At 38.3% G+C, this 288,358-nt stretch overlaps 2 protein-coding genes, 1 long non-coding RNA gene and 1 pseudogene across 4 annotated transcripts; 2 read left to right on the top strand and 2 right to left on the bottom strand.

The window, feature by feature from the left end:
• Positions 1-351: 351 nt before the first annotated feature.
• ATAD1 (ATPase family AAA domain containing 1) lies at positions 352-42,551 on the bottom strand. 2 transcript variants are annotated; one of them, XM_055425158.2, is made up of 10 exons: positions 42,406-42,551; positions 39,258-39,432; positions 27,118-27,216; positions 25,172-25,292; positions 23,178-23,378; positions 18,441-18,547; positions 12,637-12,726; positions 9,715-9,765; positions 4,164-4,297; positions 352-1,996 (listed from the first exon to the last, which is right to left on the bottom strand). In XM_055425158.2, the coding sequence occupies exons 2-10, from the start codon at positions 39,417-39,419 to the stop codon at positions 1,876-1,878; spliced, it is 1,086 nt and encodes a 361-aa protein (XP_055281133.1). In that variant the 5' UTR covers positions 39,420-39,432; positions 42,406-42,551; the 3' UTR covers positions 352-1,875. The 2 variants fall into 2 exon arrangements, with proteins under 2 accessions (XP_055281133.1, XP_088698249.1); XM_088842123.1 differs by lacking the exon at positions 42,406-42,551 and adding an exon at positions 41,927-42,114.
• Positions 42,496-48,879, top strand: LOC129555582 (uncharacterized). The gene is made up of 3 exons (XR_008685785.2): positions 42,496-42,605; positions 43,125-43,227; positions 48,686-48,879. It is a non-coding gene; the product is annotated as an uncharacterized LOC129555582 (long non-coding RNA).
• A 39,438-nt stretch (positions 48,880-88,317) lies between these two features.
• On the top strand, positions 88,318-191,537 carry PTEN (phosphatase and tensin homolog). The gene is made up of 8 exons (XM_055425157.2): positions 88,318-89,060; positions 119,025-119,109; positions 160,621-160,664; positions 162,490-162,728; positions 177,330-177,471; positions 182,828-182,994; positions 185,330-185,554; positions 188,080-191,537. The coding sequence occupies exons 1-8, from the start codon at positions 88,982-88,984 to the stop codon at positions 188,263-188,265; spliced, it is 1,167 nt and encodes a 388-aa protein (XP_055281132.1). The 5' UTR covers positions 88,318-88,981; the 3' UTR covers positions 188,266-191,537.
• A 3,700-nt stretch (positions 191,538-195,237) lies between these two features.
• Positions 195,238-195,996, bottom strand: LOC129555581 (small ribosomal subunit protein eS6 pseudogene; annotated as a pseudogene).
• Between the last annotated feature and the right edge of the window lie 92,362 nt (positions 195,997-288,358).

Raw genomic sequence — 288,358 nt, forward strand, 5'->3', positions numbered from 1 at the left:
GAGTCATGTGGTAATGGCTTTGTGGTGCTGGTTAGTGTATTTCTCTAACTTCATCCTATGATTAAAACTATGATAAATTTAACTACTACTATTGATTATTCTGAATTTAAAAGAAGATAAAAGAATATGAAGATAGGTATATTACCCCTATTTTTGATCAATATGCCATCAGAATTAAAATTAAATGACTAAAATAAAATACTAAAACAAAGTAATAAGTTAGATACTAGAATGTATGCTATAAAAATTACAAAGCAAGATGAAAATAGTCTAAGGGCAAGTTTTATAAACCAAAGCAACCCCAGAAAATTTTATGTAACTGAAATAAAGGAGTAAGTAGAGAAAACTCAATTAAGAGGGACCTCTTTATTGTATATTTATAAAATAATAGTATAATAGTTATTAAAAATGGAGATGAAATATTTTATTTTTGGTATCTTGTGTTTTGCATCAATTTTTCAATCACCTTCACAATTTTTCAAAACTTGAACCTCTGCCCCACCCACCATTCAAAGAACAAATGATGAACAAACTATCCAATGGGTTCTTGTGAGAGACTTATTATCAAAGGAATTAATTAATAACTCATAAATAACAACAGAGTTTTCAAAGAAATACAATCAAAACAAAAATTCAGAAGGCACCTCAAGATCATATCGTGCCATTTTCCTCATGCTTGTATTTTAAGTGCCTATAACAGAATTCTGGTTAGTGACATTTTGGACAAAACGTGTCATCTTTTGTGCACATAGCATCAGATGACTACAGATACAATAGGGGGATTTTGATGTGTGTATCCGTACTAAGTAGGGCATAATTTATAATATGCTAAGAAAACAAAAAGTCAGGATTACAAAATATTTTTAGCACATTTAGTAACAGCTAGTTTTAAACTATCATTTAACTTTTGATGACCAAATTATATTTGACATAATTAAGGAACATATATGTTTAAAATATTGAAAACCCACAGTTACAACAGAACTGTTACATTAAACGAAGAAAGGAAAAGTCACATACATGGGCTGAATGGCACTGAGGTTTTTCAAAGCCATTCTTTTGCGAGGCTTTCAGCCCACCTTTACATATATCAGTAAAAAAAAAGTCTCTACTCAGCATGCTTGCAGCAAGAGGTGAAACAGGTTTGATCACACAACTGCCTGACAACCATTCAGTGCTGATCACTGAACAAGCATTTTTATTTAATTATCCCGACAACCATAATTGAGCCACATCTAAGTTTCTAATGTCACTGACTTCAACTATTCAACTCCAGAGAAACACTCAACTTAGAAAAAACCTGAAATAAGTGACAACTAGAAATGGCTGAATCATTGTACCTTTTAGACACAACCATTAATCTTAGTTTTGCTATATGCTATTTGGTACTTTTTGATTCAGTAGTTGGGATAAAAAAAAAGTTTCTGTATTCAAACCTATCTACAGAATGTCAATATAAAATGTGTGAATATATACATTTAATACACACACACATACACACACACTCTCTCTCTCACATATCTAGAAACCAGCACTTAACCACATCTCCAATTCTCACTAATGACTCAGTAAATCATTTGTTACCTTAAGACCAGCTTAGATGCTATAAGGCTGCAACATATGGCTAAAGAGGTCAAACACAAGCACCCACAGTCAGGCTGATTAAATTGTTCCTCCTCATGATTTTTCACATGTAGTAATACCATTTATATAACAACTATGTCTCAATAACTTAGAATTCAGAGTATAAAACCAGTGTCATGAACATAAAACTCTCTCACCGTTGAAAGAACACTCCTCCTCCAGTTATTTCTGCTAATGATAAGAGGGCACACCAAACTAGATCATGTTGAACTGTACAAACGATCTTTACTCTTAATCTAAACAAACATGTGTTAAAACATTCTGAAATGCTGCATCCTTTGACTTCTTCATCTTTTCAATTGCCCGATGCAGGTCCTGTTGTTGCACAGGTCGAATTTCATCTTCATCATGGCTAAAATGTAAAAAAAAAAAAAAAGACAAAAACAAAACAACCCACCAATATTCACATAGCTTTAAAATACATCTTCCTAAAATATTTTACCAAGATTAAAAAATGAAGTCTCTTTCCCATCCAAAACCCCCCAAACAACCACAATTAACAGCTTAAGGAACTAATCTACACAGATAAGTATCTTGAAAAATTTTCACTGACTGCCAAGAGGTAGGAAGCTTAAATGGCTGACTATAAACATTACAGCTTGGTTAAAATCAAATACTTATACTAAGAATATATAAGTGTGAAATTTGATCTAAATAGGATTATAATTCTAATAGGATTATAATTCTAATACATAAAAAATTATTCCCATGAAAACCGGAATTAAAAAGTAGCAGTTGTAGGTATCTATTATTCATGTATGTGTTTACTTTTGATGAACTGAAAATAAAATTCACTGCTAATAATAAAAACCAACTACTCTAAGTTCTCCACACTTCAGTAAGAAGGAAACACAATCCAATATACAATGTCTTCTCTGTCATTTACAAACACTTCGGAAAAAAAATTCAGGGAAAAAGTTATGATAACCTAAGTGCATTACCCACATTTTTCATACTGAAATGTAACATTTTCAGGGCCTTAGGGACAGCAGAGAAACAATTTTCATTAATGTAATTTAGGCATAAACAGATGGAGTGACCCTCTCCACAAAGGGGCACAAGGAAACACTGAAGATAGGTCCAGAACCAGTGCAGGAAATACTACAGGTGAGAAGGGTGGCTTTCACATGCACCTTTCTATACCCAGAAACCTTTTCTGGCAAAACTTGCTATGGCAATACAGTGGAATTACATGCATGAATGAGACAGCAAATCCAGGTCACCTGGAGTGACAGCCTCAGGGAATGAATGAGGGAGACTAAGAAACAACACGGCAGGAGCTAGAGCACTCCTTCCACAACAGGCCCCCAGTGTAGCAGGAGCTAGAGCACTCATTCCACACAGGCCCCCAGCGTAGCAGGAGCTAAAGCACTCCTTCCACATAGGCCCCCAGCATAGCAGGAGCTAGAGCACTCTCATTCCACACAAGCCCCCAGCGGACACTGGTGTGCTAAGAGTCGCAGAAATTCTTCACTAGAAGGTTGATATTTTGAACAGGGGTTTAGAAATGTTCAGTGTTATACCAATCTAGGGTGAATGACCTTATGGGAAACACAGGACACTGGTTTATCAGGGCTGAGCTATTCCAGTTCACTAATACAGCTGGTACAAAATTGGTTTCTTAAGCTCAAAATGCTTTGAAACTGGTTTCAAGTAAAGTTTGCTACTGTCACAAATGACTTCTTTTTTTAATAAGTACATTATTAACAAGTTGAAGTCTAGTCAGCAGCAACGTCCCCATAAATGTGAAATTTCTAGAAGACAGGGTACTTATTTCCATACAAAATGAAATTTAAAAATTTGAAAAACAAAAGCAATCTAGGATATCAGAGCAACAGTTTTCATGGTAGAAATGGGCAAGCCTCCATTTCTGTGAGCTTGATGTAACCCAGTTCATGGCTGTTCAGAGAAATTCAGTTTTTACTTCTTTCTCTTCATTCCAGATGCTCCCCATAACCACCCTCCCTTGCAAATTCATTTCCAGAACTCCCTTCAGAAAAAAAGGCAATAAATAAAATTGGTGAATTTTTTATTTCAATTATCTTTTTATTTCGTAAACAGAGCTGATATTATAAAGCAAATCAGAAGACTTAACCTAACCTTTTGGAGAAGGCAATGGGACCCCACTCCAGTACTCTTGTCTGGAAAATCCCATGGACAGAGGAGCTACCTTTTGGAGAAGGCAATGGGACCCCACTCCAGTACTCTTGTCTGGAAAATCCCATGGACAGAGGAGCCTGGTAGGCTGCAGTCCACAGGGTTGTGAGAAGTCGGACATGACTGAGCGACTTCACTTTTTTCACTTTCAAGCATTGGAGAAGGAAATGGCAACCCACTCCAGTGTTCTTGCCTGGAGAATCCCAGGGATGGCGGAGCCTGGTGGGCTGCCGTCTATGGGGTCACACAGAGTCGGACACGACTGAAGCGACTTAGCAGCAGCAGCAACCTAACCTTTTAATAACCTAAAAGCTCTAAAAGGGTCTGACAAATATTAAGAGATGAACTCTAAATACACATACCTTTCTTCCGATGTAGAATTAACATATTCTCTGACACAGAGGAGGGCAGCATCTCGACACATTTCTTTTAGGTCACTGCCGGAAAATCCATCCGTTTCCTGGGCAACTTCGAGCAGGTCCACATGCCTATCCACCTTAAACAAACATAAAACATACTTAAAAAATAAATATAAAATACATGGCAAAAGATATATCCAAACACTTCTTAGAATTAAAGAAAGTTAAAGCATTCTGGAACAGCAGGGGAGGAGAATCATTAGAAATTTTCAGTTCTAGAAGTTTTCTTTTTATAACCATAAAAGTTTAAGATTTGAAATCTACTTTTCCAATAATGGTCACTATGACCAAAACTGAAATAAGTCTTTTCACAGAGTGATGGGGAAGAACAGGCATTCAAATACTGTTGGGTTGACTTTGGTACCTCTTAGGAAGGTCCCACGTTCCTAAGAGGTGGGACACTTTTCTATAATATAGTTAACACATATGGTGAACAGCCTGGATCATTAAGTCCTGAGTCCATTACAAAAATCATATTCCACTGACACATTCTAACCCTCATTTGAACTGTCATGCTGTGGTATTGTATTCTAATTCTTCAACACTCATTAAGCACCTATGGTTTTGCTCCCCAACTAAGCTTATATAGTGAAGCTAATAAAGTGATCCTCCTGGGCACATAATAGACTTATAATTAAGCTTATAAGAAGATTAAGAAGAGAAAGTAAATAGTTAGTTATAGTAACTAACATGTAATAAATGATTCTTATGTGTCATTTGCTGTACTAAGTACTTTACATGGATTATGCTCATTTAATCCTGTCAGGGAAGCATTCTCATTTTTAATTTCAGGTAACAGTAAAACCTGTAGAGGTTAAATAAATTGCCCAAGGTCACCGCACAGACAGAGCCAGCATCTGAACACTGTACAGAGACCCAGCTGTATTTTCTCCCCCTGCCTAGCTAACCATCTGTTGTAACATTTACTTTCCCCAAGTTGATATGAAACGCCATCTTTATCTGTTACTGAAGTCCCACTTGTCTCTGTGGAAAACTCAGTGTAAGTTAAGAGCAGCAACTCTGCACAAGGACAGGAAGAGACTTGGAAGTGAGATGACATGGAGTCTACTGTCAACTCTGCAACTGTAACTTCACAGGACAGTGATCCCATTCTCAAATGCGGAGATTAAATTAAGAGAAGTCACATACTCATATATTTTCTGATAAAAAGAAAACTGAACCCAGAAGGGAGGTGTGAAGTAAGTAAGAAAAATGGTAAAGTACATACAGATAAATGTAAATAAGGTAATATATAAACAGTAATAATAATCATTTAATTTAGGGTAGAGAAGTAAGTGGGCTTCCCAGGTGGTACTAGCGGTAAAGAATCTGCCTGCCAATGCAGGAGCCATAAGAGACGTGGGTTTGATCCTTGGGTTGGGAGGATTCCCTGGAGGAGGGCACGGAAACCCACTCCAGTATTCTTGCCTGGAGAGTCCCATGGACAGAGAAGCCTGGAAAGCTATGTTCCATAGGGCTGCACAGATTCAGACATCCATCAAGAGACTTAGTATGCAGGCACCTAGAGAACTACGTAGCACTAAAAAAGAACGTGTAACTTCCAAATGACTAGAGGAAGACGGGAAAAAGAACAACAACAAGAGCAACACTGAAGAATGAAGGACTGGGGCAGAGGGAGGGGAATTGGAAGGTGGGAGCGGAAGGCATGGGTGGGGTGAGAGTAGGGGGAGTCCAAGGAGGAAAAAAAAGCTTAATAAATGGAAAGCACTAAAATAAGAATGAATCCAAATTTATCAACAATCACCACAAACACAAAAAAATCATTACATACTGATAAAAAATAATTCACCAGAAAAATATAACAAACGGACAAATCTACAACAATACCGGGAGGTTTGTCACTTAACATCTTACGTACTGATACATCAGAGAGTAAGTTCTTAGGGCTAGTTATAGTAACAGTTAGAATCCGTGATGAACTGTACAAACATAAAAGTTGACAAACTGATTACAAGAATTCTATATACTTCGGATATTAGTCTTCTGTTGGTTACAGGGTTGCAAATATTTTCCCAGTGGCCTCTCTTTCACTTTGTTCATTTTATCTTGTCATACTTCTAGAAGTCTTCAGTCTGATTAGTCAGACTGTTCTATTCTCTTTGCAGTTTAACTTTTTTGTGTGTCTCAGGAACTCTTTTTTCCATGTGTACTTAAAAAATCAGACATATTAGGATGTAATTTTTCCATAGTTTGTAAAAGTGAGGAAGGAGGAAAAAACTATACAACTATACCTATACATGTATTATGTATCCATCCACACATATTTATGGAAGATACATACTACCAACTCCAGGACAGTGCTGGGAGCTCTCTAAAGCACGTTACCAATGATGGTGTAGAGAGACAGGGGAGGGGTTGGTATGAAGCAAAATATGTCAAGATCACCTTTTAAGTCCAGGTGCTAGATTTAAAGTTATCTGTATATGTGTTTACAACAAAGGACCTTCCAAATTATTCTTCAAGATATTAAATATTAGTTGTCTTCCTCCTTCAAACAATCAATACCTCTAACCTTTGCCCACTCCTTTCCTGAGCCACACTATGCTCTAACCACTCACAAATCTTGTTCATGGCAGGGTGAAAATGTCACAAAGACGAGCAAAACAAGTATAAGAAAATAATAAAAAAAAAGATTCCATTCACTGAGAGAGCAAGATTACTAAGATAGCCTTCCATAAAGGTTAAAAGAAAGGCTCTATCACTACTTTGCTATGTAAACCTGTGTAACTTACTATGTAACTTCTCTGGATTTTGGTTTCCTCAAGTGTAAAATGGTATTAATATGCACTGCTTAGATAAACTGAGGATTAAATAAAACTATGTATCACCACAATACGTGGCACACAGTAAGCACTGTAAAAGTAGCCCTAAGATCATAGCTCCAGACAAACCACGAAGTAGTGAGAATTATTTTCATTAGGCAAGTATGAAGGAAATTCCCAAGTTAAAAAAGGTTTGAATAATAGAAGCAAAACAGGAATAAATTAACAAACTGCCAAAACAGCTTGAAAGAATATCACTTATCTGTGTACAGTTATTCACTATATCTAGCATTGGCTGTCCACTGCATGGTAATCTAAGCATCTTATATATATACATATTAATATAAATTATCAAACCAATTCTATGAGATTGTTGACATCTTCAATTTCTGAGTGAGAAAATGAGGCATAGAGATGCTAATGGTATTTGCCCAAGGTCACACAGTAGGAAATGGTCAAGCCAGAATGGAATCCTCAAGTGTCTCTTCTAAACCCATGATTGTTAAATTTCCACTGTTACAGAAAATATATACATTCAGGTTAGTCTGTATAGGGGGAAAAAAAAACAACACTCTTACTGTAGTGTCAGATGTGATACTTTATTAGGTATAAATGTTATCAGTTCTAATTCTTTCATAACATTAAGCCAGAACCAGTATATCTTTTTTAAAAGAGTGAGCTGTATTAAGGATCTATCAATAAGGAATGTGAAAGACTAGAAAACAGTATCATTTCAAAAGCTTCATTTTTTTCTTCAGAGAAGAAAAAACTCAAAATATAAGTCTATTCGCATGTTTGCATCAAAAACTCTAATTCTGCTCAGGAATGAATAAGCATGATAGTGCTCATCTTATTAAATAAATTTATGTGCTACTGATTTGAAGCATCTTTTAGCACAATTAATTTTTTTTCATATTCTATTAAACAATATGCCTTCAGCATAGAAATAGCAGCTAGTAGGAAATCAGACATTCCCATGTAAGCAATTATCCAGAGAGCATTCATATTCTGCATCATAAAACTGACTATAAAGACTCATCTTCTGTACTTTCATGAGTGAGAAAGAGAATGCTAAAAATCCCCTGGACCAATGACAAACCTAATTCTAAAGAATTTCCAAAGATACTACAGTTAAAAAAGGCAGACTGCCCTACCATGTTGGCACAAAGTTTCATAACATTTGCTGGCAAGGCTACAGGGCAAGAGGCGCTCTAACACTGCTGGTATAAAAGAGTAAATTGGCATGAACAAATTTGGCAACCACTACAAGGAGATCCAACCAGTCCATTCTAAAGGAGATCAGTCCTGGATGTTCATTGGAGGGACTGATGCTAAAGCTGAAACTCCAATACTTTGGCCACCTCGTGTGACGAGTTGACTCACTGGAAAAGACTCTGATGCTAGGAAAGGTTGGGGGCGGGAGGAGAAGGGGACGACGGAGAATGAGATGGATGGATGGCATCACCGACTCTGTGGACATGAGTTTGAGTGTACACCGGGAGTTGGTGATGGACAGGGAGGCCTGGCGTGCTGTGATTCATGGGGTCGCGGAGAGTCGGACACGACTGAGCGACTGAACTGAACTGAACTGAACCAAAATTATAAGTGCTTCCCAGGTGGTGCTAGTGGTAAAGAACCCACTTGCCAATGCAGGAGATATAAGAGATGTGGGTTCAATCCCTGGGTCATGAAGATTCCCTGCAAGAGGGTATGGTAGTACCCATGCCTGGAAAATCCCATGGACAGAGGAGCCTGGCAGGCTATAGTCCATAGGGTCGCAAAGAACTGGACATGACTGAACTGACTTAACATAGCCACACCAAAATTATAAATATCATACTCTTTGATCTAGTAATTTTTTTTCTGGGAAATTCACCCCACAAATGTTTCTGGCACAAGTGTCAAATGACACATGTACAAGGTTATTTGATGCAGCATTTCCATAATAGTGAAAGACCAGAATCAACCCAAATGTCCTTCAGTGTGGCAATGGTTAAATAAACTATGGTATACCCATACAATGGAACCCTAAGAAGTGCAAAGGAAAAAAAGAGAACAGAATGAGGAAACCATATGCTACTATGGAATCTCAGAGATTAAGTGAAAAAAAGCAACACACAGAACACTGTATATGCTTTATTAATATAGCTTATGTAGAAAAGGGGAGAGGAGTAATAGTATATTCTAATTTGTTTGTATAGGCATAATGCCATCTGAAAGGATACATAAGAAACATGAGAGAAATGAGACTTTTCCCTGTATATTATTTAATATATGTATTTTAACTTTTGAAACATGTGACTGTACTATTTTTAAAAACCTTAAATACAAATTATTAAAGATTATGATTAGCATATATTTTTAATTCTAATTTTCAACTTCAAAAAGTACTGCAATTAAACGAAAAACAAAACCTCCCCATACTTCTCGGCAAAAACAAATGTATAAAACTTGAAACTGGTCTGAAAAATATCAGAGGATTTTAATCTACAGATATGAAAACACATGGCTATTTAAAAAGCCTTTAATTACCTTTAATTAGTTCAAATATGCCATGGTAATTGAGTTATATGAGCAGTCAAGAGTTCTACAGTAATTTACAAATTCAAAACTACATTATTCTCAGGTTCCTTTTTCATTTCTAAAATGATTTTATGAACATAATTTTTCTTTATTTATAGGATGGGGAAAAGCTGTAATTTTCTACTTACATTTTCATTTTTCAAGATGAGTTTCAGGATTGCTTCTCTTTGTTTCAGAGCCTAAAAGCAGGATAATTTTCAATTAGCATAAAAAAAAGTAAGCATCAACTAATTTTCCTACTATTTCTTCCTTTCCTTGTAAACTACACAATACCTATAGGAAATGACAGAAACTCTGACAGGTCATGGAAACTTTTGACTAAAGCAAGGTCTGATTCTAGATTCTAATCATTTGTGGTTCTTGTACTGAACTATAACTTCTTATTCTGAATCCCCAGTGCCTACCTAGCACATGCCTTGAAATGTTTTTCAAGTGAGTAAATGACCAATGTCTTTCCTCTATAGCTCTGCAAATCTCCTTTTCTTCATCTAGGAAACTTCTGAAAACTCATTACTGCCATAAAATTTTTACCAGTAACTGGATGAGATGACAAGAATACCTGCTTGGTTCTTCCATTCAACATGTAACTTCCATGTCCACTGATTTGTGTTAGTGAATTTTATTTAGTGTTGACAGTGTATTTGTTTATATGCTTGTATGCTTTTGCCTCCAGTGATGCTGCCTAATACTGTACTAGGAACAGGAGTTTTTAAAAAGAATACCTTACATATATAATAAGAGTTTTTAAAAAGAACACCTTACATATATAGTAAATACAAATGCTTTTAAAAATTAATGTGGCTGAACTCAAGCCTAGTCCCATAACTGCTTAAAAAAAAAAGAGAGAGCCAGTTACCAGGAGTATCAAATTAAACGATGTGAAAATCCAAACCAAACCAAACTGCTGTTTCTGTAACTCAGCTGTGTTAAGTATGAAGGTTAATTTGGTATGTTATGTGATCACCAATAAGTACTTTCTGTTAATCAACGTTTAACTTGGAAAGGGATTTTAAGGTAAGATCATATACTCTGATATCACAGTTATGCATAAGAAAAAAAATTACCCTATAAAATGTGTGTGTGTTCACTAAAAGCAGAATGAAAGGGAGATTAAAAAATCCCAGTTTCTGCATTAATGGTATATAAATTTATGACAAACTTGATAAAATGTGTTACACAACCCATTCTGAACTCACACAATAAATATATTAAACTTACAACCTTAGCAAAGGCTACTTTACAGGCTGTTGTACCCTATGTTCTATTCTACTGCTGTACCTCAAAACCCTTTGCTATTAGACTACAAGCAGAGATTCTATCAATGTAATCTTTACTTTCAGAACCACTGAAGTGAACTAATTATTTCTAAAAATATTCTGATGATAAAGTAAGATCACATATCTTGTATGAAGCATATAAAGGTCATCTAAACCTTCAGCAGTCAACCCTTTCCGCCTTATAACCACTGATTTGCCTTGGTGCCTTCTAACTGAATAACCCCAGAAGTCTCCGTTAAATATGTGCTTCCACACCTCCTTGCCTTTGTTCACTTTGGCAGAAAAGCATTTCCTTGCTTCAGTTCAGTTCAGTCGCTCAGTCATGTTCTACTCTTTGCGACCCCATGAACCGCAGCATGCCAGGCCTCCCTGTCCATCACCAACTCCCGGAGCTCATCCAAACTTATGTCCACTGAGTCAGTGATGCCATCCAACCATCTCATCCTCTGTCGTCCCCGTCTCCTCCCGCCTTCAATCTTTCCCAGCATCAGGATCTTTTCAAATGAGTCAACTCCTACCATCCTTCATCCTTCAAGCCCAGATGGATTCTGTAAGTTTCACTAACTCCTCAGACAGAATTATTAGTTTTCATCATCACCTCAGGTTCTTGCAATTGGTTACACACACCTTTGTAAAGTACACAGTACATTATTTACTTTTGTGTCTGGCTACCCCTGCAATACAGAGTTCTTTTAGGACAGGGGCCATGTTCTATTCATCAGAACCTAGTGGGTATCTGACATACAAGCTCAATAAATATTAATCAAAATTTCCAGTCTCCTGTATCACATTAAAAAATCTATCCACTGAATTATCAGGTAAATTCTCTAATAAGCTACCTAAGTAAATGCATACCCTACAGAGGAATCAGAGGCTGTAGCTGTAGCAAACAGTCGATCAGAGTAATTTTACAGAGACCACAACTACCAATTTTAGATAAGCATGTTTACTGGGACAAATCGTTAGGTTAAAGAACATAAAATAGGGCAAAATTTTCAGGCCAGAGATTTTAAATTTGAAAGGAGTGACAGTGGAAGTTCTAACAGCAATACATGTAACATGATGATTATATGCTGCATAATCTAGTACTAACCCTGTTTGTTTTCTCTTTTTTAATCTAAAAGCAGACAAAATTCAAGATGTGGAGATTCTGTGTAACATAGTATCAGCAAGTTGTCATCCTCTACTTGCAGGTACTTTTAACCAGCAAAAAAGAGTGCTAGAAGTTACAACTGGATCAACACCAATCTCAGATTTTCATTCTTATATTAAAGTGCAGTATCGTACTTACTGGTTAATCATTAATCCTGTCAGAGGAAAGCACCAATTACAACTGCTAATAATTAATCAAATAAATAGCAGATGTTCTCCCTGTCCAGCCTTCTGAACAGAACAGTTCTTTAACTCTAAAACCCCTGATTTCATCCTATCCAAAAACAAATCTATAATTTACATTTTCTTATGTATCTTCCGTGGATAACTTGCTACATTCTAAAGATCACTAACATGTCTAGGGAAACTTGAGGTAATTCTATACATTGAAGAGACGCAACTGTATACAGACGTAAACAACATTGATCTTCAAAGACGGTAAAAAAGCGAGAAAAGGAGTAGAAAGGACAACAATAATTATGGGGTTCTTGCTCTATTCCTTCCCTGTCAGTGATAAATAATAAGTCTTATTTTTTTAATCATTCCCTTCCCGAAATCACAGATAAAGATCTGCAAAAAATGAGTATTTAACTGTTCATAATATCAATCAAACCCACTTACAGGCTGGTTGATATGGAATCTCGTGGGCATTCTCCTCATTATAGCTGAATCCAGATCCTGAGGACGATTAGTAGCTCCCATCACTATGACCTAAATATATAAAGACAAGAAAATTATTATACCAGTAATACTCCTTTTAGGTTGTTACTACTAGGGCTTAGAAGATATAGAAAATTAAGTGGGGCTTATCCTAAATCTTCTATAAGAAATGTTTTAATCCAGTATTACTCAAATATTTATAGACACAAATCAAAGTTAATCCTAAATAGATCAAATGATAGAAGAGGTGGTAAGACTATTGCATTTCACCAGACTTCTAGTAACTAAAATAATATACTATTCAATTATGAAGGAATTATAAAAATTTAGAAAATCCTCCTGCATTTTGCAAAATATGGTTACTTGATCGCTACATGTTGAATAACTGAAAGCTATTTATGTTAACAGCCTGACAGTATATGTGACAGAATAATTCAAGTCCTTTAATAATACTAAGGAGAGAATCATTTCCCTACCAGAGTCTGAGGATTCTGGTAATAGTAATAGATATACTGTGTATTTTTTCCTCTAGAGTTCACACCATCAGTTCACGGCACTATCAGCACTGCAAGTAGTCTTCTGAATAATAACAGAACCTCAAGCAATCCAACTTTACACAAGAACAACAAAATAAAAGCAGACATCAAAATGCTGCGTAGAATATTAAAAAGAAAAGAAAAAAAAATTGCTGGCATCCCTGCCAGCCTCTGAGTCTATGCCACTTATTTATAAAGGATATAGAGATGAAAAATCAACAAGAATAAAGACAAAGACACACAAAACAGTTTAATTTCTGAAGGGCTTCAATATTACTGTTGTCATTATTGATATTTCTGTATAATACAATAAACACATAAATCTGCTCTCCAAAATGAAATTTATTGGTATTCTAATGAAAACTTTTATTTCAGCCTGAGATGTCTTAGGTTTTTGAAATAGTCTGAAATCGAACTCCAGAACATGTTGAAACATCCACTGTTTTATATTCTACTTCTACTCCTTACATTTAATGTCACTCAACAGCCAAATTACTTTCAATTAACCAGGAGAGACTGCCATCTACAGGGAAAAAATATAAATACAAATTTGAGAAAAAGTTCCAAAACATATTACAATTTTATAGTTGGTTTAACTGGTCCTCAAGTCAAAATATTAATGTTCTTACCTGTTTCTCTTTATTGACTTTCGACAACTCTATAAAATTAATAAGGACAATTTCTACCCAATGCAAAACAAAATTTATCTTTAGAAGTGATCAAATGAGTTCGTTTTGTATACAAGCAAAGATCAACATTAAGTACATTTTGAGATAGAGTACTCATAAGATATTAAGAGAGACTCAAAGTGACATGGAAGCCTGTTGAAGATGGACTGTATTAGGTTGAGAATCACAAAAACCATTGTGGTTGAGGAAGTACCTAGAAAAAACTCAAAAGGGGGCTAAAATCTGAGAAATATTTTAGGTAAACAAACAGCCTAAAACAAAAGCCCACTATGAACGATGAAACCCTAAAATTAGGATCAACGAATACAGATAAATCTAGCACAACATGGTCTAACGAATACATGTATGGTAATAACAGATACTCATGATGAATAAGCAAAGCAAGGGTGACTGACATTACTTAAAGAAGTAAATTTTAAGCGGCAAAACTGATAACATTTACATATATATTAACTCTAGTGCAGATAAGCTAAAATTAAAAATGGGAAGCAACAGTAATTTTTTAGTATTTATGTAGCAAAATTAATGCACATTTTAGGTATTAGTTAAGACTTTAAAAAATCTTTAAAACAAAATATTAAAAATTTTTTAAAAATTATTTCACATTTAAAAGAATCAGATCTAAATGTATGTCTCAAAAGTGGAACTATGTCAATTAATTCCCTAAAAACAATGTTAGCTTTTGTGTCTCATGTATTTCAAGATGAAGAATATGTCATCAACCAACTTGGATTTCCAGTAGTAGTGACAGGCTTAATGGGGTCATGCAACTATTTTTGTTTCCTTTGTGGCAAGAACCACATGGTGGGGCTCTGGATGGAGCAGCTCTGAAGTATACTTCATTCAAATATTATTTCCTTGGTTTTAAAACTATCCTGATAAGATATAATATTAAACTATTTTCTCTTACAGGGGCTAACTATTCAATTCTCTGCATGCTATAAATACTATTGCTTAGGAGGATAATTAGTTTTTGGAAACCTGCACACCAATCTCATTATCTACCAGAACCAATTATTAATAAAAATTATTTCTATTAATTCACCTACATTTATCTCTGTTGTGCTTTCTTCTCTAATCATCCAACACTAAAGGCAATTTTCCCTCAAAATGAAATTATATTTTCATAAAAGGGATTTCCCTGGTTGCTCAGATGGTAAAGAATCTACCTACAATGCAGGAGACCCAGGTTCAAACCCTGGGTTGGGCAGATCTCCTGGAGAAGAAACTGGCAACCCACTCCAGTATTCTTGACTGCAGAATTCCATGGAAAAAGGAGCCTGGGGGGCTATAGTCCATAGGGTTGGAAAGAGTCGGACACGATCGAGTGACTAACAAAAGTGATGTACGAGGAGGATATGGGGCTTAATTTTCTTCCTGAGAATTATGTGTCTCAGGACTTTTGATCTGTGGAAATGTGACAAAGGATATCCTTAAACTCTCTGGCGACAAAACATGTAAAAATTAATAATAAAGTATTAAAAAAAACACCTCCAATTAAACAATAAGTCTGCAAAAAAGTAAAGCAATTAAACTGACAGGTTTATTTATCAGTAAAGCCTATCCATATAATGGACGTAAGCAGGAGCAGAAGTTGACTGCATACCATATGGATGTGAACAGATCTTAAGACAGTGAGGTGTGCGGACATCTGACAGGCCAGAGGGCGTGATAAGAAAGCATTCTACATAAAGCTTGGACTCATAAAGTACCATGGCCTGAGAAAAATGGTGAAAAATTAGGAAACCTATTCAGCAGAGTCAAGCCTTGGTTCTTGGAAAGACACAGAAACTTACACATATAAACATATGAACATAAACAGCTACAGTAATCAAAACAGTATCTTACTGGCACAAAGAGATTTATAGATCAATGGAACAGGACAGAAAGTTCAGAAATAAATCCACACACCTATGATCAATTAATCTACAACAAAGGAAGCTAGAATACACAATGGAGAAAAGACAGTCTCTTCAAAAAGTGGTGCTGGGAAAACTGGACAGCTTTGTATAGAAGAATGAAATGAGAACATTCTCTAACACTATACACAAAAATAAACTCAGAATGGATTAAAGAACCAGATGTATAAAACTCTTAGAGAAAAACACAGGCAGAACACTGAAATAAACTGCAGCAGTTTTGGGATCCACCTCCAAGAGTAATGAAAATAAGAACAAAAATAAACACATGGGACCTAATTATTAACTTCCAAAATAAATAAACAGCTTATGTGGTTCAATATCAAAATAATAAACAACCTGACAAAAAAGTGGGCAGAAGACCTAAATAGACATTTCTCTAAAAAAGACATACCAATGGCCAATAAGCACAGAAAAAGATGCTCAAGATCGCTAATTATTTAAGAAATGGCAATCAAACCTACAATGAGGTATCTATCACTCACATCATCAAAAAATCTATAATCCATCAATGCTGGAGAGGGTGTACAGAAAAGGGAATGCTCCTACACTGTTGGTGGGAATGTAATTCAGTGCAGTCACTAAGGAGAAGAGTGTAGAGATTCCCTAAAGACTAAAAATAGAGCTAACATATGATCCAGCAATAACACTAGTGGGCATATATCTGGAGAAAACCATAATTTCACAAGATACATTAACCCCAATGATCACAGAAGGACTATTTACAACAGCCAAGAAATGGAAGCAACCTAAATGCCCAATGATAGAACAATAGACTGATTCAAACTTGGAAAAGGAGTATGTCAAGGCTGTACATTGTCACCCTGGTTATTTAAGTTATATGCAGAGTACATAATGTGAAATGTCGGGCTGCATGAATCACAAGCTGAAATCAAGACTGCCAGGAGAAATATCAACAACCTCAGATATGCAGATAATATCACTCTAATGGCAGAAAGCAAAGAGGAACTAAAGAGTCTCTTCATGAGGGTAAAAGAGGAGAGTGAAAAAGCTGGCTTAAAACTCATCATTCAAAAAACTAAGATCATGCCACCTGGTTGCATGACTTTACTTCAAATAGATGGGGAAAAAGTGGAACCAGTGACAGGTTTTCTTTTCTTGGGCTCCAAAATCACTGTGGACAGTGACAGCAGCCATGAAATTAAAAGACACTTTCTCCTTGGAAGAAAAGCCATAACAAACCTAGACAACATATTAAAAATCAGAGACATCAATTTGCCGACAAAAGTCCAGATAGACAAAGCTATGGTTTTTCCAAAAGTCATGTGTGGATGTGAGAGTTGGACCACAAAGAAGGCTGAGCACCAAAGAACTGATGCCTTTGAATTATGGTGGTGGAGAAGACTCTTGAGAGTCCCCTGGACTGCAAGGAGATCAAACCAGTCAATCCTAGAGAAGATCAACCCTGAATACTCATTGGACGGACTGATGCTGAAGTTGAAGCTTCAATACTTTGGCCACCTGATCCAAAGAGATGATTCATTGGAAAGCACCCTGATGCTGGGAAAGACTGAGGGCAAGAGGAGAAGGGGCCAACAGAGGAAGAGATGGTTAGATAATATCACTGACTCAGTGGACATGAGTTTGAGCAAACTCCAGGAGATAGTGATGGACAAGGAAATCTGGTGTGCTGCAATCCATGGGGTCACAAAGAGTCGGGCATGACTTAGCAACTTAACAACGACAACAACAGAGGAATGGATAAAGAAGATGTGGTACATACATACAATGGACTATTACTCAGCCATAAAAAGGAATAAAATAATGACAACTGCAGCAATATGGATCTAGAGATTATCATACTAAGTGAAGTATTTCAGACAGAACGACAAATATCACATGATGTCACTTACATGCAGAATCTGCAACAGAAACCGACTGACAGAACATAGGAAACAAACTTAAGGATACCAAAAGGGAAAAGTGTGGGAGAGTTTGGGGTTAACTACACTGCTATACAAAAACTTAAGTGACATAAGAACTGAGAGTAAATACTAGAAGGACTCAGGGTAAGAGTCTGAAGAAATGCACAGAATACTCAGAGCCAGTCACTTCCTTTTTGTGACATAAAAGGTTCTAATACCTGGTTTTGCTCTCTTCTGTTGTATTTGTTTTGGGCATTTGGGAAATCTTTTTTAATATTTTATTAATTATGAACCCTCAAAATGGATGAAGGAGAAGGCAACGGAACCCCTCCAGTACTCTTGCCTGGAAAATCCCAGGGACGGAGGAGTCTGGTAGGCAGCAGTCCATGGGGTCACGAAGAGTTGGACACGACTGAGCAACTTCACTTTCACTTTTCACTTTCATGCATTGGAGAAGGAAATGGCAGCCCACTCCAGTGTTCTTGCCTGGAGAATCCCAGGGATGGGGGAGCCTGGTGGGCTGCCGTCTATGGGGTCGCACAGAGTTGGACACAACTGAAGTGACTTAGGAGCAGCAAAATGGATGAAGACATAAACAAATCATCAACTTTCAGATACTCACCATTTACGGATAAGTATAATTTATGAAAAAAAATTATAAAAAAGCTTAACAAACAGCTGGACACATTTTCTACCACCATCAACAATAACAAAAAAAAGGCAGATTTCTAATACCTGGCAGCTATGATCAGTATCCAATCCATCCCAGAGACTCATAAACTGAGCTTTCATCATGGCTGTAGCTTCATGGTCAGAACTGGAACGGTTTCGTAGAAAGGAGTCTAGAAGAAAAAAAATCATTAACCTTAGAAATTATCAATAAATTATTTATTCTTTCAGTTCAGTTCAGTTCAGTCACTCAGTCGTGTCTGACTCTTTGCGACCCCGTGAATCGTAGCATGCCAGGCCTCCCTGTCCATCCAACTCCTGGAGTTTACTCAAACTCATGTCTATCAAGTCTGTGATGCCATCCAGCCATCTCATCCTCTGTTGTCCCCTTTTCCTCCTGCCCCCAATCCCTCCCAGCATCAGAGTCTTTTCCAATGAGTCAACTCTTCACGTGAGGTGGCCAAAGTATTGGAGTTTCAGCTTCAGCATCAATTCTTCCAATGTACACCCAGGACTGATCTCCTTTAGGATGGACTGGTTGGATCTCCTTGCAGTCCAAGGGACTCTCAAGAGTCTTCTCCAACACCACAGTTCAAAAGCATCAATTCTTCGGCACTCAGCTTTCTTTACAGTCCAACTCTACATCCATACATGACCACAGGAAAAACTATAGCCTTGACTAGACGGACCTTGGTTGGCAAAGCAATGTCTCTGCTTTTTAATATGCTATCTAGGTTAGTCATAACTTTCCTTCCAAGGAGTAAGCGTCTTTTAATTTCATGGCTGCAGTCACCATCTGCAGTGATTTTGGAGCCCCCCAAAATAAAGTCTGACACTGTTTCCACTGTTTCCCCGTCTATTTCTATTATATAATCTCAAACCCTGGGTTTGGTAACGAGTTTTTACATATAACACCATAAGCAAAGTCCATCCAAGAAAAAAGTGTTAAGTTGGACTTTAATCAAAATGAACTTCCTGTTCTGGGGAGGACATGGTTTAAGAGAAGACAAGCCTGAGAATGGGAAAAAAATATTTATACAACACATATTTGACAAAAGACTTGTATCCAAAATATATGAAGGACTCTTAAAATTCAACAAGAAAACAACCCACTTAAAAAATGAGCAAAAGATATGGATAAAGATCCTACCAAAGAAGATAGACAGATGGCAAATAAGCATATGAAGAGATGTAGCCAGGAGTTTGGGAGGGAGGCATTTGAGAGGGATAAACATATAGAGGACTGGGGATTTTTAGGGTGGTGAAAGTGTTATGTCTGATATTGGGAAGATACATGATATTATATTTTTGTCAGACCATGGAACTGTACAAAACAAAATAATGAACCTGGACTTCAGTTATTAATAATAATAACGGTTCATTAATTATAACAAATACATCACACTAACACAAAATATTAATAGGGAAACTGTTTATGGGGGGGTACATGGGCACTGTACTTTCTGCTCAACTTTAAACTTGCTGCTGCTGCTGCTAAGTCGCTTCAGTCGTGTCCGGCTCTGTGCGACCCCGTAGATGGCAGCCCACGAGGCTCCCCCATCCCTGGGATTTTCCAGGCAAGAACACTGGAGTGGGTTGCCATTTCCTTCTCCAATGCATGAAAGTGAAAAGTGAAAGTGAAGTCGCTTCGTCGTGTCTGACTCTTAGCGACCCCATGGACTGCAGCCTACCAGACTCCTCTGTCCATGGGATTTTCCAGGCAAGAGTACTGGAGTGGAGTGCCATTGCCTTCTCTGCTTTAAACTTGGAACTGTTCTAAAAAAAAAAAACCTTTTAATTAAAAAAAAAAAAAGTGTTAATATCTGAGATTGTAAGAAGGAGAGAAAAAGATGCCCAAAAGGATGTACACTCACAGAAAGTACAGACACGAAAAAAATTCTGCTCATCACTACAGTGAGTTAAGGAAGCTTGTAATGCCTGGACTCTGGAGGGAAATATGTACCCCCTGAAAAATTAAAAAACCAGGATCACAGGGGCTCTCTCTCAGGTTTGAAGTCTAAGTTCGAACCATCTTTCAGTCTAAGAACATCCATGTTAAGAAATTGGATCTTAAAAGCCCTAAGTGGAAGACACAAAACAACTCTGGATCATTTTAGGCAACACAGAATTCTCATACAAAACCAAGTCATAAGCAATCTAAAGTGAGAAATGACACATGGAAACAAACTACTGTGAAAGAGTTAACAATGTAAAGGAGAAGTAGAATTTCAAAAAACAGAACAATCCAGAAAACTGTATTATAATAGTATGCTTTAAATTCTGAAGACATAAAAGGGACTGAAATTCTAACAGAAGAGCAAGCTATAGTAAAAACAGCTAAATCTGAAAAATAAATAGAACTTCTAAAGTTCACTTTTAATAGAATACAAACCCAATGGTTATGAGACTAAATATAGCCAATCAAAGAATTGCTTTTTATAACTTACTCAATGACTGATAGTTTATGCATCAACAAAACTTTTAAAACATTGCCAAGTAAATTATAATACTAAAAGAAGAAAAAACTTGGGGCTTCCCTGGTGGCTCAGTAGTAAAGGATTTGCCTATCAATACAGGAGACATGGGTTTGATCCCACGTGCTGTGCAGTAGCTAAGCCCATGTGCCCCAACTGTGCCTCTGTGCTCTAGAGCCTGGGAGCTGCGACTCCTGAGGACAGGGGTCACAACTACTGAAGCCCCCGAGCTCTAGAGCCCGTGCTCCACCCACCATAATGGGAAGCCTGCACACCACAATTAGAGAGTAGCCTCTGCCTCGCTGCAATTAAAGAAAAGCTCATGCAGCAATGAAGACCCAGCACAGCCAAAAATAAATAAAATTATTTTTTAAAGAAGAGGAAAAAATCCTGCCAATTAAACATGCTATCCCAATTTCAGATATTAAAATATAAAAAACTAAAATAAAGTAGTGTGTTTTAGAACTGATGAGATATGGTAGACGGTAGACCTAGATGCTAAAACTATGGAAATGACTCAAGTCATTAAGTAAAGAGTTGAAGAAGTGTGTGTACATATATATATATATATAAAATAAAATAGAAATCTTGTAATTTGAATAGCAAGTAGACAGAAAATATAGATTAAATTACAAAGAAATATTGGGTCATAAGATTTCTCAAAAGCAACAAAAAGACTGACAGACAGTGGACTTCTAACTTTAAAATATTGAAAGGAAATATAATTCTGTTATTATTTAAAAATAAAAACACAGAATGAACACATTTTCACACAAAGACAGAAGCTGCTGTACTCACAATCTCTGCTGAAAGAATTTTGACTTCAGGAGGAAGGAAATTAAATCCAGAAAAGGCAGGTTCAAAAAGTAATAGTGAACAAAAAAAGTGGCAAAGTGGTCTCTAGACAAGCAATGCCAATATAAAAATAACAACTAATATGGAAAGTAAAAAATAAGAGAAACTGTTATCAGAAACATGTAAGAGATGAGAGGAGTGATTGGTATTCAAGAGCTCTAAGATCCCTGTCTTATTTGGTAAGAGGGGAGAAATAATTAGCCTAGACTTTTAAGACAAACAGCTATGCTAAGGGGCTTCCCTGGTGGCTCACATGGTAAAGAATCTGGCTGTGAAGCAGGAAACCCGGGTTTGATCCCTGGGATAGGACGATCCCCTGGAGAAGGAGAAAGCTACCACAACAGGGAAAAGGGAATAAAAAGAAAAAGCACAAAAGTCCACTAGATTGGTAAATAAAAGGCACACAGTTAAGTGGTCAAAATAAATCTGTCAACTATCAAAATAAAAGCAAACTGACCACACTCCTTATTAAAGAGTCTCATGTTAAAATTTTTAAAAATCTAGCAAATGTTCTCTTATGCAAAATTTAAAGCAAAAATCACACAAAAAAGGAATAAATTAGTAAGATACACAAGGCAAACATGTAACCAAAATACTTCATATCTATACCTATCTTTCTCTATGTATAATTCTATACAGCTTATTATATTACATATAATAGTAAAATTAATTCAAAGCCAGTTTTAACTAATGTAGCTTTATTTAACTTACTGTAACAAAAATGCAGATGATCCATAAAATGTTAAATAGAGAAAAGTTCACTAATATAAAAGTCATGACAGAGAAAGATGATCCATTTATGTTGACAGTCCATATGGCAAGGAATTTAACTAGATTCCTACTTCACATTATATATTTTAAAAACAAAAGCATTTAAGGAGGTAGTGAGGGATTTGTAAATCAGGCACACAAAATATAAATCATAAAAGAAAAAGACTGACAAACAAAACTACATTCAATTTAAATATTCATAAAGAAACTAACATAAAGCGAAAAGACAAGCCAGTCTAGAAAATATTTGTAATCATATTAAAACATTATCAAAGAATTACAAAGGAAAATGCAAATAATCCCCAAAAAAACCTGGCAATTTACAAGCAAGGAAACCTAAATCGCTAATCAACTTGCTAAAAGATACACAAACGTACTAGTAAGCAGCAAACACAAAACAATGAGATGATTCTCGCTCTTTAAATTGACATAAATTAACGTTACTGCCTGAAAAGAGAAGTTTTGGGGAGGAGTATGTAAGGAAACAAACTATATACTGATGAGAGTGAAAATGGGTATAACCACTTTGATAAGAACTGGTGTAACACAGTAATTAACACTAGTGATCCTAATAAAGTTGAAGATGGACACATCACAGAATCTGATGGTTCAACTTCTAGGTGCCTACCCTGGACAAACATATAAGCAGAAGGAAACATGTACATGCAAGTCCACTGCACACTGTTTAGAAAACATAGCATACCTATTTCATCTATAAAGATGATGGAAGGCTGTAGCTTTATGGCAAGGGAGAAAACAGCAGCAGCCAGTTTCTGAGATTCTCCATACCACTTATCCGTCAGTGTTGAAGGCTGAAGGTTAATAAATCGACAGCCTGCTTCTTTGGCTGTGGCCTTGGCAATCAACGTTTTACCACAGCCTGGAGGCCCATAGAGAAGCACACCTGGAAATTAACATGTTATTTTATTATCTCCTTTAAGAGGATGAGATTTGCTAGTTTATGGGATAATCAACATAATATTAATTCTGCTCATATGAAAATGCTTCATAATATTCATTTCTATTAATCTTTTCTTATAGTAGAAAGGAAGGTGCCACATCCTAAGTTTGTGTCAGTGATGACATCTACTTGGGGTTACAGCACCCTCGTGCTTCCTCCCTTCATCAAACAGTCCAGTTCAGGATAACAATCTTTGTCTTCCACTAAACTGGTCCCTGGGGACTGCTGCTTTAGATCACATAACAAGGAAATACTTATTTAACTTAAAAAAATTTGGAACCATCCTTAGTTTCAGATGATGCATTTAAATAAAAACCAGATTTACATAAGGCTGTTAAAAGTACCGCCTCATAATTTGGCATCTGCTATGCTAATTGGGGTTTTAAACCAAGTCCAATTGGTTAAGTCACCCAATTACCTAGCCTAAAACATCACTGATGAGAAAATTTCCTATATTCGTTAGCACTGTGAAACTGAAGACATGAAAATTCACAAAAGTTCATTCTTCACACTATAAACAACCTGCAAGAAGGTAGCAAAGAACTTAATAATCCAATCTCTATCTTACTCTTTTGATCTGGGCACAGATAAATCATTTGAAATTTTCTTTGGGGAAAACTTTCTCTTAATCACAATAAACTAAATGCATTTTGTTAGGGGAAAAAAAGCAGTTTTGCTGTTTCAGAAAATAAAAGAAAGACATAAAAAACAGATTTGTTGTTCTAGTTAATGAAGAAGTATGCGATTTTTGATAACTGTTATCCTCTATTTACCAGAAACAAAAGTTTTCTACTTCATAAAAATGTACAGCTATTTGTTTCAATTTAATGCACTTTCTAATACAGCTGTAAAATTAGTTAAGATTATAAACAACTACAATTTATACATGTTATTTTTATATTTTTAAAGATACTACTTTTTTGAGAAATGTATTTATCTAATAATTTGATTTCAGTCTTGACTAGCAACCTCGCTAGCTTTGATAATACAATAAAGAGAAGCTTCTACTAGATGGCAATAAATAAGCTACACTACAGAATTTGTATCTGAAAGCCACGGCAACACACCTCTATAGATCTCACCATCAATTATCAAGAAAGCTACATTTGAATTGCCTTCAATAAACCTTAAACATGATCAATATGTGAATGATTAATAATAGAAGTACTGTATTTAAGGATGCATTTATAAATACTGTCAATTCTTGAGTTACAAGGCTTCTGCAGTTATTACTAAGTAGGAATAAGAAAATGTTCCCCTTAAAAATAAGTAACATTTAATTTCTTAATTTCCAGTTCATCCATTCACTATTTCTTTTAAAAAAACAAAAACTATTGTAATCTAAAAGTAAATAGAAACACCAAAAGGGAAAAAAAAAATCACTAGAATAGTGAAAAAAGAAAAAGGAGTCTTATTTTCTCTTTGACAAAGACCCATATTTTTACTTTGAATCTTTTTTTATCATTGATTTCCTTAATTTCATTTTCTTGTAATAAATATGAATTTGAAATAAAGGGATTATTTGGACATATAATATCTATATAGGGGAAAAATTATCTAAATTTGGAAAGCTGAAGAATGAGCAATTATCTTAAAATTATTATTTATAAAATCATTCACTGGATCTCAGCAATCTCTTGAAAATCCAACTTTAAAAACGTCAATTCTATAAAGGTAGAAAGTTTCCGTGTTCTCCAGATTTTTAATGTTTTCACAAATATAAACTTTTAACATACCTTTTGGAGGCTGTAGAAGCCTAGAATTTTCAAACAAATGCTTCTTTTTGATAGGTAAGATGACTGTGTCTTTTAGATCTGTAATGACATCATCCAAACCTGCTATATCACTCCAAGTAACCTGGTAAAAGGTAAAGTCAGCATGAAATTTTACAACTAATGTATAGTCACTGAAGTAAAAAAACAAACAAAAAACCCCAAAATGATAAGACTTGATTATACCTAAATAATAAGTTTTTAAAAAATGATATATTAATGTAAGTATTCTTAAGCAATACTGAAATTATTAAGCTACTGTGAGCTGCGAAAAGAAATTTAACAGTCAACTACCTATTATTTAAAAAGAAAAAGCACTAGGTCTGGCAGGGATCTAATAAGCTGAAGTCATTCTATTAAGAGAAGGAAATACTCCACACCAAGACAATTGAGAGCTAGCTGAGACAGATAATTTAGCACTAGCTAATAGGAAGAGCTCCACCAGGAGTGTGCCTAATTCATACATGATGCTGTCAAACGTAATAGGAAGGAGTTTAGAAACAAGGCCTAAACTCATCAAACTGGGCTTCGGAACTTCACTGATCAAAAGGAAACTGTGTCAAAATTTCTATATTTATAAAGAGTAACAGGGGATATAAGTGTTCAAAATAGAAACGGCTTGTGTATTTTAAAGCCTTCTGACTCAGCTTTAAAAAAAAAAATTGGAGGGAGTCGGGGGAGGGCAGTCTATAAACTAACTGAAAAATATCTGAAAAACAAACAAAAACAACCTAGCTTTGATTTAGAAGAGTAAAGGGGCTGGAAGTGGGGCTGGTCAAAAGCAATGTTTACAACAGATTTATTCTCCACCATAAAAAAAAAGGAAAAATAATAGCCAGAACTGAAAAAAATCCTCACTTATTTTCACTGTAACTATAACAAAGGATCCTCATTTCAAATGGAGGATTAATTCTGGAAGGGCATGTATGTCTCTGTGCATAAAGATATTAACAGACACTGTACATTTTTATTTCCTAAATTTGGAGATATCATATTTCATTCTATTTATTTATTTATACCTATGTTTCAAAATATTCACCTAGGATTTCAGAATTTATAAATTACATTAATCTGATGCTCAAAATAATCCTTTAGAAGTAAGAAGAGCAGATATTACATTGTCCCTGGATTACATATGAGGAAATTGAAACTCAAAAGAGGAAATCATTCGCCAAGGCCATAAATGGAAAAACTGGGATTCAGAATCTTGTGCTATCATACTTGATCATAAAAATTTAGATTTCACCTCCATGTCAAACATCAACTTACAGCAGTAATTTTACATGCCACAAGGTGAATATATAAAAGTACAAGTTTAACTAAACAAATGTGTGCCAGAAAGGTTACTACAAGTGGGCCTGAGACTATTATCCTTAGAGAGCCCTGCATGCACAGCTAGCCCTTGGTTGGGGTATGGGAGATACTAAAGATTTCAGGAGCTTCCTCCGTTCTCCAGATAAGAACAGCTTGCTGTGTCTAAACTGTGTAAACAATATGGTTTATGGTGGACACCTATTTTCCTTATGAGAGTCCAGAATTTAGATACATGTTAGGAAAATGGGACCAATCCCAATTAAAACCCTGAGCCCTAAGTCTCTAATGAGCTTCTTTCGTGGAAAGCATTTGATATGCGTTCTCACAACCTTCTGATGAAAGAATTAAGTACATTCTGTGTGACTTCATTGGGAGAACTCCTGGGAGCTTGTCTGATTTCCTAAAGACTTCACTACGTGTCCCCTCTTTCTTGGCTGATTTTGTCCTGTATCCTTTTGCTGTAACACCTTATGTTCATGAATATGACTGCACTGGATTCTGGTTCCTCCCAGAGAATCATTAAACCTAGTCATGGTCTTTGGGACTCTTGAGACAAAATGTTAGACAAAAAAAATAATAAGATTAAGGATACATACATGCATGTTAAGAGGGTCTACTAGATGAGCAGCAATACTCATTTCATATTCTGAAAGCTTCACATTTTTCACACCAATTTGTTTCATTAATTTTTCTGCCTAGAAAGAAAAAACAAGCAACCTCCGTTAGTTTGATATTTAGACACTAGCACTTCAAAACATGTACCTGTGAAGTCTACAGAGCAATGAATAGACATGCAAGATTTTCCAGATATTCTACACCATCTGATTTCATCCTTCCCCATTGTTAAGTCCTTAGGCTAAAAAAAGACTTGAAGGTCTACTCCACAGAAACCAGGGCAATTCAAATCAGCTCTTGGGAAATGAGAAAATAGAGCACATGACTGAAGAAATATAATACACGGCCTCTCAGCACTACAATGAGTCTCGAAGGTCCAATCAGATTTCTCTTTCCTAGGAAGATTATTATGACAGATGCAGATTAAGCCTTAAGACAAAAGATAAAGGAGTTCAGGGTATTAAGAAATGGACAACTAAAGGTTCTTTCCTTAAATTTGTAGAGTATCTGAAAACAGGTGTCTAACTTTCCTGAAATTACCTATATATCTACAACAGGTGTTCTGACCTACCTAATTTCAGACTGTTCTCTGATGCTACCCTTTTTGGTTAAAGTCAATTCTTGAGGCTAGGCAACCAGAGACAATAAAAATAATTTTGAATTAGGAGTATGCTTGCACATATTTTTTGGAGAAGGGAATGGCAAACCACTCCAGTATTCTTGTCCGGAAAAATTCAGGGACAGAGCTGCCTGGCAGGCTACAGTCCATGGAGCCGCGAAGAGTAACACAAGACTGAGCAACTAACACTTTCACATATTTTTAGAGCTGGGCAAAAGGAGCCTTAAATTGTAAGCTCTAGTAAAGCAACAAAGCTTTTAATTAAAATAAGGATAAGGATAAACATTTACTGAATGTGTTGTACATCATACCAAAACACTCTAGATGGATTAACTCACTGAATTCTCAGCGAGATTCTATGAGGTAGGTACAATTTTTCCCCAACGTAGGTACAATTTTTCCCCAACACAGAAAAAGCAACTGAAGCTTAGGTCAGACTAAGTTATCAGTCTTAGTTTAAGTGAGCAAATGAGATAGACAACATGTGAATCCAGGCAGTCCCAACTTGAGCCTATATTCTAACCATCACATATTATATATTGGTTTCCTCAATTACATGATTAGACTTTGTGGCCACTAGAGACAACATATTCACATTTCAACTAAGTGAATCTTTTTAGAAATGAAGGTGCCCTGATAAATCACATTTACTTAGATTTTTTCTGTTACATTTTCCTAGATCACTTCTGATTATATATAATCTTGCTATTTGTCAGCAATATTGCTACTCTTAAAAATATTCATATCACAGGGCATGATTATAGGTTAGTTACAGGATTAGGATGTGTGTTGATCATATTACTATGGCATTTTTTAAAAAGTGCCATGAACCACATCATTTTTCATTAGCCACCCTCTATAAACTTACTGCATTAATGGATAAAGCAGACTTTTTCAGATTCTTCTATCTCTTTCTTACAAATAACTTCTCTTTCACTGACTTCAAACGTGTCGGCTGTACAAGGTATCCTATTTTCTGCACCTATAACCTATAACAGCATTTAACTCTTCTTTTTCACTGTACTTCTATAAATGTGAAGCCATCCTGTATGTGTTCCTTTAGGCCATGCTCTGAAACAGTGGTTCTCAATCAGGGGTGACTTTGTATCCCCAGGGGACATTTAGTAATGTCTGAAAATACCTTTGGTTATCACAACTTAGGTGCTAATATTTCGTTTAAAATTTTTACATTCATTTTCAAGTTTTGGAATTGTTGTTATGCTACCCTCATAGAAAGGTTTGGTGTTTCCTCTTTACCTAGTCTCTAGAAAAGTTAATATAAAATTGTTATTATTGTCTCTTAAATCTTGCTAGAATTTGCCAGTAGAATCCTATGAGCTTGTAGTTTTATGGAAATATTTTTTCCAGTATCAATTTATTTCATAGTTATGGAACTATACATGTATTCTAATTCCTAAGTCAGCTATGGTAATTCACAATTTTCTAAGTTTGTCTATGTCATTTAGGTTTTCAAATTTACTGATATAATTATTAACTGTCTTAATTTTTAACGCCTACAGCATCTGCCATTGCATTGTCTTTTATCATTCTTAGTTATTGGTTCAGTTCAGATCAGTTCAGTCGCTACAGTCGTGTCTGACTCGTTGTGACCCCATGAATGGCAGCACACCAGGCCTCCCTTGTCCATCACCAACTCCCGGAGTTCACCCAAACTCATGTCCATCGAGTTGGTGATGCTATCCAGCTACCTCATCCTCTGTCGTCCCCTTCTCCTCCTGCCCCCAATCCCTCCCAGCATCAGGGTCTTTTCCAACAAGTCAACTCTTCACATGAGGTGGCCAAAGTATTGGAGTTTCAGCCTCAGCATCAGTCCTTCCAGTGAACACCCAGGACTGATCTCCTTTAGGATGGACTGGTTGGATCTCCTTGCAGTCCAAGGGACTCTCAAGAGTCTTCTCCAACACCACAGTTCAAAAGCATCAATTCTTCAGCACTCAGCTTTCTTCACAGTCCAACTCTCATATCCATACACGACCACTGGAAAACCGTAGCCTTGACTAGATAGACCTTTGTTGGCAAAGTAATAGCTCTGCTTTTTAATATGCTATCCAGGTTGGTCATTACTTTCCTTCCAAGAAGTAAGCATCTTTTAATTTCATGGCAGCAATCACCATCTGCAGTGATTTTGGAGCCCAGAAAAATAAAGTCAGCCACTGTTTCCCCATCAATTTCCCATGAAGTGATGGGACTGGATGCCATCTTAGTTTTCTGAACGTTGAGCGTTAAGCCAACGTTTTCACTCTCCTCTTTCACTTTCATCAAGAGGCATTTTAGTTCCTCTTCACTTTCTGCCATAAGGGTGGTGTCATGTGCATATCTGAGGTTATTGATATTTCTCCCAGAAATCTTGATTCCAGCCTGTGCTTCCTCCAGCCCAGCGTTTCTCATGATGTACTCTGCATATAAGTTAAATAAGCAGGGTGACAATATACAACCTTGATGTACTAATTTTCCTATTTGGAACCAGTCTGTTGTTCCATGTCCAGTTCTAACTGTTGCTTCCTTACCTGCATATAGATTTCAGGTCAGGTGGTCTGGAATTCCCATCTCTTTCAGATTTTTCCACAGGTTATTGTGATCCACACAGTCAAAGGTTTTGGCATAGTCAATAAAGCAGAAATAGATGTTTTTCTGGAACTCTTGCTTTTTCCACGATCCAGCAGATGTTGGCAATTTGATCTCTGGTTCCTCTGCCTTTTCTAAAACCAGCTTGAACACCTGGAAGTTCACGGTTCATGTATTGCTGAAGCCTGGCTTGGAGAATTTTGAGCATGCCTTTACTAGCGTGTGAGATGAGTGCTACTGTGTGGTAGTTTGAGCATTCTTTGGCATTGCCTTTCTTTGGGATTGGAATGAAAACTGACATTTTCCAGTCCTGTGGCCACTGCTTGCTGAGTTTTCCATTATTGGTAGCTTCACTTTTTTCTTGATTGGTCTTACAGAGTGTCAATTTTATCAGTCTTTTCAAATAACAAACTTTTGGTAGTACTTTTCCATTATATATTCATTTTCTATATTTCTATTCATTCTCTCATTATCCTACTTTTTATTAAATCATCCTATCTTTATTATCTCCATTTGTTCACTATCCATGGGTTTACTTTGTTAAAAACATTTTCCTCAGCCCAAGCTGGATATTTACTTTATCGATTTTCCACCTACTTTCCTAAGAAAAATACTTAAGAGCATAAATTCTCCCTGTGCTGTGCTTAGTTGCTCAGTCACGTCCAACACTTTGGGACTCCATGGACTGTAGCCCACCAGTCTCCTGTCCATGGGCATTCTCCAGGCCTAATACTGGAGTGGGTTGCCATGCCCTTCCCCAGGGTATCTTCCCATCCCAGGGATCGAACTGAGGTCTCCCACAATGCAGGCAAATTCTTTACCGACTGAGCCACCAGGGAAGCCCAAGAATATTGGAGTGGGTAACCTATCCCTTCTCCAGAGGATATTCCTGACCCAGGAATGGAACCGGGTCTCCTGCATTACAGTGGGATTGTTTACCAGCTGAATTACCAGGGAAGCCCAATTCTCCCTAAATACTACCTAATATTTTAAGTTTAATTAAATTACAATATCATTTCTATGTGTTCTTTTACCTAAGAGTTATTTAGAAATGTTCCCTACTCTCCAAAGTTATTGGATATGTCTAATGATCTTATTGTTCTACAGTATAGCCACTGTGTGTGTGTGTGTGTGTGTGTGTGTGTGTGTGCTTTGCCGCTCAGTCGTGTCTGACTCTTTGCAACCTCATGGACTGTAACCCGCCAGGCTCCTCTGTCCATGGAATTTTCCAGGCAAGAATACTTAAGTGGCTTGCCATTTCCTACTCCAGGGGATCTTCCTGACCCAGGGACTGAACCCGTGTCTCCTGTGTCTCTCGCATTGCTGGCAGATTCTTTACCCACTGAGCCATCGGGGAAGCCCTGTAATAAATATGCTAACAGTAAAATGAAACTTCAGATTTTGCTTTATAAACCAGCATTTGGTTTAATGTCACAAATCTTGTATGCATGCTTGGGAGATGCACTCAACATTTGTTTTGGGTACAATGTACAACATACAGGCACAGATAAAGCTTGTTATTTGTTTAAATCTACATTCTCTAAAAATGTTTCATCTATCAATTATTGAAAGAAATGTTTAAAACCTTCCACCACGGTGATGACTATGTTATTTCTCTCTGTGATTCCTTATATTTTCGCTTTATGTATTTTAATGCTACATTAACAGATGCACATATAGAAATGTTATACTTCTTGGTGAATTGAATTTTTAATCATACTGCAGTGAACCTCATTTTCTCTATTAATATTTTTGCCTTAAAGTTAATTTTTGTTCAATCAGCTTTCCTGATGCTTTAATGCACATTTTTCAACTTATGTTAAATTCAACTTAAATTTCTTTTTCTAAACAATAACTACATCTTTGTCTTTAAATACATACAGTCTTTGGGGGGGGGTCAAAGAATATTATCTTTGAGGCTTTGATGGGAATATCATCTCTGAGGCTCTCCACATCTTGGATTGGTACTATGCTTTGTACTCTGATCTCCTCTGGATCATAAAAACAGAAGCTCAAATTCTGTAGGTTTAGGAAATTCTACCAATTGTAAAAGTTAGCCATCAAACTCAATTTACCTTTCTGAATTTTCCCTTTACGTTTTTTATCTGCATATTTTACTTTCTTGCAAGCTCATGAATGTCTTTATATGATTTAAAATATGTAGATTATTTAGTTATTTTCAGCAGGAAGGTCAGTCCAGGTACTTACCACACTGACCTATTCATTCTCCACTTGGTTTGCACCATCTTCCTATCCCCTAAATGAAGGCTTACTCTTCAGCCTATTGTTTATATTATATAACATCTCCTTTAGAGACCTCCCAGTCACATATGCTCTCAACAGATATTTTAGTGTATAAATCCTAATAGTTGAAGGAGCAAAGTGGAAGAGTAATTTGGTGAAAAAAACCTCAAGTCTTACTGTGGAAAATTCTTAAAGAGATGGGAATAACTTATCACCTTACCTGCCTCCTGAGAAACCTGTACACAGATCAAGAAGCAACAGCTACAACCAGACATGGAAAAATGAACTGGTTCAGAATTGGGAAAGCAATAAGACAAGGCTGTATTGTCACTCTGCTTATTTAACTTATATGCAGAGTACATCATGTGAAATGTTGGGCTGGAAGAATCACAAGCTGAAATCAAGACTGCCAGAAGAAATAACAACATATATAAAGATGATACTGCTCTAATGGCAGAAAGCAAAGAGGAACTAAAGAGCCTCGTGATGAGGGTGAAAGAGAGTGAAAAAGATGGCTTTAAACTCAACATTAAAAAAACTAAGATCATGGCATCCAGTCCCATCACTTTGTGGCAAATAGAAGGGCAAAAAGTGGAACCAGTGACAATTTTTCTTTTCTTGGGTTCCAAAATCACTATGGATGGTGACTGCAGTGATGAAATTAAGACACCTGATCCTTGGAAGGAAAGCTATGACAGACCTAGACAGTGCATTAAGAAGCAGAGATATCCCTTTGCTGACAAAGATCTGTATGTATAGTCAAAGGTATGGTTTTTCCAGTAGTCACGTACAGATCTAAGAATTGGACTCCAAAGAAGGCTGAGAGCTAAAGAATTGATGCTTTCAAACTGTGGTGCTTGAGAATACTGTTGAGAATCTCTCGGACAGCAAGGATATCAAACCAGTCAATCCTAAAAGAAATCAACCCTGAACATTCATTGGAAGGACTATGCTGAAGCTGAAGCTCAAGCTCCAATACTATGGTCACCTGATGCAAACAGCCGACTCACTGAAAAAGATCCTGATGCTGGGAAAGATCAAAGGTAAAAGAAGAGGGCAGCAGAGGATGAGACAGATAGCATCACTAACTCAATGGACATGAATCTGAATAAACTCTAGGAAGACAGTGAAGCCATGTGTGCTACAGTCCACTGGGTAACAAAGAGCAGGACACAACTTAGGGACTCAACAATAACAACATACCAATAGCCCCGGGGCCTACCCTATCTTACCAAGACTCACTGCTCTAAAGAGTCCAATTATTTAAGGGCATCTGATAAGCAATCTCCAAAGACTGTTGGGATTCTCTGGTGGCTCAGACAATAAAGAATCTGCCTGCAATGTGGGAGGCCTGGGTTCGATCCCTGGGTTGGGAAGATCCCCTGGAGAAGGGAATAGCTACCCATTCCAGTATTCTTGCTGCAGAATTCTGTGGACAGAGGGGCCTGGCAGGCTACAGCCCATGTGGTTGCAAAGAGTCAGACACAACTGAGCAACTTTCACTTTCTTTATGGCTTCCCTGGTGGTTCAGTTGGTAAAAAGTCTGCCTGAAAGGTGGGAGACCCGGGTTCAGTCTCCCGGAGCAGTCTGCCATCTACAAGGCATTCATGAGCTTGCAAGAAAGTAAAATATGCAGATAAATGGCAACCTCTCCAGTATTCTTGCCTGGAGAATCCCATGGACAGAGGATCCTTGTGTACTATAGTCCAAGGAATCACAAAGAGTTGGACACGACTAAGTGTCTAACACGAAGACTGATCCTTCCCCTGCCATTTAGACCTACAATTTCAACAACTCCATAAATATTTTCCCTTGGATTCCTACCACCAACACAATCTCAATATGCCCAAATCAAACGTCATCTTCTCAAGTACTTGCCCCATATACAGATTCTGCTGCTGCTGCTGAAGATTCTAAAACTCTATAAAAGACTCACTATGAGTCTGAGGATTCCAGACAAATCTCAGATTCATCTGTAAGATGTCCCTTTTCTCGTCATCACAAAGTCCTTCGAACATTTACCTACTTTACCCATTCCACTCTTTGTGTCACTCCTTCATTCTAGGTCTTTGCCAGCATTACTTGTCTATAACCAACTTGGTTCTAGTTTCCTTTGTCAGTGACATATTGGCACTTGCCACGGGCATTTGCCTTCTGTCCCTGAGAGGACTGAATCCTGTGCTGCCACAGCTGTTGACCTTCGATATGCCCTGAAAGGAGTCTAGGGTTGAGAATGAGACATTTTGTGCTCCAGAGAAACTGCTGGAACAGGTCTTCAGACAGTTACTTTCAGGAACTGATATCTTCTTGGGCTCCAAAATCACTGCAGATGCTGACTGAAGCCATGAAATTAAAAGACACTTGCTCCTTGGAAGAAAAGCTATACCAACCTAGACAGCATATTAAAAAGCAGAGACATTACTTTGCCAACAAAGGTCCGTCTAGTCAAGGATATGGTTTTTCCAGTTGTTATGTATGGATGTGAGAGTTGGACCATAAAGAAAGCTGGGTGCTGAAGAATTGATGCTTTTGAACTGTGGTGTTGGAGAAGTCTCTTGAAGAGTCCCTTGGACTCCAAGAAGATCAAACCAGTCAATCCCAAAGGAAATCGGTCCTGAATATTCATTGGTGGGACTGATGCTGAAGCTGAAGCTCCAATACTTTGGCCATCTGATGCTAAGAACTGACTCCTTGGAAAAGACCCTGATGCTGGGAAAGATTCAGGGCAGGAGAAAGGGACGAAAGAGGATGAGATAGTTGGATGGCATCACCAACTCGATGGACATGAATTTGAGCAAGCTCCAGGAGTTGGTGATGGACAAGGAAGCCTGGTGTGCTGCAGTCCATGGGGTCACAAAGAGTCCAACACAACTGAGCAACTGAACTGACCTGATCTCCTTATATTTAGAAAAGCACTAAGTAAGTCCCCTCATGGTGACATCACCTCCTTGGAACCAGTAGAAAAAACCTTTTTGTACAAAAAGTGCTTGATTGCATGAACACTCCTTCACCAAAATCATGTATATTGACCTACCCTGCCTGACACCTTTATAAACAGCAGTTTCTCAGAGGTATCTGAGGTGCTTTCTCCCAGGCTACAGTCCTCATTTTATCCCAAATAAAACTTCACTGGCAACTCTCACGTTGTGCATCTTTTAAGTTGACAGTTATGGTGACTGAGAAAAGACCCAGAGTGGACTTGCTTCCTTTGCCTGAACTCTCTGAGGAACAGAGCCTTGGTACCAGCAGTGGCCCCTTGTACCCATCCACCTCCCCGGGTAAATAAGACATATTTCCTGTCCCCTTAACAAAATCAATTCCATTCCTCATACCTTCTTTAATAGAAAAGCACATCGCACTTTCCTTAAACAATCATGAACTAACTGTCCTTTATATTAGTATTCTGTAGATTGGTAAATATAAATACCAGTGATCATTTCTAAAAACAGTTGCTTTCTTATAGAGGACATCTCAGGATGGCATCGAACATTACTTACTAACAGTCCAAAATCTCTAGTTTCTCTGTAAGAGAAAGTTAGTGTTCAGTAATTAATATTTCTGAATCTTATTTTTTCTTCATAAAACAAAATTTTATATAACTGAAGGATCCTTCCTGGGACTAGTTAATTTCCTTTACAAAAAAAGAGAAAAGAATGAAATCCCAATGTTCCAAATCAACTTGTTCAGTTCAGTTCAGTCACTCAGTCATGTTCGACTCTTTGCGACCCCATGTTAACCATCCAAATAAACCACAGTGTCCTGGCAAACTACATGCTTTCATTTTCTGTCTCATCTTGGAGTTAGAACCCTGATTCATTTCAGCTGAGACTCCACAGGCAGCAGGCAAGATTGTGGCACTAAAATATTCATTTACACTTTTGTGGTAGTTCAATAGTAGTTCTGGGAAAGCCTGCAAACCATACAAGGCTGAAAGCGTCATAAGTGGGTGCTAGGACTCAAATCAGAAAAAAGAAAAAAAGAGAGAAAAAGTAGAAAGAAAAACCTCTGGGGATAGCCAGGGCTATTTAAATGAACCATAAGAATGCCAACAATATTTAAACCCCCTTTTTTAAAAAGGGGATTTTTCTTTTTTGACTTAAAATACTTCACTCTAAACAAATTTAGTCAGCTGTCAATGAAAAAAATGTCACTAATACACTGGGGACATCTTTTGCAATGTATATCCATGCCGTTTTTCTTTTTCACATGGTGAACTTCAACCTAGCAATTATTACAACAAAAGTTATAGTCTAAAGCTCAAACACATTTTCGCAATTCTGAAACTGAGTTGCATACAAACCAAATAAAATTTACATTATAACAAGCATTTCCACCTAGGACTGTGGGGACACTTGAGCCTTCTGCAATGATTTCAGGGCCTTTCCACACAGGTGCTTTTCTAAGTCATCAATGTTATCTTCAGCCTCACTTTCAGTCTCCTTTTTAGGCTCTGGCTCTGCCTCTGGTATTTCCTGTGCTGATGTGGTTGTGGGAGCAGCCACGAATGCAGGGTTTATAACACCGGCAGTAATGGCAGCTACAGCCTTCTCCTTTCTGAATCTTTATTTGGAAATGACCTAGCTATTCAATAACTTCCATCATAATAGTTTAGCACAACCCTAGTAATTCAGACATCAGCTCCTTGTGACCAGCAGAAAATCTTTCTGTAAGGTAAGTGCCTCATTGCATGAACTCCCCCTTCGCCAGAATCACGAACACTGACCTTGCCCCCACCTCTCTGGAGCAGTTTCTCAGAGCTATCTGAGGTGCTGTCTGCTGGCCTGTAGTCCTCATTCTGTCCCCAATAAAACTTAACTCACAACTCTTGTAGTACATCTTTTTTAAGTTGACACTGATTCCAATTCCTGTTATATGCTACAGTAAGGTGAATTATTCATAAAACGTTGCTGTGAACATCATCTAAAATCTTTAATATACGATGGAGAAAAAAAAAGTCTCTTTAGCAAGTGGTGTTGAGAAAGCTGGACAGCTGCATGTAGATCAATCAAGTTAGAAAAGATGCTCACACCATACAAAAAATAAACTTAAAATGGCTCGAAGACCTAAATACGAGACATGATACCATAAAACGCCTAGAAGAAAGCATAGGCAAAACATTCTCTGACATAAACAATAGCAATGTTTTCTAAAGAAATAAATGGGAGCTAGTCAAACTTATCAGGGTTTCCCTGATAGCTCAGTTGGTAAAGAATCTCCCTGCAATGTAGGAGATCCCAGTTTGATTTCTGGGTCGGGAAGGTCCGCTGGAGAAGGGATAGGCTACCCACTCCAGTATTCTTGGGCTTCCCTTGTGGATCAGCTGGTAAAGAATCCACCTGCAATGCAGAGGATCTGGGTTTGATCCCTGGGTTGGGAAGATACCCTGGAGAAGGGAACGGCTACCCATTCCAGTATTCTGGCCTGAAGAAGTCCATGGACTGTACAATCCGTGGGGTTGCAAAGAGTCAGACACGACTTCCACAATCAAACTTACAAGCTTTTACCCACCAAAGGAAACCATAAAAAAAATGAAAAGACAACTTATGGACTGGGAGAAAATATTTGCAAACAATGCTACTGACAAGGGCCTAATTTCTAAAATATACAAACAGCCTATGCAATTCAGTAACAACAACAAAAACCAAACAATCCAATCCAAAAATGGGCAGAAGTCCTAAATAGACATTTCTTCAAAGATATACAGATGGCCAATAAGCAGATGAAAGGACATTCAGCACTGCTAATTATTAGAGAAATGCAAATCAAAACTACAATGAGGTATCACTTCACACCAGTCAGAATGGTCATCATCTAAAAAGTCTACAAATAGTAAATGTTGGAGAGGGTGTGGGGAAAAGGGAACCTTCCAACACTGTTGGTGGGAATGTAAACTGGTTCAACCACTATGGAGGACAGTATTGAGGTTCCTTAAAAAACTGAAAATAGAATTATCATAGGATCCAGCAAGCCCAGTTCTGGGGATAGATCAGGAGAAAACTATGAATCAAAGAGATACATGCACCCCAATGTTCACAGCAGCACTATTTATAACAGCCAAGACATGGAAGCAACCTAAAAGTCCATGGACAGATGAATGCATAAAGAATATGTGTGGAACACATATTAACAATGGAATACTACTCAGCCATAAAAAAGAATGAAATAATGCCATTTGCAGCAACATGGATGGACCCAGAGATTATCGTACTAAGTGAAATAAATCAGACAGAGAAAGACAAATATCATATGATATCACTTACATGTGGAGTCTAAAATATGATACAAATGAACTTATTTACAAAACAGGAACATTTCACATGTCACACAAAGTAAAATGTATACCATTACCGAAGATACAATTTTTTGTTTAGTGTGTTGAAAAATTTTACCTAGATTCCTTCATTTATAAGCTGAAAAATTATTCTAAGATATTCATTAAAAATACTGTTATTATTTTTATTCTTCACTTTTTCTAAGTTGCCTATACAGTTGAAAAGGATTTAACAAAAAATACTCTTTTTGGAATAATGAAATTAAATATTATATAAAAACATATTTCCACATGGGTCTTATAGAATTTGTCATTAATTTATAATTCTACTACATCCTTAGTTTTATGAAAAAGTACTTATTAGCTATAAGAAAAATGATCCTCAAACATTTTAATCATACCTGTTTCTGGGCTTCTACTTTTTGCTTTCTGGTTGGATCAATTGCATCTACCATCCATTTAATTGTAAAATATGTTACTGCACCAAATATTGTCAAACGGAAAATTAAACCAACAACTTCATTCCGACTCAAGGGACGAGAAAAGGTTTCAGCATGTACCATCTTGATTGTTAACCTTAAAAAACAAATAGAAATGTCAGTAGATAATAACTAGATTCATTAAAAGTGGGAGACTGATAGGTAGCATAAACTAAACAAGAAAAATTGACTTTTAGTCAAAGTCAACATTACCTACCTTGTAAGTGTTTTAGTTAAGGACAAATGGATTTTTAAATGTTAAGTAAACAAACACATTTTAAGCTTCTCTTGGAAACAGGCTTATTTATTAAAATTTTTAATAAACTTTCCTAAAAGTTCATATAATTTTAAGTACAGAATAATTCTATTGAAAAATGCAGTAAATGTCTTAAAGCATTTACTCTTTTAAAGAGCTTTTAAATAACTATTTCAGGAAATCTAGAAAAATAATGACTACAATACTTACACAACTGAAAAAAGGCAGCCAAACAGTGAAATACTTTATTAATGTAATGGTATACGAGGTAATTTCTGAGTAAAATTCAAACTGTGAACTAACTCGCTGTTCCCTCATACTTACTTTTAAAGGTTTCCAAAGCCTGCTAAAATTTATACATGCCATTTTTTCAATTCACAAGTGACATGAAATTTTTGGAGCCATCTTACTATTTCCAACAACCTAGCTATGTATGAAACAAGCAGAATCTTCAAAATGTTTGAGCCACAAAAATACAGCTCTCACCCAAGATAAAGAGGAAAAAAGGAGACAACATGCTTGTGTTTACATATATACCTAAGCAGTTACATCAACCACAGCTTGGCATACAGGAGGCATGCACATCTGTGTCAAAGGCAATGACCATCCAGTAGAATAAGTTTTAGGGATGATGTGACTATCACGTTTTGAGAGAGAATCTCAGCCTCAAATAACACCATTATACTCTCTCCACAAGGAGTGTGCTGAGTACAATGTGATTTGGGGGGGTGGGGAATGTATATTTTGCATTCGTGTGAAAAGGAATAATCCAAAATCTGTACTCAGAACAACAGGTGAAAATTAGGTTCTTCATAGGCTAATTTATGGTCATTCCAGCTCTAAAATTATTGTTTCTATTCTCACTAGTACTATTTAAAGGTTTTCTTCAGTCATTGCAACAGAATTGGTGTCAGACTATTGAATGATTTCCAAAAGAAAAGTGTCAAGGATTCCAACCTTCTGTATCACTAGGAGACATTCACTTCACAGCAATACACTATTTAATTTAAACTTAACAATTGGGTTTAAATTAAGTAACTGAAAAACCTTTATTTTGGATAAAGACATTTTGGCCTAGGAATATTAAATGACTCAGTTCATACAATAAAGTACTTATCAAGCATGTGTATATATTACATACTGTATCTTGAGTACACAATAATGGCTAAGACACAATTACTTTACTCCAGGAACACACAGTTCTTTATCATCTTATTAAAAATTAAGCTAGTATAACCAACCCCCTCTCCAACAACAACAAAAAAAAGGAAGCTAGAGAGAAGCCATATAGTTAAAATCTCTTATGTAACAAATCAAAGTGTGCTTTCTATCATCAGCATGGATTTCTAAAAACGGGTTAACAATCCTCTCCTTCTTATAGTAAGTGGAAAACTGTCTTCTCCAGTCTTTATTCCAACACAGTAAATTTGAAAATTCAGTTGGAACATGTGGTATCATTATGTGGGAGCATTATTCACAACTGAAAATAAAACAACAGGCAAAATAAAGATTTATTAGCTTAAACTAGAGATATTCAAATAAAATGTTTTCAAAAGTTTGAGTTAGTAGTGATAAAACTGCCATCTACTGGATGGTCACTGAAATACATGAAACAGGACTACTATCAGTACACCCCAGTAAACGAGGTAACAATTTTTAAACCTATTAGAAAAACCAAGACAAAGCCTTTGCTAACCATATATTTTTCTATAATTAAACTATTAACTACAACAGAGTACTCTAGACCTAGTCACTTCTAAAAGGGATCCTTCTTCTAAAATGACTTCAAAATCCTGAAATGAAAGTGAAACTTCTACTTGTAGGTTGTAACTGTGTACTTGATTATACACTCATCTACCGTTCATATGACATTGATATGCCTGCAATGTAAGGCTGTTACGGTAACAATAGCATTACAGCAGAATAGATAATAAAAGTTGCACATGCATATAACACTATGGGCTGTATTTCAATTTTGTATGAACATTAGGATCAATAAACAAATATACACATAAACATGGATGATGCCATGTACAACTAAGAAATATGGCAAAACACCGTAATTCAGAGTTATTTGTTAGGCAAATATAACAACATACAGCTTCATTATAAAGAGTTCTCCATTTCAGGGTAGTAAACTTTAAAATCGCACCACCTCCTCAATAAGCAGTTTAGTGGCAGGTTAAGGTCCAAGAGCATGGTAATCATGCTACAGCATTTCTCTAATTCACTGCAGTGTTTTACAAAGTTTTTCTCAACCCCAGAAGTCTCAGTTTCGCAGACATCAAGGCCCTATGAACACTGCCTGTGACAAAGAAAGCCTGCCAACACTCACATGAAGGACGGGCTATTATTAACAGCACCATCCTCTGCGAAAGCGTGCCCAGGCTTGAAGAACCACCTTCACTTTTGCACTAGATGGTAGCAGTGCCTGTGCGACAATCAGACGCGGTTCGTTCTGGCCGCCTTTCCCTAGGACCCCAGCTCTGAGGTCGCCCGGAACGATCCTCAAGCCTCCGCAGCGACCAGGCTGCCTAGCGATTCCCTGGAAAGGGACTAGGTCTCGGGGGCAGTGCTAAGGCAGACTTAAGGGCCTAGGCCGGGCCGGGAGCCAATGAGAAGCCCGGGACGCCCTTGGAGGTTAATCCAGGGGCTACGAAGCGCTGCGGGAAGCTGAGGGGCGACAATGAGGTGGGGCGCGGAGGGACGGCGAGGTGACCCGGGACTGGCTTCCCAGCCCCGCGCGGGCCCCAGAAGGAGCGCAGCGGGACCCATCGCCCGCCCCACGAAGCCCCGCGGGAGCCCGCTACTCACCCGCGGGGTTGAAACAGCGGCCGCAGGAGCCCTTCCCAGCCTCACACAGGAAGGAAACGCCGCCTGGGACAGAACGCTTCCGGCGGGAGGAGCGGCCCGCCCCCTCGGACGGAGCATGCGCCGCCCGGGCCGAGTGCTGGAGGGGGCGTGTTTCCGGCTTTTAGGTGGGGGGCTTCCGAGAGCGCGAGGTCACCCGCCAGGTGTGTAAGCTGCTGTCCGCTGAAGCGAACCTCTGAGTTTACTTGAGCATCAGAGATAGAACTGGGGCAGGCGCTTGTCACGTAAAGTCCCTGCCCTGCTCGCTCCTGCCGCAACACTGACAAATCCGGGAGCCTTCTTGAGAGTGCAAAGAAATCCTCAGTATTCTGAGTATTCAAAGAAGTTCTTGATTTCTGCTTGACCCTTACCTCGGCCCTTCACCGTCCCCCTGGCCCCCAAGCCCCGGTGCAAACCCTCACGCTGCTGTTCTGTCCTTTAGCCAAAGTTCTAAGGCGCATGGCCAGCCCCCACCCCTCACCATCTGTCTTTCAGTTTTAGGGTGAGCTCACCCACCTCTCCCTCGTCTGCGCAGACACCTGGGGGTGGCGCCTTCAAATCTTTCTGCGAAAGGATTCTGTAACCTACCCGGGCAGGCCTGATAGCAGGGACAAAATAGGGCATCTGTAACAGGTTTTGCATTTCGGTGACTTCCCTTTTTCTTTTCCCCTTCCTCTTTCCAGAATGAGACGTGGTGAGAAAGGTCCCCAGGGAGCAAATCTGAAAGCCGGCTCCTCCAGAAGGCAGACTACCAGGGGGCGAGACGACTTTAGACACTGTCCCCAGGTATACCAGTGTCACTTCCTTCAGACTGAGGCGGTGAGACTAAGAAGTAATGGAACAGTTCCTCTTACTGCCCTCCTCGGAAGGCAGTTTGTGCCTCTCTACTTTAGACAGCATCCTTGATGGCTAAAATTATACAGCCTGATTGTTGAATCTAGTGAATGCAAGCTTGTGATATTGTGAGGATACTAGCTACAGTTTACTGAATGTCTACTTATTGGCAGGCATATTGTCAGGCGGTATGTTTCTATGGGAGCCTCTGGAGGGCTACAGTCCATGGGGTCGCAAAGAATCCGAAAGGACTGAACTCAGAGATTTCTATGCTTCACACCCATAGCCTAAATTCCTCAAAATCCCCAATCCTCTAAAATAGCCATTATTTTACTTATTATTTATAGATGAGCATATTTTAAAGCTTAGATAAATTTTCCTAAGTTCACGCACCTAATAACTGACAAAATTTCATTGGGACCTGCTGCTGCTGCTGCTAAGTCACTTCAGTCGTGTCCGACTCTGTGTGACACCATAGACGGAAGCCCACCAGACTCCCCCGTCCCTGGGATTCTCCAGGCAAGAACACAGGAGTGGGTTGCCATTTCCTTCTCCAATGTGTGAAAGTGAAAAGTGAAGTCGCTCAGTCATGTCCGACCCCTAGCGACCCCATGGACTGCAGCCTACCAGGCTCCTCCATCCATGGGATTTTCTAGGCAATAGTACTGGATCTGATTCAAATCCTACACTTTATATTCTCTCTTTGAAGTAGTAATTTAATATCAGTTAAATTTTAGAATCAAGGCAAACGAGGTAAGACCATGACATGATGAAATCTTAATTAAGACTTTAAAGAGTAACAAAGGGATGACAGGAATATAATGAATATTTTAAAACTATGATTGAATTTATTGATGAATCAGTGGGAGCCTTAGAATCTAATACTGTAAGTGGTTCATGCTTTACATCGATGCCTTTTTTGCCTGTATTTTTGTTTAAAACCATAAATAAATTCTTAAAAAAAAAGATACGAAGCTGGGTTTGGCAGTGCTAGACTGATTATTGAGAGAGGGTAATAAGACTCGGAGAACTCCAGAATGGTTATGAGACCAGGATAATATTTACCAAAAAACACAAGCCATGTGTTCAGCAGTCTTGGAAGACATTCTCCACTGGGTCCCTGGAATTATCCTCAATGTGAGTCATTGCTTGGGATGCTCATAGGAGCTTGCCTTGACAGAGCTAAAAGGTAGAGGTTATCGAAGGAAAGAACTTCAGATTTTGTGGCGCATGAGGATAATCATACCCACTGGTAAGGAAAATGAGCTGAGACATTCAAGGTGGTGATAGATTTCTATCATCCACTGAATGAAAGTGGGTCAACTAAGGCCCCCACTTGCCTTACTTTAAGAACCAGGATAACCAGCCTACCCAGTTTGTCTGAAATTAAGGGGGTTTCTAGGACATAGAACTTTAAATGCTAGTACAGGGAAAGTCTCAGGGAAGCCATGAGGAGTTGGTCACCCTACTAGGGACATCTAAATGAAATCTAGAACCAGATGGAGCTATCAGTATGGTTGCATTTAGACTTAATTAATCTGCTTAATATCTGTGGTACGGTTGCACAAGAAAGGTAATTGTTGGATAAATTAAGGCTGACTGTAAAGAGTCTAGTCGCTTCAGTCGAGTCCAACTCTTTGTGAACCCCTGGACTATAGCCCGCCAGGCTTCTCTGTCCATGGGTTTCTCCAGGCAAGAAACCTGGAGTGGGTTGCCATTCCCTTCTCCAGGGGATTTTCCCAACCCAGGGATCGAACCCAGTTCTCCTGAATCACAGGCGGATTCTTTACTACTGAGCCACCTGGGAAGTGTCAAGAGTGTACATGCCCTGTAATAAATATTGCTGCTCATGCCTTTTCCCAGTGGTTTAGCTATAAATTGAGTACCTACATCTCTCCTTTCTTGGATCTGATTTTCATTTAGCAAATCCTTAAGAAGCCTTCTATGTCTGGGACCTCAGACATCAAATTACTGCCTTCCCTTGTACCATGCACATTCATTTCCAGCAATCACTAAATCAGCTATATTCTTCCAGAATAGAGCTGAGTGAACATATGCTTTTCATCCCAGGATAGCTTTATATAATCCCTGGCAGCACAAAGCACCATATTTGGCCCTCAGTAGGGGCTCAATAAATAATTCACTATGTGTAATATTAATCAGGAAATTATAACAACAGATTTTTGGTAGACCTTCTGAGCCTTCCTTCCGTGATTGTCAGAATCAAGATATTAAAAATAGTTATTATATTTACTGTAAAAAGTTTTTATTTTTATCTTTTGTAATTGGTTGTTCATATTTTCTATTTTTTTCTGTTTAAGTTTTGAAAAGTTATATTTTTCTAAGAATTTCTCCATTTCTTCCACGTTGTTCATTCTATTGACACATTGTCACTGGTAGTAGTCTCCTGATCCTTTGTTTTTCTGCATCGTCTATTGTAACTTTTCCTTTTTAATTTTATTGATTTGAGTCTTCTCCATTTTTTCTTGATAAGTCTGGCTGATGTTTTGTCAATTTAGTGTATCTTCTCAAAGAAACAGCCTTTAGTTTTATTTATCTTTGCTATTGTCTCCTTCATTTCTTTTTCATTTATTTCTTCTATGATCTCTATGATTTCTTTGTATCTACTAACTTTGGGGGATTTTTGTTCTTTTTCTAGTTGCTTTGCATGTAATGTTAGGTTGTTTATGTGATGTTTCTCTTGTTTGTTGAGGTAGCCTTGTGTTGCTATAAACTTCCCTCTTAGCTCACATCCCATAGGTTTTGAGCTGTCATATTTTCATTGTCATTTATTTCTAGGTATATTTTGATTTCCTCTTTGATTTCTTCAATGGTCTCTTGGTTATTCAGAAACATATTGTTTAGCCTTCATGTGTTTGTGGTTTTTTTTATAGTTTTTTCCCCTGTAGTGATATCTAATCTTACATTGTTATGGTCAGAAGATATATGAAATGATTTCAATTTTTTTAAATTTATCGAGGCTTGATCTGTGACCCCAGATGTGATCTGTGCTGGAGAATGTTCCATGTGCACTGATAAAAAAGTAAAATCTACTGTTTTTGTATGAAATGCCCTGTAGATATCAATTAGGTCCAACTTGTCCATTGTATCATTTAATGCTTGTGTTTCCTTATTAATTTTCTATCTGGATGATCTGTCTGTTGGTATGAGTAGGGTGTTAAAGTCCCCCACGATTATTGTGTTACTGTTGACTTCCCCTTTAGCATTTGCCTTCTGTATTGAGATGCTCCTGTGCTGGGTGCATATATATATATTTATAATTGTTATATCTGCTTCTTGGATTGATCCTTTGATCATTGTGTAGTGTCCTTGTCTCTTGTAATGGCCTTTATTTTAAAGTCTATTTTATCTGACATGATATTGCTCCTCTTGCTTTCTTTTGACTTCCATTTGCATGGAATATCTTTTTCCAGCCCCTCACTTTCAGTTTGTATGTGTCCCTAGGTCTGAAGTGTGTCTCTTATAGACAGCATATATTAAGGGTCTTATTTTTGTATCCATTCAGCAGATCTGTATCTTTTGGTTGGAGCATTTAATCCATTTACATTTAAGGTAATTAGCGGTATGTATGATCCTATTGTTTTGGATTTGTTTTTATAGACCTTGTTCTTCTCTTGTGTTTCCTGTCTACAGCAGTTCCTTAATATTTGTTATATAGCTGATTTGGTGGTGCTGAATTCTCTCGACTGTGGCTTTTCTGAAAAGCTTTTGATTTCTCCTTCAAATCTGAGTGAGATCCTTGCTGGATAGAGAAATTTTGGTTGTAACTTTTTCCTTTTCATTGCTTTAAGTAAATCTGCCATTCCCTTCTGGCTTGCAGAGCTGATGTTGTTTTTAAACTGATGCCTCTTAAGACAGTTAATGGCAGTTCTCTCCTCAGGAAACTGAATTGTCCTTTGTTTTTGTTGGTTGGATGGAGGTGTGGTTAGTTTTCTCTGCAGCCAAGGTAAATCAGTGCACTAGACCCTGGAAGGGGGAAGGGATTCCTTAGATTAGGAGCTGTACAATTTCACTGTGAGTCTGTTCACTTGGACAACTTGACAAAGTGCAGGTTCCCAGGTCCTGGTCTTAAAAGGCTCCTACTTAACTGCTCTAGGTTTTGGGCCAAGTCTTTGTATCCTGAATAAGCATTTGAGATGATTTGGATATAGATAGTTTGGGATGACACCTTGACAAACTCTTAGTATATAAAACTCTTATATATAAAATTATTAGTGATAATTTTGTATATATATTTTGTACAAATCTCTTCTGTCTCAGACGCAAAAGCTTATTTGATTCACTGAACCATTAAGCTAGCTGGGATACATTAAGAAATCAAGGCCAGGAAGCCTCATGACAAGTTTCAGAATAAAACAGTCTTTGGAAAGAAAAACAAATCTGAAATATTGGATAAATAAACATAGTAAACATGACTGTATTCATTGCTTATTAGAAATGATTCACTTGACAGTGATTTAGAAAGAATAGAACTTCAAGAAATAGATAAAATTATATAGCAGTAATTCTGCCAGTATAAGAGTCATTTGGTAACCTTGGTTCTTTTAAAAATATTTCATTGGAAAATAATAATTTTGATTATTACTTTGACAAATTAATAATAGAATGGGTGGAGGAAGAAAAGTAAAGCAAAAATATGAAACTGTATCTGAAGCCATGAAAGCACTGAGAAAGACTAATTTTGGGTGCTTGAAACTCTAGGAGAAAGAATAAGAGGGCATCAAGGCAAAAATAATGGAAAATTAAAATTTCAACAGATTCTATGAAGTGGAAAGATGAATTGATAGCTTCATTCTATAAAAAGCACAGAGAGCCAAAAGGCTCAATAGTAAAGTTCAAAGAATATTGTAAATCTGCCTTTCATGCTTTAATGTTTATAAACTTTGTAAATAATTTTAAATGAGTATATACAGAAATTAGTGTATATGTAATTTTCTCATATCATCAGGGTAGCACTAATCCACATTCTTACATTGTTTCATAATCCTTTTTGTCAAGGACTACTTCCAATTATGCATTTTGTTTTACAGTTTATGCTACCAGAAAATATTTTCTAGAACTTACTTTTTAAAAATTTGCAGTATTTGGTTATCTTTAATACAGTACTAAAAATAGACTGTTTAAGTAAGTCAGAATTGATCAAACCAGGGAATTGGTTGGGAAGGTGTCTAACCTTACTGTAGCCTTATTAGCAAGAGTTTTAAGGCATAAATGAGAGGGTAAACTCCCTAGAATTTATTTGGGCCCTTCCTAAATGCCCTTCCATATAATTTCTTTTTAAATGGGAGAGGAGATGGGAGGGCTTGGGTAAGAATAACAAAGATATGAATTCATTAGCCAAAATAGAAGAAACTGTAGTTGAAACATTAATTCTCAATTCCTGTAACAGCAGATTGATAGATGAAGCATAAAACAAGACCAGATGCTGTGGTTTCCAGGATGCACTTGGCTTCCCATCCTTTATAACCTGGAGCATTTTTTGCTGTAAGTAGGTCATTTGCTTGCTCTCATTTACCTGATTCTAGGAAAATGCCCTTGAAAGTATTTGGAAAATAAGACTTTCATTAAGCTTTTGCTTAACATTTTAAACATTTTAATGTTTAAAGTTAAGATTGCATGAAACCTCTCCCAACCCCATTTCCCTATTAGCCAGAATAACCCGTAACCTTGAAGCATAAGTAAAACTGAAATCAACAAGAAAAATTCAAGATCTTTTATTTTCTAAGGACTTAAATTTATGTCCATAGCACTGGCATAGTACTCATACAGAATTATAATTGAGATTTAAGTTTCTCTATTCTCCTATCAGTTGTGAACTTCTTGAGGAAAGAGGATGCCTAGGACATAGGAGGAAGTTATCGAATGTTTTAATTAGCTAATTCACCACCACTACCCCCGAGTCTGACATTTCGAATGGGGCTTTTCAGACACCATTCTAATAGATTTACGGTGACTGGGAAGGGAAAAAAGAGGAAAGAAAGACAAATGGTCCAAAGAAAAGCACATGTGCAGGACTTCCCTGGTGGTCCGGTGATTAAGAATCTGCCTGACAGTGTAGAGACATGAGTTTGATCCCTGGCCTGGGAAGATTTGACATGCCATGGGTTAATAGCCCGTGAGCCGCAACTACTGAGCCCCACTCCGGAGCCTGTTCTCAGCATCAATAGAAGACACTGCAATGAGAAACACATGTACTGCAATTAAGAGAATAGCCCCCTGCTCCCTGCCACTAGAGAAAGTTCATATGCAGCAATGAAAACCAAGCACAACCAAAAATAAATAAATGAATAAAATCTTGACAAAGTTCAAATTTATAAAACAACAGCAACAAAGAAAAGGACATGTGCAATCAAACCATTTTACTGACCATGATTATATTATTGTCCTGTCGTGACAAATCTGTTCCTGATATGTCCACCAGACACCAGTCCCATCAGGTATACAGAGGTTTAACAACATGGACGCTGCAGCCCAACAGAGTTGGCTTTGGATGTAAGGTCTGTTCTTTACTAGCTCTGTGGCTCTGGGCAAATTATTAAGCTCTCTAAGCCTTAAGTTCCTCACCTCTCATACAGGGACAAAAGTAGTATGCACGCCATGGAGTTGCACTGAGAATTAAAGGAGACAGTGCCTGGAAAGTGCTGCATACTATTCTTGACACTTAGCAAGTGCTCAATAAGCATGCCATTGAACTAGCTCAGATGTTATTTTGATTATATCAGGAAGTGATATTCTCTCATTTCCAGAAGTTTATATGAACAAAGATTCTTTCATCTCTGTTTAGTATTTGTGTGAGCACTTGTCAACCATGGAATATTGTCTGGGAATGTTTATCTTCTCTGGCTTGTGGAGAGGCCCTGCCTCTGTCCCTTTGCCTTCTTAGTTCTCTCATTTTCAGTTTTAATACACCCCTCTGGGTGAGTCTTACGGATTAGTATTCTATAAAGTATGTGATAGTTATGGAAAAACCTGTAAGATTTCATCCTTGTGACTGCCCCAGACAACTAAGTTTAAAATATTGATCAATCCATGAAAATGACTATCTGGATATTTCTCAGTTCACTGAAGACTGTCATTAATATTGACTGTCATTCCACCTGTCTAATAACAGCCATTTATTGAGCTTACAGTTCTTACTCTCATAGAATTCTGAAGACTCAAATATCTTGTGAAAATGCAAATCTTCATAGAACTGTTGATTTTTTTAAGTTAGAGGTTTAACCTGTCTTTTATTTCCATTCATTATTTGTTTTGGGAAAACATCCTTACCTGGATTACCGAGTGAGTTTTGTCCTGAAGAAAGAAATTAGTTCAGTGGATAAAAGTGAGAAGCTGAACCAGATTTGAGGTTTTAGAGGTCAATACTTTCCCATCTCTTATCATTTTGCAAATGGCAACACTTTTATTACACTTGAGGACTGTCATAATATGAGAGCTGCTATTTTTCATGTAAAATTGAATTAATTTGAGCGTAACAAGTTGTTTAAAAAATATTTATTATGTGCAACTCTTGGAAATGCTCCTAAAGTTGAGGGAGTTTTGCTGAGCAAATACAATGGTATATCCTGTTTAGGGACTGAGTACTTGGCTTTCAAAGGCAAAAGCAAGGGCAAAACTTGCTAATTTTAGATGTTTAGGGGTGAATCTACTAGGCCTTTTTTCATCTTAGGTCAAAGAGTAGTGCACTAGCAAGCTAATGTTAGACTTGCACTCCCCTCTTGTTTATTGCTAGTGTTTCTGGAACCAGAAAAATAAAACAAAGGGGTAAAAAAAGACAGAAAGCAAAGTCTGTATGTAATTTGAGTTAGAGAAGTGCAGGAACAAATATACCAAGTTGGCAGTGCTCAAAGTCCCATTCAACTTCAAAATAGTATACCTGATAGAGTTTCACAAACCTTTCTCCTTTCTAGCTTGTATTAAGTTTAAATACCAAAACCATTCTGAGAGCTTTGAATGCCCCTATGAGGTCTAGTGCCAGAGGCATGCCCCACTCCCATTTCTTCATATTTTCTGAGTTCCCAAGGTCAGAAGAAGGGACAGTAAAGGAGAGGAGACAAAGAAGTCAACTCCCCAACAGTGTCTTCTTCCGCCTTTGGTGTTTTGCAGAAAAGTTGAAGAGATGCTAATGAATCTTAACCAACTGGAAGCAGCGTTAGAATTCTATCTAGGTATTCTTAAACTCCTGACTGGGCAGTGTTCCACTTTCCACACTCCAGTCCATCTTTCATTCAGTACTGCGTGTGTGCCAAGTTGCCTCAGTTGTGTCCAACTCTTTACAACCCTATGGACTGTAGTCTGCCAGGCTCTTCTGTCCATGAGATTGTTCAGGCAAGAATACTGGAGTAGATTGCCACGTGATCCTCCAGATGATCTTCCTGACCCAGGGATCGAACCCATCTCCTGTTTTGGCAGATGGGTTCTTTACCACTAGCGCCACCTGGAAATCCTACTTACGCTAGATAAATAGGCTTGCCATAGTTTATTATTGTGTTGTCCTCAAAAGCTAGTTTTCAAGGAGCCTTCCCTGACCACTTCCTTGGGACTCTTGGAAATAAACATAAAAACAGTTTAAATGACTGGTTAAAAACCTATGAAATACAGTGATTATTCTGGGTAGGAGGGATCGGGAGGCAGGGAAGGGGAGAGTAAATAATCATACGTCTTCAGTTGAGAGCATCACAAGGATTTCCAGGACATGAACTCACATTCATAGGCCAAGAACAGAAGACAACTAAAAAAACCTCTGCAGAGGCACATTTCCTCCTCATTCCCTAGGAATGTGGGGATCTATGATACTCCTTTTTAATAATCATCCCCAAATTCTGTTTCTGTGCCCAACACAATAAAGTGTTTCCAAGTACAGAGTTTCAGATAGGTGAAGAACAAACTGCCTCTGCAAAATAGTTTGAAGTATGTAAAAGGTAGATTATTGAGGGCAGTACTTAGGAAATTCTAAGTTATTTGAAATTATTGTGTCCTAAATGACAGCTCTGTGACCTGTCTCATGCTAGGTAGCCTTTCTCGGTTTCCTCCTCTGAAATTGAAGTAGTTCTACAAGCTTCATAATTCCATGGTTTGTTCATTCTGACCTGTATGAGAGAACTGTCTAAGAAGACCTTGGGTAGTAATGCTTTGTCAGTTACCATTTTGTCAGTCATAGTTTTGTCACAGTGTGGTTTTCTCTTTGTATGCCTAAATTTTACAATCTGTGATCTTTGTGTATACATGTATGGTTGAGTTTAGTTCCTTGAAACCAAAGAATTTAATTACAGTTATCCCTACCCTCATCTCCATTCCTACCGCAATCTTAAAGTCAGATGGCAAAGAGACAGGAAGTCTGCTGTTCTCCATCCCCTCTGTATAGGATGAGTGGAGAAAATAACAGTTGGAGGCCAGGCCTAGAAAAACCATACCCTTCTTTTCTGGAAAGACCAGATGGTTACTAAGAATGTTGCCAAGCTTGCAAAAATGACACCAGTGGGAAAATCAAATACAGGAAAGTGTTGAATATCAATAAAGGATATACCTAGAACTTTAAAAAAAGAAGTGTGGTTAACATAAACTCTGTCTTCCACAGAAGATCATGGCTTTCAGAATATTAGCTCATGAACAATTAAGGAAAAAGATTCTTTTCTGCTTTTATAACCCAATTTGTTGTTTTATTCTCTTGAAAATTCCCTACCCTTGAACTCACCAATCAAGGTTTTATCTACATAGCACTTCTCTGGAATGTAATCATCACCACCCCCAGTATGTGAGAGATTACCATAACAAATACTGAAAACACTCACATAGAGCCTCATGAATAATGTTTTTGAGAGCTTGCCAAAAAGGAAGACATAGATTTACCTTTACTTGTGTGTTTATTTGTAGTTTTCTTAAGAGAAAAAACATTTTCAGTTCAGTTCAGTCCCTCAATCTGTCTGACTGTGTGTGACCCCATAAACTGCAGCGCGCCAGGCCTCCCTGTCCATCACCAACTCCTTGAGTTCACCCAAACCCATGTCCATTGAATCGGTGATGCCATCCAACCATCTTATCCTCTGTCATCCCCTTCTCCTCCTGCCCTCAATCTTTCCCAGCATCAGGGTCTTTTCAAATGAGTCAGCTCTTCGCATTAAGTAGCCAAAGTATTGGAGTTTAAGCTTCAACATCAGTCCCACCAATGAACACCCAGGACTGATCTCCTTTAGGATGGACTGGTTGGATCTCTTTGCAGTCCAAGGGACTCTCAAGAGTCTTCTCCAGCACCACAGTTCAAAAGCATCAATTCTTCAGTGCTCAGCTTTCTTTATAGTCCAACTCTCACATCTGTACATGACCACTAGAAAAACAAAAGCCTTGACTAGATGGACCTTTGTTGACAAAGTAATGTCTCTGTTTTTCAATATGCTGCCTAGGTTGGTCATAACTTTCCTTCGAAGGAGTAAGCATCTTTTAATTTCATGGCTGCAATCCCCATCTGCAGTGATTTTGGAACCCAGAAAAATAAAGTCAGCCACTGTTTCCACTGTTTCCCCATCTATTTCCCATGAAGTGATGGGACCAGATGCCATGATCTTTGTTTTCTGAATGTTGAGCTTCAAGCCAACGTTTTCACTCTCCTCTTTCACTTTCATCAAGAGGCTTTTGAGTTCCTCTTCACTTTCTGCCATAAGGGTGGTGTCATCTGCATATCTGAAGTTATTGATATTTCTCCCAGCAATCTCGATTCCAGCCTGTGCTTCTTCCAGCCCAGCATTTCTCATGATGTACTCTGCATATAAGTTAAATAAGCAGGGTGCCAATATACAGCCTTGATGTACTCCTTTTCCTATTTGGAACCAGTCTGTTGTTCCATGTCCAGTTCTCACTGTTGCTTCCTGACCTGCATACAGGTTTCTCAAGAGGCAGGTCAGGTGGTCTGGGATTCCCATCTCTTTCAGAATTTACCACAGTTTATTGTGATCCATAGAGTCAAAGGCTTTAACATAGTCAATAAAGCAGAATTAGAAGTTTTTCTGGAACTCTGTTGCTTTTTCGATGATCCAAAGGATATTGGCAATTTGATCTCTGGTGCCTCTGCCTTTTCTAAAACCAGCTTGAACATTTAAAAGTTCATGGTTCACGTATTGCTGAAGCCTGGCTTGGAGAATTTTAAGCATTATTTACTAGCGTGTGAGATGAGTGCAATTGTGTGGTAGTTTGAGCATTCTTTGGCATTCCCTTTCTTTGGGATTGGAATGAAGACTGACCTTTTCCAGTCCTGTGGCCACTGCTGAGTTTTCCAAACTTGCTGGCATATTGAGTGCAGCACTTTCACAGCATCATCTTTCAGGATTTGAAATAGCTCAACTGGAATTCCATCACCTCTACTAGCTTTGTTCATAGTGATGCTTCCTAAGTCCCACTTCACTTCACATTCCAGGATGTCTGGCTCTAGGTGAGTGATCACATCAGCCTGATTATCTGGGTCATAAAGATCTTTTTTGTACAGTTCTTCTGTGTATTCTTGCCACCTCTTCTTAGTATCTTCTGTTTCTGTTAGGTCCACACCATTTCTGCTCTTTATTGTACCCATCTTTGCATGAAATGTTCCCTTTGTATCTCTAATTTTCTTGAAGAGATCTCTAGTCTTTCCCATTCTATTGTTTTCTCTATTTCTTTGCATTGATAGCTGAGGAAGGCTTTCTTGTCTCTCCTTGCTATTCTTGGAATTCTGCATTCAGATGGGTATATCTTCCCTTTTCTCCTTTGCTTTTCGCTTCCCTTCTTTTCACAGCTATATGTAAGACCTCCTCAGACAGCCATTTTACTTTTTTTTGAAATTTTTCTTGTGGATGGTCTTGATTCCTGTTTCCTGTACAATGTCATGAACCTCTGTCCACAGTTCATCAGGCACTATGTCTTTCAGGTCTAGTCCCTTAAATCTATTTCTCAGTTCCACTGTATAGTCATAAGGGGTTTGATTTAGGTCATATGTGACTGGTGATAGAAGCAAGGTCCGATGCTGTAAAGAGGTCCATGAATCACGACAAATTGGAAGTGGTCAAACAGGAGATGGCAAGAGTGAACATAGACATCCTAGGAATCAGTGAACTAAAATGGACTGGAATGGGTGAATTTAACTCAGATGACCATTATATCTACTACTGTGGGCAGGAATCCCTCAGAAGAAATGGAGTAGCCATCATGGTCAACAAAAGAGTCCGAAATGCAGTACTTGGATGAAATCTTAAAAACGACAGAATGATTTCTGTTCGTTTCCAAGGCAAACCATTCAATATTACAGTAATCCAAGCCGATGCCCCAACCAGTAATGCTGAAGAAGCCGAACCTGAATGGTTCTATGAAGACCTACAAGACCTTTTAGAGCTAACACCCAAAAAAGATGTCCTTTTCATTATAGGGGACTGGAATGCAAAAGTAGGAAGTCAAGAAACACCTGGAGTAACAGGCAAATTTGGTCTTGCAGCACGAAATGAAGCAGGCCAATGGCTAATAGAGTTTTGCCAAGAGAACACACTGGTCATAGCAAACACCCTCTTCCAACAACACAAGAGAAGACTCTACACATGGACATCACCAGATGGTCAACACCGAAATCAGATTGATTATATACTTTGCAGCCAAAGATGGAGAAGCTCTATACAGTTAGCAAAAACAAGACCAGGGGCTGACTGTGGCTCATATCATGAATTCCTTATTGCCAAATTCAGACTTATATTGAAGACAGTAGGGAAAACCGCTAGACCATTCAGATATGACCTAAATCAAATCCCTTATGATTATACAGTGGAAGTAAGAAATAGATTTAAGGGACTAGATCTGATAGATAGAGTGCGTGATGAACTATGGACGGAGGTTCATGACATTGTACAGGAGACAGGGACCAAGACCATCCCCACGGGAAAAAAATGCAAAAGAGTGAAATGGCTGTCTGAGGAGGCCTTACAAATAGCTGTGAAAAGAAAAGCAAAAAAGCAAAGGAGAAAAGGAAAGATATACCCATCTGAATGCAGAGTTCCAAAGAATAGCAAGGAAAGATAAGAAAGACTGCCTCAGTGATCAATGCAAAGAAATAGAGGAAAACAACAGAATAGGAAAAGCAAGAGATCTCTTAGAGAAATTTAGAGATATCAAGGGAACATTTCATGCAAAGATGGGCTCAATAAAGGACAGAAATGGTATGGACCTAACAGAAGCAGAAGATATTAAGAAGAGGTGGCAAGAATACACAGAAGAACTGTACAAAAAAGATCTTCACGACCAAGATAATCACGATGGTGTGATCACTCACCTGGAGCCAGACATCTTGGAATGTGAAGTGAAGTGGGCCTTAGGAAGCATCACTACGAACAAAGCTAGTGGAGGTGATGGAATTCCAGTTGAGCTATTTCAAATCCTGAAAGATGATGCTGTGAAAGTGCTGCACTCAATATGCCAGCAAATTTGGAAAACTCAGCAGTGGCCAGTTCAGTTCAGTCACTCAGTCGTGTCCGACTCTCTGCGACCCCATGAATCACAGCACGCCAGGCCTCCCTGTCCATCACCAACTCCCGGAATTCACTCAAACTCATGTCCACAGAGTCGGTGATGCCATCCAGCCATCTCATTCTTGGTTGTCCCCTTCTCCTCCCGCCCCCAACCTTTCCCAGCATCAGAGTCTTTTCCAGTGAGTCAACTCGTCGCATGAGGTGGCCAAAGTATTGCAGTTTCAGCTTTAGCATCAGTCCTTCCAATGAACACCCAGGATCGATCTCCCTTAGAATGGACTGGTTGGATCTCCTTGCGGTACAAGGGACTCTCAAGAGTCTTCTCCAACACCACAGTTCAAAAGCATCAATTCTTCGGCGATCAGCTTTCTTCACAGTCCAACACTCACATCCATACATGACCACGGGAAAAACCATAGCCTTGACTAGACGGACCTTTGGCCACAGGTCTGGAAAAGGTCAGTCTTCGTTCTAATCCCAAAGAAAAGCAATGCCAAAGAATGCTCAAACTACCACACAATTGCACTCATCTCACACGCTAGTAAAGTTGTGCTCAAAATTCTCCAAGCCAGGCTTCAGCAATATGTGAACCGTGAACTTCCAGATGTTCAAGCTGGTTTTAGAAAAGGCAGAGGCACCAGAGTTCAAATTGCCAACATCCGCTGGATCATGGAAAAAGCAAGAGAGTTCCAGAAAAACATCTAATTCTGCTTTATTGACTATGCCAAAGCTTTTGACTGTGTGGATCACAATAAACTGTGGAAAATTCTGAAAGAGATGAGAATACCAGACCATCTGACCTGCCTTTTGAGAAACCTGTATGCAGGTCAGGAAGCAATAGTTAGAACTGGACATGGAACAACAGACTGGTTCCAAATAGGAAAAGGAGTACATCAAGGCTGTATATTGGCACCCTGCTTATTTAACTTATATGCAGAGTACATCATGAGAAATGCTGGGCTGGAAGAAGCACAGGCTGGAATCAAGATTGCCGGGAGAAATATCAATAACCTCAGATATGCAGATGACACCACCTTTATGGCAGAAAGTGAAGAGGAACTCAAAAGCCTCTTGATGAAAGTGAAAGAGGAGAGTGAAAACGTTGGCTTGAAGCTCAACATTCAGAAAACAAAGATCATGGCATCTGGTCCCATCACTTCATGGGAAATAGATGGGGAAACAGTGGAAACAGTGTCAGACTTTATTTTTTTGGGTTCCAAAATCACTGCAGATGGGGATTGCAGCCATGAAATTAAAAGATGCTTACTCCTTGGAAGGAAAGTTATGACCAACCTAGATAGCATATTAAAAAGCAGAGACATTACTTTGCCAACCATGGTCCGTCTAATCAAGGCTATGGTTTTTCCCATGGTCATGTATGGATGTGAGTGTTGGACTGTGAAGAAAACTGATCGCCAAAGAATTGATGCTTTTGAACTGTGGTGTTGGAGAAGACTCTTGAGAGTCCCTTGGACTGCAAGGAGATCCAACCAGTCCATTCTAAAGGAGATCAATCCTGGGTGTTCATTGGAGGGACTGATTCTAAAGCTGAAACTGCAATACTTTGGCTACTTAATGCGAAGAGCTGACTCATTTGAAAAGACTCTGATGCTGGGAGGGATTGGGGGCGGGAGGAGAAGGGAACGACAGAGAATGAGATGGCTGGATGGCATCACCGGCTCGATGGACATGAGTTTGAGTGAACTCCGGGAGTTGGTGATGGACAGGGAGGCCTGGTGTGCTGTGATTCATGGGGTCGCAAAGAGTTGGACACGACTGAGCCACTGAACTGAACTGATCTGAACTGAATGGTCTAGTGGTTTTCCCCACTTGCCTCAATTTCAGTCTGAATTTGGCAATAAGGAATTCAAAATCTCATTCTCTAGGAAGTGAATTCAGGAGTTAGTAACTCCACACTTGTTCTGCATAGTCCAGTTTATTGTTAATTTTGTTGTCTTTTGACATACTAGGAGTTATGTTATATTGGAGCACATCTCTCTCACAGATAACAAACCAGCATTCACGCAGGTAAGACACATCATTTACCTTGATGAAGACAGTGTTATAGAAATGGTTAAGAAGATCTAGTTATATTATCTAGAAAGATAGAATTTCAAGGAATCACACTCTTTCAGGATCAAAAAGAATGTTTAAGTCATTGCTTCTTCAACCAAAGACAGTGTGGAACTGTAGAAAGACTGTATACTCTGGAATCAGAGGACCTGGATCAAATCACAGCTTTGCAACTTAGCTGTGTGTTTGGGGTAATTTACTTAACATCCTTGAGCCTGAGTTTCCTCACCTATAAAATGGGAATAGTGACTACCTTATAGAGTTGGTGAAAGGATTGAAAATAATGTATGTAAAAGACAGACATAATAAGCATTTAGTAAATGACTGTGGTTGTTGTGAACATTAATGTCCCACCAGCTGGTCATTAAGATTATTTGCATGTTCCCAGTGACAAGGAATTCACTAATTGTTCAGGTAGCCCATCTCTTACTCTTCAGAGTTAGTCCTTCCTTTTGCTGAGTTAGGCTCAGCAAAAGATTTAGATCTTTTCACCTAGATTTTTTATCTATTTTTTATCTATTTATTTTTTATCAATCTTACCTGTAAGGCTGAACAGATTAACCCTGTAAATCAATTAAGCATGTGATTTAGAATGGAATATATGCTTTAAGAAAGGTGTGACCAGAGGGGACACTAGAGGTTTGTCAACACAATTTAGGGTCAGACTAGCTTCTTTTTTCCTGAAACCCACTCTTTTAATATCTGTTAATTAAAGTATGTCTGTCTTTTGTACTAGATAGAGCTGAAGCCATAGCTTGAGTCCTGCATGCTGTACCTGTCAGAGTTTTGAGGGAGTGACTCAAGTCCAGAAACTTACAATTAAATCTTTATTGTATTAACAAATTGACAAAATTCCATTTGAGACATACAAATAGAATTTGAGTATTTAATCATATGTAATGTGGCATACCTGTAGGGTCACGTAGCCATAAGTGGAAAAGAACATAGTGCCCATTATTGAACAAACACCAAAATGGTATTTAATGTGTGTCAAGCACTGTTATAAGTGCTCTTCACATATTAAATTATTTAATTCTCACTAATAATAACCCTATGCATTAAGTATTATTATCTTCAGAAAAGGAACGGAGGCACAGAAAGATTAAGAAACTTATCCAGGTTGAATAGCTAGTAAGTAGCAGAATTTGAATCTGAATTCTAGCTAGTAAGAGCTTGAATTTGAACCAGGTTGTCTCGTTCCAGAGCCTGTGTTCATACAAATGCCCTGTTCCCAAATTTGTCAAAATTTAGAAAAATTCTATTACATGGATTGTTCAGACTCCTTAAAAGCAAGAAAAATGCTGCTGGATTTACAACCTACTTTATAAAAGCACTATTAGAGTATACTTTTTGAGTGATATAGATTTGATTTATGAGAATACAAAACATTGACTGGAAACAATATCTAGCCTCATTCATTCTAATTCAGACTATGCTTCTAATGATTGATTTTATCTTTTAGCTATATAATAAAGAGGGAATTGATGAATGCCTCTGAATTTTGGTCTTCTCTTATATACTTATTCTGCTGAATATTGTTTTCAAATATTAAGACAGCAATACATCATGGTATAGTTTTATTTTTAAATTAATGTAAAGTTGATTATGTGTACATACTTGCATGAGTGTACAGTTCTTTAATTTAATACAATAGATTCATATAACCACTGCCAAAATCAAGATATGTAACAGTTCCATTGTCCTAAGAAACTCCATTGTATTACCTCCTCAACCCTTGGCAGCCATGGATTGGATCTCCATCACTATTATTTTTTTCTTTTTGAGAATGTTATATGTAAATTTGGTCACACAGTATATAACTTTCTGAGACTGACTTCTTCACTTAGCGTGCCTTTGAGATTCATCTGAGATGTTGCATAAGTCAATGGTTTATTCATTTTCATTGCTGAGTAGTATTCCATTGTAGAAATGTACTGCAGCTTGTCTACTCATTTGTTGAAGGATATTTAAGTTGTTTCCAGTTTTTGGTAATTGTGACTAGACCTGCTATAAACATTTGTGTGTAGGTTCTTGTGTGAACAGAAGTTTTTATTTCCTTAAAGTAAATACACACTAGTGGGTTTGCTAGGTCATTGTTTTTATGAGAGACTCATGTGTTCAAGAGTATTTTTAACTCTATGAGACACTGCCAAACTGTTTTCCCCAAGCACTTTTCCATTTTGCATTTCCATGAGAATGTATGAGCATTCTGTTTTGCATCCTCAACAGAACTTATTATTATCAATATTTAAATTTGAGATATTCTAAAAGGTACCTCATTATGATAATGAACTGTATCATGGTCTGAACATACTATAGTAGTATTTACTACTGTAAAAAAAAATCTGTGAGTTAGTGGACCTGTGTGGTTCAAACTCGAATTGTTTAAGGGTCAACTGTGTTCAGTTTTATCTGTTGTAGTTTTCTATGCATGCATGCATGCATGCTAATTTGCTTCAGTTGTATCTGACTCTTTGCGACCCCATGGACTGTAGCCCACCAGGCTCCTCTGTCTATGGAATTTTTTTCAGGCAAGAATACTGGAGTGGGTTGCCATGCCCTCCTCCAAGGGATCTTCCCGACCCAGGGATCCACGACTCTTTATGTTTACCTGCATTGGCAGGCAGGTTATTTACCATAGTGCTACGTGGGAAGCCTGATTTGGCAATATATCTTTATTAAAATATAAATGTTTATTATTCACAGTTTCCTTAGAATCAATATATTTTAGCACTTTAAGTGGGTGTAGAAGTGTTTTCATCATTTAGATACCTTTACACTCCCTTCTTTATGTTATAGTTGTCTTGTAGATTTCATTTGCATGCATTGAAAACATACACTAGAACTCGAAAATAGTCTATTTTATTTACCTGGATATTTACTATTTCTCTTCTTCATGTTCCAAGTTTCCTTCTGGTATACTTTCCCTTCTATCTAAAGATATTCCTTTACTAATTCTTTATAGCAGGTCTTCTGGCAATGAATTATCTTTGTTTTCCTTCTCTGAGAATGTATTTATTTGAACTTCATTCATGAAGGAATCTTTGCTGGATTTAGAAATTGCAGGTTGACAGGGTTATTGTTTTTATTTCCTTCACACCTCAAGTTGACCCACTTAATCCTACCCTTCAAGATTCCTGATAAGAATTTTGCAGTCATTTGAAATTGTTGTTCCCCTATAAGTAATGTGTCATTTTTTTCTAGCTGATTTCAAGATTTTTTTTTTATCTTCAATTTTCATCAGTTTGATTATGATATATTTGGGTGTGAGTTTTTTGGGATTTATCCTGTCTAGGGTTCACTGAGCTTTCTTGAGTCTGTAAGTTTATGTTTTTCACCAAACTTGGGAACTTTTCAGTCATTTTTATCAAATGTATTTTACTGCATTGTGTTTTTTCTCCTCTTCTTCTGATCTCCAGTCGCAAATACTAGATCTTTTGGTTTTGTCCCACTCATCTTTGAGGTGCTGTTCATTCTTTTTCCCACCCTGTGTTTTTTGCTTTGTTCAAATTGAATAATTTCTGTTGTTATCTTCAATTTCACTGACTCTTTCCTGTGTCATCTCCTTTCTGGGATTGAACCCATCCAGTGGCTTCTTAATTTTACTTGTTGTATTTTACAATTTTTATTTACTTATTTATATGGCCGCGTTGGGTCTCAGTGGTGACACAGGAGGTCTTTGCTGTGTCATGTGGGATCTTTCATTGTGGCACATGGACTGTACCATACAGTTCTGCTCATTTTGCTTTCTGGTAGGTTATCCTCAAAATCCTTCAGGCTAACCTTCAGCAATATGTGAACTGAGAACTTCCAGATGTACAGGCTAGGTTTAGAAAAGACAAAAGGAACCAGAGATCCAATTGCCAGCTGGTACACAGGCTTCATTGCTCTGCAGCATGTGGGATCCTAATTGCCTGGTATCAAACCCATGCCCCCAACATTGCAAGGCAAATTCCCAACCGCTGGACAACCAAGAAAGTTCTTATATATTAAATTAAAATTATTCCATTTTGTTTTCCAAAGGGAACATCAAATTTTCATAAAAATTTTTCAGTTCTGAAATATTAGTTTATTTCTTCATGTCTTCTACTTCTTTGCATTCCTTTCAGGAGTGTTTTCTCTTACCTCCTGGTATGCTTTAATAATAACTGCATTAAAGCCTTCATTAGCTGATTTCAGCATCTGTGTTATCTAAGTGTTGGCCCCTGAATTGTTTTTACACATGTGAGTTTAGATTTTCCTGTTTGGTTGTATGCTGAATCATCTTTTTAAATTAATCTATTAATTAAATTATTTTTGGCTGCGCTGGGTCATTGCTGTGCATGGGCTTTCTCTAGTTGTGGTGTGCAGGCGTCTCACTGCAGCGATATCTTTTGTTGTGGCCTGCAGGCTCTAGATCATGGGCTTCAGTAGCTGTGGGTACATGGGCTTAGTTGCCCTGTGGCATGTGGAATCCTCCTGGAGCAGTGATTGAACCTGTGTCCCTGCATTGGCAGGTGGATTCTTAACTGCTGTACCACCAGGGAAGTCCCATGAATAATTTTTAATTGTATCCTAGACATTTAAAATATTATAAGACTCTCAGTTTTGTTTAAATCCTGTGGAGAATATTGGTATTTTTTTGTTTTAGCAGGCAATAGAGCTGGTTGTGTTCAGGCCACAAATTTCAACCAAACTTCTATAGGTTGCAGTTTCAATGCCAATTTTGTTTTCAAAATATTTGCAGTACTATTAGGATCTATCTCCTATGTGTGCCACACCCAGTGATCATTTGGGGCCATGTGCAGTGGTAGATCCTTTAGTTTAATCTCAAAGTCTTTGGTATGCTGTTTAAGATCAGATCCACCTCTGCAGCTTGATGGTGAGCCTAGGTGTTTACAATCACCTTCATTTACTTTCCTGAGCTTCTCCTTCTCCATGATGTCTGGTGCTTTCTGGTTTCCTAGACTTCCTCATTTAGCCTTGCAGCCAGAAAGCTAGTGATTCAGTGATCTTGCTTTGCTGCCTACTGTCTGGAACTGTGCCATGTCCAGGGCCATCAGTAGATGGACAGAGGGGGAAAAAAGGAACTGGCATTCTGCCCATTCTCCTGAGACCACAGTTTCTCCATAGAGGAAAGTTCATCTCTCTGAGATTTTGGTGCCCATTTTAGTCATTGCCACTGCTGGGCTGGCAGAATTTCCTGAGCCCTAGGGCACTAGAGAAAGTTGTTGTTGTTCAGCTGCTAAGTTGTGTCCAACTCTTTGAGACCCAATGGACTGCAGCACTCCAGTCTGCCCTGTCCTTCACTATCTTCCCAGAGTTTGCTGAAATCCATGTCCATTGACTAAGTGATGCCATCCAACCATTTCTTCTTCTGTTGTCCCCTTCTCCACTTGCCCTCAATCTTCCCCAGCATCAGGGTCTTTTCCAGTGAGTTGGCTCTTCCCCTCAGGTAGCCACCGTATTGGAGCTTCAGCTTCAGCATCAATCCTTCCAATGAATATTCAAGGTTGATTTCCTTTAGGACTGACCGGTTTGATTTCCTTGCTGTCCAAGGGACTCTCAAGAGTCTTCTCCAACACCACAGTTTGAAAGCATCAATAGAGACAAGAACAAAAAAAATCGCAGATTTCTCCTCATCTTTCTGAGTATTAGGAGATGCTTTTCCTGCTCTTTAAGCCAGAACTAGAGGGCTTAGAAAAGGCAGAGGAACCAGAGATCAAATTGCCAACATCCACTGGATCATGGAGAAAGCAAGAGAGTTCCAGAAAAACTTCTATTTCTGCTTCATTGACTATGCCAAAGCCTTTGACTGTGTGGATCACAACAAACTGTGGAAAATTCTGAAAGAGATGGGAATACCAGACCACCTGACTTGCCTCTTGAGAAACCTGTATGCAGGTCGGGAAGCAACAGTTAGAACTGGACATGGAACAACAGACTGGTTCCAAATAGGAAAAGGAGTATGTCAAGGTTGTATATTGTCACCCTGCTTATTTAACTTATATGCAGAGTACATCATGAGGAACGCTGGACTGGAAGAAGCACAGGCTGGAATCAAGATTGCTGGGAAAAATATCAATAACCTCAGATATGCAGTTGACACCACCCTTATGGCAGAAAGTGAAGAGGAACTAAAACGCCTCTTGATGAAAGTGAAAGAGGAGAGTGAAAAAGTTGTCTTGAAGTTCAACATTCAGAAAACAAAGATCATGGCATCTGGTCCCATCACTTCTTGGGAAATAGATGGGGAAACAGTGGAAACAGTGTCAGACTTTATTTTTCTGGGCTCCAAAATCACTGAGGGTGCTGATTGCAGCCATGAAATTAAAAGACGCTTACTCCTTGGAAGGAAAGTTATGACCAACCTAGATAGCATATTAAAAAGCAGAGTCATTACTTTGCCAACCAAGGTCCATCTAATCAAGGCTATGGTTTTTCCCGTGGTCATGTATGGATGTGAGAGTTGGACTGTGAAGAAAGCTGATCGCCGAAGAATTGATGCTTTTGAATTGTGGTGCTGGAGAAGACTCTTGAGAGTCCCTTGTACTGCAAGGAGATCCAACCAGTCCATTCTAAAGGAGATCAATCTTGGGTGTTCATTGGAAGGACTGATTCTAAAGCTGAAGCTCCAGTACTTTGGCCACTTCAGGCGAAGAGTTGACACACTGGAAAAGACTCATGCTGGGAGGGATTGGGGGCAGGAGGAGAAGGGGACGACAGAGAATGAGATGGCTGGATGGCATCACCGACTCGATGGAGGTGAATCTGAGTGAACTCCGGGAGTTGGTGATGGACAGGGAGGCCTGGCATGCTGTGATTCGTGGCGTCGCAAAGAGTCGGACATGACTGAATGACTGAACTGAACTGAACTGAGAGGGCTTTTCCCAAAACTAGACTGATAGCTTTAAAGAGTGAATTTTTTATTGTTTAGTTGTAACATACTACAAATATATATATTTTGATAACTTTGATATATCTGTATTTTGGTTTCATATACTGCTTGATTATTTGGTTCTTAGTCTCCTTGACTAAATTTGCTTAATGTTTCACTGTAAATAACCTCAAGGCTAAGTGACCTAGGTCCTGTTTGAGCCAATTTTTAGGTCTTTGAGAAGCTTACTTCAAAGACATATCATTAGAAGCCTAAAGTTCATTTCTTTCACTTACAGCATAGGAAGATTTGAGAAATCAGAGTAATGCTGAATAAATATATGTAACTGAGTATAAAGAAGACAAAGGATGTTTGCTTATCTTTTACAGATACCAGTTTTAAATAAATTCATGTAAGAAAATAAAATAAATCACTAATAATTCTTACCCATAAAAAAGTAGAATAAGGCCACATAATTGGAAAGGAACTAGGCTAGAACTAGGCTATTGTCTCAAATGGGCTGAAGACTCTAGAATAGATCAGTGAGCTTTGGTACCTAAGGCAATTTAATGTTATGCTCCATTGCTCCTCACCAGATGGACTTCTTTCTTTTCTTTTAGTCCCCTACTAATCTTTTCCATCTCATCTGTTCCCTTTTCTTTTTCCCTTCTTCATAATTGTTTTCCGTCTATGAACTTGGTTAATCAGTAGAACAGGGTTTAAAGAAGCAGCTGATCCTTGAAGGGAGGGCCTTTCCTTTTTCCACCTTCATCCCCCATTTCTTCCTTGTGCTCTTATTTCATTCCCATTCCTTACCTACCTTCCCATATTGTCCTTCCCGCCATGGTTGTGCTTGAGTTCTGCCGCTGTTGGCTAGAAGACATGGCTTAACTCTGCTTGGATTACTTGGAATTAAAAAGGTTATTACTTATTCTAGAATAATAATATTGTAGTTTTCCTCTTCTACACTACAATTTTATTAAAGCATTACATTGTTCCAGAGTTAATACGGATAATTTGTGAAATCAAATCTCAATTGTGATTTGGCCACTTCCATTTTAGAGACAAATAAAAGACAAATGTTAAGACTTTCTTGGTGGTCCAGTGGTTAGAACCTGCGTGCCAATGCAGGGAACACAGGTTCAATCTTTGGTCTGAGAAGATTGCCCCACATGCTGTGGGGCAACTAAGTCCATGCACCACAACTAGTGAATTCCGTGCACCTAGAGCTAGTGCTCTGCAACAGAAGCTACTACAATGAGAAGCCTGCACACCGCAAATAGAGAGTAAGCCCCACTCGCCACAACTAGAAAAAGCCCACGTGCAGCAACGAAGAGCCAGAGCAACCAAAAATAAATAAATAGTTTATTTTAAAAGAGAAATGTTAGAAAATGATAATTTTGTTAGAACTTGGATGAAAGAAAAGTTAGCCTCTCGAATAAAATTTAGAGTCCACATTCTGGGGAATTTGGTTATTTTTATGCCGTACCTGAGGAAAAGGTACATTACTATGTTTGGTTTATGATTAAAAAGGCCTCAGAGACATTTTTTCCTTTCCTTCAGGGCACAGATTATTAACTAAGTCTGACATCTGCTCTGTTAATGTTCCCTTTGGGAAACAAAATGGAAATAGTGATTAAGGTCTTTGCTGATAATGTTCCACACCAAAGCATAGGAAGAAAGGTTTATACAATGTGACATGGTAACAAAATATATGGATGATATTATTATCTGAGGATTATATTATATCCAGCTGATAAGTTATATTTGTATGTTTAAGTATATATTTGAAACCATGTGCTATCTTTTGGTCACTGAGTTTATAAATACTTAACTGAGTGTCTATCTGATACATAAAAAAAAAAAAAAACTATGCTAGGCATTGTGAGAGTATAGAGATTTACACCTTTGTATAAAGAATTGTTTTTTTAACCTGCGAGAAACTCCAGTGGGAAGTGGGACTAGCCATATTGAACCAAAGACTGAGGTATAGTTAGGAGTTGACAGGGCTTAAACTAGAGAGACTAGAGGTATACCGTACCTTTTGACAACTGTCAAATTAAGCTGATTCTTGAGAAGCCCGTGTGACTTTGCTCTTCGTATAGTTCAACTGGGCCTGTCTTCATAGAAGACATTTTTCAGGAAGCTATTCTAGTCCATGGAGGAGGTGACATCTCCTGAACCTGGTCCCCACAGAGAATTTTGAATGGGAGGAAAAGGAGATTGTATGTATTCTTGCTTATGTCATAATGTTGGACATGTGGCTTAAGAATGTGGCAGGTCAGTGTGACTGGACCATTTCATTACCGCACTTTAGAGTGACTCAGAGGCAAATGCAGCCTATTTAAACTCTTAACTGAAGCATTGGTATGATATAAGATTATAGCAATAAAAGACATAAAATGACTACTTATTGGGGACATCCTGAAGGACTGGGGGAATCCTTATTTTCTTATCATCTCTCATCTTGCAGTTGTTGATAGAAATTCATCATTCATTTGGCATTCATTTGGCATCATTCATTATCAAGTTTACCACAGCTCAAATAACAGGCAAGGCGTCAGAGGTAGCAACAAGGAGAATATAACCAAATAACATATAGGATCTGCACTCAGTAGAAGCAGCTAACAGTGATCACTTATATAGTGTTTACTATGTGCCAGACTTGTTCTAGGTAATATATGTATATATCCTCACCTAATTCTCATAACAACCCTGTGAAGTAGGTACAGTTTTTTTTTTTTTAAGAAAGATTTATTTTTGGCTGTGCTGGGTCTTCATTGCTGCATGGGCTTTTCTCTAGTTGTGACTAGAGAGGACTACTCTTCATTGCAGTGCCAGGGCTACTCATTGTGGTGGCTTCTCTTATTGTGGAGCACAGGATTTAAGGCATGTGGGCTTCAGTAGTTGTGGCTGTACTGTGCTTGCCCCATCATATCTGACTCTTTGCAACCCCATCCACTGTAGCCCACCAGGCTCCTCTGTCCATGGGGATTCTCCAGGCAAGAATACTGGAGTCGGTTGCCATGCCCTTCTCCAGGGGATCTTCCTGACCTAGGGATTGAACCCGCATCTCTTACGTCTCCTGCATTAGCAATCGGGTTCTTTACCGTTAGTTCCACCTGGGAAGCCCAAGTGTAACTGTGGCACTTGGGCTCAATAGTTGTGATTCCCAGGCTCTAGAGCACAGCTTCAATAGCTATAGCCCACGGACTTAGTTGTTCCGCACCGTGTGCGATGTTCCTGGACCAGTGATCAAACCCATGTCTCCTGCATTGGCAGGTGGGTTCTTTACCACTGAGCCACCAGGGAGGCCCTGAAGTAGGTACTATTATTATCCCCATTTTACAGATGAGGACATGTGGATATGGGATTCCCTGATGGCTCAGATGGTAAAGCATCTGTCTGCAATGCGGGAGACCCGGGTTCGATCCCCTGGTTGGGGAGATCCCCTGGAGAAGAAAATGGCAACCCACTCCAGTATTCTTGCCTAGAAAATTCCATGGATGGAGGAGCCTAGTGGGCTACAGTACATGGGGTCGCAAAGAGTCTGACACGACTGAGTGACTTCACTTAACTTCACATCGTCACATGTGGATATGAGAGATTATGTAGCTCCCCGAAGATCCCACAACTGTTAAGTGGCAGGGTAATATTTGAGAGCAGACAGTCTGGCTCCAGAAACGGTGCTTTTAGCCTCCATGCTAAGTAATCTCTCAAGGAATTTATAATCTCAGTATACAGAGTTCAGTACCTCCCCTTTCAGGGTAAGGCAGTGAGGAGTGGTGTATAGGGAAGCAAAATTGACTCAGATTATGTGTTTCCTGTAAACTAACACCACAAGGGTGTCTGACTCAAGAAATGTTTTGTCGTTTGTGCTCCAGAGAGAATGGAGTAATAAGAGAGTATTAAATGAAGCAGAATGTTGGATATGTTTACCAGTGGATATCCATTTAGTTTCATTTTATGTCCACAGCTACAATCCTGCATCTTCCTTTCATATATGCATTATGAGGATTAATGATTACAGTCAACCTGATAACATTTTCTTTTCCCCTTTTCTGTGTCCTTTGGTAGAGGTACTTGTATGAAGGCTGCTTTACTGTGGAGGTGTGGTTCTGTATGGGCATGCCTGGGGAACTGATGGGACGGGTCTACTGAGAGAGTACTTACAGAATACCAGAAACCTTAGGGAGAAAATTCCTGGGCGTTGAGAATTGCAGAAATGATAATAAAGCTTCAGTTATTTCAGGAGAGGGATGATTTCAGTACTTGTGATACAGAAACAATATAAGGTCAACTGATAAGAAAACCATGAGATATATTTCTGTAGATCATACCTGTAGATCATTTAATAGTAATATGTAATCAATAAATATTGCCAGGAGAAATATCAATAACCTCAGATATGCAGATGACACCACCCTTATGGCAGAAAGCAAAGAAGAACTAAAGAAGCTCTTGATGAAAGTGAAAGAGAAGAGTGAAAAAGTTGGCTTAAAACTCAACATTCAGAAAACTTTAAGATCATGGCATCTGGTCCCATCACTTCATGGCAAATAGATGGGGAAACAGTGGAAACAGTGACAGACTTTATTTTTGGGGGCTCCAAAATCACTGCAGATGGTGACTGCAGCCAGGAAATTAAAAGACGCTTGTTCCTTGGAAGAAAAGTTCTGACCAACCTCAGTTCAGTTCAGTTCAGTCACTCAGTCGTGTCCGACTCTTTGCGACCCCATGAATCACAGCACGCCAGGCCTCCCTGTCCATCACCAACTCCCGGAGTTCACTCAAACTCATCTCCATTGAGTCGGTGATGCCATCCAGCCATCTCATTTTCTGTCGTCCCCTTCTCCTCCCGCCCCCAATCTTTCCCAGCATCAGACTCTTTTCCAGTGAGTCAACTCTTTGCATGAGGTGGCCAAAGTATTGGAGTCTCAGCTTTAGCATCAGTCCCTCCAATGAACACCCAGGATTGATCTCCTTTAGAATGAACTGGTTGGATCTCCTTGTAGTCCAAGGGACTCTCAAGAGTTTTCTCCAGCACCACAGTTCAAAAGCATCAGTTCTTCGGCGATCAACTTTCTTCACAGTGACCAACCTAGACAGCATATTAAAAAGCAGAGACATTACTTTGCCAACAAAGATCCGTTTAGTCAAGGCTATGGTTTACCCAGTCATGTACGGGTGTGAGAGTTGGACTACAAAGAAAGCTGAGCACCAAAGAATTGATGCATTTGAACTGTGGTGTTGGAGAAGACACTTGAGAGTCCCTTGGACTTCAAGGAGATCCAACCAGCCTATCCTAAAGGAAATCAGTCCTGAATATTCATTGGAAGGACTGATGTTGAAGCTGAAACTAATACTTTGGCTACCTGATATGGAGAATTGACTCATTTGAAAAGACCCTGATGCTGGGAAAAATTGAAGGTGTGAGGAGAAGGGGACGACAGAGGATGAGGATTGGATGGCATCACCGACTTGGTGGACATGGGTTTGGGTAGATGCTGGGAGTTGGTGATGGACAGGGAAGCGTGGCGTGCTGCATGCATTCCATGGGGTCTCAAAGAGTAGGACACATCTGAGTGAGTGAACTGAACTGAACTGAATCAATAAATACTAATTTTTATTTGTATCACAATGCTCACCCCAGGCTGTCCTTATAGAAACATATATGCGGAGACCTAGAAGAGAAAATGTAAAGATGCCAGGGAGCTTTTTAACACTTTTGTTGTTGTTGTTCAGTCACTAAGCTGTGTCTGACTCTCACATGTGTAGCCCCATGGATCTTTCTGTCCATGGAATTTTCCAGGCAATAGTATGGAGCGGGTTGCCATTCCCTACTCCAGGGAATCTTCCCGACCCAGGTATTGAACCTGCGTCTCCTGCATCTCCCGCATTGGCCAGCAGATTCCTTACCATTAGTGCTCTCTGGGAAGCCCTTTTAAGAACTTGTGTGTGCTAAGTTGCTTCAGTTGTGACTCTTTGTGAACCTGTGGACTGCCAGGCCCCTTTGTGCATGGGATTCTCCAGTTAAATATACCCTTTAATGATCCTATACATTTATAATTGTTATCAACATATTGTCAGTAATAATAGAATATTGCTAGTTATTATCATTATTACTCTTATTATATCCCCATTTTATGTTATCAGTAATTTTACCTTGGGGTAGTGAGAAAATAGGATTTAATTTTCAAAATATTCAAATATTTTAGTTCAGTTCAGTTCAGTTCAGTCGCTTAGTCGTGTCCGACTCTCCGCGACCCCATGAATCACAGCACGCCAGATTTCTCTAAAAAGAAAGAGAGGGATGGAATACATATATATAGACAAAGAACTTAATTGTCACTCCTGGGTCTTATGGATTTTGCTTTCCTACAGAAATGAACTCTTGAACCATGATTTTCTTATCATAGAATTAATGTCTTGTTAAGAGGTGCTTTCTGCTTATCTCACCTTTGGATTTTTGCTAGACCACTAATATTCCTTCTTTCCGTCCATACCTTACTTCCTCTTCCCAGGCAAGTAAAAATTTCAAAAAGGAAATTCTTTTCTTTCCGATTGGTTCTTTGGTCATTTTAATCTCCCCTCCACTCCCAACAATGGAGAAGGAAATGGCAACCCACTCCCATATTCTTGCCTGGAGAATCCCATGGACAGAGGAGCCTGGCAGGTACAGTTCATGGGGTCGCAAGAGTCGGGACATGACTTAGTGACTAAACCACCACCACTCCCAGCAAGGACAAGTCATTAAAATGCCTCAGACAACTGTGGAGCCTTCATGATCATAACTGTGATATGATCATGTTACACACCCATTCAAAGTTCTCTGCCTCAGGGCCAAAGTTTGGGTGATATCACATAGCCTGTGGATTTTCTTCCTGGAATGGTTTCACTATTGTGAGGATAGGAAATGAGAGAAGGATGCTGCTGCTGCTAAGTCACTTCAGTTGTGTCCAACTCTGTGTGACCCCATAGACGGAAGCCCACCAGGCTCCCCCGTCCCCGGGATTCTCCAGGCAAGAACACTGGAGTGGGTTGCCATTTCCTTCTCCAATTTGTGAAAGTGAAAAGTGAAAGTGAAGTCGCTCAGTCGTGTCCAACCCCTAGCGACCCCATGGACTGCAGCCCACCAGGCTCATCCACCCATAGAATTTTCCAGGCAAGAGTACTGGAGTGGGGTGCCATTGCCTTCTCCTCTATGCTGTATAATGTTCATCAAACCCGTATCACTGAGGACATTGCTGTGCCTCTTAAGGACTTGGGAGAAGTCCCTCCGAAGTTCCCTACATATGAGTCATATTATTCTAATTTGGGGAAAATCCCATGGTCAATTTACTTAAGTAACTGGTGAACAAAATATAGTAACCAGGGTTCTATGAGACACTTTATTTCTGTAATTTGCTTTGTGACTACCTCTGGAAGTATTTTTATTCATGATTTTCTTTCTTTGAAGGGCATCCTTAGTCTATGTTAATAAGGATGTGTGCAAAGACAGCACTATAGTTAGCATGCATTCTGTGCCCTGAAGCAGAAATGTTTTTAAGACTCCGCTTACCCTTTGTTTACTGCAAAATAGAGATATCCAGTAGAGAAGGTTATTAGAAATATTTTGTGCAGTTTGGGAGAACAAGAAGTCGGGATTGCTTGATCTAGCTTCCAATATAAACCCAGGACAAATAAACTACCAAGGTAATTATACTACTGAAGTAGCTTACTCCTTGGGCAAAATTTTTATGGTTTACAAATTCCTAGATGTAGGTGAAAAGGTCCGTACTTTTCAAAAATAGAATAATGGCCATTCTCAGGCAGGAACCAGTTTAATTTAAAGACTTTAAAGACTGAGAAGACTTAATGTGCTAAATTCCATTCATAAGAAAAAGTTGACCAGTTAATAGGACAAATGTCTCAACATTATAAAATAAACAGAATATAAAATGCAGACAGTCGTATTTTACAGTTACAAGTTATTGCAAAATCATTATAAAGACTGTACTAAAATATTTTATAGTTAACAAGTACACAGGAACACATTGATAATAATACATATCTCAGTTAAGTGTTCCTTTGTACCTGCTTCTCAGGTAATACAGGAAAAAGGTGGTCTCTTGAGCTCTAGCAGCCAATGGCCTGGTTGTGCACCTTGGGAGACATCCAACACAAAGGTACTATGTCCAGGAAAATTTCAGATAAGACTTAGGGCTCAGAACTAGGTAAATGGGAGTTTTGTTTTTCTCAGAACGTAGACTGTTTCTATTCGTTAACTTTCTCTTGGTTTCTCAACTTCATGAAATTTATGTTAAGGTTTGAAATATTCCCAAATTAACTTACAAGTACCATGACCTTTGCTTACAGACCTCCTTTTCCTATAGAGTTTCCTGAAATTTAAAACCTGCACATCCTTTAAAAAATGCCACACATTCAAGTACAATTAATTAGCAAAAATTCACAAAAAGAGAATTGATCATCTTTGTATTTAGGAAAGAGACTATTTTCCATCTAAGTTGAGGTCTGACAACATTAGACTTTTCTGTGGTATTCTTTCTGAAGTTCTGCAAGATAAAATCTAAATCACAGTGAGTATCTTTAAAACTTATTTTATTAATCCTAAGAAATTGTTAATTAATAAAAAACTATAACTGGGTAAGATCCAGAACAGCTTTATCATTAAATGAAAGAATGGAATTAAACAGTGGCCTACCATTGAAGTACTAAGGTTAGGTCTTAAAAAATTAAATATAAACTAAAGATTCTACATTCATGTGGTTGAAAAATAAAAAAGCATGAAATAACAGCATCACATACAGTGTGGATTGGGGGTCTTGGAGCTGTGTCACTTGGCAGTCCTGTAAACGTCACCTTCCCACTTGGTCTCCTAGCTCTATCAGTTTCTTGTACATTAATAAAGAGAATCTTGGAAGATGGAGGTTGGGGTGGGGGGAATGGGCTAGAAAGAAGGAGAATGGCAAGAAAGAGGGCAAGAGGAGAGAATAGAAGGGTGGTGGAAAGAGTCTGTTCACGCTGCTATAGCAAAATGCCATAGAAACAACAGAAATTTGTTTCTCAGTTTTGGAGGCTGAATGTCCAAGATCAGAATGCCCACACAATCAGGTCTGTGTCTAGCAAGGGCCTGCTTCATAAATGCTGTCTTTAGGATGTGATCTCACCTGGCATGGCAGAGGGGAAGGGAGCTCTATCAGACCTCTTTTCTAAGGGCACTAATCCCATTCAAGAGGGCTCTGCTTTTGTGATCTCATCACCTCCCAAAGGTCCTGCCTTCTAATACCCTCACCATGGGGTTGGGTTTCAGTGTAAAAATTTAGAGAACACACTAAGACCACAGCAAAGAGAAAGACTGAGTCTTTACACCAAGGATAAGCAACTTTTTCCCAGCCCTCTCCTGTAGTTGTCCTTTGTGTGAATATTTGTATATGAATAGAAAAGGAAGAGTAAAAAGAAAAAAAAAAAAGTCTCAGGAAGGGTTGTGTTGAGCCACTGAGGATTTTTAGCCTTGTACATGTGTTATAGGAATAAACTTCTTTGTATTGTTTTTTACTCTCAGATCACTTTTACCTTGTCTCAACCAAGTATATTTATTATCCTTTAACAATTATTTGTTTGTTTTTTGGCTGTGCTGGGTCTTCATTGTTTTGCATTTTTTTCTCTGGTTTCCATGAGCGGGAGCTATTCCCATAGTTACTGTGTGTGGGCTTCTCATTGAGGTGGTCTCTCTTGTTGCAGAGCACAGGCTCTCGGGTGTGCAGGTTTTAGTAGTTGCAGCACATAGTTGTGGATCCCAGGCTCCAGAGCACAGGCTCAGTAGTTGTGGCACACGGGCTTAGTTGCTCCATGGCATGTGGGATCTTCCCAGACTGGGGATCAAACCTGTGTCTCCTGCACTGACAGGCAGATTCTTCATCACTGAGCCAAACAAGGAATCCCTGTTTAATTATTTTGAGACTTAGGTTTTAGGAAAAAATTCAGAGCTAATAGACATAAATGTTCAATAAAGAAAGGGAAGCAGGAATGCAGTCCTCTACCATTCTCACACTAGAGACAAGCTGACCTTTCTCCACCGCAGATTGGCCTGATGAAATCCAAAACTAAACTTTCTCTCAGCACTGACCAGCTCAGACTGCAAATAGATTCATTAATAAATGTTTGAATCCTGTAGGAGATGTGGCCTCTAATCATGTCCGGCATCACTTTCATTAACTCCAACTCTTCAGCAGATGGCAGTGTTTCCCTCTGTTACCGGAAGCTTTTGGTGTTTCCTTCCTTTCAAAAGAGCATGGTCCCTTTTCTTTTTCTCACTCCACTTTTAACAGTTTCCTCATTTCCATCCTTGTTTGGAAGATATTTAGCGAATGATCTTAGGAACTAAGGAGGAAAACAAAGCTGTAACGTGCAACAGTTCATGTTTTCATGCATGATCTTTAAGGTTCTAATTCTCATGGTCAAATTTCAGGACACTTTAGGGTAGCTCTCTACCTTTAGGGTAGCATCAGTCACCATCTTTCTTTATTCCAAACTCTGTTTACTGTTTCTGATTAGTCTTCTCTCTGCCCTCATTCTCCCCTGTCTAAGCTTGAAAATACCATTCAAAGCCTTCTCCAGTGAAATTTCTAAGTAACTTGTTTAAGTCTCTAAAAGTGAGGTTTTCTCCCATTTTTATTATTCTGTTCACTAATAGGATATCAAGAAATTTCCCAAGCTCCAATCCAGGATCCTTCATGGAGTAGCTATGTAATCTGGGCATACAAACTCCCTGGGCTTCAGTTTTTTCATCTGTAAAGTGGGATTGGTGAATTAAGGGATCATGGAGAAAGCAAGAGAGTTCTAGAAAAAGATCTATTTCTGCTTTATTGACTATGCCAAAGCCTTTGACTGTGGATCACAATAAACTGTGGAAAATTCTGAAAGAGATGGGAATACCAGACCACCTGACCTGCTTCTTGAAAAACCTGTGTGCAGGTCAGGAAGCAACAGTCAGAACTGGGCATGGAACAACAGACTGGTTCCAAATAGGAAAAGGAGTACGTCAAGGCTGTATATTGTCACCTTGCTTATTTAACTTATATGCAGAGTACATCATGAGGAACGCTGGGCTGGAAGAAGCACGAGCTGGAATCAAGATTGCTGGGAGAAATATCAAAACCTCAGATATGCAGATGACACCACCCTTATGACAGAAAGTGAAGAGGAACTCAAAAGCTTCTTGATGAAAGTGAAAGAGGAGAGTGAAAAGGTTGGCTTGAAGCTCAGCATTCAGAAAACAAAGATCATGGCATGTGGTCCCATCACTTCATGGGAAATAGATGGGGAAACAGTGGAAACAGTGTCAGACTTTATATTTTTGGGCTCCAAAATCACTGCAGATGCTGATTGCAGCCATGAAATTAAAAGACGCTTGCTCCTTGGAAGGAAAGTTATGACCAACCTTGATAGTATATTAAAAAACAGAGACATTACTTTGCCAACCAAGGTCCGTCTAGTCAAGGCTATGGTTTTTCCCGTGGTCATGTATGGATATGAGAGTTGGACTGTGAAGAAAGCTGATCGCCAAAGAATTGATGCTTTTGAATTGTGGTGCTGGAGAAAACTCTTGAGAGTCCCTTGGGCAAGGAGATCCAACCAGTCCATTCTAAAGGAGATCAATCTTGGGTGTTCATTGGAAGGACTGATGCTAAAGCTGAAACTCCAATACTTTGGCCACCTCATGTGACGAGTTCACTCACTAGAAAAGACTCTGATGCTGGGAAAGGTTGGGGGCGGGAGGAGAAGGGGACGACAGAGAATGAGATGGCTGGATAGCATCACTGACTCTATGGACATGAGTTTGAGTGAACCCTGGGAGTTGGTGATGGACAGGGAGGCCTGGCGTGCTGTGATTCATGGGGTCGCAAAGAGTCAGACACGACTGAGCCGACTGGACTGAACTGAACTAAACTGAGATTCCGTGGATCATAGTCTGCCACTGCTTTGAATGGTGGTATTGCTGTGGTACCAGATGATTATTTCCGGAGCATACTTTCTTTGGGCAGCAAGTCATTAGATAGTACAAAGAGTGAAGGGTAGATCTTGCGGAGATGGTTAATCTAGGGAGAGAGGGTACTCGGAGTAAGACACACCTATCTATTATATAGCATCTCCCACTAGACAGCATTTATAGCAGGTATTCTCATGTATTTCTGTTGTGCCGCAGCCATCAAACAGACCTGTAGGCTTAAATGCTGGAAATTCCTTTGTGAGCTCATTTATTTAAAAATTAAATTAGAGTTGAGCTCTTTACCTTGGTTTATTTGATATTCTTTTGATGATAGGAATTTATTTTTAGCCTTAATTCTATTTGATGAAATAACTTTTTTCAGAATGATAAATCATTGCTGTAAAGAACCCTCAAACTATACAAAAAGCAATAAATAAAAAGAGAAACTCCTTTCCCTCTGAAGCCCTCCCTCCCCATCCTAACCTCAGAAATAACTGTTGTCTTCTCTCTGGTTTATTCTTCCATGTATCAATATTTTTGCTGTATTTATGTAAACATATATGTATACATGTATTATCCCTTTTGTTTTATTTTACTGAATTTTAATGAATGCTTTTGTGAAATATATTGATCCTCGAGTAGATTTATGCATGTGAAATAGATGAGTGAGCAAATGAAAAGATTACATGGTTAAGGAACAAAATAGATAACAAACTGAAAACATTCAGTTGCTAATCAAATTGTCAACTGATTGTGGTGATTCTTAAATGATAAGATTCTAGGCAGAATTGACCATGGAAAATTGTCTGTTTTGAAGACTCATTTATAAAGAAGAGAGTGAGGCTCCTTGTGGTAGATGACCATCAATAATTCTTCCATCTCTCTACAAGCTTACCATAAGGAGGTAGAGTTTTTTTCCCCCTCTCTTGAATTTTGATGGGCCTGTTAGTTGCTTTGATCAGTGGAATGAGGCAAAAATGATGCCAGTACAGTTCTGGGCCTGGACCTGACAACTTTAGTTTTTACTCTCTTGGAAAATAATCACCATGTAAGATGTATTCTCTTAGCAACTTTCAAATCCTGTTTTCCTTTTTAGATTCTACATATAAGTGAGTCATACAGTGTTTGTCTTTCTCTATCTGACTTATTTCACTTAACATAAAGCCCTCAAGGTCCATTCCTGTTGCTGCCAATGGTAAAATTTCATTCTTTTTATGGCTAAATAGTATTCCACTGGGTGTGTGTATGTGTTTTTAAATACATATATCACACCTTCTTTATCCATTCATTCATCAACAAACATTTAGATTGTTTCCATATCTTGACTATGCACATAGGAGTGCATATATCCTTTCAAATTAGTGTTTTGGCTTTCTTTGACTTTGGTTTTGCTCAGCATGGTTAATGATACTGAGCATCTTTTCATGTGCCTGTTGCCATCTGTATGTCTTCTTTGGAAAAATGTTCTGACCATTTGTTTAAATTGAATATATTTTTTTGCTATTGAGTTGTATAAATTCTTTATATATAATATTTTTATATTAACTTTTTATCAGATATATGATTTCCAAATATTTTCCAAATATTTTCTCCCATTCAGTAGGTTGACTTCATTTTGTTGATGACTTTCTTTGATGTTCTTTCCTTTTTAGTTTGATATAGCCGTGCTTGTTCATTTTTGCTTTTGTTGCCTTTGCTTTTGGAGTCAGATGCAAAACAATTGCCAAGACCAATGTCAAGGAGCTTACCATCTACATTTTCTTCTAGGATTTAATTGTTTTAGGTTCTACAAGTCTTTAATTCATTTCATGTTAATTTTTGTGTAGGTGTAGGATGGTAGTCTAGTTTCAGTTTTTTGCATGTGACTGTCCAGTTTTCCCAACATTTGTTGAAGAGATTGTCCTTTTCCCATTGTATATTTTTACCTCTTTTGTAGTAAGTTAATTGATCACATATGCATAGTTGTGTGTGGGCTCTATATTCTGTTCCATTGGTCTATGTGTATGTTTTTATGCCAATACCATACTGTTTTGATTACTATAACTTTGTAAGGTATCTTGAAATGATGACTCCAGCTTTGTTCTTCTTTCTCAGATTGCTTTGCTATTTAGAGTCTTTTGTGGTTCCATACAATTTTTAGGACTATATATTTTATTTCTGTGAAAAATGCCTTTTGAATTTTTATACAAATTTCATTGACTCTGTAGACTGTTTTGGGTAGTATGGACATTTAAACAATATTAATTCTTCTAATCCAAGAGCACAGATTACCATTTGTTTGTGTCTTCTTTGACTTCTTTCATCAGTGTTTTACAGTTTTCAGTGTGCAGGTCTTTTACCTCTTTATTACATTTTTTCCTAATTATTTTATTCTTTTCAATGCAATTGTAAATGGAATTGTTTTCTTAATTTCTTTTTCTGATAGTTCATTGTTAGTGTAAGAAATGCAACTGATTTTCATATGTTGATTTTATATCTTACAACTTTACTGAATTTATTTTTTGGTTGCATCTTTAGGTTTTCTATGTATAGTCTTATGTCATTTGCAAATAGTGACAGTTTAATTCTTCCTTTTTAATTTGAATGCCTTTTCGTTCTCTTGCTTGCATAAATGCTTTGGCTAGGACTTCCAATACTGTGTTGAATAAAAGTGGAGAAAGTGAGCATCCTTTTCTAGTTCCTACTCTTAGAAGAAAAGCTTTCAGTTTTTTTTTTTTGCTGTTAAGTATAGTTAGCTGTGGGCTTATCATGCATGGCCTTTATTATGTTGTGATTATATGATTTTTATCCTTTATTTTGTTAATGTGGTATATCATGTTAATTTATTTGTAGATGTTTACCATCCTTGCATCCCTGGCATAAATCCTGTTTGATCATGGTGTATGATCCTTTTAATGTATTGTTGAATTTGTTTGCTAATGTTTTGTTGAGAACTCTCAATGGAGGCTATAAGAGTAGTGAGGAAATTGCTATTAGAGGCTGGCCAAGTGGTGTTATGTAGTGGAAAATGTTTGGCAACATTTGCACTTGTGTGCAGTAAAACAGAAAATGTACCTAATGAACTTATAGACCTGGCAAAGGAGATTTTCAATATGAATGTTTAAAGTGTCAGTTGGCTTATTTTACTGATATATGATGTATCACAAGAGAGAAATGCGTTTTTTTTTTTTTTTTAAAAAAAACAAGAACTATTCAGTTTTTAAGCAGATTGTAGAAGAAATATACAGGGCCTAGGAGTCTTTACAGTCAGCTGCTGCTGCTGCTGCTAAGTCACTTCAGTCATGTCCAACTCTGTGTGACGCTATAGACGAAAGCCCACCAGGCTCCCCCTTCCCTGGGATTCTCCAGGCAAGAACACAGGAGTGGGTTGCCATTTCCTTAAGGTCTCAATTAAGAAATGGCCTCAGGGACTGCCTATAAAATATGACCTCAAGGAAAAGATTTAATCAAAACTCTGTTAAGACCTTTAAAAAATGTAAGACCTTTTTGAAAGATCCTCACATATAGACAAAAAGGGCTTCTAAGAATCTTAAGGGTGGTCCAACCACAGCCATCTAGACAAGGCCCAATGTAGAGAGAAGTTTGTTTTTGAAAGAATTGTAGATGTTGCTTTGTGGTCAAGGACTGAACTCCAATTAGAATCATAGAAAACCCACACAGTTTTAAAGAGAATTTCATTGGTAAAAGCACCAGAAGCTTGGACCAAAGAGGTAGGAGACAGTTCAAAATGGGGAAAAAAAAAAAGCCTCTTGGCCTCCAACTTTCTATGGGCAAGAAGCAGGCTGAAGGAACTATTCAACTGTAAAGGCAGACAGTTTCTCATGAAAAAGGAATATTGACTGAGAGGTCAGCTAGACCCCAGAGCAGGGAGCCAAGAACAGTGGATCAGGCAACTACTCCAGGGAGAAAAACCAGGTCCTCGTGGAGAACTGGATCCTCAGAGTCAGGATGACAGTACCTGGATGACTTTCAGAATTGCTACAGGTTGGTGACTGCTGTGTGCCTTCCATCTCCCCCCTTTTGAACAGAAGTGTCTATTGCACTTATCCTGTCCCTGGTTCAGCATTGTATGTCATGCAGCATAACTTGTCTTTTTAGTTCACGGATCTCCTGATGAAGAGGAGCAGCATCTGAAATCCTCATTCCCACCTGGGTCTGGTGTATTATTACTAGATCCTAGACCTTAGGGCCAGTGCTATACAGAATGATAATCTGGGGGGAGGAAGTAAGTGTCTTTTGCATGTCTGTGTGTGGGCATGTATGTGTGAACTGCTGAGGCCAAAGGATGGATTATGGTAGAGTGTTTCCAAATACGACTGCCCATAATTTCAACCGTCCCAGACATTCCTTCCATTAAGAAGTGGAGACTCCTCTCCCCTTGGATCTGGGCTGGCCATGTGACTCGCTTTGGCCAAGAGAATACAGTGAAAGTGATATTCTGGGTCTTCTAAACCATGGCTTTGAGAGGCCTTGAAGCCTCTGCTTTCTTCTGCTTGAGATTCAGTCACTGTGCAGAGATGCTTGGGCTGGACCTCAGAATGATGAGCAATCACATGAAGACGGGGGGTGGGCAGACATTTTAGGTGCTCCAGCTGAGGTGCCAGATGTGTGGGGAATGTCAGAGACATTCCAGCTCTAGCCAGACTCATAGCTGGATGTAACCACGTCTGACCCAGCTGACATCAAGGGGGAGCTGAAAAACTGTCTGGCTGTGACCTTTCCAAATTGAAAAATTGTGAGAAAACAAATGGTGGTTGTTCTTTTAAGTCACCAAGTTTATGATGGTTTGTTATGCAGCAATAGGTAGTTGAAACAGTTACCAAATGTTAGGGTATTTTCTACAGCTTAAACTTTACTCCTAGACTATAAAGAGGTTGCAACAATGTCAGACAAAGAAGCCAAGTTTTCAAGGAGATTAAATCCCATAAAGGCTGGACCCTATATACATAGTCACTGTGGTGTCCACAGAGCTTAGCACAATTAGTACTGGCACAGAAAAGACTTCCACATATTTGTTGATTGAATCATTAAATGACTGAATGGAGTTAAGACCCTATACTTTAAATAGAGTTTTAACCATGCATTTTCTCTTTCAAAAAGGTTTTCTGTTACTTTATTATCAGAAAAAGTGATACCTCAGAAGCCAGAAGGATGTTCTGAAGGGAAAAATTTGTAGGAGTGATAGTTAACCTTGACTCCTTCTCAGTGTCCCTCCTATACCTAGACAAATGAGGGCTACTCTGTGAAGCACTTGGTAAATGCCCAAATATCTACTGGTAACATAAAATTTATTATCTTTTTCTATTACTGGAAGAGCTGAAAGACAAAAAAATGTGTTCCATAGGGCTAGTGTTAGTATTAAGGGCACCAAAATGGAATGTTCCTTAGCTGGTGTTAGATGAAGAGACTAAAACAATCAAAGCTGTCTTGTGATGTTAGGTCTTTCCTTTCTATCACTCACTAGTCCAAATCGCAATTTCTAAATGCTACTTGGACATAGTGAGTGACTGCTGCTGCTGCTGCTGCTAAGTCACCTCAGTCGTGTCCGACTCTGTGGACCCCATAGACGGCAGCCCACCAGGCTCCCCGTCCCTGGGATTCTCCAGGCAAGAACACTGGAGTGGGTTGCCATTTCCTCCTCCAATGTGTGAAAGTGAAGTTGCTCAGTCGTGTCCGACCCCTAGTGACCCCACGGACTGCAGCCTACCAGGCTCCTCCATCCATGGGATTTTCTAGGCAAGAGTACTGGAGTGGCTTGCCATTGCCTTCTCCGTAGTGAGTGTCTAGTCTCCCCTATAGTTCTCCCAGAAGCACACAGCCCAACCCTTATTTCTCCAAGAGTGATAATTTCATACAGCACATCTCAACTGAGATGTGAAAGAGACACAAGTACCATCTGAAATAGTTCCAGGAGACTAGGGCATGAAGAACTTGTAGAGATAATGGAGAATTTTCTTTTAGGATGTGGTTGCTTGTATGATCCATACTGATACCTTCTGGAGAAATGTGGTAAGCAAAATATCTTTATTTAAAACAATAGGAATATTTGTAATTAGGATAAATGAAATAAGCGAAAAGTCTTCAGACTGTTGGAAGAATGGGATGATTTAAATGAAAATCTATAATTATTGTATATGTTTTCGTCTGTATTAGTTAGAAAATGGAGAAGGCAATGGCAACTCACTCCAGTACTCTTGCCTGGAAAATCCCATGGATGGAGGAGCCTGGTAGGCTGCAGTCCATGGGGTCGCTAAGAGTCAGACACGACTGAGCGTCTTCACTTTCCCTTTTCACTTTCATGCATTGGAGAAGGAAATGGCAACCCACTCCAGTGTTCTTGCCTGGAGAATCCCAGGGACGGGGGAGCCTGGTGGACTGCCATCTCTGGGGTTGCACAGAATCGGACACAACTGAAGCGACTTAGCAGCAGCAGCAGCAGTTAGAAAACAGTGGTTAAGCAGATAAAAATAGAGAAGATTGCTTAAAAATTAAAGCCATTGATTTAGATCTCTATTTGAAAGGTCAGTGTGTGGGAGATGAGAAAGGCACTATAGCAATCAGTGTTCTACAAAAGACATTTTAGCAGTAGGACCTACAGAGAGCACATCAACTATTTATATCATCCCCATCAAGCTGCTGGTCATTTCACTTATCAAAGAAAATAAGAAAGGAACTTTCTTTAGATATTCTCTGGATGCAGTAACAATAAAGTTTTGGAATCAGCTGTTAGAAACTATAATTAAAGCTAGTTTATCACGTTCACTAATTATTCTATATGTTTACTTTCCCTGAAGCTTTATAGAATTCTCCTTTTGTTACAAGCTTCTGTTTCTCCCAGGGCACTCTGAATCCAGTCAGGTAGAGAACTAAAGTGTTTAGAAACCAATGTATTGTAATACCTGTACAGCCAAAGAGATACTTGGCAATTGAACTTGAAAAAAAATTAAAAAAAAAACTTTCTGTATATTAGATAGGGTCAGCTATTTAGAGGTTTCAGCTCTACCACCTGGGTAAGGAGATCTCTGGGGGTAGCAGGACAGAGTGAAGAAAAACAAACAAAAAAAAAGGATTTCCTCCAGGAACCTAATTAACACTGGGAAAGGTAAGAAATTTTTACTCAGCAGCTTCCAATAACCACCTGATATTGCTGTCAGGTTGGTCAAATATCTGCCAACGTTGGTGGTCCTTTAACTCACCATGAAGATGAGTAGAGGGACCTGATGTTTAGAGTAGCAGCAAAACTCATTTTCCAGTTTCTTCCTTCAGCAGATAGAAGCAGTTGTGGGCCAGTCTCATATTCCAGCACATTAGTGCTGGTGATGTACACCCTGTCTGCTCCAGAATAGCTCTGTGCCACAGCAAGGAAAAGGATTTGCTCCTCATACCTAACACCCAACAGGGCAGGACTGAATCCACACTCTTCCCAGGGAGTGGATTTCAGGACTTCTCAGATGCTGTGAGACTCATCTTCACATGGGGAGTGGGTAAGGAAGAGCAGTGCTAATAACTGGAACTCTGGAGACAAGATCAGAAACTGGAAAAACAACATGGGACACTGTACCTCTCTGTAATCACTTGCCTTCATTTAACTTTATCTTCATTTTCCCTTTCCTCACCAAGCAGTAGTTGATAAGCAATTGAATGCCACTCTCAGGATCTTGCCATGCAATCTAGTGGAACATCTAAAAATCAGGCACTTCTTGTTTTTATTTATAGAGAAATCTCTGGCTTACAGTAGGCTGTGTGGACAGGGCTTTCATCTTTGGAAACCAAATGGAGGCCTTTCTCCTGTTCTTCCTAGGTTGCTTTCCATTTCTTTTTTCACTTGTGGCCCCTCCTTCCCCCAAGGTGACGAGGACCATGCACAAAACCAGGCTTCAGTAAATATCAACACTGAAGATTCAGCAGGTGGCTAACTCCTGTAGGGCTATCTTAAAAGGATGTTGCATATAAATTCAAAGTTTCATGAAGCCTCAGAGATCTCTAAGAGCAGTGTAAATATCCCTGGTTTAATTAGTAGTGCTGGAGTTAGGTAATGGTCTGTGGCGTCTAAGCAAGATCTCTTGAGGTTTGTAGTCTTCAGGGGCTGCCTGCAACTATGATGTGCTCATGTATCATTTTCTTTCTCATACACTGAGTAAATTCTCTTTAGACTTTCCCTAGCCACATATTCACAGTTACTGCAATACACATGCAAACTGATCCCATTCTCAAGAGCTCAGAAAACGACCAGTGCCTCAACCTGTGTATCAGCTTAAATTCTTTTGGACTCAAATTCTCCTTGAGTTTTGCTTCCCAGGGGAAAGAAAGAATTCCTAGGTTGGTATTGATGCCCTCTTTCTCTCCAAGCAGACGGTGGACAACTCACTTTACAGGCTGATCGATGGATGTTGGGGTAAATGCACTCTAGTTCTCAGCATTTCTGAACCAGCTCTTTGGCGGTTTAGGTTAACCAATCCGAACTGTAAGCAGACTTGACAAGTTTGTTCTGGGCTGAAGGCCATGGACTAGGTTCTCCGACCAGATAAGTCACTTGGCTGAGTCTACAGTAGGTGGGGCGTGCTCATCAGCTCGAAAGTATTGACTGAAAGTTTGTCGCAAAGTCGTTGAATTCACGCAGCGGGCTGCCGCAGGAGATACCCTTTTGCCCCGCCAGTTTAGCTCCAGAAAAGTTACGCCCTAAGGGGCAGGGCGCTAGCGAGAAAGATGCACCAGACCCCTGAAATCTAGCCCCTTCTCCCACGGTTGGGAAGGCAGAGCTAGTGATTCCAGAGCTCGGAGTCTCAGGTTTCGGTCCTCTAGCTTGCTCTGGGGGTAGCGGGCAAAGGGTGCGACTAGCTTGGGAACCCTTGCTTCCAGATCTGAAAGAATCAGCGGCAGCAGCCAAGGTGAGGGAAGGCGGGGGCACGTGCTTGGATGTGGGTGCTTGTGTAACCAGCTCCTCCGGCGCCAGCCCCGACAGCGCTCCAGTGGGAGGCTCGTCTGAGCCTGTTCTTCCACCGAGAACCGGGAGGCTCTGGGGTCCCGCGGCTCGTACGAGGCGGGAGCACTCTGGGCAAAGGAAGCGAAGCATTTGCCTCTGCAGCTATCATATGGGAGTGGGAATTTGGAAAGTTCCCCAACTAGAAGTACACGTGACCTCCTCCTGAAAGTAGTTCCGACTGTGGCCCGCGTATCCCTCCACCTCCTTTTGAACCCGCCTCGGCTCCGCCCACTCACAGGGGCTGCAGCTTCCTACAATCACGTACTTCGCCCTCCCGCGCTGCAACTGGGGTCTGCGGCGCGCACTCCCCGGCCAGGGGGAGCGCGGAACCTGGCTCCGGGGCGATTCACCCAGCGAGGTTTTCACAGCGGTCCAAAAGGGGCGGGCCGAGGAGCCTCTAAGGATCGAGCTTGAATTGGAAGCGGTGAACCCAACTGGAACCCCAAGGGGAGAGATTTCTCGGCTCTCCAGGGGGGAATGCAAGGGCTGCAGGGTGCATTCCATCTTTGGGGATCCGCTTTCAGCCCTCCTGGACAGTTGCCTTTGGGGATCTAGAAATTCAGGGGCGATGTGCTCACATTCGGAGCGCTCTGCTAGGAGCTTTCATTTTTAGGGCAAATGAATCGAGTAGCCGGGGGAGCGGGAGGTGGGGCGGTGAAAGGGAGCCGGGTGAGGTGATACACACTAGAGACACAATAGGGGGTTGTTCTTTGTATTAAGACTGACACCTTGAGGACGCGGGCGGGGGTGGGTGGAGAGGTGGGATTTCTCGGCAAAGGCTCCTGCAGTTAAATCCCCGCGAACGCTTATGATCCGATATCCGTGCAAAAGCCGAAGAAGGCTGCAGGCCGTGCCGGCGAAGTCTGGGGGTGGGGGGAGGGGTGTCCTCGCTGCACGGGCCGTCCCTGCGTTTCCCTGAACACTGACCAGCGCGGTCACCTGGTCTTTTCCACCTGTGCGCAGGTAGCCTCACACTCAAGTCAGTGACAAAGATGAACAAAACTGCTTCAACCTTCACCGCGCCCCTTCCCTTCCCCCGCTCCCCGCCTGCCCACCTTCGCAATAGTTTACCCTGCCTCCGGCTGGGCACCGGCCGTGGCTCAGCTCTTTCCCCCCACCCTGCGTTGCTGCAGAAGAAGCCGCAGCAAGTGCAGTTACAGGCGGGCACCTCGCAACAAGCCCGATCTAGCACTGGGCAGTCATACTGGGCATGCTCAGTGCGCCTGCAGGTTGGGGACTCGGCGCTTGCACCCGGAGCTGCACCTTCTGCCGCCTCCCTACAGCCTCGGCCCTGCCCTGCCCTCCCCTCCCCTGGCGCGGTCGGGTACGCCTCCCTCCTCCCCTCGGGCTCCCAAGGCGCCCGGACTCCCGGCGCGGCGGCGGCGGAGGGGGCGGGCAGGCCGGCGGGCGGTGATGTGGCGGGACTCTTTGTGCACTGCGGCAGGATACGCTCTCGGGCGCCGGGACGCGGCTGCGCTCAGATCTCTCCTCTCGGAAGCTGCAGCCATGATGGAAGTTTGAGAGTTGAGCCGCTGCGAGGCGAGGCCGGGCTCAGGCGAGGGAGATGAGAGACGGCGGCGGCCGCAGCCCAGAGCCCCTCTCAGCGCCTGTGAGCAGCCGCGGGGGCAGCGCCCTCGGGGAGCCGGCCGGCCGGCGGCGGCGGCAGCGGCGGCGTTTCTCGCCCCCTCTTCATCTTTTCTAACCGTGCAGCCTCTGTCTCGGCTTCTCCTGAAAGGGAAGGTGGAAGCCGTGGGCTCGGGCGGGAGCCGGCTGAGGCGCGGCGGCGGCACCTCCCGCTCCTGGAGCGGGGGGGAGAAGCGGCGGCGGCGGCGGCCGCAGCTCCGGGGAGGGGGCCGGAGTCGCCTGTCACCATTTCCAGGGCTGGGAACGCCGGAGAGTTGGTCTCTCCCCTTCTACTGCCTCCAACACGGCGGCGGCGGCGGCGGCACATCCAGGGACCCGGGCCGGTTTTAAACCTCCCCTCCGCCGCCGCCGCACCCCCTCTGGCCCGGGCTCCGGAGGCCGCCGGAGGAGGCAGCCGTTCCGAGGATTATTCTTCTCCCCATTCCGCTGCCGCCGCTGCCAGACCCCTGGCTGCTGAGGAGAAGCAGGCCCAGTCGCTGCAACCATCCAGCAGCCGCCGCAGCAGCCATTACCCGGCTGCGGTCCAGAGCCAAGCGGCAGCAGAGCGAGGGGCATCAGCCACCGCCAAGTCCAGAGCCATTTCCATCCTGCAGAAGAAGCCCCGCCACCAGCAGCTTCTGCCATCTCTCTCCTCCTTTTTCTTCAGCCACAGGCTCCCAGACATGACAGCCATCATCAAAGAGATCGTTAGCAGAAACAAAAGGAGATATCAAGAGGATGGATTCGACTTAGACTTGACCTGTATCCATTTCTGTGGCTGCTGCTCCTCTTTGCCTGTCTGTCACTCTCTCTGATAACGTGGGAATAGACGGATGCGAAAAAATGTCCATAGTGTGGGTGACGTTTAACCCCGGTCGGATTTCTAGACGTATATTTTGTGTCTCTCTTGAATGCATTCAGCCTAGGGTGTGTTCGGCTAGACGGAACTCTTGCCTGGTTGCAAGTGTCAAGGCACCGATGGGTCTCTTTCTAAGGGCTATTGTCCGCAGAATCCAGTACCCTGTTAGTGGATTAGTGAGCTCGGTAATCCGGTCTACTAAATGAACAGAAAAGTAGATGCTTTGAGTTTGAGCATATTTCGATTAAATCTTGGCTTTAGGCCCTAGATCAAGGGTATAGATCAGATTAAAAGGAAAATTAGTGTTGCACGTACGGCTTATTGCATCAGAATCTTGCAGTGATTGTTTTTAGTTTCCTGGGTTGCATTGATAGATTCTTTTAAAATGTGAGTTGTGAACTGATTTGCATAACTTTAGAGAGAATCATTTTAGCATATATGGTGTTCATTTGAAGGCAAAAGTAGATTTATGTGTTAAAACTAAGTTAATTACAACTTTGAACCGCGTTTAGAAGTTTTGCAGTTTGAAGTCAATAGTACCATGATACTTCTCAAAGACGCTCTTACTAGATTTTGTTAAATTTGCTTTTTTTTTTTTTTTGTCTCTTTGAGATGATGGAGGATAGGACGTGAAATTTACAGTTCAGTAGCATTGTAGATTCAGTGCTCTTCTGACACGTAATAGAATGGAGATTGAGTGGTTTTTGATCTCAGATGATAATGTTATGTAGGTTCAAGTGTATTGTGTGTAGCAAATGGTGATTGCAGAGATTAAACTTCAGTTTCACTTGAAATTCAAGTATTGATGGTGATACTTGAATTGATACTCAACTTTATTTAGGTTTCAGGTCCTGTGACACCTTTGGGTATCCGTTAATTTTACTCTGACTTGTATAGAACGTCAAGTATAATTTACCAGCTGATAACCAGAAATGCTGGCAAGAGTGGATTACTCCATCTTTGGATTGTAGGTGTGTTCCCTTTTTTCATATGGTGTATTAAATTTACTGAGTCAGCTTGTTGAATAAGACAGAAACCCAAGAATTTCAGTGGGGTACAATTGGCTCTCTGAAAGTTAGGCTTTTGTATTTCAGAAGATAGTGGTTATTGAAAGGCATGAATCTTCACAGTTTCAGGTATAATGAACAAATTTTGATCAATGATGGGGGATAGAGCCCTCTTTTTTTGCAGAATGGGAAATGTGTTCGGAATTGAGAGGCCAGTGTATAAGGCATGAAAAATAGGATTAAGTTATTGGTCTGAGGTGACTGAAGCATTTTATTAAGGTTTCTATTAAGATTAAAAATTTGGTGATGTGAATTCTAGCAGTGGAAGCAGTTATGTAGGTGTTAATAGAATATGCTAAAAAAAAATGGTTTCTTAGCAAGTATCACTAAACATTTTGCCTAATAGTAGAGTGACACTAAAGTGTCTGTATCTCTAGCTAAAAACTGTGGGGAAGATATTTTTGAAGAAAAATGTTACATACGTGAAGAGGTTTCATTCCTTTGGATTATGTATCTGCACATACATACATAGTATTTGCAGCTGGTTTTACCCAAGTTTTTGCTATGAAGTGAAGATAAAAGTTAACTGAAGAAGTAGCGTTACCACACACACAACTTAAGTTTTCTGTTAAGTTTAAAAATAATATTTTAAAAGAATATTTGGAAATTTTGGAGTTGCATTAATTGAAAAAGTACTAAAGCTGAACTTGACCTGTTTGCCCAGAGGATAATCATGAAAAATACTTACTTGGTTCTTCTGATTTGTAACCTATTTCAGAAGTAGTCTATTGGTATGACTTGACAGTCATCTAGATGTATAGTACCAAATTAATAAAATGTTTAGCTTTTTAAAGTAAACCCCCATTCAAAAATTTTTTCTAGAATGCTGTTTGTTAGGTAGATTGCTTTTAGTATTCAGAGTATGTTTATGCTATTTTTGCTTTACCCATTTGATTTAAAATTATCAGAGTTATAAGACTATCATTATTCTATCTGGTTTTTATATGTGAGCAGCAGTGATTAGCCATTTCTCCTTTGATTTCAGGGTGTGTGCCTCTGTGTGTGAAGTTTATGTGACTTACAACTTTCTCTAAAACTGTCCTTTTAGTTATGGTATGCATAGAAAGCATTATCATATTGCATCAAATGACTAATAACACTTAATTTCTAGAGTTGTGGTTTTATTGAGCTAAATGTTGATATGAAAAATAATCATGTTAGGAAAGTCAGGAAAGGGTTTGCCTTTTTGATAGTTGCACTTCCAATAATTTTGATACACCAAGGCACTTTGGTTTGGTTGGTTTCACTTAAGTGTTTTGTGTTTATTGTGGTGGGGGAAAAATTGGCCATTGAAGGCTTTTTCTCTGACAAGTTGTAGTATCTATTTCAGCAGTTAGCCTTCTCAAAGTTAAATTCTTTAATGAAAGTAGTGATTGGAGTATTTTTATAAAAGTCAGTAATGAAGTGACTTCCTTAAAGGAAAATTGAGGATTATGCTTTTTTTTTTTCAAAATTGGATTATTCTAAAAGTAATTTGTTGGTGGGGGTTTATCCTTAATATTAGTCTGGAAAGTAGTACTGAACATGAGACTATAAAAAATTCATTGTTTTTAGATTTCATGGACACTTTAGGCTTCTATTGAATTTTAATTGTTTGATAAGTTTGCATCTTTTCAAATAATTAACCTTCATGGGGGAAACTTTTTAATTCATAGAGAGTATAGTGACTGTTGAAGTTAGCTGTTACCTTTTAAGATTAGTGATTACTGAAATGACTGTATAGTGAAGATTTTTTAAAAAAATTCTACCCAAAAGTTTTTATTTTACACTTTTTATATCAGTTAAGTTGTATTTCTTTCCTGTGCAAAATGACTGGCCCACCTAATTGTTACAGGATAATCTACAAACTTCATTTTTATAAAGCGTATTAAAGAATAAAGCACATCTGAGAAATTTATGGTTTATGTAATTCTTAATATAAGGAAAAAGGAATTTATTGCTATTCATTGTAAAAGTTTTCACTGTAGTATAGTCATCAGTGCAGATTTAACATTGCTTATGATACACTAAAGAAATAGTAAATATAAAATATGGTGAGACATAAACACGTTAATTTTAAATATAGTTTTAGAAAGATAGTGGAGAAAGATGCTTTTGTATATATTACCTTCTAGAATTGTAACAACATCGAAGGTAGCTGGTGATATTTTAATTCTTGTGTTGTACAGTATACTATCTGCTTTTTTCCATAAACCACGAAAAAAAATACAGACCTCTTAATGTCACAAAATACTTTTTGGAAGTCTGATTTTCAGATATCCTCATTTTGAGATTTGCCCCATTTGCTATTTGTTCATGTGGTGATAGCTTAATAATTTTTAAGCCACTTAAGTAATCATTTTAGTGACTTTTAATGTAAGAGTATTTATTATGGGAAAATCAGTTCACAGAATTTCTACATTAAATCACTCTCAGGCATTCTATTTTTAAATTTTTACCTCAACCTTTCTAGTAAAACAGCAGCGTAGGAAATGTTTTTGTATTAATATTGTATGTGAAATTGGAGTTTGTAAAAAGAAATTTAGAAGTTTGCATGTTTATGACAGTTTTTCACTTACTTGAAATGTTAGGCCTTGGCTGTACTATAAGAAGGTAGCTTTCAGAAAAATGTTATTAATAATGAAAGAAATTTATTTGGTATACTTTTTTTCCTGTAGACACTCTTTGTTCCGAAGTTCTATTTGTATTTCATAGAACTATCACTCTTTTCTCCTTTTTCTGTTAGGTAAACATGATTTTAAGTAAAGTCAATATTCTTTTGTGGTCTGATTTCACTAAGATAAAGTGTTAGGATTTATTCTAAGGATAGTGATGTGAGATCAGACTTGTGAGATTGGGGTCAGAAATTATTTCAGTAAATATTCAGTTTTACCATTGTTTTCTAATTGGTAACTCTAAAATTAACTCAGTTGCTATCAGAAATATCAATATTATTAGGCCGAACAACCCTAAACTGATGACCTTAGTTCTTTTTTATATAGGCTGTATTACTTCCACATGCATATTTTGCTAGGTGGTCAAAAGTATTTTGGTCTGTGATTCTCAAAGCATAGACTATATATATGCACTTACTAATGTAAAATACTTTCATTTGTCAGGAAAGGTGAAATTAGTGTATTGGATTTGACTATTCACCTGCTATTCCCTAATTTTTGGAATTTTTTCATTGGCTACAGAAAAGCTATTAGCAATTTGGTTCTTTTAAAATAATTTGCATTGGAATTAAAAAGACTGTTGAAAAAATACTAATTTAAGAAGAACAAACATAACTTAGGGGTGAATTAATTTCGTATGGAAAGTTTCGATTTAGTTCAGTATAGTTAAGGCAGATTCACTTCATTTGCAACATTTTGCATTCAGAGATGAGTGGACATCTTCAGGGTATTCCGTGTGTACTTGTTGGTCGTTTTGGCAGATTTAGATACTATGGCAGTACCTTCCAGCAAAAATTGTTCTTAGCCTGTATGTAGTGTGGGAAAAAAGACTATTTATGTATCATATTTTAAGTTGTTACCAACTTAGTTATTATAGTAGTCATCACTTCAGCTATAATCTAACTTAAACGTGTTTGAATACTTTTATGTATGTACATAAAGACAAAGTTAGGCAATTATAGTAATATTTCTCAAAATTGAATTTCTCTTTAAAGAAGAGTTCACCTGGTGGGTATGGTTTTATAAGTTTTAAATAAGGTTAAATCTGTTTTAAATTACATTAAAATATTGAGTATGAGTTTTTTCCACACATTGTTTGTACAGTGTTTCATTTTAGATTTTAAGGTGGCAGTGTAGGCTCTGGAACCAACACTGCCTGTGTTGGAATCCTGACTCTGACACTTAGTAGCTGGATGACTTTGTGTAGGTTGCTTAACTTTTCTCAATCTGCATTATCTGTGAAATGGGGATAATGGTACCCACCCATATAATGTTTATTTTGAAGAATAAATGAGATAAGTAATGGCATAGCACTTGTCACCTTCTAAATATTTAAGTGGGCACTGCTGCGCTTAAAAATTATAATTCCAGGTTACCCATGTGTGAGAAATTATTTGTCTTTTCATGTATGGGAGGAATAGTGATTTTAACTGAATTTCCTCAGTTTTGGATATGTTGCCATATTGGTTCATGCTATGAGTATTTTTTAAAATAGGGGTATTCCTTTAGGAACTTTGAGTATAAAATGTCAGTGATTTTGCTGTTTCATCACGAATAATTTGAAGCTCTTCTCCCTCATACTATGGAAGCGATAATCATACTAATCAAAGACTGTTTACTTTAAATATTAAGGTATGATGAAAACTTCCTCTATATGAAGTAGAAAAATAAAATTTTGTTACAACATTAAAATAAAAATTTGTTAAAATATTAAATTTTCTTTAGAGTTAAAGGTAGATCAACTAAAATATATTTTATTCACAGAGTAATCTCTGTCTCAAAACATTTATTATGTGATACAACAGTTACATAAACTATCAGTGAAGGTACTGTAGAATTTCTTTTTAAGTTCAGATTTTTGAAGGAGTCATGCAGCTTTGAACGCCAGGTTACATTTATTACATTATCATTTGCACTTAAAATAATCTGGCAGTGCATTAATATGGGAGTTTTATTTAGGTTAAACCTTTGTTTTATTTCCCGTTTTCACTTTTGATCAGTTTTAGGCCCTAGAAATGGGAAGAAGAGCTAAAAGATTTTTTCCTTAATTTATTCTTACCCGGTATGGGGAAAGATGGAATAAGCTTGAGACCTGCCTATTAAAGGCCATTTCTTGTGTATAGGGATCAGTCTTTTTTTTTTTTTCTACCCTGGTCTGGTCTCCTTGCTGTGTCACAGTGCCCTCAGTAGTGAAGCACTTGATTTCCAGGGAGGTTTTTGTTTTTTTTCTTATTTGTTTTGTATTACAGAATGAAGTGTGCTATCTAATTATGTATGCAACTATCTGATTACATGATTTCTATATGTTTTGTTATATGTTGGAAGAACTAGCTGTATTTTTGGTCCAAGTCTAGGTTGCAGAATTGAACTGTGCATTTTGACAACTTCTAGGAAAACTTAATTGTCTAAAATTCCCACACTTTCTCTTTCTATTTTATGTTCAGTCAGTCAGTCAGTTCAGTCGCTCAGTCATGTCCGACTCTTTGGGACCCCATGAATCACAGCACGCCAGGCCTCCCTGTCCATCACCAACTCCCGGAGTTCACTCAAACTCATGTCCATCCAGCCGGTGATGCCATCCAGCCATCTCATTCTCTGTCGTCCCCGTCTCCTCCCACCCCCAATCCCTCCCAGCATCAGACTCTTCTCCAGTGAGTCAACTCATTGCATGAGGTGGCCAAAGTATTGGAGTTTCAGTTTTAGCATCTGCTAAAGATATTTTATGTTACATGCACCTAAATTTTGTTTTATATCACTACTCTGAACTTACAGTTGATTTAGTGTTATTAAAGCTCTTCAGAATAGCTTTCAGTTTTATTTCTTTTGCTTTTTGTAGGTTTTTAGGCTGAATATAATAAAGTTCTCTCTTTTTTAGTATTAATGACTAATTAATCAACTAAATTATTAAATCATTAATAATTTAATAACTAAGTAAACTAAATATTAACTAGTGTTAATTACATTCTGCTCATTTTATATATTTATTATTTTTGATCTTTTAAGGAAGATGTAATTATTTAAGGTCTTATGAAATGGGTTGTGATTTGAAGCAGGTGGTCCTTACATCAGATATATATGGTTTTTTTCCTTAATTGAAAAAAAAAAAAATCTTGGCTGTTCTGGGTCTTTGTTGCAGTGAATGGGCTTTCTCTAGTTGTGGTCCACGGGCTTCCCTTGCTGTGGAGCCGAGGCTCTAAAGCACTTGGGCTCAGCAATTGTGGTGCCTGGGCTCTCTGGTGGTGCACATGGGCGCTCTCATTGTGGCACGCAGGCTTAGTTGCCCTGCGGCACGTATGACCTTAATTTCCTGGCCAGGAATTGAGCCTTTGTCTCCTGCATTGGAAGATGAATTCTTAACTAGTGGACCACCAGGGAAGTCCCAAATCAGATATATTCTCTAAGTGGTTTATAAGTACAGCATACATGTTGAATTGCAAACAAGTCCTTGTTTTAAATATATGCAGTTTTTGGTTTTTTTTTTTTCATTTAAAATTCTTTTGCTGTCATGAATTTAGTGAGACACTTATGTTTGAGTGTTCTATTTACTTGGAATTTACTGGAGATTAAATGAATAGAATGGAAATTTTTATTCTACTTTTAAAATGAAGTTTGGGGAATGTTACCAAGCTTGATATTTTTTAGGTGTTTGTTTATTTTTTGAATATGTATTTATTAGTGACTTTGAATCTATCAGAGTTAAAGTGAAATGTGTAGACTTTTTTTCTTTTATTATGTGAAAACAGTACTTTGCCAGGCTTAACTTAGCTTTGTTGTAAAATTTATTTAACATTTTCACTTATTCATTTATGAAATATGAAAGATAAAGAAATGAATGCTTAAGCCAGAAGGGATTTTTTTTTGAAAAATTAAATAGAATTAGCTAGCACATACCCTGTGTCTTATATTTGTTTAGCATTTTTCATTAAGAAAGCCTTTAATAATTATTAATGCGTTTGATTTTGCAAGAAAAAAGGAGCAGCCTAAAAGATGGCACAAGCATTACTTTCCTCATTTTTTTATACAGGAATTGTAGCTTCAAAAAAAAAAAATCAGTAACTTGTTAAAGGCTACCAGAAGATTGAATCCAAAGAGGGTGCTGGATTTTTAGGCACCTGATGCAGTATTTTTCACGTTATGTACATCAGTGGTGCTCAAACTTTAGATGGGCATATAAAAAACTTGCAAGACTTAAGTCATAGATTACTTGCCCCACCTCCAGAGTTTCAGATTCGTTAACATCTGAGTTGGGGCCTGAGAATTTGTATTTCATTAAGTTCCCAGACGGTACTGATGATGGTCGTCTGGGGATCACACTTTGTGAACCACTGTATTACATTATCTCCTGTCAGTTCAGTTCAGTTCAGTTGCTCAGTCGTGTCCGACTCTTTGCGACCCATGGACTGCAGCACACCAGGCCTCCCTGTGTTCCCGGAGTTTACTCAAACTCGTGTCCATTGAGTCGATGAGGGCATCCAACCTTCTCATCTTCTGTTTTCCCCTTCTCCCGCCTTCAGTCTTTCCCAGCATCAGGGGAATCTCCTGTCAAGCAAATCCTTAATATGTTATCTCCTTTAGTTTAATAGAATTTACACATACATATCATTTTATTTGTAAATCCTAAATAGCTCAGATGGCAATTGTTATCCTAATTTTTGCAGATGAAGACAATGAGTTTTACAAAAGCACAGTGGAATGGAAGGAGTATGGATTTGGGAGTTAGCTAGACTTAAAGTCTAGCTTAAGTCCTTGTTCAGCTATTTATCAGTTATGTAATAAAAGACAAAGTACTTAACCTAGGTGAACCTTGGTTTTCACATCTCTAACGTGGTAAAAACCCTTGTGTGTGCTTTTTTAGGTTTGTTGGAAGAATATATTTTCAGAATATTGGTTGCCAACTGGGGGTGATCCCCTCCTGCCTTGTCTGGGTATTTGGCAATGTCTAGAGACATTTTTGGTGGTCACAGTTTGGGGAGAAGGGGCAAAGGGCAGAAGCTATTGTCATCTGTCTCAGCGTAGAGGCAAGGAATGGTTCTAAACATCCTACAATGCACAGAACAGCCTCATCCACAACAAATAATTGTCTAGCTCAAATTGCCAACATTGCTGAGGTTGAGAAACTCTGATTTAGAGGTTTAAGTGTTTGGTATATAGTAAGTATGATATTTTATACAAGTCGGTACCTTTGCCCTTAGGTTGTGGTATTTAAAAAGATCAAATTGCTAATAAATGATAGAACTAGGCTTTTAACATCTGTATTTTTTGACTGCTGCTAGGCTAGTATTCTTTATAAGAACTTTTTCCACAAAAGTTCCCTGGTAACAAAAAAAGGATTTATTTGAAGAAGGCTCATGTGCTATTTGGCTGATTGTGAAAGTGTTGCTTTGAACTTCTGTCAGAAAAGGCTGAAGATGTTTTCAAGTTAAGTATATTGCACTATATGAGGTATTCAGAAGGATGTTACATAAAACTTCTCTAACAGATGGATATGCTTTATTAAAGCATTTTTTTTTCATTTTTATATTGCCAGTAGTTTTAAAAGTAGTTAGCTTGCTTCCTTTATTTACGTAATTAGGACATACTTTACTTACAGGATACTTGTTTTGTGGTGTTTAATACATTCTTTAATCTTACACTTTTTTAATTCTAAAGCTGCTTTTGTTATAGTCAGATGTGGTGAAGTTAAATATGCTGATGTAAAATGGCAAATTTCTGACAGGTTATAAAAATGTCTTTCTTTCCAGATGAAGAAAGTAAGGCCAGTTAAGGTTCTCTGATGCATGTGTTACATTCTTTCCAAGACCCTAAATTTGCTGTCAGCCCATTGAATAAGTGCTTATCTACATTTAAAAACTTGCATTAATATGTGAAGTTTTTAGAAAAAATTGGGACAGAGTTTTAGTTTAGTCCAGAGACGAGAAGATGCCAAGGGAGTAGCTTAGTGGATTCTGAGTTTTGTTTTGTTTTTAGGACAAACATAATTACGAAAGTGTTCTAGGAATAGATTGTTTGCTATGATTTTTTTCTGTTCGCTTGGTATTACAATTTGCTTTGCTTCTCAGCTTTGCACAGGCAGATGTCAAGGCCTATTTTAAAAATCCTTATGAAGTTTAAGTTTTGACTGTTTTGATTCTTTGTGAAATTATAGGAGCGAGTAAGAGATGCTGATAAATATTTTAAAACCAGGGCTGCTAATCATGTGATAACTTCACATTTTAAGAAAAATAAATAGCACTTGTTGCTATAATTTAATTGAATAAGTATGGTGTTTATTTCAGTATATGAATAAAAAACTCCATTTTCTTAAGAAAATTTTATAAATACTACTTAAAGAATTTGGAAAAAAGTACTCATTGTTCTACTCCTCTGAAACTTCATGTTTCCATGTTAGCTTTTAGTTTTTGTTGATATCAATCTATTTTAAAATATTATTCATCATAGTGAACTTAAAGGTGTGTGTGTTTGAACTGAAAGGTGTGTGTGTATGTTTGAACTTAAAGGTGTGTGTGCGTTTTAACAGTTTCCAAAGCACCTCATAATTTCTTTAATTATTTTAAATGGCAGAGTCATCAGAAATATTTGTTTCTCTTTAGTTACACACTAAACATTTTTCTAATATTTGGCAAAGTTTTTTATCCTGTTCTTTTCTGATTTTCCTTACCGTGAATTTAAGATGACCTAAATATTCGAAAAGGCTGTCATTATTTTGATTCACAAGATCATAATCTGTTATGCAAAAGTAGCTGAAGTTTGACGTCTAGCAGCTTTTTTCCCGTACTATACAATAGCTATTGCATATTTAAATTTTAAGCATATTTTAATAATATTGAAGTGAGGCAAAATAGAATTTAGCTACTTTTGATCTGTCAAATTTTCTTTTGCTATGGTAAGAGTAGTACTTCTGTTGTGTTGAAAGTGGATTTAGAAGTCACTTGATTAAACTGTCACATCATTTTGTGTTAAAGTTATTATAACCCTGTTGCTTTCCTCTCTTTAATTAGAAGGGGTTTGACTTGTCAGGATGTTACTGTTCCCTGGAGTGGCGGTCCCCAACCTTTTTGGCACCAGGGACTTATTCCATGGAAGACAATTTTTTTATGGACCAGAATAGGGGAGATGGTTTTTGGATGATTGAAACGCATTACATTTATTGTGCAGTTTATTTCTGTTATTTATTACATCAGTTCTACCTCAGATCATCAGGCATTGTATCCCTGAGGTTAGGGACCTCTGCCCTAGAACATATTTTGAATGATAGCAATTTATAATTACTTGATTGGTCGTAGTAATTGGTGGTAGTAATTGATGCAGGTTTGCTGTGCATTTGCGTTAATAATATTAATTTTTGTGATAGTCTTTAAAAATAAAATTTGATATTGACTATCAGTTACTAAAACATGGAAAGGAGTTTAACCTTGTTAGGTAAATGATAATTCTCAGTGAATTTATTAATTCATGTAGTTAGAACAAAAATATTGCAAAAGAAACAGACTTTCTCTTTTTTAAAAAAATTACTTGTTAGTGTAACATTTTCCAAATGAGATATAATTGTTTCAATTCCTTTTTTTGGGGGGGGGTGTGTATAGTTGCTATACAGTGTTGTGTTTCTGGTGTACAGCAAAGTGAATCAGCTGCACATATCCATGTATCCCTGTTTCCTTGGATTTCCTTCCTGTTTAGGTCACCATGGCGCACTGAGTAGAATTCTCTGTGCTATGCTGTACAGCCAGTTATCATTAGTTATCTATGTTAAGCATCAGTTCAGTTCAGTTGCTCAGTCGTGTCCGACTCTTTGCCTCCCCATGAATCACAGCACACCAGGCCTCCCTGTCCATCACCAACTCCCGGAGTTCACTCAAACTCATGTCCATCCAGTCGGTGATGCCATCCAGCCATCTCATTCTCTGTTGTCCCCTTCTCCTCCCACCTCCAATCCCTCCCAGCATCAGAGTCTTTTCCAGTGAGTCAACTCTTCACATGAGGTGGCCAAAGTATTGGAGTTTCAGCTTTAGCATCAGTCCTTCCAATGAACACCCAGGACTGATCTCCTTTAGAATGGACTGGTTGGATCTCCTTGCAGTCCACGGGACTCTCAAGAGTCTTCTCCAGCACCACAGTTCAAAAGCATCAATTCTTTGGCGATCAGCCTTCTTCGCATAGTAGTGTATATATGCCAGTCCCAGTGTACCAATCCATCCCACCTCCACTTCCCCTTTGTCATTCTTATGTTTGTCTTCTTTCTCTACCTCTGTGTCTCTTTGTGCTTTGCAAATAAGTTCACCTATACCATTTTTCTAAATTCCACATATATGCATTAATGTATAGTATGTGTTTTTCTGACTTCCTTCACTCTGTATGGCAATCTCTGGGTCCATCCACTTATCTGCAAATGGCACAATTTCATTCCTTTTTATGACTAATATTCCCTTGTTTATATGTATCATATCTTCTTTATCCATTCATCTGTTGATGGACATATAGGTTGCTTCCATGTCCTGGTTATTGTGAATGGTGCTGCAGTGAACATTGGGGTATGTGTGTCTTTTTGGATTACTATTTTCTCAGGTTATATGCCCAGTAGTAGGATTGCTGTGTGGAGAAGGAAATGGCAACCCACTCCAGTGTTCTTGCCTGGAGAATCCCAGGGACAGGGGAGCCTGGTGGGCTGCTGTCTATGGGGTCGCACAGGGTCAGACATGACTGAAGCGACTTAGCAGCAGCAGCAGCAGCAGGATTGCTGTGTAATATGGTGGTTTTATTTTTAGTTTTTGAAGGAACTTCCATACTGTTCTCTATAGTGGCTGTACCAATTTGCATTCCCACCAACAGTGTAGAAGGATTCCCTTTTTTCCACACCCTCTCCAGCATTTATTGTTTGTAGACTTTTTGATGATGGTTGTTCTGACCGGTGTGAAGTGATATCTCACTGTAGTTTTGATTTGCATTAACAGTATCTTTTCATGTGTTTATTGGCTGTCTGTATGTCTTCTTTGGAGAAATTTCTGTTTAGGTCTTCTTCCCATTTTTCTGTTGGGTTGTTTATCTTCTTGATACTGAGCTGCATGAGCTGTTTGTATATTTTGGAGACTAATCTGTTGTCAGTTGCTTTGTTTGCAAATATTTTCTCCCATTCTGAGGACTGTCCTTTCATCTTATTTATGATTTCCTTTGCTCTGCAAAAGCTTTTAAGTTTCATTAGGTCCCATTTGTTTATTTTTGTTTTATTTTCATTACTCTAGGGGGTTAGTCAAAAAAGATCTTGCTGTGATTTATGGTAAAGAGTGTTCTGCCTATGTTTTCCTTTAAGAGCTCTGTAGTGTCAGGCCTTACATTTTGATCTTTAATCCATTTTGAGTTTACTTTTGTGTATGGTGTTTGAGAGTGTTCTAATTTCATTGTTATACATGTAGCCGTCCAGTTTTCCCAGCATCACCTATTGAGACTATCTTTTCTTAGTGGTATATTCTTGTCGGTTTTTTGTCATAGATTAATTAACCATAGGTTAATAATGGGTTTATTTCTGGGCTTTCTGTCCTGTTCCATTAATCTATATTTCTGTTTTTGTGCCAGTGCCATACTGTCTTGATTTCTGTAGTTTTGTAGTATAGTCTGAAGTTAGGGAGCCTGATTCCTCCAGCTCTGTTTTTCTTTCTCAAGATTGCTTTGTCTGTTTGGAGTCTTTTGTGTTTCCATACAGATTGTAAGATTTTCTGTTCTAGTTCTGTGAAAAATGCCGTTGGTAATTTCATAGGGATTGCATTGAATATGTAGATTGCTTTGAGTAGTATAGTCATCTTCACAATATTGATTCTTCCAGTCCAAGAACATGGTATATCTCTCCATGTGTTTGTGTTGTCTTTGATTTCTTTAATCAGTATCTTACAGTTTTCTATGTATAGTCTTTTGACTCCTTAGGATTGTATTTTATTTCTTTTTTTGTTGCAGTGGTAAATAGAATTGTTTCCTTAATTTCTCTCTCTGATCTTTCATTGTTACTCTATAGGAATGCAAGAGATTTCTCTTTGTTTTGTATCCTGCAACTTTACTAAATTTATTGATTAGCTCTAATAGTTTTCTGATAGAATCTTTAGGATTTTGTAAGTATAGTATCATGTCATCTGTAAACAGTGACAGTTTTACTTCTTTTCTAATTTGAATTCCTTTAATTTCTTCCTCTTCTCTGATGGCTGTGGTTTGTACTTCCAAGACTATGTTGAGTAATAGTGATGAGAGTGGGCACCTTTGTCTTGTTCCTGATCTTAGAGGAAATGCTTTCAGTTTTTCACCATTGAAAATAATGTTTGCTGTGGGTTTGCCGTATATGACCTTTAATATGTTAAGATAGGTTCCGTCTCTGCCCACTTTCTAGAGAGCCCCCTTTTTTTTTATCATCAATGGGTGTTGAATTTTGTCAAAAGTTTTTCTGCATCTGTAAGATGACCATTTTTTAAAAATATATATTTTTAAATGTTTTGCTGTGATAGGTCTTCATTGCTACACATGAGCTTGCTGTAGTTGTAGCAAGTGGGGGCTACTCTTCATTGCAGTGTGTGGGCTTCTCGTTGCAGTGCCTTCTCTGGTTGTGGAGCACAGGCTCTAGGTGTGTAGTCTTCAAAACTGCAGTGCGGGGGCTTAGTAATTGCAGCTCATGGACTCTAGAGCATGGACTCAGTAGTTGGGTGCACAGGCTTGGATGCTCCATGGCATGTGGTATTAAACTGGTGTCCCTTGCATTGCAAGGTGGATTCTTAACCACTGGACTGCCAGCGACTGCCCCATGTGGTTTTTATTACTAAATTTGTTAATGTGGAATGTCATATTGATTGATTTGCATATATTGAAGAATCCTTGCATCCTTGAGATAAATTCCAGTTGATCATGGTATATGATCCTTTTAAAGTGTATCTGAATTCAGCTTGCTAGTATTGGGTTGGCCAAAATGTTCATATTTTTCTGTATCATTTTACAGAGAATCACACAGGCACCTTTTGGCCAATCCAGTATTATGTTGAGGATTTTTGCATTTATGTTCATCAGTGATATTGGGCTGTAATTTTGTTGTCTTTGTCTGGTTTTAGTATCAGGGTGATGTGGCCTCATAGAAAGAGTTCCATAGTGTTTTTCCATCTGCAATTTTTTGCAAGAGTTTGAGAAGGATGAGTATTAGCTCTTCTCTAAATGTTTGATAGAATTTTTTGTGTAGTCATATACGGTCCTGGACTTTGGAAGATTTTTAATCAGTTTCAATTTCATTACTTCTGATTGATCTGTTAATATTTTCTGTTTCTTCCTGGTTCTTGGAAAGTTGTGCATTTCTAAGAACTTGTTCATTTCTTCCAGGTTGTTCATTTTATTGGCATATGGGCTTGAAGTAATCTCTTCACATCCACTGTGTTTCTGCAGTGTCAGTTATATTTCTGCAGTGTCAGTTGTTACTTCTCCTTTTTCATTTCTAGCTTTATTGATTTGAGTCCTCGCCCTCTTTTTTTCTTTTCAGTTCAGTTCAGTCGCTCAGTCACGTCCGACTCTTTGCGACCCCATGAATCACAGCACGCCAGGCCTCACTGTCCATCACCAACTCCCGGAGTTCACTCAAACTCATGTCCATCGAGTCGGTGATGCCATCCAGCCATCTCATTCTCTGTTGTCCCCGTCTCCTCCCACCCCTAATCCTTCCTAGCATCAGACTCTTTTCCAGTGAGTCAACTCGTCGCATGAGGTGGCCAAAGTATTGGAGTTTCAGCTTTAGCATCAGTCCTTCCAATGAACACCGAGGATTGATCTCCTTTAGAATGGACTGGTTGGATCTCCTTGCAGTCCAAGGGACTTACAAGTTGTTATTTTATATTGGAATTTAACTAGTTAACAATATTGTGATAGTTTCAGGTGGCAGCAGAGGGACTCAATACATATATATGTATCCATTTCCCCCCAAACTCCCCTGCCCTCCAGGCTGCCACATAACATTGAGCAGAGTTCCCTGTGCATTGGAATATGTTCATGTTGATTATCCATTTTAAACATAGCCATATGTACATGGTGATCTGAAACTCCCTAACTACTATCCCTTTTCCTTGCTTTCCCTCCCCACCTAAGCGATAAGTTTGTTCTCTTTAGTCTGTGAGGCAGATTCTGGTTTATAAATAGGTTCATTTGTATCATTTCTTTTTAGACTCTGAGTATAAGGGACTGCATGTGAGATTTTTCTTTCTCTGGCTTTCTTCAGTGTGACAATTTCTTGGTATGCTCATGTTGCTGCAAATGGCAGTATTTCATTGTTTTTAATGGCTGAGTAATATTCCATTGCGTGTATGTGCCACATCTTCTTTATCCAGTCCTATGTTGGTGGACATTTAGGTACCTTCCGTGTCTTGGCTACTGTAAACAGTGCTGCAATGAACATTAAGGTGCATGTATCCTTTTGGATCCTGTTTTTCTCCAGATATGTGACCAAGAATGGGATTGAATAATCATATGGTAACTCTATTTTTAGTTTTTTAAGGAACCTCCGTACTGTTAGTGGTTATTAAGGCTATTTGGATTCCTTTTGGTGCCGAAAAGGTCACACAGATTGTGATTATTGTATAGTGTCCAAGAAGTAATGCTTGCCATCTGTTACACAAATAAAGGAAAAAGTTAAGATAGTCTAGGGATGTAAGTGGTTTTGAGACTTCTCTTTTTGGAATCATCTATTAATTACAATTTTTAAAAAGAAATATCAAATTTTAAGCTTTTGCAAAAATAAAACAATGGTTATGCCAGTGTTGATACTTTTCTACTAAAATTTGAAGATAGTGGTTGGGAACTAAATATTATGTAATGAAAGTCTGACTTTTATCATTTATTTTTTTAAGATTGTTTGGATATGTAAGTGGAAACGTAATGTTTTAACTTGAGATATTATGTTATACAAGATTTCGGTACTGTGATTGTATAAGGTTTTTAAGCTTTAGGTTTCCTAAGTTGATTTATAGAAATGCATTATTCTAGAACTCAACCAGGAATTGGATAGAATAACTCTACCTTAAAGATTTGCTTAAATATTTTTCAAGTGCTTTGCTTTCTTCTGTAGCTCAGTTCTTGTCTGTATGCTAGTAAATGAACTTCCTCTAAAAGCTTGGTGTTACATTTTCAACCACAGCAGTAGTTCTTAATTTCTTATCATCCCTAAGAATTTAGTCGTTGTTTCTTAGACGTCTTTAAAATTGCATATTGGGCTTAATAGGATCTGATTAATTTTAATCTACTTTATTAAGTTGACATTGTTTTTTACTGAGAAGTTTGTTAATCATGCCAAGTTTGATTAATATGATCAGATGTAATATTTAGGTATTATTTTGAATTTATGTTCTCAAATGCAGCTTTGTGTCTGGGATTCCTAGTTTGTGTAAGAAATGTCTTGCCATTTTAAAGTTAATGTCTGATTAAATTGTTTTACTAGTATCAGTTTATAGAATTTGTTCATTCTTGAATTGTAGGCCATGAAAAGAATGATGCCCTTTCTTTGGGGGGGCGGATAGATAGTACATGCATAAATTATAGCTCTTACATGGATTGTGGTGCATATGTAGGTGAGATTTTTTTATCTAAATACTTGAGGTTTAAAAGTCTTCACCTGTTCTGTTTACTTAATAGTATTTAAAGGGTGTGAGGTATTAATAAGAGCTTTTACCCCTCTTCATTTCTCTCTTTTCCATCTAACTATTGGTATTTTTGTCTTTCTCTGTGTTAAACGTTGTGTTTTTAAAAGTTTATTTACTGGATGAAAAAGTTACTAAGTTTTTTTTTTTTTTTTTTAACGTTTCAGCTTAATTATTTTCCAAGATTTTTTACTGTGTCTCCTTTGGATATGAAGATTCTATAACTAATCATGGTCAGTAATTGTGTCTCTTGACCTAGTTGCAATAATTGGGTTCATACTAAAATGGAGCGTGCTGTCTAGAATTAAGAGTGATAACAGTTCAAAGCCAGCTGTGTAGACTTATTCTTGTAGCTGTTAGTATATTCTAAAACTGTATTTTATTAAATCTTAAGATGAATTTTTGCTAGTATTTTAGCAAATATGTAATTTAAGATCTTTTGGATAATACACTTATTCAAGCAGTTTTAAATTGATATGGTTAAAATACCATCAGTGGGAATATGAATCATACAGTATTAGAACAAGGCACTTATCTTAAGATCAGTGACATGATTCTTACCGATAGAGGAACGAATGCCAGTATGTTAGCCTTCATGTTTTAAAATCTACCTGAATTTCTAGTTCATATTGTTGTACCCAGATTAAAATACTGCACTGAGGCAACACTATTTTTGCTGGTTGAGGAAGAAAGTAAGTAATTTCTAAATGATTTTCTAACTTAAGCTATGAAATAAAGAGATTAGATTTTATAATATTAAAGCCAGATATAAAATGAAGCAGTAAGTACCTACTTGTTTGGAGCTTTTTTCCTTTAAAATGAGTCAAATTAATGACTTTCTTTAAAAGGTAGATTTGATTGTTAGAAGTAAATTTAAAAATTTTGCAGTTTTGGCTGAATTAATAGGAGAAGGAAAATGCACTTGTTGAAGACACATTTGTATTAGAACTTTTTTTCCCTTAGCTTGTGTGTGGTAGTTTTGAATGTTAGAAAATTTGTTCATGATTGTATCTAAAAGGTCAATTCAGTTACAACTCTTGGAATCTTTTTTTCTTCCAGAATGCAATTTGCTAATATTGAATGAATTGCCACTGAATGTTACTAGGCTTTTGTTGTCATTCTACTGACAAATCCCTTGCTATCTTCTGTACGTTAACTCTTTGAATGTCTTTTTTTCCGTAGAAGTCAATGGCCTTTTATCTTTTTGCATAGCTATAAAGTAGCCAAAACTGATGTTTTAAGTAGTTACGTCTATTACAATAAATGATAAAAGAATGACTTTTATCATAGAATGATATTATAGAAGTAATGCATAAATCTTAACATTGAGTATGAATATTAGAGCATAAAAGACACCCTTTTATGTACTGTAGTGTAATAATGGATTGAAGTAATTTAAACTTTTACAGTCTTTAATATGCTTTATTAAGATTTTGTAGTAGAAAATTAGTATTTGGCTTAGTTCAAGTTTATAATGTTGATAAGTGTCTAATGTATGTTGTTGAACTGATAACCTTTTTGAACGTTATTATTTGTCATTGTTAGTCAATCTTAGATGTTTTTTAGTGGGAGCAGCACTGTAGGGAGTAGTGTGTGTGTATGTGTGTGTGTGTATTTTAACAGCAGCAGAGTTCTGAAACAGGAAATCAGTCTTATCGTATTCATCCAGAGACCTAGGAAGAAGGTAATTGTTCGGTGTACTCGTTAAAACCAGTTAGTTGAGCAACTTACATTTTTAGAGGTTCACAGATGCAGGCTTGAACAGTTGTTGGATATATTATTTCATAATTAACAACTACTCTGGAGAAAAACTGATTCAGTTAGTTGAGGGTACTAATACACTAAACACCTCAGCTCAGTGCACTGACAAATTATGCTTTGGATTTTAAGAGTATTGCTCATACTGTCAGTGACTTGATAAGATATTTTTCTGTGTTATTAGTTCATGGGGTTGCAAAAACTTGGACACAACTGAGCGACTGAGCAAACACACATCAGTGATTCGATAACTTATTTTTCTGTGGTTCTAAATTGCTTAAATTTAAATAGTTAAAAGTTCACAGTGCCTTGATTATTGATTTTTTTTTAACTCAGTGGAATCTTAATGTATCTGGCTTGAAATATTTTCAGAATTATTCTTAAATTTGAATGGTTTAATAGAAAAAAGTTACTTCTGTTTTATATCTGTCAACTAGAATTTATCTTTCCCTGTTAATGTACATATGAACATAATTAGATCTTATGAATCAGTGTTTCCATACTGTTCTGTGATCTCTTTTATAAGCATTTTTTGTGTCAGTGGGTCCTTATTTTATAAGCTATACAGGTAATATTTCATCAGGCTAAATATCATGATTTGCTAAACAGCACTACTGTAAGTATCTTTGTATAGTTTACCTTTTCCTTTGGTTTGTGTTTTTAGAGTGTAGTGTTAGAGTAGGATTGCAAGAGTTAAAGGTACAGCAGCTTCACAGCTCTATTGCAGCTTGTGAATTTCTTGCCAACTGAACCAATTTATAGGGTTGCTTCTAAGTGGAAGAATTACTAGCAGTTCTTAATATTACCTTTGAAGAATGTGATGTTTTCATTTACAAAGTGAGATATAAATTTATGTAAACTTTTCTGTCAAGAAGAGTTGGTATAGTATAAAAACGTCAAAGAAGGTTGAGAGGTTTAAATTGCTTGGAGAAGTAGAAAACTTTAGTAGTTCTTCAGTTATTTGGCTTTCTGGTTTGGCAGTACTAGCAGAAAATTTAAAAGTGTTAAATGGAACCTAAAATTTATGCTAAAGTGAATTTAAGTTAATATATTGAAATTCCTTTTATAATTTGTTTATGAAGACATTGTATTAAGTTGCCTTGTAATGAGACATTAAAAAAAAAAAACAGAACATTTCTAACTTATGCAACTTCAAATAGTTACAGCCCCTTATTTACTACTGTAGACCCCTTTGCAGTTTTATAATTTAAAGATATTTCCTCATATCTCATTTGATCTTTGAAATAATCAGTGAAGAAATTGCAGCAAGTCTTATTATTTTATAGAAAAACAAAAGTATTTGAGGTTCAGAGATTCAGTAGCTTAACCTGAAGTCTAGTCTTTTAAGTTGCAAAGTTAAGGATAGAATTCTGGTATTCTATATTAAAAAAAAGTATATACATTAAGTGCTTAGAACAGGGCTTTCATCTAGAAAATATTTCCAGTGTTCCTGTTCATTTCTCCTTTATTCTTAAAGTGAGTGCTTTTGAGCATTCTTTCTCATTATTTCTGTAGTTCATGCTTTTGTACCTCTGTGCCCTTTTCACTTTAGAAAATAAAATTTTAGGCTGCACTAATTTGGTTTGTAGAGGGATGATTATATGATATATATTAGGGCAGATATTCTTAAGTAATAAATAATTAACACTTTATCAACTGGGAAATTCAAGCAACTTCTATTTCTCCTTTCCTCCCAATGTGAATCATCAGTTGAGAAACCAGATCCAAACATTTAACACACTTTTTAAGGAAAAAAAAATCTAGTAAGAAATATAAAATCTTTTATTAAATGAGAAAGTCATAGAAGTCTATGAGCATGGCTGTTATTTAAAGCATAATTGATTATAAAAGTTGATAATGTGGGTATAACTGTGACATATTTGGAAAGTATTTGTTAAATTTAAACCTCTTAAAATTTGTTGAAAGGAATATAAAGCTGATGTAACTAATGAATCGGTGGCTGAATTTTTCTTCTCACCTGAGCCTTAAGTGCCTGTGAGTTGAAAGCACTCCCAGAAAGCCGAAAAAAGCTCCAGATATTCCTAGAAAATGAAATTAAATGTTGAAGTTCTGGTATTTGCTAACTTGTTTTTGATTGTTGTCTTCTCTTGTTAGTCTGACTTGATTCCTTTACTCCTCCTGCCAGTTTAGCTCAGTGTTCCTTTTGTGAGCTGGGCAACTTCAGATTTGCTCTGGATACTTTTTGATACTCTCTAAATCTATATGTCACTTTTATTTGACTTGTCATGTTCCATGTATGGGATAGCTTCTAGCTTCATATTGCACACCTTTCAGTTAACTAGAATTCTAAAAATAACTTTTATGTGACTTATGGAAATAATTTTCCTAGAAATAATTATAGCCGGAAAAATAAGTAGTTAATGATTTTTAATTTAAGACTGCATTTCAGTTTGTAAGTTGTAAAGGGATAAGCATATCTATTAATATATACTATATGGAGTACTACAGAGAAACTTTTCAGAACTGCTTTACTGTTAGTAATTATGCTTAAAATAAGATCCAGCTTTTGTGTCAGGAACACATTGTTATAAAATAAGGCTCAGGGGGCCTGTTTTTCCGTCCCTTACCATTTTAATAAAATATGCAATAGAATGGAAAGTAGTAAACAAAATATCTTAGGGAACTATATTTGGTTGTTATCCTCTATTTGAAAATTCAAGGTAAATTTATCATATGAACCCCATTAATGTAGGCTCAAATAAACTTCTGAGGTGAGGTAGACTCATGAAATCTCAACCCACATTTTTTTTTTAAGCTTTTTATGATATTTATTATTTATTTTTGGCAGTGCTGGGTCTTCACTGCTGTGGGAGCTTCTCGTGGCGGTGGCTTCTCTTGTTGTGGAGCACGGTCTGTAGGGCGCACAGACTTCGGTAGTTGCAGTTCCTGGGCTCAGAGCACAGGCTCAGTAGTTGTGGCACACGGGCTTAGTTCCTCTTCCCGGACCAGGGATCGAACCTGAGTCTCCTGCATTGGCAAGTGGATTCTTTACCACTGAGCCACCAGGGAAGCCCCCACAAGTTGGTGTTTTAAAAGACATTTTGTTAATTAGAGGTAACTTGGAACATATTTTTAGTTTTTTAAGTTATGCTTGGATGCTTAGAACAGCCAATAAAAAATTGTTTAGCTTTTATCATAGCCTCATTGTAAGAATAATAGGTCAGTTATGGATTGAATCAACTTCTTTGGACATATTTCAAAAATTATTATATTTTAACGGAGAAGGCAATGGCAAGCCACTCCAGTACTCTTGCCTAGAAAATCCCTTGGACAGAGGAGCCTGGTGGGGTCGCTACTAGTCGGACAAGACTGAGCAACTTTACTTTCACTTTTCACTTTCACACGTTGGAGAAGGAAATGGCAACCCACTCCAGTGTTCTTGCCTGGAGAATCCCAGGGATGGCGGAGCCTAGTGGGCTGCCGTCCATGGGGTCGCACAGAGTCGGACACGACTGAAGTGACTTAGCAGCAGTAGCAGCATTATATTTTAAAACTTAATTATTATTAAGTTTTTCTCTTTGGGACAGTATTCTGTGATGTGAGAAGGACTATTGTAGCACTTGACTCAAGTATGATACACTGTATAATTATCAGAACTCATAAACCAGCCACTTAAGATCTGTGTATTTAATTGTATTAAGTTATACCTCTATTAAAGCACAGCAAAACAAATTTAACATGTTTGTTCGAGGGAGGGGGAGTGGGGGGAAGACCACCAGTGTATATCAGATTTCCTGTGGCTCTGGTGGCGTTCATCCTGGGCAAGAGAGGACCATGTGTGCATTTCTTACCTGTCTCCTTATTGCATGTGCAGCAGCCACTGATGTGGGGAATAAAGGCTTTCCCCCCTCTTTTGGAGTTACATTTTGTATATGTTCTTAAGTTAAATAAAAAAAGCAATATACTAAAGATTTTAAAGAGTTAAAGTTTTTGTTAGGCTTTGATGTTCTTTAGAAGGGTTAGGTTATTCAGCAAGTCAGTGTCATTGAAAAACAACTGAACAGTTACAGTGGGCTCTTAAGATCTCGTATTATACTGTTTGTGCAGTTGATAGACAGACATCATTATGTTCTAGGCATTGTTCATATATTAAATCATTTAATCCTTAAAACAACCCTATATGATAGGTACTTTTATTAGCCCCTTCTGCTTTTTTTTTTTTTTCCCATACTGTTCATGGGGTTCTCAAGGCGAGTATACTGAAGTGGACTGAAGTGGTTTGCCATTTCCTTCTCCAGTGGCTTATTATTCAAAATAATATCCAGTAAGTGCAAGTTAAGTCTATTCTAATATTTCCTCCCTCGGTTATTCCTGCTTGGTTGAAATTATCTAAAAAAGTTTGTCATAAAAATTTTAACGGGAAGCAAAAAAGTTGTATGTAAGAAAGATTTTATTTATTGATACAATTCTTGGCTTAAGAAATGTTTGCCTCAAAATTGAGTACTCATTAGTTGCTGACATCCATTTTGGAAATACCAGTAGATTTTTCTGTTGTCTTTTAGAAGTTTTTTAATGTTTTATTAGTAAATTACTCCCATTTGGAGTTACATACATAATGGGTTTGAATTGTAACTTACCTATTGATGGTTTTGGGACCGTTCTTTTTGATCCACAGTTTCATCATCTGTGGACTTCCCTTGTGGTTCAGCTGGTAAAGAATCCGCCTGCAATGTGGGAGATCTGGGTTCGATTCCTGGGTTGTGAAGATCCCCTGGAGAAGGGAAAGTTCTGACCTGGAGAATTCCATGGGCTTGGGGTTGCAAAGAGTCAGACTCGACTGAGTGACTTTCACTTTCATCATCTGTGAAGTGGTAATGTTACTTCAAAGGATTGTTAGGATTAAATGAGAATGTATTTGGAATACTGTCTGGGACATGGTCTCTGTTTTTCTAATTTATGATGGATGCCAAAGTGTTGGGTAAAATTTCAGACTGTATGAATAAGGGAGGTGTAAGTCTGAGGAAAATGAAGCTTTAAGAAGGCTAAATTCCTCAATTCTGTTTAAAGGAAGAATTGGATTGTTGCTCAGTAAGAGATTGCAGAGCCATGGTTGTTGCTCTGCTAGAAACTCCCATGTTGATCCTGGCCTCTGACTCCTTATCTGTCTGATTGACTTGAACTTCCTGTCACCGCATCCTTAAACCTAGACCTAATCTTTGTCAGTCCTGCCACCTTCTGCATAAAGCTTTGTGTGTGAGCTGTACTGGACTGGTCGCTTTTTCTGAATATTTTATGTGTTGGGTTGGCCAAAAAGTTCGAGTTTTTCCATAGACAGTATGGAAAAACCTGAATGAACTTTTTGACCAACCCAATATTTCCATGTATCTCTTCTATCTACCCTCTGTTTAGAATGTTGTAATTGCTTTTGTTCTTCTTTTTTCTGATGTATGACTTACTTCTTAAGGATTTTTAACATATTACCTACCTACTGTGTGATTTCTAACATATTGCCTACTTTACCTCTGCAGAATTAATCCTTCTTTCTCTTGCTCTTAAAACATCTTGATCTTATGTATGTATAATGGGGCCTTTGGCGTGTTGTAGGTTTGTGCGTCTGTCTTCCTTGATAGAATAGGAACTCCTAGAGTGTGATAGTCTTTGCTTACTTAGACTTATGTTCTCAGTGTCCCGTGCACGATGTTCAGTATGTGTTTGGATAATTGAGTAAAGGAGGGAGCCGATGAGTATCCCCATTCATGTGTAGTTACTGACAAGTATTTTTCTTAAGTTAACCAAGCCCTTTGCAACCTTATTTACTTTATTTGTTAATATTCATAGTACAAGGATAAATCTAAATTTAGTCTTTGTTAAAATGACTGCATTTTAAGGGGCTTTATATTTCTGTGCTTTTTATTGAAGTGCATTGGTTTACAGTGTTTCAGGAGTACAGCAGAGTAATTCAATTCTGTATGTATGTACATATATATATATATATATATATTCTTTTTCAGGTTCTTTTCCATTATAGGTTATTCAAGATACTGAATATGATTCCCTGTGCTATACAGTAGATCCTTATTGATTATCTATTTTGTATATGGTAGTGTGTATGTAAACCCCAAATTCCTAATTTATCCCTTCCCCCACTTATATGCTTTCCTGTAAGGCTGGAATCTTACTAGCATTCCCACTGAAATGAATGGTTAGGTCAGGTAAGTTTGTTAGTAGTAATAAAATTTTTTACATGAAAAATTTCTGTTGCATTGCTCAGAAAACCTTGGCATAATTTCAGTTTATATTTTTTAGTAAAATGTGTGTTTAATTGTTTAGTTAGAAATTCCAGATTTGTGGTAGTTGCCACTGCTTTGGGTTCCCTACTGCTGCCTCATTTTTTTTTTTCTGTTAATTTCCATTTTCTTATGTTTGTATTCTATGAGACAGTTAAAAAGTAAAGATTATTCATATTCAGGAATTGTAGTGCTTCAGGCTTGATTTGAGCCTCTTGTCTCTTCATTTTTTTTTTTTTTTTTGATGAGTGGGTACCTAAAACATTTTGGTAATTTGGAATTACATTGTTAGGTGGGGCTGCTTTCTTATGTGAGAATAATAGATGATGGCCAATATTTGTGATGTTAAAAATGATGATCCTAATGGAATCCTTTGAGGTTGAGGGTGAATTTATGTATTCTTAAAGTGACAAGTTATGACCAACCTAGATAGTTTATTAAAAAGCAGAGACATTACTTTGCCAACAAATGTCCATCTAGTCAAGGCTATGGTTTTTCCAGTGGTCATGTATGGATGTGAGAGTTGGACTGTGAAGAAAGCTGATCGCCAAAGAATTGATGCTTTTGAACTGTGGTGTTGGAGAAGACTCTTGAGAGTCCCTTGGACTGCAAGGAGATCCATCCAGTCCATTCTGAAGGAGATCAATTCTGGGTGTTCATTGGAAGGACTGATGCTGAAGCTGAAACTCCAATACTTTGGCCACCTCATGCGAAGAGTTGACTCACTGGAAAAGACTCTGATGCTGGGAGGGATTGGGGGAGGGAGGAGAAGGGGACGACAGAGAATGAGATGGCTGGATGGCATCACTGACTCGATGGACATGAGTTTGAGTGAACTCCGGGTGTTAATGATGGATAGGGAGGCCTGGCGTGCTGTGATTCATGGGGTCGCAAAGAGTCGGACACGACTGAGCGACTGAACTGAACTGAAAGTGACAAAAATTATTCCTGACTTACATACGTTTATTGTTATTATCTTTTAAAGAAATTCAGCTTGTAAGTCATATAGGGCAAGACAATATTTTGTTAAGACACTTGGGAAATAGATTTGGAGATAATTATAAAACAATGTTTTAAACCTGTTACAGAAACAGTATAGGTGATCATATTAAAACAAGCAGAAATGAGAATATATATTCCTACTACCTAGATATTATTATCTTTAGTACTTTAGTTTGTAATCTTTCTGTCTACGTATTTTAATTATACTGGTATGCTCTATATGTTTTCTTTTATTAAAATAGTATCATATTGTACCTTCTCTTTTGAAACTTTTTTTCTCCCAATAAGTAATGTCTGCTTTTCCATTTCTGTAAATTTTCATCTCAGCCAATACTTAGATCATATTTAAAATTTCTCTAGTTGGTTCAGAAATATCCTTAGTGGCTGGTTGGCCTGAAACAGTAACCAGAACAGGATTGTACCAGTGAACTTGATTTTTAGACCCCTAAGTCTTTCTAAATCAAGGACAACTATCCATTTCTCCCCTCTTCAGCTTTGAAATGATACTTGATTTTTTTAAAAAAGATAGTTTGAAAGATACTGGGTCATGTCCTACAGACTTTTTGAATTGTCCAGTTTATACACATAATGTCATTTAGCTTGTTCTATCTCATTTTCTGTACGTTAAAATTTATATGTAAGTGCTTTGTGGATTCTTGGATTGAAGATAATTTGGCTCTCATAGATGATGCTGTGCCCTTCATATTGCATCACATCAAAAGTTAAGTGATATCTACTTAACTTGCTTGGTAATGCTGAGATTGACCACTGAAATTGGGTGAAGACAGTCTTTTATGTGCATTATTCAATTATGTTTGTCTTCTTACATTAGAAGATACAGTATGTGGTATTTTCTTACGTTAGAAGATATATAGTGTGGTATTACTTTGGCTCTGTTAGAAAGTTCAATTCCTTATTATCCACTCACCTATTGATTTAGTACCATTTGTTGATCCTTGGCTAAGTCAGTAATTTTATTAGGGCTTTCAAAGTTTGATTTTTCTGATTCTAATTGATTTTTCTAAAATTTTTTTTTTTTATTGTCTGGTGTTTTCTGTTGTGTTTGCTCTATGAAATGGAGCTGTTGAGTTGCCCTGAAATAAGAGTTCCTACTGGAAAAGTAGGATAAATCCTTTATCTCCCCTTTACCAGTTTCAAAGTAAAGAAAATAACTATTCCAGTAGACACTTATCAAAGCTTAAAAGTGAAAATAACTTTTTGTATTGTTATAACTTTTTCTGTATTGAGTATCTTTATAGACTCAGGGATTTCATTTTATTCAGGATTCTTTGATTTACTGCTATTTACATTTTTTCTCTGATGCTCAGTTTGTCACGAATTTAGCCATCCTTCATGCTGGCTCCTATGTCTGTTTGATATAGGCCACTAATGTATATGTGCTTTCCTAGCTTTCTAGCACAGAAAGATATTACCTGTACCTTCCCTGCCTCAGATCTGACATCAATGGTTTTTTCAAGGATATTAAAGATGAAATCAGGGTTCTAGAAGTGTTTACTGCTGCTCAGGTGACAATACTTTTAGGCTGTTTCTTTGGAAAGACCTAAACAATATAAATGTCGGCAAGCATGAGTTCATATTAATATTTTCAGTTATTACTTGATTTCCTGATTTTATAATGTTATCTCTTACAGTAATAACTGAGCAACTTCACTTTCACTTTTCACTTTCACACATTGGAGAAGGAAATGGCAACCCACTCCAGTGTTCTTGCCGGGAGAATTCCAGGGAAGGGGGAGCCTGGTGGGCTTCTGTCTATGGAGTCACACAGAGTCGGACACGACTGAAGTGACTTAGCAGCAGTAGCAGTAGCAATAATCACAAACCTTCAAGTCATTAATATAACTTCATTGATTTTTCCTATAATATAAAGAAAAAGTTTGAAGATATTAATACTGATGTCATTAGAAATTAGTGGAAAAGTTTAAAATTTCTTTCTAGCTCTTTTTTCTTAGAAAACTTCCTGCCCAGAAGTACAGTAAAATTACAGTGTCTAGATAACCCTTGAAATAAATCCTTTCTCCTGGTTACCAATTTGATGTTTAATCAGATTTGTTTCAGTGTGTGCTTGCCTCCTTCCCCTCCTCTTCTCTGTGAAGCAGCCATTTTTATTAGTCTCTCAGTTATCTGTATGTGTGTTGGAGCATTCCAATTCAGGCAAATATATGTGTAAAAAATTAGTTTATAAAGTATTTCTTTTATACAAAGGTAGCATACTATATACTCTGTTATGCACATTTTTTCCTTAAAATATTTTGTAGATCTGTCCAAGCAGTACTAATATAGAACATATAGTAAATAGGTAATCTCTTCTTAAATTACAGTATCAAAATGAGAGGTTTTAGTAATTTAGTTATTTTGGATTGAAAATAATACTGAAATAAGCTCACTAATGTGAATGCAGCAGAAGTTAAAAAGATCTCTAAAAAGGCATTGGATTTGATGAGTTTTGTGTTGTATTTGGAAGATAAATGGGTCCAATAGGTGAGCATAGAGCTTTGGAGATAGTCTTGAGTGGTTTAAAGCAGTTAAGATTGGCTGGCTTGAAACATCTGTGTCAGAAAACCATGAGATTAGAGAGAATTGATGGAGCTCAAGAAATGAGAGCCAGTCTGATGGACAAAATCCTCAGATATGTGGATAATCTGTGCTGCTTTATAGTTTTATATAAATTTTTCTTGAGTATAGAAGTTTGTTTTATGCAGCTGTTGTATATAAGTTAATAGAATGGGCACACTAAGTATTGATTACCTTGTTTGGATATGAGGTTACGTTTCTACCTCGGTTCAGTATTATCATCATAAATACCAAGGATTAAGATAGATCATTGTGGTTTTCTCAACCTCCTCACCATGTAGAATAGGAAATTGCAGTCTAAAAAGGGTGAGTTGTCCAATTTATGCATCCGATTAGAGGAGCAACCTGTTCTTAAATCTAATTTTCTAACTCTTAACTGTATCTCCTTTTCTCTGAAAAATGAGAAATTGTGCAGCTGTTTCGTTTTGTTTTTATTTTGATTTTTGGATTTTGTCTGGATATTTTAGTATTGTAAATATGAAAGTTGCCTTTTACCTTAGATGCATTCTAATCATACTGAGTAGGATTTAGAAATCACTGTTGTATGATTGTTTGTGTGTTAGTTGCTCAGTCATGTCCAACTCTTTGGGACCCCATGGACCGTAGCCCACCAGCCTCTTCCATCCATGGGATTTTCCAGGCCAGAATACTGGAATGGGTTGCCATTGATATTTTTTTGGGTCAGTGTATTTACCTGTGTTTCTTAATTACACATGATGGCTTATAAATAAATACATTTGACAGCCTTATTATTAACATGGTTTGTGGTGGGGAAAGCTTTTTATAATCAGCTAATGTTTTAAAACATTTACATGTAGTTTGCATTGTATATTTCAGTAAGCTAATGTTTTAAAATGTGTACATGTGGTTTGCATTGTTGCATGTTTCCTTAACTTAAGCACTCAGATATTTATCCAAACATTATTGCTATGGGGTTTCCTGCAGAAAGACTTGAAGGCGTATACAGGAACAATATAGATGATGTAGTAAGGTAAGAACTTTTTAATTTTCTGTTTCAAATATTGATGTATATTCATGTTGTATTTTCATTTAGGAAAATTTCTAAACCACAGAAAAAGATGTACTTTTTGATGTTAAGTTTATTTTTTATTATGTTGATGATCTATAACTGCTTTGTGTATTTGCTTCATGTACCTACTGGGCTTCAGTGGGATAAAACTCATTAGATAAGAACTGACCTTTTACATAATCAGGTGTATGTGTTATGATTTCATGGACTCCATAAAATGCCCCTCACCAGTTTAATATCTGGGTTCCATTGCACTCTGATTTTTGTCTTTTATTTCACAGATGGGTATTAACCTTAAAATCCTTGAGTGGATTTATTCACTTAAATTTATTTATGCTAAGGTATACATAAATGATGTAATTTTACATAGGACAGTTTATAATGGGGCATAAATGTACAAAGGACCTGGAGAAGTATTTAGGACAGGAGATCTGGAAAGGAATTTGTTAGACACCAAAGCCTAGGTGTTTGCTTTTCAGTTTTGCGTCATTTTTAAGAGGAATTATCATTCATATCTAAATAATAGTTCTCAAGGCTCATTTAGATAACCTTAAATATATTTATGACCTAAGAGTACATAATATGTTTTATGAGAGAAGGAGTTTGTGTCTGCTTTGTAAATAGTATGTTTTCTAATTTCAGAACAAAAAATATGTGTATACTGTAAAATGTCAGTAGGAAGTGTAATTGGCTTTTAAAAGTTTAAATTTTCTATCTTTCCTTGTACTCTCTTTCAGAAGTATCCTTTTTGGAGACTTCCAGTTTAAATATGTGGTGGTTATGAGAACTAAATGTTATAATGGGCAGGAAAGCACTTTGTAAAGCATTATGCAGATATAGGATTCTTTTTAAATAGTTGTCTTAGTGTTTAAAACTATCTATATACTATTATATGAGCCAACCATAGTTGTTTTCAGTGGTTAATTTTTAGCAATTTGCTTTGAACCAAAGACTGTTTACATTTTTGCAGTATTGAGTTGTATCCATTTTGGTTTTTGTAGTGCTTATATTGTGTTCAGAGTTGACAGAAGAACTCCCAAACTACTTTGTAGTTGGTACATGAGGCTGTCAGAGGAATGATTTAAGAGCTTGCGTTTAAGAAATGAGTTTGCCTTCTAGTAGTTGGGCAGGACACAATGGAAGAATGGGAGCAACAGCTTGCTATGGCTTAGTCAGTGTTAATACCAATCTACAGAAATACAATGATTGATAGAAAAAAGATTAAGAGAAGTAAATTTAGACTCAAGAGAGATGGAGAATCTTGGAAACGAGCAGTGCTGTCATGAAACACATTTGCTGCTACAGTGAAGGAGTGTTTATCAGGCCTCTTTGTGGCCTAGAAGAAACATTTCTAAAGTCGATCTACTTGGCATTACTGTAATTCTGCATTCAACCAACTACTAATTCAAACAAGTCAGATTGATACTCATACATAAAAAGAGTATGAATACGCTTGAGTAGAGGATACATTTTCCAGTCACTGTAAGAATATCCTTTTGGTAAACTAATTTGATGTGCTGATTTCTACATTGTTCTCTTCTGAATGTGAATTTGTCTCTTCTGACTGTGGATTAATACTGAAGCTATTGATCATCTTTCAGGTTACTGATAAGTCCAGTTTCTGGTTCTGTATGTATGATTTACATATGATCATCAGATCTTTGGTGGTGGTGTTCTATTGTTTTGTCACTATGACATGTTTGACCCATGGACTGCAACATAACAGGCTTCCCTGTCCTTCACCATCTCCCAGAGTTTGTTCAAATTCATTCCCATTGAGTCAGTAATACTACTTAACCATCTCATCCTCTGCCCAATTCTCCTCCTGCCTTCAATCTTTCCCAGTAACAGGGTCTTTTCCAGTGAGCCAGCTCTTCACATGAGGTAGCCAAGTACTGGAGCTTCAGCATCAGTACTTCCAGTGAATATTCAGGGTTGATTTCCTTTAGGATTGACTGTTTTGATCTCCTTGAAGTCCAAGGGAGTCTCAAGAGTCTTCTCCAACACCACAGTTCAAAAGCATCAGTTCTTTGGCACTTAACCTTTTTTATGGTTCAACTCTCACATCCATACATGACTACTGGAAAAACCATAGCTTTGACTATAGAGACCTTTCTCGGCAAAATGATGTCTTTGCTTTTGAATACACTGTTTAGGTTTCTCATAGCTTTCCTTCCAAGGAGCAAGCATCTTTTAATTTCATGGCTGCAGTCACAGTCCATAGTGATTTTGGAGCCCAAGAAAATAAAATCTGTCACTATTTCTGTGTTTTCCTTTTCTGTTTGCCATGAAGTGATGGGACTAGATACCATGATCTTAGTTGTTGTTTTTTTTTTTTCCCCAATTTCATTATTTCTAAAACAAAAAGTTAATAGAGACGTTATACATCTTCAAATAATCTTTTAGTTTTTGAATGTTGAGTTTTAAGCCAGCTCTTTCACTCTTCTTTCACTCTCATCAAGAGTCTCTTTAGTTCCTCTTTGCTTTCAGCCATTAGGGTAGTACCATCTGCATATCTAAGGTTGTTAATATTTCTCCCCGCAATCTTGATTTTAGTTTGTGATTGATCCAGTCCAGCGTTTTGCATGATATACTCTGCATATAAGTTAAATTAACAATATACAGCCTTGTCATACTCCTTTCCCAGTTTTGAACCAGCCTGTTGTTCCATGTAAGGTTCTAATGGTTGCTTCTTGACAACAAGTTTACCTTCTTTACAACAGGTAAACCTGTCAGGAGACAGGTAAGGTGTTCTGGTATTCCTATCTCTTTAAGAACTTTGTGCAGTTTGTTGTATTCCACACAAAGGCTTTAATGTAGTCAATGAGTCAGAAGTATATGTTTTTCTGGAATTCTCTTGCTTTTTCTATGATCCAGCGAATGTTGGCAATTTGATCTCTGGTTCCTCTGCCTTTTCTAAATCCAGCTTATACATCTGGAAGTTCTTGGCTCGCATACCACTGAAGTCTACTTTGAATGATGTTGAGCATAACCTCACTAGCATATGAAATGAGCACAATTGTATGATGGTTTGAACATTCTTTGGCATTGCCTTTGATTGGAATTGGAATGAAAACTGTTCTTTTCCAGTCCTGTGGCCACTGCTGAGTTTTCCAAATTTGCTGTCACATTTAGTGCAGCACTTTAACAGCATTATCTTTTAGGATTTGAAACAGTTCTGCTGGAATTTGTTCGTAGTAATGCTTCCTAGGCCCACTTAACTTCAAATTCCAGGGTATCTGGCTCTGGGTGAGTGTCCATACCATCATGGTTATCCAGATCAGTAAGACATTTTTGGTATAGTTCTTCTGTGTATTCTTTCCACCTCTTCTTAATCTCTTCTGCTTCTGTTGTCCTTGCCATTTCTGTCCTTTATTGTACCCATCTTTGTTTGAAATGTTCCCTTGATCTCTCCATTTTCTTGAAGAGATCTCTAGTCTTTCCCATTCTATTGTTTTTCTCTACTTTGCAGTGTTCATTTAAGAAAGCCTCCTTCTCTCTCTTTGCTATTCTATAGAACTCTGTGTTCAGTTGGATATAACTTTCCCTTTCTACCTTGCTTTTCACTTTTCCTCTTTCCATAGCTGTTTGTAAAACCTCCTCAGACAACCTTCTTGCATTTCTTTTCATTTGGGATGGTTTTAGTCACTGCCTCCTATACAATGTTAAGTTATAATAACTCCATCAAGAAAATACTGTGCTGGGAAGTATTTTGATCTGTCCTCTTCTGACTTCAGAAACCTCTGCCTTTATGCCTCTGAATTAAGATTCATATACAGTTGGCTTGTAATCAAGAACAGAGGTTGAGGTTTATTCTGTCTCCTTTAATGTATCTAGTTTATCTAGCTTTTAATTTTTTCAGATGTCACTCTTAGAAAAAGGTTAGCCAGTGGTTACTTTAGCCAACTGATCTTGTAACCAACTGGTCTTGTCACCCTAGTGAATAATGGTTATAGCACATAAAAATGAAGAATCATCAACCGAAGATAATAACTATGCTGTACTTGTTTTTTCTTTTTTTTCCCTTTTTTTTTGATCGGTGGATAAATGGCCAGTAATGCTTTGCTGTTATCAGTTTACCCCTCCCTGCTTAGTTTATGAGAAAGGGTGAACAGTGACCATGAAGGAAGATGTATCTTTTCCTACGAGCTAAAATGAAAATGAATAATTCTTAAGTAGTTTGTGTGTTAGGAGTAACCTCTCCGTGGAAATGACCATCTCTAGTACCTAGATAATGGATTTCCTTGAATGACTTGCATGATACTGGAGTTCAGTTCAGTCACTCATTTGTGTCCGACTCTTTGCGACCCCGTGGACCTCAGCACGCCAGGCCTCCCTGTCCATCACCAATTCCCGGAGTTCACTCAAACTCATGTCCGTTGAGTCGGTGATGCCATCCAACTGTCTTATCCTCTGTCGTCCTTCTCCTCCCACCATCAGTCTTTCCAGCATCAGGGTGTTTTCCAATGAGTCAGTTCTTCGCATCAGGTAGCCAAAGTATTGGAGTCTCAGCTTCAGCATCAGTCCTTCCAATGAATATTCAGGACTGATTTCCTTTAGAATTGACTGGTTGGATTTCCTTGCAGTCCAAGGGACTCTCAAGAGTCTTCTCCAACACCACAGTTCAAAAGCATCAGTTCTTTGGTGCTCAGCTTTTCTTATAGTCTTAACTCTCACATCCATACACAGCTACTGGAAAAACCACAGCTTTGACTGGGTGGAACTTTGTTGGCAAAGTAATGTCTCTGCTTTTTAATATGCTGTCTAGGTTGGTCATAACTTTTCTTCCGAGGAGCAAGCGTCTTTTAATTTTGTGGCTGCAGTCACCATCTGCAGTGATTTTGGAGCCCCCCAAAATAGTATGTCCCTGTTTCCATTGTTTCCCATCTATTTGCCATGAAGTGATGGGACTGGATGCCATGATCTTAGTTTTCTGAATGTTGAGCTTTAAGCCAACTTTTTCACTCACCTCTTTTACTTTTATCAAGAGGCTCTTTAGTTCTTCTTTGCTTTCTGCCATAAGGGTGGTGTCATCTGCATATCTGAGGTTATTGATATTTCTCCCGGCAATCTTGACTCCAGCTTGTGCTTCTTCCAGTCTAGCATTTCTCATAATGTTAGAGACACTAGTACTAATCAGTAGTGATTTTTTTGTTGTTGTTGTTCAAAGATGGTAACACCTCAGTGGGAAAAAAGTCTTTATTTTCTTATATCTTTACTGTTAACAGTAAACTTTGGCATTTAGATACTGGGATATCTAAAGAGTATTTAAAATTACCTTTTCTTCTTTAATCCCATGTGTTTCCTATGATTCCTATGATTTCCCCCCAAACAAGAAATATTGTGCAGAATTCAGACTTTGTTGTTGCTGTACATCATTGCTTTGAGTAAAACTCATATTCCAGATACTTTCATGCTTAAAGTATTAACTGTTTATGGATATAATTCTTTACAGCAATGTAAGATTTTGTACTTGAGGTATTCAAATATTTAACTTCTTTTGAGGTTACCTCTTGGGATCAGAAATGAATGTAAAAAATAAGAGTGGAGGAAAAGTAAACCAAGTTGAAATTTTTTTACTGTCTTTACTGCAGGTGTTTTCTTTAATAAGCAGTTAGAATTGACAGGGCAAGACAGGGTCATTTCATAGAATGGAAATTGAAAAACTAGTTCTTCCCAGATTGTTTTATCTTCTTTTCATCTTAATATTGCCTTCTCTCTCCTTTCTTTCTTGCCTCTAAAATTCTTGCTCTGACCACCTGGTAATATGAAACAATGTTTTATTCGGGTGATTTATTATTCTTTGATATGTACATTAATCTTATTTCTCAGGTTAATATTGAAGTTATCTGTTAATAATTTATGTTACCTGTATAAATCTAGGCAATCTTTAACAAATTGATGATACTTCATATGTTTGTTTAGCAGACATAGTTTGAGAATTGTTCTGTATGTAATAAATCATAGAAGTATAAGTTTAATAGAGGTGAACTGGCTTTTTTACTGCAGAACCTTTAATGTGCTATTATGCATTGTAATTCTCCCAAGAATGAAATTCTAATATGTTCCTCTCTTTTTTTCATTTCTTTCCCTTTCTCTTCCCCTCCTTCCATTCCCCTTTATCTCTTTCTTTTTTTTTTTTTTTGTAGTTTAGTAAATAACATTTATCTCAACAGTGTTCCATGGAGCACAATTTTGGAAATGTTAAAATGAAAAAAGTTGTATATAACAGTATTTTCCTGTTGTCTGTATTAGGAAATAAATTACTTCCTCTTTTATTGGAAAGATCAGCTTTTTCACCGTGTATAAGCAGCCAAATTGCAGATTCAAAAGTCTGTCTTCCCTTGTCCTGTTTTATACATTTTCTTCCTGAAGAAACTTTTCAAATATTTTTATCTTAATCATATAATGATCTCTCAATCAATCTTATGTTGATTTTCAATGAAAAAAAGGACATGTTTGTTTTCTCAACATTACCATTATTGGTTATTCAGTTTAAAAAGGTTCAAAAGAGATTATTTATAGGAAAGCTTCAAAAATAATTTAGGAGGATATCAATTCCCTTCTCCCTTTCCAACAACTTTTGACTTCTTCCCTCATTGCCTCTCTGTTTCTTGTTTCCTTTTTTTCTTTATTCAGATGTAAATCACATAACATGAAATTGCCCACTTCAGAGTGTACAGTTCAGGGACATTTAATGTCTTCACAGTGTTTTATAACCACCACCTCTGTCAAGTTCCAAAACATTTTTTTGCCCCAGAAGAAAACCCTGTCCCCAGAGACCCCTCCTACTTCTTTTGTTAGTCTTTATTCTTTACAAATTGCAGAGCCATGATGGATTTGACAATGATTAAATTATCTGTATCAATCCAATTTTTGATATTTTAATAATAGATGATATTTATTTGCATTTGTTTATATATATGTGTTACTGTTGTGTAAGCAGTTTGCATGTGTTCTCTTAGTAAATTGCTACAGTAAACCTATCTCCATTTCATAGATGGTTTAAAAGAAGCTCACTTCCCCAAGTGCCACAGCTGGTAAGAACAGGCTGAGGATTGAGTCTAGGTCTGTCAGATTCCAAAGCTGATTTCCTTAATAACCATAAAATCTTGTATATCAGAGGACCAGAACTGGAAACTCCTGGTTCATTTAGCCTGTTGATATCCTTGTTTGGCCTAACACAGTGTTGGTTCCCACTCAGTGTGGGGAATCATCTAGGAAAGTCTTTTCTGGTATCATACTAAAACATTTCTCAAGGATTTGAGTCTCTAGATTGAAAAGACCTACACAGTGCCAAGCACAGTAAGTGAAAATTAGGTCAATACCAGGCAAATTACTAAGAAGTTAAAAAAAAAAATACAAAGAAGAATGAGAATTTCTCAAAAGCTTTCAGGGTCGTTTAGAAAGGATTAGGAATGTGGTTTTTCCAGTGGTCATGTATGGATGTGAGAGTTGGACTATAAAGAAAGCTGAGTACCGAAGAACTGATGCTTTTGAACTGTGGTATTGGAGAAGACTCTTGAGAGTCCCTTGGACTGCAAGAAGATCCAACCAGTCCATTGTAAAGGAGATGAGTCCTGGGTGTTCACTGGAAGGACTGATGCTGAAGCTGAAACTCTAATATTTTGGCCACCTCATGCGAAGAGTTGACTCACTGGAAAAGACTCTGATGCTGGGAGGCACTGGGAGCAGGAGGAGAAGGGGGCGACAGAGAATGAGATGGCTGGATGGCATCACCGACTCGATGGAGGTGAGTTTGAGTGAGCTCCGAGAGTTGGTGATGGACAGGGAGGCCTGGCGTGCTGTGATTCATGGCGTCGCAAAGAGTTGGACATGACTGAGCGACTGAACTGAACTGAATGGGTATAAAGTGATATCCCATTGTGGTTTTGATTTACATTTCTGAAATTAAAAGACGCTTGTTCCTTGGAAGGAAAGTTATGACTAGCCTAGATAGCATATTAAAAAGCAGAGACATTACTTTGCCAACAAAGGTCTGTCTAGTCAAGGCTATGGTTTTTCCCGTGGTCATGTATGGATGTGAGAGTTGGACTTTGAAGAAAGCTGATCGCCGAAGAATTGATGCTTTTGAACTGTGGTGCTGGAGAAGACTCCTGAGAGTCCCTTGGACTGCAAGGAAATCCAACCAGTCCATTCTAAAAGAGATCAATCCTGGGTGTTCATTGGAAGGACTTATGCTAAAGCTGAAACTGCAATACTTTGGCCACCTCATGCGACGAGTTGACTCACTGGAAAAGAGTCTGATGCTAGGACGGATTGGGGGTAGGAGGAGACGGGGACGGCAGAGAATGAGATGGCTGGATGGCATCACCGACTCTGTGGACATGAGTTTGAGTGAGCTCCGGGAGTTGGTGATGGACAGGGAGGCCTGGCGTGCTGTGATTCATGGGGTCGCAAAGAGTCGGACGCAACTGAACTGAACTGAATGATAAACTATGCTGAGCATCTTTTCATGTTCTTAGTCACCATTTGTATATCTTCTTTAGGGATATATCTATTTGAACCCTTTGCTAGTTTATAAATTGGATTTTTTTGTTTTTGTTTTTGAGTTCTGTATATGATGGATGTTAATCATTTACTAGATAATGTGATTTGCAAATATTTTTTCCATCCTATTGATTACCTTCTTACTATGTTGATATTGTTCTTTGATACATAAAAGTTTTAAATTTTGATGCAGTTCAGTGTTATCTTTTTTTGTTGCCTGTATCTTTGGTGTTAAATCCAAGAAATCATTGCTGAATTCAGTGTCATGAATTTTTCCTGTCTTTCCCTTTAAGAGTTTTATAGTTTTAGGTCTTTGGTGTAGTCTGATCCATTTTGAGTTAATTTTTGTATATGATAAAAGATAAAGGCCCAACTTAGTGCTTTGGCAAGTGGATATCCAGCTTTCCTTCCCCGTCACCATTTGTTGAAAAGACTCTCCTTTCCCTATTGAATGGTTTTAGCACACTAGTCAAAATCATTTGACCGTATATGCAGAGTTTTATTTTTGAGCTCTCTAGTCGGAGAAGGCAATGGCAAGCCACTCCAGTACTCTTGCCTAGAAAATCCCATGGATGGAGGAGTCTGGTAGGCTGCAGTCTGTGGGGTCGCTAAGGGTCGGACACGACTGAGCGACTTCACTTTCACTTTTCACGTTCACACATTGGAGAAGGAAATGGCAGCCCACTCCGGTGTTCTTGCCTGGAGAATCCCAGGGATGGGGGAGCCTAGTGGGCTTCCTTCTATGGGGTCACACAGAGTCGGACACGACTGAAGTGACTTAGCAGCAGCAGCAGTCCATTCCATTGGTATATGTCTGTCTTTACGCCAGTAGCATACGTTGTTGCATGTGTGTTCAGTTGTGTCCGACTCTTTTGCAACCCCATGGACTGTAGCTCACCAGGCTCCTCTGTCCATGGACTTCTCCAGGCAAGAATACTGGAGTGAATTGCCAAATGTAGCATTGTACAAAGCACATTTTGGAATCGCGAATTGAGTCCTACAACATTGCTCTTCTCTTTCAAGGTTAATTTGGCTACTTAGGGTCCTGTGAGAGTCCCTGAGTTTTAGGATGGAAGTTTTTATTCAGCAAAAAGTTGTTGCAATTTTGATAGGAATTGCATAATATGGTATTGAAACCTTAATAATATAAAGTCTTCTAATCCAGGAATATGGGATATCTTTCTATTAGGTCTTTGATTTTCTTCAGCAGTATTTTCTAACTTTCTATGTATAAGTATTTCATTGGTTAAAATGAAATATTTCAACCTTAACCTCCTTGGTTAAGATAATTCCTAGGTATTTTTATCCTTTTTGATGCTATCATAAATAGCATTGTTTTCTTAATTTCCCTTTTTGGATTGTTTATTATTGTATAAAAATGCATCTGATTTTTGCATGTTAATTTTGTGTGCTGCTACTTTGCTGAATTTATTTATTCTAACAGGGTTTTTTGTATGTGTGTGTGTGGCATCTTAAGAATTTTCTTTGTATAAGATCATGTCATCTGGAAACAGGAATTGTACTTCCCTCCGATTTGAATGCGTTTTTCCTTCTTGCTTAATTACTCTGGCTTGAACATTCAATACTTTGAATAGAAGTGGCAAAAGTAGGCCTCCTGCCTTGTCATTTACTTCAGAAGAAAAAACTTTGTCTTTTATCTTAGCATATCATTAGCTATGGAGTGGTTTTAAGAATCATATTATGTTCACAGCTGTATTGAGCAGAAAGTACAGAGATTTCCTTTATACAACCCTACTCTGTGTGCATAGCTTCCTCATTATCAGTGTCCTCAACCAGAGTGGTTCATTTGTTAAATTGGTGAACCAGCATTGACTCATCAGTATGCAGAGAATATAGTTTGTTACACCTCACTCTTGGTATCGTGCAGTCTGTGGATTTGTGCAAATTATGTAAGTATACATGCACTACTATAGTATGATACAGAGTAGTTTCACTGCCCTAAAAGTGGTCTGTGTTTTGCTGTTCATCCATCTCTGTCCCCAGCCTCTGGCACCCACTGATGTTTTTATGGTCTCCACAATTTCAGCTTTTCCAAAATGTTACATAGGTAGAATTATCCAGCATGTAGCACACAGAAACTCTGTTCCTATTCAGTATGGCAGTATATGAAAAGTCCACAGCACACAGTATGATATAGCGACCTTGGGAAGATTGTGGTTTCTTACAAAGCTACACATAATTTCTATAATCAAGCAGTACACCCCTTTGACTATTTACCCAAAGGAGTTGAAGACAATGTTCACACAGAAAGACTTACATTCATCCTATGCGTGGATGTCATACTTCTTAAATGCCCGGCTCCTGGAAGAAGAAAAAGGAAAAGAGGCTGTGGATTTTTAAATCCCCTGGAAGCCATTTCTGTTGTTGGGGATTGCAGCAATGGCAGCCTGTTTGTGTGTGCACATCCATAGTCATAATCAGAAGCAGCCATCAAGGATCAAAACACAGATCTCTAATATTTGGAGGATGGAGTCCCACAAGCTGCATCAGACTGCTCTAGGAATACATGTGTGGCTGCCTGTTGGGAGGGGACGATGGGTGGCTACTACTACCACACCTGCAGTTGAAATTAATTGTGATTTACTGTCCAGGCCTTGTCTCCTGAAAACTGCAAACTTTTGAATAGACTCCAGAGTTCTAAAATAGTTACACCAGACAGATTATGCCAGTAAAATAAAAAATTTTTGCATGTTGGAAGCTTATTTAGGATTATTCCATGGAATGAGGAAAGTAAAGACTTACTTAATAAGACTGTTTATTCTCACAACTAATTCAAATTTATATATATCTGAAATTATTTGAAATAAGGTAAAAAAATTAGAAGATTTGAATTGTAATATTTTTAAGTTTTGAGAGTATTACTCTCTGCTCTCGTTCAAGTTCTCAGTCTCAACTTTCCAAGTATCCACAGTTAAATTTTCCCATTTCCCTTTGGAAAGTGCTGTTTTCTTGCTTTTTTCCGCCTTTCCATTGTATCAAACTTAGAAGGCAGTGAGCCAATTGTGGGCATGAAATCCTTGGGAGGAGAGAGAAGGAAGTGGGAGGGGCAGTCATGCTGAATGTTTCCCTAAGTAATATTCAAGTTCTTTGAGAGAACTTACCCCTGCTCCTTGAAAAAAATGCTGTGATATTTTCTTTTAAATAGATTGCTTATTCTCCTGCCTGTCTCACTGTTGCCTACAGTGCTAGATAAGAAATTAAAGTTCACATATTAAAGGGAACACACAAAAAAAGTATGATTTCACCAACCCTCACATAAAAAAAACTGTAGGAAAATAAAAGAAGTCAGGGTTCTTGATGGCACATGACAAAAAGTAACTCTTATTAACTAATTAGAAGAGAATTCTAAAAAATATTAGCTCACAGAGAACCAGGCTTTGAAGACTGTCAGAAGCTAAGAGAAGCAGATCATAGTCAAGAGGTTATAAAGAAGAGCATCCCCAGCTGAGAACATTGCTGCTTAGATATTTTCTGTCCCAGGTACTACCACCATGACTAAATATTGATGATTGGGTTCATAAACTTTCATCTCCTCTGGAGATCTCTGAATAATTCCTTGACTTATCTGCACCTTGTTTTTACTACCTGGGATTCAGTGTCCAGAACATGAGGACCTAATTGATCTTAGACCTTGCACATGTAATGTGAGAAAGATGGAGAAGGGAGTATTTGTTTATTTCTTGAAATTCTCTCCAGATTGGAATAGTTTTGGATGCTAAACAGCCTAGAGATGGCAAGTATCCCTTACAAATTTCTCCTGTTTTACCCGTAACATCCTAAGACTCTCTTCCCAAAGATATCTACAATTAAAAGTTTCATATATTCTTTAAAAAATTGTTTTCATGTTATACTCACCCTTTAAGAAATACAAATGAGAATGTATTGCATATTCTTCTTTTTTCATTTAACGTACTTTGGAATTTTCAGATTGGTGTGGAGATGAAATTGATTCCCTTATTGGTTGTCTTCCATTTTATGATCATACCATAATAAACAGCCCACTCAGATACATATTTTAGGGTGCTTCCAGTTATTGCTATTGAAAACAGTGCTCTGAACAGAAATTTCACACATTTGTCTTGGTGTGCTTTTGCAAGTACTTATATCCTTAAGGTAAATTTCTTTGCAGTGAGTCCATGGTTTAAACTCAAAAATGGTATCATTTTATATTCTCACCAACATGTATGCGTCTTCCCCACAAGATGTCTTCACAATCTTGGTGAAATAAATATTACCAAGCTTAAAACTTTTTGCAGTTTGTTGTAATGTGATTTTTTATTGCATTTCTGTGTGAGTTTAAGCAATTTGGTGATCTTTATTGGTTTACATGTTTTTCCTTGGTTTGTTTGTGTGTGCTGACCTTGCTGTGATTATTAATGATTTTTGCAGACTCTTTGGAAATTAGTGGTACTGTTTTTTCAAACAGTTTTTATAATGCTATGCCAGTCTTGCCATTCGAGTTTTATAAGATTTAGTGATAAGAAGCTTGGTGGTTTAGCTCTGTTTTGAATCATTGATTGCGCTCTACTAATAATGTATAATCATGGAATATGGAAAGATTTTTGTTCGTAGCTGTTTGTTAAGAAATGTTCTTTAAGAAATAGCCTTGTTTAAATTGCAAATAAAACTTTTAATCCGGAAAATATCATGCATCCATCACTCTTGAGTTATTCAGAGCAATATTTTCTTGGACAGAGAAAATAGAAGTGAAAAGGAAATTTAGGAGTTCCTGTTTTTTTTTTCTGCCTCTAGCATTATATAGCTAGCTAACTTGTGGAATTCTGTCTTATTTATTGTTCTTTTGGGTTTAAACATTGCTTTGCACTCCAAGCCTTTTCTTTTGTCTTTACTATTTTTATTTTCCTTTATATATGCTACTGTTTTATATTCATCTGTAAATATTTCCCCCCCTTTTTCCAGAGAGATATATATTTTTAATCTAATCTGGGTAAATTCTCTGTAGCTGTATTTATTGGTCTTAAATAATTTTTGTTTTTCCTCTTTTGTCTTTTTTAAACTAGGGTCATTTGTAATTGTTTATACAGAAGTTTAGTTTTTAAAACCTCTCTGTGGTCTTTCCTTTTAGATATTGAGTTATGAATTCATAGCCTGTTATTTAAATGAAGCTTTTGAAATCCGTTTTACTGATCTGTATCATATCTAACTATGCCAGTATTTCCTTCCTTGTCTGACGTGAATTCTAAAATTATATGAATACTTTCTCCCTGTTTCCTGGCATTTCCACTCAAACTTGTTCCTCATTCTTGGTTAGAAATACATCCAAAATTGTAGTTCCCTTCTTTATTAGTCTACTGATAAAAGAAAATCAAGCATATCAAAAATTTGTTAGAAAATTACATGTACTTGAAAATATTGTTTTTGGTAGGTATTTTGACCGTTGTGAAGTCCCTAGTTATTAATGTATCGTTCTTCTGTTTTGATTTTATGCTCTATCCTAAGAATATACTTTCCAAGAAACATGCATAGTTTGTTCCATTGGATTTTTTTTCACTGATACATCTTTTAGACTTGTGCTAACCAATATGGTAGCCACTAGCTACACATGTATCTATTTGTTAAGTTTACAGTAATTAAAAATAAATTTACTTATTCATTTTCATTTGCAACAGTCATATTTCAAGTGGCTAGTGTCTACTGTGTTGGAACAGCCCAGATATAGAACATAACCATCATTGTGGAAAGTTCTATTGGACAGTACTGTTGTAGATGGTACCATTTTGCCTTTCATTCTAAAATGTTCTAATTCCTGAATATGATGTGCTCTTTCTGTTGCTGTTTCTGCTGTTAATCAAAGTAAATTTGAGATTTTGTTGAGTAGAGCTGCATTTTACAAGTTGATAATTATAATCATATACTTTAAAAACCAGCTTTTTAAAGCTATAATTTGCATGCAACAACATTTACCTATTTTAAGTGTACAGTTGACTGAGTTTTGACATATATACACCCATGTAAAAACATTACCACAATCAAGATTTAGAACATTTCTATTACCATAAAAAGCTTCTTAATGCCCCTTTGTAGTCAGTCCACAGCCCTGCTTCTGGGGCTGCCCTGCAGGCAGTCTGTAAGTTTATCACTCTGTAGATAAGTTTTGCCTGTTCTAGAATTTTACATAAATGCAGTCATGTAATATGTACTCTTTTGGGTCTGGCTTCTTTCTTTTAGCATAGTATTTTTGAAATTCATCCCTGTTGCTTTTATTAGTAATTTGGTTCTTTTTATTGCCAGGTGATAATTCCGTTTTACAGATATGATAAAATTTATCCATTTACCTGTGGTGAACATTTGTTTTCAGTTTGGGTCTATTATGAACAAAGCTGCTGTGAGTATTCACGTACAAGATTTTTGTGGATGTATGTTTTCATTTCTGTTGGCTATCTGTGAGTGGAATGGCTGGCTCGTGTATGTGTAGATCAGTAGAACAGAATAGAGATTGCAGAAAAACACACATATCGTTTATTGACAAAGGTACAGAGATAATTCACTGGGGAAAGGATATTCTTGTTAACGAACACTACAGAAGCAACTGTAAGTGAGTATAAAAATAAAGTGAACCTTTCTTATACCACCGGCATACCTCATTTTATTGTGCTTCACTTTATTGCACTTCACAAATGCTGCATTTTTTTTAAACAAATTAAAGGTTTATGGATGCTATTCATTGTCAGGTGATGGTTAGCATTTTTTAGCAATAAGGTATTTTTAAGTTAAGGTATGTACATTATTTCTTTAGACATATAATGCCTTTGCACACTTAATAGGCTATAGTGTAAACATAACTTTTATATGCACTGGGAAGCCAGAAATTTCATGTGATTTGCTTTGTTGCTATAGCCATTTTATTGCCATACTCTAGTGTGTGTGTTGAAGAAGGCAATGGCAGCCCACTCCAGTACTCTTGCCTGGAAAATCCCATGGACGGAGGAGCCTGGTAGGCTGCAGTCCATGGGGTCGTGAAGAGTTGTACACAACTGAAGTGACTTAGCAGCAGTAGCAGCAGTGTGTGTTAGTTGCTCAGTCGTGTCCGACTCCTTGCAACCCCATGGACTGTAGCCCACCAGGCTCCTCTGTACATGAAATTCTCCAGGCACAAACACTGGAGTGGGTTGCCATTCCCTTCTCCAGGGGATCTTCCCAACACAGGGATTGAATCTGGATCTCCTGCATCACAGGCAGATTCTTTACTGTCTGAACCACCCGGTAAGCCCCAGAAACCTCTTTTCCTTTGAATCTTATACCAATTTAGATAGAATAGATTTCCTTTAGTTCTGGAGATTTCTGTTTTTCACTTGAATTTAATATAAAGCTTTTACTTTTGCCTTTTTATTTAACTTGAAATAATGTAGGAGAAAGTACTACTGTGCAGGCAAGAGTTAAAAAGTACATTTTCAACAAGATACTTTTCTTTTATCAGATATATAACTAATTTTGACTGTAGCAACCTGAAGATGACTAGGACAAAATAGTTAAGGACTATTAGGTTGGTGTAAAGTATTTGTGGTTTCACATTGTTGAACTTTGCCATTGATATTAGAAATACATTCTTAAATAAATGTAGTTATGTTCTAAATCATTTTAATGCAAATTTCTTGCTTTGTGTTTTTTTTTGCTAATGATTTATATGTTGTAGTATAGTCATTAAGTCTGAAGAAGCTGAAGTTGAACAGTTCTATGAAGACCTACAAGACCTTCTAGAACTAACACCCAAAAGAGATGTCCTTTTCATTATAGGGGACTGGAATGCAAAAGTAGGAAGTCAAGAAACACCTGGAGTAACAGGCAAATGTGGCCTTGGAGTACAGAATGAAGCAGGGCAAAGGCTAATAGAGTTCTGCCAAGAGAACGCACTGGTCATAGAAAACACCTTCTTCCAACAACACAAGAGAAGACTACACATGGACATCACCAGATGGTCAACAGTGAAATCAGATTGATTATATTCTTTGCAGCCAGAGATGGAGAAGCTCTATACAGTCAGCAAAAACACGACCGGGAGCTGACTGTGACTCAGATCATGAACTTCTTATTGCCAAATTCAGACTGAAATTGAAGAAAGTGGAGAAAACAACTAGACCGTTCAGGTATGATCTAAATCAAATCCCTTATGACTATACGTTGGAAGAGAGAAATATATTTAAGGAACTAGATCTGATACTCTATCTGATACTGCCTGATGAACTATGGACGGAGGTTCGTGACATTGTACAGGAGACAGGAATCAAGACCATCCCCAAGAAAAAGAAATGGAAAAGAGCAAAATGGCTGTCTGAGGAGGGCTTACAAATAGCTGTGAAAAGAAGAGAAGCGAAAAGCAAAGGAGAAAAGGAAAGATATACCCATTTGAATGCAGAGTTCCAAAGAATAGGAAGGAGAGATAAGAAAGCCTTCCTTAGTGATCAATGCAAAGAAATAGAGGAAAACAATAGAATGGGAAAGACTAGAGATCTCTCCAAGAAGATTAGAGATACTAAGGGAACATTTCATGCAAAGATGGGCTCAATAAAGGACAGAAATGGTATGGACCTAACAGAAGCAGAAGATATTAAGAAGAGGTGGCAAGAATACACAGAAGAACTGTACAAAAAAGATCTTCACGACCCAGATAATCAGGATGGTGTGATCACTCACCTAGAGCCAGACATCCTGGAATGTGATGTCAAGTGGGGCTTAGGAAGCATCACTACGAACAAAGCTAGTGGTGTTGATGGAATTCCAGTTGAGCTATTTCAAATCCTGAAAGATGATGCTGTGAAAGTGCTGCACTCAATATGCCAGCAAATTTGGAAAACTCAGCAGCAGTCACAGGACTGGAAAAGGTCTGTTTTCATTCCAGTCCCAAAGAAAGGAAATGCCAAAGAATGCGCAAACTACCGAACAATTGCACTCATCTCACACACTAGTAAAGTGATGCTTAAAATTCTCCAAGCCAGGCTTCAACAGTACATGAACCGTGAACTTCCAGATGTTCAAGCTGGTTTTAGAAAAGGCAGAGGAACCAAGGATCAAATTGCCAACATCCCCTGGATCATCATAAAAGAGTTCCAGAAAAACATCTATTTCTGCTTTATTGACTATGCCAAAGCCTTTGACTGTGTGGATCACAATAAACTGTGGAAAATTCTGAAAGAGATGGGAATACCAGACCATCTGACCTGTCTTTTGAGAAACCTGTATGCAGGTCAGGAAACAACAGTTAGAACTGTACATGGAACAACAAACTGGTTCCAAAGTAGGAAAAGAAGTACGTCAAGGCTGTATATTGTCACCCTGCTTATTTAACTTATATGCAGAGTACATCATGAGGAACTGGAGGAAGCACAAGCTGGAATCAAGATTGCTGGGAAAAATATCAATAACCTCAGATATGCAGATGACACCACCCTTATGGCAGAAAGCAAAGAAGAACTAAAGAGCCTCTTGATGAAAGTTAAAGAGGAGAGTGAGAAAGTTGGCTTAAAGCTCAATGTTCAGAAAACTAAGATCATGGCATCTGGTCCCATCTTATCATGGCAAATAGATGGGGAAACAGTGGCTGACTTTATTTTGGGGGGCTCCAAAATCACTGCAGATAGTGATTGCAGCCATGAAATTAAAAGATGCTTACTCCTTGGAAGGAAAGTTATGACCAACCTAGACAGCAGATTAAAAAGCAGAGACATTACTTTGCCAACAAAGGTCCGTCTAGTCAAGGCTATGGTTTTTCCCGTGGTCATGTATGGATGTGAGAGTTGGACTGTGAAGAAAGCTGATGGCCGAAGAATTGATGCTTTTGAACTCTGGTGCTGAAGACTCTTGAGAGTCCCTTGGACTGCAAGGAGATCCAACCAGTCCATCCTAAAGGAGATCAGTCCTGGATGTTCATTGGTGGGACTAATGTTGAAGCTGAAACTCCAATACTTTGGCCACCTGATACGAAGAGCTGACTCCTTGGAAAAGACCCTGATGCTGGGAAATATTGAGGGCAGGAGGAGAAGGGGATGACAGAGGACGAGATGGTCGGATGGCATCACCGACTCAAGGGACATGGGTTTGGGTGGACTCCAGGAGTTTGTGATGGACAGGGAGGTCTGGCATGCTGCAATTCATGGGGTTGCAAGGAGTTGGACTCAACTGAGAGACTGAACTGAGTCATTAAGTCATGTCTGACTCTGCGACCCCATGTACTACAGCATGCCAGGCTTCCCTATTTTTCACTATCTCCCAGAGTTTGCTCAAACTCATGTCCATTGAATCAGTGATACCATCCAAATTGCTCATCCTCTGTTGCCCCCTTCTCATCCTGCCTTCCATCTTTCCCAGCATCAGGGTCTTTTCCAGTGAGTTGGCTCTTTGTGTCAGGTGGCCAAAGTATTGGAGCTTCACATTCAGCATCAGGCCTTCCAATGAATATTCAGGGTTGAGTTCCTTTAGATTTAACTGGTTTGGTCTCCTTGCTGTCTGAGGGACACTCAGGAGTCTTCTCCAGCATCACAATTTGAAAGCATCAGTTCTTTGGCGCTCAGCCTTTTCTATGGTCCAGCTCTCACATCTGTAAATGACTGCTGGAGAAACCATAGCTTTGGCTAGATGGACCTTTGTTACAGCTTTTCTGTAACAAGTGGATTTTATATGACAGGCGACAACAACTAGCTCAGTGGTTGAACTGAAAAGAAGCTCCAAAGACCGATTTCCACCAAATATAGGTCATGGTCACTGTTTGGTGGTCTGTTGCCAGTCCGATCCACGATAGCTTTCTGAAGCCTGGTGAAACCGATTTCATCTGAGAAGTATGCTCAGCAGACCAATGAGATGCACTGAATACTGCATTGCCTGCAGCTGCCGTTGGTCAACAGAAAGGGCCCAATTTTCCTCCACAACAGAACCCAACCATACATCAGACAGCCAGCACTTCACAAGTTGAATAGACTGTACCACATAGTTTTCACCACCATATTCAGCTGACCTCTTACCAGTCAACTACCATTTCTTCAAGCATCTCAACTTTTTGCAGGCAAAACACTTCTACAACCAGCAGGAGGCAGAAAATGTTCTCCAAGAGTCCGTCGAATCCTGAAGGACAGATTTTTATGCTACAGGAATAAGCATACTTCTCATTGACAAAAATGTATTTATTATAATGGTTCCTATTTTGATTAATAAAGATGTGTTTGAGCCTAATTATAATGATTTAAAATTCACAGTCTGAAACAGCAGTTACATTTGCACCAACCTGCAACTAGTTGACTCACTGGAAAAGACTCTGATGCTGGGAGGGATTGGGGGCAGGAGGAAACGGGGACGACAGAGAATGAGATGGCTGGATGGCATCACCGACTTGATGGACATGAGTTTGAGTGAACTCCGGGAGTTGGTGTTGGACAGGGAGGCCTGGCGTGCTGTGATTCATGGGGTTGCAAAGAGTCGGACACGACTGAACGACTGAACTGAACTGAACTGAATGGAGTATTTGAAGTTTACCTTTGTTAATAGAATTAAGCATGATATGATTTATGTGTTAAAAAGAAAAACAGCAATCCAATTTCACGTTTCAGTAGTAGCAGTAGCAACTGTAGGTATGTTAGCGTTGTAAGGGCAAATATTGATTCAGTGTGAATACAGCAGATGACTTAACTATGGTTACCAAATAGTTACTTATCTATAGAAAAATGTAGCATATAAAGTAATTAATTTTCGTTTTAGCCTACCCTGTATTTAGTAAGAATTGTCTAGTGTCCTTAGCCTGTTTTCTGAATGGAACACCTTTTTAAAAATGGGTTTGCTGGGTTTCTGTCAAGCTTCTAGAAGCAGTTGTTATTAATGATTGTGGTTGTTCATACTTGGAGTTTTGTTACCAGTGTATCTACAGTAGTGTTTGTCACTTTGCAAGTTTTCAAGAAATATTTTTTGGATGATATTTTATCGGTTGTCCAAGCACTTGCAAATGATAGAATGCTCTAATGTATAAATACTGGCACAGAGCAGAAATATACTAGTTCACCTTTAAGAAACAGAAGGACTCTTAGAATTTAAAGTAAAACTTCAGATTAATCCAGTGGAATATGTTTACTTCATCTACATAAAGCCTTTCAGTGTAAAGAAAGATTGGTTGGCTATTGAAATATAGGAAAAACACTGCCAAGAGAAAGGAAGCCTTAGCTAATGAACTTCAGATATTTTTGGCAAAACCATTCCTTTTGTGGAGATGGAAACATCAGAATATCTTAGTTTATTAAAAATTGCTTCATTTAACTAAATTCTCTTGTTTGAGTTCACACTTATTCAGTTACATTCTGATTATACTTCTCAGATCTCCTTATGGTGAGATACTATCTTAAATGAATAATTTAGTTCTTATGGCAACTGGATTTTTCAATAAATTACCATATTGCTGTTACGATCATTATAATTCTACATCACTCATACGATACAGGTTCTAATTTCCTGGGGGGAAAAACACTACTCAATATGTTGACATGATCATGTCTAATTCTGAAAGATAGAAGGTCAGACTGTGGACCACCAGTAACTTCACCAAAATAGTAACAGTTTCTGATTCCTTCTAAGAGTCAGTAAAAACTTATCTTGCTACCTAGATTCTTTCTCCTCTGTTGGAATGAATTCAGTAGCATGGTGTTAATGTATAGAGCCTCTAGAGTTAGTTGCATCTAGATTTAGTTTTGCATTTGATTTATGTAATCTGGCTTCTTCAGTTTTGAACATTGCATAGTGTATTCATTGCTTGTAGAGTGTGCCAACTTCTATAACAAGTATTTGTAATTTTGAACTTGCCTTATAATCACTGGCTTTCTTAATTGGTGTGTTTAGTCCATTTATATTTAATATGATGATGAATATGTTTTCTTTTAGTCCAACACCTTCCTATTTGTGTTTAGTTGTTCATTCATTCCTATTTCAGTCTCATTCTCCCTCATTCCTTTTTTTCTGTCCTCTTTGGGGTTAACAGAATATTTTAAAGTAGTCTATTTAAATTCTTCTATTTTTTAGCTGTGTGTGTGTCTGTATATATTTAGAGTTTGTTCTAGGAATTATAGAACACAGCTTGTTATAGTTCTCTTAGAGTTGTTATTGTACGCATTACAATATAAGAGCCCTACAACAGTAAAAATCTGTTTTCCTTCATTTCTTTTGTATAATTTTTGTCATGGGTTTTATGTCTGTGTATGTAGTAAACCCCAGAATACAATGTTATTTTATTTGCTTTAAGCAGTTACCTTTCAGTGAAATCAAGAAAAAAGATGTCCTTTTATACTTACTCCTATATTTACTATTTTTGATGCTTTTTGTTTCTTTCTTTAGAGTCAAAGTTTTCATCTGGAATTAGTTCCCTTCAGCCTAGGAACAAGTTTGCTGGTGACAAATCCTCTATATTGGTTGGTTGTTTTTGAAAGGCATTTTGCTGGATATAGACTTCCGTGTTAACTTTGTTTTTGAATGCTTCATTAGATCTGATGAGAAGTCAGCCATTATTCATACTGGTATTCTCCTAGATATGTAATGTATCTTTTTCTTAACTCCTTTTGTTTTTCACCTTTGGTTTTCAGTAGTTATGATTATGATAGGCATAGTTTGGTTCTTTTTATATTTGCCTTATTTGGAGTTCATTGAGCTTATAGTGTCTCTAAGTTGATGTTTTATATACCATGGGTGGGAAATTTTTAGCCATGATGTCTTTAAATTTTTGTCTTTCAGTTTCTTTCTTCTGTTCTCCAGGTTAAGTAATTAACTACACTGTGTTATCAAATTCATATCTTTATTTTCCATTTGATATCTATGTATAACAAACCACTTCTAAACATTAATAGCATAGAACATTTATTTATTTTATACTCACAGATTAAGTGAGTCAGAAATCTGGAAAAGGCATGGTGGAAATGACTTGTTTCTGCTCCAGAATATTTGGAGCCTTAGTTGGGAAAACTCAGTGACAGGAGATGAGTTTTGGCAGATTGAGGGCTGAATCATCTATTTGTGTTTTCACTCACGTGTCTGGTATAGGCTGTCTGTTATCTGGGTCTTTAGTTGGGCAGTTGACCAGAACCCCTACACTTGGCCTTTCCATGGCAACTTCTTGAAAGTGAAGATCCAGAGTCCCTGGTAGAAGTATATGGCATTTTTTATGACCTAGCATTAGAAATAACTTTATCTCACTTCTGCCAGTACTCAGTTGGTTGAGGTAATCACAGAAGTGTGCCCAGGTTCAAGGGGGATGGACCATAGACTCCACCACTTAAAAGAGACCATTGTTAAGATTATGTGGAATGGGGAATATGTCATTCTTAGAAAACTCAATCTCCCACATCTTCTGCAGACCTCAGTCTTCCATTAGGACCATGCAAGTAGATTTTTCTTTGCAGATACTGTACTTTTGAGACCTAGAATTTCTGTCTTTTATAGTCTTTATGTCTTTGCTAAGGTTTTTCATCTTTTCACTTAAGGTGTTGTCATTTTCTTTTACATTCTTGTATATTTTTATAATAGCTGCTACAAAGTCCATGTCTGCTAATTCCAACATCTGGTTCATCTTGGAACTGGTTTCTGTTGACTGCTTTTTTTTTTTCTTCTTGGTCATAGATCATATTTTCTTGCTTTGCATGTCTAATAAATATTAATTGCATGATTAATGTTTTGGGTGATATGTTGTAGGAAGTCTGAATTTGTTACTTTAAGTGTGCTGAGTTTCATTTTGGCAGACATTTAAATTAATGGCTAATCTCCTTATATGATCAGGCTGGGTTTTCTTTGTTAAGGTAGGCCTGACTCGGTCTTATCTTTTGCTTCATGTCATGGTCCTTGTTCCTCAGGTGTGGCTTTCTAGGGTCTCAGCTGAATACCTGAGGTCTCTGCATTCTGGCTGGACAGAATTCTCCCAGTACTGTGCTTTCTCTGATGTTATCTCCATTCTGCCTCCAGAACCTGCACATATGCAGCCTAACCCATGCCAAGGCCCTGAGGTTAATTTCCACATAGACTTCGAAGTCCGTCCATCTGTCCATCTTCCTTTTTCTGCTATTCTGTTCCACAAACTGTAGCTGCTTTACCATCCAGAACTCCAATTTCTGTCTGTTTACCTCAGTGAAACCTTTGTTCCATTTCCTTCTACTCTGTCAAAAAAGAGTCAAGGCAGGCTTGGGGTTGTTGTTCAGTCGCTTAGTCGGTCTGACTATTTGCGACCCCGTGGACTTCAAGACACCAGGCTTCCCTTTCCTTCACCATCTCCTTGTGCTTGCTCAAACTCACGTCCATTGAGTCGGTGATGTGATCCCGACCATCTCATCCTCTGTTGTCCCCTTCTCCTCCTGCCTTCCAGCATCTGGGTCTTTTCCAGTGAGTCGGCTTTTTGCATCAGGTAGCCAAAGTGGCAACCCACTCCAGTGTTCTTGCCTGGAGAATCCCAGGGATGAGGGACCCTGGTGGGCTTCTGTCTATGGGGTCACACAGAGTTGGACACGACTGAAGTGACGCAGCAGCAGCAGCCAAAGTATTGGAGCTTCAGTTTCAGCATCAGTCCTTCCAATGAATATTCAGGGTTGATTTCCTTTAGGATTGACTGATTTGATCTCCTTACAGTCCAAGGGACTCTCAAGAGTCTTCTCCAACACTGCAGTTCAAAAACATCAATTCTTTGGCACTCAACCTTCTTTATGGTCCAACTCTCACATCCATGCACGACTACTGGAAAAATCTTGGCTTTGACTATACGGATCTTTGTCGGCAAAGTAATGTCTCTGATTTTTAATATGCTGTCTAGGTTTGTCACAGTTATTCTTCCAAGGAGCAAGCATCTTTTAATTTCATGACTGCAGTCACCATCCTCAGTGATTTTGGAGCCCAAGAAAATAGTCTGTCAGTGTTTCCATTTTTTCCCCATCTATTTGCCATGAAGTGATAGGACCAGATGCCATGGTCTTAGTTTTTTGAATGTTGAATTCTAAGCCAGCTTTTTCACTCTTCTCTTTCAACGTCATCAAGAGGCTCTTTAGTTCTCCTTTACTTTCTGCCATTGGTGGTGTCATCTGCATAAGTGAAGTTACTGATATTTCTCCCAGCGATCTTGATTCCAGCATGTGCCTGCATCTAGCCTGGCATTTCGCATTATGAACTCTGGATAGAAGTTAAATAAGCTGTGTGACAAACTACAGCCTTGATGTACTCCTTTCCCAGTTTTGAACCAGTCCATTGTTCCATGTCTGGGTCTAACTGTTGCTTCTTGACTACTTTGTTTATAATGTATATTCAAAGATAATTGTTATCCTTTTTCAGTGTTCAAGGATTATTTATTATGGGCACAACCGCTAAGAATTTTTGCTTCCCATTCTTTTATTTTTCTACATTCCATTCAGGAATGACAAAGGCTTACTACATAAATAATCTCATTTGATTCCTTGTAACACACACGTAAAAATAAAATCACAGTGTAGAGGATCATGTCATCAGCGAACAGTGAAAGTTTTACTTTTTCTTTTCTAATTTGTATTCCTATTATGTCTTTTTTCTGCTCTGATTGCTGTAGCCAAAACTTCCAGAACTATGTTGAATAGTAGTGGTGAGAGCTGGCACCCTTGTCTTGTTCCTGACTTTAGGGGAAATGCTTTCAGTTTTTCACCATTGAGGATAATGTTTGCTGTGGGTTTGTCATATATAGCTTTTATTATGTTGAGCTATGTCCCTTCTATTCCCACTTTCTGGAGGGTTTTTATCATAAATGGATGTTGAATTTTGTCGAAGACTTTCTCTGCATCTATTGAGATAATCATATGATTTTTATTTTTCAGTTTGTTAATGTGGTGTATTACATTGATTGATTTGCGGATATTGAAGAATCCTTGAATTCCTGGGATAAAGCCCATTTGGTCATGATGTATGATCTTCTCAATGTGTTGTTGGATTCTGATTGCTAGAATTTTGTTAAGGATTTTTGCATCTATGTTCATCAGTGATATTGGCCTGTAGTTTTCTTTTTTTGTGGGGTCTTTACCAGGTTTTGGGATTAGGGTGATGGTGGCCTCATAGAATGAGTTTGGAAGTTTGCCTTCCTCAGCGATTTTCTGGAAGAGTTTGAGTAGAATAGGTGTTAGCTCTTCTCTAAATTTTTGGTAGAATTCAGCTGTGAAGCCGTCTGGACCTGGGCTTTTGTTTGCTGGAAGATTTCTGATTACAGCCTCTAGTTCTGGGCTTGTGATGAGTCTCTTCAGATTTTCTATTTCTTCCTGGTTCAGTTTTGGAAAGTTGTACTTTTCTAGGAATTTGTCCATTTCTTCCAGGTTATTCATTTTATTGCCATGTAATTGCTGATGGTATTCTCTAATAATCCTTTGTATTTCTGTGTTGTCGGTTGTGATCTCTCCATTTTCATTTCTAATTTGATTGATTTGGTTCTTCTCCCTTTATTTCTTGATGAGTCTGGCTAGTGGTTTGTCAATTTTATTTACCTTCTCAAAGAACCAGCTTTTGGCTTTGTTGATTTTTGCTATGGTCTCTTTTGTTTCTTTTGCATTTATCTCTGCCCTAATTTTTACGATTGCTTTCCTTCTACTGACCCCGGGGTTCATTTCTTCCTGTTCTAGTTGCTTTAGATGTAGAGTTAGGTTATTTAGTTGACTTTTTTCTTGTTTCTTGAGGTGTGCCTGTATTGCTATGAACTTCCCCCTTAGCACTGATTTTATAGTGTCCCAGAGGTTTTGGGTTGTTGTGTTTTCATTTTCATTCATTTCTATGCATATTTTGATTTCTCTTTTGATTTCTTCTATGATTTGTTCATTATTCAGCAGCGTGTTGTTCAGCCTCCGTATGTTGGCATTTTTAATAGTTTTTCTCCCGTAATTGAGATCTAACCTTACTGCATTGTGGTCAGAAAAGATGCTTGGAATGATTTCAATATTTTTGAATTTACCAAGGCTAGATTTATGGCCCAGGATGTGATCTATCCTGGAAAAGGTTCCGTGTGCGCTTGAGAAAAACGTGAAATTCATTGTTTTGGGGTGGAATGTCCTATAGAGATCTATTAGGTCTAACTGGTCTATTGTATCATTTAAAGATTGTGTTTCCTTGTTAATTTTCTGTTTAGTTGATCTATCCATAGATGTAAGTGGGGTATTAAAATCTCCAGAAAGAAAAACACCAATACAGTATACTAACGCAGAGCAAATGATAACCCTGTATACGAGATAGCAAAAGAGACACAGATGTATAGAACAGTCTTTATGACTCTGTGGGAGAGGGTGAGGGTGGGATGATTTGGGAGAATGGCATTGAAACATGTATGTTGTCATATGTGAAACGAATCACCAGTTCAGGGTCGATGCATGTTACAGGATGCTCGGGGCTGGTGTGTGGGGATGACCCAGAGGGAGGATAAAGGGAGGAGGGAGGTGGGAGGGGGGTTCAGGAGGGGGAACTCATGTACACCCGGGGCAGATTCAGGTCAATGTATGGCAAAACCAACCAATATAATATTGTAAAATAATTAGCCTCCAATTAAAAAAAAAAGTTTAAAAAAAAATTAAAAAAAAAATCACTTCAGTTCTAAAAAAGTATAAGGGTAAACTTATATTAAAAAAAAATCTGCATACAGGTTTTGCACGAGGTAGGTAAGGTTTCCTTGAAGATCATAGGCCTCTGCTGCCTTTTGTTTAGTTCCTCATATATTTTCCCCCAATTTTGCAGTTATTTACAAGAGAAAAACTCCTATACCGGTACTCTTATAATGGTCAAAAGTATATACATGCTCCTGTAAGAGAAATTTTAAGAGATAGCCCCTTTATATTGAATGCCAGTGTAAAAAAATATTTTTAGAACAAAGCTTTTTAAGGCTTATTCATTATAGACTTTTATCTGGTTACAGTAACTTTGCCTATTGTATAATAATTTATAATGTTCAAATTTTCTTTTTTCTGAATTGATAGTGAAAGACAGGGAAGCCTGGCGTGCTGCATTCTGTGGGGTTGCAAAGTTGGGCACAGCTTAGTGACTGAATAACAGCAACCCATAAGTTTGTATTGATGTCCTCTAGAGATGGCAGAGTGAACATTTTTATTTTATTCTCTCTCCCTCACTAATGGCAGACATTGGTAATCAATCATCATATTCTTTCTCAGTCTCCAACCTGGATATTGTTTTAATAGCCTTAGCATTGCACCTCAATAAGCCACCACCAGTTTGGCACCTATTTGCCATCTTGAATCTATTTTCATTTTACTAGCTCAATCATTATTATTTTGTGGAATGTTTAATTTTATGAAAGTTTACCCTTATAGATAACTTTTCTTTTTTAGAACTGAAGTGAATTTATTTTTAAGTATGTGTTATAAGGAATCAAATGAAACTATTTAGTAAGCCTTTGTCCTTTCTGAATGGAATGTAGAAAAATAAAAGAATGGGAAGCAGAAATTCTTAGCAGTTGTGCCCATAAATAATCCTTGAACATTAAAAAAGGATAACAGTTATCTTTGAATATACATTATAAACAAAGTAGTTACTAGCTAAAGTAACAGAAAAATTGTGTTGATGAAACTGAAGAACAAGCTTTTCATGGCTGGAACCTCTATGAGGGGTTTAAAGGAATAACACATTACTAGCATTTTAATTGGAGAAGGAAATGGCAACCCACTCCAGTGTTCTTGCCTGGAGAATCCCAGGGATGGGGGAGCCTGGTGGGCTTCCATCTATGGGGTCACACAGAGTCGGACACGACTGAAGTGACTTAGCAGCAGCAGCAGCATTTTAATGAATCGTTTCTGTTTTGCTGATATCATTTCTCACTGATGTCAGATTTGTGATTTGGCACCAAGTGTGTGCTAGTAAATTTTTCTTTTCTTTTTTTTTTTAATATCCTCAGGACAGGCTCAGTATGAATGAAAATACAATTAAGAAAAACCTCCCGAGTCTTTATAAATAGGGATTGCATGAATCTCATTAAAACTAATTATGTCTCAAAGAGGACTGTTGTCACATAAAAAACTTTGATTCTTGTTTTTTATACTTCAAAAACAGTATATAAAAATAATAATTTTATGTAAACTCTAAAAAATACTGTTTAAAAGAACCTAGACTTTCATGAAGCCCACTCTTTGGAGGTAAAACAGTGTGATATAACTTCATCAATTCTTACTTTTTTGGGGAAATACATTAGGACAGAAAACTTTTTTCTTTTGAAAGTAGTATGTGCTTATGTTTTAACAACAAAATTGTAAAAGTGTTGAAAGTAAATCATGAAAGCGCCCATCTTTCCCTGTAAACCCAGGATAACCACCATGACCATTTTGGTATGTGTCCTGTCACTCCTTTGGGCTCCAGTTTACGTGTACAGGACTACCGTATTTGAATAGTATTCCCTGGAGCTGGGCAATGGGATGTGTACATTCCTATTAATATAGTGTAGGTTTATGTATTTGGATTCAAATCATAAAGTTACCAAACTCAGAATGAGCTGGAAATGAAACATTAATCCTCCATGATACCTGCTCTCCCCTCCTCTGCTCACATTGACAGTGTAGGCTTTCTAAGAGAAAATTGTATTTTGTAGATTATTTTTTGCTTATTCATTTTCTCTCATAAGCAACCCGTGGTGGAAGATACAGCAGGTAGCAATGAGTTGTTGTTTATTAAATTTTATGATCAGTGTCCTTGAAATAATTTGTCCATGTTTTAGATATTCTAATTATCCTCAGCATTATCTATATTGCCAACCAAATTAAAATAGAAACTGAGAAAAGTCTAAAACTATGTATATAGCTTCTAGAACAAAAGATAGAAATATCTTTATGAACTGTTTTTGTGTATGGAAAGATTTCTCAGAGAAACTACAAGGTTCTAAACAAAACAAAAATGTGATATGTTGAATTTTATAAAAATTTAAAGTTGTTAATTATCAAAGCGCATTGTTAAGGAAATGGAAAGGCAAGTTGCACACAGGGAGCAAATATCTGACAAACGACTTACACCCAGAATATATAGAAGACTCCTTTAGATCAGTAATAAAAAAGACAATCCAGTTGGGGGATAAAATGAGCCAGTAACTTAGACATTTCACAAAAGAAAGTATAAAAATGACTAGTAAACAAACAAAGGACTAGAATTTTTTAAAAAAACAAACAGTGCCAAATGTTAACAAGACTGTGGAGCAACTGAAACTCTTACAGTGTGGTCGATCTGTGGAATAGAACAGCTGCTCTGGAAAGATGTTCAGTAGTTTCTCACGGAGATAAGTATACACCCACCCCTATCTACTCTGTGACCCAGCAGTTCTACTCCTAGCTATTATTTACTCAAGGGAGTGTAAGCATATGTCCTCATAAAAGACTTGCTCAAGAATGTTTATGCACTTTGTTCATAATAACCCCAAACTGTTAAATCCCAGATATCCATCGAAGAATGGATCAGTGGTGTTATGTTCATACAACGTAATAATAATTGGAATAAAAAGAATGAGTTAGTGATACATGTTACACCATGGATAAATTTAAAAAAAAAATAAGGAAGTCAGTTAAAAAAGAATGCATACTTCATTAAATACTAGTAGCTACCTGAGAGCTTGGTAGGGCTTTGTTGCAAGTGGGCAAGAGGGAATTTTCTGGGATGGAAGAAGTGACCTATATTTTGATTGGAGTGGTTGTTACAGAATTCATAGAATTGAATACCTGAGATCTATGTATTTCACTATATGTAAATTTTACCTCATTTTAAAGAAAAATCCAAAAGTACAAATTGAGAAATATCCAGGAATATAGAAGATAAAGAGGGTAAAAGAGACAGGAGTGAAAGGGTCTGTAACATACTGCTTTTTCCTGTAATATTATTTATAGTTCAATAGAAGTCTTTATAGCAGAATCAATGCTTCCTGGGTTGGTTGAAGTAGTGGGTTAAAAAAAAGAATTAGGAAAAGTTGCACATACCTTAAATATTTACGTATGAAATACTGGAATCAGATAGATTCATAGGGTTTATTAACAACCACTGCCCCATGGCAAGAGTTCATAATCTTATGCCATGTATCTTGTAGACAGTCTGTTGAAGCTTATGAACTGTTTCTTAGAATGATTTAAATTGATAAAATAAAATTCATAGGATTATAAATATGCATATTTATTAATTTTTATTATAGTGGTTATAAAATGTTTTAAAATATCTATATAATAGTAGTTATAAACACATTTAAATCTATTGGCAGGTCTAATGTTAATTTGGCAGTGTTGATTGCAAATAATGGTTTGGTATCTTCAGAAACCGTAATGTGACATCAGTTAGTGATAGTGTTTTAAGTACTCCTTGATTGACTGTGTAACATACTTTTTCACATTCAAGTATATGGACTTTCCCCCCCCACCGCCCTTAATCCAGTCACATGTTTTCATTCTCCCATACTTCCAGTAGTTATGTTGTAATTTTGATTTTGCCAATATTGAGTTTTTATGTCATAACTAGATAAATGTCATTTATAGTTAAACCCATTTGCATGCAGAGTTCCAAAGAATAGCAAGCAGAGATAAGAAAGCTTTCCTCAGTAATCAGTGTAAAGAAATAGAGGAAAACAATAAAATTGGAAAGACTAGAGATCTCTTCAAGAAAATTAGAGATACCAAGGGAACATTTCATGCAAAGATGGGTACAATAAAGGACAGAAATCGTAAGGACCCAACAGAAGCAGAAGATATTAAAAAGAGGTGGCAAAAATATACAGAAGTACTGTACAAAAAAGATCATGACCCAGATAATCACGATGGTGTGATCACTCACCTAGAGCCAGACATCCTGAAATGTGAAGTCAAGTGGGTCTTAGGAAGCATCACTATGAACAAAGCTAGTGGAGGTGATGGAATTCCAGTTGAGCTGTTTCAGATCCTGAAAGATGACGCTGTGAAAGTATTGCACTCAATATGCCGGCAAATTTGGAAAACTCAGCAGTGGCCACAGGACAGGAAAGGACAGTTTTCATTCCATTCCCAAAGAAAGGCAATTGCAAAGAATGCTCAAACTTCCGCACAGTTGCACTCATCTCACACACTAACAAAGTAATGCTCAAAATTCTCCAGGCCAGGCTTCAACAATATGTGAACTGTAAACTTCCAGGTGTTCAAGCTGGTTTTAGAAAAGGCAGAGGAACCGGAGACCAAATTACCAACATTCGTTGGGTCATCAAAAAAGCAAGAGAGTTTCAGAAAGCATTTATTTCTGCTTTGTTGACTGTGCTAAAGCGTTTGACTGTTTGGATCACAACAAACTGGAAAATTCTGAAAGAGATAGAAATATCAGACCACCTGACCTGTCTCTTGAGAAATCTGTATGCAGGTCAGGAAGCAATACTTAGAACTGGACATGAACAACAGACTGGTTTCAAATAGGAAAAGTAGTATGTCAAGGCTGTATATTGTCACCCTGCTTATTTAACTTATATGCAGAGTACATCATGAGAAACGCTGGGCTGGATGAAGCACAAGGTGGAATCAAGATTGCCAGGAGAAATATCAGTAACCTCAGATATGCAGATGACACCACCCTTATGGCAGAAAGCAAAGAAGAACTAAAGAGCCTCTTGATGAAAGTGAAAGAGGAGAGTGAAAATGTTGGCTTAAAGCTCAACATTCAGAAAACTTAAGATCATGGCATCCAGTCCCATGGCAAACAGATGGGGAAACAGTGGCTGACTTTATTTTTCTGGGCTCCAAAATACTGCAGATGGTGATTGCAGCCATGAAATTAAAAGACACTTGCTCCTTGGAAGAAAAGCTATGACCAACCTAGATAGCATACTTAAAAGCAGAGACATTACTTTTTCAACCAAGGTCCCTCTAGTCAAGGCTATGGTTTTTCCAGTGGTCATGTATGGATGTGAGAGTTGGACTATAAAGAAAGCTGAGCACCGAAGAATTGATGCTTTTGAACTGTGGTGTTGGAGAAGACTCTTGACTCCTTGGACTGCAAGGAGATCCAACCAGTCAGTCCTAAAGGAGACCAGTCCTGGGTTTTCATTGGAAGGGCTGATTTTGAAGCTGAAACTCTAATACTTTGGCCACCTGATGTGAAGAACTGACTCATTGGAAAAGACCCTGATGCTGGGAAAGATCGATGGCAGGAGGAGAAGGGGACAATAGAGCATGAGATGTTTGGATGGCATCACCGAGTCAATGGACATGAGTTTGGGTAAACTCTGGGAGTTGTTGATGGACAGGGAAGCCTGGTGTGCTGCAGTCCGTGGGTTCACAAATAGTCAGACACGACTGAGCGACTGAACTCAATATAAACGATATAGTATATTTTGGCTGGTTTTTCCTACACATATTGTTTTCCCTTCTTCCTCCCGTTCTCCTTCTTCCTCCCTTTCTCCTTCTTTCTCTCTCTCTTATTTAGTCTCTGCTTTCTTAACTTTAATTTGTCCCTAAACTTGCCCCAAAGTTTGAATCTCTGGGAATGTTTGAGCACATTTGGCATTATGTCAATTTCATCTTCTTCAGGAACCTTCTGATCGTCCCTAAACTGACTTAGTTGTTCTCTGAGCTTGCTGTATGACTGTCTACTTGAGATGTTCCTTCACTCTTCATTCAGGGATTCTCTGTTTTCTTCTCATCAGTTTAGTTCTTCAGTTTCTAGAGCTTGTCATCTTTTTTTCATCGGTTTCCCACCCTTGTCTTGGTGGAACACATTTTCTCGTAATTTTCTTATAATTTCCTGAGCGAGAGAATATGTGGAAATCAAAATTATTTGAGACTTTGCTTATGTAAAAATCCCTTTATTATAGATTCACACTTGTTTTATACTATTTCTTGCTGTAGAATTCTAGACTAGGAATAATGTAGAGTCAGAAGGTTTTGTCTAATTGTTTTCTAGCTGCTGGTGTTGCCATTAAAAATGATGAAGTTATTCTGATTCCAGATTTTTTTATGAAACCTGATTCAGGCAGTTTGTAGGATCTTCAGTTCAGTTCAGTTCAGTCGCTCAGTGTTGTCCGACTCTTTGCGACCCAATGAATCACAGCACGCCAGGCCTCCCTGTCCATCACCAACTCCCGGAGTTCACTCACACTCATGTCCATCGAGTCAGTGATGCCATCCAGCCATCTCATTCTCTGTCGTCCCCTTCTCCTCCTGCCCCCAATCCTTCCCAGCATCAAAGTCTTTTCCAGTGAGTCAACTTGCCGCATGAGGTGGCCAAAGTATTGGAGTTTCAGCTTTTGCATAAGTCCTTCCAATGAACACCCAGGATTGATCTCCTTTAGAATTAGGTTTATCTTTTCAATATTCCAAAGCTTCACTAAAATATGTATGCCTTTATTTGGGTCTGTTTTAATTTTTTTTTTAATCACTCATTATACCTTTTCAGTTTGGAAATTCATGATCTTCAGTTTGGGGTCTTTTTCTTGAATTATGTCATGGATTTCTTCTCCTTTGTTTTCCATCCTTTTCTCTGGGATACCTATTCATATGTTGCATCTCCTAGATTTTAGGTCTTTTAAGATCATCTCTTCTCTTTTCCATTTGTTCTTCTATTTTTTTTTATTTCCTCAGCCTTATGAATTTCTAATCCCTCTATTACTTACCTCACAGGATTTGATAAGTTTATATGCATAAAGTATCTAAAGTAGTGCCTGGCATGTAAAGTGTTGGCTGTAATTGTTGTATAGTTTCTTAACTAATTGTTGAGAGCGAGGTCTTTGGTGTTGATTTTTGACATAGTAGCTGTATGACCTCGGGCAAGTCCTGTAATTTCTTTTACCTACTTCCCTCATCTGTAAAATGTGAATAAGCTCTACCTCTCAGATGTTTGTGAGCATCAAATAAGAATATGTATCTGAAAATGTTTAATACACTGCACAAAACTAGTAATTACTTGCATCTTTCAAATATCAAATGTTTTTAGTTAGAAAGAAATGATGACTGAGTTACCAAGATTATTTTTAAGATTACTTGATTGCATGTGACTCAGAAAAATGTATAAGCTAGGTAACTTGAGCTAAATGCTAATAATGCTTTTTAAAGAAGTTATTTCTTAACACTCAACTTCATTATGTTAGGCTGAAGAGAGATTATGAAAAGATTCATTTTATGAAAAGCTATGGCTTTACTTCAGATTGTATAAATCTGTGTAATATAATAATTATATAAGAAGGAACTGCTTACTAGCTTAAACCCATGGAGGGAATATTTATTGGATTTTATTTTTCTTAAATTACATTTGAGATTAGGAAAAATAGAATCTGTCTTTTGGTTTTTCTCAATAGTATTTATGTAATTGCAAATGTTAGCTCATTTTTGTTAATGGTGGCTTTTTGTTTGTTTGTTTTGTTTTAAGGTTTTTGGATTCAAAGCATAAAAACCATTACAAGATATACAATCTGTAAGTATGTTTTCTTATTTGTATGCTTGCAAATATCTTCTAAAATAACTATTGAGTGAAAGTTGTTTCCTTGTTAGAGTGAAGTAGAGTTAAAGATAAAATTTAACAGAATTGTATTCCTAAAAGAATTAGTTCAAGAAGTCTGATTGAGAGCATTGTTAGGTCATTTATAAAGTGTAGTGATGAGCTAAAACAATGTCAGCACAGATTCATGTTGCTTGATCTGCTTTAAATGACTTGGCATCTAGCCCATCTTTGCGCCCATAACTATGTGGTAACTGGAAGTGTAATTCACACAGAGCTTCTTTTAAAGCATCAATGCCATCTTCTATGGAGGGAAGCGTCTAATATAATTTTATTCTGTGTCTCTAGGTCAATTGTTTGAAAAAGTTATTAGTATATTCTCTAACTGTATATAAGATAAATAAGTTACCTAAAATTGTTAAAATGGGTGGTTCTTCTTGTTTGAGGCAGGGGTGTAAGGATTGCCTGTTGAATCAGCTAGCTGACCTTATCTTTAACTTTTCCTTTTTTCTTTTGACTTTGTGAGTAGAGATGTGGAAAAGAAAGAAAAGAAGGAAAGAAAAATATGAGGAAAATATTAATATCTTACTATTTTTGCCCTTGACCATTTTTTCTTCCCCAAATATTGACCATTTTCTAATTCTAAAATATGATATATAAAATGTGTTATGTTTCTACATGGCTTTTATTTTTCTTGTGTGATATGTATGAATTGTGCATTGGAAAAAATTTTAATCCCAAGTTATGTATACTATCCACTATTTTAATTTCTGTAGGGTTTATCAGATGTTAGAAGAAGATTCTTTTCTAAAGTGGGCTTTCAAATATTCACCAAAATATTAAAGCGTCTCTGTGCCTCATTGGGAGAAGGCAATGACAACCTGCTCCAGTACTCTTGCCTGGAAAATCCCATGGACGGAGGAGCCTGGTAGGCTGCAGTTCATGGGGTCGCAAAGAGTTGGACATTACTGAGCGACTTCACTTTCACTTTTCACTTTCAGGCACTGGAGAAGGAAATGGCAACCCACTCCAGTGTTCTTGCCTGGAGAATCCCAGGGATAGAGGAGCCTAGTGGGCTGCCGTCTGTGGGATTGCACAAAGTTGGACATGACTGAAGTGACTTAGCAGCAGCAGCAGCACCTTATTGGCTTATGGGATGTTGCTTTTTTATCTTTAGTGATCTTTGTGCTCTGATAAGACTTCAGAAGATCTGAGAGTGACATAGGCGCAGGTGTTGTTTCTCTTAGTTGTAAAATGATTTCCTCAGATCCACAAAGAAGCAGACATTTACCGAGTGCCTGTTACATGTTGGACATTGTAAAACATTAGCTAGTGCACAGGTGAATAAGATGTCGTTCCAGCCCTCAAGTAATTAGTCTAATGTAAAAAGTAGACAAAGTATTATAGAACAGGTAACTCTGTATAGAAGAGAGCTATATGGACAACAGTCAAAATAGTGATTGCCTATTATAGGGAAGATTTCATAAAGAACGAAATGCTTGAGCTGAGGTGAAAAGAATCATGAAGGTTGACCTACACACTTAGGAAGAGGGAAAATGATGTTGTAGACCTAGAGAATGGCATGTGAGAAGCTTGGTGGTGTAATACTGTCTAGTAATATGGCAGTAATTATGCCAGATGTGGCCAGATTTGGTCCATTTGGTCAGATTATGGTGTGTGGAGGGAGCAGTGGTATTAAAATAATAAAATGAAAGAAAGTAACAGGTGCTGTAGAAACTTAGTTTAGGTGGATCCCAGTTTACAAATGATCTGTGCATATATCTTTCTCTTTTCTGGATTAACCTTTTCTGCAACAACTTTTGTTGCAGGTGCCAGAGGTTTATGTGAAGGATAATAAGTCACAGGGTTTTGTAGTTTTTGAACAAATGGATTCAGAATTTAAGTTTTTTTTTTTTAAAAAGAGGTCATGAACTGTCAAAAGCTGGAGTCCACTAAATGAGTCATTTTGGATTTAGACTCTCAGGATTGAGCATGTAGAGCCCCAGAAGGAAGGCTTTAACATATATCCAAAGAAAAGAAAGGAAATACTTTTCATTCCTGTATGCAGTGGCTTCCTGCTTCCAGAATTTAGAACTTAGGTTTGTACTGTCAGTATTGTGGGTCCCCTGTGTTATTTGGTTAAAGTTGGCATTGGGATCTAGCCTGGAAACTTGATTGCCTGTTTGTATATCCAAACATTGGACTCTCACGTTAATGAATTGTCTCATAATTAGTTGAGAGCAGCTTTTGGTGCACATATTTTAACTTGCTTATTCCCCCATCCATTTAATGGAATCATAGAACTGGAAAGTACCTGAAAGAGATCATTTAGTCCAACCTTCTCATTTTACAGATGGGGAATCTGAGGCCTAGAGAAGTTAAGTGAGTTGAACAAGGTCACACAGGTACATATGTTAGCAGACCATCCATTGTTGATACCAGTATTCCCTTTCTGTTTTTTTTGTTTGTTTGTTTTAACCTCCCCAAATTTTACTTACTTCAGAAGTTTCTAGAACTACCAAGTTGTAGAATGTTTTGATTTCTGACATCATTTTTCAATCTTCTTTACCTATCCCTGTTTATATTTCTGGTTCTGGGTAAGTGAGTCTGATAAATAGCAGATGTTTCTATTTTGTTTCTTTTATTTTTAGAATATTAATAACATGATATATGTCTTTGAAACCATATGTAAGTGGAAAGATCTTAAAATACTTGTGCTTAACATACCTATATTTAATAGTATATTAAATTTTTTATGGCAACTATGACATATGTGGATGAAGATGAGTTCTTAACATGGACTTTCTAATAATTGACTATCTGTTTATATCTCTGTATTATTAGGCATTCAGTAAGGTTATTTTAAGAAAGGACAGAATTAGCCTCAAGTCATTAACCAAATTCAGATATACTTGGTGAATTAGTACATTAATCAATTCGTTTTGTGCAAGTGTGTGTATTTCATCTTTGTATGTTCCTCTATAATCTATCTTCTGAGGGGGGTAAGGTGAGGAGGGGGAAGATAGGGTTTAAAGATATAATATAGTTCTTGCCTTTGAGGAAGTTAAATGTTCCTTAGATACTGATTTTTAAAAGTTTGACTATTTCATCATATATTCTCTTTAACATACAATTCTCCATCCTTTTGTGGTAAACCTTTAGCTGTTATTAATTTTTATCTATTAAGTTTTCTTTTGTAAGATAGATAGCTCCGTTGAAGAAAGTAAAGAAGAGACCTACATGCCTAGCTGAATCTATGGCAAGTCTCATTCTCTGGAAGCTTTTCATATTAATCTTATCCCTTTCTTCACTTTCTGCTGCTTCATAAAAACTGTTTCAGTGTATCTTCATTTTTCTTATCTCGTAAAAGCCAAAGGAGATGATGACTTTAAAAAGATGTCTTTTGAATTCTCTTTATAAAGAAGCATAAATGGTTAAATCTTCCTAACACTTGTCTTGGTCAAATCCCATTTCCCATTCATGTATGTTCAATTTTGGTTTGTTTTGAAAAACTTGTCCTATCACTAATATACCACAAAAAATTTATAATGAATAGTGTGTGTGAGTGTGTGTGTGTGTGTGTATTTGTGCAGTTATCAGAGAAGGTTTTAATTAAGGGTCGTCTTTTTTACCCTACTAACCTCTCACCAGATCACTTTTATCCCTACCAGACCCAGTATATGTTTTCACATACTCCCTATCCATACTTGTAGAGGTTTTTGCAATTTTTTGGTCATGTTTTCATTGTCACTGTTTGTTGGTTCTGTTACACCAAATAATGCTCTTTTAGGAATGCTGACTTTGACTAAAATTTGTTATAGTTTTCTCAGTTGTTTTATATTCTTTATTTTATGTGGAAGTGTGAAACAGTACTGAGAAAAGTTTAGCTTTTGTAATCAGAAGTGCTGGACTCTTCCATTTATATATTGTGGTTTGGTGCAAGTTTTGTAATGCTCTTCTAAATCTTAGCATTCTCATATATAAAATGGAGATAATATTAACTATTATATGATTGTGAGGATGGAATCTTGTTTGTAAGGTATACACATCTAGTAGACATTTAGTAGCTCATTGTTTTCACTTTCCCTCCTTTTTTTTCCTGTTAATGATATTACTTGAGAATCAAAGTATGAAAGTAGTCATAGTGTTTAAGCTGCTGAAAAAGTATGGGAATTTTATAGATAACTGAAGCTGTATTGAATTCAAATGTTTATTTTTGTTTTACTGTCATGAGACCAGTTTCTTAGAATTGTTTCCTGGCATATAGTGCTCCCCGCGGAGAAGGCAATGGCAAGCCACTCCAGTACTCTTGCCTAGAAAATCCCATGGATGGAGGAGCCTGGTAGGCTACAGTCCGTGGGGTCGCTAAGGGTCGGACACAACTGAGCGACTTTACCTTCATTTTTCACTTTCACACATTGGAGAAGGAAATGGCAACCCACTCCAGTGTTCTTGCCTGGAGAATCCCAGGGACGGGGGAGCCTGGTGGGCTTCCGTCTATGGGGTCACACAGAGTTGGACATGACTGAAGTGACTTAGCAGCAGCAGCAGTGCTCCCCTTGTCTCCTAAGCCCTATCTTTACATGATTCCTTATAAAATATTCCATTATGGACTCTTTGGCTTCGCTGATAGCTCAGATGGTAAAGGATCTGCCTACAATGTAGGAGACCTGGATTTGATCCCTGGGTCAGGAAGATCCCCTGAAGAAGGAAATGGCAACCCACTCGAGTATTCTTGCCTGGAGGATTCCATGGACGGAGGAGCCTGGCAGGCTGCAGTCCATGGTGTTGCAGAGTCAGACACAACTGAGCGAGTAACAGAGTTTCATTTTTCACGGATTCTTCACTGTTGACCATACTCCTCTTTAATCTGTACCAAAGACAGTGTAAAATGATACTATTTTCATGGTTAGTTCTCTTCCTTATGTCATTTTTAAAAAATATAAGTGAATATGAAATTATTTAGCAAGGATGTGTATATATGCATGTCATTATTAAATAAATTTTCTTTCTAGCAAACTCAATATACTGAATTATAATATCCTAAAATGGGAAAACTTGGTTTTCAATGGTAGTATAAAAGCAGATTTGTTTCAGATCTGATCGGTTAAAAATTAGTGGATTGCAGTTTGCTTAGAGTTATTTCAACTTTCATGTGGAATTTTTTTTTTTTTTTGCCACAACCACAAGTTTTGTGGGATATTAGTTCCCTGACGAGGGATTAAACCTGGGCCCTCAGCAGTGAGAGCGCCATCCTAACGACTTGACTGCCAGGGGATTCCCTATCTTCATGTGGATTTCAGTTTAAAAACTGTTTAAAATAAAAGAACTTCACAGATATTCTCAGGATTTTTAAATGTAAAACACAGGTTCATAACTGCTTATTTGAAACTCTTTGAACTAGTTTTGTTTCAGCATTCAGAATTTTCAGTTTTTTTGGAAAGTTAACATGGAAACATATATTTTGTATTACATAACACCCCAGCAGGATTTGGAACAGTACCTAGAATAGATTATCTCACTCTTCGTTCTAAATGTATTTCTATTAATTAAAGACTACACATTTTTATAAATTCAGATCTAGTTCTCCTGCAGTTGAGTTTACCGTACAGTTAAGAGAAAATTTCAGATGTTTAAAAATTTGGGGATTTTGCAGTGGTGGATTAAGAGGCTTTATTTGTTTTAAACTGCTAAATTTTTGAAAATACCTGGTTTGGCTAGTAGTTGGAGTTACCAGGATGCTGCTGACCATAAACTCTAATGTGTGGAATCCCTTTCTGAGCCTATAAATGTGACCTGTTAATCATGAGTCAGCCAGAGCATGATAGCAAATGTGTGACTACTGGTAAAAAGACAAATTTTAGCATGCAGTAAATGTGCTAAGTCAATGTTTTTCTGTATTGATTTTACTTACTACTCTTTCATTACTCTCAGACTTTAATTAAAACTTACAACCTGAGAGATTATTGAAAAAGATGACCTTTGACTTATCTACAGAGGGAAAGATCAGGTTTAAAATAACTGAGTAAATGTTGTGTTTGAGTAGATTAGCATCATTCACTTTCATTCTTTGCTTTAAATTTTCCCCTACCTTTTTTTTTTTTTTTACTGTTTTAACATACATCTTTTATAATAATAGTTTGAGAAAACTATGTATACTCAATTATAAGGCAAAGATAAAATTGAAACTAGTTATTTACACATACTTATGAAATAAAAAACAAGTCCTTTAGATGTATAATTTTCATAAAGGAAATGGTGAAGGTGTGGATGCAGGTGAATTTGCCCTGTTTTATATTAGTGACATTACAAGTTTTGTAACCAAATGTATAAGCTCTGATTGTGTACACTTAATATTTTAAACCTAGATTTCCTTAATTGTAAAGTGTGGATTAAAGAATGGTACCTACTTCATAGGATTCTTAGGATTAAAAGAAGTAGTTAATATGAGATATTTAACATAATGCCTGGTATATTATATAGGTTCAGAAAATGTTTGTTACTGTTATACTTTTTTCCCTCAAGTGCACAAGATAATTTTATATCAAATTAAAATTTTTCTTTTAGATGTGCTGAAAGACATTATGATACCGCCAAATTTAATTGCAGAGGTAAGTATAGGTACACTTATTATGTTAGATAACTTGAAGCCAACAGTCTAAATTTTACTGTCATACCATTAATGAATAATCTCAAGTATTAAGTGATATATTTATCTTAAAGATGGTCTTAGAAAATTTGAAATTAAATTTGCTGTTGTGTTTTTGGAAATAAGTATCATGTAGATGAGGAAGACTAAATTGAATTAACTGAAAACTAGGAGAAATTTATAGACTAACAGAATAAAGAGAGGGTTATATCTGTGATTTGAGGCATTTGGCCTAATAGTAAGAGATTATAGGGAGAAAGGAGAATGACTTAATTCTGTAATGGAACATGACCTGCACAGTGGAAAAAGGTATAATGAAATATGGATAAAAGGAGCCTGATAGATGAGAGCAAAAACTGCTTTAAGTGAGTTATTTTCCAGGTGTAGCATATTTTATCTCAGAGTCCACAGAAACATTCGTTTGTGTTTGTGGAACTCTTTGAACCACGAGAGACTTGGAACGTTGAGAAGCTTGGCAAGATGCTGCCGTGATAGTCACAAAGAGAAAGTTGATGCTGTGAGCTAAAGATTAATATATTTGCCATTGTTCCTTCCTAAATATTTAGGACAGACTTTCAAACAGTTGGTTTAAGAATTCAGAAGTGCTAATAACTGAGATCTAGGGTAGATTTATTACTAAGGACGTTTCATTTTTAGTGGGTTTTTGCTGTTTACTGGTCAAAGTGTCTTAATCAAGCTTTATCCACCTTCGAATAGACATTTAACAAGTTTTCCTGGATATTTTTGTATGCCACTGGGGAAATGAAGATGAAATGATGGTTCAGCTAGGCAGATGACTGAATCAGAGCTGTCCTGATGACTCCCTGTAGTAGTAGTCATTGTCTGAATAAGCTGTTCTGTCATACCAAAGGCTTAATTGAGTGTATCTGTGTCACATTATGAATGATTTTGTTGAAGATATAAAAGACATACTTTTCACATATTTAAGTGACACAAAGGATAATTAGTTGAATGTTCAGTTTAGTTCAGTCGCTCAGTCGTGTCATGTTAGTCGGGATTTTTATAGAGTGGAACCTAGGCAGAGACCAATAAGATAAAATTTAAGTGATATATTTAAAGTCTTATTTCTGGAAAAAAATTTTTTTAAAACCTCAACCCCAACTATGGGGAACAGAGAAGTTTTGAGTTCTTATAACTTATGTGAAAAGTCCTGAGACTTTGCTTGATAAACTTTGCTGCAGTTGTATACATTATAAAAAAAAATTTTTTTAAGTGTCTTTTGTAAATGTCTTTATAGAGTTGTATGTATGCAACAGTTACATTTTCGAGACCATCTTTAAAATAACATGCTTGGCCTTTCTGTTATATGAAGCATAAAATTCAGTCTTTGGCAGGCATTGTTGATTTATTAGTGATTTGTACTTTCTTTGGAATACATATTTTGTGATAATGCAATATTATAGATATTACAGTTCCTTTTGCTAGAAAATGTATTGAGAGCCCTGATAAGAGGCTCATGTGATGTGTCACTTTGAGTTTACCTCCTCCTCTGTTACATTGTGACCTCTGATATGTTGCTACTCCATTGCCTCCATCACAAAGTGAGGAAAATAATACTTGACTTACCTGTCTAATAGATAAATTTGAGTTAATGAGAGATTATTTTCTGTTCAAAAATTAGAAAATTATCAGACAATAAATTCTTTTTCGCTATAGTTCAGATATTTTTAAACTATTTGTATGCAGTGTTTCTAAAGTTAATCTACTTATAATAAGCAATTCAAGTGAGATTATTTTCTTATTCTGAGGTTATCTTTTTATCACAGTTGCACAGTATCCCTTTGAAGACCATAATCCACCACAGTTAGAACTTATCAAACCCTTTTGTGAAGATCTTGACCAATGGCTAAGTGAAGATGACAATCATGTTGCAGCAATTCACTGTAAAGCTGGAAAGGGACGAACTGGTGTAATGATTTGTGCATATTTGTTACATCGGGGCAAATTTTTAAAGGCACAAGAGGCCCTAGATTTCTATGGGGAAGTAAGGACCAGAGACAAAAAGGTATGTTTGATTTTTTTTGTTTTTTCTGTCTTCTTAGATCTGAGAATTTATTGGAAAATAAATTTTTACAAAGATAGTTGGTAACCCTTATTTTCCTTCCTCTAAACATTTAAGTCAGTGTGCTACCTTAACTTTCATATGAGCAAATGGCAGATTCATTCAAGTTTTTCTCTTCATGACTGCATTTTCATATCATGCTAGCAGATCTTACCTATCAACAGGATTGCAAAGTTTGGTCTCATGAAATCTTTACAAAGCATTTTAAAAAGTAGCACATTGATCAAAAGTAAGATTTATATTCCTTAAGCTTGCTTGAAAATAAAATGTCTTTGGATAATAACTTGGATGCCATTACTTAGTATAATCTTTACTTTTATAATACATAAAGATTGTTTTTTGATTTGAATATTTGTAAGTGAAATTATAATTAAGATTAGTCAAAGGTTCTTGTCTTATTCAGAAAACTAAAGGCTGCTAAAAATTATTGACATATTTGTGTAATACATGTGAAAGAAAAAGTGAACTCTTGGGAGAATTTTTACAGTGATTTTCAAGGAATTTATTTCTTTGGATAGTAAGTATGACGAAACATGTTTACATTTCTTGCAAGGGGAGTTTGTACATTTCTGTCTCCAAGAAAGAAAGAAAACCAAACTACTTCAGTTAGACAGGGGAAGGAGAGCACTGTTGAGGAAGACATCTGAACTTTATGTGAAAATTTATTATAGTTTTAATAATTTTTACAATGAGGAGGGCTTTCTTTGAGTTTAAACTAATTTATTTTTAATTTAACTTCAAAACAGAGACATAGGTGATTGTAACTATCATTTTCAGCTGGATAGTTGGCATTGATTTTTGTTCCTTCTTTCTCACTTGTTTTATTTGTTGTTATTTATACCAAAGTGTGGCTTATTGATGATAGTTTATAAAATTGAATCATACTGTTGATGCATGATTTGGTGAATATTGATTATAATTAACTTGCTGTACATTTCTGTATACTGCATGTACCGTGGAATGATAGCACTAAAATGAATTCCAGAGCAGAGGACCTGATATATTTATTTTGGTTCATTCTTTCTTCATGTAGAGGGAAACAATTGCTTTTACTAACTGAAAATATAGAAGGTAAATTTTTCTGTACTTAAGTGAATAAATGTAGAACAGCACAAGGAAAAGAGATTGAATGAGAAGAAAAGTTGGAGAGATGGATCAAATTAAAGTACAGTCACCGAAGCAGAGGTAGAAATTTAAAACAGGGTTGATGAGCACCACACAGTTCGGTCATTGAAAAGAAAGAAGGTAAAAAGAATTTAAAATAAAAATAGAAAACTTGTGTAATGTGAAGCCAGAACTAGCTTTCAGTTCAGTTCAGTCACTCAGTTGTGTCTGACTCTTTGCGACCCCGTGAACCGCAGCACGCAAGGCTTCCCTGTCCATCACCAACTTCCGGAGTTTACCCAAACTGATGTCCATTGAGTCAGTGATGCCATCCAACCATTTCATCCTCAGTTGTCCCCTCTCCTCCTGCCTTCAATCTTTCCTATCATCAGGGTCTTTTCAAATGAGTCAGCTCTTCGCATCAGGTGGCCAGAAGATTGGAGTTTCAACTTCAACATCAGTCCTTCCAAAGAACACCCAGGACTGATGTCCTTGAAGTCCAAGGGGCTCTCAAGAGTCTTCTCCCAACACCACAGTTCAAAAGCGTCCATTCTTTGGTGCTTAGCTTTCTTTATAGTCCAACTCTCACATCCATACATGACCACGGGAAAAACCATAGCCTTGACTAGACGGACCTTTGTTGGCAAAGTAATGTCTCTGCTTTTTAATCTGCTGTCTAGGTTGGTCATAACTTTCCTTCCAAGGAGTAAGCATCTTTTAATTTCATGGCTGCAATCACTATCTGCAGTGATTTTGGAGCCCAGAAAAATAAAGTCAGCCACTGTTGCCACTGTTTCCCCATCTATTTCCCATGAAGTGATGGGACCAGATACCATGATCTTAGTTTTCTGAATGTTGAGCTTTAAGCCAACTTTTTCACTCTCCTCTTTCACTTTCATCAAGAGGCTCTTTAGTTCTTCTTCACTTTCTGCCATAAGGGTGGTGTCATCTGCATATATGAGGTTACTGATACTTCTCCTGGCAGTCTTGATTCCAGCTTGTGCTTCATAGAACTAACTTTAAGTTAGGGAACTTTTAAACTATTTGTGTTATATACCTTTTAAAAAATATGAAAAAATCTATAAATATTCCCCGAATTATGTTTCACTTTTTTATACCAGAATCAGTGGCCACTGCTTGAGAGTAATGAATAAATCCAAGTGGTACAGATTAACCAAAATTAAACTTTGGTGTTCTGCTCAGTAGTAAATTTCATGAAAGACTCCTACTATTTAGACTTTAACACATTGAAACTATGCCACTGTCTTTGACTTGGCAATTTTTATGTCATAATTGATATCCAGTTAGCTTTGACTTTGTTCTTGGTGAAAACAAATGCTCAGAACCCTATCTCATGAAAGAATGAAAGAGCAAACTGGAATCTTTTTTTTTTTGCCAGATGAAAGTAGGCTTTTGTTAGCAAATAAGAATGCCCTAAGACTCTTCAGGTAAATTCATGTTGCGTCATTTTCTTTGCCTTCTAGTTATTGAGATCATTTTTGGCAAGATCCTGCCTATGTTAGGAAGGAAAGGATTATGACTCCACAGTTTTGTTTCAGTATTGAAGAGTTAAACTGTGTTAATGAATTTGTATATTATGCAGGTAAAAGTATAGCTATAGTATTTGTCTTCCTAAAGCCAGTGAACTTAATGTGTAGGAAAGAATTGGCTACCACTTCTTGACAAAAACCTGTTAAGAATCCTTTATCTAAAGTCCTGACTTTCCTGAATTTCTCTCTCAACAGTACATTTTTTTGTGACAAATCCTTTTGCACAGTCTATGATTCAAAACTTGGCTCTTGTGAAGCAGTAGGATACTTTCACAACAGTAGATAAGCTTTTTCTTGGGATTAATGGTAGAGTCTTATACACCAGTGCATTCTGGTGAACACAGGATGGAGTCACAGTGACAGAACTTCTGATTTTACCAGAGCTGTAAAACCATGTTTTACTTGTATGCAGGTCAGGAAGCAACAGTCAGAACTGTACATGGAACAATAGACTGGTTCCAAATAGGAAAAGGAGTACGTCAAGGCTGTATATTGTCACCCTGCTTATTAAACTTATATGCAGAGTACATCATGAGGAACGCTGGGCTGAAAGAAGCACAAGCTGGAATCAAGATTGCCGGGAGAAATATCAATAACCTCAGATATGCAGATGACACCACCCTTATGGCAGAAAGTGAAGAGGAACTCAAAAGCCTCTTGATGAAAGTGAAAGAGGAGAGTGAAAAAGTTGGCTTGAAGCTCAACATTCAGAAGACAAAGATCATGGCATCTGGTCTCATCATTTCATGGGAAATAGACGGGGTAACAGTGTCAGACTTTATTTTTTTGGGCTCCAAAATCACTGCAGATGCTGATTGCAGCCATGAAATTAAAAGACGCTTACTCCTTGGAAGGAAAGTTATGACCAACCTAGATAGCATATTAAAAAGCAGAGACATTACTTTGCCAACAAAGGTCCGTCTAGTCAAGGCTATGGTTTTTCCTGTGGTCATATATGGATGTGAGAGCTGGACTGTGAAGAAAGCTGATTGCTGAAGAATTGATGCTTTTGAACTGTGGTGCTGGAGAAAACTCTTGAGAGTCCCTTGGACTGCGAGGAGATCCAACCAGTCCATTCTAGAGGAGATCAATCCTGGGTGTTCATTGGAAGGACTGATGCTAAAGCTGAAATTGCAGTAGTTTGGCCACCTCATGCGATGAGTTGACTCACTGGAAAAGAGTCTGATGCTAGGAGGGATTGAGGGTGGGAGGAGGCGGGGACGACAGACAGTGAGATGGCTGGATGGCATCACTGACTTGATGGACGTGAGTTTGAGTGAACTCTGGAAGTTGGTGATGGACAGGGAGGCCTGGTGTGCTGTGATTCATGGGGTCTCAAAGAGTCAGACACAACTGAGTGACTGAACTGAACTGAGCTACCTAAATTAGGGTATGTCCTGATCCTTAACCAAACATTCTGGCCAGAGGCTTGGGACATATATCCGAAGCTGAAGGCTAAGCCCCACCTCTTTCTCCCCCCAAGTCACAGGGAGAGAGAGAGTGTCCCAAAGGGGAAAGGATTCTACACAGAGAGCATTGTTGCTCTCTTTCCATTGCATTTGCCAAAGTAGACAGCATATAAACCTGGAGCTACACAAAGAGAAAAATAGCAGTTTTCTGTTTCATATTATTCTCAAGGATTCTGTGGTTAATGTGCCACTATTCAGCACACTGTTTATAATTAGTTTCATAGAACTGAAGCACAGTAATACTATAAACTTTGGAGGTCTTTTGTCAGTGGGAAAAGCAAGAGCTCTGAGAGGTTGTGACGTCTTTCAGTTTACATAGTTAGTATGCATACTGTTAGAAAACCCAGGATGTAGGAGTAAAAAAAATAATAGACTTATTTAGGTTTGGATCTTGTTTCTGAACAAAGTGATTCTGTACATTAGGACTGTTTTCTTATCCTTAAAATAGAAGAGCTCTATCTTGTAAAGTGGTTGTAGTTTTAGGGATATATGCAAAATGTCTGGCATGTAGCTTAATATACAATAACTTGTGTCCATGGGGTTGCACAGAGTCGGACACAGCTAAACATTTGAGCATACACTGTTATATGATGTCATTGTAATAATCATTCTTAAGAGCCATATTTCTTCCTTTGTTGAATTACTTTCCTGTAATAATCTTATTTTGATCACTCTGAATCATGGGTTTCCAAATTTTCTTTTCTTTTTTTGTTATTCATTTAATTTATTTATTTTAATTGGAGGCTAATTACTTTACATTATTGTATTGGTTTTGCCATACATTGACATGAATCTGCCCCAGGTATACATGTGTTCCCCATCGTGTACTCCCCTCCCACCTCCCTCCCCATCCCATCCCTCTGGTTCATCCCAGTACACCAGCCCCGAGCATCCTGTATCATGCGTTGAACCTGGACTGGCGATTCGTTTCACATATGGTAATATACATGTTTCAATGCCATTGTCCCAAATAATCCCACCCTCGCCCTCTCCCACAGAGTCCAAAAGACTGTTCTATACATCTGTGTCTCTTTTGTTGTCTCGTATACAGGGTTATCGTTATCATCTTTCTAAATTCCATATATATGCGTTAGTATACTGTATTGGTGTTTTTCTTTCTGGCTTACTTCACTCTGTATAATAGGCTTCAGTTTCATCCACCTCATTAGAACTGATTGAAATGTATTCTTTTTAATTGCTGAGTAATACTCCATTGTGTATATGTACCACAGCTACCTGCCGGACTTCAGGCTTTACTACAAAGCCACAGTCATCAATACAGTATGGTACTGGCATAAAGAAAGAAATATAGATCAGTGGAACAAAATAGAAAGTCCAGAGATAAATCCATACACCTGTGGACACCTTATCTTTGACACAGGAGGCAAGAATATTCAATGGAGAAAAGACAATCTCTTTAACAAGTGGTGCTGGGAAAACTGGTCAACCACGTGTAAAAGAATGAAACTAGAACACTCCCTAACACCATACACAAAAATAAACTCAAAGTGGATTAAAGATCTAAATGTAAGACCAAAAACTATAAAACTCCTAGAGGAGAGCATAGGCAAATCACTCTCCGACATAAATCACAGCATGATCCTCCATGACCCACCTCCCTAAATATTGGAAATAAAAGCAAAAATAAACAAATGGGACCTAATTAAAAGCTTCTGCACAGCAAAGGAAACTATAAGTAAGGTGAAAAGACAGCCTTCAGAATGGGAGAAAATAGCAAATGAAGCAACTGACAAAGGATTAATCTCAAAAATACACAAGCAACTCCTGCAGCTCAATTCCAGAAAAATAAACGACCCAATCAAAAAATGGGCCAAAGAACTAAACAGGCATTTCTCCAAAGAAGACATACAGATGGCTGGCAAACACATGAAAAGATGCTCAACATCACTCATTATCAGAGAAATGCCAATCAAAACCACAGTGAAGTACCATTTCACGCCAGTCAGAATGGCTGCTATCCAAAAGTCTACAAGCAATAAATGCTGGAGAGGGTGTGGAGAAAAGGGAACTCTCTTACACTGTTGGTGGGAATGCAAACTAGTACAGCCACTATGGAGGACAGTGTGGAGATTCCTTAAAAAACTGGAAACAGCTGCCATACAACCCAGCAATGGCACTCCTGGGCATACACACTGAGGAAACCAGAATTGAAAGAGACACATGTACTCCAATAATTTATTGCAGCACTGTTTATAATAGCCATGACATGGAAGCAACCTAGATGTCCATATGCAGCCAGATATTCAATCAAACAGTGTCATGTTAAAACATTTACATTGTTTCTGAGTTTAGATGTGCCAGTGAGTAGTTTACTGAAGAAGAAAATTACCTTTTAAACTGAGGAATCTAGATTGTAAATTCATCTTGAAGAAGATGATGTAAGAGGGTTGATGCACAGCAAAATGTGTAAAACTGGACCAAGAATACCATTTTATATTAACACAGGGCACACTCCATAATGCAGAATTAGCAATGATGGAGTGTTAAACATAACATCACAATATATTAAGCAAAAACTGGAAGAAATTAGAAAAATTGATAGCAATGCTAGTAGAAATCTTTTTAACGTACTTTAAGATCATAAGTGCGTGCTCCTTTGCTCAGTCGTGTCCTGAGTCTTTGTAACCCCGTGTACTGCAACCCACCAGGCTTCTCTATCCATGGGATACTCCAGGTAAGAATACTGGAGTGCACTGCTGTTTGCTCCTCTGGGGGATCTTCTGGACCCAGGGATCGAACCTGTGTCTCCTGCATTGGCAAGCAGATTCTTTACCACTGAGCAACCTGGGAAGCCCTCACTTGAAGATCAGAAAGATACAAAATAAGAAGATATGTAGATTCCTTGAATAATATAATAAAATCCCATAAAATATATTTGTTTTCTCATTTTAAAAAGTTATCAATATTAATAATTCATTAGGCCAACCATAAAAATCTCACCTCCAAGTAGAAATATATAAGCCCCATCCCTTTGTTATAGTTCAGTAGAATGAGAAAACTTGTTAAAATGTTTAATCAAACTAAATCAACTATTTGGAAACTTAAAAACTCTTAAATAATTTTGGGTCATTGAGGAAATAGAAATTCTTATTAGGTATTATTAAGATAATAAGTTGGAGAGAGATTAATAAAGATGAAAATATAAATTTATGAGTTAGCAAACAGCCATTTGAACTAATAAATCCAAGCACTGATTGTATAAAAACGCCATTAAAATCAATACATCTTTTTGGAAGCCAATCAAAGGATAAAGAGAAAACAGAAAAATCAGATGTTAGGTTTGAGAAAGGAGATAGAACTACAGTGTGAAAGTGATATTAAAAATTATATTCGGATCTATGCTAATGAATTTCAAAACGTCAATAGAAAATGGAGTTTTTTAAAAATTATTTTAATTGGAGGCTAGTTACTTTACAGTCTTGTGGTGGTTTTTGTCATACATTGACATGAGTCAACCACAGGTGTACATGTGTCCTCCCTCCCGAACCCCCCTCCCATCTCCCTCCCGAACCCCCCTCCCATCTCCCTCCCCATCCCATCCCTCTGGGTTGTCCCATTGCACCAGCTTTGAGTGCCCTTGTTTCATGCATTGAACTTGTACTAGTCATCTGTTTCACATATGGTAGTATACATGTTTCAGTGCTATTCTCTCAAATCATCCCACCCTCACCTCCCACAGAGTCCAAAAGTCTGTTCTTTATATCTGTGTCTCTTTCACTGTCTGGCCTATAGGGTCATCATTACCATTTTTCTAAATTCCACATACATGCATTAATATACTGTATTGGTGTTTTTCTTTCTGACTTCCTCTGTTTCATCCACGTCATTAGAACTGATTCAAATGTGTTCTTTTTCATAACTGAGTAATATTCCATTGTGTATATGTACCACGGCTTTCTTAATAAACATGTTATCATAAATGTTTCAAGGTGAAATACAAAGTCTGAATAGACCATCTCAGAGTGAAAATGTGTAGGAGCCTTCAAGAAGTACCAGATTTATATTTCAGCCTGCTATAATACCTTGAAGCATCAAATAATTATGTTATTTAAATTGGACCAGGTGTTGGAAGGGATGTAACTTCCCAGAGGACTGCTCACATTGCCCTCCTACCTCAGTGTGATAAGGATAACATTTTTAAAACCAGAAAGCATAATACAGGGGAGGTTAAATAGTTTGGCCAAAAGTAAGAGTATATGGAAGGGAGTTGTGAGAGATAAGAGTAGAAAATGAAGTTGGACTATATTTTTATGTTTGTTAAAAAATTATGGGCTTCTCTGGTGTGGCTCAGTAGTAAAAAATCTGCCTGCCAAGCATGAGATGCAGGTTTGATCCCTGGGTTAGGAAGATTCCCTGGACAAGGAAATGGCAACCCACTCCAGTATCCTTGCCTGGGAAATCCCATGGACAGAAGAGCCTGGGGTTGCGAAAGACTTGGACACGACTTAGCAACTAAACAACAAACATGAAGAATTACAGTATTAAATAAACTTGTTCATATTTGGGTAGACACTAGGAAGCCATTTGACATTTTGAATTAATTGTTTATATGGTTAATCTTATATTTTTGTCAAAAGTGTGTTTCCTTTGCTCTATGATAGTGATGGTATTAGAAGAGATTTGGCCCTCAGATGCTGGAGAAAATAGTTGAGTAATTAACAGAGGTTGGTCCATGCAAGAATATGAAAGCTTCAGCTGTGATATATTGTTGTTTTTTACGCACTTGTGAGATTTCCAGCTCAAAATGTCCAGCCATGTGAATTCTGGACTGGGAGTGAGGCGTGAAGAAATATTAAGAGACATAATTTTTGGAGTTAATGTGTAAGATTTATCATTAAACTATTGAAATAGATGGGGAAACAGTGGCTGACTTTATTTTTCTGGGCTCCAGAATCACTGCAGACGGTGAACGCAGCCATGAAATTAAAAGACGCTTACTTCTTGGAAGGAAAGTTATGACCAACCTAGACAGCATATTAAAAAGCAGAGACATTTCTTTGTTAGCAAAGGTCTGTCTAGTCAAGGCTGTGGTTTTTCCAGTGGTCATGTATAGATGTGAGAGTTGGACTATAAAGAAAGCTGAGCGCCACAGAATTGATGCTTTTGAACTGTGGTGTTGGAGAAGACTCTTGAGAGTCCCTTGGGCTGCAAGGAGATGCAACCAGTCTATCCTAAAGGAGATCAGTCCTGGGTGTTCATTGGAAGGACTGATGTTGAAGCTGAAACTCCAATACTTTGCCCACCTGATGCGAAGAGCTGACTCATTTGAAAAGACCCTGATGCGATGCTAGGAAAGATTGAGGGCAGGAGGAGAAGGGGACGACAGAGGATGAGATTGTTGGATGGCATCACCGACTCAATACACGTGGGTTTGGGTGAACTCTGGGATTTGGTGATGGACCAGGAGGCCTGGCATGCTGCATTTCACGGGGTCGCAAAGAGTCGGACACGACTGAGCGACTGAGACTGAAGTAGATAGAATTGATATAAAGAGGGGATAGTTGAGATCAATTCTGGGGGGACGCGAAGAGAAGAGATAGCCAATAAAGATAAGAGAAAACCTTTAGAGAGTGTATCCTGTGAGAGAAGCAGGGAGTTTTCAGAATGGCAGCCAAAAAAATGAGCCACAGTGATAGTAGGAAAACAGTAGAAAATGACCATTAGAACTAAAGACCTTTAAGAAATCAGCCTTATGCTAACAGATTTCCAAGAGTTAAGGAGACTTCTCTTCAAGAGTTCAGAAGAGAGAGAAGATGGAAGTTTGAGAGGGATACAAGATTTGGGGAAAGTATAGGTTTTTGGTTTGCTTATTTTGGATAAAGGATGAGTTATCTGAGCTTTTTATTAGGATGGACAGGTGGAGAGAATAAAGGCCGATGCCAAAGAGGTGATAATTAATAGAACACTTGCAAAAATGGAACCAGTGAGAACGTAAAGAGACACTTTTATAAAATATCAGCGCTAAAAAGATTTTAAGGTGAGAGAAAATAATTCTGAGGGTGCTCACAATGGGTTACCTCAGGGTTCCCAGTAAAATGAGAACTTAATTCTTTGACGGTGATGTTTGGGATTGGACAGAAAGAGAGGTGGATAAACAAAATGCTGAAAACATTGTAGTCAGGTGTTAATAAGTGTATAGCAGAGGACAGAGTTATTGAATGATTACAGATTTGGAATAGGTGAGGCTAAGTAAAGACAGTAGAAATGTAAGCTAGAAGGAATAGTGGGAGGAACACTAAACATCATTCTGGCCGGTGACTAAAAGGGAGTTAAAGAAGAAGTGGCTGCCTTTTGAGATGATGACCAGGAATGTGATGCTAAGTTAACCTGCAGAATGCTAACTTTAGCTAAAATTAAAGTGGTTTTAATGTTTTACTTGAGGGAAAAAAGAATATAAGTAATTTTCTAGGAGGATATTTAGTGGTAGAGAGTAGAACTATATTTTGGGGATGTAGTTATAGACCAGTTAAGCTTAAAAATTACTAATTCAAGAATAGAATTGGTTTTTAGTAGTCTTTTTTTTTTTTTTATGCTAAAGCCTTTAACTGTTTATTTATTTTTTAATGAACAGAGGAAAATTTATGCGTCGAACCTGGACTGGTCACTTATGATAATATACATGCTACAATTCCATTCTCTCCAATCATTCCACCTTCACCCTCTCCCACAGAGTCCCAAGGACTGTTCTAAATGCCTATGTCTCTTTTGCAGTCTCTTATACAAGGTTCAGGTTACCATTTTTCTAAATTCCATATATATGCGTTAATATACGGTATTGATGTTCTTCTTTCTGGCTTACTTCACTCTGTATAATTGGCTCCAATTTCATCCACCTCATTAAAACTGATTCAAATGCATTCTTTTTGATGGCTGAGAAATGCTCCATTGTGTATATGTACCAAAGCTTTCTTATCCTTTCATCTGCCGATGGACATCTAGGTTGCTTCCATGTCCTGGCTATTATAAACAGTGCTGCAATGAACATTGGAGTACATGTGTCTCTTTCAATTCTGGTTTCCTCGGTGTGTATGCCCAGGAGTGCGATTGCTGGATCATATGGCAGTTCTATTTCCATTTTTTGAGGAATCTCCACACTGTTCTCCATAGTGGCTGTACTAGTTTGCATTCCCACCATCAGTGTAAGAGGGTTCCCTTCTCTCCACACCCTCTCCAGCACTTATTGCATGTAGACTTTTGGATAGCAGCCATTCTGACTGGTGTGAAATGGTATCTCATTGTGGTTTTGATTTGCATTTCTCTGATGATGAGGGATGTTGAGCATTTTTTCATGTGTTTATTAGCCATCTTTATGTCTTCTTTGGAGAAATGTCTGTTTAGTTCTTTGGCCCATTTTTTGATTGGGTCACTTAGTTTTCTGGAATTAAGCTGCAGGAGCTGCTTGTATAATTTGGAGATTAATCCTTTATCAGTTGCTTCATTTGCTATTATTGTCTCCCATTCTGAAGGTTGTCGGTTTTTATTAGTCTTAATGAAAAATGGAAAAATTTGAACCTGTAATTTTTAATCTTCAAGAGCTATTAAAGATCAGCCTTCTTCATATATGTAGAATTTTTGAAGATCAGTAAGTTCATTTCTTAGATTTTTAAAAAAGATGTATTTAAATTTAATCCTAATATTAAGATGCTGTAGGTAAAACATGCACATGAAGCATTGTTTTCAGTGTATGCATTCACGATATATGATGTTTAAAGTGTTATAAATCACATTGTCAACTTAGTGTGGAAGTTTTATTGGTTTTATTTAAAATCCTAGATTACTTTGTGATTCATTGTATTGTTATTTAAATTTGAGTTAGGTGCATCACGGCTGTGAGAGACAAGAATAGAGTGAGGACAACATTTCAAGGGCTTATAGTACACATTTGGACCTTCCAACTTTTTTTTTGTTTTTAAACAAAGCTAGAGTTTATTATCAAATATAGAGATCTAACATAAAACTAAAACTGATTTGGTGGTGCTGAACTCTTAGCATTTGCTTGTCTGTATCTGTAAAGCTTTTGATTTCTCCACAAGTTTTAAATTTCTGTTAATTTGGGCACATTGAGTTTGAGATGCTGGTGAGCTAACAAATAAGGATAGCAAAGGTAAGATACAGACTAATTATACAAAATTTGATAGTAAAATAATACATTTAAAGTTACACTTTCCAGCATTTTTCTTTGAACTGTGTCAATAATTTTGATTCTTGTAATTACACATTAATTACTCATTCATTGCTAGCAGCTATTAGATTCATAGCATTTTTTTCTCTATGCAGTTGCCTTTTTGTTAAGGATTAACTGGGTTTCTAAAACCTGTATTGCAGATAAACTACCAATCACTTGTTACTTGAATAAAATTAGAACTTTGAAAATCTTCTAGTTATTTCATGCACACTTATACCAAGAATGAAGATAAGGAGAAAAAGATCATCTTTCATTCCACTAAATCCCAATAAATAACTTGATAACTTGGTCATCTGAAAGGTTTCCATTGATTTAATTTTTAAATTTTAATTTGATTTTAATTTTTAGACTAGATTATAAATATACATGGTTCAAAAAAGATTCCCCCCCATCCATCTTCTGTCTGCTGTTTCTCCCAACCTGCTTTGCAATTCTGTATTTTATTTTGATAAACATGAAAAGGGTTTATTTGGGGGACAGGGTTAAGTGGCATTAAGTAATATGATATAGAGAATAATTTTAAGCTTGACAGTTTTTAAAATTTAATGATAAATTTTACATTGGTATTTGTAGCAGCTCTTAAAATAACACCGCTCTAGTTCTGTTTAAGAAAATATGTAGAACCAAAAATACTGCAGTTCCAAAAATTATACCTTAAATATTTGGTAGAATTTCTAAAATCACTGATTTGGATTTCTATAACATTTTGTTGTTTTAGCATGGTTTTGTGTTAATTTAGTGTTTAATCCCTATGAGAATCTTGTGAAGGTAGTAGTATTGTCTTCATTTTCCTGAAGAAACAAAATTTGTGTTTTGACTATCAGCATTCACATCTTTGTACTATAGCCGTAATATTAGATCTTGAAGTGACTTTTATCCATTATTTGACACTTTATGTATTTTTTAAATTGTAATAAAATAATACTAACCTTTATGAAAGTACTGAAATGAATACCTATATACCTGCCATTCAACATACTTATGTTTAAACTTATATAAATGTACTTTCTACTATTCATTGGGGAATGAAAGCATAAAAGTCCAGAGATTTTAATACATAGGGCAATTTAGATGCTGATACAATATCTAAAAGAGAAATACTGCAAATTCTAGGTTGAATGTTTAATTTTTCCTGAAGTCATATTGTGTAACAGGAAAAGAAACCTTCAGTAAGTTCCCTAATACCTCATTTATTCAGCCCATTAGTGAATGCCTTGCTGCACACATTAGATTTTTTTTTTTTCTTGAGGTGAGTCAGGGTCTCTATTTAAACACCACATGAATTGTATATATTTTTAGCATTTGTATATTTGAGAGTCCCTTGGACAGCACGGAGATCAAACCAGTCAATCCTAAAGGAAATCAACCTTGAATATCCATTAGAAGGACAGATGCTAAAGCTGAAGCTCCAATACTTTGGCCACCCGAGGCGAAGAGCTAACTCATTGGAAAAGACCCTGATGCTAGGAAAGATCAAGGGCAAAAGGAAAAGGGGACGCAGAGGATGAGATGGTTAGATGGCCTCACCAACTCAGTGGACATGAGTTTGAACAAGCTCCAGGAGATAGTGAGAGACAGAGAAGCCTGGCATGCTGCAGTTCATGGGATCGCAAAGAGTCAGACAGGACTTCGCATTTGAACAACAACAAGAACATACTTAACTTTTCTAAAACGTTATGTATTTCCAAGGTAACATAGTAGCTCAGGGACACCTCTAAGTACCTTTGTTATCAGATTATAGCATACATTTGTGTCAGCCACATACTGTTGTTTTTGTTGGGTTCTAAAGCCAACATCTGTTTTGCTGCTGCTATTTCTGTCTCATAAAGGCAATATGCCTTTATTTAGTTTGCTGATTCTTTTGCCTAGAAAATAAGTATCCAGGTTTGTGAGGAATTTTGTTCTATAAATCCTTGTGGGGAACCCTATGTGTGAAGACTTTTGACAGTTATTTTGGATATGCACTGGCCTTTGCTTATTGGGTGCATGGTTCAAAGATTGTTGTGACCATTGAATAGATGGGAGTGTTATAATTGTATATTAAGGGAGAAGAGTTTGATATTTCCTTCATATTGATGTTGCTTTGATTTACTCTATTACTGAGCTAGATTTAAATGTTAGATCATTTAAGTTCAAATTTCTAACGTTCTTCAGCAGATCCAATGAAACTTTTCTTTTGACTTTGCCTTTTTGTCTTTTTTTGTCTATTCACCAGGGAGTAACTATTCCCAGTCAGAGGCGCTATGTGTATTATTATAGCTACCTGTTAAAGAATCATCTGGATTATAGACCAGTGGCACTGTTGTTTCACAAGATGATGTTTGAAACTATTCCAATGTTCAGTGGCGGAACTTGCAGTAAGTGCTCTAAATTCTCACCTTTCATTTACTGTAACGCTTTTCTTAACATATATAGAAGTTTATAAAAAATCTAGAAAGAAATTTACCACACTTAAACTTTATGCAAGTTTGTATATTTCTGAGGTGTCCAAACTGATTACTTAACTCAGCTGTTCAGCAACATTGGCCTAAGGAAGCCAAGACCATTGGGTTTGAAAGTCTTTGAAGCCATATTATATTTATGAAAGAAGTATTCTGTGAAGCCTATATTCTGACTTGGTGACTTAAAGCCTGTCCTGTTAGTGATTCAGTATGAGTAGCATTGAGATTCACCACTTCAGTGGTGTTAGGGTAGGAACCAATTCCTCAGTATCTTAGGAAGACCACATATTAATAGAAATGGTGATAAGGGTGTTAAAAAGAAGACAGTTATAAGACATGGCAACATGCTGAAGTATATTGATTGAGTGTGAAGTATTAGAGAAAACCTAGATTTAGATCTGAGTTCCAGTGCTAAAGGGCTTCCCAAATGGCTCAGTAGTAAAGAATCACCTACCAGTAGAGGAGACATGGATTTGATCCCTGGGTGCCCTCTAGGGTGATTCCTTTGGAGGAGGAAATGGCAACCCTTTCCAGTATTCTTGCCCAGCAAATCCCATAGACAGAGGAGCCTGGCGGGCTGCAGTCCATGGGGTCACAAAGAGTTGGACATAAGTGATTGAGACCCCCCTGTCTTCCCCCAGTGCTAGAGTTGTCATTAATGTGCTATGTAACCAAGGGCACACATCATCTGCCTCACCTCTCTTTGTCTTTGTTTATCAATAATATGAGGATATTTTGAAATCTGAAACTTCCTAGAAAAGTGCTAAATGAAGATCATGTCATTGATGTCTGCCTTTAATTTATCTCTCCCATCCTAACCTCTGTAAGCCTACCTCAGGTCTCCTGGTCCTTTTCTGCTTCTCTTCTATTCTTTGCCAGAGTTTTTAAGCTAGACTGATAGGAAACTTCATGTACACCTGGGGCGGATTCATGTCAATGTATGGCAAAACCAACCAATATAATATTGTAAAATAATTAGCCTCCAATAAAAATAAAAATTAAAAAAAAAAAACCACAAAAAAACTTTGACCCTGAACAGGTGGTCACAAGAGAACATGTGGAAGTATTAATGCAGCCCTATAAAAGAACAGACTGTGTGCTGCTTTTTTCTGTTACAGAGTTTTTTATATTAATTTCTGTCTTGGAAGTGATTAGTTGTATTTTCATGTTTGAGTCTGTGTGTGCTCAGTTGTGTCTGACTCTGTGACCCCATGAACTGTAGCCTGCCAGGCTCCTCTGTCTGTGGGATTTTCCTGGCAAGAATACTGGAGTGGGTTGCCATTTCCTATTCCATTTCATGTTTAAGAACTATGTTTTATTTATTTAGAATACAATTTTGTAGTCTCTAGATAAGATGTGACTGTATTATTTTTCTAATACCTCTGACAGTATTTCAGTGATATTTTGCAATTTGTTGGTGTTTTTTTTTTTTTTTAAGCTTAAAGTTTTCTTCTTGATAGTATTTATGTAACTTAAAAGCTTTCTGACCCTGAATTAATTCATACCTAGGGAATTAATTTCTTTATGTTGTTTATTTTTGTCAGGTGTGATCACCTTCATTAGATCTTTCCTGTATTCTTAGGGCAAGTTAACTTTATTTATCAAAGACCTTAACATAGCACGTGGAAGACTTCAGAGACACCTCATTGATGTTTTTGTTATCTCAGTACAATTTTAAAAACTGCTGAGTACAAGGTACTAGGCTGTCAAGAGGTGATTGACATAAGAACTTAGATTTATAGCAGAAAAGGGAAAGAAAAAAAAAAACAATTCATGCTCTCCCTATGGTGTTAGATATCAGAGTAAGAGCCAAATGGCAAGATATAAAATATTACAGAAATAAACATTTAGTTCAGTGATTTTATCTACTTTAATTTTCTTTTCGTATTGGTCTCTCTAGCAGACATCTGTTAATTCTTCTCTGTAGTTGTGCTCTACCTTTAAAACATGTGTTGTGTGTGTCTGTGTATATTAAACCTCTCAGTATTATGTTTAAACTTTGCAAGTTACTACTGAGATCTGTTTAATCTTTACTAATTTTCTAGTTCTTTGTTTACGTACTGTGATTCAATACTGTCTAATAAAGCTGTAATATAAGTAATATATAACTAAATGTGTGGTTGTACGTGTAAATTACAAATGGTATATTCAGAAAAATCAAATTGTGGGGGGAGTTGTCAAATAGATTCATGAAGGAAGTCCAGCTCTTTATTGAACATTGGAGAAAGCTTGCAATTTGGATTGGCCTTTAAACCAAAGAAAATTACAGGCAGTAGGAAATAGCTTGAATTGAAGCACAGCAGAAGGAAATGAGCTGGACAAGAAATATAGAGACGGAGAATAGAATAGGAATGAAATGTGTGGCTGACTGTTGGAAGACTCCGAATAGGCATGTTGGACTTGATTTAATAAATACTGTGTTGTCAGTGATCATACTAGAGGCTTAAGCTGTAGTTAGGTACAGTTTTGTAGAAAGTCGTGATTGCACGAGGGAAGGAAAAACAGTGGAAAATTAAATAGTTGAATTACTTGACTTTCTTTAAGCCAGGTCAGTCAAATGATTAGTTTTTCTTTTGCCATTTATATCTAAATATTTTACTCTGGTCAGGTGAATAAGTCACAGAAAAGGGAAGAAAGAAAAGGGAATCTGAGACTTGGAGACATGAATGTTGATATTTTGGTTTTAAACATATATTTTAAATCAGGTAAAGGTGAGCTGTTTATATGAACATATTCAGTTGGTACTTGAAAGTATGGATTTGAACTTATGTGAAAGAAATGTCTGATATTTTGAGAAGTATCAGGAACGAGACATGGTAGTTAAGCCTTTCATATATATTTGGTGTGGGGCTAGAATATGGGAAGGCCCAGGCAGAAACAGTGTGAGGGCTGAGACAAACAGGATTCATAATAGTTTGGGTTTAGGAGGAGGAGGAGGAGTCAGTGAAGAAAACAAAACATGAAAATAAAGTATCTTCTGCAAAGTTGTCAGGGGTTAACGACCTATTTCTTATTTGATTATTGTCTTAATATTTCTAAATAAAGAAAAAGTTACTATCTTCTGTATATCTAAAAGTGTTAAAAAAGTTAATAAAAGATGATCACTGTGATTTTTCTCTCATAATGTATCAATATATGTACATCCAAAAAAAAATTCTAAGTTTTATTTCATTTCTGTTTTTTTAGAGCATAGTTGATCCTATCAAAGATACGCACACACATATCAGTTGTGCCTTAGTCAAAAGAACCGTAATAATGTTGGACTTCTGTTAAGTTTGGTCTTATCTATCTAAAATATGAAATTCATACTGTAAAGAAAATTATCTTCTTTAGGAATTTGAGGGAATATTTTTTACTTAATAAAACTTTAGCTTAGTTTTTTGAGGAATTATCTAAGTAACACTAATTTCTAATAAGATTATTTATTTATATAATTCTAAAATTCTTGAAGGTGCACATTTTAGATGTAGTTTAATTAAAATATGTTAATTCATATTTCACGGTTAATTTGCTTTTTAAACTCCTTAGATTAAGGTTATCAGATTCTGAATTAGTGAAGTCTAAATTATTATGATTACAAGGCATTTTCATCCTGATTGGTTTTTATCATAGTTTTAGAATCATACAACCAGTCCATTCTAGAGGAGATCAATCCTGGGTGTTCATTGGAAGGACTGATGCTAAAGCTGAAACTGCAATACTTTGGCCACCTCATGTGACTAGTTGACTCACTGGAAAAGTCTGATGCTGGGAGGGATTGGGGGTGGGAGGAGAAGGGGACGACAGAGAATGAGATGGCTGGATGGCATCACCGACTCGATGGACATGAGTTTGACTGAACTCCAGGAGTTGGTGATGGACAGGGAGGCCTGGCGTGCTGTGATTCATGGGGTCGCAAAGAGTCGGACACGACTGAACTGAAAATCATACTTTGTTTGCTTCTTCAGGCTGGACTTCTCAGTGAAATTTTCAGTATCAAATTAAGTCTTATAAAATAGCTCATTGTACTTTGAATCTTTAGTCAAGGAAGTGAAGATTATTGATAGGTTGTTAGTGTAATGTTTCTCTTTTTAGAGTTCCTTTTTCTCATCAATGTCTCACAAATCCATATTGCAGAAAACACTCATGCTTTTTATCAAGCTTACTATTTATTTGTTATGTGATTGATGATATTGCATTAAGTATTGTATAAATGAGCCAGTAGGTGTTTATTATACTGGAAATTTTATTTAGCTTGAATAAGCTTTTTGCCTTGTCTAGAGTTGTGGTCACATTGATAAAGAATATGATACATTTTTACCCCCATATTTAAGGATGATGTCTTTTGGTGCTGAGAACTTTATGTCTGTATATTTATATATTTCTCATTCACTTTATGCAAGCTAATGTTTTTATTTCTTAATATGTTTTGAAACTTCAAAAACCCACTTCTTCCCTCCTCAGTTTAATTACTTTCTTAACTGCTAGGATCTTAATGTTTGTAACTTGAAACCAAATTCTGTCATCAGTGTCATTAGTATAAATGTTTTTATGAGTAGATTTAAAAAATAAAACACATAAGCCTTTCTTTTCACACTTAGCTGCCTTTTAGTTGCATTGCTAACATAAACACAATATATTTTGAGATTTTTATTATTATTATTTTTTTACCATTTATTTTAAGACAGACATGGACCAAAGTCAGAATACTTAATGAAAATGGAGTGTGTTTTGAAGAGAGGGAGGTTGTGCTATAATTTGTACTTGATGTCTGTTGCATTTCTTTGCAGACACTTCAAATCTCTTTCCTCCTGTTTCTGGTGGTGGCTTTATATACCTTTAAAAATAAAACATGAATTATAGGTAAAATGAAATATGGTTAATAATTTTATAATTACTGAAACTTGTGTTTATGGAATGTATTATAACTTTGTTATAGGTTATATTTTCTTCTTGTGAATGTGTAAGGATTGGTATTTTGTGATTTTTATTCTGTGTTACAGACTTTAAAATACTGCAGCAAATACCTGTTTTAAAAAGTTACTTTTAATATTACCTCATATTGACGGTACAAATTAGGGAAAATCTGGTATTGATTATATTTTGCTGTATTTCCACCGATTTATTTCTATGTGTCTATCTGTTATTTTGTATCCACTGATTTGTTTTAGATGGGACATTAAAGATGCAAAATTACTACTTTGTGTCTGTTGCCAATACTAATCATCAAAATAGCTTTTGACAGTTAAAGACTTTCCTGTTAAGTGATGCTAGTGTGTATTTGATCATGCAGATCCTCAGTTTGTGGTCTGCCAGCTAAAGGTGAAGATATATTCCTCCAATTCAGGACCCACACGACGGGAAGACAAGTTCATGTACTTTGAGTTCCCTCAGCCGTTGCCTGTGTGTGGTGACATCAAAGTAGAGTTCTTCCACAAACAGAACAAGATGCTAAAAAAGGTTTGCTCTTTACTTTTGTTGGGAAAAATATCCAAAATAGCCATACCTTGAATAGTAACCTCAGATCTTTTGCTTAAAGCATTTAGTTGGGCAGAAATCATTCTGAAAGGAGAGACTAAAAGATGTATTTTGTGTCTGACATCTAATAAATCATGAATAGTTTTCTACTAAATCTGCACGCGCTTTGCTTGCTGTGGCTTCAGTGAGCCATTATAATGGTAAATAGTCCAAGGAGAAGGAAAAGGCCATGTGACATTGTAATTTGAGATGAATTTTTCTTAACTTGGGTTATGCAAATAAATTCTATAAAAGTGTTAAAGATTGCATATGTACCCCATTCAGTTGGTTACAGTCCTTTTAAAAGAGATGATTGATTAAACTGAGAAGTAAGCATGGGGCACGAGTTTGAAAAAAAATTTTGGTCTGTTTGTATAAATAAAATCTGTTTCCCCCATTTTGGTTAATGTTTGTTGAGACTGGGTCATTTTATATTTAGCTTCCTCAGATTTACTGAGTGTTTCAATTTTTAGCTAGGCGAGGAATAAATATGAAAAGGAAGTAATAAAGAATGAAAAAATGTGGTATTTAAATATACACGTTTAGAAGGTTAGTGAGGTTTGCATCTCACTGAGCTATGTTTAGAGAATATAGGAGCTCATTTTAAAACAAACTGTCTTGGTTTAAAATACTAAGTATGAACATTTAAGGTGAGCCTCAGATACAAAATATTTAGGTAGTAATGAGCAAAAACAGTAGCTGTGTGTATTGTTAATACCTCCTAAACATACCAGGTAGTAGTGTATCACAAATCTTTAGACAGTCTCCATAGATTGATTTCATTTTCCTGAATTTTAGCTTTTTATTATTGTTGTTGAGAGAAAATAAGGAAGCTTCATTTACTACAAAAATTTTGTATCTTGCTTATCAGAAGAAATATATTTTCCTTTATCCAGAATCCAAGTAGCTGGAAAATCACAAGATGTAAAACTGATTTTTTTTCACCAGAAATCCATTTCCTATGTGTACTATATAAATAAAAGTTAAGTATATCTCCATAACTTTGAAAATATATTTTTCAATAATCAAAGAGGTATTAATGTTTTGCAGTTAAGGTAAATTTTTTTCTTTTATTCATTATAAGACTAGCACACATAAAAATTTTATATTTTGCTTTTAAAAATAAGTACCTGTATCACTTTTTCGATACTTTTAGGAGTACACTAATTCTTATTCTTCCAATTCACATTAACACATGTCAAATTGAAGGTTAAGTTAAATATTTATAATAATTTGTGTATCTTGAATTACCTTACATTTATTTCCATTTCATGTGATTTTCCTTGCATGTTTTAAGAGTGTGGTCTGTTTTAAACAAAGCAGTTTTTCTATAGTTAGTGCATTAGCACAATCCAGTTTTTGAAGTTTTAAATTTTGCTAGTTTATTTTCTTCTGACTCCTAAGTGAAGTATGTGTATAGTTACTAACTCAGTAACTTTGCTAAAATAATTGAAATTAATAAAACATTTTTAAAAGACTTCTACCACATTATAAAATTGCTGTGCTAGGTACTATTAAAAGATACAAAAACATTTAAGACATAAGTTCCTTAAGGTTCTTACCATCTTCCTGGGAAAATAAACTTGAAGATAAATTAGAATAAAAGATTTAAATGGCAGTTTAAGGTTCCAGATAAGATGTCACAGGGTTGTACGTCATTAATTGTCAAATGATGCATACATAAGAGAGAGAACAGTTTCTATGTTGATCAGGAAAGGTTTGAAGTAGTAAATTTCTGATGTGATTTTTTTTATTTACAAGACTTATTATTAGTAAAAAGTGATTTTTTTTTTTTTTAAGTGGGCATTTTGTAACAACGAAAAGTTGAAGTTCGTAACACCCTTCAGTGCTTCATTAGGAAGTTGTACTGACATTTCAAGAGCTTTTGTTTGAGTAAATTTTGTAATAGCTTGTTGAAACACAGAAGAAATTAAATACATTTCTGAATTTTTTAGTATATAATATAAACTCAACACTTTAAAAAACTAACATTAGACTAGAAAAGATATTTTACTTAAGGTATTAAAGTAGGTTTATTTTAGCACTTGTGGAATTGCCTTTTGGTCTAGATTTGAATTAAAGGAAACTTTCTGTGGGAATTAGATGCTATAGATAGATAACCCATAGATTGCCCAGTATTAGTTTTTGTGTTTACCTTTATTCAGAATATTAAATAAATAGCACATAGCATGATTTGTTCACTTCCTAGGACAAATGTTGAATAAATTAGCATTGTCTTTAAAAAAAAATTCAAATATGCCATTTTTTTTTTTTAAAGGACAAAATGTTTCACTTTTGGGTAAACACATTCTTCATACCAGGACCAGAGGAAACCTCAGAAAAAGTAGAAAATGGAAGTCTTTGTGATCAAGAAATTGATAGTATTTGCAGTATAGAGCGTGCAGATAATGACAAGGAATATCTAGTACTCACTTTAACAAAAAATGATCTCGACAAAGCAAATAAAGACAAGGCCAACCGATACTTTTCTCCAAATTTTAAGGTCAGTTAAAAACATATTGAGAAGTTGGTGAGTGGCTCTGTGTGTTTTATTCTAGGTATATAGCTGGTGAAAGACTTGCATGGTTAATTTTTAAAGTATATTCATAAGCATTGTTTATGTAATGAAATCCAGGATGCACAGAGAGTCAAAAGGCTACCTTTTCCTTACCCTGTTCTTTGCAGTTTGGTGAAATACAGGGCATAGGTTGGGGAGGGGATTTAAGTTGAATATGAAGTAGGAATAGGTGAAGAAAGAAGTGGGAAGGAACTCAGCCCTTTAGGAATGATTCATATGGAATGTTTTCACTGCTTCTACCCTTCTCCCTCTCCATTTTATTCTCAGCTCCTTAGAAGGATCTTAAAAATGACTTGATTGTATCAGTCTTGTTTATACTTTTTAAAGGGCTGTGGTTTTTGATGTGACCTGCAGGGAACTGTATAATTCAGCATGGACTACTTTCTGCATCTAGTCTAGCCGCATTCTCTTCTGCAGTTCACTCAGACTGGTCTCTTGTCAGTTCTTCAGTTGCTTCAGGTCTTTCCAGTTCATTTCCTTCTCCCCGTAGCTCTCCACCCCTCAGCCTTTCCCTGTCCGTCACATGGCTGTCCTTCTTACATCCTAACCTCGGCTTCAGTCTCATGTGCTCTGAAAGGCCTTCTCTGACCATCTTCCTTTTTTTAAACTCTGCCTACCTCCTCTTGTTAGGGAATTATTTGGTTCATTTTACTTTTATCTGTATGTCACATGTATTTGTGTACTTTTATTTACATTTCTAGATGAGAATTCAAATCAGGTTAAAAATCTGACTTGTGGACATTCCCTAATGGTGGTTTGCCATTTTTTTCTTCTTCTCATTTCTTATTGTACCTGATTTTTCTCTCTCCCTTTCGCCACACCCTCTTCCTTTCTTTTTGAAAATTCTCTCGTCACTCCATTTTTATAACATGTAGCAAACTTAATCATATCTTATAAGTTTAAGGATATTGCTAGTAATAAAAATAAAGAGGGGCTACCTGTTTCAAGTGAAAATGGAGCTAATAAGTGCCTTTAGATTTTATATTTAAAGTGTTTTATATTTGAAGTGTCTTTTAGAATTTTTAAGTTTGTTTACTTTCTTTCTCTGTCTACAGAGAAAAGTGTCTACAGAGGAAAGTGTGACTTCCTCTAATTTTATTTTTTTGTTTTAATGTTACAAGAGGTTTTATATTTGTTATTACAAATAAAAGCTATTGCACTTATCAGTAAACACATATAATATCATATAATGGTAAGTGCTTTGGAAAAATAAAGCAGAGATAGGAGAGAGAGTGGCCTTGGTATATTTTTTAGTGGGATGGTTAGAGAAGGCCTCTCCAAGAAGTTGACTTTAATGGATGGCATCACCGACTCTGGACATGAGTTTGAGTGAACTCCAGGAGTTGGTGATGGACAGGGAGGCCTGGCGTGCTGATTCATGGGGTCGCGGAGAGTCGGACATGACTGAGCGACTGAACTGAACTGAAGTGAAAGGAGGGAGCTATAAAATATCTGGGAAAAGAGGAAAGAGCAGGTGTAGAAACCCTGAGACAAGTGTGAGCTTAGTGTATTTGAGGAGCAATAGATAAGAAATCATTTTGACTAAGACACATCATTCCAAGTGTGAATACATGGAGTGTGTTCTCCACAGGAAATATGTAATCTGATTTTTGTCTTTAAAAGTTTACTCTCTCCTCTCCTTTAAAATAAGGGCAGAGGAGGGCAAGAATGAAAGCTCGGACACTAGTTGAAGGTAGAACTAAAAGGCTTTACTGATGGAGTGGATATTGAATGTAAGAAAAAGAAGAATCGGTAATGACTCTTTGATCACGTGGGCAGGGCTGGAGATATAATAGACTGATGAAAGAATTTGATGTCAGATCTAATTTAAATCCCACATCCAGTGCCTACTAGATATGTGGCCTTTAGCAAGTGTCCTAGCCTTTCTGAACTATAGCTTTCTCTCTTTTAAAACAGAAAGACCTATCTTGTAGAGTTGTTTTGACAGTTTTTTCAGCTCTGCTTGTGAAGGTCATTGGCTCACTATTTAGAGCACTGTATGATATTAACTTTTTTTTATTACTCCCTTTTAGTGAAGTTTTTAGGAATGGAATCCTAAACATCATTGTTATTATTATCTGTATTAGAAAATACGTTGAATATCAGACAGGCTGTAAGTGAAACATTCTTTTGAAACTCAACTCTTTTTGAGTTGAATTTTGTGATTGAAAATATATTATGTGGACTATTGAAATCAGTACATTTCTTTTGTAGAATTATTTCATTAATGCTTGTAGTTTATGCTTATTTAAACAAACACATAGTATATTAACATCCCAGTTTCTTTTCAGTGTAAGAAAGAAAATGTAGGAAGTCTTGAGAAGGTCATTTAAAAGGCTCTTTAAGGATTATATATACCATAGTATTGAAAATGAATCTGATAAAGATATTATCTTTAAGAGTGGTCAGATTTATGGATTTTTCATTTACACTTTCTCTTCTTTCTCTAGGTGAAGCTGTACTTCACAAAAACAGTAGAGGAGTCATCAAATCCAGAGGCTAGCAGTTCAACTTCTGTAACACCAGATGTTAGTGACAATGAACCTGATCATTATAGATATTCTGACACCACTGACTCTGATCCAGAGAATGAACCTTTTGATGAAGATCAGCATACACAAATTACAAAAGTCTGATTTTTTTTTTTATCAAGAGGGATAAAACACCATGAAAACAAACTTGAATAAACTGAAAATGGACCTTTTTTTTTTTTTTAATGGCAATAGGACATTGTGTCAGATTACCAGTTATAGGAACAATTCTCTTTTCCTGACCAATCTTGTTTTACCCTATACATCCACAGGGTTTTGACACTTGTTGTCCAGTTGAAAAAAGATTGTGTAGTGTCATGTATATACCTTTTTGTGTCAAAAGGACATTTAAAATTCAATTAGGATGAATAAAGATGGCACTTTCCCATTTTATTCCAGTTTTATAAAAAGTGGAGACAGACTGATGTGTATACGTAGGAATTTCTCATTTTGTGTTCTGTCACCAACTGAAGTGGCTAAAGAGCTTTGTGATACACAGGTTCACATCCTACCCCTTTGCACTTGTGGCAACAGATAAGTTTGCAGTTGGCTAAGAGGAGTTTCTAAAAGGTTTTGCTACATTCTAATGCATGTATTCGGGTTAGGGGAATGGAGGGAATGCTCAGAAAGGCATTTGTTGTGTGCTGGATTCTGGACCTTATACCATCTCCAGCTATTTACACGCACCTTTCTTTAGCATGCTACAGTTATTAATCTGGACGTTTGAGGAATTGGCCGCTGTCACTGCTTGTTATTTGTGCATTTTATTTTTTTTAAGCATATTGGTGCTAGAAAAGGCAGCTAGAGGGAGTGAATCTGTATTGGGGTACAGGAATGAACCTTCCACAACATCTTAAGAATCCACAAATGAAGGGATATAAAAGTAATATGGTCATAGATAAGAAACACAGCAACAATGACTTAACCATACAAATGTGGAGGCTATCAACAAAGAATGGGCTTGAAACATTATAAAAATCGACAATGATTTATTAAATATGTTTTCTCAGTTGTAATGACTGCTCCATCTCCTGTGTAATCAAGGCCAGTGCTAAAAGTCAGATGCTATTAGTACCTACATCAGTCAACAACTTATGTTATTAGTTTTCAATCATATACCTGCTGTGGATGCTTCATGTGCTGCCTACAAGCTTCTTTTTTCTCATTAAATATACAATATTTTGTAATGCTGCACAGGAAATTTCAATTTGAGATTCTACAGTAAGCGGTTTTTTTTCTTTAAAGATTTATGATGCACTTATTCAATCCAATAGATGTCAGCCGTTCCACCCTTTTGACCTTACACATTCTATTACAATGAGTTTTGCAGTTTTGCACATTTTTTAAATGTCATTAACTGTTAGGGAATTTTACTTGAATATTGAATACATATAATGTTTATATTTAAAAGGACGTTATTTGTGTTAAAAAGGAAATTAGAGTTGCAGTAAATTTTCAACACTGCACAAATAATAAGTCATTTACTTTTTCAGTAGAAATTGTCCCACATAATGCTTTTATCAATTTGCTATTGAAAGAATAGATTTTTTTAAATGTGCAGTGTTGAATCATTTCTTCATAGTGCTAGAGTTAGGATTAGGGCTTCAATTTCACTTCTTAAATATCATATATTTGATATGCCCAGACTGCATATGATTTTAAGCAGAGTACAACTACTATTGTAAAGTTAATGTGAAGATATGATTAAAAATAATTTTTTTCCCAGAAATTTGATATCTTTCAAATTACACCTTGACCTTGAAACGTTTGACTATCCAGCCAATTTATTTCTTAATGGTGTAAAATCTCATTTTCAATAACTTATTGGTGCTGAAATTGTTCACTAGCTGTGGTCTGACCTAGTTAATTTACAAATACAGATTGCATAGGACCTACTAGAGCAGCATTTATAGAGTTTGATGGTAAATAGATTAGGCAGAACTTCATCTAAAATATTCTTTAGTAAATAATCTTGACATGTTTTCCATACCTCGTCAGTTTCATTCAAAAAATAAGGTTTTAAAATTTTTTAACAAAGCAGTTAGTATTTACACATTTATATTTAAACATTGATATGTAGAGAATTGATTGACTGATCATAAGTTAAATTGATAAAGTTAGAGACACCTATTCCTCAGCTCTCATCATTGAAATTTATCTCACCTTGTCTCATAAAAGCTGAAAACTGTTGACTAAAATGAAAATCAACTACTTGTGTTTTGAAGATAGTTATTAATACTGTTATTTGTTACAGTTTTGGGCACAGTATATTAAAGCATAACTTGTATTGTTCCAATATGTAACATGGAGGGCCAGGTCATAAATAATGACATAATGGGCTTTTGCACTGTTATTATTTTTCCTTTGGAATGTGAAGGTCTGAATGAGGGTTTTGATTTTGAATGTTTCAATGTTTTTGAGAAGCCTTGCTTACATTTTATGGTGTAGTCATTGGAAATGGAAAAATGGCATTATATATATTATATATATATAAATATATATTATACATACTACTCTCCTTTATTTCAGTTACCATGCCCATAGAATTTGACAAGAATTGCTATGACTGAAAGGTTTTTGAGTCCTAATTAAATCTTTATTTATGACAGTATTCATGATTAGCCTGAAATGCATTCTGTAGGTAAATCTCTTTGAGTTTCTGGAATGTTTTCTTAGACTTTTTGGATGTGCAGCCGCTTACTTGTCTGAAGTTACTTGAAGGCATCACTTTTAAGAAAGCTTACAATTGGGCCCTGTACCATCCCAAGTCCTCTGTTTCTGCCATAATTATTAAAGGGTAGTTGAGTAAATAGCATCACCATTCTTCACTGTGGCACAGGTTATAAACTTGAGTGGAGTTTACCGGCAGCATCAAATGTTTCAGCTTTAAAAAATAAAAGTAGGGTACAAGTTACTGTTTAGTTCTAGAAACTTTGTGCAATATGTTCATAACGATGGCTGTGGTTGCCACAAAGTGCCTCGTTTACCTTTAAATACTGTTAATGTGTCATGCATGCAGATGGAAGGGGTGGAACTGTGCACTAAAGTGGGGGCTTTACCTGCAGTGTTTGGCAGAGTTGCCTTCTACCCTGCCAGTTCAAAAGTTCAATCTGTTTTCATATAGAATATATATACTAAAAAATTTCAGTCTGTTCAACAGCCTTACTCTGATTCAGCCTCTTCAGATACTCTTGTGCTGTGCAGCAGTGGCTCTGTGTGTAAATGCTATGCACTGAGGATACACAAAAAAATACGATGTGTACAGGATAATGCCTCCTACCAATCAGATGTCCATTTGTTATTGTGTTTGTTAACAACCCTTTATCTCTTAGTGTTATAAACTCCACTTAAAACTGATTAAAGTCTCATTCTTGTCATTGTGTGGGTGTTTTATTAAATGAGAATATTTATAATTTAAATTGCTTAGGTTCATTGACATTTTAATGATGGGCAGCCAAATGTGATTAATAAGTTTTTTGTAAGTTTTTTTTAATCCCCTGCTGTCCTTCAAAGCCTACAGTTACATAAAAACATGGGCCCTTATCAGTTTGGGAGTAGAGTACCAATCTACTCATGTTTGAGAGGCATTTAGCTTTTTTAGGATCTTAGTCTAATACTTAGTAAATTGTTTCAAGCACAATTTAATTGCACGTATTAAATGACATGCTAATCCCAAAATGTTCACGATTTTTGAAAAATCATGCATATATATATATATTTTTTTTTTTACTAAGTGGGGTGTCTGAAGATAATTGCCCAGAATAGATTTGATATTTCAGATTTCAATTTTGTGGCTTTTCCATTGTTTGTTTCTATAATATGCCATCAACATGGGAAGCTTCATCTGTTCATTGTGACTTATGCTCTTTAAAAATTGATATTCCACAATAGTCTAAAGACTTTATGTTCCTGAACTTAGTCTTGTTATTTCTCATTTTTAAGAGCACAAAGACTTAAGTAAGGCATATCCTTTCACAAAGCATAGTAAGGTAATAAGTGAAAGTGTAGCTTATACAAATGTTTTAAAAAGAAAGATCATTTATGTAACAATGTTATTTCAAGTTTACATTTTCTCTAACTTTAAAAAAGTGAATATAAAGTATGAAAAGTGTGTGTGTGTACACACACGTTTTTTTCTTTTTAGATATCTTAAGTATGGATGAAAACCATACTGGAGTCTAAAATCATTCTGATTTATAAGATGATATTGGTGGTGTCTGAAAAATAGGAATTTACTGTTTTTTTTTTTTTTTTTTAATTGCATGTTCTCACTACCCTTAATTTTAGCTAGCTTGGTTAAGTGAATGCCATCACCATTTCCATTGAGAATTCAAAAATCACCGGTGTTTAATATGCAGGCTTCCAAAGGCTCACAACAAATCAAGACCCTTAAATCTAGTTCATTTGCTGCTAATGTGAAACTTTTCTTATTCTTTTATTCTTGCCAGATAATTAGCCACAGATCTAAAACTTAGTCTTAAATTACTTGAGTATTAAGTTTTGATTAGCAGTGCTGTTACTAGTTCAGAGAGGAATGTTTGTGAATGGAAATAGTGTAAATATTCAGTCCAAACTGGTATAAATACATAAAAAACTAGCAAAAAAGATAGTAGAGAAAAACACTTAAAAACTTCTAAAGATGAGATGAAAGAGACTGATTTTCCTATGGAATTATGTATCTGTAGGAAACCTAATGAATATCAATGGTTTTTAATTTTAGAGTAAATATATTCTTTTATGATCTTGCTATTTTTCCATCTTTTAAGAGATCTTTCAAGTGTATCAGAATATATGTAGCCACTCTGACAAATACATATGTTGGTAGCTTTAAAAGTTTGTAATGTGAAGTCAGTAAAGGACAGTAGTTTCATTGGTTGGTAATACCCTTTGGTTTTTAAGTTAGCTATGTTGAGAACAGTTTTCCATAAAAAAAAACTTCACTCATAATCCCACCACCGGGAAATAGCAATTATTAATACTTTAGTGACTATACAATCATGTTTTTTTTCTTGTATATTCATGTATATATTTTCTTTAAATAGTGAAATTTGTACTGTGCATACTCTCAAAGCCTTTAAGCTTAGTATTTCATGGATTTGTAGAATGTTAAATTACATCAGAAAATGGACATTGGTTGGATTCTTTCTAATGCAGATTATGTGTGTATTGGAGAGCCCTTTCCAATTCAGTGGGGGGACATTTAAATATTGTTGGCATCAGAATAATACATGTCTAAGTAAATAAGACAGTTACATTTATTTAGAATAGACAGGCTTACGATTGTAGATATTTCTCTTCAAAAACTTTCAAACATTTGCATTTTGGAATTATGTGTTAAACAGAATGTATGAAACACTATTAGTAGTTAATTTCATCATCGCCTTTCTGTTTCCCTTATAAGTTGGAAAAGAAGGATGTGCTTTTCACTCTTTATAATTCCCAAACAGTTGCTCAATTTAGATGAATTAAACACCTGCAAAAAAGAAAATTACTGCTAGTTTATCACTTAGCTGTCTCTACATCTGTGCTCATGAGACTTCTGTCACATCAAAACCTATTTCTTGAATGGTTCGCATTTAGCTCTGAAACTTAACCATGTTTAATAATGGTGGGCTTAGGACACAAAACTTCTTGACAGTTAAGAATTTTGGTGAAAAGAATAGCTGGAGGGTAATACATAACTTATAAACCAATGTATTGATATTTTACCAACATTTTTACATATGTGAGTGAAGTCAACTGCCATTTTTGAGCATTACCACATTTTAAAATAAAGCTGCATATTTTTAAATGAAATGTTTAACAAGGATTTATATTTTTCATTTTTTTAATTAAAAATAATATTTATATCTCCTTTGTTGCATGTGGATTCTCATCTGTTCTTAAAATGGCTAGAGATTTTGTTTGTGCTGGAGTGAAGCAAAGCTCATAGTCATGGCTCTAGTGTTTGTCAAATCTGTTTACTGTTGTGAAATTCTTAAAATGGTTAAATGTGGCTTTCTGTAGCTTATCATTTATTGGATTTCATGTACACTTTTAGGGTTTTTCTGCCTACTGTGTTGTCTAAGTGATATCCCGTGTTTACAAATGCTCTTTCAGTTTCTGTTTTCTTTTCCCATTATAATGCCCTAATGGGCAGTTTTTAAGAGAGTGTGAGAGTGTGTGTGTGTGTAGTGAGCACTGGGTGGCTGGGTGAACTACGTGTTTTGAGAGTGCTAGATTCCAGTTTTAGAGATTAAATAGTTTGATTCAGGCAACCAGTTCTCACTGGAATTTTACAGTTCATGATAATGAAAATAATCTTAACCTTGGTTGACTTTGACATTCAGTAATGAATCTTGGATATTAATGAATTTGTTGGTAGTATCTTGATACGTGCATTATTGAATTATTTTCTAAGTTGTGCGTTTATCCAAAGTTGGTATGTTGGAAATGTTTATATCAAAATTCCATTTGGCTACTGATGGACATAAAAACAGAAATGCTTTCTTATGGACAGTATTTGTTCTCTTTAAAAAATTAAAAAGGTTAATTATTTTTAATACTTGGTTTTAAACTGTTTATTCAACAAGTGTTTGTCAAGTCCGTAGGTGTTTGGATTATATTAGAGATCCAACCAACATCCTCTGACCTTTGAGGAGTTTCCATTCTAATAGAGAAAATAAACTTTATTAAAATACTTAGAATATTGATATGTGACACCATGATGATTACCACACCTTCCATATGCTCCTCTGAATTTCCACTGTTAAGTTAGAAGGGGCCGTTCTGACTAATTTATTCCAGTGAGTTAGCAGTGAAAAGTAGTATGACACTTCCAAGGAAAAGCAGTGAAAATAAAATCCCTTGTACAATCCTTTCTTCTCTACTGCAGTGACCGAGGACATGATGTGTTCCAGATGGTGCAACTCTGTCAGCCTGGCTCTTGAGTGACTGTATGGACCAAAAACTTCCTCAAATCCCCCCCTTTATTGAATGTGTTAGGTATTAGCATGAGCAAGAAGTAAACATTAGCTTACACTGAGATTTGGGGACAGTTTGTTACTTTACATCATTAATTGTTACTCTTAGAACGTCTCATTTTTGACTGGACTCAGAAGTAGAAGCTCTCAGAGAGGACAGCCTCCGTCTCTTGGCAATCTGTTCCTGCCGTTTTTCTTTGGCCTCCTTCATTCTCTTGGCCAAAAGTTTAGCATATTTTGCAGCCTCTTCTTTATTTTTCTTAGTACGCTGTTTCTTCCGAGCAATACGCCGGCGTTTGTGTTGCAGAACTCGTGGAGTCACCAGACGCTGAATCTTGGGTGCTTTAGTCCTAGGTTTCTTACCGTCTTTGTTTAGGGGCTTTCGCACAACATACTGGTGGACATCATCTTCTTTAGAGAGATTGAAAAGTGCGGATTCTTCTAGCTCTTTTGGGACCCAGGCGACGAGGCACTGTAGTATCAGTGAGTCCAGGAATATCCTTCTCCCCTTTTTTCACGATGACCAAATTGAAAACACTCAGGTTGGCATCCACGATGCAGCCCCGTACAGATTTGTGCTTTCTCTCTCCAGCCCTCCTTGGTCTGTAACAGGAATGCCCCTTACTCAGTAGCAGGCGAACTCGGCCATGGGTCAAGACACCCTGCTTCATGGGGAAACTCTGCTTATCGTTCCCGCCACTGATTAGGACCACATAACCCTTCCATTCTTCACCCAGAGCGTCAGCAGCAACTTCTGTGGCCATACGCTTCTCGTAGAAGGTGTGAAGTTTTCGTTCATCGTCCACTTCAATGAGCTTCTGGCAGCCAGTGGCCGGGAAAGAGATGTTCAGCTTCATTCTGAAGCTGCCGACAGCCTCAGGCGCCACGAAAAAGGCGCCTCATTACATCATTAATTGTATTCTAACTTATGCTTTGGAAGGACAAGACCCTGATGCTGGGAAAGATTGAAGTCAAAAGGAGAAGCGGGCAGCAGAGGATGAGATGGTTAGCATCACAGACTTCATGGACATGAATTTGAGCAAATGGGAGATAGTGAAGGACGTGAAAGCCTTGTGTGCTGCAGTCCATGGGGTTGCAAAGAGTCAGATACGACTTAGCAACTGAACAACAGAACGGGGAAGGCTTTCTTGAGCAAAGAAGAGGGGGTTAAGAATAAAGCAAACTGGAAAAAAAATGCAAAGCAGAAAGCGACAAAACAACATGATGCAATAAAGAAACTAAATTGTAAGTCACTCAGTTGTTACTGAGCACTTGATGTGTATCAGGTACTGATCTAGATAGGTGGGATACAAGTGAGTGAACAATAGATCCCTGTCTTCATCTTACATTCTAGTAAGGGATACTATCAATAGATAATGATGATCACCACACCATTTATAAGTTAATAAATGCTGTTGGGGGAACTGGGTGGGGAATGTGAACAGGGTAAAGAAGAACCAAGTACACAGAAGCAGAGATCGCACTGTTGAATAGGGTAAGTCCAGATAGGCCTCCCCTGAAACAGTAGTTAGAATTTTTCATCCTTTTAATTAGCAAGATGCACTCATCCTGTATAAAATTTTGTTCTCGCCTTTTACAACTATATTGATTCCTGAGTTTTTAGGATTACTGTTGGTATATCTGAGCCTTGGCCCAAGCAGTAAAGAATTCACCTGCAATGCAGGAGAGATAAGGAGACGGGTTCGATCCCTGGGTCGGGAAGATCCCCTGGAGAAGCAAATGGCGACCCACTCCAGTATTTTTCCCTGGAAAATCCCATGGACAGAGGGGTGTGATGGGCCACAGTCCATGGGCTCATGAAGAGTTGGACATTACTGAGGATACAGGTACTCACATTGGTATATCTAGGGGGAATTTTTAAGACTAACAGTCAAAATAGTTACAATGTTCTAAGGTATGTTATTTTCTAAATTGGTTTGGCAAAATCTGTATAAATAATCTGTTTCTCTTCATTCTCAGAGTTGTGTTCATTTTTAAATTTCTTGCAGTCTTACTAAATGTGTGTGTTTGTATTTTGGCAATATCTGATACCACTTTTCAGTAGACGTTAAAGTTCTGTTATGGCCTTAAACACTTCTGTAAAGCTGAAAGGAAATGTCACTTATGATTTATTGATAGGAAACAAGTTGTAAATTTTGAGTTACTCAAGAAAAGTGAAATTTATGGCCTAGTGTTTTATATTCTTAACTCATAAGCAAAAGCCTGTGGAACTGTATAATAGTGAAAAATGTCCTTTCACAAAGAGGGACCCCCCCCCCCGCCACACACACACACTCTTCTCTTACTCCATACTCCATTCAAGACACAAGAAGTTTAACTTTGTGATCAAAGAGAAATAGTATAATTAAATTAAGTTGATACAATAGAAATTTGCAACTATTGATCAGGACATTGTTTAACTGGGATTTGCTAGTGACCAGTTTCTTTTTCCTAGCAAGGCAGTTATGTATAACTGGACATAAAATTTTGAAAGAAAGTGTTATCTATTAGCTTTTTTTAAAATAGGATTTTAAGTGGTTTAAAAGATTTCCTTGACCGTATTGCTTTTTGTTTTTATTCTGAGTCCACGGCTTTTTTTTCCCTACTGCATTTTACTTTAGAAAGAATTTAAGGTAGTTGAATGGGCTTCCCTAACGTGTGAACTGCCAAGTCAGTTTAGAAAACCATATTGCATATATCCATTGGTCTTGGCTGAAGGGTTAAACTTAACTGGTAATATCTCCTGAACCTCTCATTGGAATATTTTTGTGAATTGCTCCTTTAAGCTTTGATAAATAAGTCTCCAACCTAGTTTTCAAGACAATAAGCTATGCTTTTACCATAGTGTTTATTCTTGAAATAACTGAGACTTGGGAAAAATTGAGCTAGTCATATTTTTCTATTTACTATTTCCCAGTTAAATACAATCTGTCAGTTCAGTTCAGTCACTCTGTCGTGTCCGACTCTTTGTGACCCCATGGACTGTAGCACACCAGGCTTCCCACTCCATCACTAACTCCAGAGCTTGCTCTAACTCATGTCCATTGAGTCAGTGATGCCATCCAACCATCTCATCCTCTGTCGTCCCCTTCTCCTCTTGCCCTTGATCTTTCCCAGCATCAGGGTTTTTTCCAGTGAGTCATCTCTTCGCATCAGGTGACCAAAGTATTGGAGCTTCAGCTTCAACATCAGTCCTTCCAATGAACACCCAGGACTGATCTCCTTTAGGATGGACTGGTTGGATCTCCTTGCAGTCCAAGGGACTCTCAAGAGTCTTCTCCAATACCATAGTTCAAAGGCATCAATTCTTTGGCGCTCAACTTTATGGTCCAACTCTCACATCCATACATGACTATGGGAAAAACCATAGTTTTGACGAGGCAAACCTTTGTCAGCATGTCCCTGCTTTTTAATATACAGTCTAGGTTTGTCATGGCTTTTTTTCCAAGGAGCAAGTGTCGTTTAATTTCATGGCTTCAGTCACCATCTGCAGTGATTTTGGAGCCCAAGAAAATAAAGTCTGTCACTGTTTCCACTGTTTCCCCGTCTATTTGCCATGAAGTGATGGGACCAGATGCCATGATCTTAGTTTTCTGAATGTTTAGTTTTAAGCTAAGCCTTTTCACTCTCTTTCACTTTCATCAAGAGGCTCTTTAGTTCCTCTTCGCTTTCTGCCTTAAGGGTGGTGTCATCTGCATATCTGAGGTTATTGATATTTCTCCCAGCAATCTTGATTCCAGCTTGTGCTTCATCCAGCCTGGCATTTTACATGATGAGGTCTGCATATAAGTTAGATAAGCAAGGTGACAGTATATAGCCTTGATGTATTCCTGTCCCAATTTGGAATCAGTCTGTTGTTCCATGTCTGATCCTAACTGTTGCTCCGTGACCTGCATAGAGATTTCTCAGAAGGCAGGTAAGGTAATCTGGTAGTTTCGTCGCTTGAAGAATTTTCCAGTTTGTTATGATCCACACAGTCAAAGACTTTAGCGTAGTCAGTGAACAGTGTGCAAAGGCAAAAATATGACCTATAGATAGTGTGAAACTCATGCTCTCCTTTTCTATTGTCATATTTTTGAAATTAATGAAATGAAATTGAATGAATGAAATGAAATGAATGAAATTAATGAATATTTGAAGGAGAAAATAAATCTTAAGTCTTTTTATAAAATAGCAGGTGCATATAAGGTAAAATTTCCCTTTTGCCAGACCCAGCAGATATTTAAGGTGTTTTAGCTGTCCTTGGAGAAGACTGAAGCCATTGTTTCTATAAAAAAATCCAATAAGATTAAAACAAAAATATCACTATGAACATGATTTATTGAGGTAAATTCTTGAGTAGGAGGTCCTTGAAAACCTCAAGCAACTTGAATCTTTTTCAGGAAAATCAAACACAGTTCTCCATCAGAAAACCTGAAGACACATATTTAAAATTCATGGTAATTCTGTGATGATAGGTCTGGTACCTAAAGACCGAAATAAATGAAACACAGAGGAAGCTGAAGTAAGAAAAGAAGGGAAAGCAGGAAGTAACACGTGGGAGAGCTCACGCTGACTCTTAGTACTGGGGGGCTGGTGGAGGGATGGGAAAATATAAAATGTTCATTTGAGTCTGCAGTATGTGCCAGATGCTGTGGTAGATATTTCACGTACTTTACCTACCCTTCGAGGTAGATAGTTGTATTTCATTTTCTGCACAAAAACTGAAGTTCAGAATACTTAAATTTCCCATCTGACAACTAGTAAGTGGAACTAGATTTTAACAGGGCTGTCTCCTACCTGTTAAACAGAATCGAATTTACAAAGCGAACAAAGCCTCAACAACTAGTGGGTAATGAAGTCATGCCTATATCGTTTATTACTGACAGGAGAAAAGCAAGCTTCAGCTCAGGGTACGTCATGCAAAATGAATTGCAAACAGAAATACTTAATTGTTCGAGCCATAAAAGAGGAAAATATATCTTGCAAACTTTTTGACAGGTATGATAGTAAGCTGTTGGCACACATTTTCATATCAAGACGCAGAATGAGAGCTCTTTCTATTTACTAGTTTATTATTAAATTGAGCGAATAAACTCACATTTTATTTTTGCTTGGACCAGAATACCTGGACTGTTCAAAGTAACTGGTTAACAGTTAAGCAGGCCAACTAGCCATCCAACAAGGACATGTTGCATGCTTTCCATGTCCAATTAGCATTATGGTAGTGGAGAAGTCAGAAAGCTTCCCTGGTGGCTCAAACAGTAAGTAAAGAATCTGCCTGCAATGCGGGAGACCTGGGTTTGATCCCTGGGTTGGGAAGATCCCCGGGAGGAGGGCATGGCAACCCACTCCAGTATTCTTGCCTACAGAATCCCCATGGACAGAGGAGCCTGGCAGGCTACAGTCCATGGGTCGCTAAGAGTTGGACATGACTGAGCAACTAAGCACACACAGAAATCAGAAAAGGTCATAGAGTGTTTATTTAAGCAGGGAAACAGATTTTAGCTAGGGGGAAGAGCAAACTCCATGGCTTGTTGTAGGTGCAAACTTAGTCATTTAGGAACCTGTAAGAAGTACTCTTGCCTAGAAAATCCCATGGATGGAGGAGCCTGGTAGGCTGCAGTCCGTGGGGTCGCTAGGGGTCGGACACGACTGAGCGACTTTACTTTCACTTTTCACTTTCACACATTGGAGAAGGAAATGGCAACCCACTCCAGTGTTCTTGCCTGGAGAATCCCAGGGACGGGGAAGCCTGGTGGGCTTCCGTCTATGGGGTCACACAGAGTCGGACACGACTGAAGTGACGCAGCAGCAGCAGCAAGAAGCAAAAGGCTGGTGTAGAGTAAGTGACAGTGGAGAGTGGTGGAAGAAAGCATTTGGGGAAGTAGGCAGGGAACTTACAGATCCAGTTGAGGTGTACCAAAACCACTCAATTCTTGCTAATGACAACCTCTGAAGCAAATGTGAAAATCAAGTACAGTACCTAAGAACCCTGAAAAGTAAACAAAAGCAAGCAGACTGTGAAGGAGTGTCAAAACTTGGAAAAGCAACTTGTATGAGGGTTTCCCATCATTTCTCTTTTCTCTTACAGCTCAGCCTTAAGGGTGGGCTCATGGTGGAGCTGTACATGGTTGGAGACATCCAGCTTTCTAGCTAGAGGAATGAGAAAAAGGAGTTTCATCTGAGTCAGAGAGCATGGGGTTGGGGAGAATGGAAAAATCTTGAAGATATCCTGAGGAAAATCCAGAGTTGGAAAACCTTCTAATTCTTTGTGTGACATTCCACGTGTCCTGGGCTCAGTATTGAGCTGGCATGCATAGGACAGACCTAAGGCACCATAGCAGCCTTCACAAATGAAACTGAGGTCAGAACCCCCACTCACAAAAGGTGAGACAGAATTTGCAGTCTGAGCCTTATTGGGTTGATTGCTTAACTAAGCAATCAAACAAATAAAATGTTTCCCCATCCCCCCAAGTTCCGACAAGATCGGAGGTGGTATAAATCAATATCCAAACTTACATAACCAGGAAGAACCAGGAATACTTTTTCTAAAAAAATGTCAAGAGAAGCCAGCCTCTGGATAACCCAGATGTTAGAGTTATCAGATGTAAATGCAACTATTATACGTCAAGAGATAAACAGACTTGAACTGAATGGGAAAAGTTCTCAGCAGAGAAACAGAAATTATGAAGAGAATCACATAGAAATCTTACAGCAAAAAGTATACCATCGGATATTAAAAATGAAAACCACTACATGGACAACAGAAAAATGGAAGTGATAGGAGTCAGCAAACTTGAAGATAAATTATAAATGTCTGATTTTCATGCTGACTTTAAAGCCTTAAAGGTAGATGAGTGCTTGAAAAGCAAAATATATCTGATTGCAATTAGCTACAGGTGCCTTCAGTTCAGTTCAGTTCAGTCACTCAGTCGTGTCCGACTCTTTGCGACCCCATGAATCACAGCACGCCAGGCCTCCCTGTCCATCACCAACTCCCGGAGTTCAGTCAAACTCATGTCCATCGAGTTGGTGATGCCATCCAGCCATCTCATTCTCTGTCGTCCCCATCTCCTCCCACCCCCAATCCCTCCCAGCATCAGAGTCTTTTCCAGTGAGTCAACTCGTCGCATGAGATGGCCTAAGTATTGGAGTTTCAGCCTTCGCATCAGCCCCTCCAATGAACACCCAGGATTGATCTCCTCTAGAATGGACTGGCTGGATCTCCTTGCAGGACAAGGGACTCAAGAGTCTTCTCCAGCACCACAGGACAGGTGCCTTCCGTTCCGTTCCGTTCAGTCGCTCAGTCGTGTCCGACTCTTTGCGACCCCGTGGACTATAGCCTACCAGGCTTCTCCGTCCATGGGATTCTCCAGGCAAGAATACTGGAGTGGGTTACCATTTCCTTCTCCAGGGGATCTTCCCGACCCAGGGATCGAACCCGGGTCTCCCGCATTGGAGGCAGACGCTTTAACCTCTGAGCCACCAGGGAAGCCTTAATAAGATATTAATCCGAGAACATTCGTGGGACTCCCTCAGCTATATATATAAAGTTCCTGGTGTTTGTCAACAACACTGAGTAAAAAATTATCATTATCATAGGTCCAAACATGATTATGTCAATCTTACAGTGTTTTATGCAAGTTTAATATGTAAACGGTTCCTCTGGTGGCTCGGACTTTAAAAAATTCACACGCAATGCAAGAAACCCGGGTTCGGTCCCTGGGTTGGAAAGCTCCCCTAGAGAAGAGAATGGCTATCCATTCCAGTATTCTTGCCTGGAGAACTCCATGGGCAGAGGAGCCTGGTGGGCTACAGTCCAGGGGGTATCAAAGAGTTGGATGTGACTGAGTGACTAAGTATGCATGCAATATGTAAAAACCCGTTTCAAATGCTCTGTGACTTACAATGTCCAAAGTGGCATTGACAAAAAATAGTATTCTGATTAGGTCTATTGTCGTGTTTACCCACAATAAAAGCAGTTTTGAAACATGGGAGAGTCATCACCAGATACGTAATGGCTAAGCTCATCCTCAGAGTCAGTACTGGGTAATCACTTTGCTCACCTGCTCATGTTAGCTCTTTGATTTAACCTTTGTAATTAGGCCTTTTCTTAGATATGGATGTTACTACAGAGAGATCCTCAGAAAATTGACCAATCATGTAAGCATAACACATGCTTTTCAGTTTTACAACAGAAAAGATTTGATGGTTAAAGTTTCTAGCACCCAGAAATCTTAACAAGTTTCTAGGTTGGTTTGGAGAAAAACTGAACTAGTATTGCAGTCATCTGGAAAAATGACTTCCTGATGAAGAGAATTTCAAGGCTTTAGAATACCTCCCATTATTACAGTAGCACCAGTATTACTTTCAACTGTTAGTATAAAACTTTGTGATGACAATGATTATTCTGGATTAAAATGTGTAAAAAGGTTTGCCATTTAATTCTCATAGGAAGTATGATTATATTCATCTGATACATGAGAAACTGAGGTACAGAAAGGTTCAACAATTTGTTGAACATAGCAAAATTAGTAAGTAGTAGAACCAGGAGTTAAATCCAGGTCAATTTGATTGCCAACCCGAGGCCATTAATTATCGTATTATATATGCTACTTCCTGTAACAACTTAAGGAAAACTTTAATTTCTTTAAGAGAACATGGGCTTCAAACTGGAATGGGTAGAACAGTGGTGTAAGGCGCATGTTTCAAGTGTTTGGTTTCAGAATTTCTTTATATTCTTAACATTTATTGAGGATCTCAAAGAGCTTACCTATTGATATTTACCATATTAGAAACTAAAATTCAGTACTAGTTTTGGCACTACATATATTAAAAGTAGAATGATACAGAGATTAGCATGGCTTCTGCAAATTTGTGAAGCATTCCAGGATCTGGAATTAACATAGTGCTATAGGACAATCCTATGGACGGAGGAGCCTGGTGGGCTGCAGTCCATGGGGTCACACTGAAGTGGGGACACGACTGAAGCGAGTTAGCAGCAGCAGCAGCATAGGTCAATATTGTTGTTTAGTCACTAAGCATGTCTGACTTTTGTGAACCCGTGGACTGTGTAGCCTACCCAGCTCTTCTGTCTATGGGATTCTCCAGGAAAGAATACTAGAGTGGGTTGCCATTTCCTTCTCCAGGAGATCTTCCCAACCCAAGGATTGAACCCATCTCCTAAACTGTCAGGTGGACTTTACGACTGAGCCACATAGGAAGCCCCAATTAAGGTCCTATTCCTATGCCCACCATTGGCAGTGCATGTGTGTCCTTTGTTAATGGAGAAAGCTAGTAGACGGTAAAGAAGTAAATAAGTAAATGAGGTAATTACAGAACCAAGTCAAATATTTTGATTGAAACAGGCAGGAGATAAGACTGAGTATAACCAGGGTAGGCCTCTTTAGGTGAGGTATCAAGGTGAGGTCTACATATGTAGTTCATTGTTGTTTAGTCTTTAAGTGGTGTCTGACACTTCTGCAATCCCATGGACTGTAGATTGCCAGGCTCCTTTGTCCATGGGATTTCCCAGGTAACAATACTCTAGTGGGTTGCCATTTCCTTCTCCAGAGGGGATCTTCCTGACCCTAGGACCAAACCTGCATTTCCTGCAATGGCAGGCAGTGGGGTCTTTACCACTGACCCACTAGGGAAGCCCAAAAAGAAAGATACTTTATAGCTAAAAAAAAAAGAATCAAAACTCGTGCCTTATTATCTGACATATGTTTACTAATTTAAAAAGTAACAATAAACTCATTACATATTAAGATAACATTTTTGATGACGATGATATGCTTTCCAAAACAGAAATTTAGTGATAAGGGTAGCTTGTAAAAAAACATTTTTTCATATCTTTTTTTACTTGCCTTAATAGAATGAGTCGGACTTTCATACATGCTTTTGCCTTTAATCTATTATGGTATGGTTTTTGGTTGTATTATGTGAGGAAAATATGGCCTCACATAGGTATGTAGTTATGAAAAGAAGTATGTTAACAGCCTTTTCAGATAATTGTTAAGTGGAGTTAAGTGAAGTGAAAGTTACTCAGTCTTGTCTGATTCCTTGTGACTCCACAGATTGTAGCCTGCCAAGCTCCTCTGTCCGTGGAATTCTACAGGCAAGAATTACTGGAGTGGGTTGCCATGCTCTTTTCCAGGGGATCTTCCCAACCCAAGGATCAAACCTGGGTTTCCTGCATTGCAGGTAGATTCTTTACTGCCTGAGCTACCAGGGAAGATATTTTTATTTGGTACTACCAACCCACCAAGTTGTAATTTCCTTAAAGTTAGGCACAATGTGGAATTGGAAACCTTCAGTGAATTTTTGTATTCTATATTAATGCAAACACATTGATTCATCCTGTTCTTTGAACGGATCTTTTACCCATGCATGATTTTGTAACATCATACATGGATTATTTGGATAATATTGGTTCACTGAGTTGTGTAGATCTTCCAAATGTTGACACATTTCCTTACACAATGTTAAAAAAAACTTATATCACTCTGCTATATCACTCTGGGTTCATTAGAAAAGTCTTTAAATATTGGAAAGCTGTCAAGTTAATGGTGGCTGCTGCTGCTGCTGCTAAGTCACTTCAGTCATGTCCGACTCTGTGTGACCCCATAGACGGAAGCCCACCAGACTGCCCTGTCCCTGGGATTCTCCAGGCAAGAACACTGGAGTGGGTTGCCATTTCCCTCTCCAATGTGTGAAAGCGAAAAGTGAAAGTGAATTCGCTCAGTTGTGTCCAAGATACAAGTTTTAAAAAATATTAATTTTTATTCAAAAGCTTGAAATTTATTACTGACAAGAAATGTATTAATTTGTTTTGCTGAAAGGATCTCAATATTCTGCAGGTGCTGGAGGCCACACTTTGGCTTTGCTTGGGAAGAGGCAAGTAAGAGGACATTTACCTAAAACAAAGCTCCAAACAAATTAATTTTCAGAGTGATGAAGGAACTTGAAAATGAGGTCTCAGAATCATTAGCAGTAATCTGTGACAAATTAGGGGAAATGGGGGAAAGTTCTGTCACATAGAAATGAGAAAAGATTGCCTTAACTCTCCAGAGGGATACATTCTGGGTAATGAAGACCAGTGTGTTTAACACTGATTCCCAGGAAAAGACTATAACATATTCTGTAGCACAGAACTGAAGAACATTAGAAAATAATCCAGTGATTATCAGATGTCACGAGGACGAATTAGGTCATCTCAAGTTTCATTTTTCCTTTATGATCATCTGACCCAGTGCTTTGACATGGTGTGCATGTGATAGTGTTTGAATAACTACATAATGGCAGGTGAATAATAATTTCTATATGTACCGCTTGTACAATGCACAAATCTCATTTGATTAAAAACCATTTATACAGTATTTACAATATGCAAAATACCCTATTAGGCAAGGCACAGGTCTGAGAGGCACATATGGAGGTCAACTAAAAGTTTTCCTTGAGAACAGAAGCCCAAGGGTATTTCCAAACGTTGTAAAATACTTGAAGTCTGTCGTGTGAGAGAAAGTATTAACGGCATGGTGTTTTCCAAAGAGCACAGCCCTGGGAGTTAGAACATCTGAGTGCTCATCCTGGGTTTCCCACCACTCAGTGGATGACCTTAGGCAAGTTGCTTCAATTCTAGGTCTATACTCTGTAGCTGTAATACTAAAGAGGCTGCTGCTGCTGCTGCTAAGTCACTTCAGTCGTGTCCGACTCTGTGTGACCCCATAGACGGAAGCCCACCAGGCTCCCCCGTCCCTGGGATTCTCCAGGCAAGAACACTGGAGTGGGTTGCCATTTCCTTCTCCAACGTGTGAAAGTGAAAGTGAAGTCGCTCAGTCGTGTCCGACCTTTAGCGACCCCACGGACTGCAGCCTACCAGGCTCCTCCATCCATGGGATTTTCTAGGCAAGAGTACTGGAGTGGCTTGCCATTGCCTTCTCCACTAAAGAGGCTAAGGCCCCTGAAAGGGGGGAGTTGTACTCTCTCACTCCATGGAGTATAACCAGAATTTATGACTGGAATATTCGAAGGCCAAGTTTGCCTCCCAATGAGTAACTTTCAGCTCCTTGCTGTTCAGTACCATCGCCACTAGCCACATGTGGCTGTTGAGCACTTGAAATTCATGACTCGTCCAAATTGAGATTTTCTGGAAGTATAAATTACGTACCAGATTTTGGAGACTTAGTGTGAGAAATGGAATGTAAAATATCTCTTCAGTAATTTTTATATTGATCAAATGTTAAATTAACTTTCAGGTATACTAGGTTAAATTACTGTATTTAAGTATTTCACCTATTTCAAAACACATGGTTACTGGAGAACTTAAAATTACTCGTTAGGTTTGCATTTTATTTTTATTGGACAGTGCCATTCTAGCTAACAGAATTTCCAACAGAAGAATTATAGCTTGAAGAAGAACTTAATTTTGCTTTTAACCGTACGTTTTGAGATACATAAGCAGAGGCTGGGTCACAGTTTTTACAAGGGAGCCTCAAAGAAGACTCCATTTGCTGTGCATTTGGTTTATATTGTGTTGTCAGTTTGTTCTCCAGTGGATGCCAGGGCTCTACCAGCTCTGTCTATGGTGGACTTGAGAGACTTTCTCTCCTCCCATCCTCTTTGTCTCCTCCCTTCTGCTCTCCAAGTGTGCAACTCTTCAATATGTAATAACCGAGTGGATGCTTGAGTGTACAAAATGCGTGTGTATACTTCAGGTAAAGTGGTAACAGAGTTCATGATTAGGCTCAAGCCACAACACCACACTGATTCTCAGTGCCACTGCTTACTAGCTCTCTGGCCTTACTCACCCACTCCGTGCCTCAGTTTCATCATCTGAAAAGAGAACGCACGTTTTTGCATTTACAGCTTTGAATACAGTATAGTAGATTTCCCTGGAAACAGGGCATGCCGCTCAACATATTTGGCAGTGCTTTGCATAAATCATATCTTGCGAGAGAAATGACACGTAACAACAAAAAGCCCTGTAAACAAGTTATTAAACATGTTCTCACTTCCTTGGCTCTGTCACCACCTGTGCAGCATGTTTTTGAAGCAATTCCACAGCGTTTGTGATTCAAGCAGCTCTGTACGTTGCCTGGGCACCTTTAGCAACTTGATCTTAGGGTGGGAGAGTCACTTGTGGGGAAGTGGAAACTTCATATTCAGTAAAGACCTGTTAGGCGCAAGGAGATCCAACGTGTTCTCTCTCTACTTCTGCCTTTCCCATTCAAAGCTGACCCTGATCATCCAGGCAGCATGGAAAGGGAACTTAAAGTGTTTGGCTTAAATACCTCCTATCTGACTCTTGTTGTTCAGTCACTAAATCATGTCTCTTTTGCGACCTCATGAACTGCAGCACACCAGGCTCCTCTGTCCTCCTCTGTCCTCTCAGTTTGTTCAAAGTCATGTCCTTTGAATCAGTGATGCTATCTAACCATCTCACCCTCCACTGCCCTCTTCTCGTTTTGCCTTCAATCTTTCCTAGCATCAGGGTCTTTTCCAATGAGTCTGACTCTTACAATTCTAAAATACAGAGCAAGATGGTGAGTAGCAATTATTTTTGTAACTCAGCTACTTGGCAATCCTATTATACTTTGCTATCCAGCTTTATTATACCTCTGCTGTCCTTCCTTACTGATCAGTGCAAAGAAATAGAGGAAAACAATAGAATGGGAAAGACTACTGCTGCTGCTCCTAAGTCACTTCAGTCATGTTCGACTCTGTGCGACTCCATAGACGGCAGCCCACAAGGCTCCGCCGTCCCTGGGATTCTCCAGGCAGGAACACTGGAGTGGGTTGCCATTTCCTAATCCAATGCATGAAAGTGAAAAGTGAAAGTGAAGTCACTCAGTCGTGTCTCTTAGCGACCCCATGGACTGAAGCCTACCAGGCTCTTTTGTCCATGGGATTCTCCAAGCAAGAGTACTGGAGTGGATTGCCATTGCCTTCTCCATGGGAAAGACTAGAGATCTCTTAAAGAAAATTAGAGATACCATGGGAACATTTCATGCAAAGATGGGTACAATAAAGAACAGAAATGGAATGGACCTAACAGAAGCAGAAGATATTAAGAAGAGGTGACAAGAATACTTAGAAGTACTATACAAAAAGATCTTAATGACCCAGATAATCATGATGGTGTGATCACTCACCTAGAGCCAGACATCCTGGAATGTGTAGTCAAGTGGGCCTTAGGAAGCATCACTACAAACAAAGCTAGAGGAGGTGATGGAATTCCAGTTGAGCTGTTTCAAATCCTAAAAGATGATGCTGTGAAAGTGCTGCACTCAATATGCCAGCAAATTTGGAAAACTCAGCAATGGCCACAGGACTGGAAAAGGTCAGTCTTCATTCCAATCCCAAAGAAAGGAAATGCCAAAGAATGTTCAAACTACCGCACAATTGCACTCATCTCACACACTAGCAAAATAATGGTCAAAATTCTCCAAGCTAGGCTTCAACAGTACGTGAACCGTGAACTTCCAGATGTTCAAGCTGGTTTCAGAAAAGGCAGAGGAACCAGAGATCAAATATCTGACCCAATATCTGTTGGGTTATCGAAAAAGCAAAAGAGTTCCAGAAAAACATCTACTTCTGCTTGATTGACTATGCCAAAGGCTTTGTGTGGATCATAACAAACTGGAAAATTCTGAAAGAGATGGGAATACCAGACCATCTGACCTGCCTCCTGAGAAATCTGTATGCAGGTCAAGAAACAAGTTAGAACTGGACATGGAACAACAGACTGGTTCCAGATAGGAAAAGAAGTATGTCAAGACCATATATTTTCACCCTGCTTATTTAACTTATATGCAGAATACATCATGAGAAATGCTGGACTGGATGAAGAACAAGCTGTAATCAAGATTGCTGGGAGAAATATCAATAACCTCAGATATGCAGATGACACCGCCCTTACAGCAGGAAGTGAAGAAGAACTAAAGAGTATCTTGTTGAAAGTGAAAGAGGAAAGTGAAAAAGTTGGCGTAAAGCTCAACATTCAGAAAACTAAGATCATGGCATCTGGTCCCATCACTTCATGGCAAATAGATGGGGAAACAATGGAAACAGTGACAGACTATTTTTTGGGGCTCCATAATCACTGTGGATGGTGACTACTTCCATGAAATTAAAAGACACTCCTTGGAAGAAAAGCTATGACCAACCTAGAGAGCATATTAAAAAGCAGAGACGTTACTTTGCCAACAATGTTCCATCTAGTCAAAGCTGTGGTTTTTCCACTAGTCATGTATGGATGTGAGAGTTGGACTATGAAGAAAGCTGAACACCAAAGAATTGATGCTTTTGAACTATGGTGTTAGAGAAGACTCTTGAGAGTCCCTTGGACAGCAAGGGGATCCAACCAGTCCATCCTAAAGGAAATCAGTCCTGAATATTCTTTGGAAGGATTGATGTTGAAGCTGAAACTCCAATACTTTGGCCATCTTATGCGAAGAACTGACTCATTGGAAAAGACCCTGTTGCTGGGAAAGATTGAAGACAGGAAGAGAAGGGGACAACAGAGGATGAGATGGTTGGATGGCATCACCGACTCAATGGGCATGAGTTTGAGTAAGCTGCGGGTTTTGTTGATAGACAGGGAAGCCTGGCGTGCTGCAGTCCATGGGGTCGCAAAGAGTTGGACACGACTGAGTGACTGAACTGAACTAAACTGATCCAGCTTTCTCCCATCCGTAAACTTCTGCTTCCCTACTCAGTGTATTGCTCCCATATTCTCTATTCTCTCTCTCAGAACCCAGGCATGTCTTCTACTGAAGAGAGAAAATTAAGGTCATCGTGCTGTGTGGACTGCCTCAACATTCTGACCTTCTTATGGCCATCATCAACTAACCCTCTACCTCCCTCAATCTGCCTTCCTCTAATTTTAGAGGAAAAAATGTTTTCCTTCTTGTTTAAGGCTAACTTTTCAACTGTGCCTTTACTCCTTTCTTTCCTAGGGCAAAGATCATGTTTTATTGGATTCTCTTTCTCTTCTTATTTAGTCTCTTTTGAAATCTATGTTGTTGTTTAGTCACTATGTCACGCCTGACTCTTCTGAGACCTCTTGCACTATGTAGCCTGCCAGGCTCCTCTGTCCATGGGATTTCCTAGGCAAGAATACTGGAGTGACTTGCCATTTCCTTCTGCAGGTGATATTTCTGATCCAGGAATTGAACCCACGTCTCCTGCATTGACAAGTGAATTCTTTACCACTGAGCCACCTGGGAAGCCCTATTGAAATCCACAAATATTATTAAATTCCTTCATATTTTATGTTGTGAAGGAATAAAAAACTCTCTCTTGCACCCTATTTAGTTATCTCTCTCCTCTTGCTTTTCAAAAGCAAGCTCAAAAAGGACATCTGCCCTTGTCTCTACTTCCTCACATCTCATTTTTCTATTTATAATATCTAATGTATTAATTCAGTTATAAATCCACACTCAAAAATCATATATGTAAAATAATATATCAAATTATAACCTCATCAAGTTATCAATCAAGTACAAAGGTAGAATATACAAATTTTCAGGAGTTTAGGGTTTTAGTAACTGTATCTCCCATGCAACTTCTCTTAGGAAGGTATGTGAGAATATGTTCAACAAAAATGCAGAAGTAAACCAAGAAAGAGGAAGACATGGGATCTGGAAAAGGGGAGGGAGAGCAGCAAAGAGAAGTCCTAAAAATAAGAGTTGTGCAGCACGCCTAGAGAAACACCAGCCAGGAAGCAGAAACATGGAGTCTTCAGGGAAAAAGATCTCCAGGGGAAATAAATGGGACTGGTGTATTTGAGTGTATGCAGTAAGTTATTGATGAGTAGATGAGAGAGATATTGGAACATTTGGGCAAAAAAATGTTAGAAGTACGTTGAAAATCAAACAAATGAAAAGATGGGATATTTATCGATTCTGTGAAAAATGAAGGGTTGAATAAGACAGGATGGACATATGATAGCAAATTTTCCTCAGAAGCATTAACATGCATTACTATAATATAAACACTGATCAATGATTTTATCAAAAATTACTAAGATGTTGGCTGAGGTGTGGTGGTGGTGTGGGGAGATAGATGATGTTATGGAAGAGCTAAGCCCTTGTCCACCATAATGGAAAGGCAATGGTTAATAGCTAAAGCCTAACAGTGATGAATCAAGAGATAGAAGCATAATGTTTAGTTAAATATATGGAGGCCAATACCAAGCAAAACAAGAATAGTTGACAATGGGTTTGAGACATTTCCTCTGGAGAGTAGGGTCAGGGCATGAAGAAAGGTAGAGGTAGGAATCTGTCCCTTTTCAGTAAGCCTTTTAGCATTATTTGAAGTTTAAGATTATGTACACATGGAACTTCCCTGGAGGTCCAGTGGTTAGGACTCTGCTCAGCATTCCAGTGCAGGGGGCACAGATTCAGTCCTTGGTGGGAGAACTAAGGTCCTGCAAGCTTCACAGCATGGCCAAAAAAATTATATACATGTGTTATTTTAACTCAAAATAATTAAAAATTCAGTGTGAGATTTTGATGCCCATGTTTCCCAGGGTTCTGACTTTTTCTCTCTTCCCTTCTTCTACACCAACAGCTTGCTTGGGTGATTTTTTTCTATTTCATGATATTAACTGTCATTAGTAATCTATAACTCATATCTGACCTCCTTCCAAGGCACTGCTTTCCCCGTAACCTCCTCAAGGGGACGCGGACTTTACTTTTACATTTCGGATAACTCAAGCTTTGGTAGAGATGGAGTGATGGGATAGGCATGGTCCTTGCTCCTCACTGTTACTTCTCTTGTCCTGAAAAACCAAAACCAAAAAACACATCCTCTCTGAAGTCTGTGGCATTAGATTTTACAATTCATGTCTCTTCTACCTTGCAGTCTCCTGGTCATCTGTTCTTTTTCACTGATGACTAGTACCTCGCTTCCTGATTTCCTGTGTGCTCAGTCCTTCGGTTGTGTCTAATTCTTTGCATCCCCATGGACTGTAGCCTGCCAGGTTCATCTGTCCATGGAGTTTTTCAGGCCTACCTCTTAATCTTAGGATTCCTGGTAGGCTATCATCTGATAGACCCACAGTTCCTTGACATGATCACTTTCATGGATCTTTTCTTTCCATCCACTTCAACTAGCAGCTATCATTCTCTTAGACTTGATCCTTGCATTTCCAATTTTCAGATGTCTCCCAAATCTCTGGTTTTAAGCATCCCACTCTCTATTGCTTCATTATTTTTACTCATTTAGTCTTATACCTTTCCTCTGTATGCTTAGTCGCCCAGTCGTGTTCCACTCTTTGCAACCCCACGGACCGTAGCCCACCAGGAGGATTCTCCAGGCAAGAATACTATAGTGGGTTGCATACCCTCCTCTAGGGGATCTTCCTAACCTAGAGATGGAACCCAGGTCTCCCACATTGCAGGTGGATTCTTTACCATCTGAGCCACCAGGGAAGCGCTAATACCTTTCCTATTCTGGCATATTTTCAACCTCATAAGATTTCTAGGCTTATCTCTACACAAAAACCTGCATGCAGATGTTTACAGCAGCTTTATTCACTATTGCTGAACCTTGGAAGCAACCAAGATGTCCTTCAGTAGGTGAATAGGTAAATAAATTGTGAAATGTCCAGACAACAGAATATTATTCAGCACTAAAAAGAATGAGCTATCAAGTCTTGAAAAGACATGGAAGAAATGTAAATATGTATTACTAAGTGAAAGAAGCCAATCTGAAAATGTTATATATTGTGATTCCAATTATATGACATTCTGGAAAAGGCAAAATTATGGAGACAGTTAAAAAAATCAGTGGTTGCCAAAGGTTAGAGGGAGAAAGGGAGGAACAAAGAATTTTAGGGCAGTGAAACCATTTTGTATGAACTTATAATAACAAATACATATCATTAAACATTTGTTAAAATCCATAGAATATACAACACAAAGAGTGAACCCTGATTTAAACTATAGACTTTGGGTGATAATGATGTGTCAAGGTTTATTAAATGTAACAGATTTTTCCACTCTCGTGTGGAATGTTAATAATGGGAAGACTATGCATTTGTTAGGGCAGGATGTACATGGGAACTTTCCCTTCAATTTTGCTGTGAACCTAAAATTGTTTCTTAAAAAAGTCTATTACCAAAATAATTGACCAATAAAACAGACCCGGAAATAACAGTGATGAAATTAGTAGAAAATAATCTTAAAATAGTTATTAAAAATATTATAATCTATTAAAAGATAGAAAGGAAAGCATGATTGTCAAATTAGATAACTCATTTTTTACATAAAGACAGGTTTAAAGTGAAAGAATAGGGAAAGATGTACTATGCAAATACTAATAAAAAGAAACATGGCTATACTAATATCAGACAATATAAACTTATAAACAAGAAATATTACAAAATATAGCAGGATATTTCTTTTTATTTTATTTATTTATTTTTAATTGAAGGATAATTGCTTTACAGAATTTTGTTTTCTGTCAAACCTCAACATGAATCAGCCATAGATATACATATGTCCTCTCCCTCTTGAACTTCCCTACCACCTCCCTTGCCATCCCTATGAGTTGTCACAGAACACCGGTTTGAGCTCCCACATCATACAGCAACTTCCCACTAGCAATCTGTTTTACATATGGTAATGTATATGTTTCCATGCTGCTCTCTCAATTTGTCTCACCCTCTCCTGCCCTGGTGGCTCAGACAGTAAAGAATCCACCTGCAATGCAGGAGACGTAGGTTTGATCCCTGGGTCAGGAAGATCCCCTGGAGAAGGAAATGGCAACCCATTATAGTATTCTTGCCTGGAGAATTCCATGGGCAGAGGAGCCTGATGGGTCGTAAAGAGTTGGACACCATGGAACAGCTAACACTTTCACTTTCACTCCTTCCCCCACTGTGTCCACAAGTTTGTTCTCTATGTCTGCGAGAGAGGGACATTTCTTAGTATAAAATAGGTCAACTCATTAAGAAGCCATAATTGCTTTAAATGTGTGTACATCTGAAATCAGAGTTTCAACTATAGCAAAGCAAAGCTAATACAACTGAAAGGAGAAATAGACAAATCCACAATTCTAGTTGGAGACTGCATTTGTAATATGAAGTATAATTAGGGAAGAATAATTTTAATTTATTTTGAATGCTTATTCCATTCATATGGTTTAAAAAGTTTATAGTGTATATAATTGTTGTTGTTCAGTTGCCCAGTCATGACTGACGCTTTGAGACCCCATGGACTGCAGCAGCCTAGGCCTCCCTGTTCCTCACCATCTCCTGAAGTTTGATACAGTACATGTAGTTTAAAATATATAGCAAGAAGTCTCACGACCTTGTTATACTCTCCTTAGCCAGTTCTTTTTGGAGGTAACCACTGTAACCAACTTTTATGTATTGCCTAAAGATATTTTATGTATATATAAAATCATTTATATAGCCTCTATTTTCTTTTTTTTATACAAATGGTAGCATGCAATATGCATTTCAGAAATTCCATTTTGTTTTAACATTTAATAATATTTTTGATTCTATTATTGGTACATAAAACTCTACCTTAGGTAATTTATGGATTGGGATTTTCTCCATAGTATGGTGTGGGTGTTGTTTTTTTTTTTTTTGCATTCAATTGTGTATGCTATCGCTTGAAATTTTTCAACAGGTCTCAAGCCCCTAGGGAGATTGCAAGAGATATTTTTTATTGAGTTGTAATCCACATACCATAAAATTCACACTTTTAAAGTATACACTTCAGTAGTTTTAGTGTATTCAGAAAGTTGTGCAAACATCACCACTTTTTAATTCCAAAACATTTTCATCACTTGTATCTGTTAGCAGTCACTCCCCATTTTCCTTCCCCACATCTCCTGGGAAACACTAAAGTACTTTATGTCTCTGCAGATTTGTCTAGTTTGGACATTTCATATAAATGAAATCATACAGCATATGGCCGCTTGTAACTGGCTTCTTTCACATTTTATTCATGGTGTACTTCATTTGTTTTTGTGGTCAAATAATATTCCATTGTGTGGGTATACCACCTTTTGTTTGCATTAGAATTTTAAACATCCTTGCGAACAATGTATAATTGAATCAATACAGGACTAAGTGTTGTAAAGTAGTATACATTGAAGCATAAGTCCTTTTTAGGTTATGAATTTGAAAAGGTCTATTTTTAATACATTTTGTAAAAATATTTAGATATGTGTTAAACACATTGAGGAGAATCAGGAAACATTGCCAGTTGCCACAGATTTCTGGGAAAGATGGTAGCTTAAGCACAAAATTCTGAAGCTTTCTCAGAATTAGAAATGGATAAGACATTGAAGAAACAAAACCAAAATATCCCCAACTAATTTGTTTTGAAACCAGGGAATGGTGCCAACCACATTCCACAAAATTCAAAGAATTTATATTAGCTATAGAATCACTGCAGATGCTGATTGCAGCCATGAAATTAAAAGACACTTGCTCCTTGGAAGGAAAGTTATGACCAACCTTGATAGTATATTAAAAAGCAGAGACATTACTTTGCCAACCAAGGTCCGTCTAGTCAAGGCAATGGTTTTTCCCATGGTCATGTATGGATGTGAGAATTGGACTGTGAAGAAGGCTGATCGCCGAAGAATCGATGCTTTTGAACTGTGGTGTTGGAGAAGACTCTTAAGAGTCCCTTATACTGCAAGGAGATCCAACCAGTCCATTCTAAAGGAGATCAATCCTGGATGTTCATTGGAGGGACTGATGCTAAAGCTGAAACTGCAATACTTTGGCCACCTCATGCGACGAGTTGACTCACTGGAAAAGACTCTGATGCTGGGAAAGGTTGGGGGCGGGAGGAGAAGGGGACGACAGAGAATGAGATGGCTGGATGGCATCACCGACTCTGTGGACATGAGTTTGAGTGTACTCCGGGAGTTGGTGATGGACAGGGAGGCCTGGCGTGCTGTGATTCATGGGGTCGCGGAGAGTCGGACACGACTGAGCGACTGAACTGAACTGAACTGAACTGATAGTGCAATGGGACCAGACTGAAGTGACAGAGAAGAAGATAAATCCTGGAAACTCTATTGACACACCTTAGTTTAAAATGATTAAGGTCGAGTGAGGATGGGAGGTGCGGCTATAATAACAATATGAAAGTGAAAGTGTTAGTCGTTCAGTCATGTCTGACTTTGCTACACCATGGACTATAACCCATCAGGCTCCTCTGTCCATGGAATTCTCCAGGCAATAATACTGGAGTGGGTAGCCATTCCCTCTTTGAGGGGATCTCTCAAGGGCAAGTTGGGAATTTTCTTTGATCCATCTTCTCAGTAGTCTTCCCTGGTGGCTCAGGTGGTAAAGAATCTGCCTGCAATGGAGGAGACCTGGATTTGATTCCTGGGTTGGGAAGATCCCCCTGGAGGAGGGCATGGCAACCCACTCCAGTGTCCTTGTCTGGAGAACCCCCATGGACAGAGGAGCCTGGTGGGCTACAGTCTATGGGGTCACAAGGAGTAGGACATGACTGAGCGACTATGCACAAGACATGGAAAACTGCTTTCCTGTGACAAAAGAATGAAAAATGGAAGTCAAACAACAGAGAAAAATTCCCCCACCCGAGTCTGACCCTGGGGTGGGCTCTGGTCTCTGCTCTCTCCAGCCTTCTGTAAACTCCTTTTGGAGTGGTTATGAGAACACACATCATCAGCCTTCTAGCTGGATCTAAAAGGTGGTGTTCGGGGTGCTCAAGATCAGCAAGAAGAATCTATACACACTACTTGGAGGCGAATACCCAATCTGATAATTACCTCCATGTGTCTAAATGATGCGTCAATATGCACTCTGTTTTTTAATTCTGAAGTTTATATTGACTTACTATCTGGAAGATGCTATTTAGCACACATATTTTTACCCCTTTTCAATCCTCTTGGTATCGATATATCACACTTTTCAGTTAAATCACTATTAAATATTGGTATCACTGGACTAAATAAATATTGCTCTCTTTGCCAAGCACTATCCCGATTGTTTCTTAAATAACTTTTGATTTTTCTGTAGTTAGTAATTGTCTGATTTGCTTCCATTTGTCCATTTCCTTGTGCCTTGTACCCTTTGCTATTTTTCCTCCTTTCTTTCAAGCAGTGTTCCACATGGACAAATCCAACTGTAACATATTCATTCCATTTATTTTCCTGGAGCCATCTCTTGGATTGGCAGTGGTTGCCCTCTTGGCCTGCTATACTGATATGATCCTGGGACTTCCTTTTCTCTTGTGCTACATTCCTCCCTCCCCCCACCTTTATCTTCCAATCCTTTCCTGACTGCTGTATCTCTCTCTTTCTTGGTTTAATTCTTGTTTTAGTGATGTTTACAATTCTGGAACTTCCTAAGGAAAGGTACAGAGGAAGTAAATTCTTTCTCTTTGATATTTTGCACATCTGTAAAGATGGTTTTTCTATTTTCATATTTGTTTAAGAGTTTTAGTTATGACTTTTCAGTAACAACTCATCCTTAGAATTAAAAAAAAAATTTTATTTATTTGATTGTGTCTGGTCTTGGTTGTGGCATGCTGGCTTAGCTGCCCCATGACATGTGAGATCTTAGTTCCCTGCCCAGGGATTGAACCCCAGTCCCATGCATTATAGGGTGAATTCTTAACCGCTAGGCCACCAAGGAAGTCCCCAGCCATAGAATTTTGAAGTCCTGTTCAATTTGTCTTCTTTAAATTTATGTAGGAGATACTTAAATTGTAGGTATTGGGTTCCAGACAATATTCTGAGCACTTTACAAATATTAACTCATCTAGTCCTCATAACGGGCTTCCCCAGTGGCTCAGAACCCACCTGCCAATGCAGGAGATGCAGGAGATGCTGGTATAATCTCTGGGTCAGGAAAATCCCCTGGAGAAGGAAATGGCAAACCCCTTCAGTATTCTTGCGTGGGAAACCCCATGGACAGAGGAGCCTGGTGGGCTGTAGTCCACCAGGTTGCGGAAGAGTCGGACACGACTTATCAACTAAACAACAACAAAGTCCTTTTAACAACCCTATGCTGCTGCAGCTAAGTCACTTCAGTTGTGTCCGACTTTGTGCGACCCCATAGACGGCAGCCCACCAGGCTCCTCCGTCCCTGGGATTCTCCGGGCAAGAACACTGGAGTGGGTTGCCATTTCCTTCTCCAATGCATGAAAGGGAAAAGTGAAAGTGAAGTCGCTCAGTCATGTTCTACTCTATGAAGTAATGCTATTGTTAGTGTCATTTTTCAGAGGAGGAAACTGAGGCATAAATAGTAATTAACTGTGCAATGTTACATCATTAGTAGGGAGTAAAGTCAGAATTCTAACCCAGGCAGCCAGGTTCCCAACTTTTACATGATGGTGCCTCCTCTGATGTAATGTTCAATAGCATTTTGATTTCTATTTCTTTCATGAAACCCACCCCCCCCCCTTTTTTTTTTTATCTCTCTTTGAAATCTTTCAGAATCTTCTTTTTATTTTTGGTGCTCTAAAATTTTACAATCATGTGCCCTAGGGATTTTTTTAAAAATTCATTTTCTGTGATAGTAGATCTTTTAAATCTATAGTTTCATGTCCTTTAACTTCTGGAAATTGTTGTGTGTGTGTGTCTTTGATAATTTTCCTCCCACTGCTTTCTCTGTTCTCTCTTTCTGGAACTCCTCTTAGTCATATGTGAATTTTTGGATTTTTAAACATCTTTTCTCTCCTTGTTCTACTTTCTGACGAATTTTCTTGACTTTATCTTCCAATCCTATTGATTTTTTAAAAAGAATTTAAATTACATTTTCATTTCCAGAATCTCTTTCTTGTTCTCTGAATTTCTCTTCTGTGTGGCTTCCTGTTGTTGATTTATAGACACACATATTCTCATTATTCTGAGGGAAGTACTTACAGTTTTTAAAATTTCAAGTTTTCATCTGCTCTTTACATTGTCTTTTTCTTCTTTAGCTTCTTTTTTAAAGTTTATTTGGTTATTTTTGTTCACATTAATGGAAATGTGGAAATATATTTCCAGATATTTCTTGGAAATATTGCTTGGCTGTCCATTCATAATGAGAAGCAAGAGATCCAAATCTCAAAGCTCTGTTTTCAGTTTTACCCCTCTGTCTATAACACTCTGCTTTCTGAACCCCTTTTTCGGGTTTGGCAGAATAAATTTACTTTCTTCTCATCAGTATTTTTCATGGCAGGCATTTAAGTTTTACTTTCTACTGTTTTCTGATAGGTTGTTACTATTCATCTGTATCTTTTCCATACTTCATATTTTTATGGTTTGTAGATGTCTCCAGGATTCAGTAAAGTTGAATTTGTGTTTCTGTTCTCATTGTCCTTGTGGTTTGGAGGAAAGTCCTGAGAGAAAAAGTGTGAAGAATTATCTTTACTTTGTAATTTTAAATGAAAGTCAATCACATTTTCTTCTTAAAATATTTTCCTTTCCTTGCTTCTGTGGCTCTGCAGTCCTCAGATTCTGTTCTTACTTTTTTCTTCTTTACCAGGTGTTGGAGAAGACTCTTGAGAGTCCCTTGGACTGTAAGGAGATCCAACCAGTCCATCCTAAGGGAGATCGGTCCTGGGTGTACATTGGAAGGACTGATGTTGAAGCTGAAACTCCAATACTTTGGCCACCTGATGCGAAGGGCTGACATGTTTGAAAAGACCCTGATGCTGGGAAAGATTGAGGGCAGGAGGAGAAGGGGACGACAGAGGATGAGATGGTTGGATGGCATCACCGACTCAATGGACATGGGTTTGGGTGGACTCCGGGAGTTGGTGATGGACAGGGAGGCCTGGCGTGCTGCGGTTCATGGGGTCGCAAAGAGTTGGACATGACTGAGCGACTGAACTGAACTGAACTGATACATCTAAACTGTGGAGGCCCTCACACTATGGTACATGACCACCTACTCATCTTTCTGTGTACTTTACCTGAGATGCTCTAATGCATTTATGAGATATTAAATCCCTCTGTATCCCAACTCCCAAATTTATATTTCTCTCCCAGATCTCTTTAGAATCTCAATTTTATCTATTTTTCAAGTGAATCACAAACATAACATGTCCCAAACTCTTGACTTTTGGCCTTAAATCTGTTCCTCCACTAGCCTTTCAGATCTCAGTAAATGGCAGCACTGTCAAGCCAGTTGCTCAAGCCTCAAGCCTTGTTATTTCCTTGCATATTTAATCCAGTCCATTTACTCCAAGGTTCTAATTCCAAAATATAGTTTGAATCCCTCTGCCATGATCCAAACAACTATAATATCTCATCCGGATTCCCAACCCAGCCTCCTAACTGGTCCCCAGCTTCTACTTTTGTGTTCCTACCCCATGCTTCAGACAGCAGCCTTAGTGCATTCACAATGTCAATCGGATCATACACTCCTTTTCCTTACAGATCCTAGTAATTTATTTTAACATTTCCAAGAAAAGCCAAGCTTGTATAAGACTGGGCATGACCTGGTTTTTACCGACCTCTTGAGCTTTGTCTCCTGCAGAGTGCTAAGGGTAGAGGAGTGGCAATGACTCTGGCCTCAGGGCTTTCACGTGTGCTGGTTTTTTTACCTTGTTCACTCTTACACTCTTTCTTCATATAGATTGCTTATTTCCATCCTCCAAATCTCATCTTAAATATCACTTCTCAGCATGTGTATCAGTAAAACTGTATATTATGTAGTGTTTCACATAGGAACATTTTAGTAAAATCTGTATGGTTTACAAAAAAAGAGGTTTCTTGGATCACCCAATCTAAGGTAGGTTCTCCCAGGTTTTTTCTCATTAGACTCCTTTCTTTTTCTTTGATAATTTGTCCCGATTAATTTTGGATATTTCTTTTCTTTTTTCAAAAACAACAACTGTTTACAGTTGAAAGCTTAAACATGAAATCTTGGGTTTTGAATCTGTGAGGCTTTCAAGGTCTCTTGATCAAATGGGGCAGCAGCCAGCAGTGCAGCCAACAAGGGGCCAGTCCAGTTTATCTTACTGAAGAGCATCACCCTGAGAAAGGGAAGGCCTATAGTGGCAGAGGTGGAGGGTCTGATTCAGTCTCCCTCTGGTCTACATCTCCCTTCACTGTGAGATCAACACAGGCAGCTTGGGTTTATTGTTGGGGCCTTGGAGAATATTCTCAATCTTTCTCATCGCCAGAAGTCTCTCAGTGATTTTTCCAAATACCACGTGCTTCCCATCTAGCTAATCACACTTAGAGCTGGTGATGGAAAACTGGCAGCCATTTGTACTGGGACCACTGTTTGCCATGGAAAGCAGGCCTGGAGCTAAAATTAAGCTTAAAATTTTCATCTGCAAATTGCCCTTGGAATATACAAGCAACTCCAGTACCATCTCCATTAACAAAATCTCCATCCTGAAATCTTTTATGACTTTGTGGAAGATGCTCCCTTTGTATGTTACTGCAGCCCCATCTTTTTTGAAATCTCCATTTCAGAACCTAAAATTCTCGGCCATCTTAGGTGCAACATCTGCAAAGAGATCAGTCTTCATGTGGCCAACTTCCTATAACCAGCGGGAGACAGTTAGAAGGCCCAGTCCAAGCCCATGAAGGCTTCCGCAGTGGCTCAGATGATAAAGAATCTGCCTGCAGTGCAGGAGACCTGGGTTTGATAATTGGGTTGGGAAGATCCCCTGGAGAAGGGAATGGCAACCCACTCTAGTATTCTTGCCTGGGAAATCCTATGGACAGAGGAGCCTGGAGGGCTACAGTCAGTAGGGTTGCAAAGAGCCAGACAGGACTGAGTGACTGAGCATGCTTGCAAGCCAAGCCAATGAAAGCCTCACCCCAAACAGGGACCCCTCCCTCTGCCATGTTGATTGGCCCCTCCCACCTCCGCCTCCCACTTTGGATATTTACTTTCTTACCTACTTAAAGTCTGTCTTTCACACTAGAGGATGAAACTGTAAGCTAGTGCTAGTAAGTTAGGATTTTTTTTTTTTCTTTTCATTATTTTTTCTTCCAGGGCCAAACCTGTGAAGATCTTCCACTTATATATATATATAATATATTATATATATTCCACTAATATATTTATTTTCAATTAATGAATGGTTTCAAAAATGACTAAAGAGCAATGAAACAAAATTGAGATATGTGAAAAAATTCTGCCACATAAATTAGAGGATAACCATAGTATTTCCAAACATAGAATGAGCATACTTTAAGAAAGACAATTAAGTTTTAGGGAATATTTGCTCAGTGTTTTCAGGGTACTTAAGGAAATTGTGGATTCTTTGAATAAGCTATAAAAGATGTTATGGTGAGACAACAAGATGAAAATAAAATGGAAATGTGAGACTGATATGTGAGGAAACAAGGAAGAGTATAAGAGAAATTATGGTGGCATAAGAAGCAATAAAGAGCAGAATCAATACTGCAGAGAATTAATTCAATAAAAGACAAGTGAAAAGCTCTTTAAGAACACAGGAAAAGGACAAAGTGATCAGAGAACTAGAAAGAATATAATAGATTAAGGAGATAAATAACAATAACGTATCTTACTACCCCCAAATGGGCTAAATGGCAGCTGGAAGGGAGGTAGTAAGAGGGTAAATATATATATTTTGTTGTTTTAGTTGCTAAGTTGTGTCTGACTCTTTGCAACCCTATGGACTGTACCTGCCAGGCTCCTCCATCCATGGCATTTCCCAGACAAGAACACTAGAGTAGATTGTCATTTCCTTCTCCAGGGGATTGTCCCCACCCAGAGGCTGAACCCACATCTCTTTCATGAATGCAAATTCTTTACCACTGAGCCACCTATAAATATATATATATATATGCTGATTTCCATAACTTTTATAGGAGACACCAATGGATACTATTCATTTGTGACCAGAGACATTTGAGAATATGGAAGAGAAGCATGGATTTAAGTAGTTTTTTTAAAAAGATAACCACTGGCAGAACTAAAATATTCCAAATTCCTACTGGAGGAAAAATTATTAGAGCATCAGCTGAAAGTTAGAAAATGGTAATGAAACATTTAAAAACATACAAGATAACAGAAGTAGATCCAAATGTATATAACCTAAAAATAAATACAAGTAGGATAAAATCACCAATAAAGGTAAAAAGTATTCAGTTCAGTTCAGTCACTCAGTCATGTCTGACTCTTTGTGACCCCATGGACTGTAGCACCCAAGGCCTCCCTCTCCATCACCAATTCCCGAAGTGTACTCAAACTCATGTCCATTGAGTCGGTGTTGCCATCCAACCATCTCATCGTCTGTCATCCCCTTCTCCTCCCGACTTCAATCTTTCCCAGCATCAGGGTCTTTTCCAATGAGTCAGTTCTTCCCGTTAGGTGGCCAAAGTAGTGGAGTTTCAGCTTCAACATTGGTCCTTCCAGTGAACATTCAGGACTGATTTCCTTTAGGATGGACTGGTTGGATCTCCTTGCAGTCCAAGGAACTCTTAAGAGTCTTTTTCCAACACCATAGTTCAAAAGCATCAATTCTTTGGCGCTCAGCTTTCTTTATAGTCCAACTCTCACATCCATACATGACTACTGGAAAAACCATAGCCTTGACTAGACAGACCTTTGTTGGCAAAGTAATGTCTCTGCTTTTTAATATGCCTAGGTTGGTCATAACTTTCCTTCCAAGGAGTAAGAGTCTTTTAATTTCATGGCTGCAGTCAGTCAAAAAACAAAATCAAATAAGATTCTGTTTATAGCAGACATCTAAGATGAGGTAACAAAGGTTAATCAGCATTTATTGATTTAGTCAATCCTTGGATCAAATTACTGAATGCCTACCACATGCCAGGAGCTGTTATAAATACTGGATTAAAAATGCAAAAACTGGCAAAAATATGCCATTCAAGATCTTCCCAGGTGACTAGTGTTAAAGAACCTGCCTGCCACTTCAGAAGATTCAGGTTTGATCTGTGGGTGGGGAAGATCCCCTGGAGGAGGGCATGGCAGCCCATTCCAATATTCTTGCCTGGAGAATCCCATGGACAAGGGAGCCTGGCCGGCTACAGTCCATAGAGTCTCAAAGAGTCGGACACGACTGAAGCAACTTTTCATGCATGCCATACAAATACAAACAAAACTACAACAGGACTCCCAATTTACACAGAAAGTTTTTGTATTCCTATAAAAATCAACAAATAGGACAAAGAGATTGTTTTATTGTTGCCACTTTCAAACCTCAATAAATACTTAACTGCAATCAAATGATATGCATTGAAGAACATAATGACAAAATCAGTTCAGTTCAGTTCAGTTCAGTCGCTCAGTCGTGTCCGACTCTCCGCGACCCCATGAATCACAGCACGCCAGGCCTCCCTGTCCATCACCAACTCCCGGAGTACACTCAAACTCATGTCCACAGAGTCGGTGATGCCATCCAGCCATCTCATTCTCCGTCGTCCCCTTCTCCTCCCGCCCCCAACCTTTCCCAGCATCAGAGTCTTTTCCAGTGAGTCAACTCGTCTCATGAGGTGGCCAAAGTATTGGAGTTTCACCTTTAGCATCAGTCCCTCCAATGAACATCCAGGATTGATCTCCTTTAGAATGGACTGGTTGGATCTCCTTGCAGTATAAGGGACTCTCAAGAGTCTTCTCCAACACCACAGTTCAAAAGCATCGATTCTTCGGCGATCAGCTTTCTTCACAGTCCAACTCTCACATCCATACATGACCACGGGAAAAACCATTGCCTTGACTAGACGGACCTTGGTCGGCAAAGTAATGTCTCTGCTTTTTAATATACTATCAAGGTTGGTCATAACTTTCCTTCCAAGGAGCAAGAGTCTTTTAATTTCACGGCTGCAATCAGCATCTGCAGTGATTTTGGAGCCCAAAAAAACAAAGTCTGACACTGTTTCCACTGTTTTTCCATCTATTTCCCATGAAGTGATGGGACCAGATGCCATGATCTTTGTTTTCTGAATGTTGAGCTTCAAGCCAACCTTTTCACTCTCCTCTTTCACTTTCATCAAGAGGCTTTTGAGTTCCTCTTCACTTTCTGCCATAAGGGTAGTGTCATCTGCATATCTGAGGTTATTGATATTTCTCCCAGCAATCTTGATTCCAGCTTGTGCTTCTTCCAGCCCAGCGTTCCTCATGATGTACTCTGCATATAAGTTAAATAAGCAAGGTGACAATATACAACCTTGACGCACTCCTTTTCCTATTTGGAACCAGTCTGTTGTTCCATGTCCAGTTCTAACTGTTGCTTCCTGACCTGCATACAGGTTTCTCAAGAGGCAGGTCAGGTGGTCTGGGATTCCCATCTCTTTCAGAATGTTCCACAGTTTATTGTGATCCACACAGTCAAAGGCTTTGGCATAGTCAAAATACATAATGCTAAATCTATTTGTTATGTGTGAAAAAAAGTTTCAAAACAATAGTGTAGGGAAACATTAGCATATTCCTTTGAGTCTTTACCTAACCAAAGAAATAGAAGTATATATGATTATTAAAAAATTGATAATATATGTTTAAATATGTAACAAACCTTATTTTGTACAAAACAAAACTCATGCTTTTAATGTCCATAGAACAGTAAAAGAAACTTTTTAAATTAAAACTGACTCAGGTGTATAATACAATTTTATTTTAAAAAATCTGTATATGAATGTTTATATAAATATATTTAAATAGATAAAACTAAAGTGAGATGAAGACTGCTGCAGTAATAGTTCTTTTCCCTAGGTAGTGGAATTTCTACTTATTAATATTTTCCTTTTATTTGTATGTATTTTGTAGCAATTCTACATTGCTTGTGTAATTAAGTAAAGTGGAGAGTGAGCCAATTAATGATAAAATGAAATGTGTATTATTAGAAAAGAGATGGACCATAATAAAAAAGAGGTCATCAATGGGAAGGAGGAAGTGTGACCAGAGGGGGGAAAACTTTAGTGTGTTTTGGGAAGCTTTATTAAACTACAAGAATTGAGAGAAATCCAAGAAAAAGACATTATTACTTCACTTCATATACAGAAAAGGGAGCCAAGACAGCACAGCACTAGAATGAAAGCTCTTATCATTGGAGAACACTTTCCCAAGCAGAGTGTACCACGAAGTAAGGAACAGAGAGAGAAATAGATCCCAAAGGAGTATAGATATTAAAATTAATGCTAATCCTGGAAGGATTGTATTACTATGCTGTTGATTTTGGAAAGTGAAGAAAATTGTAAGTCTCATGAAACGATAAGGGACACTGCGGTGCAGTAAAAAGAACCATATGGAATTAGGCCTATTCAAATTAGAGTTCAAGGTCGGCCACTCAACCAGTTTGTTACCTGATTATTTAAAGATCTCTGACTCTGAGTTTTCTCATTAATAAAAAGGGAATAATGATGTTTTCTTTGGATGATTGTTATAGTGGATTGCTTAAAGAAAGGATATATACATGTATACATGTATGTATGTATACATATATCCATGTGTCTGTATATATGAATGTATCTACATATGCACGATACCACTCTAATGGCAGAAAGCAAAGAGAAATCAAATAGCCTCTTGATGAAGATGAAAGAGGGGAGTGAAGAAAAACTAAGATCATGGTTTCCAGTCCTATCACTTCATGGCAAATAGAAGGGGAAAAAGTGGAAGCAGTGACAGATTTTATTTTCTTGGGCTCCAAAATCACTGCAGATGGTGACTGCAGCCATGAAATTAAAACACACTTGCTCCTTAGAGGGAAAATTATGACAAATATAGACAGTGTATTAAAAAGCAGAGGCATCACTTGGCCAACAAAGTTCTGTATAGTCAAAGCTATGGTTTTTCCAGTAGTCATGTACGGATGGAAGAGCTGTACCATAAAGGACACAGGAAGAGGGGAGGAGAGGGTGAGATGTATGGAGAGAGTAACATGGAAACTTACATTACTATATGTAAAATAGATAGCCAATGGGAATTTTCTGTATGTCTCAGGGAATGCAAACAGGGGCTCTGTATCAACCTAGATGGGTGGGATGGGGAGGGTGGTGGGAGGGAGGTTCAAAAGGAAGGGGACATATGTACACCTATGGCTGATTCATGTTGATGTTTGACAACAAACAACAAAATTCTGTAAAGCAATTATCTTTCAATTTAAAAATAAATAAAAAGGCTGAGCACTGAAGAACTGATGCTTTCAAACTCTGGTGTTGGAGAAGACTCTTGAGAGTCCCTCAGATAGCAAGGCGATCAAGCCAATCAATCCTAAAGGAAATCAACCCTGAAGATTCATTGGAAGGACAGGTGCTGAAACTGAAGCTCCAGTACTTTGGCCACCTGATGGGAAGAGTTGTCTCATTGGAGAAGACCCTGATGCTGGGAAAGACTGAGGGCAGGAGAAGAAGGGGTGACAGAGGATAAGATGATTAGATAGCATCACCAGCTCAGTGGACATGAATTTGCACAAACTCCAGGAGATAATGAAGGACGGAGAAGCCTGGTGTGTTGATGTCTATGGGACTGTGAAGAATCAGACATGATTTAGCAACTGAACAACAACAATATATACACATATACGTGTAGCTTCAGGCATAAATGAAACCAGAGTTGGTTAGAAAAACTTTTGAAAGAAATCGAACTGAATCTAGAAGGATTAATTTGGTATTTTTGTGTTGAGTATTGACTACACACCAGGCATACAGAGGGAAACAATAGCCACGTCCTTTCTTTCCTCAAGAAGCTTATATACCAGCCATGACTAAGAGTCTTTTAAGCAAAGACGGTGAATCTTTAGAATAGTGGAACTTGGGTTACATTGTATGTATCAAATACTGTACAAATAATTATAAAAACCTTCTTCCAAATCTGTCTGAATTATTCACTAAAACTTTTTTCAGCGACAATTTAACTAGGATAACCATTTATATCCAGGGAAAATGTATTCCTTCAACAAATGCTTAATGAAAATCTATAAACCCAATACTCTTGATAGACCTTGTAAAGATAACATAGTAAGAGAATGTGTATTCTTTTCTTAAGGACCTTGCAGTGAAGTAGGGGAGTTAAGACTATAAATAATGTCTATAAATGCAATACTAGATATTAGAAAAGGGACTGCACTGGGGACAGAAAGATTATGTTGGGCAGGATAGCATCATGGAAATTTCATAGAGGAGATGTTGGCATTTGGGAATATTACGTCAAAGCTAAAATCTGAATATAAGATTTCTGGGAGAAATATCAATAACCTCAGATATGCAGATGACACTACCCTTATGGCAGAAAGTGAAGAGGAACTCAAAAGCCTCTTGATGAAAGTGAAAGAGGAGAGTGAAAAGGTTGGCTTGAAGCTCAACATTCAGAAAACAAAGATCATGGCATCTGGTCCCATCACTTCATGGGAAATAGATGGAAAAACAGTGGAAACAGTGTCAGACTTTGTTTTTTTGGGCTCCAAAATCACTGCAGATGCTGATTGCAGCCATGAAATTAAAAGACACTTGCTCCTTGGAAGGAAAGTTATGACCAACCTTGATAGTATATTAAAAAGCAGAGACATTACTTTGCCAACCAAGGTCCGTCTAGTCAAGGCAATGGTTTTTCCCGTGGTCATGTATGGATGTGAGAGTTGGACTGTGAAGAAGGCTGATCGCCGAAGAATCGATGCTTTTGAACTGTGGTGTTGGAGAAGACTCTTGAGAGTCCCTTATACTGCAAGGAGATCCAACCAGTCCATTCTAGAGGAGATCAATCCTGGATGTTCATTGGAGGGACTAATGCTAAAGCTGAAACTCCAATACTTTGGCCACCTCATGCGACGAGTTGACTCACTGGAAAAGACTCTGATGCTGGGAAAGGTTGGGGGCGGGAGGAGAAGGGGACGACAGAGAATGAGATGGCTGGATGGCATCACCGACTCTGTGGACATGAGTTTGAGTGAACTCCGGGAGTTGGTGATGGACAGGGAGGCCTGGCGTGCTGTGATTCATGGGGTCGCGGAGAGTCGGACACGACTGAGCGACTGAACTGAACTGAACTGAACTGAACTAACCTATGGATAGGAGGAAGTATGATAAAGCACATTCCTGGGGTACAAAAAAAGGATGAAAAAAGGCCAGAGAGAAAAGATAACAACAGTGAGTATTTTGATGTGATTAGATCAACAATGATTGCAGCATGATATTTTTTGTATCTGGACAGTTTCAAAGATTATTGTTTGGGACAACAATGCAGGCATATAGAACTGAATAGGTGATGATGGGAAGTTGCTAAAAATCAAATTCTCAAGTATTTACTTCTACCTGCTTGCCTCTGATGAGTATTTCTCAAAATGAGTGAAACGTTAGTACCCACATGCTAAGATGTTCAAGAGAATGTCAGAGAGCTTGTTTGTTGACCTTAATTGGCAACTGATGTTTAAAAGACAATAATGTAATTTTCATGATTTACTGGGAATATGTTGTTATTTAATGCCAGAGGAGGAGGAATTAGCACATGCAAAAGCCCATAGAAATGAGAAATATGGACAAAATAATCCCCTTTTTGTTTCAGGAAAATGTAAAGCAGTGTGCCCCAGGGACTGTTGGCAAATATTATCATCTCTGACAGCCACTACTTAACATAAATTCTGGGAAACCAGAGGCTTCTGGGTAATATGAGTCAGAAGGAAAGAATGCCCCATGGTGTGGCTGAAACTTTTTAATGGAATACTGGCTGACCTTAGTGAAGAAGGCCAGGGGTCAGGGTCAATTTGGAAGAACTTTTTGTCTGTTCCTGTGTAGTGTGTGGTTGTGTGGTTTAGTTGCTAAGTCATGTCCGACTCTTTGTGACCCCACAGATTGTAGTCCTCCAGGCTCCTCTGTCTATGGGATTTCCCAGGCAAGAATACTGGAGTGGGTTGCCACTTCCTCCTCCAGGGGTTCTTCCTGACCCAGGGATTGAACGCGAGGCTCGTGCATCGCCTTCATTGGCTGGTGGTTTCTTTAAAGCTGAGCTACCTGGGAAGTCCAGGGACTGGTAAGAGTGTCATGGAAAGTTCCAGATCTGCACCAGCATGAAAACATAGTATAGAATGAAGGGAACTTCCTTTAGGAGAAGGGAAGAGTGGGGAGAAGGGCTGAACTTGCTGATGTGGAACTCACAGAGAGGAAGGGAACTTGGTGATATTAAGAATGTAGAATGTATAAGATTTGAGGATTTAAATGTAAATGATGAGGGGAGATAAGGCAATCCCCATCAGATTGCATATACAGACATATATACGTGGTTTGGCTAATTGTGGGTGATGGTGATGGTGCCATTTACCCAACAGGAGGAGGAAATTTTGTATTTACCTATCTAATGTATTTGTCTATACGCTGGCTTTTATTTTCTTTTTTTGGCTGTACTTCTACAAGCTGGTGGAATTTGAAAAGGAGAAAGTTAAAACTGCCTAAGTGGTTGCCACCCTATCACTGATAGGAAGAGAATGGGTAGCACACCCACTGCTTTTCCATTGGCTAGCTCACTGCCTAGAGGAGAGACAGGTCCTATAAGCACAGAATAGGGGTCACTGCTGCTGCTGCTAGGTCGCTTCAGTCGTGTCCGACTCTGTGTGACCCCATAGACGGCAGCCCACCAGGCTCCCCCGTCCCTGGGATTCTCCAGGCAAGAACACTGGAGTGGGTTGCCATTTCCTTCGCCAATGTGTGAAAGTGAAAAGTGAAAGTGAAGTCTCTCAGTCGTGTCCGACTAGTAGCGACCCCATGGACTGTAGCCCACCAGGCTCCTCTGTCCATGGGATTTTCACTACAAGGCGCTAAAGTGCTGAAGGCAAAGCCAGTCTCTTATTTTGCCTGGCGTGGAAGTGGAGGTGGGGTGCTGTTGAAGGCTTCCAAGAGGAAATGGCTCTTGAATTGAGGCTTGAGGGATGAGTGGGAGTTTCGTGGATGGAAAAGGAAGAAACGTGTACATAACATATGTGAGAACGTGGCTAATCTGGGCAATAGCAAATGGTCCAATCTGGCTGAATACAAGCACGAGAAGGGGTGAATGATGTAAAATGAAGCTGGAAGGATATCAGCAGCAGAGAAGTATGGGCCTTGATGCAGTGGTAAGTGACAGTTTTTACCCTGCAATGGATGGAGAGCTGTTGGAGAATTTTGAGGAGAATCTTTACAGTTTCTTAATAGCTTCTTTTTTACTCACAGCCTCACTCACCCACTCAACAAATATTACCTCGCTTTTATGTTGGAACACTCTGGTGGCAATGTGAAGGATGAATAAATAAAAGGTATTTGGCAAAGAAGATCAGCTGTTTTCCAAAATGGGCTTCTTTGGCCTAGATACACAGCTGGACCACATTCCTCAGTCTCTCTGTGTGTGGCTGTGTGTCCTTATTCTGTGAAATGTGTGTGGGAGTGAATTGTGCTACGTCTTGGTAAGGTCCACTAAAGGCGGACTTATCCTGGGTTTTATGCTTTTCTTCTTCCCGACTGACTAGGTTGAGACTTTGGAAACCAAGTCCTGAAGATTTTGGTGCTGCCATTGTTACAGGCCTCCCTATTATCTTAAAATACACTCTTGGGCTGTCCTGTGAGCCAGAAATAAGCTTTTTTGATGCTGGGTCATTGTGTCTTTGGATTTATTACCATCACTTGGTCTATGCTAATAATACAGAGTGAGATAAAACACTTGATGTGAAATGAAAGTCTCAACTAAGAACAGGGCATAGAAAAGGGGACGGGGTGGTGATATAGAGAGATTCAGGACACGGAGCAAACAGGACTTGGCAAGTGATTGACTTAGTGGATGAGAGTAGAGACAAGGTCCAGCACAATTCCTGGGTTTGTGACAATGGTGACATTCATGAAGATAAAACACACTGTAAGAGGAGCAGAGTTCGGTAGAAGATATATTTGGTTTTTAAAAAAGAGATGTTTGAATTTAATCTAAAAAAAATGGCGCTGATGAACCTATTTACAGGGAAAGAATAGAGGTGTAGATGCAAAAACCAGACTTGTGAACACGGTGGAGCAAGGAGAGGAAGGGACAGATCGAGAAAGGAGCATTGATGTATGTACACCACCATGTATAAAATAGATAGCTGGCGGAAGCTGCTGTATAGCACAGGGAGCTCAGCTGGGTGCTCTGTGATGCCCTAGAGGGATGGAATAGGGGAATGAGAGGGAGGGGATACATGTATACATATGGCTGATTCACGCTATTGTACAGCAGAAAATAACACAACATTGTAAAGCAATTATATTCCAATAAAGAAAAGATATTTGACTTGTCATGAGGGTTAGGAATATGAAACTGGCTTATTGTAGAAGTATGAGATTTAAATAAATATTTGGGAGACTAAGGTTATAAAGCTGTGAAATGATTCATTTGCATGTAAAAATACAGTGTAGAGAAGAGGGTAGATAATTGATTTCTATGAAACACTTGCAAGTCCTGTTGGCTCCATTTCCTAAATCTCTATTATCACCCCTTTCTCCCTCTCACTAGGTCACTCAGCAAACTTGTCTGTTTATAAACCCTCTTTCTCTTATTATTCCTTAAATGTTGATGTCTGTATGAGAAATTCAGAGAGGAAAAAGACATGTAAATAACATTGCAGTGATCAAAAAACAAAATAATAACCTATTTTCCTCAGCAATTAAATGCAATCCTTAATTCAAAAAAACTTGAAGAAGAGTAAACCCACACATTGAGACTTAATTGTTACATCAACTAATTGTAATATATAGATCTTAGTAGGATCATGACTCAAATTATAAAGTAAATAAACATATATGTATACTGCAATATGAGTATATAAAACAGGCAAGAGAATCTGAGTGCTGATTAGATCCTGGACTCTATTAAGAAGATATTGTTAACGTTTTAGGTGTGAAAATACTGAGTCCTTATTATTATTATTAATTTTAGAGATATCTGTTGAAATATTTCTTAATAAAATAATAAAATGTTCAAGATTTGTTTCAAAACACTCCAAGCAGAGGGAAATAGGATTAGAGTATCAGCGAAAGAGGGTTTATAAATAGACAATTTTGCTGAGTCATCTAGTGTCAAGATCAGTATTTGACACACTATAGCAGCAGCAGCCAGAGAAGGCAATGGCAAGCCACTCCAGTACTCTTGCCTAGAAAATCCCCTGGATGGAGGAGCCTGGTGGGCTGCAGTCCATGGGGTCGCTAAGGGTCGGATATGACTGAATGACTTCACTTTCACTTTTCACTTTCACACATTGGAGAAGGAGGTGGCAACCCACTCCGGTGTTCTTGCCTGGAGAATCCCAGGGACGGGGGAGCCTGGTGGGTTTCCGTCTATGGGGTCACACAGAGTCGGACATGACTGAAGTGACTTAGCAGCAGCAGCAGCAACACACTATCACAGAATAGAATTCTGGCATATAAGAATAAATTTGGATTCTTATTAAGGGTAACTATTATTACTATTTTGTTATTTAAAAATTGAGTAGTCAAATTTGAAAATTTGATATCCCAGCATAGAAACCATCATTCCTTAGTGCTGTCTCTACCTGGACTTCTTTGGTCAAATATCTGTACATTCCCGATAGTGAACCATTGTTTTCTTTCAGTTGAGGTCAGTGGAGCAGCACGATATTTGGGGTACCCCATTATTCTGTAACATGTTTTTCTTTTCTTTATATCCTTTATATCCTTTCTTATGTTTGCTCCAAATGTAATTATTGTTGTATCCAGATTTTGGAGACCATCATACTCATGAAACTTGGAGGTAACAAAGGTGATATTTTTCTTTTTGTTTATCCCCTCAAGGTATGAAAGGTTTTCCAAACAGGGCTTTTCCTTGAAAGACTCATGGCCTAATTCAGTTTAATATTTGAATGTTAAATAAAGTTTTTGAAAGTGAATTAATTTTATTAATTTTCATGAATGTTACAAACCAAAAAATTTAACAAAGACTAAAAATTATGATATCTTATCTTTACTAGTTTACTCGTATTATTATAGTTTTTTATTATTCTGTTGTATTATTACTAGTTTACTTATATTTAAAATTTTGTAAACATGTTTTGATTCAAAATATGTCATATTCTTGTTTAAAGTTACTTAGGTAGCATTCTGTCTACAAATGTTTGTATTAACTGATATATTTCCTTATTGAACTATTTGAAAGGTTTTAATAATTGTACTGGTTCCAAATAGGAAAAGGTGTACGTCAAGGTTGTATATTGTCACCCTGCTTATTTAACTTATATGCAGAGTACATCATGAGGAACGCTGGGCTGGAAGAAGCACAAGCTGGAATCAAGATTGCTGGGAGAAATATCAGTAACCTCAGATATGCAGATGACACTACCCTTATGGCAGAAAGTGAAGAGGAACTCAAAAGCCTCTTGATGAAAGTGAAAGAGGAGAGTGAAAAGGTTGGCTTGAAGCTCAACATTCAGAAAACAAAGATCATGGCATCTGGTCCCATCACTTCATGGGAAATAGAAGGAAAAACAGTGGAAACAGTGTCAGACTTTATTTTTTTGGGCTCCAAAATCACTGCAGATGCTGATTGCAGCCATGAAATTAAAAGACGCTTACTCCTTGGAAGGAAAGTTATGACCAACCTTGATAGTATATAGTATATTAAAAAGCAGAGACATTACTTTGCCAACCAAGGTCCGTCAGGCCAAGGCTATGGTTTTTCCCGTGGACATGTATGGATGTGAGAGTTGGACTGTGAAGAAAGCTGATCGCCGAAGAATTGATGCTTTTGAACTGTGGTGTTGGAGAAGACTCTTGAGAGTCCCTTATACTGCAAGGAGATCCAACCAGTCCATTCTAAAGGAGATCAATCCTGGGTGTTCATTGGAAGGACTGATGCTAAAGCTGAAACTGCAATACTTTGGCCACCTCATGAGATGAGTTGACTCACTGGAAAAGACTCTGATGCTGGGAGTGATTGGGGGCGGGAGGAGAAGGGGACGACAGAGAATGAGATGGCTGGATGGCATCACTGACTCTGTGGACATGAGTTTGAGTGTACTCTGGGAGTTGGTGATGGACAGGGAGGCCTGGTGTGCTGTGATTCATGGGGTCGCAGAGAGTCGGACACGACTGAGCGACTGAACTGAACTGAACTGAATAATTGTTTTTGTACAGGAAATAGTTTTCACAGTTATCACAAATTATTTTAGCATTTTACTCTTAGTGATATTTATTTTTCAAGGGACTGATATTGTTTCTAGATACACAACACTTAAGGTTTTCACTGCAAGTTACATCTAGAATATTTACTCATATTTTTAAAATTTATTTTTAATTGAAGGATAATTGCTTTACAGAATTTTGTTGTTTTCTGTCAAACTTCAACATGAATCAACCATAGGTCTACATATGTTCCCTCCCTTCTGAACCTACCTCCCATCTCCCGCCCCATCCCACCCCTCTAGATTGATACAGAGCCCTTGTTTGAATTTCCTGAGCCATACAGCAAATTCCCATTGACTAGCTATTTTACATATGGTAATATAAGTTTCTATGTTACTCTTTCCATACATCTCACCTTCTCCTCCCCTCTCCCCATGTCCATAAGCCTGTTCTCTATTTCTGTTTCTCCATCGCTGCCCTGTAATTAAATTTTTCAGTACCATTTTTCTAGATTCCGTATATATATGTGTTAGAATACGATATTTATCTTTCTCTTTTGACTCACTTCACTCTGTATAATAGAGTCTAGGTTCATCCACCTCATCAGAACTGACTCAAATACATTCCTTTTTATGACTAATATTCCATTGTGTATATGTACCACACGTCTTTATCCATTCATCTGTCGATGGACATCTAGGTTGCTTCCATGTTCTAGCTATTGTAAACTGTGCTGCGATGAACAATGGGATACATGTGTCCTTTTCAATTTTGGTTTCCTTAGGGTATATGCCTAGGAGTGGGATTGCTGGGTCATATGGTAGTTTTAGTCCTAGCTTTTTAAGGAATCTCCATACTGTCTTCCATAGTGGCTATATCAATTTACATTCCCACCAACAGTGCAAGAGTGTTCCCTTTTCTCCACCCCTCTCCAGCATTTATTGTTTGTAGACTTTTTGATGATGGCCATTCTGACTGGTGTGAGGTGATATCTCATTATAGTTTTGATTTGCATTTCTCTAATAATGAGTGATTTTGAGCATCTTTTCATGTGTTCGTTAGCCATTTATATGTCTTCTTTGGAGAAATGCCTGTTTAAGTCTTTTCCCCATCTTTTGACTGGGCTATTTGTTTTTCTGGCATTGACTTGTATGAGCTGCTTGTATGTTTTGGAAACTAATTCTTTATCAGTTGTTTCATTTGCTATTACTTCTCCCATTCTGAGGGTTGTCTTTTCATCTTGCTTATAGTTTCATTTGCTGTGCTTTTAAGTTTAATCAGGTCCTACTTGTTTACTTTTGTTTTTATTTCCATTCCTCTAGGAGGTGGGTCATAGAGGATCTTATTTTGATTTATGTTGTTGTGTGTTCTGCCTATGTTTTCCTCTATGAGTTTTATAGTTTCTGGTCTTACATTTAAGTCTTTAATCCATTTTGAGTTTATCTTTGTGTATGATGTTAGAAAGTGTTCTAATTTCATTCTTTTACATGTAGCTGTCCAGCTTTTCCAGCACCATTTATTGAAGAGGCTGTCTTTGCCCCATTGTATATTCTTGCCTCCTTTGTCAAAAATAAGGTACCCATAGGTGGATGAGTTTATTTCTGGGCTTTCTATCTTGTTTCATTGGTCTATATTTCTATTTTTGTGCCAGTACCATACTGTCTTGATGACTGTAGCTTTGTAATATAATCTGAAGTCAGGAAGGTTGATTCCTCCAGCTCTACTCTTCTTTCTCAAGACTGCTTTGGCTATTCGGGGTCTTTTGTGTTTCCATTTGAATTGTGAAATTTTTTGTTCTAGTTCTGTGAAAATGCCATTGGTAATTTGATATGCATCACGTTGAATCTGTAGATTGCATTTGATAGTATAGTCATTTTTACAGTATTGATTCTTCCTACCCAGGAACATGGACTATCTCTCCATCTGTTTATGCCATGTTTGCTTTCCTTCATTAGTGTCTCATAATTTTCTGTGTACAGTTCTTTTGTCTCCTTAGGTAAGTTTATTCCTAGATATTTAATTATTTTTGTTGCAATAGTGAATGGGATTGATTCCTTAATTTCTCTTTCTGATTTTTCATTCTTAGGATATAGAAATGAAAGTGATTTCTGTGTATTAATTTTATATCCTACAAGTTTGCTAAATTCACTGATTAGCTCTAGTAATTTTCTGATACTATCTTTAGGGTTTTCTATGTACAATATCATGTCATCTGCAAACAGTGAGAACTTTACGTCTTCTTTCCTGATATGGATTCCTATTTCTTTTTCTTCTCTGATTGCTGTAGCTAGGACTTCCAAAACTATGTTGAATAATAGTGGTGAAAGTGGACACCCTTGTATTGTTCCTGATCTTAGGGGAATGCTTTCAGTTTTTCACCATTGAGAATGTTTGTTGTAGGCTTATCATATGTAGCCTTTACTATGTTGAGGTAGGTTCCTTCTATGCCCATTTTTTGAAGAGTTTTAATCATAAATGGGTGCTGAATTTTGTCAAGGGCTTTCTCCACATCTATTGAGATGATCATATGGTTTTTATCTTTCAATTTGTTAATATGGTGTATCACACTGATTGATTTGCATATATTGAAGAATTCTTACATTCCTGGAATAAACCCAACTTGATCATGGTATATGAGCTTTTTGATGTGTTGCTGAATTCTGTTTGCTAAAATTTTGTTGAGGATTTTCCATCTATGTTAATCAGTGATATTGGCCTGTAGGTTCCTTTTTTTGTGTTGTTTTTGATTTTGGTATCAGGGTGATGGTGGCCTCGTAGAATGAGTTTGGAAGTGTTCCTTCCTCTGCAATTTTTTGAAAGAGTTTTAGAAGGATAGGCATTAGTTCTTCTCTAAATGTTTGATAGAATTCTCCTGTGAAGCCATCTGGTCCTGGGCTTTTGTTTTTTGGGAGATTTTTTGATCACAGCTTCAATTTCAGTGCTTATAATTGGGTTGTTCATAATTTCTGCTTCTTCGTGGTTCAGTCTTGGAAGATTGAACTTTTCTAAGAATCTGTCCATTTCTTCCAGGTTATCCATTTTATTGCCATATAGTTGTTCATAATAGTCTCTTATCATCCTTTGTATTTCTGCATTGTCTGTTGTAACCTCTCCTTTTTCAGTTCTAATTTTGTTGATTTGATTCTTCTCTCTTTTTTTCTTGATGAGTCTGGCTAAAGGTTTGTCAATTTTATCTTCCCAAAGAACCAGCTTTTAATTTTATTAATCTTTACTGTTGTTTCTTTCATTTCTTTTTCATTTATTTCTGCTCAGATCTTTATGATTTCTTTCCTTCTACTAATTTTTGTTGTTGTTGTTGTTCTTCTGTTTCCAGTTGTTTTAGGTGTAAAGTTAGGTTCTCTATTCAATGTTTTTCTTGTTTCTTGAGGTAGAATTGTATTGCTATAAACTTCCTTCTTAGAACTGCTTTTGTTGCATCCCAAAGGTTTTGAGTTGTCATGTTTTCATTGTCATTTGTTTCTAGAAATTTTTTGATTTCCCTTTTGATATCTTCAGTAACCTGTTGGTTATTTAGAAATGTACACCTGGGGCAGATTCATGTCAATGTATGGCAAAACCAATACAATAATGTAATTAGCCTACAATTAAAATTAAAAAAAAAAAGAAATGTGCTGTTTAATCTCCATGTGTTTGTGTTTCTTACAGTTTATTTTCTTGTAATTGATATCTAGTCTCATAGCTTTGTGGTTGGAGAAGATGCTTGATATGATTTCAATTTTCTTAAATTTACTGAGATTTGATCTCTGACCCAAGATGTGGTCTGTCTTAGAGAATGTTCCATGTGCCCTTGAGAAGAAGGTGTATTCTTCTGCATTTGGATGGAATGTCCTGAGGATATCAATGAGATCCATTTCATCTAATGTATCATTTAAGACTTGTGTTTCCTTATTAATTTTCTGTTTTGATAACCTGTCCATTGGTGTGAGTCGGGTGTTAAAGTCTCCTACTATTATCGTGTTACTATCAACTTCTCCTTTTATGTCTGTTAGTGTTTGTCTTATGTATTGAGATGCTCTTATGTTGGGTGCATAGATATTTATGATTGTTATGTTTTCCTCTTGGATTGATTCCTTGATCATTATGTCGTGTCCTTCCTTTTCTCTTGTAATCTTCTTTATTTTAAGGTCTGTTTTGTCTGATATGAGGACTGCTACTCCAACATTCTTTTGCTTCCCATTTGCATGGAATATATTTTTCCATCCTCTCACTTTCAGTCTATATGTGTCGTTAGGTCTGAAGTGGGTTTCTTGTAGACAGCATATATAGGGGTCTTGCTTTTGTATCCATTCAGCCAGTCTCTGTCTTTTGGTTGGAGCATTTAATCCATTTATATTTAAAGTAATTATTCATATATATGTTCCTATTGCCATTTTCTTAATTGTTTGGGGCTGATTTTGTAGATCTGTTTTCTTTTCCTGTATTTCTTGACTCTATCAGTTCAGTTCAGTTTCTCAGTCATGTCCGACTCTTTGTGACCCCATGAACCGCAGCACGCCAGGCCTCCCTGTCCATCACCAACTCCCGGAGTTCACCCAAACCCATGCCCATCCAACAATTTCATCGTCCCTTTAAATTTGTTGTAAAGTTGGTTTGGTGATACTGAATTCTCTTAACTTTTGCTTATCTGAAAAGCAAATTTCTCCATCAATTTTGAATGAGATCTTTGCCAGGGACAATAATCTTGGTTGTAGATTTTTTCCCTTTCAATACTTTAAATATATCCTGCCATTCCCTTCTGGCCTGTAGAGTTTCTGCTGAAAGATCAACTTTCAAGCATATGGGGTTTCCCTTGTATGTTACTTGTGCTTCTCCCTTGCTGATTTTAATAGTTGTTATTTGTGTTTAGTCTTTGTTAGTTTGGTTAGTATGTTTCTCCTTGGGTTTATTCTGTTTGGGACTCTTTGCGCTTCTTGGACTTGACTGACTATTTCCTTTTCCCTGTTGGGGAAATTTTCGACTATAATCTCTTCAAAAATTTTCTCATACCCTTTCTTTTTCTCTTCTTCTTTTGGGACCCCTATAATTTGAATGTTGGTACATTTGATATTGTTCCAGAGGTCTCTAAGACTATCCTCAGTTCTTTTCATTCTTTTTACTTTATTCTGCTCTTCAGAAGTTATTTCCACCATTGTATCTTCCAGCTTACTGTTTTGTTCTTCTGTTTCAGATATTCTGCTATTGATTTCTTCTAGAGTATTTTTGAACTGTGGTGTTGGAGAAGACTCTTAAGAGTCCCTTGGTCTGCAAGGAGATCCAACCAGTCCATTATAAAGGAGATCAGTACTGGGTGTTCACTGCTAAACCTGAAACTCCAATACTTTGGCCACCTCATGCAAAGAGTTGACTCACTGGAAAAGATTCTGATGCTCGGAGGGATTGGGGGCAGGAGGAGAAGGTGGCTCAGCGGTAAAGAACCTGCCTGCAATGCAGGAGCTGCAGGAGACGCGGGTTGGCAAGATACCTGGAGGAGGGCATGGCAATCCACCCCAGTATTCTTGCCTGGAGAATCCTGTGAACAGAACCTGACAGGCTACAGTCTGTGGGATCACAAAGAGTCAGACATGACTGAAGTGACTTAGCACGCACACACATAGCCGCTTACGGAACAGGAAATGGCAACCCACTCTTGTAATCTTGCCTGGAGCATTCTACGGAGAGAGGAGCCTAGCGGGCTAGAGTCCCTGCGGTCACAAAGAGTCAGACATGACTGAGCGACTGAGCACACAGCACATAGCCAAATAACAATTTTGTGAGTTTCTTTTAAACTAGAGGAGGCTTGTGCACATTAGGCTGGTGGTAAACAGGAGTGTCAACATCTGGAAGAATAAGAGTTAGTAAATGTCAGTGGTGAAGCAGATAGAGGTGGAGAGTTTTTTGAACACACCAGAGCTGACGGGAAGGAGAACTCCTTTGACTCTACAGAAATGGCCTTCGCAATATGCTGTCCCTTCCCACTGATGGAAACAGTGACACGCACAGCACTTCCTTTCAAGGGCCATGGCAGGAGGTGTCCTCCAGCTCCTGGGTCCTTATTCGTGTGCCCAACCTGCTTAAACACAGGGCTTCCTCCCAAACCACAGAAAAGACAACTAGAAGTGGTGGGGCCACTTCTCAAACCTGAAGCCACCAAGAAGAAGCTGAGGCCATAGGAATGAGGAAATGGCAGAATCCCTCCTGCCTCGTTCTGGTTTTAAGAAAATCAGGAGTTTCACATAGGAACTCGAAGTGACATGCTCAGGGTGGTAGGATAAATAGGTTATTCTCTGTTCCAGTGTATCTGATCTAGGGAGGCAATGCAGATGTAACCCTCTGTTCATCAAGGCTCATTCCCAGGGCCAGGGAATGGATAGCAACCCCAAGAAGGACATTTTTTTCCCCTCCTAATTCACACAGACTCCATATGAGTAACAGCAGCCCTGAAAAAATTCAAAAAGATACTTCTAGTCAAAGCTCTACCAATGGCTCGGATGAGGGGTTCCTTATCTTTAAGATGTGTAATTCCACACTCTCTTATATTTGGAATATACCTAGAAACACAACTCTGTTTCCTGAGTCTAGTAAGAACTTTCTTTAGTGAGTATTTTTTAAAGCAATGTCTCTGATAACCTAGAAAAAATCCACATTTGAGTGACACAAGAGTCAACGGGAATGTGAAAGAAACACATGGGAAAAATCTCCCATCTCATTAGGAAAAAAAAGAAAGTAGACTAGAGTAGCCTTGAGGCAACATTTTAAACCCATAAAAAAGAAATGACTATGCCTGTGTGGGGAAGTTGGTGATGAAACTTGCATTCACAGGACAGCTGGCATCATTTGAGGACAGACCATTTGGAAAACAGCATGGCAACATGCATTGAGAACCTTAAAGTTGTTTTATTCTTTTCTTCCCTACATGGTTATCCCATATCTAAAAATTTATCCCGTGGAATTAATCAGGAAAAAAATGCTGCATGAAGTTGATCATTGCAATATTATTTGTAGTGTCAGATGAACAATAGGAGATCAAGAAATAATCATGTATTGATCTAGCAGTAAATGAATATATATGTTTCTGATACAGGAACATTCTATACATGGATAACTCTATGATAAAGGGATATTTCCAGAAATCATATGTGCAAAATATGTACCATCATTTTATACCAGATAGCTTATACAAATGATACAGGGGTTTCTTTTGTATTCTCTAGTTATCTTATGCAAATTTTTATTTATTATTTATTTATTTTTTGGCTGTGCTAGGTCTTCATTGCTGCATGGGCTTTTCTCTAGTCGTGGAGAAAGGGGGTTACTCTCTAGTTGTGATGCGAGGGTTTCTCATTGCAGTGACTTCTTTTGTTGCAGAGCGCAGGCTGTGGGCTTCAGTAGTTGCTGCACGTGGGTTCAGTAGTTGTGGCTCCCGAGCTCTAGAGCAGAGGCTAGGTTGTTGTGGCACGTGGGTGTTAGTTGCTCATTGGCATGTGGGCTTTTCCCGAATCAGGATAGAACCCCTGTCTCCTGATTTGACAGGCAGATTCTTTACCACTGAGCCACCAGGGAAGCCCTTGCAAAATTTTTACAAAAAATATAGCCTGGACATTGGTTAGTGCTTAATGTAGAGGAATAGTTTGGTAACTTAGGTGTATATCAGAATCACTGGAAGGACCCACCCCCAGGGATTTTGATTAAGGTCTGGAGGAGGGCCCAAGAAAACCTGCATTTCTAGGAAAGGTTGCTGCTGCTGGTCCCAGGGCCTCACTCTGGGAAAACCTCTGGTTTTTGAGTCACTAGCTTCTGCCCAGGGAATCATAATGATAACTAGGAATCTGGAGTAGGAAACAAAAACAGATATAAATTCCTAGAAGTTATGCATTGTGTGTTACTCATCTATATGTCCCCCACCCCTAGCCTCATGTGATATCTAGGTAAATGCTTATTAAACTGAGTTGACTCGCAGCCAGGAATTTCACTAGGCAGTGCAGATCTTCACTTTCCAACTTCGTACCCTCCACAGGAAATAGGACTGACAGAACCACCCACCTAGTCATTGTAGTCTTTATGATGAAGCCAGCTGGTTGGCACAGGTTTTCTGATATGACCCCTGTAATATTCAACCTGCTACCGAGTCTGGGAGATGGGGCAGGTGGTGAGGTCAGCTCTTGCTGTTTCCTATGCCTCTTAGATCCTAGACCCTTAGCAATGGAAACGGAAAAATTGACCCCCTGGCCTGGGATGAACTCCATCCATTTTTAGCCATGAGGAACAGAAAAAGACAGTGCTGATAAAGTCAGCTGTCTTGAGTCTATTGAATTGATGCACTATAAAATAAAAAACCCTCCAATTAATATCTCTAGTCAAGCTTCTTTGTGTTTTCACAACTGTGGAAATACTAGTCATAAATTTCCAAATTGCTCTGCAAAAGGATTTTGTCATGATTTTTATTTATTTATTTATTTTTTTCCAATTTTATTTATTTATTTTTTTCAAGTTGAACAGACTAAATTTCTTTAAACAAACTTACTTATACTCCAGAGTCCTTTAAAAACTTAATAGCATTTATACATTGAAGGTATTTGGTTTTCTTGTAACTAGCACTTCAAATGCAACAAGCATTTGAAGCAACAAGCATTTGACCCAACAAGTAAAACTTTCTACAGTTCATAACTTTTATAAATAAAATAAATTAAATGTACAGTGAATAAGTTCTCTGAAATATTTCAATATTTCTGCAGGTTTAGTAACATCGTAAAATACATTTCAAGTAAAATTCACAAATCTAAAAACCTGTTAGGCATTTTTAGGCGTTTTAAGATGGAAATGAAGACCAATGTTACATCGTAATATGCCAATTACAAATAGTACTTCAAATAGCAAATACTACAGTTTGTCCCAAACTTTAAAAACTATTCATGAACTCAACACTGAACTATTGATGGCTATGAGAATTGTTTCCTAGCCTTTTTGAAAATTTCAACCCATTTACGTTTAAGGTAATTATTGATAAGTACATTCCGTAGCCATTTTCTTTATTGCTTTGGGTTCAAGTTTATACACTCTTTCTGTGTTTCCTGTCTATAGAAGATCCTTTAGCATTTGTTGGAGAGCTGGTTTGGTGATACTGAATTCCCTCAGCTTTTGCTTGTCTGTAAAGCTTTTGATTTCTCCTTCATATTTGAATGAGATCCTTGCTGGGTATAGTAATCTGGGCTGTAGGGTATTTTCTTTCATCACTTTAAGAATGTCTTGCCACTCCCTTCTGGCCTGAAGAGTTTCTGTTGAAAGATCAGCTGTTATCCTTATGGGAATCCCCTTATGTGTTATTTGCTGCTTTTAATATTTGTTCTTTGTGTTTGATCTTTGTTAATTTGATTAATATGTGTCTTGGAGTATTTCGCCTTGGGTTTATCCTGTTGGGGACTCTCTGGGTTTCTTGGACTTGGGTGATTATTTCTTTCCCCATTTTAGGGAAGTTTTCAACTATTATCTCCTCAAGTATTCTCTCATGGTCTTTCTTTTTGTCTTCTTCTGGGACTCCTATGATTCGAATGTTGGAGCGTTTAACATTGTCCCAGAGGTCTCTAATATTGTCCTCATTTCTTTTAATTCGTTTTTCTTTTTTCCTCTCTGTTTCATTTATTTCTACAATTCTATCTTCTAGTTCGCTTATCCTGTCTTCTGCCTCTGTTAGTCTACTGTTTGTTCCCTCCAGAGTGTTTCTGATCTCATCTATTGCATTATTCATTGTATATTGACTCTTTTTTATTTCTTCTAAGTCCTTATTAAATCTTTCTTCCATCTTCTTAATCCTTTTCTCCAGGTTATTTATCTGTAACTCCATTTTGCTTTCAAGATTTTGAATCATTTTCACCATCAAAATTTGAAATTCTTTATCAGGTAAATTCCCTATATCTTCTTCTTTTGTTTGTGTTGGTGGGCAATTATCTTGTTCCTTTACTTGCTGGGTATTTCTCTGCCTCTTCATCTTGCTTATATTGCTTTGCTTGGGGTGGCCTTTCCCTCTTCTTGCAGTTTGTGGAGTTCTCTTTATTACGTAGTTTCTTCCCTGTGTGTGGGGTTGGACGGGTGACTTGTCCGGGTTCCCTGGTTAGGGAAGCATGTGTCGGTGTTCTGGTGGGTGGAGCTGGATTTCTTCTCTCTCCTTTAGAAGACAATGGGCTGCTTTTCTGGGAGCCTGATGTCCTCTGCCAGTATTCAGAAGTTGTTTTGTGGACTTTACTCCGCGTTCAAATGTTCTTTTGATGAATTTGTGGGGGAGAAAGTGGTCTTGCCATCTTATCCCTCCGCCATCTTGTTCCTTCCTCCCCAGAACACTGGATTCTTATATTCCACTTGGTCGTGGAGTATCTCTTCCCAGCTGCTCCAGCAAGGTGCAGCCACTGTACCTTACCTTGGATGAGGGGTATCTCCTCAAGGCCGCGCCTCCTGCTTTGAATGTAGATCAGCTCCTCTCGGCCCTCCGGTGCCCAAGCAGCCACCGCCTCCTGAACGTGGTACAGCTCCTCTCGGCCACCGCCCTAACCCTGGGCTCGGGGTAGCTCATCTCAGCCACGATTCTGCACGTGGTCGGTTGCGCCGGAGCCGGGCGTCTCTCGCGCCTGCGCCGCCGGAGCCGGGCGTCTCCCGCCAGGATTTTGTCATGATTTTTAAATTTTACTTCCACTAATAAGGTTTCTTCACAGTTCGGCTGATATTGGATGTTGTTAATCTTTTAAATTCTATCTGAGGGAAACAATTATATTTTTATTGTTTTATGTTTCATTGTGTGACACCTAGTGCGGGTGAGTAAATCTTATATGTTTGTTCTTTGTTTTACTTCTCATGTGACTGCTTATTCTAATCTTTTTCTTATTTTCAAATGACTTGTCTGTCTTTTCCTTACTTATTTGTGTTTGTTTTTTCTGAATTATGAGGAGTAATTCATTGTTGGTCATGTGATCTCTAGTCTTTTGAATGTCTTTTAACATTTTTATGCTATTGGTATTATACATGTTTAAATTTTTTATACAGTCAAATGCCATTATTTTTGACCTCTGGAGTTTTCTCTTATAAAGATCCTTTCTTGTTTTTAAACTTAAATTTTATTTTTCATAAAATCTACCTGAAATTTGTTTTTAGCATGGCAAGAGGTAGAAATCTAATGAATATCCATTTTTCACAATATCATAACCATCCTTACCCCACTGATCTCAAATGCTGCCTTTATAATATTTTAAATTCCCACATACACAACATTTTTGAATATTTTGGTTCAGTGAGGCATCTCTCTATTCATTAGCTACAACTAACTTATCTTAGCTTGTTAGTTTATCCCTCATTGTTATTTTAAAAATGTCTTGGCTTCTCTCATTCATTTTCCTTTATATCAAATTTGGAACCAGTTTGTCAAGCTCCAGAAAAGTTTTTGCTGGAATTTTAATTAACTTAAAAAATTATGTATTTACATTTAAATCAGTGGTGTATTTCCACTTATTTATGCTTTTTTCATCTTATTCATACAATTCTTAAATGTTTCTTGTTAGGTTTTTTGTGTGTTTCTGTTATACATAGTGCCCTTTTCCTTTTAACTTTCTAAACTGATCATTACATATGATTAGAGATTCTTATGAATTCTGTGTGTTGATCTTGTGCTAGTCATATCTATTTTCATATGAGTTCTGGCCATTTAGTTTATCCCCTTGGGTTTTATGTAGACAATCATATTATCTGCACATAATGATTATATGTTTTGTCCTTTCCCATATATATGTTCCTTTAAAAATTTCTCCTATCTCATTTAATTTGTTAATAGTGCTAATGAAACATTTAATAATTATAGTGATTAATATTCTGCTGTATTCAATTTTCAGATACTTCCTTTGTAACAGTTCATAAGTGAAATTTGCCTATCATTATGAACCACATATTGGTTGATCCAAGACCCCTTTGCAATTTGTGTTTATTTGATTTGAGTTGAGGTTTCTGTGTTCTGTTCTACTCTTTGTAGTGTTTTATTCTGTGTTCTATTTTCAAAGAATTACTATTTCTCTATTCACTGATGAGTTATCCCAGTGCTCATTGGGTTCATCCTTGTTATATGAAAAAATAATTGGTGGAAGGATCAATAGTCATCAGGTTGGGGCAAGAGAGGTCTTAAGAAGCCAAGTACCAGTTAAAATAATGAGAGAGGAAATAGAGGACAATGGATGGCAAAAAGAGAAACAAAGAATAGATGTGCTGAAAAGCAGGGACACCCCAAGAAACAAACCTTGGTTTATTAGACCTTGGTTCCTAATGGTTTTCAGTTCTGCTTCTTATGAGGCACCAGGTTGTGCTGTGGAGTTTCCTGTTCTTGGTTTTCTATGAGATCCCCATGTATTCTTATGATACCCACCATTTATAGGCATTAGGTATGCAATTCTTGCAATCAAAAGACCTGACCCAGAACACTGACCATGTGGGAAGTCTACCTTTAGGCAGGAAGCAGCACCTTTAAAACTCTTTCACCCTAAAGAGTTGCTCCTAATTTGCCTACCTTGTAGGAAATATGTAGGGTTGGAGAATAAATTTCTTGGTGCAGGCTGAGACTGTCTAGACCTTGAGGATTATGGTTTACTGCCTGGGCTGAGATCTGTCCACAGTCCTACCCACAAGGCCTGTTGTTGTTCAGTTGCCCAGTCATGTCCAACTCTTTGTGACCCCGTGGACTGCAACACGCCCACAAGGCCTAGTGGTCTTCTATTCTCTTAAGGAGGTAGCATCCAATACTTTCATGTCATGAATGACTATTTACAAATGGTACTGGGCAGACTGCGTACCCATCTTCACCCCAGAACTGTTTACTGTGACAGTGCCACTCAATTCTTTGGTAAGCAGAGAACAAAAAGAACAAAAGGTGATAATTTTATGGAGTGGGCATATGTATTGTGCTTAGTTGCTCAGTTGTGTTCAACTCTTTGTGAACCTATGGATTGATGGTAGCCTGCCTGGCTCCTCTGTCCATGGGAATTATCCAGGCAAGAATACTGGAGTGGGTTGCCATGCCCTCCTCCAGGGTATCTTACCAACCCAGGGATTGAACCCAGGTCTCCCACATTGCAGACAGATTCTTTACTATCTGAACCACCAGGGAAGTGCATGAATACTGGAGTGGGTTGCCTATCCCTTCTTCTGGAGATCTTCCCAATCCAGGAATTGAACCAGGGTCTCCTGCATTGGATTCTTTTTCAGCTAAGTTACCAGGGAATCCCATGGGCATATTCAATTCAGTTCAGTTCATTCACTTAGTCATGTCTGACTCTTTGCAACCCCATGGACTGCAGCACGCCAGGCTTTCCTGTCCATCAGCAACTCCCGGAACTTGCTCAAATTCATGTCTATTGAGTCGGTGATGCCATCCAACCATCTCATCCTCTGTCATCCCCTTCTCCTCTTGCCTTCAATCTTTCCCAGCATCAGGGTCTTTTCCAGTGAGTCAGGTCTTCACATCAGGTGGCCAAAGTATTGGAGCTTCAGCTTCAGCATCAGTCCTTCCAATGAATATTCAGGACTGATTTCCTTTAGGATTGACTGGTTTGATCTCCTTGCTGTCCAAGGGACTCTCAAGAGTCTTTTCCAACACCACAGTTTAAAAGCATCAATTCTTTGGTGCTCAGCTTTCTTTATGGTCCAACTCTCGCATCCATACATGACCACTGTAAAAACCGTAGCTTTGACTAGATGGACCTTTGTTGTTAAAGTAGTGTTGTCTCTGCTTTTTAATATGTTGTCTAGGTTTGTTGTAGCTTTTCTTCCAAGGAGCAAGCATCTTTTAATTTCATGGCAGCAGTCACAATTTTCAGTTATTTTGGAGCCAAAGAAAATAAAGTCTGTTACTGTTTCTGTCGTTTCTCCATCTATTTCCCATGAAGTGATGCGACTGGATGCCATGATCTTAATTTTTTGAATGTGAGTTTTAAGCCAGTTTTTTCACTCTCCTCTTTCATTTTCATCAAGAGACTCTTTAGCTCCTCCTCGCTTTCTGCCATAAGGGAGGTGTCATCTGCATATCTGAGGTTATTGATATTTCTTCCTGTGATCTTGATTCCAGCTTGTGCTTCATCCAGCCCAGCATTTCACAAGATGTCCTCTGTGTATAAGTTAAATAAGCAAGGTGACAATATACCTCCTTGACATATTCCTTTCCCAATTTTGAACCAGTCTGTTTTTCCATGTCTGATTCTAACTGTTGCTTCTTGATCTGCATACAGATTTCTCAGGAGGCGCGTAAGGTGATCTGGTATTCCCATCTCTAAGAATTTTCAACAGTTTGTGGTGATCCACACAGTCAAAGGCTTTAGCAGGAAGGTAAAAACTCTAATTTCAACTTAGCGGAGAGAGAGAAGGCTTGAACGTGATAGCAATCAGCACCAGGAATTTTCTGAACACTCTAGGATTCCTACGGGGTCTGCAGTTATTCTTTGAGGCCCAATTCATGGCGTAGCTTTTCTTGAACTGGAATTCGAAGGGTGGATAGGATTTGGACATACAGATGAATGCCATTTTGTGGAGAAAATAGCGTGATTGAAGATGTGGAGAGGGTCCAGTATGCTCTGTATACATGAAACTAAGGACAACTTTGTTCACCTGGGTGCTAAGGGTACATGAAAGGGGAAGATGCATTTGCACCAGGAAGGTAAATTTACACTAAATCCTGCCCTAGGCAGGCACAGCTAGCATTAGAGTTTTCATTCACAGGAGAGCCATTCTTCAGCTGCTCTTAGGGATATTAACTTGGAAGCAACGTGCGACTGGAATGAAGAGAAAGTGGACATCAGGAGATCTGGGAAAAAGACAGTAAGAAAATGATGCAGTTTTAATAACATGAGAATAAGAAGTGAGTGGAGGAGAAAAAAAATTAGAGACGAGTGACTCAAATGGGCCTTGAAAAGAAGAGTCTGAGTTGCTCTTGGAAGTTGCCTTTGTTTGTGGTTGGAATGAGATGGTGCGTTTTAAGAAAATGGGAGATGCTAGAGCAGGGGGGGATGGGGAAGAGGAGGAAATAATGGGGAGGGAGGGCCATTCGTAAATCTTTTTAAGAAGTTTCAGACTCAAGAGAAAAGTTAACATCAAATTTGAACACACCCTGTCTCAGGGAAAGACTCAGAATGATACACTAATGTCATGGCTAAATTAGACTGCTTCATGTCTGCACTGGGGAAATTCCATGTTTGTAATGTACGTTTTACTAAATTCTTCAGTTTGTAATATGTATAAAAATGTCAAAAGAAGTTTTTTTTAAGAGAGTTAAGCTATTTTATGGTCTACAGCCTTAGATTTTTATTTCACTGTGATGATTTTCAAATTACCTAAAAAGTTCTTGTGTATTTATGATTTCAAACATGAAAAATCTAAGGCCTTCTGTCTTAGCACCTGATTGTATTTCATTTTTTTAAAAATATGTTTTTGATGTGGACCATTTAAAAAATCTTTATTGAATATATTACAATATTGATTATGTTTTGTGTTTTGGTTTGGGGGCCTTGAAGCATGTGGGATTGTAGCTCCCCAACCAGGGATCAAACACACACCCCCCGCATTGGAGGGCAAAGTCTTAGCCACTGGACTGCCAGGAAAGTCCCTGATTGCATTTCTGATAAGACATTCTTTCCACAATGACATCTGAAGGATCTCTGAAGGTGACCAATGGGACAGTAATTTTGAGTGAATTTAGAGTTTTAATTGCAAGTGGGGACTGTGGGGGAAAAAAAAAAGCATCAACAAAGGCAATAATTGTTCCCAAGAATTACATCTGCACTGCATTCTCTGTCAAAAATTTCTCATTAAAAATGTGTTTCTGTAAAAGTAACTCAAAGCAGCTGATGAAACACAAGAGCATGGAAAGTTTCAAATCCCAGTGCAAATTTGGATCCATCAAGGATCATTTGCCAGAGACCTGACTCAATGGCAAAGGGCTTCTTACCATTTCTCACATCCTTTAACTGGGTTTCATATTTAAGTTCAGATGCCTCCAGTTTTATTTCCAAAGCTTAGTATTTTCCACTTAAACACTTCCTTTTCATAATACTTTTGGTGTCTCTCGAGAATCATTACTGTTTGATTTTCCCCTTTAATCATGACTCTGATGGTTGTGTTTCTTTATTTTAAAAGAGTGGATAAAAGAGAGACTAAGCCATGGCAGAATTCCTAAAGAAAAGACCGTCCTGAAAACCATCCTGGGTGCCTGAGCCACAGTCCAAGCATCGGTAGTTATCAAGACTATTCCCAACATCCCATAGCTTTTTAAAAAGTATTTTAATCTGTTACTTATTCCTGTCTATCCCTAATACTTTTCTGAAGAATATATATTTTTTCAATGTGGTCTTTTTCTAAAAATTGAAATATAATTGCTTTAAAATCTTGTGTTAGTTTCTGCTGTATAACAAGATGAGTCAGCTATATGTACACATATATCCCCTCCTTCTTGGGGCAGGTGGGAGGGAGGGTCCTGTAACTTTATGGATATCACAGAGATGAGGCTTGTCTGAGAGGCCATGGGGGCAAATCTTACAAAAGATTAGAACTGAAAAATATGAGCATCTCCTTGAAGCTTGCTCTGGTGATGAACAGAAAGCAATAGATGGGCAGAGGGAGAGAAGTAAAGAGGTCAAAACTCAGATTTGGGCTCATTCTCTCTAAAAAAGGAAAAGGCTCATTTACAAATTCAATGAACACCTATTATGCACAGGGACATTGCCAAGGGCTGTGGGAATCCCTGTCTCAAGGGGATTGGCAGGCTATTGAGGAGGCAGGACACAGGAACCACAGTGATTTAATTATCATCTCCTCAGGCAGGGTGATCTCTCTAAATGGAGTCCCTCTTGTTCTTCCCCATCAGAACATCATGATTGCCTTGTTCATGTTTAGAGTACTTTTCTAATGTGTAATTAGACATTCATTTGTTTTGCCATTGCTGTATATCTAGTAGCTGACACTGTGCCTGACACATGGTAGGTGCTCGATCAGTGTTTCTTGAATGAATGAGTGAATGAACAGGTGACAAGGCTAACTGGAGAAAGCCTCAAATGCCGGTAGAGTGCACTGAACACAGACAGCTAGAGATAAAGCTTGTTGAACAGGGAGGAGTCAAGTTACTTACTAGAATTGACTCCAAACAGCAGGTGGGAGTGGGTCCCTGTGGACGCCATAGAAACAATAAAGGAATCAGATGAGGATGATGGAATCATGCTATTAAGAAATATATTTTCTTAAAATACATACATTTATATATGTAAAAATATGTATTATTAACAGTCATTATATATCTAGGTTAGAATTTTGATGATGATGGCCACTTCCTCCTCCCTGAAGACCTGCTGAGAACCATTGCTCAGTGAGGCTCAGAGGAGCACTTTCTGTTCTGGCTTGATCCCAATTCCTCTTCTCTCAGCTCCTGCTGACCTCCTTCTGAGTCTGACATTGGTCCTTGACCTATGACTCCTGCTCAGAATCCGTCAGTTCCTTGTTTCAGGATCTTTATTACTATTTGCAGATTATTCTGAAAATGTGATTGCTCGAATTTCACTTTAAATACAGTCTGTATCAGTTGATATTTATAGAAGTTTTACTTCCCTCTACTATAAGCTGCAAAATCCTCCGGACAGTTAGAATTCTATATCTGCATTCTTAGCCTCAGTTCTGACAGTGACACTATCAACAATAATAATAGCGTAGTCTCTATTTACTAACTTCTTACTGTGTGGTATGAATTGTGTTAAGTTCTTAACGTAACAAATTTAATCTCTGCTATGCAGGAGGATCCTGATGAATACAGCATATGTTAAACAGAGTGGGATAGCTACTGTAACATACAAAGCCTGATGTTTTGCTCATGTTATTGTCCATGCAATTTGACAATCAAGGGTGTCTACTCCACACAGTTATTCAGGGATTTAGGCTTCTTCCATATGGAGGTGCCATCTTCCTCTAAGGTGTCAGAATCCTCTCTTAGGTCCCCTGAATCTGGCGGCAATTGGTATGAGAAAGGAGATGATGTGAAGGATTGAATAGAAAAAATTTGATGCCAGGCCTAGAAGTCATATATCACTTTTGCTCAAATTCCATTTGGCGTATCAATTACATGGCCCTATCTAAATGCAAAGGACCTGGGTTATATGCCCAGGAAGAAGGGGAAATGATTTTAGTGATTATCTAGCAATCTCTTCCACACAGAGGTTAAGTGACTTATACAATAAATTAGAGCAGATCAGGGGTTCAAATCCATGTCAGTTGAACTCCAAGGCTGAACATGTCTATGCTTCCTTTTACTCCCTTTACCCATCAGTTTACTTGTTTGTTTTTGTATACTCTACTCAGCCATACCATAAAGGGAAGGTTATAATCTGCTCTTTTTTTTAAAAAAAAATTTACACTTTTTATTTTGCTTTGGGGTACAGCCAATTAACAATGTTGTTGTAGTTTCAGGTGAACAGCAAAGGGATTCAGTCATACATGTATTCATTCTCCCCCAAACTCCCCTCCCATCCAGGCTGCCACATAACATTGAACAGAGTTGGTTATTGGTCCTTGTTGGTTATTCATTTTAAATATAGTGGTGTGTACAGGTAACAGTAAATTTGTTCTCTAAATCTGTGAGTCTCTGTTTCGTAAGTAAGTTCATTTGTACCATTTCTTTATAGATTCCAAGTATCAGTTCAGTTCAGTTCAGTTCAGTCGCTCAGTCGTGTCCGACTCTCTGCGACCCCATGAATCACAGCACGCCAGGCCTCCCTGTCCATCACCAACTCCCGGAGTTCACTCAAACTCATGTCCACAGAGTCGGTGATGCCATCCAGCCATCTCATTCTCGGTCGTCCCCGTCTCCTCCCGCCCCCAACCTTTCCCAGCATCAGAGTCTTTTCCAGTGAGTCAACTCGTCGCATGAGGTGGCCAAAGTATTGCAGTTTCAGCTTTAGCATCAGTCCTTCCAATGAACACCCAGGATCGATCTCCCTTAGAATGGACTGGTTGGATCTCCTTGCGGTACAAGGGACTCTCAAGAGTCTTCTCCAACACCACAGTTCAAAAGCATCAATTCTTCGGCGATCAGCTTTCTTCACAGTCCAACTCTCACATCCATACATGACCACGGGAAAAACCATAGCCTTGACTAGACGGACCTTTATTGGCAAAGTAATGTCTCTGCTTTTTAATATATTATCAAGGTTGGTCATAACTTTCCTTCCAAGGAGTAAGCGTCTTTTAATTTCATGGCTGCAATCAGCATCTGCAGTGATTTTGGAGCCCAAAAAAATAAAGTCTGACACTGTTTCCACTGTTTTTCCATCTATTTCCCATGAAGTGATGGGACCAGATGCCATGATCTTAGTTTTCTGAATGTTGAGCTTCAAGCCAACCTTTTCACTCTCCTCTTTCATTTTCATCAAGAGGCTTTTGAGTTCCTCTTCACTTTCTGCCATAAGGGCCATACAATACTCTCCTCTGTCGACTTACTTCACTTAGTATGACAATCTCTAGGTCCATCCATGTTGCTTCAAATGGCATTATTTATTCTTTTTAATGGCTGAGTAATGTTCCATTGCATATATGTACTTTATCCATTCCTCTGTCAATAGACTGTCAATAGATTGCTTCCATGTCTTGGCTTATAACCTGCTCTTTTTCAGGAAGACTCATGGCCTGATTAAAGGCATGGCTGCAAATATATTATCTGAAGGTATAACAAAATGGATGCTGTGACAAAGTGTGAAACCATAAAACCTCTCTCTTCAAGCCAGCAGTTCAGAGGCGCAGTTCCTGCTAAACCAATTCTTGCTAGTTATCATAAGGCCACATTGTATTAAGGACTTTGGACCTTACCCTGCAGCATGCTTGTGAATTCTTAGCTGGATGCCTTGAAACTGCAAGTATAATAACCATTTCTGTGATGGGAGGGCCTTGCATCCGTGTAATAGGCAAACCTTGATTTATAAGCATACTTCATTAATTCTCACATACGTTTTTCATATGTTAACAACTCTGAAATCAAAATCTTACAATTGATGATATCTTTGAATGACTATTGGCTGGGTGACAGTGCTGACCTAACTGCTGTGGCCTATGCATGTTCGAGCTTGCTCATAGGTATTTATATTATTATTATCCATTCAGTTCAATTATATACATTGTTGGTATTACTCAAGTTGAGTTTAGCTGCTCTTTGAAATGTTTCAAAAAGACCATTCAAGTTACAGTTAACATAAAGGTTTGGAAATAGAGCAGCGGGGTAAAAATACAGTATTAGTAAAGAGAACAGATATTTTTAAGGAATCACTGTAAAACAACAACTTCATACAGGGTAACAGAGGTAGATTACTGTGAGTTTATGAAACTCTTGATATATTTTGCTCCTTAGTTGTGTAAAAAGGTGTTGCCTGTTAGTACACGCTAAGCAAGAATGTAGTCACATTAGGAAAAATGGATAAATGTATATGTATGACTGAGTCCCTTTGCTGTTCGCCTGAAACTATCACAACATTGTTAATTGGCTATACACCAATATAAAATAAAAAGTTCAAAAAAAAAAAAGAGAATGCACCCACATTAAACATTTTAGAATGGCTGGCAACATCTTGGAAGAAAACCTGGAGCCAGTAGTGGGGGCATTTGTAAGAAATGTTTCATCATCAACACCGGGAATGATATTGTGCAGAAAAATATGCACATTGACTCAGGAGAGTCAGACTCTGAATGCGAAGATTATTTCATGAATTTCTTAACCAATTTATTTTCTTTTTTATATATACACTAGCGTGATGCATAGTAAAAGTATATGCCCCAACAAATCTAGAGGAGCTTTTTCAGCAAGTATAAAATAAAAATTCTGAGTGATGAGAAAGCACTCTTTCGTAGATTAATTGGCATCTTTCTTTCTTTGTGATACAGAAATTAATGGTACATTTTACAGTTGATGGCTTCTTGGTATCAATGAAAAAACTACTTTCTCATTTGAGCTCTCATTCCTTTGTGTATTGGAAATTATATTTCATTCAGTTTAGCAGTCCCCTCCCCATGACTACGTTGCATTTCCTGGAATCTTTCACGTGGTCACCATCTAGATTGGGGGCAGTGCATTTATTGAGCATGATTTTCTGTCTGTGCTCACAGCCACTGAGCTGTCTGTCCTCTCTGTCTTATCATGGTCATCAGGCTACACAGGTCATTGCTGGGTCCTTTTCATTCTCATCTCAGGGTCCTTTAAGAGCTAGATGGCTTTTCCTGCTGGTTGAGGAGGGCTTGGGCTACACCTCCTCTCGGCACACAGAAACTCTCTGAGGCTGGAGGGGCCCTGGCTCTGCAGTGGGCTCTCTGAAGCAGGAAGGCTATTCTGCCCCTTCATGTCCTGCTGAGTGGTGGGGTTCTGGGGAGACTTTGCTCCTCCTAAGCTCCTCTTAGACATGCAGGAATCTGCCTTCTCTTCAGTGTCACTTCACAGTGAGGAAAGTCAGCAGGTGCTTTGCTTACGTGCCCTGTCATGTTTTACATCCCAGCATTTTGCAGCTTCCCCAGCTCTACCTGGGAAAAGGACACAGACCCCTCAAGCCTGCGTAGTCTTCGTGGCCTTTCCTTACCCACTCCTGCACAACTCTGGAAGATGACGGGGCTGCGGGACCCACTGCTGGGGACCTGCCAGTGTCTCAGCTCTCCTAGCTTCCACTCCAACTCCTCTTTAGTCCTGGTCTGGGCACTGCTTTCTAGTCTTGAGGGCCAACAAGCTTCTCTCACTTCATGCCCTAGACTCTTCCCGCTCCTCAGAGGCTTTGGGCTCTAGAAACCAAACCTAGAACAGATGTGTGGTTTTCCCTACTTTCTGAACAAGTATCTCAGAACACACAGCTGACCGAAAGGATGAAAGGTCTGGGAAAGAAACACAAGAAAATAACATCAGTTAACATTTCCAAATATTATCCTAATAGTGTGTCCTTTTAGGTTCATTTCTTTTTTAAAAATTACTTATTTATTTGGCTGTGCCAGGTCTTAGTGGTGGCATATGGGAGCTTTGATCTTCGTGTTGGCAAGTGGGATATTTTATTTGCGATATGAGCAATCTGAGTTCCCCGACCGGGGATCAAACCTGGGCCCTCTGCATTGAGAATGAAGAGTCTTAGCTGCTGGGTCCCCAGGGAAGTCCCTTTAGGTGCATTTCTTACCTTGCTGATTTTCTATCTTTCATCTCATTACCCTAGTGCCTGATTTTAAAGATGCCTCAGAGATGATTTCCCTAATCACTTCAGAAACCAAGATGCACGGATAACTAACTACTCTCCCCTACCTGGTGATCCAGTGGTTAAGACTGTGCACTTCCAATGCAGGAGGCATGGATTCAATCCCTGGTTGGGGAGCTAAGATTCCACATGCTGTGCAGCATGGTCAAAAATTAAATAAAATAAAATTTGGGCTTCTCTGGTGGCTCAGACAGTAAAGAATCTGCCTGGGTTCAGTCCTTGGGTTGGGAAGATCCCCTGGAGGAGGGTATGGCAACCCACAACAGTGTTTTCACCTGGAGAATCCCCATGGACAGAATGGCCTGGTGGGACAGAGGAACCCATCGGGGTCGGAAAGAGTTGGATATGACTGAACAACCAAGCAAACTTTCCCACTTCCCCTTTCTTTCCATCATTATAAAGTTGATAATTTTTGTCCCATTATAGTCAGTAACATGCAGATAAGTTAGAGAAAAGAAAAAAATCATGTGCAACCTCACTATCCTAAGACTCCACTCACAAAATGATGCCACTTTGTTGTTTCTCCTTTAAGTCAGCTTTTACTGCTTATTTTGCTTGTGTCGATTTTTCATGTAGTTTACACCACATCCTACATAAAACTATATATTCTACTTGGTTTGTTCCATACTATGACTATTCTTCCTGATTGTTATAAAGTCTTCAGAAACATTGTTAAATACAGCAGTATTTCCCTGGTATTAAGGATTTAGCTTATTCCCATGGCTCAGAGGGTAAAGCATCTGCCCACAGTGTGGGAGACCCTGGTTCAATCCCTGGGTCGGGAAGATCCCCTGGAGAAGGAAATGGCAACCCACTCCAGTATTCTTGCCTGGAGAATCCCATGGATGAAGGAGCCTGGTAGGCTATAGTCCACGGGGTGGCAAAGAGTCGGTCATGACTGAGCTACTTCACTTTCACTTTCATGGTTATTATAAGTAAATAATAGTACTGAGATAACATCTTTGTGCATGAAGATTTTCCCATATTTCTGATTATTTTCTTGAGCTAGACTCCCAGAATTGGGATCACTAGAAAGACTACCACTTAAAAAACAAGCTATATTCCTAGACTTCAAGTAAGGTCTCCTCTCTAAATATGGAAAGTCTTTTGCCTGGATAGTCTGTGTTACATTGGTCTGTACCTGATGTTTCTGGTAGGAAAAAAAATGATCTGATTCCTGCTGATGAAAGAATAATGTACATTTTCCTGAAAGTAAAACTGATGACACAAAAAATGTAAAGCCCAAAGCTTTGCCTGTTCTTTCCCTGTTTATCAGTTATAGTAAAGCTTATCTGAGAGTAGTATATTGTTATTAGGCTGGAAGTTTTCCACAAGCTGCTATCTTTCTTTCTCTTCAGTTTCTATGGATCTTGATGGTTTTTCTGGGCCTCATTACAACAATTTGGCATTTATCCATAGGAGGACATATACTGTACCAACAAGTACAAAGTCTGACTCAAACGCTTACCTCTAAAGTTTTACTATTATTTTTTAAACCAAGCTGTTGATAGGCAACCTGCATGATGAGAACTGCAGGATTACACTGAATCTAAAAGTGACTCTACAAGTTCTGTGGAGGATTATTACTTGAAGTTGATACATTCAAAGCATTGTGCACTCCTAGGAGCTACTCTAGATGGCTGAACACTTACTTATTCCAAGGATGTATCATCACTCAACACATTTTAAGGCCTCTTCTTTTGAAACTGCCATAAGAGTCTCTGGAACCTTCATTTGAATATCCTCAATGAAGGGAAAAAAATCCTTTGAAGAAGAATTGCATCTTTCAAGCTTTTCAGTGGTATTCAAAACCAAATCTGAGTTGATAGTGGGGGTGAGTGGGCAGATGGACAAGATTAACAAAAATAAAACACCAGTGTACTGTTATAAAGCAGGCAGGCTGATTCTTCTCTGTGACCAGTAAATAGCACAATATATGAAAACAGTTCTTTAAGTAAAAGGAGCTACATCTGAACCCATAGCCCACATGGCTCAGTGGTAAAGAATCTGCCTGCTAATGCTGGAGACTGGGGTTTGATCCTTGGGTTGGGAAGATTCCCAGGAGTAGTAAATGGCAACCCACTCCAGTATTCTTGCCTGGGAAATCCCATGGACAAAGGATCCTGGTGGGCTACAGTCCATGGGGTTGAAAAAAGTCAGGCATGACAGTGTTTAAAGAAGAACAGCAAGCGTTCCTGGGACATATGGAGCAACCACCTTGTTGGCCAGGCTGAGGCACTATATACTCCAAAGTATGTGCCTATGTATTTAACCTAAACTCATTACTTACAAATGATATCTTTTAAATGAAAATACCTACATATTTTTAAAAGACAAGCCAAGTCTTGAGATAAAGAGGAAAAATAAAATCTCTGCATTTAAATTCATGGGTTTAGTTAATTAACACTCCAGGGAGGAACTTGCCTCTTTTAAAACAGTGTTTTTATTAATTTAAAAGCAGTAATACAGACTCATCATAGAGAATTTGGAAAATCCAGAAATTTCATCATTCTGAGATATTCCTTCATAATATTTTGATGTGAAAATATCTTACACAGGGTTCTCCGGAAACAGATTCAGAAAAAAAGCTACATAAATGTTCATTGGGCAGATGTCCTCAGGAGACACCCGTATAAGAAAGTGCGGGTCTAGCCCAGGGAATTCTACTTAATGCAATGTGGTGACCTGAAGGGGAAGGAAATCCGAAAGGGAAGGGATATCTGTATGTGTGTGGCTGATTCATTTTGCTGTACATTAGAAGCTAACACAACATTGTAAAGCAATTAGATTCCAAGAGAATTAATTAAAGAAATAAACAGGCACAGTTCAAAAGAGCAAAAAAAAGAAAAAAAAAATCAGTGGATCACCATATACATGAATTAGTCTTGCAGTAAATCACTGCAAGAAGTGTAGTCTAGATTAATGATTCCTGGTCAGTTTTAGCACCATTAACACACTGAAAATTTTCCGAAAAAAGAAAAAAGAGAGGGCGAACTCTGCAGAGACAAAATCTGAGGCCAAATGCAGGTGCCATTGAGACTCAGCTGACTATGCAGGGGAGCTGGAAGGGCCTTTCAGGGCAGTAGGTAAGCGGGTGGGCTTTGCAGCCTGGTATCAGCAAGTCATTGGCCCCCCGGAGGGGGCTAATTTTGGATGAGTTGATTTCCCAGGGCCAAGAACAATTCCCAGCGAGGGCTGCAGCTGTGAGCTATCAGCCGGGATATTTGCTGCAGCTGGTGAGGGCTACGTGCTCCAAAGAAGGGATTTGGGTGAAGGCTGCCTTATCCATGACAACATCCCGTCAAAACTGGGATCAGACTGTATGTACAACTTCACAGTCCACTTTTCCACTTAACGTTATTGGCTGAATTTTTCCCATTTCCTTAATCTTTAGGGAGAAAGCATTTTAAATAGCTGTCTATTTTATTATACAGAGATATTTATTTAAGCATTCTCTTACTGCTGAATGTTAAATTTTCACTCTAGTAAATAATATTGTGATGAACATCTTTGAGTCTTTATAATGTTCAGTTCAGTTCAGTCGCTCAGTCGTGTCCAACTCTCCGCGACCCCATGAATCACAGCACGCCAGGCCTCCCTGTCCATCACCAACTCCTGGAGTTCACTCAAACTCATGTCCACAGAGTCGGTGATGCCATCCAGCCATCTCATTCTCCGTTGTCCCCTTCTCTTCCCACCCCCAATCCCTCCCAGCATCAGACTCTTTTCCAGTGAGTCAACTTGTTACATGAGGTGGCCAAAGTATTGGAGTTTCAGCTTTAGCATCAGCCTTCCAATGAACACCCAGGATTGATCTCCTTACAAGGTAATAAAAAGAAGAACATATTTACTTTGCGTGCTTTTTACTGACCAGGTGAGGCCAACTGTTTTTTTTTGCCTTCCTTGTGGTGATTTTATGAGGAATAAATGAGAATATATGTGTAAAGGAGGCTATAATTTATACCTCATTTAATTCTTGTAAGGACTCCATAATGCAGAGACCATTATCATCTTCATTTTGCAGAAGTTCAGGAGCTCATCTAAAGTTCCATAACTGGTGAGCATTCCAACACAAGCACTGTGTACCCAGAGATTAAGCAGTACACTGTACTATTCACTCAGCCTGCTTTTCTGGTGATTTTCCTAAATTTATTCCCTTGGAAGGAGAATCCTGCAATTAAAAGGTCCTGGTGGCTCAGGTGGTAAAGAATCTGCCTGCAGTGCAAGAGGCTGGGATTCAGTCCCTGGGTGAGGAAGATCCCCTGGAGAAGGGAATGGCAACCCACTCCTGTATTTTTGCCTGGGTAATGCCATGGACAGAGGAGCCTTGTGGGCTACAGTCCACAGGGTGGCAAAGAGCTGGACACAATTGAGCAACTAAAACTTTCACTTTCAAAGCTCTTGATAAGAATTGCAAGGTTACTTTCCAGAAGCAGTGAGTTACGTTCCAACAGAGCATAGGGCTTTATTTCACCATAGTCAAAAATGCAGAACCTAAATCCTTAATCAGAACCATGGTTAATAAACAAGTAACCTATTTCCTTGTCTTCCATAAGGGACTATGAACATTGATTTTTCTTAAGCAGCAGGTTTTGTTTTTAAGCAGACTCAATTATTTCAAGATCATCTATGTGTTGACTAAAATGTACCACCTACGTTTCAGAGAAGGATTATTTTGTTTGTTTGTGGAATGAACAATTGAATGAAGGCAGAGATAAGGCGTAGACAAGCAATTTTGTGCTGCACTGAGAACTGAAAAAAGCAGTGAGTGAAAACCTTGTAGAATAAAGTCCTTCAAAACAGGGAAGGAATTTTTGATAATTGAAAGGGTTTCCAAAAATAGTTTACTAGGGTCTTCCTTAGACTCAGTTGAATTGCCTGTTTAATAAACATTGACTAATACCCCCTTCTTGTCAGATGCTATCATGTGCTTGGAAACACTGACTTTTAATGTTGGAAGGAACTTTAGGGTCATGAGACTCCACCCCTTATTTCAAGGAGGAGGAGCTGCCACTACAGCCTTTTTGGGTCATTTCCCTCTTCTGGGTGTGGGGCTGCAGGAGCTGGGGTTCTATTACCCTTTATCATTAGAGAGGCCCTTCAGAAATGTACTAGAAGTCACTTGTAGTTATTTTATCTTATTTTAACATTGACTTAGACCGTTCTTACCTTCAAATAGCTCAATAAATAATTTATTTCTGAATTCTGAAGGATTCCTTTGTAAATCAAGAAGCTTTCACTCAGTTTTGTCCTGTGGCACTGTATTGAACCTCTCCAAGTTCATTACCTTACCATCTGCTCTTCCACATAGGTTATTATAAAGCTTAAAGGAGTAAAAATATACAAAATTCTTAATAAAATAGTTCCACGGACTAAGCACTCAATAAATATGAGCTTCAATCCTCTTCCCTCTCCCATGCCATCTGCTTTTTCTCAGAATGGTATATAGTGGTGTGACCTTTCTAAGCCCCAATATCCTCAACTACAAGACTCTACTATATATTCACCTCATAGGGTTTTGGTGGAGATCAAATGAGGTTGTCCTTGTAGAGTAACTAGCACAGCACCCAGCATGGAGCAGGTGGAATCATTTGTAGCTGTGATGATTACTTTAATAACTGTTGCCATGTTTAAGTCATTGTTACATTGACTGGGCTGACTAAAGGAATGGATACTAGGCACCTGATCAACTTTCAGTCCTGTTGAATTTAAATAAAGGGTAAAATCTATATAGAGAGATAGCAACATTTAGATTTTATGAAGGAATAATTTCAGCCTACTTCAATGTCTATAATTTTCTCAACTCTTTTACTTCTTCTTTCCTTTTCTCAACATTCTTTTTTTTTTTGATGTGGACCAGTTTTTACAGTCAGTATTGAATTTCTTACAATATTGCTGCTGGTTTTAACGTTTTTTTTTTTTTTGGCCCTGAGGCATGTGAGATTTTAGCTCCCAAACCAAGGATCAAACCTGAACCCCCTTGCGTTGGAAGGTGAAGTCTTAAACACTGGATCACCAGAAAAGTCCCTTTTCTCTCTTGACAACAACTGAAGTGTGCTCATCTTTGTGATTCACTGTGAAGATAATTTGGGCCAGTGATGAGCAATTGAAGTGACTGCCACTGTCCATGTATCCTGTTAGTTGCTAAATTGGATGGATTGGTCCTTCTGGCCTTGGGTAGCATTTAACACTGCTGAGTCCTCCCTTCCCTGGACCTTAGGGACACAACTTCCCTTGTGCTTCCCGTTTTGCTTCTTCTCAAATCCTTTAGGATCTCTTTCTCCTTTTGCCTGGCGCTTATGTTCCAAAGTTCCCCTGAATTTCATGTGCAATCACTTTTCCCCCCTCATGTCCCATTCTTTTTCTGAGTGATTGTCTTTCTGCCAATGATGACTTCATCTTTATCATATTGAGTTGGACTGAAATCGGTGTCTCTGAACTAAACTGTTTAGAAGTGTCCAGTGGTTGGTTTCATACCTGTGTTGTTTTTTTTTAATGTTACCAATTCAAAGAGGAATTTATTTCTTTGAAAAATAAATTTAAATGGATGAATGGTAAACCTCCTCTTGGCAAGTCAAGCTCAATGTGTAGAGAATAGAATCTATCACAATTTCCCCCAGACTAGCTCCAAATCCAACCCTAACCCTTAACCACAATGCAACTACCAGTGCAAAAATGATCAGTCCAGGCAGCACAGTAGAGTGAATAAATTAAGTTTTTTGCCTTTTCTGAGTAAAATCTCTCTCACATTTTAAATGTCACCTTGTTTATGAAGACTTCGAGTCCATCCATCATTTTCTTTTCTGTACAATCTGTGCCTTATTCTAGCATTTACTTTATCCCCTTACTATTTTCATTTATGTTTCCTTTCTTCTAGACTAGGGGTCAAGAAACTTTTTGGGGAAAAGCCAGAGAGTAAATATTTTAGGCTTTGTGGACTGTATGGTCTCTGTTACAACTGCTCAACTCTGCGGTTATAGTGTGAAATCAGCTTTAGACAAAACATCAACGAACGAGCATGGTTGTGTTCCAATAAAACTTTATTTACCAAAACAGGCAGCAGGCTGGATTTGACCCATGAGCTGTGGTTTGCGGCCTGCAGTTCTAGACTGTAGATTCTTTTTTTTTTCTTATCTTTTAACAATTTTGATTTTTAAAAAACATTTATTTATTTTTGGCTGCTGCAACTCTTAGTTGTGGCATGTGGGATCTTACTTTCCAGACCAGGGTTTGAACCTGTGTCCTTTCATTGGAAGGCAGATTCTTAACCACTGGACCACCAAGGAAGCCCTTGTAGATTTCTGAAGTGTTACTTTTACCTGTCAGATGCTGTAAGAGGCCTGAGGATCCAAAGTCAAATAGGGTATAGTCCCTGACCTCAAAGAGACCGACTGAAAACCAAGTCCACCTTCTTTGATGGAGGTGGGGATTAGTCTCCTTGGGCTGCCATAACAAAGTACCATAAATTGGGCAACTTATTGTCTCACAGTCTTGGAGGCTGGTAGACCAAAATCAAGGCATTGGCAGGGTTGGCTCCTTTGAGAGCTGTAAGGGAGACTCTGTTCCATGCCTCTCTCCCTGCTTCTGGGGGTGTGCTGGAAATCTTTGGCAGTCCTTGGCTTCTCGACACATCACTTTAGCCCTCTGCCTTCAAGTGACATCCTCCTCCCACCCCTTTCTTCACATAATCTTCCTTCTATTCAAGTCTGTCTCTGTGTTTAAATTTTCCTTTTTTATAAGGAAACCAGTCATATTGGATTAGAGCCCACCCTAAGGATTTCCCTTCAGCTTGATTACCTCTATAAAGACCCCTATTTCAAACAAGGTCATCATCCCAAGGCACTGAAAGTTAGGATTTTGGGGGATCACAGTTAAACCCACAACAAGGTAAATGTATTTGTGGTGTGCTTGAGGTGAGGGAAAGTTAACCTGATGAACAGTGGGAGAGAAGTAAAAGGAAAACACACAAAGCCCCCAAAACATTTGACCTGGAAGGATAACTAGTATCTTGCTATACTGAACAAAAAGGAAAGAGAAATCCAGGTTGAGCAAATGCACAGGGGGAGGATTATAAAGCATGTAGATTGAATAATTATCCTGGTATAGCTACAAAATGGTGAGCTTGGGGGAAGGAGCTCACACTGATGCTAGAACGATAAGCTGGGGCAAGGGCAACTGTGTGCAGCCTTCAAAAGATGTTTGCACAGTGTTTGTTGAGTGAGTGAATCAATGAAGTTGACAGGAATGGTGGTGACTCATTGGCAGCCGTGAATTCCTCGGTGGTCAATGTTAAAGGTCCCCTCACTCTTCCAAGCACTCATTCGCATCTGAGTTGTTATCCTGAAACTTTTCCTTTCACCAACACTTGCTTGGGTTCACAGTTTCCTCATAAGTTTTGTGCCTCTGTGTCCACTAGAAGAGTTCAAGGACAACATAACTGGAGGTCTAACACATAAGCAAATGTTCTCTGATGTAAATATGTTACACCTTTTCCTTTCACTAATAAAAGTGGCTACCTGTTGTTGAATGTCTACTCAGCATCAAGCACTTTTCTAAGTTATCTTAGAAAGAATACACAAAAGAGATCAAAAAAGATCTTTATGACCCAGATAATCATGATGGTATGATCACTCACCTAGAGCCATATATCCTGGAATGTGAAGTCAAGTAGGCCTTAGGAAGCATCACTATGAACAAAGCCAGTGGAGGTGATGGAATACCAGTAGCGCTATTGAAGATGATGCTGTGAAAGTGCTGCACTCAATATGCCAGCAAATTTGGAAAACTCAGCAGTGGCTACAGGACTGGAAAAGGTCAGTCTTCATTCCAATCCCAAAGAAAGGGAATGCCAAAGAATGCTCAAACTACCGCACAATTGGACTCATCTCACACGCTAGTAAAGTCATGCTCAAAATTCTCCAAGCCAGGCTTCAGCAATATGTGAACCGTGAACTTCCAGATGTTCAAGCTGGTTTTCGAAAAGGCAGAGGCACCAGAGATCAAATTGCCAACATCCTCTGGATCATGGAGAAAGCAAGAGAGTTCCAGAAGAGCATCTCTTTCTGCTTCATTGACTATGCCAAAGCCTTTGACTGTGTGGATCACAATAAACTGTGGAACATTCTGAAAGAGATGGGAATACCATACCACCTGACCTGTCTCCTGAGAAACCTATATACAGGTCAGGAAGCAACAGTTAGAACTGGACATGGGAAAATAGACTGGTTCCAAATAGGAAAAGGAGTACGTCAAGGCTGTATATAGTCACCCTGCTTATTTAACTTATATGCAGAGTACATTATGAGAAATGCTGGGCTGGAAGAAGCACAAGCTGGAATCAAGATTGCTGGGAGAAATATCAATAACCTCAGATATGCAGATGACACCACCCTTATGGCAGAAAGTGAAGAGGAACTCAAAAGCCTCTTGATGAAAGTGAAAGAGGAGAGTGAAAAAATTGGCTTAAAGCTCAACATTCAGAAGACTAAGATCATGGCAACTGGTCCCATTACTTCATGGCAAATAGATAACAGTGGAAACAGTGGCTGACTTTCTTTTTCTGGGCTCCAAAATCACTGAAGATGGTGACTGCAGTCACGAAATTAAAAGACGCTTACTTCTTGGAAGGAAAGTTATGACCAACTTAGCATATTAAAAAGCAGAGACGTTACTTTGCCAACAAAGGTCCATCTTGTCAAGGCTATGGTTTTTCCAGTGGTCATGTATGGATGTGAGAGTTGGTCTATAAAGAAAGCTGAGAGCAGAAGAATTGATGCTTTTGAACTGTGGTGTTGGAGAAGACTCTTGAGTTTCCCTTGGACTGCAAGGAGATCCAACCAGTCCATCCTAAAAAAGATCAGTTCTGGGTATTCATTGGAAGGACTGATGTTGAAGCTGAAACTCCAATACTTTGGCCACTTGATGTGAAGAGCTGACTCATTGGAAAAGACCCTGATGCTGGGAAAGATTGAGGGCAGGAGGAAAAGGGGACGACAGAGAATGAAATGGTTGGATGGCATCACTGACTCAATGAACATGGGTTTGGATGAACTCAGGGAGTTGGTGATGGACAGGGAGGCCTGGCGTGCTGTGGTTCATGGGGTCGCAAAGAGTCAGACACGACTGAGTGACTGAACTGAACTGAAGGTATCTTATATATTAACTCACTTAATCTGTATTTTATCTCCATGAGATGCTATCATTTAAGTAATTGAGGCTCAGAGGGATGAACTGGCATAATGTAGTCCAGCTGGTAAGTAACTGACCTTTAAGCATGAGGCCACACTGCCTCCCTTTCCCACTCATTTCCCCGTCCTCTCTCTTGCTGTGCTTGTCTCTGCACGGTCCGTCTTGGATACATCAACCTGTTGCTGTGTGTCTGCACCCACTGACATTAATACTGACGTTCTGATTCTTTGATTCCTCATTCCTCCTCTCCTCCCATCGGTGTGGTTGTGTTGCGTTAGTCGCTCAGTCATGTCTGACTCTTTGCAACCCCATGGGCTGTAGCCCACCAGGCTCCTCTGTCCAAGGGATTTCTTAGCCAAGAATCCCTTCTCCAGGGGGTCTTACCGACCCAGGAATCGAACCCAGGTCTCTTGCATTGTAGACAGATTCTCTACCATCTGAGCTATCAGGGAAGCCCCTTCTCCTCCCGTATTTTATGCGTTTCCCCTCCCCTTGGTCTCTCTTTCCCTCTTGCTTCATTGACTTACTGACTTTCTTACTTTGGGTATCAGCCATAGATTGTTATTTTAAAGGACTCTTTTTTTTTTTTTTTCCCTCAATGGTAACCAAATGCTTACCAGCTGTATACAAAAAATGTAGCCCCTGCCGATCTGATAGCTAACCTACTCCCTGTTTAGGAGGGGCCGTAGGAGTGACTGGAGGGTGTACAGCAGGTTACATGCTCAAGTATAAAAATGTGAAATGTTGTTGGAGCTGTGTAAATTCCATTAAAGAGGATTGTAGTGATGCTGAGAATAACAGACTTTGAGAACAGCACCGTATCTTGCACTGGTAGCTTGATTTTCTGGACTACTGTTATTCTGACATTATCCGCATCTGACTCTACTAGCACATATTGTTCAGTAGTGAAGCTTGAGCATATTTTCCTAAATTTACCATTTCTGATTCTATCACAGGAATAACTTTAGAGAAAGCTTGCAGCTGATCCTCCAACAGTGGCTGGCTAGAATAAAGGCCGTGAACTTTGTTCTGAGGCAAGCTTTGGAATTTTAGGCAAGTCAGTCTTGAGAGGAATTCTGGGATGATGGTGGGCGGGAGGAGGAGTGGACAATGGGGCCATTTTCAACATCATTACACTGGATGAAGTTAGACATTTCCTATAAAGCGTCCTTGAGGTGCCCTAGCACTCTTTTCTGGTAACTTTCTTGGATAGAAAATAAACAGAGGACTTTTGGCTCCTGACCGCCACAGCACCTACAGAAAGCAGCTTTTTAGAACTTGCGAGCAAGCAGCTTATGTGTCTGAGTGTGCGTGTTTGGCAGGAATTTTCTGGAGAGGCATGAAGCCCTATTTTAATTCCCATGGATGCTGCTTCTTCCTCAGAATGGAAAATGTTCTATTTTTGGCCACAAGAATATTTCTGAGGGAAAAAAAATTAAACAAAGCATGGTAACAAGTTCATGTGTGTAGTCTTTTTGAGTTTGAAGACATTTTAAAATGCATTTTGACGGGGGTGGGGGAAGAGCAGCTTCTTGGAGGCACTGGTCTCTGAGTGATAAGGGGAACTATTCAATTTGGATTCCTGGGTCAGGACAGGAGGGTTCTGGGTAGCAGACTGGCTGCACGAGTGGGTCCTGGTTGAAGCTGTGAAGGCTACGGCTTGGCCTTTGCTTGTAGGCAGGCTGGCTGGTGCGGAGAAAATGCCTTTTGTACCTGAAAAAGGAAAATACTGAAGAAAAAAAAATGGCATTCTCCTCCCATCATACATCTATCTTGGATCATAAGGTAACACTCCCCTCAAAATGAGGCAGCCCTGTTGGCACACCTGCCTTAGTGATACGGTTGGCCTTGAGCCTTTTAGGGAAAGGACGTCCAGGGGCAGGTTTCCAGCATGGTCTGATCTCAAGGCAAATCCAAGGGGGCCAGCTCCATGGCAAACCAAATCTTTTTTGGCCCTTCCACCAGTAGATACCTGGTGATAAAAGGAAACAGCTTTTTGCTGCCATGGCCTCTTTGGCTGCTGTTTGATATCCTTGATATGAAAAGTGAGACAGCGAACCAGCACGTCATCCGTTAGCACATTGTAAGGAGCGTAGCCTGTTGAAGGCTGTGTCTTCCCAGGAGCCCAGCCAGGACAGCCTAGGGGCCAATAGAAGGATCTTGAAAGAGAAGATGCCATTTTGCAGAAGTGGTTGGAGTGCCTGGCAAGAGTGATCACAGAATTTGTAAAATCCTGGTTTACCCTGGGAATGGATCTGTGCTTTTTGGCTCCCATTAAGAAAGGCAGGATTGTTTAGAAGGATCTGTGTAATCTGATACCCTGAAGCAAACATGGGGTGGGGGAGTTTTAGGGGGCAGGCTGGGATTTTCTCTCCCCATCCTGCTGTTGAAATATTCTTGAATTCCAGTTGGTTCTTTCATCTGCTTTAGGCCTAGCCTTTAGGTACAGATGCAACTGTGTTTCTGGGTAACATTTAATTCTTGGTAGGAAGTGCTGTTCCCTTCCCAAGAAGAGACTTTGTACCTACTGGAGCTAAGAAATGAAGTGCTGGTGAGAAGACCTATTATTACAAGTTCCCGAAGCAAAGCATTTCTGGGGAGTGCCGTTCTTGAAAGCAGTTCTGAGTCGATGCGACCCATTGTGAGCTTGGGAGTTTTTCTTCTTGGATACATGCTCAATATTGAGGAACTTGCATTGCGCTGGTTCAGAAATGTATACAGACGGTGTGGGGCAGGCACTCTTTCTTGGAGCCAGCTAGATTTTTCATGCCTTTAGGCTCGTTTATTCTACATAAGTACTGAGCACCTAGTACGTGCCAGGCACGAGGGCAAACACAAAGGACTCAGTCTCTGTTGATGTAGTGTGTATGCTCTGGTCGGGGAGACAGACAGTATACATAAATATAGTCACATCCCGGGATGTGCTGTGAAAAGAAAGAACAGGACATTGGGAAAGAATGATGGGAGATATACTTTAGAAAGGGGGGGTAGGGGTGACGTTTCTGGAAGGGTGACATAAAGTTAAAATCAAAAGAAGAAGCCAGTAATGGGGAGAAAGGAAGATGGGGATGAGATTTTCCAGCAGAAGAAATGGCAAGTGCAAAGGTCCTGGGGTGAGAAAGCTAAGTATGTCTGAAGAGTCAAATAACATCTGAGATGAGTGAACACAAAGTGAGTGAGGATGAGAAAGGCCTGAGATGAATCTACAGGGTTAGCCATTGGGCTGGATCACATAACACCTTTAGGTCAAGAAAAGGAGTGTAAAATTTATTCTGAGTGTTGGAAAGCCACTGGGAAGCATGAAGCAGGGGTGTGACTAGATTTTTCTGAGTTGTTGTTTTTTTTTTTAAATGTATTTATTTATTTATTTGGCTACACCTGACCTTAGCTGCAGCATGTGTGATCTAGTTTCAAGACCAGGGATTGAACCTGGGCCCCCTGATCTGGAAGCGTGGAGTCTCAGCCACTGGACTGCCAGGAAAGTCACCTCTCTTATAGTTTTGAAAGTGCACCAGCTGCTGTGTGGAGACTGGATGAGGATACAGGCAAGAGTCAAAAGTGGGAGTTTCCAGAAGTTTCGGGGAGTTCCTAGTAGAGCCAGATTCTTCCACTCCCAGCTCCATTTGCACTGCCACCCTGTTCAACTTATCCTGTTGACCTTTTTGTTTTACATTGTCAGTCTGGTTTATACCCTGTGTTCAAAAATTATTTTCAAAAAGGTAAAATTTTGACTCTTGGGAAACATAAAAGGAACATAAGTCAAAGATTTTATTCAATTCATTAATTAGTGAGGGGGCCAGTGAGATACTATGGCCTGCTCAAAAACTGTCCAAGAAGCAAGGATACTTACAGGCGATTTAATAAAGAAATGTTAGGAGTAGGTTATTAAGTTGGATATAAACTGGTTAATGCTCCACAGGTCATTAATCTCCTGGGATTATCCACTGGACAGAAATTATTTGCATCTCCACCAGACAAAAATCTGTAAGATAACAAGTAACTTCACAAAGTCAGGGACCTTTCAGTTCAGTTCAGTTCAGTCGCTCAGTTGTGTCCGACTCTCCGCGACCCCATGAACCACAGCACGCCAGGCCTCCCTGTCCATCACTAACTCCCGGACTTCACTCAAACTCATGTCCACAGAGTCGGTGATGCCATCCAGCCATCTCATTCTCTGTCGTCCCCTTCTCCTCCCGCCCCCAACCTTTCCCAGCATCAGAGTCTTTTCCAGTGAGTCAACTCGTCGCATGAGGTGGCCAAAGTATTGCAGTTTCAGCTTTAGCATCAGTCCTTCCAATGAACACCCAGGATCGATCTCCCTTAGAATGGACTGGTTGGATCTCCTTGCCATACAAGGACTCTCAAGAGTCTTCTCCAACACCACAGTTCAAAAGCATCAATTCTTCGGCGATCAGCTTTCTTCACAGTCCAACTCTCACATCCATACATGACCACGGGAAAAACCATAGCCTTGACTAGATGGACCTTTGTTGGCAAAGTAACGTCTCTGCTTTTTAATATATTATCAAGGTTGGTCATAACTTTCCTTCCAAGGAGTAAGTGTCTTTTAATTTCATGGCTGCAATCAGCATCTGCAGTGATTTTGGAGCCCAAAAATATAAAGTCTGACACTGTTTCCACTGTTTTTCCATCTATTTCCCATGAAGTGATGGGACCAGATGCCATGATCTTAGTTTTCTGAATGTTGAGCTTCAAGCCAACATTTTCACTCTCCTCTTTCACTTTCATCAAGAGGCTTTTGAGTTCCTCTTCACTTTCTGCCATAAGGGTAGTGTCATCAGCATATCTGAGATTATTGATATTTCTCCCAGCAATCTTGATTCCAGCTTGTGCTTCTTCCAGCCCAGCGTTTCTCATGATGTACTCTGCATATAAGTTAAATAAGCAAGGTGACAATATACAGCCTTGACGTACTCCTTTTCCTATTTGGAACCAGTCTGTTGTTCCATGTCCAGTTCTGACTGTTGCTTCCTGACCTGCATACAGGTTTCTCAAGAGGCAGATCAGGTGGTCTGGGATTCCCATCTCTTTCAGAATGTTCCGCAGTTTATTGTGATCCACACAGTCAAAGGCTTTGGCATAGTCAATGAAGCAGAAAGAGATGCTCTTCTGGAACTCTCTTGCTTTCTCCATGATCCAGAGGATGTTGGCAATTTGATCTCTGGTGCCTCTACCTTTTCTAAAACCTGCTTGAACATCTGGGAGTTCATGGTTCACATATTGCTGAAGCCTGGCTTGGAGAATTTTGAGCATGACTTTACTAGCGTGTGAGATGAGTGCAATTGTGTGGTAGTTTGAGCATTCTTTGGCATTGCCTTTCTTTGGGATTGGAAGGAAGACTGACCTTTTACAGTCCTGTGGCCACTGCTGAGTTTTCCAAATTTGCTGGCATATTGAGTGCAGCACTTTCACAGCATCATGCTACTGGAGATCAGTGGAGAAGTAACTCTAGAAGGAATAAAGGGACGGAGCAAAAGCAAAACCAATACCCAGTTGTGGATGTGACCGGTGATAGAAGCAAGGTCCGGTGCTGTAAAGAGCAATATTGCATAGGAACCTGGAATGCTAGGTCCATGAATCAAGGCAAATTGGAAGTGGTCAAACAGGAGATGGCAAGAGTGAACGTTGACATTCTAGGAATCAGTGAACTAAAATGGACTGGAATGGGTGAATTTAAGTCAGATGACCATTATATCTACTACTGTCGGCAGGAATCCCTTAGAAGAAATGGGGTAGCCATCATGGTCAACAAAAGAGTCCGAAATGCAGTACTTGGATGCAATCTTAAAAACGACAGAATGATTTCTGTTCATTTCCAAGGCAAACCATTCAATATTACAGGGAACTTTCGTCAACAGCAAATCGTGAGATGAACTGAGCTCATTCTCCTAGAAAAGGGGCTTGGAAAAGATGTGCCACCTTCCTTTTGGGGGATCTTATTTCTATTTTTATGACACTATGCCTTAGAGCAGTGATCACTAGGCCTTTATTAAGATGTTTACAGAAAACCTAGGGAGAGAGAGCAAAATGAGTAAGGCATGGATCAATTATATGCAACATACCTCTCCCAGAATGAGCTGGAATTTAGCCATTTATCAGATGAATATGGAGCTCTGACCATGGGTACATAGAACCTTGTGTGAAGCTGTGGGAACACAGAGCTTCACACAAAACAGTTCCTGCCCTGTGGACCTCACAGTCTAGACAGGGCGACAGACATATAAATGGATACATTCCAATCCATTGGAATTAGGGCCAAGTAGGGACCTGGGGATTGTGTGGGCGCCAGAGAAGGGAGCAGCACCCTCACCCTGGGAGAGTTATGGGGACTTCCCAGAGAAGGTGCATTTGAGCTGTGTCTCGATGGATTGGAAAGAGTTGCCAGGTTGAGAAGTGGTGGGAACAGAGAAAGCCACTCAGGCAGGATGTCAACTACCCACTTGAGAAATGCACATTAAGAGATGTGCTGCTTGGCAGACTTAAACATTTCTCCTCCATTCTTGCTGCTTGTGGCAGAATTCTAAGATTCTTTGGGGTAGGGTAGAAAAGGGAAGAAGAAGTGGAGTCTCTTGGGCAAGCTTGCAAAATTTTCTTTAAATATTAGGTCAAATTCTCTATAAAAACCCTATTTAAAACTTTTGGAAAGACTTTGAAGTCCCAGAGAAGCAGGAAGTTAATTAGAGTGGCTTTGATATCTTAGGGTATGTTTTAACAGCTGCTTAAGACAGTTTAAACAATAAGAACTTATGTGGTTTGGGATGCGTCTCTGATAGTCAGCTCTGGCCAGAGTGAAATATCCCTGCATCTGAGAGCAAGAGCAGTTGGCTTTAATTTTAGAAAGAGTTCAAGCCAAAAAGTTCTCTAAAACCCAAGAGAGGAACTTCTAAAGAGGAAGACTGCTCTTAGAGAACGTGTTTGGGGGTAAAGGATCAATTGACTAGGGGACAAATGATCTTAACTTGGTTCTTGGAGAAGCACAGGGGTTGTCCATTCCTGAATACTTCTCTTAAGGTGGATTTAACCAAGGCTATTTGTTGGCACCTGCCATTTGTAAAGGGGTCTCAATGGGGTGGATTAGCATCTCTAAGGAACACTTGAAAAACACAAAGGGAGTCCAACTCATTTAAATTTTCTGGGGATTGTCATTGTGCTTCAATTAACACTTCATTTGTTCCCCTGGTGGACACCTTCAGACTTCTTAACTATTTCCTTTCACCCTGACCCAGATTGGATCTTCTCCATGTTGAGGAGTCCTAGGACAGGCAATTGAGGAGCTGCCTGTGGATCAGATTTCCAGAGATTCTGGGAAGGCCTGGTCAGGAGGCCCTATGTGGGCAGCATGCCAACTTGCTGCTGTAGCTGCTGGTGATGATGGGGTGGTGCTGCTGCTGCTGGTGGTAATGTGATATTAGCTAACATTTGGAGAATAGCACTTATGTGATACGCACCCCACTGGGCATTTTACACCCATCCTCAGGTGGTAGGCATTTCACTCCCATTTTACAGATGAAGAAACTGAGGCTCAGAGGCTTCAGTAATTTGCCCATTCATCCATCCATCCATGCTCTAAGTCTTTGGCTTTCATCAAAGTCCCCACCTCTTAGCAATTTGTACAACAGTGTATTGCATCTCTTTCCCCATATGCAAAAATTGACTAAAAGACATAGAAGTGGTTATAGAGAGCTACTTTTGGTAATGGGCCAACAGCTGGCTGACAGATGACTGTATCATCCCAGTCAAAAGACAAATTTATCTTCCAAAAATATTGCCTTGGACGTGCTATCCCAATCTTTCAAGGACTTCCCACTCTCCACAAAATAAATACCAAATTTTTCTGCCTCGGCAATACATGCCAGACCACTCTGCATCTCACTGTTGGTCAGGAGGGTTTGAGTCCTTGCTTGCTACTGCAGTTGGGGATTGTCTGTGAAGAATGTTGTTTCTTTAAAAAAGTGCCACCACTACATCTTTTCTAAAGGAATGCTTGGATTCATTAATAAAATGAAATGAAAAGAAGATTGCAGGAGAGCATGTTGACAGCACATACACTCAGACTGAATGGTGTGAGAAAATATTGGCATGGATCCTCACATAGAGATAACCTGACGGGTTTTATATGTTCATTTTTGGTGTAGTATCTGCATGAAGTACTTTGAAACAGTTAGCTCTGTGAATGAGGTGCATTTGTAAAGGAGGAAATTTGACAAAATGTCTGTGCACAGACAATAGCTTTCTGCAGTAGTGAACTTTTCTTGATAAACTCTCTTCCTCAAACTGCTTAAATTTTTTTTGCAATATGTACATATTTTCATGTCTATATGTATGTATACATATATATACATGCATTTTTTTGCCTCTATGTACAAATACACAAGTGAATGGGTGGGCTGCCCAAATCCCCTGGAGGAAAAGGTACAAATGGTGCATAAGGAAAGTTCAGATAGAAAACATGAAGGGAGTAGTCTCTTTTCTTAAATAACAGGTATTTTCCATGCACAGGAGAGGGCACGACAAGGTGTTTTCGTGTTGAACACGGATGCCACCAATAAGAGGGAGGTACAGAAACGGGGAGGAGAGGAGACATCTCAGCTTCTCTTTTGCCCTGCACTCATTTGATTGTTCTCTGGGAGCCTTTTGTGCTCACTCTCTGTGGGATGGCCTCTGGGGTCTCCACCTTTGAATTTACAGCTCCTTCTCTCCTTCTTTGTGCCAGCTATTGGGATAGATTTTTCTCCAGATCGGCTGCACAAATTTGGGTGGAAATTTTTGTCTGAGTTTCACATGTTGTCTAGGGAAAATAAAGCTTGTTCTTCTGCTTTGGATTTAGGTTTCTTTATCTCTCTCTCTTTTTTTTGTTAAATCAGTTGTTGAAGTGCCACCAATAATCTGGATGAATGTTAAAGAGAGTATGACCTCACTCCGTCAAAAGCAGACCACTCTGTGCAGAGCAGTGAGCACTATGGAGTTCACAGCTGATCCCAAGTCTCTTGCTTGAGAGCTCAAGCCAACCTGACTTGTTAGCAATCAGCTAGTGGGATGATGTGGGTAGGGGGCTGCCTCTCTGCTTCCAGGAGCTGAAAAGAATAGACCCTTGAGCACATAAAAGGATATTCCATCTTTCCCACTTCAACCATCTTGTTTAAGAATTCTAATGTTTCCAAATTTTCAATAGATATTAATCTTCAAGATTCAGGGATGAGAAACCAGAGCTCCCAGGAATTCTTAGGAATTCCCCAAATCTTAAGTTAGTCTTAAAATACTTGAAAAATTTTCATATTCTTTGTTGTTTTTGTTTAATCACTAAGTTATGTCTGACTCTTTTGTGACCCATGGACTGCAGCATGCCAGGATCCTCTGTCCATGGAATTTCCCAGGCAAGAACACTGGAGTGGGTTGCCATTCCCTTCTGCAGAGGATATTCCTAACCCAGGAGCTGAACCCACATCTCCTGTATAGCACAGATTCTTTGCCTCTGAGCCACCTGGAAGCCCTTCATATTCTTTACTTCCTATCAAAGATACCTAGGAAAATGTATTTAATAAATAAGAAGCATAACGTTTAGCCGTATTTTCGAGGAATTATAGCCTATAGCAAATATTCAAATGCTTGAAAGTGCTGGCAGATATTATTGGGTTCAGTTCAGTTCAATTGCTCAGTCATGTCCAATTCTTTGCAACCCCATGTATTACAGCACACCAGGCTTCCCTGTCCATCACAAACTCCCAGAGTTTGCTCAAACTCATGTCCATTGAGTCAGTGATACCATCCAACCATCTCATCCTGTGTCATCCCCTTCTCCATCTGCCTTTACTCTTTTTCAGCATTAGGGTCTTTTCCAATGAGTTGGTTCTTTGCATCAGGTGGCCAAAGTATTGAAGTTTCAGCTTCAGCATCAGTCCTTCCAATGAATATTCAGAATTGATTTCCTTTAGGACGGACTGGTTTGATCTCTGTGCTGTCCAAGGGACTCTCAAGGATCTTCTCCAACACCATGGTTCAAAAGCATCAGCTCTTCGGCACTCAGGTTGCTTTATGGTCCAGCTCTCACATCCATACATGACCACTGGAAAAACCATAGCTTTGACTGCTGATGCTGCCTTTGTTGGCAAAGTGATGTCTCTTCTTTTTAATACTCTGTCTAGGTTGGTCATTGCTTTTCTTCCAAGGAGCAAGCGTCTTTTAATTTCATGGCTGCAGTCAGAAACTGCAGTGGTTTAGAGACCAAGAAAATAAAGCAAGATGATAGAGAAGCAGGACGTTCACTCTTCTCCTGCGAGAACTCCAAAATTGAAACTCGCTGCTGAACACCCACCAACAGTAGAATGTTGGATCCCACCAAAAAAAGATACACCAGGTCCAAAAGCAAAGGAGAAGCCCCAACAAGATGGTAGGAGGGGCAAAATCACATTTAGAATCAAACCCCATACCCGCCAGAGATGCTCGGAGGACTCAAACAAAACCTTGGGCGTACCAGAACCCAGAAGCCCCACAGAGACTGAGCCAGACCTGCCTTTGAGTGTTTGAGTGTCTCCTGCAGAGGCACAAGTCAGCAGTGGCCTGCCTTGGAGACAGGGCTCTGGTTGAAGCAGACCTGAGACACACAGTGTGTGGCAAAAGCCCTCTTGGAGGAGGTCATCATTAGCCCCACCATAAAGCTGCCGAGCACACGACCCACAAACTGCAGAACAATTATTGGGTAGTATTTGAATAAGGTATGGGCTTCCCAGGTGGCCCAGTGGTAAAGAAGCTGCCTGCGATGCACAGAGAGTTTGATCCCTGGGTCAGGAAGATTCCCATGGAGGAGGGCATGGCAACCCACTCCAGTGTTCTTGCCTAGAGAATTGCCTGGACAGAGGAGCCTGGCAGGCTACAGTCCATGGGGTCACCAAGAGTTGGACATGACTGAAGCGACTAAGCATAATAACATCATAATAAATGTTTGAATAACATCATTGGGATCTCCCAGCAAGTTTAATAATACAACAGAAGCTTATGTTGAAACTGCCAATTTAAGGACTTATTTTACTTGCGAAACTTTTTATTATTTGGCATACTAATAGAATTTTAATAACATATATATGCACATAAGTTTATTAGTATTATTGCCCACCACCCCCACTGCCCCCCACCAAAGTAACTCACCATTGACAGCTAACAGGACCTTGAACACACACTTATAACAGGGCAACAGCTACAAAGAAAGACCAACTGGCTGGATTGGGACAGTCTCTCTCCAACATGAAACATACTGCCTCCAGTTTCCTGAAATGTTAGCCTTAACCTTTGGCTGCGCATGTCAGCTCTTCTGCTCAGGCTTTCCATTTGATGTCAGTGGATTCCCGCAAACCATTAATGTCTCTTAGAGAATGAACTTATGATTACCAGGGGGGAGGGTGAGGGAAAGATACAGAGTTTGAAATGAACATGTACACACTTGTCTATCTATCATGTACATGTTATCAATCATTGTTAGATAACTAACAATGACCTACTGATATACCTACCTGTATATTACAGAGAACTCTGCTCAATATTATGTGCCAGCCTGGATGGGAGGGGAGTTTAGTGGAGAATGGATACATGTGTATGTATGGCCAAGTGCCTTTGTTGTCCTCCTGAAACTATTACAACATTGTTAATTGGCTATACTCCAATATAAAATAATAATTAAAAAAAGCCAGTAAGGCCTCTTAGTTCACTGTGAGGTTTTAGTTTTCTCAATCTAATTATAACATTTTCCCCATTTTCTCAATTTCTTGATCAACTTTTTTTGGGGTTTGGAATTCAGAAAAAACAGAGCAATTTCTAAATATATGCTGGGAAGGAATTCCTTCATGAAAACACTGAAGATTTCCAATGTTAGTTTCTCTCTTCTGTCTACTTCCGTTTTATATGTCCAGTCTTGGAAAGGATCACTATTTCTGGGAGTAATCTAGGACATCACCATTCTTCAAAATGGGGACCAAGGAACTGTCAGTTCTAAAAATCTCCAGTGGTTGATTTTGGATCCCCACCACTGCCATTACTCAGTGGTGTTCATGGGGTTTTCCTGCAGCAAAAATGTAAAAGCTGAACCACAACAGGCAGAGGAAATTTGTAACTGGAATAGGTTGGTGTATAGCATCCATGTGGGTCTTTGATGCAAATGGCTGTATTCAGGCCATGTTGAAAACCTTGATGTTTTCTCACGGCGTATGGAATACAGATATGGTGAAGGGTAAGAGCGTCAGATCACCTGAGATGAAATCCTGGCCCCAACTTGTTGTGAGAGACTGAGCAGGTTGCCTAACTTCTCTAGACTTTACTTTTCTTGTCTGTATCAACCTCACAGATCTTTGGGTGTATAGAGATTTAATGAGATAATCCTTACAGTGGGTGTAAGGATGAAATGAGACAATGCATGTTACAATGCCCTGGCATATGCTAACTATGAACTCAGAAGAACCTGTTGTTAAACTTTTTTTTTTTTTTTCAGAAAAGAGTACATGGGGTTTCTGAGAGTGCATCTTACCAGCACTTTCATTTATTATTCAGAGATCTAGGTGCCTGCAGCAAGGTAACAGGCAAGGCTGGTTACAGTTCAGAGCCCCACGGTCTGTTTCGGCTCCATACATTTCTCCAGTGGTGTTGCTATGCTCAGGTTGAAGTCCTCAAACCAAGTCCAAAAAAGGGTGTCAGGAAAGGATCTTACATTTGGTAACTCTTCATCTCGACACATTGGCAGGTGTCCCCAACCTCCTGTCAGATCAGAGGAGGCATTAGGTTAAAGTGCACAATAAGTGTAATGCGCTTGAATCATTCTGAAACCATCCCCTCCTACCCCGGCCCATGGGAAAAACTGTCTTTCACAAAACTGGTCCCTGGTGCTAAAATGGTTTGGGACTGCTGCAGTATAGGACTTCAAGGTGCAATGTTGGACTTAAGCATCGTTATGAAGGCAACAGCAGGGGACGGGCTGATGAAATAAAAGTCTGGGCAACCTTAAAGCCAACTACAGAGCAGTGCAGACCCCCACGCTCAGGGCAGGTCACTGGGGTCTTCTGCTTATGCTGTTTCTATACATTTTAGGCTGTTGGTATGGGTTTTATAAAAGAAAAGCTCACTTGGGAAGAGTTTGTCTTTCTGAATTTATCTTAAAAGATACAGGCCTCTCAGATATGGTCACATAATCTGACATCAGAGCCCTGTGAGTGGCTTTGTTACAGGGCAGTCAGTAAATAGTTTGCACTGGAGTATAGTAGAAGGTTCTAGGTTAACAGTATTAATATAAAGACTTTAGCATATTTCAGTTTAAAAAACACTTCATTTACTGCCTGTGTGACTTCAAATGAGTTACTTATTATTTCTCAGGTTCTGTTTCCTTGGTAATAAAATGGGGATAATAACTGTACCCACCTCTTGAGGTTATTTTGAGGATTATATAAAATACCTTAAAAGCTCTCAACACAGATCCTGGGACACAGTAAACACTCAAGGAGTATTGGCTCTTTAAAATTATTACAGTTGAGTCAAGGAGGTATTTGAATGCTCCTTGATGTATTCAAATGTTGCATTCTTGAATGTATCAAAAGGAATTTTATTAAAAAAATATGGTAAAGCAGAAAGTGAGATATCCCTTGGGGACATAGTTTTCTATTGTCCTGGCCTATGTTCGTTCATACACCGTGGTGTCCCGTATGTGGGCAGCAGAAGGGGAGGCTGAATGAGAAGTTGGGAGGATGAGAAGGACCCTCTGTGTAGGATGTGGGTGAGTGGGCCCTAGGTGGTGGGACTCCCTCCCAGCAGTCCCAGAAGCTGGTGGTTGGGCAATCTTCTTTTCCCAACAGTTCTTTAACTTATTCCAACCTGTTTAACTTATTCCAGTCCTGGTTTAGTTAAGGTTTTCAGAAGAGACACTTGAGTTCAGTTCAGTTCAGTTCAGTTCAGTCGCTCAGTCGTGTCCAACTCTCCGCGACCCCATGAATCACAGCACGCCGGGCCTCCCTGTCCATCACCAACTCCCGGAGTACACTCAAACTCATGTCCACAGAGTCGGTGATGCCATCCAGCCATCTCATTCTCTGTCGTCCCCTTCTCCTCCTGCCCCCAACCTTTCCCAGCATCAGAGTCTTTTCCAGTGAGTCAACTCGTCGCATGAGGTGGCCAAAGTAGTTGTTTACAAATAATGTTTTTAAACAGACCCCAATTCATCACCTGCAGTGCCTTGTTAGCAGTTTTCGCCAAGATCCAGTTTATCAGCAGTTGATCAAATAAATCCTTGTGAAGAGACTTCAGGGGATGCAAACATTGGCTTTCTCAAAGGCAAGATGGAGCATTCTTCTTCAAAAATGTTCTGACCAGATTCTGGAAGTGATGGAGAGTGCCCAAAGACCTCATTTTCTGATCCATTCTTACATTTTTGATCCATTAGCTTTTATTTATTTATTTATTTAATTTGATCAATTAGCTTTTAAAATGAACTCAAAAGGGATGTGACACTGGAAGCTTCCAGAGTCTTTTTCTCAGATTACATCATGGATACTGCTGAGCTGTTCCCACCACTCTCGAAGAACATGCAATCAACACTCTCTGGCTGTAAACAACTCTGAGGAAGTCTTCACAGATCACAATGGACCCCCCACCCCCACAGAGAGGGATGGATTCCCAGCACCCATGTATACGGTGTAGGGCTTTCTTGGTGGCTCAGACAGTAAATAAACTTCCTACAATCCAGGAGACCTGAATTTGATCCCTCAGTCAGGAAGATCCCCTGGAAAAGGGAATGGCAATCCACTCCAGTATTCTTGCCTGGAGAATCCTGTGGACAGAGGAGTCTGGTGGGCTACAGTCCGTGGAATTGCAAAGAGTTGGACACAACAAGCAGCTAACACACACACACAAACACACACATATACACATGTATATTATGTGACCTCCCCCTTCCTGGAATGATTTCCTTTCTTTCTTTTTGGTCGTGCAGGATGTGCAATCTTAGTTCCCCCACAAGGGATCGAACCCATACTCCTGCATTGGCACTGTGAAGTCTTAACCACTGGACCACCAGGGAAGTCCCTCTGGAATGATTTCTGATTTGGCGCTTGCATAATAATAGTAAAGATTACAATAATAATAGCAGCTATTTTGAGTGCTTTCTCTGTGTCAGGCACATCACTAGATACTTAACATTATTTCCTTTAAACCTCAAAACCAGTTAGGTCTCAATATCTCTAGTTCATAGATGAGGATAGCATCTTGGAGAAGATTTTCACTTGCTGCTAAAAATTGATGGAATTGAGATTGCAACCTTGGGCTGTTTGACTCCAGGGCCTTTCCTTTTAACTGCTAAACAGTGGCTTAAATGGATATGGCCTAGCATCAACTTGTTTTCGAGAATCGGAACTACATATACGTGTGTAGGCCAGGTGACCCTCTTCTTGACACCAGCCATGCCCTGATAGCTTATGCTGATTATAAATCTCTCTTGGTTCTCTTTCTAAGACAGATATTACACCCTTGTTTTCGCCTCTTGTATGCAGCACTGGCAGCTCTTGCCTTGAGTTTATGATAGATGCTTTTGGTTGACTTTATAACCTTGTCATTACTGGTTGAGAAGTGACCCTAGAATCAGATTGAAACTGCTTGCCTACTACATTCTAGGTCCATGACCCTAGGAAATGGCTTAATTTCTCTCAGCTCTTGCATCTACAAAGTGGGGGCAGTAATGGCATCTAACTCATAAGACTATCCTGAAAGTGAAATGAGACAGAGTGCTTTGGAGTGCAAATGGTTCATAGACATGGTTGCCAAAGGAAAGAGGGGTGGGGGATAGATTGAGAGTTTGGGATTAGCAGATGCAAACTGTTATATATAGAATGTATAAACAACAAGGTCCTATTGCATAGCACAGGAAACTATATTCAATATCCTGTGACAAACAATAATGGAAAAGAATATGAAAAAGAATGTATTTATATGTATAGTTGAATCACTTTGCTATACAGCAGAAATTAACACAACATGGTAAATCAACTAGACTTTAATAAAATAAATTTAAAAACCTTTATCAAATAAAAAGCAAAGAAAACAAATGGCTCACATTCGCTACTTGATAGAATTATTCAAACTTAGGAGCATTTACTGAGTATTAATTATAGCTAACAAAATACTACAAGGTCACACATGGCCCATTACAATCTCTCATTCCCTGACTTTGGTTTGATTTTTAAATAAATATTTATTGCATGTTTACCATATGCACAGGCATATGAGGGTCATGGACACAGAGAAGTATAAAACATTGCCGTGGCTGCCTTCAGGAAATGGATGGTGTGGTGGGGTAAGCAGACTGTAAATAGATACCTGCAGCTTCATGTGCTGAGAATACAGGATTCTTTAGGAGCCGAGCAGAGAGGAGTGTGCATTAACCTGGCTCTACAGGAAAAGCAAGAATTAGTTACATGCAGAGAGAAGGGTTTATGCAGAGAGAACATGTAAAAAGACAGAAAGGTTGGAAATGACAATATGAGTGATTTTTGCTATTAGAATAAATATTTTAGGCTAGGAAATGAGGCTAGAGACCAATGTGAAGACATGGACTTTATATTCTGTAGGTCTTGGAGAAGCCATTTAATGGGGAAATTGCAGTGTGGAGGGTGTGTTTAAGAGGAATAGGAAAGAGGTCAGGGTTGGAGCAAGGGAATTAGGAGGCTATTAAGAGACAAATGGCTCAGATTAAAGCGGTAGGATGGAAAGGAAGGGAGGAATTAACGACATATTCAGGAGGTGAGATTGCAGGACCCACAATCGGATGGTGATGGAGGGTGGGAGGGAAAAGGGTCTTGGATAATTGCCCTTCGCTGTGGTAAATCCCGAGTGAACGTACCCCCTCTGCTGGGAGTTCTCATTTTAGAGGATAATTCTTATCCCATGCTTTCAGAAGGATCAATTAGACAATTGTATATGCTTCTGATGTCTAGAAGAGAAACTACCTGAGGAATTGAAGAGCTGGTTCTAAACAATCAACTTAAAAAAGTCAGTAGAGAGAGAGCAGCACTTACCGTCTCTGCCTGTCAGACCCTCAGTCTGTAAAAGCAGGGTTTGCTTTATTGGATTGACCTGAGGATTAAATGAGTCAAAGTTTTCATATCAGTGGCTCTCATTAAGCCAGCACTCAAACTATGAGCTGTGGCTAATATTGTTGCTGTGACAGTGATTCATTTTATAACACAGCCCTGTGACTCTCACTACCCAGGTTCAAACCCAAGTTCTGTGCAAAATCGATAAAAGAATTACTTAACTTCATTAAGTCTCAGTTTCTATTATGGGGGCAATGATAGACAATAAAAAAGTGCCTATCTCATAGGCCTGTGTGCAAATTGAACGATGATCTGTATCCTTAATATATAACATGGGTCCTGGCACATAGAAAGAAGTTGGGAAATATATGTAAGTTACTGCTATATTTCTTGGTATGTGTTAGGCATTTTTATGTAAATGCTATAACTTCATTTTCCATGTATCCAGTACAATGGGTCGGTGACATGATCCCTATCTTAGAGATGAGGCGATTGACACATGGGGAGGTTAAATACTTTGTCCAAATTCATTTACTGCTGTAGCTGAGCTGGTATATGCTATTCCATTAGGACACCTTGGTACTTGGAGAATCTTTAGGAAGTTCCTTGAGGCCCAAAGCAAAAGGAGTTTTCAGTTGCACCCAGTTCATGCCTGTATTGATTTCTACCAGAAGGGAATTAGAATCACTGTGAAAAGTTAGAGCTGGAAGTAACTTAGTTATCTAGAAAAGTGAAGTGCAACCTTGAATTAGTCCCCCTCTCTTATGTTAAAAGTAAAACAAAATAAACAACAATGTGTACTTAGTCACTCAGTTGTGCCTGACTCTTTACAGCCCCACAGATTATAGCCCGCCAGGCTCCTCTGTCCATGGGGATTCTCCAAGCAACAATACTGGAGTGGGTTGCCATGCCTTCCTCCAGAGGATTCTCCCAACCCAGGGATCAAACCCAGGTCTCCCGCATTGCAAGCAGACTCTTTACTGTCTGAGCTATGAGGCAAGCCTGAACCAACAACAACAAAAATCCAATATATAAAACGTACACCAAAATCCCATACGAGAAATAGATAATTGTGGATTTCCGCTGCTGGAAGGAGAGGTAGAGGAGCTCAAACCTTTGTCCCCACCTTTTCTAAAGAGCTCCACAAAGCTCCAAGAAACACACTTTGAAAACCACTGAGTGGCTAATGTGAGAGTCAGAAAACTTCTTCGACTGATGAAGAAACCAAAGATATGGGATAAAGTGACTTTTCAATGTCAGGCACCAGGACTCACTGAATCCAAAGTTAGCAGTTCCTTCTGTGATTGTTTCAGCGGCAATACCCCCAGACCCAATCCAAAGGCACAGCAACAAATCTCTCAGGGAAATCAGACAAGAAAAGCCCACAAGCTTGTCATTACCCCACGGTTGGCATACAAACTGCCTCTTCCCTTTTAACCAACTTAATATTTTAGAATTATTGTTTTCTGATTATGAAAGCAATACATGTTTATTATAGAAAATTTGGAAAGCACAGAAAATTATAAAAGTGAAATGAAGCATTAATATAGGCTTTCACTAACAAAGAAGTTACGGGGAGACTCTAGCATGGTTCTGCAGAGTATACTGGGGGGAGGGGACAGTGACTGGGGGGGACATGCAAGTTAAATATTATTTATACATTACTAAATTTTTTATAAATTACTAAATTTCTAACTGATTCAGTTTGGATGTAGGGGAAGCAAGAAAGGAGAATAAAGATGATTTCAATTATTTTGTTTCCCTGAACAACTATTTAAATGGAAAACTAGGTGAAGAATAGAATTTAATTGAGGGTGGTATCCATCAGTATGTGTGTGTGTGTGTGTGTGAGAGAGAGAGTTGGAATCCAAGATTTCAATTTTGATATATTAAACTTGAGATATTGGTAAAACATCAATGTGGTTCTATTAAGCAAATAGTTGATTGTACAACCAGTTGTTCAAAGAAGAGTCTGGGATAGAGATAGAAATCTGGCAGTTGGCAGTATAGAGATAGTACTTAAAGTCATGTAAGTGGCTGAGATTTCCCAGAGCAGGAAAGTATAAAGATGGAAGAGAAAAGGCCCATAGCTAAACCCAGAGCATTTCAACATTGAGAGGCAAGGAAGGCAAGACTTGCTGTAAAAAGACTGAAAAGGAACGGTCACTGGGAAGAGCCAGGAGGGCAAAGCAATGTCAACACAGTGGGCTTGCAGGGCCCATCTCCCTTCTGCAAGGCACACTGGCATCCTGTACCGCCCATCTGGCACTTTATACATGTTGCATTGGGATGCTGTTTCTCTCTGTGTGTAGGATGCTTTCCTCTGTGATGAGATGAGATCTATGGTCTCCAGGGACTGAAGTCATGTCTGCCTCTGGAATTCCCCATACCAGGCCTAGCTCTTGACCTTGAGGGGATGCTCCAAAATGCTGTACCCACTGGAGTCAGGGAGAAGAATGAGGGGGTTGAGAAAAAGGAATCTAGCTTGAAAAAATGAAAATTTAGAAAGTTTGCTCAATCTTTCATTGAAAGTCTCCTTGAACAGCAGGAGGTTCATTATCTGACCAGAGGAAATTTTTTTTATAAGAGTAACATCAGAGCACAGGTTGGTTGTCAGTCCAGGACCTTGGAGAAACCAGACAGGTTAAAGCAAAGACAGTGCAGAATCCAAGAATTCCATTGAAGCAGGGTTCAAATGGGGAGGGTAGCTTTGACTAGAAACAACAAA

The sequence above is a fragment of the Moschus berezovskii genome, chromosome 12 (assembly GCF_049115385.1).
Source record: "Moschus berezovskii isolate FMDL1 chromosome 12, NW_MosBer_1.0, whole genome shotgun sequence".
NCBI classification, from domain to species: Eukaryota; Metazoa; Chordata; class Mammalia; order Artiodactyla; family Moschidae; genus Moschus; species Moschus berezovskii.

What these genes read in the sequence shown, in the direction of transcription:
- ATAD1 (XM_088842123.1), bottom strand. An exon ending in AAGTAGAAGCCCAGAAACAG is followed by an intron (nt 27,217 to 39,257) that starts GTATGATTAAAA and finishes TTTTCTTTCTAG; the next exon opens with GCAGAAAAATTAATGAAACA. An exon ending in CATCTTTATAGATGAAATAG is followed by an intron (nt 18,548 to 23,177) that starts GTATGCTATGTT and finishes TTTTTCTTCTAG; the next exon opens with ACTCCTTTCTACGAAACCGT.
- PTEN (XM_055425157.2), top strand. Translation starts at nt 88,982, where the DNA reads ATGACAGCCATCATCAAAGAGATCGTTAGCAGAAACAAAAGGAGATAT. An exon ending in ATTCGACTTAGACTTGACCT is followed by an intron (nt 89,061 to 119,024) that starts GTATCCATTTCT and finishes TTAAGCACTCAG; the next exon opens with ATATTTATCCAAACATTATT. An exon ending in ACTTTTCTCCAAATTTTAAG is followed by an intron (nt 185,555 to 188,079) that starts GTCAGTTAAAAA and finishes TTCTTTCTCTAG; the next exon opens with GTGAAGCTGTACTTCACAAA.